At 37.7% G+C, this 262,757-nt stretch overlaps 6 protein-coding genes and 1 long non-coding RNA gene across 10 annotated transcripts; 5 read left to right on the forward strand and 2 right to left on the reverse strand.

Annotated features, from left to right (window-relative positions):
* Positions 1-4,356: 4,356 nt before the first annotated feature.
* LOC143185535 (uncharacterized) lies at positions 4,357-9,783 on the forward strand. Of its 4 annotated transcripts, XM_076388621.1 has the most exons (6): positions 4,357-4,532; positions 5,005-5,194; positions 5,288-5,470; positions 5,563-5,812; positions 8,168-8,494; positions 9,201-9,783. In XM_076388621.1, the coding sequence occupies exons 2-6, from the start codon at positions 5,006-5,008 to the stop codon at positions 9,482-9,484; spliced, it is 1,233 nt and encodes a 410-aa protein (XP_076244736.1). In that variant the 5' UTR covers positions 4,357-4,532; position 5,005; the 3' UTR covers positions 9,485-9,783. The 4 variants fall into 4 exon arrangements, with proteins under 4 accessions (XP_076244736.1, XP_076244738.1, XP_076244735.1 ...); XM_076388623.1 differs by lacking the exon at positions 8,168-8,494; XM_076388620.1 differs by lacking the exon at positions 9,201-9,783 and having other exon boundaries at positions 6,322-8,185.
* Positions 9,784-10,426: 643 nt separating this feature from the next.
* LOC143185743 (uncharacterized) lies at positions 10,427-15,410 on the reverse strand. Its single transcript, XM_076388980.1, has 6 exons — positions 15,149-15,410; positions 14,109-14,483; positions 13,313-13,562; positions 12,258-12,646; positions 11,406-11,690; positions 10,427-11,146 (listed from the first exon to the last, which is right to left on the reverse strand). The coding sequence occupies exons 2-6, from the start codon at positions 14,421-14,423 to the stop codon at positions 10,955-10,957; spliced, it is 1,431 nt and encodes a 476-aa protein (XP_076245095.1). The 5' UTR covers positions 14,424-14,483; positions 15,149-15,410; the 3' UTR covers positions 10,427-10,954.
* Positions 15,411-22,942: 7,532 nt separating this feature from the next.
* Positions 22,943-205,437, forward strand: LOC143186258 (uncharacterized). The gene is made up of 6 exons (XM_076389829.1): positions 22,943-23,042; positions 122,327-122,550; positions 161,102-161,246; positions 185,052-185,174; positions 187,973-188,180; positions 204,105-205,437. Exons 1-6 carry the CDS (start codon positions 22,970-22,972, stop codon positions 205,183-205,185), a joined length of 1,854 nt encoding a protein of 617 aa, XP_076245944.1. The 5' UTR covers positions 22,943-22,969; the 3' UTR covers positions 205,186-205,437.
* On the forward strand, positions 129,418-132,746 carry LOC143185854 (uncharacterized). The gene is made up of 7 exons (XM_076389145.1): positions 129,418-129,531; positions 130,520-130,760; positions 131,145-131,251; positions 131,468-131,587; positions 131,728-131,877; positions 131,976-132,032; positions 132,307-132,746. The coding sequence occupies exons 1-7, from the start codon at positions 129,447-129,449 to the stop codon at positions 132,507-132,509; spliced, it is 963 nt and encodes a 320-aa protein (XP_076245260.1). The 5' UTR covers positions 129,418-129,446; the 3' UTR covers positions 132,510-132,746.
* On the reverse strand, positions 133,217-133,608 carry LOC143185856 (uncharacterized). Its single transcript, XR_013002966.1, has 2 exons — positions 133,423-133,608; positions 133,217-133,342 (listed from the first exon to the last, which is right to left on the reverse strand). It is a non-coding gene; the product is annotated as an uncharacterized LOC143185856 (long non-coding RNA).
* Positions 136,148-139,485, forward strand: LOC143185919 (uncharacterized). The gene is made up of 11 exons (XM_076389248.1): positions 136,148-136,151; positions 136,210-136,218; positions 136,276-136,493; positions 136,565-136,658; positions 136,722-136,787; positions 136,863-137,027; positions 137,120-137,332; positions 137,688-137,807; positions 138,141-138,290; positions 138,365-138,424; positions 139,162-139,485. The coding sequence occupies exons 1-11, from the start codon at positions 136,148-136,150 to the stop codon at positions 139,329-139,331; spliced, it is 1,269 nt and encodes a 422-aa protein (XP_076245363.1). The 3' UTR covers positions 139,332-139,485.
* A 7,568-nt stretch (positions 205,438-213,005) lies between the features above and the next one.
* On the forward strand, positions 213,006-215,670 carry LOC143185607 (uncharacterized). Its single transcript, XM_076388749.1, has 3 exons — positions 213,006-213,091; positions 214,584-214,623; positions 215,183-215,670. Exons 2-3 carry the CDS (start codon positions 214,611-214,613, stop codon positions 215,539-215,541), a joined length of 372 nt encoding a protein of 123 aa, XP_076244864.1. The 5' UTR covers positions 213,006-213,091; positions 214,584-214,610; the 3' UTR covers positions 215,542-215,670.
* The last annotated feature ends 47,087 nt before the right edge of the window (positions 215,671-262,757 follow it).

Consider the following 262,757-nt stretch of genomic DNA (forward strand, 5'->3'; position numbering starts at 1 on the left):
CGAATTAATATTGTATCCTTTTTCATTGCAATCAATTTTCACATTTATATCAAGATGAATATTTAAATTAGGTTCGATCTGTTGACTTTAACGCAATTTTAACGAGGCCTCGATAGAATTCATTCCGAGCAATTCGAAAGGAATGGTGGAAAGCTTCTAGTGGTCGTTCCTGTCGACGAGAAAGGACCTTATCAGGTAGACAGACGGCGTGCGGCCCTGCCGGGTTTTAATTCGAATAAATCCAAGTTGACGAGGAGGCGGCCTTTTAAAATTCCAGTGATAACAGACCGGATCTACGGGGCTCGTCAACGACGTAACGTCTACTGTGCTTTCTTTCTGGTACACTCTGTTTCTTATAATGGCTTGCCTCTGCCAAACACTGGCACACGCTAACTGTAAGACCACTTGGGCTAACTAACTGTAAACTATTTAGCACGGAGTGTTCTCGAAATGTGATGGAGATTAAGACTAATTTCTCAGATCCGACTGATGAATACATTGGCTTGTTTGATACAACGAAAAGTAATTTTAAAACGTTTTAAAAGTCCTTATGTACCATCTATAAATTTCTAGAGATATTTTTTGTTAGATACTTACGGATCATAATATTTCAGGAAGTTTTTAATTGATCAAAATTAAGTTGATTAAATCAATGTGAAATAAAAATACGATTAGCAAATGCGAGATAAAATTGCAAAAATAATTTTGCCAAGTCGAAAAGGACTTTCGTTTAGAGTATATTTTATATTTTCTAGCTACATTTTCGTACTGAATTAATTTATCCAACCCAATTGTGAATGAATATAGTTTTATTGAAGTAGATACGTGAAGTATCATGTTTATATATAAAAGTATACAATTATAGAAATGTTATAAGATTCCTCTTAAACTAACCTTACAATTACAATCTTATAGATACACATAACATATATTTATAGTTTGCAGCTGTTTACTCAGTTATCATCGATTACCCAAATTTCACCACGCGGAGATTGCTGCGACTGTGAGTGGAGACCCACAAGGAGATATAGACTTTCCATTATAATAATCTTAAAGATTAAATCTTAAACTAGTAAACCAAAGACATGGTAGAGTTCAAGCTTCATTCATGTCTTCAATTCAGTGGTTCAGGGAGGTCTAGGGAGGTCTAGGGAGGTCTAGGGAGGTCCAGGGAGGTCCAGGGAGGTCCAGGGAGGTCCAGGGAGGTCCAGGGAGGTCCAGGGAGGTCCAGGGAGGTCCAGGGAGGTCCAGGGAGGTCCAAAGAGTACCTCCAGAGGATCGCTAAAACGATCCGCACCCTCCGGATGCTCCGGAGCAAGTGAGACACTCGTGGTCCTGCAGGGGTATTTATACCCTTGAGCCAGAATAACGGGAACCAATCACAGAATTAATCGACCGTAAGTGTAAGATTAATCGAACGAAGAATATTTGCGAAAATTTATATTTCCTATAATCTAGTCATTGCAGCAACAATTTCTGCTGCATGTATTATTTAATAGTAATATACAGTGACTCGTGCAAATGATTAACATTTATAATAAATTATTAAATAACGAAGTATAAAAAATTAAGAAATATGAAGAAAAGTATTGCAAGGTTCCAAATTTCTTAATATTTTATTATTTAACAATTATAAATGTTAATTATTGGCACAAGCCACTGTATACGATTGTTATTGACAGTACATGCAGCAGAAATTGCTGCTGCAATGATTAGTTTGTAGGAAATATCAATTTTTCGTTCGATTAATCTTGCAATTCAGTGATTGGTTCCTGTTCTTCTGGTCGAAGGATATAGATACTCCTGGAGGACTTTATTTGATCTGGAGCCTCTGGTGGGAGCGGAACCTGACGATCCTCTAGAGGGATTCTCTGAACCATCCTGACTTCCTTGGAGTACCCTGATTAATGGACAGCTTGAGTAAGTTTTATTCGAATTTAAAATTCAATCCTTTCTTGCCCCTATTTTGTATGTAGCCTGCCCACCCCGATCACTAATGTCAATATTTCTTTTCTCTTTAGCACTTAGGTCTGCAAGAACAACAGGTGGAATTTGGTTTCCACCCATATCTTTGGCTTACATATTAGCTTAAAGTTTCGACTTTAAGACTTTTGTCAAGGGAGATCGATGAAACTGTAATTTTCTTTATCTCCTGTGAGTCTCCACTCTCAGTGTGGAATACGTCCTCCACGTGGCCTTACCTCCACGTGGTAAGACCTGAGTAATCAATGATAACCGAGCAATTGGGTGCAAACTATGAATGTATATTATGTGTATCTTATAACATTTGTATAAGTAATTATAAACTTTTAACATAAACATAATACTCCACGTATCTCGATAAGATTATAATCATTTACAATTGGGTTGAATGAATTAATTTAGTACAAAGATACGGCTGACAAATATAAAATAAAATTTAAAGGACATCCCTTAACTTTCCAAAATTACTTTCTTTTTCAATTTTATCTTGTATTTGCTAATCGTTTTAATCAATTCTTGAGCAATCCGAAAGCATATCGATAATGTAGAAATTCTTTCATCATAAAACGTATGAAGATGTCACTAACGTGCATCGAAAGAAGAAACGATATCATTATTAGCTTAAAAAGGGATCTGAATTGTCAAGCATGTATTTTTTCAATTAAAAATATGAAATAAAACTATTAACGAATTTTTAATACTCAGGGCAGAGGGAAACTATTTTATGCCGTAAGTATTATTTTCTCTTTCAACTGTCCATTTCATAGGAAAAATATTTTATTTGCATTTTTTGGAACATAATTGCAAAACGATTATTTTTCAATCGCTGTGCAAGTATGAAGCAAATGAAGCTTTTTAAAGCAATACTAACACTAAAAATGAGTGTAGCTTAATTTAAGAAACTTCATTTCATCTAGTTAACTATAAGTCTAACATAATTTATTTACTTTAAAATAATTAAATTTAATATAGTGCTTGCTACATGAACAAGTATATAATTTAATCAATCAGTGGTATTGTTTTGAATCACTCTGCCCTGCGACATGATTAAAACCAAAAACCTTAGAACCCAAAAACATGTATTACTTACCTTAACGCCCACGTGATGAAGACTGCTCGACGAATCACCCAGGAGATTTTTGTTGAACCTGAAATGAAGGAAACCAAATGTATTAGAAAATCATTTATTGCATTATCAAGTAGGCAGATTTTCTATTAAACTAATATCTAATAGAGAGTAAAATACAACTAGAGAAACAGATTATAATTTTTGTAAAATATCAAATGAATTTTTAATACAGAATACATTAATGTTAGATAGAACTAGGAATAAGAAGTAATACTAATAGCAATTAAAACTGATTAAATTACAAACGATGATATGCTTACATTAATATTCGTCAAGATATATTATCTCTCCAGTATACACTGAACAAATGATGGCCTTTACTTTGTATCATATTGCTCACTAAGTAGTCCATGAGTGAGGGAATACCATCTACGACAATAAATAGCATTGCTTTGAAAATTTCATCATACAAACAACAGAGTTGGAAATTACTTGGCTTATTAACTATTTTCTCTCATTTTTTAAATATTCGTATTTTAAATATTCGCATTTCGGCCATTTGAAAGACACAATCAAATTTTCTCGCATTTTGTAACTATATTAAAAGACACATATAATTTTATTGTGTAATAATATGAAAATATGTTTAATATTTCCAAAAGACGCAAAAGTTTGACAAATTTCACGTTAATATTAAAGAAAATAGTAAAAAATTTACCTTCATAATGAATTCTGCGCTCCGGCGTCATAACGTTCGAAGTGGACTGCGCGCGCACCTTCGAGAATCGAAAGAATATCACTTGAGTTTCGACCGTATCGATTATATCGAATCTCGTTTACTTAGGATCTTCTACTATCTACTTGTCACATACACTGCAAAATACGGTAAAAATTAATACAATACATACCATACTACTTATATTTCACTTTACAAGGTATACAAATGTAATGCACAATTATTTGCACTGAATTTACTGAATCTTATTAATTTCTGTGAAAACGTTATTTGAATTTTGACGCCATTTTGCTTTCTCAATTTGTCCAAAGCAAAATACGAATTTACAGCATAACGAGATATTTTAAAACTTATACAAATTTACAAATTTATACAAATCGAATTACTTAACACGTTAAAGAATTCCACTACAAAACGTATTCGCGTTATCACATCCTCTCTCTGATCTGGCAGCACCAGGCAGCACAGCTTGTAGTTCATCTATGCCGAGAACTTGTTTTCACTGATAGAACGGTGGCAGCTGGTGGCAGCACAGTCTCGTAAAATGTGACGTGCATGATAATTTCTGACAGCATTTGAATTTCGTTCCTTAAATCGTGTACTGATTTGGCTCGAATAATAAAATTTTTCGTAGAATTTCGAGAACACGGTTCGCTGATTTTGTTCCTATAACGTGAAAGCAACGAATCAAACGTAACCACTACTTCTCATCGTATCATTTACTACAATAAATTTTTACTCAATGTGAGTTATTAAACGTGCTTTTTTGAATTCTTTGGATTCGGTTTTTTTTTCAGTTAGCGCAGAAATAATCTAATTTATTGCTCTAATATAATTACATATTTTTGTTCATTACTCTGTTTACTTTTTTCACGGCGAAAGATCTTAGGTTAACTTAGGGACGACGCCAAGATCGTACTTTTTGGGGTGGGGGCACTAATTAAGAGAATGTACTTATTGTTAGATGTGAGAGATAAATATGTCTCGTTATCTTTAATGGTTAATTTTCTCGAATTCTTATTGACTTTGTTTTTGTACGGTATTTTTTAAAGCAATTTCATGTATGTCAGATTCTTTTTAATTTGTATGTACAACATTGTGAGTTGCATTCCATTATAACAATATGGAGGCACTGAACTTCTATTAACATATCTTATAAATTTCTTACGCTATCATGAGTGAACTCTATTTGATTGCCATGTGATTTGTTATTCAGAATGGGAAGCAGTGGTCAGTTATACAGTCTCTCTTGGGGAGAATTTAGTTCGTCATTGGCATCTGCGGTACAAGTATTAAGAGGCCATGGTGATTTGGTTGATGTTACTTTAGCTGCTGGTGGACGCAGCTTTCCTGCGCATAAGATAGTTCTTTGTGCAGCTAGTCCTTTCCTTTTGGACTTATTAAAGGTAATAAACTGACTATAGTACTCAATTATGTAATATAATTAATATATTTTTAAATATTATGCATGTTATACTTTGTAATTTTGTAATTAATAGAGTACACCTTGTCAACATCCAGTGGTTATGTTAGCTGGTATAGCAGCAGATGATTTAGAATCATTATTGGAGTTTGTATATCGTGGTGAAGTGAGTGTGGAACCATCGCAGTTGCCCTCATTGCTCCAAGCTGCGCATTGTCTGTGTATTCACGGGTTAACACCACCTACTATATTGACTGAAGTAAGTTTAATTGTGAAAAATTCTTGAAATACTTTTTAGTATAATTATTGTGTATTTGTTTAAAATGATATTTGGTTTTCTTATTTAATTAGAACGGAGAAGAGGTACCTGTGTCTGCAATACCAACAGCGAATGACACTTTGGCAAAAGAAACTATTAGTCCATATTTCCCACTGAAACGAAGAAAGAAGAGAAGAAAGTCATCTTCATCTTCTGGAAAATGGCCACGTACTGGTAATACTACTGATAGTGAAAACAAACCTGTTGACGGAAGTGATAATAATCGATCAGCTGGATATGATCATAAAGACGAAGATGCTACAGAACATGGAGATGAAACAGGTAAGGAACTTTTAACCTTAAATATACCACTATATCCTGTAGTTATTGCATTTCTTGAAGCATACGGCAGTTCAAATATATATTTGGATATTTATCCAACATAGCAAAAAATACTGTCGTTTTATAATTAGTTATTACTTTCATTTTAATTTATTCACGAACTGCACACTAGATTGATTCGATTATTTTGCTATTATGTATATTTAAGTATTAAATCAGTAAAAATATTACCAAAAATGAAAATTTGATATTACTTGTGTTTTGTGTCCGATATGTATCATTTTGGTCACTTGTTGCTTCCAAAGTTAGGATTTCTGAACTATGGTTTCTAAATTTACGAAATTTCCCCAAGCATTTTGCCTCGAGTAGAACGGACACAAGCACAACCATCACTCGGGTTGAACTGCATCCAATGAATTATACCATACCTACCACAGTTCCAAAACTTCAGATAAAGTAAAAATCAGTTCAGCCCTGCATGGTAATATTGTGTTTGTGTCTGTTAACAGCGACAAACGATCCATCGGAATATTCAAATCATCGGAGTTGTCATTCGCCACGTGCTCAAGAAGCGCAGCCAGTGTCGGCTGAAAATTCTCAAGCGGGACCCCACCAGGATCAGATATCGGACAATGAGTCGCACCTTCACACTTTAATGCCAATGCAGCCATATTCTCCGCTACACATACCGCAATTCCCTGGCCCCCTTAATATGGGTTTCCCTCCTGGCATACCGCTTCCACTAGTTACTCAGGGTTCAGCTGTTGGAACAGCGTCTTGTGGACTGACTGGAAACATGAACGTGTCTAAAATACGTGGTGCGTCCGATTGCCCAGGGATTTGTCCGCTTTGTGGTGCTACGTTGCGGCAGGCGAGAAATTTACGTAGACACCTGTTGTCCTCTTGCAAATATCGGTTTAGTAGTAATTCGGTTCAGAGTTCCCCGGCCGATCCGATGATGATAGAAATAAAACCGGAAGTGGAGTTGACCAGTTACAATGAGCAACCTGTGACGTATGGGACTGATAGCGGAAGTAGTACCTGTGAACAAATAATTTGTAAGCCGAGTCCGCTTCCATCGCCGACGTCGCAGGGGCCGAATGTTGTCTCGCCTCAAAGCAACATTCCGTCTCCGACAATCGCCAGATGAATGTACAGGAAGGGATTAAACGCAAAGATTCGAGCCGAACAGAATTATTATTCGATTCTGTTGTGATTCAAGAGCTACCTGGTTTCTCTTATCAGTTGATTCGTTTATCACCTTCATACGATAGCAGATGTTTAATTAGGGGAGCGCAATTTTTTTTTTACTTACTGTATTATTGTACTTATACGAATATATGTTTCAATCATTATTATTATTTGTTTGCATTGTTTAACGTATATAAGAAAAATGGACTGACGTTATTTTGTAAAATTCGTCGGGAAAAATTGTTATGATACTTTGTATAGTTTATTTCATATTTCTACCTGATTTTTTTATTGATCATTTTTCTTATTGATTTATACGGAATTGGTTTGAAACAAAATGGATCATGTAAAATTAAGTTCATATACGAGAATCTTCCATATTAGCGAGTAAGAGCAGTATCTTAGGGTTAATGGGAATAGCAATCGATGAAAAAAATTAGACGTAGTAGAAGCGGCGGTATAAATATTGCAGAGTACTCCTAAATTTTCGATATCATTCGAATAGTCACTTATGCAATAATTGTACGATCAGTTTTATATAAACAGATTAAATTATAAATTCATCTTTGTGGATTATTTACCGTTTCTTCTGCCAATAAAGTGCTGAATTAATATTTTAACATTATATCATGTATAAGTAAAATTTCGACTTTTACCGATTATGTATTTATTAGAGAGCTGGACTTAATCGTGCAAAATTTATATAAAAACATCTTTAATTATAAAATTATAAATATATAATTATTCTTCGTTCTTAGGTGTTTATTAAATTTCAGACTGGTGGAAATTCAAGTTCCTACATATATAATTTATTAACTTCGAAGGATGTAGTTTCAGCTATCGGCGTATATTTCATTTACATCATCAGATCATTCATGTGTCAAGTTTTTGTGACAAAATGTTTAGCATTTCGGCAATGCACCTAATCGACGTTAGGTAATAAAATTTATTAAAAGAGTACACGTTTATTTTTTTTTCCATACCATATAAGTTACAACCATTCGTTTAGTTTTTATCCAGTTTCCATGGTATTACTATACGGAGTTTAAGATTGTAAGAACATTACAGACGTATATCGATGCTGGAGGCTTTCGATCACAAACGACTGGCGATCATTTTTCATACATTTTTAAATCTGTTTAGACGATGTCGAAATTATTCTAGGAGATGGATTATCCAAATCACGAAGCATGTCCGATCAGCCAGCGTCTTGCCCACTGTGTGGAGCTATTCTTCGTCAATCACGAAACTTGAGGAGACATTTAGAGCTCTTGCATTTTGGGCTCGGTAGTAATAGTAAATCCAGTGTGCACATGAGACACCGAAGAACTGATAGAAATAATGATCTCGTTCGATCTACATTCGCGTCCATTTGTCCACCGCACATGACGAGGATGGATCATTCAAGACCTCCGGAGAACACTGACTTTTCGACGTCTTTTTCCATTGCTTCAACAGTCAGTTCCAATGCATCAAACGTCAGTCTTGCAGGTGAATGAGTAATCATGAAATCGAGAAGAAGAGGAACGATTGATACAATGATTTCCAAAAGACGATGATTATGGAACATAGGATCAAAATTTGTGGTGATCTGTTAAGTTGTATTGTATCAGTCTTCCTATCGTATTAAATTTTTTGTGCAATACTATACTTTTTATTTATTGGTGAACATTGAAAGACTGATTACCTTAATTATTAAATTGTAAATATGAACGAAAGTATAAAAATACAAGTATTTATGACATTGTTAATCGTTTTGTTTATTTTTTTGGCGAAAGTTCTATGTTCCTTTTATGATTTGTTTATATAAATTACTCAATTATTATTTACTTTTATATCAATACTAATGACTGTAATAAATATGTTTTTAAGCTAATAATTGCATGAATTTCTATTTAATACCAGGAAAGTGTAAAAACTACTATTAAGAAATTCAACAAAAATTTGAATGGACCTAGGCTCAGTATGTTATTCACTTTTATTTTATCTACTATCACATTACTGTTACTATTATTATTCTTCCATATACATGAGTTTACAATATTGCAACTACTCTCATTCCATATTTATAACAATAAGTTTGAAACAGAAGGACTCAAATCTGTTTACAAAATTCAGTTGCAAAAGCATTCAAAATGTTTTTCAAACAATAAGCTTAAAAGAAATGTAATTTTTATGTATATGCGTTTGTATTCAGGAAGTTTGATGGGACCAAGTTCAAGTGTACTAGGAGTGAATGATCAAAGCGCGAATCCTGCTCTAGTCGCTGCTTCAACTTCCTGCAATGGTTCCAATAATGGAATATATTCGTCGGATGGCACTGCCAGTATGCTAAGTTGTTTGTTACCTTCGCTACCATCCTTGCCTTCTCTTTCCTCACCTCACGACGTGTTTCGACATGGGGAGATGCTGCGAGCTGGTATTGCTTATCATGACTCGAGACAACAAGCGAAGCAAATGCAACGCACAGACGTCACTTAATTTCATTCGATATTAAAGTGTTTTTATGTATCGAATTTCATGTTATCAAAGAATAGAATTGAAATTTATATTACTGTGAAATTAAAAACAATCGAGATGTTACTAAAAGATATTGAGGGATCTTGTAAATATATTTCCTTGTTGTTGGAGACTGTTCTTTACTGTGCTTCCATGAATTCAGTGAATTCTATTATTTGTTAAATGTTTAGTATCTTCTTAAAAGCATTGTATGAATAATGTTTTGCATTGTACTATTATACTACTTTTGTATTATAATAATTCATGCAAATAATTCTGCAAGTGAATACTGGTAAATATTGTTGAATATTGTAATGTAAGGAAGAAATTTTCATAAATAAGAATTATATTATAATATAATAATAAGTGTCAAAAATATATCAAAATATTTTGTTTGGCCTATTTCTCTGAACATCTGAAAACCCGAAAATAGATTAGTTTCATTTTGACGATAAAACATTTTACATTATAAAAATGATGTAAAAATGGAACTCCAAAATGTATTTCATAAAATGATTACATCATGATGTTTAAAATATATTTATAAAGATTTTACATATCTATTTAAATATCGTTTAAATTATGTCGTGTCCAAAATTCTAAGACAAAACTCACAATGAGATAACATCTTTTAATACAACTTTCATTTAAAATTTCTTCGTTTTAAATAAATATTAAGTTTCATTTTTATTATTAAATTTTTGGACATATCGTTAAGTGCAATTGTTTATGTAAACTAATTAAGTAATAAAATGATATTAATTTTAAACGATACAAAATAGATATAAACAAGCGAAGCATATAAAAAGTAAAAAAAAAAACAAAATGCATATTGTGTTTTACGAAGAAAACTAATTTTCAAATAGTAATAACGATAAAATATATCACGGTAAATTATTACTACATACTATTAATACTGGCAACAGTTCGCTTGACAGCGACAAGTTTAGAGATTTTGTACAACAAAAATTTACAATCGAATCGTAAAAATGACAAAACATCAATGTCACGTATAAAAATATAATAATTACCGTACATTTTAAATAAATGTTTCTGGGAAAAAAATAAACTTTATATCGAAACAAAATAATTTAGTTAGATTCGATGTTAGGGTTTTGAAGAGACGTATCGACATGCAAATAATTTTTTTATGTTCGTCGTAGTTCGACTTTGACGTACTTTGTGAAATGATTTTGTTTAAGAAATCATTTTTTATCTTAATTTTATGTGCACTCTAATTTCATTTTCGTCATCGTTGTAAATTTGCAATGGCAGTGAAACGCTTCCAGCGTATTTATATATTCATGACAATATCTGAGGGCGCTATCTTCTTTCAATTAACAAGATACTACGTGGTGATCATTCAAATAATTCCAAAAAATGTTTCACGTCACACTTTTCCACTCACACTCTTTTTCGTTAAGCTCTATCGGCAGGATTAAAACAAATTGTTCATACGATAAGATTCATTTCCTCTGAATGATGCTTTGTGTGTCCAATAACGAAAGGCCAATTCCTCTTTGATATCCTTTTAAGTTCTCCCCGCAAAAGATCTAAAAGATCATCAAGATATCGTAGCTCGTGAATATCTTGTCGCAGGTGATTCATGTTGGACGAAATATCTGCTACTGTGTCTTCGTCGCACTGAACATAAAATTTCACAGTAAATATCATTTATATTTATGTATATGATTTTGAAAATGTTGGAAATTAAATTAGTGTTTAAAATTTTTTTATGTCTTTTAGAATCATTTAAAAATCTTATTTTGAAGTAATAACAATGATCTCTACTGTTATTATTTCTTAGCATTGTTAGCAATTTTAAAATTGTTAGCAATTTGGTGAATTGACAAATGAACAACGACTTTAATTGACAACTTTGAGGAGAATAAGTCATTATTACCTGAAAGCTCTTTCGTAGATTAAGTATATCTTTAAAAATATCCTTGTTGCTATTTTCAAGCTTCTCCACTTTACTTTGAAGCCGCTGCACCAAATTTTCTGGATCTTCGAGGATATCTGGCACAGTTGCATCCGATTCTATTGTCAGGGCCAGCCTGGTTAAATGATCGTGAGAGGAAGTACTATCGCAGAAACGATCTTCGTCCAAAAGAACTGTTGCTTTCTCTGGTTCTGTGTCCAACACTTCAAGGATTGATACTACTTCGTTAATGGCAGTACATCGTTCCTGTAAATTAAACCACATGTTTTATTTAATGTGCAAACACTTGTATAGTTTAATAGCCCATTCATTTTGCAATTACTAATTAATTTTAGTTATGACCGTCTAAGTATATTTATCTTTTTATCGGTAATAAAATTCCTACTATCGAACATCAACAGGATTCACAGTATAGTGGAATATCAAAACTCTAAAAACTGTTTTCAAAACAATATTGTATTAAATTCTTCACAATCTCAATTTTTCTTTCGTCTTGTTTTGACTTTACATTGCAAAACATGTTTATCAATTCATTGATTGTTTTACTTACGATAAAATTCGTGGGTCACCAGTAGCTCAGAAGACACAGAACGAATAAAATAATAAAATTGGATACCAACATTACACAGCACAAAAAATTTACTCAATACATCTCTAATTACTTTGAAATAAACGCGAGGTATTTTGATTAAACTTTGAAGCTTCCTGCTATCTTTCTCGCTCGCAATATCTGGCGATATTTAATTTGCACCAACGCAATAAAATTTCAACTTTCTTGCGTCTCTACGAACAACATTAATTAGAAACTGAAACCTGTGAACCCTCGAGCTTGTAGTTCGTCGATGCCAGCTCGTCGCAGAGGCACAGAGGCGTGTTTTGTAGGTCGCTGTGCGAGTCCGAGCTCCAGTCGTTGCTCTGGATGCCGGAAGTGTCCTCCAGAGAGGAGCTGGGCGTCTCCATCTTCTTGCAGTCTTCCCAGGTGACATTCAGCCTCTCGTAGCTCGGCCTCTTGCCGATCAAGTCCAGTGTCTGTAAAGAGGTCGATTTCTTCTGATCCTCCGTCTTTGCGATGCTGTCGTCGCTCTTCGCAGAATCGTCACCGCCGCAGACTCGTTTACAACTTTTCCAACGATGCGAGTTGATCGTTGGCAATGTCTCTTCCGCTGGGAGGGGATGTAAAAGAGCTTTCAGTTGCGTCGCACCTAATCGAACAATCCACGTTTTTTATTGGTGATGTATTACAGACGTTGAACGAGATAAATACTGCCTGCAGTTGTCCGGACTTTATCGCGGGATGTTTAATATTACTCTGGAGTTACGAAAATAATTTTTGACTGAGAAATATTGTTAAATTTGTCTATCAAATATTCTGAACTTTTTTTATGACGTCTTGAGAACGTATTAAAGACATCCAGTGAAGTCCTAAAAGTGTCCAAAAGTTGCAAATCAGTACTTCTTTAAGTGAAAACATAAATAAAAATGTCTCAAAGCTTATGAAAACGTCATTTAAGAGTGACTCGCATCCCAGATATATCTATAGCTACTTCATCTATAGCTAAGGGATTTGTGTACGACACAATAGTGAAAGTATTTCTTGTGACTGAGAAAGCACGGTGGCAGAGCTTGAGGACAGGCGTCGAAACGAAAGTACTATCTAATGAGCGTGGCGCGAGCCGATTTCACATATTGGTAGACCGCGAAAGTTTACTGGGTCAGACACAATGGTCGGGTTATGTGTATTCAAGTTAGTTGACGGCAGGCCTGCTTGCACGAGCAAGTTTGCGATCTGCCGTGCGCTCATTGCATGCACCGCGAATGACGAAGTAATAAGAGGCGAGCTCGCCTCATATAAAGAGCAAAACACCCACCAACTTGCTTAGAGTCGATAAGATAATTCAATCGCCGCCGGCAGCGGAGAGCCTTCCGTGAATTTTCGTTTTCATTTATGATCCTTGCTTGGGAGATGGATAAGTAATGGGGAGACGGCGTCAGTATCCTATACTCCTGAGATCTAATCAGCCTCTCCGGCGTGTAGCACATGCCTTGAGATCTGCGCGGCTTCAATTCTGGCTCGTTCAGATACTCTGTCGCCTCTTTTGCTGGAAATGGCGTGACATCCTACAATTTAATAGACCTACTAAATTCTATTATGTTGAGTGGAAAATGAATACGAGTTGAGCCACGTTCCCACGGAGTAGTTGGTTAGATCTACTTTAAAGGTAGCTAGGGTTGAATAGGTTTTTAAAAGATTGGAGTATCTCTCCATGCGTTAGTGTGTGATTATGTGGTGTAGAATGTCTCTACTTCTAAGTGTTAAGAAATTGATGACTTAGTCACTATGTACTTTTTAATTAGGCATTGCGCGGGTCAATGGTTACTGGTAATGGATAATCTTAAATGACATGTGACCTGTTATTTTTGTGGGAACGTGACTATAATGTTGCACATATTGTATTTAATAATTTTTTTATTATAAATTATACTATTTTCGATGTAAATTTTGTGCACACGATTTTCTTTTAAAAGATTTTGCAAATATGCTTTTTTGTGTTTATTTAAACGAGGTTCTTAATTTTTCCTACACAGTTATTTTGAATGATCAAATATATTTACATGAGGAAGCATCGATTTGAGTTACTCTTCGTGGAATCAGTTTCAACCTACCAGTTCCTTGTTAATAGCATCTTGTTCGATCAGATCCACGTGGAGACCCTCGTGAATCAAAGGTCTAAATTCTATTCCTTCGCAGCTATCGTCCGTTTCCGGTTTAGATTCCTGCGCAAGCGAGTAACTTTCGTTGTCATCGGAGTCCACGCAAGAAAACATCGATTCAGACGATGCTAAGGATTGACAATCTTTGCTTCCATAAGATGCTGGTGACTTCCAGACGTCTGTGTTCAACCACCATCCGAAATCATCCTGATTTGATGATGCTTGAATGTTTACATCGCCGTTGCTTCTTCTCTTTAAGGGAAACATTGTCAGACCCTGCGAACGACCTTCTTTTTCACCAATTTTCGCACTCTTTGTCGATTGAATCTGGAAAAAATGAAAGATAAAAGATGACATTATATTATGCACTTTTTAAAATATTTAATATCAGTTAACAGGATAATTTATTTATAAGTAACTCAAAAAAATAAACGCTCAAAAATGATGATCAGAATAATATTTTTACATCCCACTTTTTACTTTCTAGTAATATTTCAATACAGGCTTCGTACATCATTGAAAGTTACAGCGTGCACTAAATTGATCAATTAATATCCCCACAGTTGCACAAGTTTATTCATATTTTTACGAAAGAAGACAAGTTAACTGAGACATTTATATCCTCAACATAAACCGAAGTGGATATCCCAGTCTACTTGAACCACAGAAATTTCTTCTACCGTTTCTCACTCAGGATTTAAGATACCGTCTCATCAATCTCATGCTACTTGATCACAGCTCTTCCCTTATTTCCGTTTCCTATTTATTAGGAGCATTCTTTCACGCGATTCTACCGACGCGAATCGGACGGAGCGAAACGAGCGTTAACCACTTCCTTGTTTACGATTTCAAGTATTATTTCACCTAGGCCCGATAAACCGTGCACTTGGCCCGCGATGGGAATAATAAAAGCCAGCGGGCGGAACAAAAGCCGCGTATCTGCGATCAACGTATAGGAGGAATCCAACGACGAAGTAAGCCATTATACGTACACTTGCGCGGCTTCTGTATCGGCGAGGAAGACGTGACGGAGACCTAACACCTGAGGGCACTAAACTACCGATAATCAGACGATCTTCGACGTGGCTCACATCGAGTTTCCTGATAACAGAACGCTCTTTTTTTCCACGTGGCCCAGTCTACACTTCTCGCGCAGGGACCATGAGGATTACGTCCATCGCTGTTACGTCGACCACGATTGCCGGTTTCTCATGCCTCTCGCGACGATTTGACAGTCGTTCGAGCCACCGTCGACGCTGCACTTCGACTGTTGCCCCTATTTCCTTGACCACTGGTCGCCATGGGGACACTAATTTAATAATTCGGCGTCTCTCGTTTGCGTTATGCTGTTAGTGTGTCAGTGGCGCTCGCAGTGGCAGGCTCAATTAATGGGACGTTAGATTTTGTTTCATAACGAGATTTATGATATCGTGTACTTCAAAAGTGATACGAGCCAGAAAACGTGATTTTTGAATTGCAGCTATTCATTATAAAAAGTTTAGTAGTTAAAGATCAAAATTAGAGAATTTATTCAAAGAACTCTTGAAATATAAATAATAAATAATGACAAGAAAATTATTTTTTTAAGTAAGATAACTTTCATTAAGTAAGATTACTCTTTATGTCAATATTATGTGTTCAATAAATAATTTTTTTCCTGAACTCATAAATCATTTTTTGTAATTGAATTTTCACTGTTTGTAAGGAGATTAAATTATTAGGGAGTTGGAAGATCGGTATAGATAATAATAATAGACATTATTTATGGGAGGTTTTAATAGGATTCAGGAAATTAAGTTTGGATCAATATGGTTTCATTTTGGTTAGAGTGTTAAGTAAATTGTGCTTCCGTGTGGAAGGAATGAAGAAGAATGTGGAGATGCGTCACTGTCGAAATACATAGTCGGCTTGGAGATTATTAGAATTACTTTGGCGCCCTGTAATTTTAACTGGGAGCCAGATAAATGGCGTAAGAATATTGTAATAAAAGTCGGGCCCAGGTCTGTAGAATTTGCAATTTTTCTTGTTATTAATAGTCAGGTCCATGGGTTAAAATTCTGTCCTTCTAAAACCCTTCAATTTTTTAATTTATAGTTCTCTATTCCTATTGGAGCGGACAAATTTTTTTTTGACACTACATATTTTTTCAAACTGTATCGAAATTCAATTTATGTAATTTTTGTAACGAATGTGCATTTTAGATATTATAAAAAGAACACTAACAAGTGGAATATGAAACAGTTCCACGCCTTGAATCTTTAGTCATTCATCTCTGTAGCATATTAAGTAACTCCTATGCTACGTAACGAAGTTTAGTTTCCAAGATATCAAACGATAATTCTTATGACCTTTAATTTACAACGTGCTCCATCAGCGGATCGTCCACGCGTTGAACAGCAGATATTTAAATATGAACATACAGGGTTTACTTTTTTCTACATGTCTTCAAAGTTGCATCACTTTTTCGTAACTCTTATTCTATAGAGCAGAGTTCAGAGATTTAACTAGTACTTTTTCTATTTAAAAGATTATCTATGCGCAATAATTGAAATTAGTTACACGATCACTACGAAATTTTTCTTTAATAAAAATACATATATTTCTCAGCGTCACCTTTCAATATTTAAATTTGATTTATTTAGGAAATTTAAATTTTACGATGAATTACTTACTGAAGATACTTTCTACTCATTGGAAATCACTTACTATTAAATTCATTAACTCTTTACTTAGTTCGAATATTACCTTCAGAAATTTGTTTTAATATTTATGTCACTCACACTTCACCGTGTCTCGTTACTTTTAGCACAACTTTAATATAAACAGTCACCACATAAATGAACACTAACAATAAGAGTATTTTTCAAAGTCTCGCAATATGTATTTGCACCAGTGTGCAATCAAGTCGTCTCTGGCGAACAGTCGCGGACAAGGCTCAGCTTTTCATAAGAGCACTTCATATATCTGCGTTTAAATATATCTATAGTGAAGCACGTGGGCATCCTTGTCCAGTTGGAGACTCGTGTTTCATTCTGTCAATGAATGCCACTGTTTGTTCTCGATACGTCCTAAATAAATATCGGTGTACATGCCAGTCGATTCTTACCGGTTGTCTCTACGTTGTGACGCATCTGTGGGACTGCATTCCGCCGTGATAACTGGATGACCCGACTTTCGCGATATTTTCGCCAATGAGTCAAGAGCTGATACGACGAGAAACTAGAAGCTACTCTTATCGGGGTACATGTTTTGTAAACACACGAAACTGTTGGTGGTCGTTCACATTTACGTACACGTTTGGCATGTGATTTTGTACAGTATCGAGGGACTGTTAGCAGATTTGTTGTAGAATTGTTGTGAAATTTAATGTAATTAAAATTTATATTATAGTTAACAGAGTGTTGTTCATATAGATATGCAGGTATAAACAGAAAACTGAGAAACATGTTATTGATTGGGCATCATATCACTCTTATCAGTTTGAGTGCCTTATTATAGCGTCAGTGATTTGAATGCATTTACATAGATTACAGAGATTATTGACGTAAGATACAATAATTGACTTTAGATTTTAAGAATGAAGATTTTAGTAACATGCTTTTGAACATCTTGAGCACCCACTTTTAGTATTAAAGAGTTATTTTATATTCACAAATGGGTTTCACAATTAGTCCTATATGAGAGCATTTTTTACTTTCTCAGAATACTTTTTATGATAAATTATAATTAATTTCCTAAATTCTGTTTTGTTTCCAATTTCATTGTTCATGTTACACCACATGTAATTGCTAATATTACTTTAAGAACTGAAATGTCATGGACAACAGCAAAGTTTTTATGAAACCACAAACTTTTTGCACTGTGACATTTTCCAAAATTTTCACAAACTCCGTCGCACATTAACATGTTTATCTTCTCAGTTGAACATGGAATTTTTTAAATGTATACGTCATTTCTTCTTCGAAAGTGATTGTAGAAGTAGAAAACACAATCGAGCACAGAATTTCGATGCACATCGAATAAGAGCTAAATGAACAATGCGACGGCTAGATTTCACGCACACAACACACTTAACGAAACAATACACGATTCTTTTGTTGGGAAATTGTTTTGTGTCACAGTGACACGAGATTTTATGACGAACAATATAATTAAGAGAACCTGTCTTCAGCTAGTTACTGTCGTAAATGCAACTTTAAACTAACTCACTAGCTCGATTGCGTTTGCTGCAGCGGTGAAAATGTGTACACTTTCTCACGTGATCGTATTGGATTTCGCGGTAATTGTACAATTACTTCTAAAAACCTGTCAATTTTCTTCATATAAATATAATAAAATAGTATGTAAATAATTAAAGTTTTGATTAAATTTTATTTTCACTGAAATCCTTTCCTATTGGACATTAATTATTTACGGAATATTATACGTATAAATTGTAGTAAAAATATCTAAAATATTTTATTTATTTTTAAAATAAATAAAATCAAATATTTATTCATTCTATATTGTAAAAGATTTTTGTACATAAAATAAATAATCACATTAAATTATCAAAATTTGAATTTAAAAGTCTTATTAGATCACTTATTTTATACACATAATGTCAACTTGTATTTTTTTATAAATATTGTTCATAAATGTGCTTTTGCATGTAACTCGACAGAATATTAAAACAGGATTTTCTAGATGCAACGACAAAAATCAAATTATGCAAATCGACCTTTTCGCTTTGTGCCCACTTTGAGTATTCAGCGAAATACGCTTCGCGGAACATGAAAGGTGTGTACTGACATGGACGCGCTGTCGCGGCGAACTAACTGATAACGTGTTCACGGTAGATTGTCTTTTAGATTTTGCTATTTTCTAATAGTCAGCTTGTAGTCTAGGGGTACGATTCACCACCGTAAATCCAACAAGCGAGTGGAAGCGGGTATTCGAGACTACATGCTGATTTTCATTTTTTCCGAAGAATTTTTTCGGTCAAAGGTTGATGGTATTCGCCAGAGGTGCAATTCTGTTAAAAACTCGAATTTAATTTGCTTTTTAGGACGAATATTCATTAGAGTGACGTCAAAAAGCCTTGACAGAGGATAAAAACGAGGTGCATCAATGATAACGTTATCGATACGGTGGTTGCAGCTGGGTGTAGCGGGTGTTTCCTGTTAAATCGATCTAAGAATTCGGATTACGCTTGAGAAAACTTGTACATGTATCCATTTCATTTCAATATGTTTCTTCGAACAGTAAATCAAATCTAAATTACATCGAAATGCAAATTTATGAATGGATAAAATTTGTGAAGATTGTGGCGATCTTTCAATTTCTTAAGATATTCTACCACGCTATAATAATATCAATTTATATCATTTTCTTGTGCGTTTGTTTAATAAATGTATCAAATATGTTATTTTATGAATCACCCTATGTATATAGCTAACCTTCCTATGAAATTCTGATTGGCTAACCTTACTGCGTTGATCATCGCGATTATCTGGTAAACGATAACGCGAATTAAATCTAGTGTGATTCATGCAGCGCCGTGTGAAACCGCGCAAGTAGGTGCATTTCGCGGTTAGGCAGAAAGAAAATACCGAATAATATTCAGTGGTGCAAACTGAAACTTGAGCTTGAAATATAACAGCTTATATAAGGAAACACAGTTTACTGTTAATAGGATGAATTGCTTTGTTTTGCGTAAGAACATCGGATGAGATTTAAGAATGACCATTTTTGAATAATATGCAATTAAAGAGCAGGAAATAGAATGTTTAGATAGTCGTTTTATTGTTCTATTGATATTTAAAAAAGGCAATAATCAGATACTACTAAAAACTTCAGAATTAGAATATTGATACATGCCATTAAATTAAAAAAGATGACTTTGACATGTAAAAGTATATATTTTCTCTACGCTTAAGGTTATTTAGTTTTATTTAACATAAAGTTACAATATTTTTATTAGATAAAGTTATTTACTTTGGTTTAAATTGAGATAACAAGTTTCAATTATGAAACAAATATCTAAATCTTAGTAAAATAAGACATTACGAGAAGAAAAATATAGATATAATAGTACTTGTACTATTGTACTAGAAAATTTAAATTATTACTGAATATTTTGTAAAGGGCGTATAATTGTTTATTTGAATCAATATTTGTTTAAAGCATTTACGAATTTGAACTTTAGTCACGTGTTGGCTACTGCGCATACACGGTCACGTGGTCGCTTCTGCGCATGCGCGTAACGCGTGATTGCTACTGCGCATGAACGATCGCGCTTCTGACGCTTTCTTCGCGCCTGCCTCCGCACGTCCAGATCGTCGCCCAATTTTCCTTTGCTTTACTGTACAAAAAACATTTAATTCTTCATCATTCAACTCAGTTTTAATTTCTGTAGTCTCACTCTTTCGATTTTTTGTATTTTTGTGTAAAAACTCCACTTAGTGTACGACAGAACGATCTTTAAAGCATGGAAATCAAAGTACGCCATTTTGATAAGAAGATTGTATGGTAATTTTTGTAACTTTTATTGTTTAATATAATTGTGCATGTTAACAAATAAGTTAAGAGACACGTAGTTTTACATATATTAACATGACGAAGTATAATTTAAGTAAATCTTCATATTCTGCTTTGTATAATCGAAATCAGTGATTCGAGTTTAGTACTTCAAAATGTAATATTTAATAATTCTGTTGCTTAGGTTGAAAAAAATGATTGGAAAACGGAAATTTAATTTGTCTGTATCACTTTGTATTAAGAGGATTTCCGTAAATATGAGGAATGAACTGTTCAATAAACTGAGTTACAGGAACTAACGTGAGTGCACTTTATTATATTTATATTTTAATTTTTAAATTTCATGGTTGTTAATTGAACTATCTATATATGTACATGTAATGAGTCGTCATAATTTAATATCTAAATAACTCTCAGTTTTCATGTAAGAACAAATATTTTAACAAAAATACGTTTTGAACGATAGGGTATATAAACTAATTAAACTTAATTTTTTGAATAAATAATATGAATACAAATACGTAGCATTTTGAATAAATAATTTGAATGCAAATACGTAGCATTTTTTATGAGTAACTACTTTTTTTACTTCATCAAAAAAGAAATTGAATAATAAAAATTTCATATTCACAAGGCTTCAAATTTGAATATTCATTACATGGAAATAGTAAAATATCATGTTTTTTTTCTAATAAATGAACTGATTTTGTGGCGTTGAGAAGTATACGATAAAAAAGTAATAGAAATGAAACATGATAATTAATATTTGAAATGAAAATAATTCGAGTTATTTAGATATTAATTTTATTTTTTGACGATGTATACTGTATTACACATTCTCATTGATTGTTTTTAATATGTGATCTAATCCAATGATTGTCGTTAATAATTTGTTATGTTTCTAATATATGTATATTGTATATACTACATACATATAGTACTGTGCATAAGGATTTGAACACTTTCACATTATTGGAAATGCATGAAGTATCTACACTTTGTTAATTGTACTAACTGATATTAAATGTTATTTTCATTGGTATTTATAAAATTTATATGATCGTCTGAGATGAGATTTATAGCCAAAATGATACTATAAAATTTTACATACTTAAATAACGTAAAAGTATCTACATGCTTATGCACAGTAATGTACATATACAGGATGTCCAAGCTGAAACACACCACTTAAATGTCTTTTCTGCTTTTAATCACACAAAAACCGTCCATAGTACAATCTTAATGGTTTTGAAAGAGGAATATCATGGCAGAATAATCTTTTGCGTGGGATCATTCGTTTAGTTTTTTAGATTTTCGTGTTAATAAAAACAGCAGCGACATTTATATGATCTGCTTCAGCTTGGACACCCCATACATCACAGAACAAGTCGCGCGATTGTTCACGCTGCGACTCTGTTCCGCAACACACGTCCCACTTATCCCCTAATCCACCCACCCTCGCCCCCGTCAACTCCCAACAACAAATTCAAATTATTCAAAATCCCAGCCGAAAATCACGAAGATGTCGCTAACATCCCCCAGACCCTGGCGCGAAGTCAAAGAAAACAGACCAAAAAGCCCATCGCGAGCACACAAAACCACCCCCCAAAAAATACTATCTCTCCCTTCCAGTTCGTCGACCCCGCCGCCCCAGCGAACCCCCGAAAAACAAATATCCCCCCAGAACCCATCTCAATCGCGCATCCCCCGAAAATCGAAAGATCGCCCCAGCTTTCGAACCCGCGTCACGCAGATTTCTCCGCGTTGCACTTCCGGGTCTTCAGGGCGCATGCACCCCAAGATGGCGGCGCACGGTGCGGCGGGGAAGATTTTCGACGCGTAGAACGCGGCTTCGTGGGGGTTTGGCGGGGTTTGTCGGATCGATAGCGCGCATGAGAGTGCGCGAACACCTACGTCGGCGTTCGCCACGACCTGGCCGCCACCGTGACTCGAGTATCGGCCGAGTGTCCACCGATGTCAATAGCGTACGTGCGTCCGAGTGACGTGCACCGAGTCGGCCGGTAGCCCGTCGACGAGATTCGTGTCGGTGGTCGCGCGGGGCATCTCACGTTTCGGGGCCAGTTCGCCTCCGTTCGGTCGGGGCCCGATCGTCCGCGACCGCCACCCCGCGAGTGACTCTATGCGCAAGGTTATGTTCACGGTGGTTACGCGGCCAAGCACCGCGGAAGCCGGCATGAAATCCCGCTGAGAGTCGGAGGGAGAGAGAGAGTGGTATGTCCGTGATGTCCCGAGGCTCGCCCTGGTGCTGGGCCGCACCAGGGACGAGGATAACCATGCTGTTCCTCGCCGTTGCCGTCCTCGTTGCCCTGTTGTCTCGAGGCGTCGTCGGGGAGAAGAGTAAGAAATGTGAGTAGCCTGGCTACCTTTCTTTGTGCTTTCTTTATTGTTTTTTTCACTGTATTCTTATTGTCTGTTCGCCTGGGTCGTTTGGGGTTACTTATGGTGGGACGTAGGTAGGCGTCGTTTTGGAGTGAGATGTGGTTTGAATGCACCCGTGCCATGCGCTTCGGGGATCGCCGCCTGAAGTTGCTGCGATTTATTGAAAACTTCTGACGCGTTTGTTTTAAGTGTGTTTGCGGGATTAATCGAAGTAAGGGGGGTAGGGTGTAATGTGGGGATGTTTGTTTGGGTTCTGATCGACTGAGGTCGGGAGAGGTTTGTTGTCTGTTGACGGTGTCGCGATCACGTTGTGGCGGAGTGAGCTTATTGCGTGGTGGGAATGGTCGTGGGGTTGCGTTTTGTATGATGATGAAATTGGGGGATTATTTGGTAGGTTTTGGGAATGTGTTATGTTTGTTGAAAAATTTTTATTGTATGTCTGATCAAATTATGTCTGTGTTTAGTATGATTCGGAGTAACAGATACTTGTGACAGTGATGACGAATTTATTTTTATGGATACTGGTTTTCTAAACATTCTTTAAATTAAGTTCTTTAATTATTAGTCTTGATTACAGTCTATAGGATGCATATGATACGCAACAATGCATGTAGAAAATATTCGAAGGGCTGAAGTAGTATTTCGTTTGCAAAGTTTGAAGTAAATATTTAGTTCAAGTTCGTTTTAGTAATCGAATTCGCGGAAACAAATTTACATAAACATCTGCAGTGTAGTAATGATTAATCCAATGTCGTATCGTGAAAAGTTTGAATTAAGAAATTATGGAGATGCAGTTAAAGGAAAAAGTTAAATTACCTTCCAACTTTAATGCTAAGAGTATAGTAAACAGGACGCGTTGAATAGCATTTCTTTTTATTCTCTTGCAACTTCTTAAGAAAATAATCACTCTTCTGTCTTCGAAAACTTGTACATTGTACACAATAGTATTATTTTCATCATGTTGAAAAGTTACTTTCGTTATTCATGCTTTACTTTTAAGACCACGCGGTAAACAGTCACTCGCACGCGTGTAGTCGTGACTCCATGTAGAATTAGAAGAGAAACTTATATTTATAATATATTTTGCTTCATTTAAAATTTTACACTTGGAAATTTACATCTTAAATTTATTTATAAATGTATATTTAAAACATGTTAAAATGTGTTCTAAACTAATCATCAATTATTTATATCCACACATTTGTAGAAGGTTCATGAACAAGTATTTAATTTTTTAACTTCTTTTGTCTTACTGAAGTGCTTACTGTTATTTGAAATTATGTTGACATCTTTCAAAGCATCTGTACATAGTATAATTACGCTTCCAATCAGTTTAAAGGAGCTGTTCCCTTTTAACTTGTAGTAGCTAAAAGGCAAAGCGTAATGGGAAATTATAATTGGTTAATGCAGTTATTAATAGGATAGTAAGAAAAAAAGACACTGAATGTAACAGGGAGCTAGTAAGGGGAAGCGATTTGCAGAGTAACTCTAATGCAAATCTTGAATATTAATCTTACACAAACATTACCTAAAGTTGCAGTTTGCCTCTTTATACAGCATTTAGTTCTCGCTTTGCGTACGCTGCATTTACTTGACGTAGCTGGTGGTAGAATGTTCCGTTGATTTTAGCACTGATTCCTTATATGCAGTTATGTATCATTGTACGAAATGAATGGATATTAGTTCAGAGATATATCACGACGGTGGCTGCTCCTATGTACATACGTGTATAGTACCTAATATCGTTCCTCGTATAAATCTTTCTCAATAAAAAATAAAATGACTCAGTGTGTCCATTTTATCACATTTTTATTTTCAGCTGAAATTGTTGTTTTAAACTTTCTTTCAGAAAATACTTATAAAAATTGGTAGTTCATAAACAGTATTTTGGAGAGAAACACAAAAGATTGTTTATGAGATTTTCTCGTACTTCGTTCGAGTTATTGCTGTAATACTGCCTAATAAATGGCCATTTTTCATGACGAGATATAATTGCTGGTATTGGAAAAATAGTTCATAGGCACGATGCGTGACCTAATTAATTTGGCCAAATCGGATTACGGTATAATAGACCACGAAAATGAATAAGGGAATAAATCATTTTTTTCCTAATTTCGTTCAAGAAAGCTTTATTAGAAAAATTCAGTAACATTAACAAATATTCATTCCTCAATTTATTGTAGTATATTCATAATACTTTTACATAATTATTCTATTTTATTCGTGAGTTATTTTTCGATTTGCACATTTGCAAATCTCATTATACATATTACTTGTAGAATGCTTTAAGCGGAAAATTTAAAAAATTTACATGCCTTTCTATTTTTTTTCAATGAATACTAATAGACATTTTATACTTCACTCACAATAGTACTTTCAATGATCACTAATCACTTTTAATTATTATTATAATAAAGATTGCTATCGCCTGGTGAATACCCAAATCGAGGTTAAAATTAAAATATTCCATGTTTCCTTTTTTCAATGAATATTAATATCATATGAACCACGGACACTAGCTACAACGATCTGGCAATTGCTTTCACAGGTCAAAGAGCACGCTATTTTCCGCTATACTACCTCTATCAAACAAATAACAATCGTGTGTCTCTCAGCAGAGTAACATTACTTCGCATATCGAACCACTATTAAATGTCCAATCATAAAAGCGTCCATTTGCCTTCGTCCTTTGACCCTGCTGATCGTTCAATCGTTCCTCAGGGTAGATGTCACTCCATCATTTCGCCCCTCCCTGTTCCCTTTTATTCTAGCTAATTTCTTTTCTCATCTCAAGGATTCCCCTTTCCAGGACGTAATAAACTTTCGTCTGCTTCCTCCGACTTTCCTTACACATACCATGAGAGGCACAAAGCTTTTCCGTTTCCCGAAATCCGACGCAGAGCTTATCATTCTCGGTCTTCCGCGACTGGAGTGACGACGAAAATAATGAAATGTCTCTTCTATTATCCGACGAATTATTCATTAGCCGGATAATACGAAGCTCGAAAAACATGTACGCGACTCTCGCCTTGGTTTCGTTACCAGCAGGGTCCTTTGTCCAGATGCTTTCCTCCCTCCATCCATCCGACGTACACGTTTCATTTGATTCAATTTTCGCGCCTTGTCCGATTGTGGCTTCCCGAAATTTATGCGCGTTTTATTGAAGAACGAATTCCAGCCCATGGACAAAGAACACCCTATGCGCTGGGTGCTAATTAATGAACGCGAAGAATGTAGCCAGTAAAAGTCGCGATTCGCGCGTTTGATAGTCGCGATACGCGGCGTTTGCATTGTTAAACAGAGGCGCTGGCTTTCTCAGTGGTTTTTATCGGACTGTGAAAGTCCTGAGAAATGGTATTACAACTAGTAGAATGAAAAATTAACGTGTCGGTTGCTGCAGTGTAGTCGTTAAAAATTTTATCAGAATGTGCATAGCGGTTCCAATTTTAAATAAAGCAGTTTGTTTGCTTGGCCCTTTATTTGGTTTGTGGCGCCATCCTTTTGCTGGTTTTCTTTGTTAAGGGTCGCTTTTGATGTTATTTGTAGTGTAAATTATTGTTGTTCATAATTATGTGAGAGTATTATGTGGTTTCTTGCTTTGGTAAAGTGTGATGGCTTTATTAATCCTCTGAGAGTATTACTAGTGTTTTATGACTCTCTTTAGGCTTTCCGAATCAGAATTAGATTAACTGAGACAAATATTAACGAGGTAAATGAACAAAGCATTAAGATTTCAGAGATGTTACAATTTTCTAGTGGAATATTTGGAATATAATTTTTGTCATGAATGTATCTCGTAAGATAAGGTTCTGAGATGGTATTCAGTGATTTTTCATATAATTTTCCATAAAACTTTCAATATTTATCCCAAAAATTTGACCTAGAAATAAAACTGTGTAATGTGAAACTTTGACTGTAGTAAGTTTCATGAGTTAACTTGTTAACTGTATACTTCACAGTAGATACAGACAGTCAATGGTCAGACTGTCAATATTCATCTCACTTCGTCTACCAAAGTGACTAAAATCGTACAACCTTATACTAAAGATCTGTCTATACATATAATAGGTCTATATTCAAGTTCTCTTTCTTTGGAAACTATATTTAACAGTAAAATATTGTATTCTACATTTTCCCTTTATTTTCTCCTCTAGAACCACCACCTTTTCATTTGCATTTCTGGCTCCCTCGCTCGCTATACATATAGTCTTTAATTTCTAATTCTCTCATAACTATTTCAGACATCTAAAAGATAGTTTGCAAAGTTCCACCCACGAGACGTCTCAACAAAGTTCACGTAATTTCTTTTCCTTCTAACCAATATACCAGATGCACTCCTGGTATGGAACAGAAATGCTTCTCTAAATTCTGAAACTATTAAGCCTCGGATAATCCATAAACGTTATCCTCATGGAAGAATACTAAAACCCAAGTTGATTAAGACAATTTCTCTCGCTCACCCAAGCTCCTACGTATCCATAACTCTGTAGGATAAAGAAATCGTTCTCGGTGCAAAGGAGAAGATTGCATCCTAGCGTCGTATATTTTTAAGGGTTTTTGGGGGAGGGAAGGTGCCGTGGTGTGAAATTATAGCGTCGCTATGGGCCTTGGTAAACGAGCGGGCTGTCATGTGAAAATTGCTGTAATCACGCCAAAGTTACCGGAACAACGTTAATTGTTTGCTCCAGCGGCAGCGGGAAGATTACTGCGGCGCCGCGACCAGTACACGACGAACGTGACACGGACCGATAAACGAAGCTAATTACGACAGTGAAATTAGCTCGGACGAACGGCCCTGCTGCACTGATTCGACGATCGCGCGTGATCGATCAACGTCCATAATGCGCTCGATCGAAACGTACGCGTATCATCGTTACTAATGCCTGCTGTTATCGATTTGAGCGATGTTGATTCTGCATGGGCAACATCGATATTAGGTCGTCGCTGAGGCTAATGTTCTGCTTTCGGTGTAATCAGAAGGTCTTTCAGGTTTAGACACTGGCGATGTTGAACTAAGCGTATTGTCGTTCCTCTCGTGAGGAAGGCTAGTCTACCAAGTGTAACATTTTCAATTCATTTTTCCTAGTTTCTGGAACTCGTCAAATGAAATATCTAGTATCCATTTACGAGGATGTGTAACCAACAGTATGCTCAATATTAGGAATTAATGTTGCTGTCTGAATCTTATTTTCTTGAAAGATTTTCACATTTGAAGATTTGAATATTTTTGAGATTTTCATTTTCACTCTACTGCTTTAAGAATAAAGAAATGAAGCTGATATCAAATGTGCTGCTTTAGGGAATTACAATTATCTCGCTGGTAGTTCAAGGATTAAATTGTTCTGTTATCTAGGGGAAATTTTCGTTTTCTTCTAAACCCCTGGGATTTTCAAGGATTAAGAGTATTGGAGGCACATGATAAACGATTATCGTTCATTGCCAATTTCCTAACAGGTATACACTGCATAAGCAGTTTAAAGTGCTCAAATACGTGCTCCATTACCGGCATTAGCCCGGCAAACATGTCTGTTAACAAAGTGCACTCGCAGCATTATACACTCTACAAATTTGAGGAGGGAAATAACTTGACTGTAGCCAAGCCGTAGCAGCTAAAGCTTTACTCGAGGCACTGTATCAAATCGTGTGCAAAATCTCTCGGCTCTATGGCGTAAAGAAACTGAGAAACTTGGACCAGGAATCTTAGCTCTCCATTATATATTTTTCACATACTTTGCAAGGAGTTCTGTAGTATCTTTCGAAAGTTCTCGTGTTTTGAAGATTTCATAAATGAAAGGGAAATTGGTTTAGCCAGAGTCAAATTACTGAATTTCCTTTACTATTTTTTTATGGCTCTATACTTCAACATGCAATTAAATTTTGAATTCTAGAGATGAATTCAAATATCAGGATCATGTACAGATCAATAAAAAGAAGGAAGAGAATAAATTCACTGTAGCTACGTTTCTTCAGATGGAACAGAGATCGTTGTCGAGTTTTCGAATGCAAAACTCGGAGGAATACTTTTCCTTCGGCAGAACGAACTTGATCAGCTTTGATGCTCCATCTGATGCACAAGTTTCTGTGCAGCACGTCTCCTGTGCAGCACGTGCTATCGATTTTCTCGTATAGATTCTCACGTTTGTAAAAAGAGCCTCACATTCGCTGGTTAAGTCGTTGCTTTTTTCAATGTCCGATGTGCGCTTGTTTCCTATTTGCATCGATCGTTTAAACGTCTGTCCTTCTGTTTTCCATTCATCTTTTTCTAAGTCTACGTTTCTTCCAGTATTCTAATATATGTCTGAACATGAACTTCTTTCTCTACTGACCATGAGTTCAAAGAAAATACAGTGTACATCTTCTGATACAGTGGATAATAAAAATTATAGTGACTTGAATTTTGAACATTTTTATTATTTTTCACCTACTGGAATGCTGTATAGCTCATAAACTTATCGAAAGTAGTTTTGAAATCCCCTCTGTAACTTCTCACAGTATCATTAGTATCGTCTTAAGCCAGAGTGGGCTTTTAAACTCCAGTTGAGATCAAACTGTGATCGCATGGCTGTCTTCAAGCATGGTTTAGACTTTAAGCTTTGGCAGGAATCCCTAGGTAAATAGTTTTGATTGATAATGGACTAAGAGCAGCAGAGTGTAGGATTGACTAGAAAGGAGAAACTAACCGCGCTCAAGTTTACGCGAAATACAGTACAGACACGATGTAATAGGATTATTAGATTGTTGTTGATAGAATGTGCTCTTTCACCAAATGCTGGATGAGCAGACAAGGATAATTGCATAGATTATTTGAAAACAACATATTTTTCCTTCTAATATCCTTAACGATTGTGATAAAACATTTAAGATAGTTTTATGCTATACTAATAATTAGTTTTGTTAAAAGCTTGTAATAGATATAATTTTCATTCTAAATTGGACCTTAACACTATAATAGCTAATGCCTGTTAAAGAGACACAAGTGTGTGCAATTTAAAAAAATTTGTCTACATATAGAGGAACCAACATTTTTATTACCTTTTCAATTTTCTTTTTGAAACAATTAATTTATTTCGTTGTTTTTATCTCGTAAAGAATGTTTTCGAAAATCAATTACTTTTCTATCAGTGTTTCACGTTATTCCGCTTTTGTATAATACATCACTTTTATCTTTTTCGATTATATTCCCATTTATACAGGAAAATGTTCACCGTGAAATTTGCATGTTGCAAAAAACGTCATTTCCAAAGCTGCCCATTTTTCACTGATTTAGTGAAGACCAGTCCGCGAAAATGGCTGCCGTGCGTGTAACAAAGGGTTGAAAATGTTGGTTTTGCAGAGATAAGGGAACCCAACTTTGATACCACTTTCCGTTACGACCCGGAAGCGTTGGATTTATGATGGTGGAGCTCATATGTTGTTGTCGTCCATGGAACATCCGAATTCATTGTCCATTCACCGATAAAATACTTACCAGAGTGGCTTATAGATATTTCCTTTCAACTTTCTTTATCGCCACGACCTGAAAGTGACGTTCGGATAAATGAGAAACTTTTGGCGGGGACAACGGTGAAAAATTTCCTTTTCGAGGAAGATAAAGGATCCGTTTAAAATTTTATAACTGCTTCTCTTTTATCATCGCCGATAGCAGATTAAACATGAATGTCAATAGGTGATATCTTGCAAATGACGGCAGGGCTGGAGAGATTCTACAAGAATATAAATTAACTTGAAAATATTAGAAGTAGAGGACATTATTTTTAAGAAGATTAAAAATTTGGTTACTCAGTAATACTCACTCTCGATAATTAAATTTGGAGATTCTTAAATTGCTATTCAAATTATTACGATATTCCTTCTTTATTTTCTGAATAATGAAATTGAAACTTCACGATTTTCAATTTTTTTCTGTATCTACCAGAAAAAGTGTTTCGTACCATTGACTCTACTTTTAACATTTGAACTTCAATTTATTAACCAAATAATAACTTGTACTATATAACAATATTTAACGACCACTACTGTGGTCTGATTAAATAGGTACTAGCAAATCCTTTTTGTTTATACTCCTTGCAAAACCAACACCCGTAATTCCGCTCGATTCGCATTCAAATAATCCGTCTTCGCAGCGAAATTAACTCCGCCAACACGTGTATCTACTACATAGATCCATGACAAAATGTTGCGCAAAGGGGTTAATTCACCATCCTGTATCGTAAATCTCGCACGAAGCGAAGTCAGCTGTTAATTAAGCTGGAAGATTCATCAAGGGATCTATCCTCAATCTACCCCATTTCCATAGGTCAATCCGTGATCCCAGGAGTCGCAGGGCATGCAGCTAGTGATCGGTAAAATTTTCAGTTCCTTGCTGTCGACTTTGCTCGATTGAAAAATGTTCCAGGCAATAAAGTTCCTGGCATTGTTTTTTTTCCTCTCTCTCTCTCTCTTCTCCCTTTTCCACACGAACATAGACGATTTCTCTTTGACGCAGCGAACATCGGTGGCAGAGCCGCGTACTCCTGTTTCTTGCGTCCCTCTCTCTTTCTCGCCCTCCTAGAGCGGGCGAGGCAACCCTTGTCACTGTCTGGCGGCTTGATTTCTTGCTAAACTCTCCCCGGCAAGAAACTTCGCATCCAGAAAGGAGTGACTCGCTCTTTCCCCATTTACTTATCCCCCGGGATAGCCGCGGCGGCCAGGACTGTGCATCACCAGCGACAACGGTCCTTCGACTTGGCAAAATTCCACTCAATTTCCGTGGAATTCACGTGCGACCGACAGACCGCGAAATTCACCCGTAAGATGACGGTCGCTGAATTATGGCTGATCATCGACGCTGTGGTTTCTCGGGTATCGGGACGTCTAATTAGGGAATTCATTATATTCAAGCAGGTGGTGCATTGTTGCAGAGTATCTTAGTGCGTACAGGCTAGAGGTATTTGATCATTTTCTGTCTGATTTAATTCGTGGAAGAACTTTGTGAAGTATGCACCGAATTTTTTGTTCTATTTTTTTTTAATGTAGGAGAGAATAAATGAAACGCTTGCACAAAGTACTATCGGAGATATATAGAAATTTTCACACTTTCAATAATTGTCGAAAACGAGGCAGAGGTGTTTCTTCACACTTTGTGAAAGTGTTCTGTTGTTCTCTTCTACACCTAAAGAAAAAGTATTAACAAGAACCTCGGTGTACATTTTATGAAGTTCCCTTGTCAGCGTCATATAGGAAAGCAGTTCTTCATATTCCATGTAAGATGTGTTGAAAATTTTGCAACCTAAGAATTTTCTATCACGATTGAAAAAGAAGGAAAATACAATTATTGACAATTTGAAATAGCGCCTAGCTGAGAGGTATTGTCTAATTCATTAATTTGTGAGCGTTTCTTTTGTATACAATTATTGCTTAGGAATATTGCATTGCATTGTTTTATTTTTATTTTAAGTCGAGTAAAATTTGCAGTCTATCGATCGTATTTGTACCTGTCAATCAGTGTCAGTCTACGCTGCAAGCGTGTGCACTGGAAGTTGTTTCTTCTGTGTCAAATCTTCTCTTCACAAACCTTTTATATTCTCTATAATAATTTATTGAAGAGTTTAGAATAGGAAACACGTTTCTGACATCAATTCATGCATAAGAATCTATTTTCAATGTGACATAGTTAACGTAACAATGAACTTACGTAATGAACAAATACCCCTGACTTTTATGAGCTGAGAATAATTGTAAGTAAAAGGCTGGTTTCAAGGAACATGCAAATATCTTCGATGTTGAGGAATAGGGTGGAAGCATTTCTCGTAGTCTGGCGAGTTTGGTCAAATTGAAAGCCACCAAGTTGTAACTTGGAGTGGTGGCTTCCAATCGTTATATCGAAATGTTGCGCGGGAATTACTAACAGGGCCCGATTGCCAGTAGTGCTGTGGAACCTCACCTGTCGCTTTCTCGGTTTCCTCTCTTTGTGCAGCAGCGACCTCAATTACCAGAGCTCTTCGTATCGGTAACTTCGAGACGGCCAATCTACCTCCAAGAATCAATTCCAGGGAATGTTTGAAACTCCTAAAATTCATAGAAATTTCGCTATTTATTGATCGATTAGCCACAAATAACAATTATGTTATTTATATTCTCGGGCTTATAATTCTTTGAGTTCACAGTCCCTTTGTGCTGAATTAAATATGTAAGAATGTCTGTCTTAATGCATGGGTTCGATTTAATATTCTGTTACGTCTAAGTTGATTCTGACTTCAATGACAATATTAGATTAAGCTGCATACCGTGAAAAAAAGGAGGAAGAAATGATCCTTATGCATTAAGCCATTCTTTTCCTTTCTTCTTTTTCTTCTTCTTCTTTATATGCAACCACCGTAGTAGCGCATTGTGAGCTTCGGTATGGGTTACTCTTCCCTTGAGAGCAATACATATACCTACCTGCGAGGGAAACGTGCTTAGACGCTCTGTAATATTTCTTTCATTTCACCTATAAGCATCGAGGTGGACGCTATGGTCCTTTCGTAGAGAATTGCAACTAGACTCGTCGTTGGTTAAACCAAACTCGTCACAGATAGAGAATACATTTTTTAACATTTTTCATGATTGAATCCTTGATAATTTTCTATTTTTATCTCATTTTTTGTATAATTTTTGGATACTTTTGTATCTTTATGTAACGCATTTAAAAAATGATTTTCGAGGGAAATGTGGCCATAAACAGTAAGAGACTCTCGAAGAAACACTACACAGCACGGGTTATAAAATATTTAATTTAAATACTTGCGGTTGGAGTTCCTAACGAAGGAGCTTGTATACACATTCCTAGCATAGATTCTCGTAGATGCCTTGAAGGGTTTGCGTGATTCGTGCTCCTTTGTGTAATATTATAGCATAAGTATTGAAGGAATTTGCTCCCTTTTGTGCACATTCTTATGATTATTAGACGATCCTTATTTTCCTGTGTCGAAATCTACTATATTTTATTTATTTTCATATTTCACATAGCAATGTAATGCTTTCTACAAGAATTTCTCTTAAAGACACTACAAATTTCATGTATATTTATTATATAACTTCTTTGTATAATCATGTAAAAAGTTGTTCTTCTGGTAGTTAAATAAGACTCTCTTATGAACTTCTTAGAGAAGTCATGTTTTTTATAGTTTATAGATAAAAGATAATTACTAACTTTTAATAGAAAAATTGGAAGGTATTTTTCTATTAACCTAAAAAAAACGTAAGCGTATGAATCATTAAAATTACAGTTTCTGTATATCGAAAGTGCAGAGACTGAAATGATGGTCCACACAGATATCATACTTTACTCTCTGGTAAACAGGGTTCTTTTACTTTCACGAGCGGTAACTTTCGGTTCGTAGCTCGTTAGCGATTGAAACGAGTCACTGAATGTGCTGAGAGTAACTTTTAGCTCAATTACATTCTATGGCTCCCACTTGATTTACTTACCTGGAATGTATCTTCAGTGTTTTTCTTCTGGCAGAATACATTTTAATGGGGGGTGACTTTGTAATGAAGATAGTACGGTAGTTTTAATGAAATGCAGTTTGAAGTAAAAGATAAAAAAAGATGAAATGTAGCACACTAGGCTAGAAAATATTCTGGTTTAACGACACAAATCCATTTCCAATTTCGTCAGATTTATTATTCTAAAGATATTTCTTTCCATATTGAAATTAAGTAGAATACGCAAGAGCTAGTCAGACACTCAGAAATACGGCAAATGAAAGAGACAAATACACCACAGAAATCTCCAGTCTCCACAATTACTCAATACATATTCTAACGCAAGTAGGTGCATGCAAATGAATCTATGAGTGACTGCAGAATCTGTAGGTGAAGAAAAAAATGCAGGTTAAGGACCAATGCTCGCGAGCGATATTTTTACACACGATTTCGTTGCGATCATATATTTGCCTTCGTTGTTTGTAATTGGGAAAACAAAGAGAAACATAATATGATGGCAACGAGATCATGCGTAAAAATATCACTCGTGTGCATCGACTCTAAAACTAGACGCTCTCAAATCTAATTACACACTGACTCATAATCTCATAAGACCAACATTTATAGAAGCCACGACGAACAAGCGCCTTAAGATCGTCGTGTGAATAGTTGATACCGAGTTACTCATTTGTGCCAACATTTTCGAAAGAGTATTGACATCGTTACTAGGCGAGTATTTACTTCGTTTCATTCACGTTCCATCCGGTATTCATAGAAAGCCGCTGGATCTGACGTTTGCAGCGGCGCAAAGGAGCGGCAGCAAGTTAAAGAGGGTCGAAGGAAGAGGGCTAAGGGGGCACGGTTGGGAAATTGAGACTGCATTTATCATCCTGGAGCTGGTTCAAAGAAACCGAGACGTCTCGGTCGAAGGAGCCTAGCTCACCTAAGGTAAATGCCATCTCACCTTGCCTACTGGGCATACGACCGTACAGCAAACAGATCCTGCGGCCATATTTAATGTTTCCTTAGAGTAGCAGCACTGTGCTACCCTTGCGACGATACGTGAGGGCCAAGAGATTTTATCCTTGATTTTTGCGCGGTCACAATGTTTGATTAGCACCATGATTCAGGCTGTCGGCTCGCTTTGGTTTGTCCATTATTCATGAAAGTGTCCTCTTCGTATGAGAATCAGTATTATTCTTAGAGTCTAGAACACGTAAGACGAGTACTATAGTATTTATGGCGTTTCCTATCGTATTCAGCGAGGAACTGATACCCTCCTGGAATAAAAATAATATTTTCATCTTCTTGATGTTCATGTCGTACACAATTTAATCTGTACAATTCAACACTGTCACTCGTACCTATATGGACGACATGTGACATAGCAATCAAGGTGTTCACGTGTTGAAAATATACATATGCTGTGTTTCAGAGATAAAAATAGTTACAAAAATTCAGTTTTATTTTTAAGCCGCTTTTGAGACAGTTCTTATCAAATCACACTATTAAGTATTATATATAACATGTATAAATACTCCAATTTCAGTGTGTTGTAGTTTCGACTATACTTATTCGATGGCTTTTATTTTGTTTTTCTGTGAATGCAGCACTGGTTATGCGTTTTCCTTAAGGGGGAAACCTGTCCCATCAGTCGATTGACTTCAAAGGAATCTCCGACGGTACTCTCATTTGTCTACTTTTCTTTCCCGCGTACGCATACGTAATATTTGTATGCGCATTTATGCGCATGAACACGTTTTTACGTAAAATCACACTATGTATATGCCAGCGGTCGTTTCATTTCGTTGTCAAAGGGCCACAGGAGTAATTTCTGTCGTTTTTTCCCTCAGCGCCGTGCTGGAAGTTGAAATGCCTGACGGATAACGTCGGTCGTTCATCCGGGATTTGAATTCTGCGTCTGTGAAAAAATCGAAAATTGGAGCCTGTGTCAATTGTCTGAATTTATTTGGTATCGGCTTCGGGATGAATACAGTTTTCACGTTGATTGCACGATGAATTAAAGCAATCGGTGTTTCCCTACTATCTACTTTTTTTAGAGGTTCAACAAATGTTTTTTTTTCTGAGTATTTAAAGAGGAAATATAAAGTGCCAGCCAGGCTTAACTTGTAATAATTTTACGTGCATTTATTAAATTTTGTGTTGTTTTCGATGGCCACTTTTTAGAAAAGATTTATAGATATTCTTAAAATCTGAACTATGTGGTTTTTTGTAAAGTATCTTAAAAAAGCTAAGAACTGAATCTCTCATATGTTTTGTCAATTATAATAGTTTTGCGCTAATGGTACAACTTATATGGGCAATATCGTGCAAAGTATTGATCATCCATTTACATCTTCCACGCGAAAGAGCAAGGCCAGCTCTTTTCTATTTATTTGCCAGTGTTCAGTGTGCTATATACTGGAGTATATTTCAAGTGTCTTTAACATGGACGAGGAGAGCAACGGTTAAGTATCTTCAGATCCGTTATAGCGACAAGAAAAACCGAGGTCCGTGGACAAATGGCCACATGGACACTCGAAATAGGTTTCCAATGTCCGTGGATACGAGTTCCATTCCACGTTTCAACGACGACAATTCTGTCTCAACAAAGTACAGGAGTCAATTGGGTTTGTTTCACGAGTTACCGATTGCAACATTTAATGGGCTTTCAAAGAACACTTAAGTGACATTTTTATTACTTAATGTTCAAAGATAGGAAGAGTATAATTATCCTTAGTTGATTTCTTCTTTATGAACGTCTTCCTGAATGAATTCATTGAAGACGAGAAAAATCAGTTTTCGTTTTTCTTTTTTTAACTAAAATTCTTTACCAAAGCGATGCTTTTTTGTAAGGAATTTAGATATTAATGTTTACTTAGCATTTTTTGGATATACTTTTGTACTTTTCATTATTTTTTGCCAGTGACTATGATCAATATGTGGGTAATGTACGTACATAGATTGAACAAAATTTAATATGCATTCACGTCAGCATCCATGAAAGAGATAATTACGATAAAATGACTATTCTGTCTAAAATATTTTATTTTCGTTGCTTTGAATAATTACGGTTTAGACGACAGACGGTAAATTTAGATAAAATTGAAAGCAGGTCAATTAATAATTAATTAGAAGACTTTCGTAATTAGTGTAATAGTGTACATAGAAATTCAATTACGAGGTAATCTAAAGTTCAGGTCTCTTAAATAATCGAGTGAAGTTTCAAAGTGCGGCAACAGTGAAACTGGCATTCTGTATAGAGCCAATATTAATTAATAAGTTAATTAATTTTGCAGTATTGGAAAATCATGTAAATATAGAAACACTAGATTATATAATATATAGTGTTAGTGGTAATCATATACCTATAATATACACACTCTTATACTTAAACTAATAAAATTGTAAATGAAACTAATTCGATATTTCTTAAAATAACACTCTTATCCATTTTCAGAAGCATATCTTCATTCTTATGAATTATAATATACGAAAATAATATAAAATACAAAAATTTCAATATTCAAACATCCAAATGTACGAAGTCGTAAATAGTTTCATATCCAAACCTAACAAGCATAATTACAGCCTGTCAGTTCTGCAAAAGTATTTGTTGTACCAATCAGGTCCACTCCGACACTTTCTCTTTATCCGAAAATTCCCCCGATCGACTCTCATCACAATTCGACCACGTGTAAATATTCGAAACATAGTCAGACGGAATCACAGAAACCGAGTTACAGAGCTATCGATCTCTTTTTCTTCATTTGCGTGCTCCCGCCGTCTGTGCTTTTGTCTTTTTGAGCTGTTTGTCCTTTTCGAACCTTCCGGCAATTCGGGGCACTGCGCGTCAGAAGCAAACCCTTTCATCCGTGCTGCGAGTATATACTATCGCGCACGCCATCTGCACCTACCAACCCTTTCCCAGTGGTTTGTGCTCTCGCGAAACCTGCAACGAGTCCACCTACACACTTCCGCTTTTCCGGCGCGACCCTTCTTGCACTCCTCCCTCTCTTCGGTTGCACTCGAAACGATGTTGCCTCGTGCACGAGCAGCACGTTCAATAGATATCAAATGATCAATGAGACACTCCACGAAAATATACGCGAGAAATATGTTACCACCAATTCGCGACTCTATATCCGGAGGCCAAGCCCTCGCACGTATTACCGACACGATTGGAAATATCGGGTAAACGGGTACAAGATGACGCGTGAATAATTTAGCGAGTCGCTTCGACCCATCAACGACAGGAATACTAGAACGCGTTGATGTTTACGAAGAGCTCAATTTTTTAGCAGATCTTTCGTGGAGCATGTGCTGAAAATCAAATTTAAATAATGGAAAGAGAGAGCTTTTGATTTCATTCACTCCTTGCAATCAGTTGATCGAGTTATTTGAATCTTTCGTTAAGACATTGTATGTATGAATGTTTATGACTTAGAGAATTGATCGAATATTTGAGGAAAATATAGAAATCTATTTAAAAATAATATCCATTTATTAGGCTCTACTAGGTTGAATTAGTTTTTAAAATTGAAGTTCCTTTTGTGACGAGAATGGTAACAAGTGTGAGTTTGAAAGTGAGTAGTATCTCATAAACTTTTGGGTTAACGTTTATTCTTAGTTTTAAAACAGTCACAAGTAACACGTCTGAAAGTTAAAATCAAAATTTCTTCTGTTTTCATGGCTTATATACTTATAGTGAACTATTGTTTTGATCCTCAGAAAGTATCGATAGTTTCTGTATATATGAATATAGAGCACGTTATCAGGGAGCGAAGAAACAAATCAAATAACTATAATGTCATTTGCTGAAATGGCGTGGGTGAAAGAGGAGGTAAAGGGGTCTATAGGAAAATTCATTCTCCTGGAATACGGTCTTACGTTCTTGTTATATCCTGTCGGGCGATAAATTCAATATGTCTTCTCCGATACCCCTTGAGAACCAGCCATCAGTACGTAAAAGATAAGCCACTGCTGACATGCTTCAAACATTGCTCTCTGTATTTGCGATGCATCTTTAGAATCTCTGTATTTCATTGTAGTGGCTTTAAACATGTCTTAAATTCGGTAGTATATAATTCTCTTTTCGAAACATTTCATATGCTGACAAAGTTTAAACATTTTGATTAATTGTAATATTAATAATTTACATACGATGAACACAAAAACAGGTACTAGTTTCTAAATAATGCACTGTACAAGTCTGCTTTAACTGTTCATTTTCAAAAATCAGTACACTATTTTAGCACACTTTTCTCCACTAATTAATCATTTTTATCTAAAAATATTAATTATTTAAATTATGTTCTTTTTTTAAAACAGGAAAAAAACTGCTGATTTCGAGTTTGTTTGATTTGAAATTGCAATTTCTAGAAAATAGATAAATTATTGTTTAAATGGCAAATTTTTTAAGTAAAATCAACGTCAATTATTTATTTTATACATAAAAATAATAGTATAAGGTAGTACTTTCTTATTATATCGTAAAAGTAGGAAGTCAATCTCAGACTGAATAGCAACGCACGCTAAGCGACTGCGTTCCATTCTGAAGAGCTCGGGTTCGAATCTTCCGCAGTGCACTGAAGAAAAATATTTTCATGCGACCATATTTGCTATGTTATAATTTTTCCACGTTTTTCTCATCGATTTTCTTCAATTTATGGGATCAACCCCCACAGTCCAGCTCCATCTGTATGTTATCCATCGTACAAGGATGGCGTTCCAAAACTGTGGCAGATAAAAGTAGCTGGTAATGTCGCTATGTTTCAGAGTTCATTCAATAACTCTTGGTAACACGTCGAGCCAGCTACAATTTTTTTCCCTCTATTCAATCAGTACCAAGTTATTTTAACCATTACTTCCAATTTGTATCTCATTCTCAGCAATTTTTTACCTACATCCATATTTAACAGTTAAACCACTTGTAATTGAAGTACCTACGTATAGTATATTAATTATTTTTTTCCCCAAAATTCTAGACTATAAATTATATTACTTTAGAAATTGACCAATATTTCACCGAATTCACCATTACAAATAACAAAGAATTATTCAACCGAATATAAACTCGTTTATCTGGACATTTATCTATGACCCAGAGTTCATGGGAATCCGGTTGATCAATGGCAATAAAGCCCAGGAAATATTTCCACCGTGTTTGGGGTTGAAAATTTTATTTACTCTTCCGCGAGATTGAAATGCACTCTCCCCAAACCTTCTCGCATAAATTACTCCCGCGGCTGCAACAGTTAGTCCAGTGCGTTAGTATACAGAAATGTGTTCGTTTGCGGAATAAGGCAATTAATGTTGTAGCAGGTTGAAGTCGCTCGGAATGAAATAGGATTATTCTGCAATTGTGCGAGACCTACAGATACGTTCTCGTATCTATGCGGCCGCTTTTTGGGCTGCACTGTGCCTCGCCCGCCTCCACCGATTCTATCTTTCCGTGTGAACCTTAGAAATGTGCGTAATTAAGACACTCAAATGGTTGCGCGGCCAAGAAACACTTGTGCTTTCATTATAACTGTATGCGCGTGCATAAAGTTTTCATTGCGCAACGAACGCGCCCGTAAGAATTTCCCGCCGACACAATTAATTACGCGGAGAACACTTTAACTGTATGAAAATTATTCGAGGAACTCTGCATGGTACCTCTCCCCTGCAGAGCAAGGATTTCGTTTTTACGGAATGAAAGCTACTTTGGACGCCCGTTTGTCTCTTTCTCGAGACATTGCATAAATAGATGGCGGGAACAAGTGGTACGAGGGAAATAGGAAAACTTTATCGAAAATGGAGCAGAGTTTTCAAAATGGTCGTGTAGAAGGGAAGTATCTTATTTGAATATAGATGAGTTTTTAGAGAATTAAAAGTTAAATATTGTTAAATTATCTTAGATAAATATTTAGTCGAAATAATTGGAGTAACGTATGCTTTTGTTAGCATGACACTTCGTTTGGAGTGAAATGAATTTGAATATTCATTCTTCTTTTTATTTATTATATAGTATTTTAATAGTGAAGAAATACAGAGCTCGAATTTTGGAACTTGGCTGCAGTATACGTACATATATGTATAGGGTGTTTCATAAGATGTGGAACCCACTTCGAGAGTTCTTTCTTAAAAAGAAAGAAAAAAGTCATATAAATAGACATCCTATCTGATGAAAAAAGTCAGGCTAGTTTGGAAGCGATTGAACAATTTTACATTTTTGGTTTTCATTTTATTTTAATTATTTTAAATTTACTCTACAATAAATATTCAAAATGGTGTCTATCAGCTTCGAGAGATTTTTGGGCGTGGGAAAACTGTTGCTTGTACGATCAAACATTACCGAAACAATGGTATTGCAAATTGTATATAAAGAATACTGTATACGTGAATTATATTTCCCTATATATTAGTAAGTATAGAAAGAAATCTTTTCACAGAATACATTTACGTTTTTCCTCCTTCAAACGCTGGCCAGCTACTGTCGGGCGTCCACCGTCTCTAACTTACGATACATGAAAACTTTGTTTCCCCGTTTTATTGAAAATTGGACTTACTTGCGAATACAGTTTCGCCTGACAGCTCGCAGGTCGCCACGAAAACAGTTTTGTAATATGTGTTACATAAATTTGAGGTAAACCGTGCAACCGTTGAAACTCAGAAACAACATGAATACTAAATTTACGGTTTGCTACGGTTTTGAAGGGAGCAAGGCCAGAATTGTATTACATGTTACGCTTTCGATGAAGTTCACTAATAGTCCCTACTGAATTATAGTCCACTCGTGGAACTAATTACTTTGGCTTCAACAAGCGCTGTTAACCTTGCTGATGATTTACGTATTTACGTGTTGCCATTTTATATGCCAGTCTACACGAAGACGCGAATGTACATCGTGAATTTGTCCTATTCGCTTGGTTTGGAACTTTATAAACGAATTTTATACTAAGGGAACTATTTGGCGAGTAATTATCTGCTATATCTTGCAGGCTTTAATTTCTTAGAAAATGAATTTATTGAAATTTTCAAATTTTCAAATTTTCAAATTTTTAAATTCAAATCTTTCAAGAAGGTAATTCTACTCACTAATGATTTCTATAAGAGGATAATTCAAACGAAGAGAATTTAAAATCTTATTCTGGCATTAAAAGAGTACCTTTGACCACTTCCATTATGCATAAAAATATGTTACTTCCGTTTCGTACAGCGTTCTGGGCGACTATTCTCCCTCTAATATCTCTCCCTTGTGCACTTTTTCACTCGTATAATTAAATCCATACGTCCTTGCCATCATAATACCAGGCATTTGACTCGCTAAAAGATGCGAAGAAATTCATCAGTCGAGGAAAATCCGAGAACATTTTCCTAGGGACATGATAAGACGTAATAATCGCTTTTCTCGCGAAGGCGGGCATCGGAGTCGGTTATAGAACAGCGGCGGTGTAATAACCTCCGTGGCCTAGATACGGGAGAAAAATCGAAGTCGACGACAGACATATTGGATGCTCGGAAGATAGTCCCATCCAGATGTTTTTGTCCTACTTCTTACAACGGTAGCTGAGCACGCCTCGAACCCGACATCCAAATATCAATTCTTCGGAGACACACGTGCGCCGGTTTGAGATCGATACGATTCGAGGATGCATAATCTCTCTCGCGACAATGCACCTTTTCTCCATCGAACGACGTTGTTCGAACGAACTGGAATAAAGCGGAAACGCGGCGTACCTGTCGCTCTTCAATCTATTCCACCGCGTTTTCGGCGGAAGAACAAGCGTTGTCGAAATGCTGTGGGATGGAATGCTCGAGGACTCCTCATTTGGTCAATAAATCTGCGGCTTCGCTGCGATGCGTTTTATTGATCTCGAGGAATTCCGGTTTTCTGAGATAAATTTTTAGGAAAAAGATATGAAACCGCAACGATTTCGTATGAGGAAAATTGATGCGGCAGCATTAGAATACATTTCATCTTGAAATGTTAGAAATGGTTTGTGTAATTTATTCAGAATAAGAGATCTATTCATAAAGTTTAAATATCTTGTGCTAAATGAAAGGACCTATAAGTATCGTTTATGATAAAAAATAATGATAAAGTTAATTATACAGTAGTTTGGTAAATATATGACAATTGGACATAATGTGCGTGAAATAGCTAATTATGATAGCAATTTGAATAATATACAATTATTAGAAATTGATAAAATTCCTCAGAGATTAATGACCATTGAGAGAAATTAACTTAATGTCAAGAGATTGAGAGTGTTATTTGAAACACCCGATAACATTTGAATTGCATCTAGTTAATCATTAAAATTCTTGTATACCTCCTACTAAGCAATTAATATTTATACCTAAGTAAACTCATATACATAGTAAAGCTTGTTTCACTTGAAACTGCAAAAATCAAGCAGTATTGATTCACGTTCTTTGAAACTTTCTACCTACTGAAAATAGTCTATCACGAGGTTCATTAAATTTTCTCATTGTTAAGCACACAAAAGCGTTTCTATAATTAACGGTAAACTGTAATATGCACCGTATTCTCTGGATTAAAAATTTACTAACTAGCAAACTGGAATAGCATTACTATACATACGACAAAAAAGACACCATTAAGATCTAACAATAGCTAGACCAGCGAGGGTGATAAAATGAGAGAGTTAAAATTGGAACCTAAGCGAAATTTAGCCAACGTAGAGGAGGAGGGAAGGAGTCGTCATCAGTCCCAGATTCAGATATTGATTCCACCGCCTCGATAGGCGTATTTGTATCTCAATTTTACCAAACTCTTCGGGTTCAGCCATAGCACGTGTATATGTATGCACGTACACATGCAATATGTATACCCGTGCTCGTACACGAAGCCAGAATGGAAAAGAGCAGTATCGTTTTGTTTCATCGTGCACGATTAGTCGGTGGCCCCAAACCCCGTTGTCTGCAAGTTGCATTCATTGGGTTTATCGGATCGTAAGCCTGGTATCCGCTGCGCTTAAATTAGCGTTACACAATAATTTAGCTGTTTGGAGGGCCTCGTATCCCGTTCTCACGCTACACGTTCGTTAAATCTTTACATATTTATTTATTCTCGTTGTCCGCGTTCGCCGCGCTTATCCAGGATTATTTGCCCCGTTTGTGCATTGCATACCGCTGCTCCATTCTTGAATAAATCTTGCGGGCGCAGCTTTATGGAAAACAGAATACGGCCTCGCGCAAAACAATTACCTATCGCAACGTTGCATCGCTTGTAATTGGGGTTGTTCCTGGATCCCCTCAATCGATTCTGTCGGCTCGAATTTGTTTCTAAAAATTCTCCTATCATTATAGATTAAATCATACACATGTATTTAAATGTTGGGTTCGTTATCGTAACACAGTGACGGTCGCTGGAGTAAAATTGAAATTAATTGCAGTTATTTGGGAGTGAGAATGAAAATGGCAGGTCATAAAGTTGGATTGTAATTCATTTTTTACACCTACAATATTTTTAACATGCTAAGAATGTACTTCCATATGAATAAGATTCTACTGTCTACGCACACTATTCTCTTTGATTCATTACTATCTAAGAAATATGTATTTATGAAATAATAACTCTGTGATATTTAGCGGATATAGAAGAATGAAGTGAAGTCGCCAGACTTTCCTGCCTTCCTCTATCCATGAAATTCAATTCACACTGTCTGGTAGGTGAAGTTGTCCTTTTTTTCAAGGGAAGGGAAAAGTTGAACGATCATTAAAAACTGCTGTGGCTGCCATTTAAGATCTTGGTCTGCCGCTGATCATCGGTGCAAGACGCATTAAGGGTGCAAGTGTGAGGGGGCAGGGTGACGCGAGATAAATGAATTAAGGGCTGAATGAATAATCTTCGGGGTACCGTCGAAGGTACAAAGACCACACCTATATTTCAACCACGCTGCACTTAGTTGCAGGGTTCTCTTTTTACTTTCTTCTGTGTCTCGTCCTCTGACTTCGGCCCCCTCGTTTCCTCCCCCCTACTCTCTGCATCGCCGAACTACTCTCGAAGAAGTACTCCATTGTCTGAAAAGTTCCATTCAATCGCGAACACGGTTGAAGCCACAAAGGCTTCCTTATCAGAATTAACGCGCGGGTAATGAAACTTTCAATCGAAATCCATGTCTTGCAAATTTTATGTGACAGCGCGCGTGTCGTATCCTTTCGTGTTTGGATTCTGTTGCATATGGGAATTTGATGCATCGCGGATAGTGGATCAACGCGATACGTTTGACTTCTATCTTCTATCTGCTCACGTACACTGATGTTCCTAAAGTTGGGAGCACAGATTAGTATTTGGTTAAGATAAGCTTTTTTCTACATATGGAGTTGTGTGTTAGCGATATTGCATTTGTGTATTAAAATATTACGTAAGTGTTATTTTTTGTAATTTGACTCCATAATTTAATTTTGGTGATTAATATTCTATGTTTAGATATTCTTATATTTAGAGATATGTCTCTGGAGTTCAAAACCTTATAGTTCGATATCATACATAAATCTACAATTCAATCTTTCTTAAGTAGAATTTTTGGGACTCTTCTGATTGAATGTAGTTTGATAATTATTGTTCCTAAACTATCTGTAATTATTATTAAAGGTACAACGAATTTCTTCCCAACTTCTAGTCTTTCATTGATCTGTAACAGACGTTAATAGAAATAAATAATTTTGCAATGATTTTTAAGAAGATAAAAACGACAGTTTTTTGAAACTAAATTTGCGAATTAGAATTACTTATATTTCTCATAATTTAAAAAATGTTATAGTTGGACATAGTCTTAAAATATGCACTTGTTTATTAAATAAGTAGTAAATGTTTACTATTTTCTAATAATAAAAGATTCCAGTGACATCGTAAATGCGTTTCAAGGCAATTTTCTTTAATGCAGCACTTTCCACGTAATCGAACAATTCGTTTTTCATAAAATGCGATAAGGCAATATACCATTCCTCGAAGCAACTCGGACGTAAGTTCTCCATCAAATGAAACGCCATTCAACGTTTAAATACGTCGAAAGTAATTCTCCTTCAGTGATGCAGAAAATAGAAGGATTTGGGGCTCGAAAGCAATTCCAAACGAATTAGACTTTTACACACCTTTTTCCCTTGCTTTTCCTTCATCGTCAAACACGTGTTCCGTGAAGGGCACGTTCGTTTCGTTATGTCCACCTGTTCGTTCCTTTTTCTCCTCGTCGATGTATTCTCGTAGAAGTAAACGCGATTCCGTGAACGTTTAATTCCAATTAAACGACCTTTAGCCTTCGGTTAATGATGGAAATTGGCCACGATTCAATTAAAGTATAATATCGATGTCGACCACTGGAAAATCGGATTCCCATTCGTGAAGACCTCTCTCCCAGTTTCTCAATTACTATCGAGAGCATATTTATTCACTGTCGTGCTTCTTTTTAGTAATGCTTTTCCTTTTTTCGAGGCTGATAGGCTGTCGAACGTCGTCTGGAAATTCAAGTATCGTTCGGGTGATTATACTAGGGAATTGATTTTTACTCTTGCACAAGGTGATAAATCGAATAAACTTACCAGGGAATGGGGCTACCTTGATAGCCTGATAAACGTGTGAAGTATTATTCATACTAAAAGATGCGTTATGTCAACATTTCCACGAACCAGTATTTAATATCACACAGCTTTTATGATCCATAAATTCCTTGACGCGTCTTCAAAGTGAAGATGAAGGATAGTTATTCGGATAGTTTCTCCACTTTCATAGTTTCATCGTTCCTGGAACGTGTTGCGTTAACTAAGTATCTCTCTCAAACTTCAGACGGCGCTGCGGCGTTTCCTGTGTTAATGTACAGTTAGATAATTAATTAAGTCGTGTGTTACAGTGAAAATATTAAGTCTAAATTTATTATGTAATATAAGACTAAGAAGTATTTTTTTACTTCTCAGTCAGCTAATATTTTAATTAAAAATGTTAATTTCAATTGAAAATTCATCATTTTAAACGATTGATAAGTAAGTAAATACTATTAATTTGGAAGATGTTAGAAAGAATATTTATATTAATAATTTTCTTACACTTAGTTTATCTGCTTTTCCTTTTATTTATTCATTTCTACTATTTATGTAATACATAATATCATATTAATGCTTGTGTAGAATATTAATTTGTTCCAAAGCGTTAAAATTACATTTGAACACAATCTATACATATATAAGCACGTGAGAAAGTAGGTGGTAATATAGTGATAATTAATCATTCGTTATCCAATTTATAATAAATAAACATACACAGTCGAAGATCATTACTATTAATTAGGTACATATTCGGTTTCACAGCACGCTATAAAGAAATTGTTATTTATTGAACACTAGTAGTTTCACACAGTATTCAATTATTCGATTCGTTTATTTCCTAAAAATTCGACTCCAGTGGCAGAAACATTTTCGAGGGTATAAATTTTCAGAAAATGAGATGAAAAAAAATTGATTTTCTTAAAGTTTCTAGACAAGAATATCCCCTTAAGTAAGAAATCTGTGTGAAGATTGTATCAAAATAGGGTATAGTATTATACCGAGAGACAAGAGCTCGCGTGCGTAAAAAGAGGAGACAAAAGGAAAAGCGTGATGAAAGGAAGGAGACGGGAATGTGATTGGATTGGTATCGTGCTTTTAGACGCGGGTACATACGTCGATTGTCCCAGGTGACTGTCCCACAGGAGCAATATACCGATCAGGTTAACCCAACGGACCACCACCTTCTATCGATATATTCCCACAATAATCGACCCTAAGCCATCTCGAAATCCCACACCGTTGGGATATCGTGACCGTATTACGAATCGGGTGAACAGGCAAGCCCAGTGGCTTTATTCTAATACCTGCCCGAAGGAAGAATTAAACAGCAGACGAAGGGACTAAAATTTGGATGCAACCATGCACATTCGTACCACATTTATAAAATTGAGTAGGTTAGGAAGAAAGAAAATATAGAAAATTAATGGGATATTTTCGCTGTAAAATACCTGGTACTGAGAATAAAAAATTGGAGTTGCAGGGTTTTATAATTGCAAAGTGTTCATATAATAGTGAAAATAATAGCAAGTGCAGTAAAAATGTACAGTCGAATTTTATTTTTATTAATAGAATATTTTTCTCATGGTAGATGTGATAGAAATGAATTTGAAGAAAAATATATATAACTACATGGTCTTAAAAATCACTAAGAATAGTGCTCCAAGAAGTTGATTTTCAGACTTCTGTTATATCTTCGTTTTTGTGGAAGTTGTTATTCTTTAAGACTAGAGACTAATTTAGTAGCTTTAATTTTTTCTTTCTGTCAAAAATACTTATCATAATACATCAGATAGGTAAAACTAGCGAACTACCTTGTATATCACGTCTCGAGACGTCGAAGCAAGTCAGTGACACCTTGCAGAGCTCAGAAATAAAGTAGCGTTTTTTGCGCGTGGGTGGATCGATAGCTGGAAGCAATATATGTGCCAACACTTTGTTGGTATACTGGGGAAGCGTAACAGCGTCAGGAATTGGCGGGAAAGTGGCAGAAATCGATTTATCGTGCTTCGAAACGTCAGTGCATTAAGTAATATCCTGAAGAGATTTATAGCTGCAGGTGCACCAGCACGATTCGTAAGGGTACGTCTCTAGGGTAACAACTCTGCATCTCCGCCTCCATCTTTCCCCAGGAAATAAAGTTCCTGTTCAGGAGATGAACCGAGGAAATCTCGAGAATTTTTCCTTATCACGGACCACTGGACGAAACGAGGTTCGAGTTGCGAACTCGCCTCCTGACACGCATATATTATGTAACGCGCAAAATCAAACCTCTCGTTTCATCCCCCTGTTGATCTAAACTATTTTCATTTCTCTCCGTCGTTTTTTCTTTATCGCGTCGCAGAAAATTGTGTAAAAAGTTCGACAAAGTATGGAAAATCCATGATCAAAGTACGTAAAGTATCGTTGATTGAGATATTATCTCGAGTTTTAACGATCCCCTTTCTTCAATATTTTCTTGATAATGTTTGTTAAAGTGTAAGCTTCTTTTCACAGGGAGTCGTTTTTAACAATGAAGAATACTTTAATTTCTGTTTGAAAAAGTTTGCAAGTCGAACGGGTATTTTTTAAAAGTTACAATAAATAATTACTTACACTACTACCTCTGGCAAAAAGTTGTCGATCAAACGCAATAATACAAAATTATTTAAAAATATTGTAGTTTTGAAAATGTAAAATACTATCGCACAAAACTCATCTAATATTCCCATATGTTTTATATTCATACAATAACATTTTACATTTCGAAAACTACAATATTTTTTAATAACTTCATATTGTTACATTTGATTGGAAATTTTTTGCCAGGGGTAGTATTATCAGGGAAGACATTGTTAAAATTCGAATATATTGGATGAAGTTCACCAAGGCGAATAGATCAATAGATCCTCCAAAAGCATTAAACAAATTAGACATTCCTTTCAGCTACGTGTCTCCAGCTTCGACGCCACAAAGTGCCAGAATTTTGTGTCGTTTATGTACGTGAAAGAAATTCGCGAAGCCATATCGCACCGTAACCTGACCCGCCTATTCATGCAAATTGAAATTGTCAATGCTCTGCGGCAAGAGGTACGGCGTCGTTCCATGAAAATTGCGAATTCCGTTCTTGTCCATGATTCAGATCTCCTCACGTCACACAGAAAACTCGCGGAAGTGGCTAAATTCACCGGTGACCCCGTATCTGCTGCTTTTACGCATACGTAAGTATTTCCACTTCCGCGGCTGCCACCCTTTTCGACTCCATCCCTCGGCAGGGCTGCGCAAGTTTAAAAAGTTACGATAGTTTAACGCAAGTCCTGGCATTAAGATAACGCGATAACTCTTGATACGACTTTAGCCGACAACGTAGGAAACCGTCGAGAAGTCTCTGGTATCTAAACGTAATTTCTCCTTGCATCTGCTCATCGCCTTTTCCTCTTCCCTCGAAACGTGCTGGTTTCCTTTAACAAATTTCCTTCACCTTTTTACCTTTTTTTTTATGGTTACAGGAGTGAAAGAATATTGATGCTTAGGGTATTGAAAAAAGTGATCTATTTGGGACATTTTGTGTAATGCAGATATTTAGACATGATGTAAGGAAGTTTTACTTTACCCAGGGCGAATAAGATATAGTTTTAATGAAATTAAGGTCAATAGAATTGTTAGTATTTAATTGTTTAATATTAGAATAGTAGAACATTGTTATTCTTTAACTAGTTGAACGTCAACTTGATCACTATTAATATATTTCTCTACGTACGTAAAGATCCAGCATGGTGCAACTGGGGCGTTGTAGAATACGCAAAGCTGTATTCACAGCGTCCGTATTCATTCAACAATGAGTGTTGATTGCCACAGAAATTACGGTTCGCGTAACAGACTTACGTTATTAAAGTGTATAGTGTATTTGTTGGACATTTTTGCAGGTCGAATATAATTAAGAATTCATCGCGGCAGTCTGTCGGGAAAGACAATGAACTTCCTTCCGATAGTTTAATTCGTTTACGGAGAACGGGTAGATAATTAAGTCTGCCGGGATAAAAAATTTTCTCCCCTTCTTCTTTCCCTCATTATTCTCCAGCCGCTACATTCACGGGCCACCATGAAATTATATCGTTGCCCGCTGGAAGGCGAAAAGTATATTTCATTCTTTATTGTCTGCCTTAATGCGAGTAACTGGCAGTTCTTTGTTATATTGCGTGTGTTTCGCGTCAACTAATAACAGGGTAACATTTTTAACGTGTACTTACTAACTACATCAAGTTGCCTGCATCCCCTTTCTTTAGAAAATGTTCGTAAAATGCAAAAAAGCCAGATAGGAATACGTTTTTATGCAGGTTGCGATTTTATCTTCGATGTGAGGTGATTTGTTATATGGAAGACAGTGGGAAAAGTATTTTATGGAATTTCAGAATGCTTCTTGGAGGGTTGTGAAGTTCGATAACTGCTATCCTGGTTTTTATAGGTGAAATTCGTTTATTACATTCCGTTCAGAGATGTGGTTACATAACACCAAAGTTACATACCTATAGATGCGTATAATTTGAAGTAGAAGAGGTGTCAATATCGATAACTCCTTTAAAAAAGGTAGTGAGCATGAGCAACAGCAGAAGACCATGAAATTCTATATCTCATATTACGTAGTTTTATTTTACACGAGATTAATCAGTAAAAATTGAAATTTTTTGTATTTTCTCCTTAAGCTTAAATTACACTAAATTACACTAAACTTAAATTACACTAATTTGATTGATTTGAGCGTGCCTAGACCAAAAGGAAACTTGAAAGGATGTTTCAAGTCAAGTAAAATAACAGGTTCATATTGCTTCAAATCACTTACATTTAAGCTGCTTGAATTCCAGTAACTTGACTAATCTGAACAAGGCTTCTCGCACGAAAAGTAAGAATATATTCCACAATAGGGTGGCTCATCTTGCCAATAATTCTCAATCAATATTCTCCTCCAAAGCCACCGGGTTTATATAACCCAAACCAATTCAAACAATCCAGAATCCATTAAAATTCACTTCCACCCAATGCACACTGCAAATCACTCTCCGAAATCTCCCCCACAATAGTAATTCCTATGGTTCGCCCGTCAATCGTCTTCGATTCAAGGGCATCGAGTGACCCGATTCGAAGGGCTGGAAGGGTTGGAGACGTTCTTCGAGACAGGAGTGAAGACGAATGAAGATGATAGAGTCCGACGCGCAAGAGGGGGGAGGATAGCCGCGATGAAACGATGGGAGGCTACGAAACAATTCCTATCGCAGCTCGTCGAGTCAGCGGTAAAACGCGGGCCGCCCGAGGGGTTTGGAATGAGAACGGGGGGGTGAAGAAGAGTCCTTCAGGACTTCGACAGTCCGCTACCGGCGGCAGCCAGAGTTATGATCCCACAATATCCTCCTATGATTGGATCCTCGCAACTTTCTTGGCCAGCCTTTTTTCTCTCGCCCATCCCTTCGTCCCTGTTCACCTCGAGCCCACCCTAGACCCACGCTCTTCACCTCCCTTCCACCAGCTCGCCTTCACGCCGCCTTTTTACCATCCACTTCACGTTCAACCTCCTAGCGATGACGTTTCTTCTTTATTCTCTTTTGATCCTCGTTCTACCGAGAAACTTGGCTAGGCGCATGGCCGCTGGTTTCCCGGTTCTTGCATAAATCCACCGCGGCCACAGTAACTCCTCGTCGTTTTTGTAATCTTGTATACGCGGCCTGAGCGTATTCTCGATAGCCGGCGGAAGTTGCTAAAGTAGATTTCGGCTCGATTTAGGGGCGGCTCGAGTGGACTCTAGGAGAAGATTCTCATTAGGTGCGCGGCCTTTTCAGGATTCGCGTTGCCTTCCTTTTCAGAACGTGACAGCGTGTGAGCGGAGTCAATGATCTCGCGGGCGAAGTGGGATACTGTGGAGTGATCTCTTCGTTCATGATCTGAACAATCGTTTGGTTATGGTTTAATTTAGTATCTGCAAAACTACTGCAAGAATAATAGACTGTAATTTCACCTCTTACATTTATATTTTTGTTAAAAAATAGTAGCAAAAATTAATTTCGCTATTTATCACTGTTACATTTCAACTCACAGTGATAGCTTTTGTTACTCGATAAAGTTTCATTGTAGATTAATACATCATACGAATTGTTCGGTGATTCCTATCGGAGCAGGTGTCTGGTTCAGTTCTGATGGGTGTGTTGAGTCCATTCGAACTGTACCGCAGCACATGGAGCAGAAAATTAAACAAAAAACCGTCATGATCCCTTTCAACGAGAGGCAATCACGAAGGCTTAGGCCGTCGGCTCGGTCTCTCATAACTGGTCGGGGTCTAAGGACCTACAGCTGGCCTACGAGTTCCTTTTCATCGAGGATTTAATATCACCCTATAGACACCGAATTCTCTTATTCCATTCCGAACTTCTTCGTCGATTCTTCCCCGCGAGTTACCACTTTGTTCTTTCGCAATATTCTGCCTTGCCGATTCCCCTCCTTTTGTTCCTCTTATTGAATTAAACGGGAAATTTGGAGAAATATTCTTTCCCTAAATTTGCCTTCCTTAAGAACAGCGAGAGATGGGATATGCAATCAAACATCTGTTCTTTTATGCTGATTCTTCTGTCCCCAACTTTTCTTCGGGGATGGAGTTTAGAATGTTGAAGAAAGTAACTTTGCTTTTAGTATAATACGTTTAAATGAGTCTTTTATTCATTTGATAATGAGAGAAAGAAGTCCCATTTACCTCTTAGATCATCATAGCATTGAGTTAGTGCCACTGAAATTAGTGGCACGAATTTTATTCTGAAATTTTTATTCTATGTTTCCCTAGAATCACGTCAATATTATATTCATTGAAACTGTGGTATTATGACATCGATGTGACTTTTGGTAAATATTCCATTTTCTGGAGCTGATCACTCATAGGCACGCAATAACAAGATAAGTATCCAATAAGGAACCAAAAATCTTTTCGTCTTGTTACATCACTGGAAGAAGTCTTTCTAAACACGTAATCAGAAGTTTATTCCAAATTCCATTGGAGAAAAAGTTGCCCAATAACCGAGCTCGTCGTCACGCACGGTGTCCCCAACAAAATCGTTCCAGCGGGATCCATAAAACATTTTATCGCTAACACTCGCTGGGGAAGCTGTGAAATCAATGCAGCTCGTGCACCCTGCGGTATTCAAATAGCCGATGCTGTCGTTTGGGTATCGTTCCCCGGTCGAGGCCTCGACAAAAGGTAAAAGCAAATTACTGGAGGGAGGCAGGTCTAAGCTGGTAGGTAACAGCCTTCGAAACAACGCGAATTAAGCGGGTGCTTTGAACTCTCGGGGCGGCGAGCTAAGAAACTCGATAAACGCGTCCAGGAAGTTGGCCACGGTCGCCGCTACAACACCGATCGACCTTTAATCGTAATCTTGTTTCTATCTTGACACCGCTGGCAAATTACTTTGGAAGGTTCGACAGGTAATAGATCGAGCTGCAGCTCCTGTGTACGCTGCGCGATAAATATGGAAGTTCCAGGTCGTCCAAGGGCTAGTTCAAGTGCTACACTGACGGCGCTAGAACAAGACCTAGATTAAGGGCTAGTCCAAGACCTGGCTCAGGACGATCATCCTGGACCAGTCCAGGGGATACGTCAGAAGATCCCTCTAGATCACCAGAACTCCTTCTGCCCCTTCCACAATTGTTAATATTCTTCTTGTTGTTAGCGACTACGAGATTTTCTAGACTAGAAGATTCGTTTAAGATTGGTAGACTGAGGGAAGACTAGTGGTCAGTACTGACCTGGGGCTAGAGGCCTAGCAGTCTTGAGGCTTGACAGCTAGGGGCTAGAGGGTTCAGGAGATCGCAGGTGTAGAGTCTAGAAAGTCAGAGGTTTCTAAAGTAAGGGCATCAGAAGCCTCTGAGTCTAGGGAACTAGAATCTTAAGTGTTCAAAACGCTGAAAGGTTAAATAGTTAGGGGACTAGGGGTCAGAGATCTGAAGAGATAGTAGGTTAGGCGGACTATGGGCCATAGATAGGAGTCAAGAGAACTTTTCAGAATATGAGACAGGGTGAATAAGAAACGAAGAAAATCCTCACTCTCTCCTCATTGTCTTCAATCTTTTTGATTAAAATAAAAAATCCTAATCTATTGAAGTTTAAATCCCGAAAAATTAATATTTTTGATAAAATTATAATCGAAGCAGCGAGTTTTATTATATATATTATTAACAAGAATTTCATTGTTTTTAGAAAAGTATAATTATTCCACATTTTGTTCAATTTCTTTTACGAGCTTATAAAGCTATGATTTTTTCCTTTGTAAATGATTCTACAAGAATAAGAATCTTTAGTTCAGTGTTGAGGGTTAACATCCTGGTTGCATGATCTGTGGTTCACTTTTACGTGCCTCGACGGCGTTAGCTGCATACAGTCCATAAACAACTTCCGCAACTGGTACCTACGATTAGCAATAAAGCAGGTATTACTTCCGCGTTTGAGGCAAAATACGTATGCGCAACCTTTATTTAGCCATGGAAACGAGTACCGAGCGTAGCACGATAATGATGTAATTAATGATAAAATAACAATGTTGACAACGACGATAAAGTACAGTTGCAAGATGAAAAACGTGCGTCTAATGTTCCCTCGAACAAATTTCTTTGGAGATCGTTTCAGAATTGAGATTAAGTTTTTCCTGAATTTCATTTTCTTCTACGTTAATGTTGATAATAACTCCAATGTTGTCTCCTAATTAATTTAGTTGCCACGCTACATTTGTCACAAGCTTTATCAATCTTTCCAAGGCGACTTAAATTTCAGTGGATTATTTAGCAGTACTCAATAGTACATTATTTATTCGATTAGACTCCCAGAATTGACAAATTAATAATATTAATGAGGAATTAAAATGCTTTTAAGATAGAGTATTTCCTTTTCACGCGATTTAATTATTAAAGATTGCACCCTTAATTATGAGACAATTATTTGCAGACAATTCTTGGTGAAGTGTTAATAATGTATTAAGGTGCCATTCAGACATTTCCTCTTTTCCCATGCATCTACCTGTGTATAGTCATTAAAGATTGTATCTCCTTTAATTAAGAGGCAAGCATTCGATGAAGAAAGAGCTCAGTGAACCAAGTGCATGCGTAATCGTTATTCAGAATTATCCCATGGCGTCGTTTCCACTATTCGCAAGCCAGCACGACGCCGGATGTAACTGACGCGAGGTAAGGTCCCCATTTTCCGGATCGAAACGAAATTACATTACAACCGCCGCGTTGCCAGCTTGTCATCGTGCGATTATGCGGTCCTTCCACCTTCTCACATCGTCTTCCTCTTTTCTCTGCCGTGATTCACCTAGCCTAGCACGAATTTTCCAAGGGAACATTATGCTCCTGTCGCAGCGTGCTTTAGACAGCCCTCTTGGCGTATTAATTTCGTCGTGCAAGCATAACGTTCGTCCTAACTATGCCTCCGTCATTTCTGATTTTGCCACAGCTCGACAAGGCTAGAGTTCCCTAGGGTCTTATCGACTCATCTTTCAGTCATTTTAAACCTCTCCAGACGTCTGAAATCCTCCGTTTCGTATTTTCGAGAAAATTTAATAACCTCTAGAGGAATAAACTTTGTAGACTGCTAAGGGGACTATTGGTGAGTGGCGATATTAAGCTAGCTGTGTTTTTAACGATTCTGAACGATAGATAAGGGAATAAGGGTAGAATTGCAGTAACTTTTGCTTATGGATATTGTGTAGAAGTCCCCTGGGTAGATAATGCCAAGTTAGTGGAATGGGAATGTTTCTGAACAGACAGATTTTCTGGATTTACTGTAGTTGATTTCGTCTGTGCTTTGTCAAGACTTCGATGAGTTTGCTCTTAAGAGTTTTTATTGTGGGAGTGGTGAATTGTTATTTAAATTGAACTATTTCTAATTCTTCTCAGAATTTTAGGAAGTAATTTTTGGCTAAGTGGATATAAGTATACGAAAATAATTTAATGTCAAGTAAAAGTAATTTAAACTTTATTTCTGAATTTTGTCATGTTCTAGTAAATTTGAAAGTTGGATCTTCCTTTCTAAAAGCTATTTTCGATTATTTCAAGGGAATCAGTAACAAAATTAACATTAAATCAAATTTAACAAGAGAGAAACTCCAAAAAATATTCCCTGAAAAATAAATAAATACACGCGATAGATTTTCCATATAATTTTGAATAACGCATGACCTGAACGTTTACCCGACAACATTGTACTGTTTTTTCATGGAACGAGTCTCGTAATACTCTCTGTGGAGAGATGTTTTCTCTGCGACTACGTCTCTGCTACCGTACAGACATAAACGAAATGTACGTGCGAGATACACGCTCTTATCGAATTTTTTATCAAGATGTCCCGGTTCCCAGGGGTTGGAGTGAATTCGGGAAAAACGTTGTTACATAGATTACTGTGACTGAATTTCGTCTCGCGGGAGTCTTTCGTATCCTTGGGCGTTGCATCGGGAATTCTGCTGCAGGGTGTGCATAACGCATGTCTGATACGTGTCGGTGTTATGATATTTTTCAAGTCGGGCCTGGGGAAACGACGTTACCTGCACGTGCATTGAAACTCTTGACGGCTGACTCCACCCTGAGGAGCTCTTGGTTCCTCTGTCAGTGTCTTCTAATCCTTTGCCCTGAGAAATATTACATAAATCCGCTTTAGTTTTATTTTTATTAAAAGTAGCGCACAACTTCCATATTCCTCACATTTATTCCTGGTTTCACGAGAAAAACTTTGAAAGATTTATTAGCTACTGGTCTCCCCATATTCTGGTAGATATTTTGCGGTATTTTAAGAAATGCAGACGTGTCTTTTATGGTAGCATATTTTCCTGGAATTTATGAATAGGTACTTACTTTTTCGTATCTCGAAAATGCAACGATATTCGATGGTCTAAAATCCTTAGTTTTTTATTTTCTATAAAGTTCTTGCAACAATTTTCTGTGCGTACAACTGGTAGAAATTTTCGTTTTTTATTGAGGGATTGACCTTGGAAACTTTAACTGTGGGCACGATTCAACTGAAAAAGGGAATCAGAGAAGTAGAAGTACGAATCGTACCGTGGCTACTTTCCGCTTCCTTTACCGCTGTGACGTTCCAAGCTGTAGTTTTGTATTTGTACGAAGCGGCGGACTCTAATCCGATTTAACGTGCGGCTCCATGAACTTCAAAGCAAACAGAACTGAAATTCTAATTGGACCTATGGCTTAATACCTTTGTAACCTAACCAACAGAAATAGTATTATCGTTCTAAAATGGCCATCAGAGTACCTGCAATTGTTTTGTGTTAGGGTATACATATGACTCTTTCCTTGCTTTCATTTACCGAAAATTTATAGAACTAATGTAACTTGCGCAATATAGATTTATAGATATACACTCTTGTTTTCGAAGTGTATCTAATTATTTCATTTAAAAATATTAGAGTACTCAAGATAATATTTCAAATACTAGAGCAGACATTCTTATATCATCTCATTGAATTTTTAATTAACTCTACTACGTGTAGACAAAAAGGATCGTAAGATGAAGGATTAGTAAAACCTAAAGCTCAAACTTAACCAGCTCCAACATGTCATTAATAATCCCTAATCTAATTCGAAAGAAAAATTCTTTGCTAGTAACCACCTGAACACACCCCCGCGATCTATTACGTCCTCCACCAACCTCATCAATTTTGCCAAACGACTAAGATCGGCAGGAGCACGCAGAAAGGAGGAACTCGATAGAAGTACATTACTCGTCGCAGCTCAAACATTTATTTCTCAAATATTGTTTCGCATAAATTTTACCTTCCGCGCGCCCATCGACCGTGTTTAATCAATTATGCCAACAAATTTTGGTTCGACTGAAACTCGGCTAGGTCCAAATCCCGTGCATAGGTAGCTACAAGCGCGTTCCTCTGTCTCGTCAGAGAATCGGGGTCGTTTACGTGGCTGGGAAGCAGCGTACAATCAAGGACCAGTTCATAGCGAACTGCCGCGCGATTACGATTTACAGACCTCCCAAGAGGACAATTTTCCATCGGTGTGCAATCGCGGGCGGAACGTGTGTCCGCGCAACACGCCACATTGAAGGGAAAACAAGAAGGGAAGTGAAAGTGATTTCCATTCTACATTGCGGATAAAGGATTTCCGCCGATGCCCGGCTCTGTCGTGACGCTTCGAGGATTACATGTGGCTTGGTTGCTCTGCAGAATCAGCCACGCAATAGGTAATCGATAATTAGTCGCAAGCTTCGCGGGCCGAAACGCTGCAGGCTTCCATTCCTTGCACTGGAGGTCATGAGATATCCTGGGATTGTGCTATGATTCGAGTTTAATTGATCCGCCGATCGGAATTGTTCGATCGTGGAAACTGGCGTTTGAAGATGTTTGCTGGGGATGTTCGATGAAACGGGAGTCTTGATTCGTTAATCTAATAATTTGTACGATTTCGTTGGGGTATAAGACGAGAGTGAATGATGGTAGGCTTTTTACTCCTTGTGGAATAAATATACCTACGTATGATTCTTAGTTTGAAGGGAAATTGGGATAGGTCACTCACTACAACATTTCAATTTTGTATCAATAAAACAGTCTTCAATTTCAGTGTAGAAATAACATTAGCTATGGAATAATCTGATACAACTATAGGTCTTCAGCATCTTTTAAACCATCTATCTTCAAAGCCATATATCACTCATGTCAGTTTCTTAAACACCTCCACGCGATAGCCCATTACAATCTGAGAGTTGAATTTTGGGATAACTCTCAGCCAGATAGCATCTGCGAGCGATAGAAGCATTTCTCGTGAAAGAAGCTCCAATCGCCAGCAGTCTGTAACAAAACCGCTGTGGGCATAAATTCTTGTAGCTGAGATTACGATATTATCTTACATTCTGGCCTAATCCGAATTAAATCGAACAGACGACGGGGAACCTTCTGGCCATTGAGATTAGAGGATTCGAAGCTGCTTCTTACCTCTTTGCGTGGTAGCTGTGGTAGCTCCACGGTGAGAGGAAAGTTAGAAATGCTACTGTACACTTCGTGTTAATCTGTTGAATGATCAAAGGGTACTGAAAAGGACTAGTGCGTGAAATGAGAGTAAATAATTACCTACGGGGATAGTTGAATGAACCATACGTTAACCCTGTAAATTTAATCGAGAATACTAAACTTGGGTCCATTTTGACTCAGATATTATTCGGCGAGAGTTAAACGAAAACCTGTTGCAAGCATCACAATATAATTAAACTTTTTAATTTAATCTCAACCTGATCGAAGGTTGAGGAAAAACTGACGAACAGAGGTGCTAGGAAATTCTTCATCGGCTGTGAGTAGAGAGTAGAGAGGGAATAAGTTAGTCATTGGTGGGGAACTGGGCCTGCTGATTGACAAACGACGCGTCCCCTCAGTCCCATCTCCCCACCAATGACTCCATCATGAATCGATAACGTAGTTCAATTGTTTAAAGCAATGAAGGATATCCTGGTAATCCTTTTGAGGAAATAGTGGGTCGCGCCAATTTCTACCTAATGTATGAAGGATTTTCTGATAAATCTCCTAACAAAATCGCGAGTCGCTGGCAATTTCTACTTGGCCGTCAAGTTGTTAAACGCGAAGACGTGTTTTTACCTAATCCTTGCGTTCCTACGAGAGTCTCTGGAGATCCATTAAATCACGATTGACCTGGGCGCAGGCCTCAACAGCCTGTACTCCAAGGGTTAATGTGCGGTTATTATACAATTATTACTGGCACAGTCAAGGTAGAATGCAGTTCGTGATCCTTCAATTCAAAATTTTTGTCCACACATTCCTTGCCTGTGTATTAAACAATTTTAATAAGGTGTGAGGATGAAGCTCCAAAAATAATTTGTTCAAACCTTCCCAACACTACTATTTTCTGAGGCTAAATTAGACTTCCTTGTTTAATCACAACAAAGTTCTACCCAACTCCTCAGCATACATATTTTTGGAATTGAGGCTTCTAAAAACCGCCATAAACTTCTCGAATGATCCCACCCTACATTCTTCCACCTCAGTTTGCGTGTCACGGGATGCACCTAGCAAATTACAACACCAAACACTCCATTTGTCTCCCCGTCACCCCCGCAATTTCCCTTAATGCAACATTTCCCGAGCAGAGGATCAAGCATTCCATTCGGAAGAATATTCCTTCATCTCGTGAAAATATCTCCGCGTTTCACACGTTCCACCCTCCGTTCCTTTTTTCCACGAATTTCCAACGCGGCATATTTGAAACATATTCCTAGCTGCGGGTCCCGCATTTCGGTCGTTCCTTAACTTTCGCGCTGGAAAATCCTTTTATCTCGGCGCAGATTCATTAGCGGCAGCTGTATCCACCCCAGCGCGCGGGCTCGCGTTGCACGCGCTGACCAACTACGGAAAGATCGGTAACCGTGCAATTACGAACTACTAAACGCTCGTGTTCGTCCAATCGGGGACGGCGCGGTCCATTATGAACTTCGCTCTGCGTCCTGCGCCCACCTACGAGCGAGAATCCTAGAAATGCAATTATTGCTGATCGCTGCGGGGGCGCGCTTTTCAATCTGCCGCGCGGCTAGAATAATGTGTATCTGCGCGTGTTCGCCCAGCAACCGGATTGCTTTCCCCGCGGATCCAGTGCAAATACGTGTGCCACATGGAGGGTGCTCTCGCTTTCGAAAGCGAAAAAAAAAAATGCAGCGGCACGATATGCCCTGCTTGGCAAACTTGTTGCATTTATTTTGCCTGTAAACATTTGCCTGCTTCGTCTTCCTTGTTTGAGTTCTTCCTGCGCTATCGTTTGGGAAGAGGAAGTGGGTTTATGTGTTTGGTGTATTAGTAGATATTGTTTGCGGAGTTAAATCAATATGATTAGGAGATGTACGTAATGACATGGAGGGATGTGTAACTGGGATCGTGTGCATGCGGTTGATAGGTATTTCATATTGTGAGTGATATTCGATGAAAGCGTCGGGGATATTGTATTTCTCCAATGATAGATAGCTTATGGTGGCAGGCTTTTGTTGATTTTTCCGTGGGAGTACTGGCTGCTGAAATATTTTTCAATTTACTTGTATTGCACTTGGGAAACGGAATTGATGGGACTGTACAGCGTGTTCGAAAATAAACAAGAATAGGGAATTGTTTGTAATAAGCGATGGAAGGTATTGTGATTTTTGCGAGTGTTTTAATGTAGCTGGTGGACTGGTAGTTTATTTTGATTCGCATATTTTTGTAAGGAATTAGTCATTTGGTAACTTCGATCGTAAACTTGTTGCTATTATTCACTGTAGCGTGAAATTATTTGTAATAGATGAGTTTTACTAGTTGCATAGTGTTACGTCTTTGATAAAACCAAATTGAGCTACCAGTACGCAAGATAGTATCAGAAATATATGAATTTTTCATTAAAAACCCATCAGTAAGCTCTGAATCTATAACAAAAGAATATAATTCTTATATTAATAAATGAACGTTGAAACAATGAAACAAAAGTCTGCATAAATGTAATCATGATTGAAATACTTGTTCATATTATTAACATTTTAGTTATTTAAAATAACTTTGTATTTTTCCATTTTGTTACAGGTGAGTCATTTTGCAAGTTGCTTATTCATTTTTGGTGAAGTATTTCTACATATGTATGACTCGTGAGTACGAAAATATTAATTTTTTATAAAAGTATAATAAGTATGCATATCTTTGTATTTTAACTCGAGTATGTAAAACCTATGTTACACTCATATTAAAATAAGCTATCGAGTTTATGAAAGATGGTTCACGTGCGTTAAGGGCTTGTCTCTAAAAACTAAATCGCCCTGAGAGGATCTCCGTCTTGGAGCAATTTCAAATAATATTGGGGAGGAGATGATCTGGAAACAGAACGGAGAAAAGTGATTAGAAAGTTCTTCAGCTGTTCCCTCGACGTTAGATATCGATGCCCGATACCTGAGATACCTGGTAATTTCTGTTCCGTTTTTACCTTCGAGGATTGCTGCTTTTTAAATAGAGTATCTTGATAATTAATATTCGAGTTTATTAGAATAATTCATATTATTCATTGACAGTATGTATTTCCAATTATTTATAATTTATCAAAAGATAGTAAAGAGTGGAAGTTAAATAATGCTACCAAACGGTCAGTCAACAGTTTTCAAATATTTAATTTAGCTACCTAGAAACTACAGGAAATGCTAGAAACTCTTTACGAGTTACGTTTCTCTGATTCTCTGAGAGCGTTGGCGTATTTTTGTGTAGAGGCAGGTAACGTGTCCAGCCTCTTCCTCTTTTTATGTTTAAGTTACCGTTAAATACGGTTTGCACTTTCGTTAAGAATCGCAGACTTTGGGATTGGCGCCCTCTTTTCTCAGCAAAAAAGAGCGCTGCTACTCAAAGAAGCATTTTCACACTGCTAAAGCAGATTGGCCACGATTTACATTCAAGTGGCTAATTATCTTGCCAGTGTAAAACGCCTGGGGAAAGTAGGGAAAATTCAGGAAATTCGGTAGATTCGTTTTTGAAAGTTTAATGCCGGTGGAGAACGATTATTGCACGGATTGTTTTATAGAAGTTTAGTTCTACTTTTCAAATTTAAAATTAACTTTATAATCTTTAAGGCGAGTCATTAGTTGTTTCTGTAATAATTATTTTCCATACTAGATCCTTTTTAAAGACTAAATTTATAGAATTCGATTTGATTTACTATTTATTTGTATATCTGTTAATAAACTTTCACTACAATTTTGAGGAACTAAAGCCACACCACCGCGACAAATTAGTCGAATTAAACAAATTACAAGCTCCAATAATTAAATTTCTCACATCTCTAAGCTCGGTAGTTACGCTAAATGATTTACATTTTGCATCAGAAATTTGCATGTTGCAATTTCCCAAAAGTCAGATGAAATCCCAAGAGAACGTGCAAGCCTCGTTAGACCTTCGACTCGCCAGTGTGGTAAAATAGAGTAGGTCTAAAATTTAAATAGTCGTCATAGAATCTTTTCAAGTGAATCCCTTAACGAGCAATAGAAGCAGGACCGTGCAATTTCGTTGCGTTATCGCAAACGAGCAGGTATACACTGGAGAACATCGCAATGTTAGATTCAATGTCTCTGAGTACTCGTGGCAATGACACTCTACAGTGTTAAACTGCGAATCACTGTCCATAAATACCGAGAAACTTCGTAAAGCTTCTACGATATCGCGCAACCATTGCATCGCTGAATTTGAGCTGAATAATGTTACAGATAGTATAAAAGCATCTCCAGATCGTAACAGTATCGTGTTAGATTGCGTGGTAAATTTGCCCTTTATTTGACGAAGGCTAAAGCGATAAACAGAAATTGCCAGACCACAGTTTGAGAGTTTCCCTGGGATCATTTGATGCAAAGCCGAAATCGAGAGAAATTTCATATTCGTTGGTCATATGTGGGTGATGATATATTCGCACCAGTATAATTTGATAGAGTCACATATGTTTGTTGGTTACAGAGAGTGTGTGATATTGCAAAATGTGACAAGTAATCTTTTGGTTATAGCCAAAGTGTTCTATTTTCTAAAATTGTTAAATATTGAAATATTGAAAGATACAAATTTGTATATCTTAAACTATTGAAATTTTAATTAAGCATAACTATGATCAACTATCTTTGCATGTTTATACGAATACTTCCTCAATGATATCTCGGACCACAAAACAAATATTTATATTTATTCTTGGAGAAGTGTAGCCTTCATTATAAATATTTTCTAATACAGGGAAAAATATTAAAGAATGAAATCTATTTGGTCCAAGCTTTCTTCAATACGTGGTTTCAGTGGCTTAGTCCATTCATCATTGAACTCACCCATCTTTCACACTGTTTAACCCAGAGTGAGACTAGATTTCCCAAGCAAAGGCAATGATAGTAGGTAAAGAATCCTAGCTGAAGCCCATTTCATTTGCTCGGTATTCCCCTCTCAGGAATCATTAGTCACGTTTCCCAAACGCGTTTACAAGGTCTGCCATTAATTTTCGTACACGAGATCACCGTACGTTTGCGCGAGTCACGCGATGCGGATTCTGTCTTCGAGGAGAGGAGGAAACGTTCACGACATGCGGGAAACCAACGATACCCTGTATGTTCCAACGAACCACGTTGGTGGCGATAAAGTCTGCTCTGAAAATAATATGAGGATGTCTCTCTCGTATCTCGACAGCAGAAATTGTTCAGGTTTAGTTATGTAGTGTTGAAAGAGAGATTTATTGCATTATTAAGTTGTAGACTCTAGACTATAAATGAGATATACGATCTTAAAAGTAGGTATAAACTATCTTCCACGCGAAGTGAAACTTACGATCGTACAGACACGCGTTGATTCCACACGATTCTCTGTGTCCCGAGTGTACTATGTCCTCACAGGGCAACATCGAAACTCCAATGCTCGGAATATTGCAGAAGGTATAAGGGTCAAGTATGGATACGATGATGTTTCAGCAATACTTGGGCCAAAAGAGGTCAGATGAATGCACTAGCAATATTCGGGAATGGTTGCTCCGATAAATCACGCGTCGAAAGAGCCAATGCTCGAGATTTCTGTCTGGGTTTCGCGATCGTGGCAATGATAATGCATGAAATTGATGGAAGAGATATTTTGAGAGGCTGAAAGGTTTCTCTCGTTTTTTAAAATTGCGAAACTCCTCCTCTTCTGTATTGGAATCATCGGTCTATATTTTCACGAGTTTGCCAGAGGAAATAGAAATTATTTTTTCACGATGGCCACTTCGTCGGTTTTGCCAGTTGATTTCAGGAACCCTCGAAGCATTGGAAATTCGGAGTCGAGGAGGGCTAAGGACTGATTCATTTGCAATGTCTGATGAAAAGTTGAACGATGTTCAACATTTTTCATTTGTATAAAATACGATTGATCGAGTGTCCTAATTACAGATTATCTAGTGTATAACTAGCAATCCCATACCTTTCAATAACAGTGTTGTACTTTTCACCTACCCTCATTCACAAAAATTAAATTTCATTGAATATCTAAAAAGAAAAGAAAGAGGAACACCTGCCAACAAATCTTTTTCTCACAAGCTTTGGTTTGTATTCATTATACCCAAAGTTTTCTAACGAACGACCAACGAGACCATAAAAATAACACTTTCATCTACAAAGATGATATACTGGGAAAATTATCCATAAATCGTGTCGCTGCGTCGCCGGAAGTGGGGGAAAGCTCGGACGAGGTGGCGAACCGAAATTTTCGAGTTGGCTTTCCATCTAGATACCAGTCGTGTCCTTTTTTGTTTCGCCTAACCCGACCCTCGGTTTCTAGTTACGCCCGCGAGTTTCGCCGACTCGCAAACTTTATCGGTGCTCCAATGATGCATCGTCCGGAAATGGCGAGGGTAGTTCCTGGCCGGAAGTGCGCCACATACGTAGGAACCCTCGCGACGCGTACATGTAGCCCCATGCTATTCTGTCTGGCCATGATACAGCTCACTGTGCATAAATACATCGTCCACAGACTTGGCAGCGTCGTTCCTCAATTCTTTCACGGTCCATTCGACACTCGAGCGGATTTTGATCCACCCAGAAATGGCTGGGAAGTTCCTACTTCTTTTTTTGAATATTTTTGGTAGACGTTACTTTATTACCCTTTAGTTGAGATTTCAGAATCTTCTGTCTTTTTTAACGTACCGTGAAATATTTATGTGATCGGATATTAGATTTTATTTTTTAACTGGGTCATTTTTTACTTCATTTGGATACTTTGTTATATTTAGCTCCCTGAAGAATATCTATTTCCTGTGAGTTTGGAATACTTCAATTATTAATAAAGGTTCTTTTGTAGTAACTGATATATCTTTACATTCGTTTCGTGTTTCTATTATATCTTAAAATTAAGTACATGATAATTACAGTAACTGTATTTTTGGCAGTAATTAATGCTTAGTGTAAGCAATAAATATCAGTTGCTACTAATAAATCACTAATGTTTCAACCTTCTGAAATTCTGGCGGTACTGTATATTACAAAGTTGTTTGGCTTTAAAGACTTGTGTGTACATCCAATAGAAGTGTTTACAATGAAAAAAATTCTTGTACGTAAAAATGAATAAAAGTCAAGATTATGAACGTTAATCTTATGTTCAAATTTTCTTCCAATTTTCGAAGAACTTCAATTCCCAAATTTCTTTAACTAATATACATTTGAAGTGCAACGAAAGACGAATAAAAAATCTCAAGTTTACAGACTACTTCTCCATTCCATTTCACAGTCTTCGTCCTCGAAAATTCAGGTCCTGTTAAAACACTGCCTCGTCGAAACGAAGATTCGCCTTTCCCCATGGAGGAATAGTAAAGAGGGGCAAAGAGAAAGAGAGAGAAAAAAAAGGAAAGAACAAAGACAGCTCGTTACACGGTCGGACTAGTTCCGCAAACAGGAATACAGAAAGCACGCCTCGCAACGGGCACTCCCGATCGCTTTAAATTCCCTTTAGCTTCCAGCGAGCGGGAAGAACTCGTACGCTGGAAGACGAACGCCGTAGTCACACCTGGTTCGGTGGTCTGATCGATAATCCCCCGAGAGCGAAGTAGCTGGCTCGCAAGAGGTCCTTGACTAACGATCGTTTCTCGTGACGGAGCGCGATACAAGGATGCGCGAAAGAGCTGGACGCAAGCCCTCGAAGAACGAGGGGACGAGAGAGTTACCGGAGGGCAGACAGGGAGGATAAAGGGTTTCTCGAGCTGCGAGATTGGATGAGCCTGGATAATTAGCAAAACAGCGGAACTCGATCGTTAGTGGCTCCTTCCTGCGGTGTTCCCCTGTCGTCTGCAGACGACTACTGATGATTGAGCGTAATACATGCTTGATTTTACTCGTGTGTCATTTCGCAGAACGACATCGCGGCTTCCCTTTTCATTGTTCGCGTATTTGCGATCGGTGGAAGTTATCGCTGTTGGTATTATTCTCGTCGCTTCTGGCGCTTGAGCGTGTGCTCGTAGATTAGGGGCAGGAACTTTGGAGTGGGTATGGCTTACTGCTCATATATTTTAAACTGTGATTTTATGTTTAAAGGAGCAGAGCCTTTATTTCTATACAATGTTATTAATTACTTTTAAATGGGTCACGTTGATCATATACTGCAACTCTTGAGTACATTTTTTTTAACATTCATTATTCGATATTCTTTATATCAATACGGTTTTTTTTTTAACTTTTAGCCTCTCTTTCTATTACGTTTCCATAAGAATATTAAACATTAAGTGACTACCTAAACGTTGGTGCAGAATATCAATTCACTTGTATACGTGTGCATTTATTTCACATCTACAGGAGTAATGTCAGTGAAGATTGCTTCATTGTTGGTGGAACATTCGTTAGAGCAGAATGAGACTCTCAAAACATCAGGAAACTGACGTGCTAGTCGCATATGAATAGCCTGAGAATAATTCCGAAATGAACCATTAAACATTAAAGAGACACTTCAAGGCACGTGAACCATCTCACGGCAGCAGTAATGCCCTCGAAGGTTTAAATTCAAATTAAACCTCGCAAAACGCAGTAGAAACGCATCCTTGTAGCTGCTATTATACATTTTTATCGTAACATGAAATTGCAGTTCCTATTTCGGTAATTCGTTCCAGAAACACCGTATCTTCGCCCATTTTAACTCGTTTCAGTAAATACGATTGTAGAAGTCATCGACCTCTCTTCAATTCATATTCATCACTTCCTATTTTTTGTTTTAAACCACTCGATCTGTGTCTACTTTATCGTCGCTTTATATGACTTATTGAATTTAAAATTTGATGTATTGCTGCACTTTGTTATTTCACAGACAATTTAGGTGTTATCTGTGAAACTGTAAACCATTTCTTTTTTCAATTTTATATTTTTTTCAAATTGAAGTTCAAATATTTGAGGATATTTTCATTTCCTGATATTTGTCAAACCTTGAACGAAAACTGATAATTTAATATTCATTTTGATAAATTAATTTACCGTTATTTTTATTTTTAAACTTGGCATTCTGATAATAATATATTTCTTTGTCGAATATCATAAAAGTCGATTTTTAAAGAGAAACAAAGTTTAACTTTGTTTTCAGTAATTTACTGAAAGCGACCGATTTGATTGCGTTCAAAAAAGTACAAAATCGAAAGGAGTAGCATTCGCTAAAGTAATTAAACTGCTACATCGAATTCTAAAGGTCCAATTAACTGAATCGCGGTGTTTCATACACTTTACGAGGTCGATCGTATTAATTCGTCGATCACAGGACTGATTGGCTGGGTTACGATTCCCTGCTCGGACCCATCTTTATTCTCGTAATTCCGTCTATGTAAACGGAGATCACTCGGTAGAAGGATTTAAGGGATTAGAGGAAAGACGAGCGACACGCGAAAGAGGCGGCCACCGTTGACCAGCCTTTTCTCTGTAATCCTGCAAAAAAACTCCGAGCAGAATGTTCTCTCGATCTTCGTGGCAGTAACCGTTGTACGAACTTTACGCTCTGTGCAAGGATTTAGGAAATTTTGGAAACTCAAGACTTACCTTCGACCAGAAGTTTTCTTCGGGATATGAAAATTTAATCACTCACAGTTTTATGTATTTTTAGCCATACAGTATTTAATATTTAATGTTAACTTAAATGTCTTGATGTGTACTATAAAGCTACATCATAAAAAGTGCATGCTACGAGTAAAAAAAAATTTTTCAAAATTTGAAAGAATGACTCAGAGAAAAAAACATGGATCACATCGTCAGCTTTCAATCCAACAAAACTGCTCTGACATATTTTTTCGTATCAGCAGAAATAACAAAGCTACTAGGATGTGGAAGATAAAAGAAGCACTCTGTATATTCTCACCTTTAAGAGAAAAGTTCCTGTAATTTAATCTCTCTGCGAAAATACAAATTCTATCTCATAGTCCTCAGTTCTGTAACTGGGAGCTAACGTGACCCAAGTCCTTTTTTGTTATCTTTCAGGAGAGTCGGGAAACAAACACGACTACCCATTTCTTAACATAATATTTAAATTAGTTTATACTATTGAATTTCCTTCACTTATAACGTAACTTAACTAAATACCTGTTATTTTAATAAAATGAAGAAAAAGCAGTAAGAACCTGTAGAAAACTAAATTTTGACAAAAATGGATTTGATTTAGTCTGGCTCTCAGAATGAAGGTATACCCTCAATTTAATTAAAAATGAAATTCACTTTATCCAATAGCCACAGATTTATGTCGCAAAATTAATTTCTAGTTACACATCACAATCGTCTTTCTTTACTCTTCTTCGAAGACAGTCTCGTAAAATAATACTGTCTACGCGACCACATCGCCTGTTCAGATCTCAACGAAAGCTCGGTTAAGCAGACAAGTGGCGAGCTACCTGGCGGAGGTCGTAGGGGCACAATAGGTTCAAGGAAAAAGCATATCTATGCGGTGAACAATCTCCAAATGGAATCATATCTCGAGGAAGGCATGGCTGCTATTTCAAATGCAAACCTGACTCCCGTGGCCTAGGTTCGTAAGGACTATTGCGATTCTGGATGCGACGCGACCCGGTTGATTCCAGATCTCTGTCGGATCGATGGTACGAGCAGGAATGGCGCGAACGAGATATTAATTTGCAGCATTCGAGCGTCCTTCCATTCTAGTGGCCCCGGACTTAATTGTTCTGCCAATCTGTCCGCATATTGGACCGAGTGAAGACGAGAGATTCGACGATACGTAATTATCGGGAATTGTTCACGGTGGTGTGCCGCTGTAACATTAATTGCTAACGTGCCTGCTGTCGTGGCAAGACGCGCCGATGCTTGATTGAAAATTTCCGTTTTCTAGCGAAGTCACGCGCCTCGGGACTAACCGATTTCGTCGAATGTTTAGAGCTTGCGCGAAGTTCGCGTCGAATTGCCAATTCAGGGAAACGAGCTTGCTGGCTCGGACTTTTAGGCTCGATGCACACGAGCGATATTTCGACGTACGATTTAGCTGGGATCGTATGTCTGTCTTCGTTGTTCGTAACTGGGAAAACGAAGAGAAACATATGATCGGTACGAGATCGTGAGTCAAAATATCGATCGTGTGCATCAGGCCTTAGACCTTGGAGAGCATTAGCTCGTTTGTGGGAAATTTTTAGAGGCTTCTTATTTATAATTTAGTCTAATGAAGCGTAGTGAAGATATAATCATCAAGAATTGTGATACTTCAAAATTCTTCCTAGGTAGATGCTTTGAAAATATACAATTATTTTTCTGGAGAAACTATTTCTCAGGTAGATTACTATTTTAGTTTCTATGCCTATAGTGTTCGCTAAATTACTTATTAAAATCAGTTTTATCGACAAACTAGAATTTTAAGTCAATATAAAATCGTTGGTAGTCACTTCCTAATTATTTTAAAAACTTTGTAAATTGTTAGGATCAAGAGTGCATGGATATTAGAATGAACAATTTAGGAATAACTGAAATTCATGAACATACAAATATTATTAAACGCTTTTAGACATACGTCAGATAACAGACGATATTTGATCTGTGTTTAAATAAATTTACGTAACTTCCTTCTCATTAGCTGTGAATGCGTATCGTAGCTCATAGAGGGTTTTCCGATGCAGAGGGCATCGGTTTTCGGGCTTGAGGGCGCAGTGTAACGTCGAGGCTGGTCGTTGCTAGAAATCACCGTTTGCCATTGGTTTGCTGCAATCCGATTCATCGTGTAAACGTGTAACACGCTCGATTAATCCATTCCGTAGTGCGCGCTGCTAACAACGTTGACGCTGCGGTTGTCACGATTTGTCGATCCTGTAATCGAATAATTCCAATCGCAAAGTTCCGTCGCCGCGAGCTTGCTTGTACTTCCTTATTGTTCGACGTTAACGCATTTCCCTACTTCATATAGATTCTTAATTTAATGGTAAACCATTTTTAATATATCGATTATTATGAAATTAAGGAAACTTCAAAATTTCTACTTACAATATTTTTACTTCTTGTGCAAGAGTTCTATTTATTATTATTCAGGGTGTCTAAGACAGCAATCACGCAACATCCACTGACTGCCACCGACTATTACTGATCGTCATTGACCAACCACTAAAATTAATATTCATGGTCATGCTGCAATCACCAAACGGTCGATGTCATTTGAACCATGAATGTAGCTGCAAATCCGTTATGATATTCTAATATCATGTTCAATTATAATATTTCGTATAAATTGATTAATAGATCAATTTAGCTGGGAGACTAAACGTCATCAATAATTGTACTCATCTTATGCAGCAGTATAATATATTACTTTAATATCTTTGAACACTTTTGACAGATAGATTTTTTTAAACAAAAACATGTCAAACAATGCAAACACGTATCTGTTACATATTTTAGGTAAATATTTATATTTATGCCAACAAAAAGAAAATATACAATGAATACAAGACAAAATATAAAGTAGTGTTATTTGACAATTATTTGCATGATTTATTTATTAGACATAATTAAGATATTGAATTTGTAATTTTTATGTTTGAAATTTGGATGGTTGATGACGGTTGGTGGTGATGATTTTACATGACTGCTCCTAAAAATAATCAATGTGCATTTTGTAAATTTTTTTCATTTCGAGACAATGTCGTTTTAAATGAAATTTACACAGAGATATAAGATGAAGAGAGAGAGTAGCTGAATAGTTTAAACTTCGCAATGTATCATAAAGACTTACGAGACATCAGTGAAAAAGAGGATAAAAGTAAATACGACGAACTCGGCGTAAAATAGTTAAAGTGTTTCAATCTCACGAGTTGCTGGAGTGAAGAAAGAGCTTCGTCAATTACTTCGTTCAGCATAAATAGAAGCTCGAGGGAGGAAACGGCGGCTGACATCAGCAGCCAACGTTTTCGTCTTTATTTGGACGGTTTGACGGTCAGATCGAAGAAACTTGAACAACGTCAGCGACATGGACTGCCGGATTTCAAGTTTGAAGTGGCTCCTTCAGACCACTTCCACTGGCCGTCCTTCTTCTGGCACTTCTGAAACAATTTAAGTACCGTTTCACGGAGCTCGTCCAAGAGTTCCTTGACTGGCGAACCTAGAGTGAAAATAGACATCTCGGGTAGTTTGCGAGCATCACCTCTGAGGTAGTAACCCGAAAATAAAATGTCTCAAAGTGTTCTTGATTTCGATTCTCGTTTCTTTGGGGATTAAGTATACGTAAATTAAAGATTTCTTAGGATACTCAATCCAGTAATTCAATGTTTAATTATTTATGGGTTATCGCGCACATTGGTCACATTTTAATGAACGTGACAGCACCAACACCTCTTTAATTAAAGGCTATAGAATTTTCAAATATTTAAATTGTTAACTATTCCAGCTTTTTTATTTCAAAAATTCTCTGTCCCATTCGTTTTCATTTATTTTCGAAAACAGAAACGATGGGGGCTTCATAGATTATTCACAAATGAAAAGCGTTAAATATGCGAGATTCATCACAAAATCCATTTTTCACCTCCAGAAAGAGTGAACTAAAATTGTCGGCAGGAAACGAAGTGCTCTCCGCTGATATAATTTGTCGCATAATCACGCTGATGTACAGATCCTTTCCTCTGCCATTCGTCCTCTCAGTTCGTGTATATTAATTACGTACTCTTTCGAACACAGTTGAATACACGTGAGCATGAAAGCGTCTATTTTTGGTAAAATCGAGACACAGCGTTGGCGCAACAATACCAGTGATTTATTTCAGTAATTTAACTATCCTGCCAAACGGTCGGCCAGCTTCACCAACCGTTTCACGACCCATCGAATTTCCTTTTTCTCCCTTTACCTCTCGCGTCTTCTCCCAGCGTAGCGACGACGCGCACGGTTGAATATTAAAGCGCCTGCCGCGAATTAAAACTGTATTTTATGGCCATCCTATTGGGGCATCGCGTATGAAACGCTGATATTGCAACGGCCGAATATGAGCAGGCCAGAGCACCCTTTCCTACCTAAGATTTGGATGTGCCAAGCGTACATCGTGTGCGAGAGGCACCTGCTATAGTGTTTGTTGGTGTTATCCACCGTTACTGTGGACATTCGCGCCACGTGTTGAGAGGATTTAGCGAACGTTTATAAGCGTTCTGGCACTGAATGTGCTGAGTTATACTCCTGGAATTTCACGGCTAGGAATTATTTCGTATTTCAGATTAATAATTTACGAGTGTGTTTTATATCGTGTATTTTATTGTTTTCATATCTTCTTGATAAAATTGTCCTCACTCGTCGCGTTAAAAAATTCAATTTTCTTCCTTTCAATCGTTACGAGTTCTATAAAAAAAATAGAGGATTTTTTAAAATAAAAGTGTAGATGTGTAGCCATATCATCGAAATTGAAAATATATCAAAATATAGGAAAGATAATATTAGTCGATGAAATAGCTGAGAAATAGTGTATAACAAATTATATGCAATTTCTTTAGGTATAGATTTTCATATTGGAATGCATCTTACGTGATTTCGTGTGATCGAAATAAATTTAATTATACTTACTTGAACAGTGTACGAGGGATAGAACAATTGTAATTGGACAGTAATATGGATAGTCTGACCATACGTTGACCTATTCTACTTATTGGTACTTCATCACACTGAAGTCGTATTACAAATATGGTACATATTCGACATATCATCTTATGAGAGTTTGTGTTAGGCGATCTGAATATCTGGTTCTATTATGGCTATTATAGGTAGGTACTACGTGCAGCATGTCTGATCATATACATGGTTATACTACTTGTAGAACGTCTGACCAGGCATAAAATTATGCTAGTATGATATGTAGACCCCTTCTTGCTCTTACAATCAATTTCCTATGCATATGTATATGTATTTCTATCTCTCTATGCGCCAGTAGATTTCTGCAAATTTTTCATTTCCAAATATTTCGCTATTTTTAACACAAAAAGACTCATCCGCGGAATGACGAGTTTATTCATACCTGCCGTATCATTTTTTCATAGAGAATTAGAATATTTGTTCTCCATTTTAAAACAGTCGAGACGATCACAGCTTAAATATTTTCATTAAAATGTGGTTCTCAATTGCAATTTGAAACTGCAGGAATTCCCATTACTTCCAGACACGGCACTTTACGGATGCTTCTTTCTATCCTGTCGACAATTAGTCGTTGATATGATTGGTTAGAGGATGAAGGTACAGCCCTTGAGAACGTCCTCCGTGTTCTCTCCGCGGATCGAATTATCTGCTTAATGGGTGGTAATTGCCGCGGAGCTGCACTTACCGCAGCGACTGCTCGTGCTTGCACTTGGCGCAATTCGGAGCTTCGTCGGAACAACCACTCTCCTCGGGTCATTAGGAGGAAGTAACGAAATTTTCTAATTTTTAAGGAACTTCCACTTATCCTTTTTTATTACACGATCATGTTTTTCCACTTACATGAAGCTTCACCCGAAGAATTACCCCTGCTTCGTTACATTGACTCTTCGTTGTAAATTCCAAGTATAACTTCTTAGTAGTGTCTCACGAAAACGTGAGTTCCATGCCTATCTCAATAGGCCCCCTTTAAGCACAAAGCTTTCAGACTCAAATATTGAAAGTGTGCCACGTATCTATAGCCTCCAATAATTATTTGGATCAATACACTGCTTTTTAATAATAGAATCTCCATACTCTTACATGTACAGTCGAAATTAAACCCCTCGCGACTATACAAACGATGACGATTTAGTCAGGTCGACTTTGTTCGTTGCCGTTCGTGCATTCGATCCTTTCCAGGGTACGAGAGCACGGCGCGGCTGGCTGTGTTCGTTAATTCCACGGTGGTGTGGTTCGTTCGTTAATCTCGACCGCCTTTTCCAGGTTCAGTTCAGTGGCCCACGGCATGGGACAATAACCCGGTTGATTGTAATGGAGACTGGTGGTGCTGGTATTAGAGGCTCATTGTTCCGCGAAGCGGTGTCCCCTTTTGCTTCTTCTCCTTCAACTTATTCCAAGTTCTAACGTCGATGCACATTTCTCCTGAGAACTCCTTTGAATTACTTTCTGTTACATGAACGATGCCGATGGCTGACACGAGGTGAAAGGAAGTGGGAAAATTGGGAAATGTGTAATAGGCTTTTGGGAAGTTCTACGTATTAGGTCATACTTGCTGGTTATGTGATTTGGAGGTGAAACTATTTTATAGACTATTTATACACTAAATGTTATGTAACGAAGTTATACAGGGTGGATGGGAAATTGTTGTACAACTGACTCAAGGGGGTGATTCTATGTATAAAAATAAGGAGAAGATTTGGTACCCAATTTTTCTCTTTTCTTAACTTTGTTATATAATATGCAGTGCAGATCCACCTTTGATTATAGAGGACACATAATTTCATTAAACTATTCTTCAGAACCTAAATCACTTTGTGAACATAAAATAGTGTTAACGTCCCCAATTCGACTAAAATAAGAAATATTAGAATCTTCACTAAAACCATCAATTTCAACTGAAAAGAAATCTCACCGTGCACTGTAACCCAAATATTAAACTATAAGTTAGACTAGATTACAAGTTCTCGATCAAGAGTACATCTGTCCTTAAACTATCCCAACACAGTTATACTCACTCTGGCAATTTCAATCAGCGGCATACATTCCAACAAAGTGTCATCAATACCTACCCTTCCGCTGCAGCAGAGGGTGTACTACAAAATCCGATACGAAATTGCTGGCCAGGTCCTTAAGTGTGCAATCACACGTGAAACGACAGGGGCCAGCCGGCTGTTTCTCGGGTGTAAGAAAGTTACAGGGACATCGTGCTATTCAGTACGTCGCGCACCCTTTCACTGCTTTCACCGATAATCCAGCTGTCGCTGGCTGGTGTGAGTGTCCCGTGGTAAATTGCGTTTTATGCTCGTATATTCATACCCTCTCGGTGACAGGCGAAAGAAGATACTTATCGCGATACCGTGATACACGGGGGTCCCTAGGTGGCATCCCTGCAGCCTATTGACCCGTATTCACCACCTCTTAAATGGAATCCATGTGAATTGCTAGCCAGGCCTCGAGACTCACCTCGCGAGAATCAGCCTCGAACTAGCCCTGTTTCTCGTCTTGCGCGATTCCACGCGTTAGCTAGCTTCGAGGGAAACCTTCGATTCCTTTGATGCGTCGTGGGCTGCCAGGGACGCTTGCATTGCTGGGACACCTTGACGACGTTCGCCGCGACGCCAGGCATCCCTTTTCACCCCGGACACCTTGACCTTCCTTGGATGCTTGCCATCGTAGAATTAAGAGTAACGCCACCGTGCGCCTCTGAAACGTCCTTTTTGCTGGGACTAATTGAAACGAAGTTCGTTTAATGCCCAGCTTCGGGGGCGTGCTCCGCCTCTAAAAAGCTTGGAAACTAGTTTTTCTCATCGAGTTTACCGCCAGCTTTCACTCGTCTCATCCTGGACTGTGTAATTACGAATTTTTTTTATTTCGTTTGGTTCGCCGATCTGGTACCTGTTAGCTCTGACGCGGCTCGTGCACGTGGCTGTACAGAGGGTTTTTAGGATAGGCATGAACGTTTGTGGATGTGGTTTGAATTTTTGTGAGTAAAGAAATATTTGACGTGGTTTAGGAAGTAATTCGTTTTGCTGTTTTAATTAATTTTAATTTTGAGATATTTAGGTCGTGCAAAATTATATCTTACAAATATGTAGTTTGGTTAGTTGGTCGTGGAAAATGGATCGTTATCGATGTTTTGATAATCCGTATTTCTGGGTCTCATTGTAATGGTGGGTGAGATAGGGAATGGTGGATTCATAAATATGTGGAAACTGGATTGACGAGCGTCATTCAAATGAATGCAATAATATTCAACTTATTCATCGTGTAACAAACATGTAATAAGGTACAGGTTTCATTTAATGATAATGGGACAAATAACAATGCATTGAATATTCCATTGTTTTTTGACTCGTCTATTATTAGGCGTTCAAAGGATATGTCGATTGCAATTATCATCACCGATGTGCACGTTCATGTGGAATATGTGACGCTTTATGGAAGTTAAATATTGATTAACTAATATGTGTTACCTCAAACTTTGTCCACCTTTTATGATATTACGATTTTAAAAGGCTTTACAGGAATTTGATCTTTGTATTTACATATTACAATATCTTTTTTCCTCAAATTTTCTAGCGAATCTTATATTAATTATAAAATTCCCAAGGTGTTTCAAATAAATATAATTCCTGTAATATCGAATTGAATTCCTTGTATTATCATTATCTTAATTATTATTATTCTTTAGGCTGTACACAGACAACATTTTCGTTTCAATTCCTCTGAACTGAAAATACTCAATATAAAGAATTGTCCAACAAATTAATCAACTCAACGATTTTTGAAGACAGTATTTCCATTTACATGTGTTTAAATTTCCTAGACACATTGGAAACAATCTCTTACCAAAGCATCGGTCGAAGTGAAAGCTGAAGCTAATTTTGAAAACGTACAGTGCACTTTACAATTTCACGTGGAATGGTTTTACAAAGTGCCTTTAAGAGTTTCCATTACCGAACTGTATTCAATCCGACCCAATTCTCAAAGCGCATTTATCAAATACCTGCTACGCGAGCCTCGTGTAACTTTGTGCAGAGAAGAAACATCGAATCGATATCGAATTTAGTTGAACGGAACATTCTCTTCGAGCATCACCTAAGAATAACTTGGAGCTTGTGTTGATTCTTATGGAAATAGTTAATGGATGGAAGTGGTACAAACAAAAATCTGGAATATAGATGATTTCTAAAGATTTATATAATTATTAATAATTTAAAATTGATTCGAGGATATAATTGCTTATATTTCTATTTTTTTTAAATTTTCTATTATTAAGTAATTATAGGAGTAAACGATTGATTGTAAATCTTTACCGTACATTTTAAAGTAGGATCGTTTTGCCTTTTCCAAGAAAAATATATTATTTTGGGTTTATTTTATTAATTTTATTTGTTTCAAATTTAAAAGTGCATAGCTTTATCCTAATTGTAAGCTCAGAACGTTTCTCTCGTACATGTTCTGAAAATGTTCAACTATTGAAACATGAGTAGAAATAAATTTATAACCGCATACTTCATCCTGTAACACTTCCTGGAAAAGTTGGGTTTAGTTCTCCAAGTTTCTTACTCATAAAATCTTTTAACCAACATCTTACAAGTGCTTAATTAAATTCTATAACGTTAGACTACTCCCCGATTCTCACTATACAAATTTTCAGAATTTGGTTACTAGTTTACTTCCATGCAAGTTTCTTACAACTCCAAGAGGGCTTTTTGTTCATCACATTTCCAATATCACGCCGATATTCACAGAGTGTATAGACAGTCTGTGCAGGATACTGTGTAGCTCGTTTTCATAGGGGTTTCACAGATTCATTCGTGGTCGTGGCGAACCAACAATCTCATCTCCGTAGGAACATACAGCTCCTTCTACACATCAAGTAGAAGGGGATGCTTGAAGCTCCTTAATTAACGTCTCTGACAACGTTGCACGTTCTCGCTGTGTAACAGACTCGGTGTCTGATCCGTTGAAGACGAACGAAGAATGGATATTGAGCGTGTTTAAGCATGGGAATATTTTTCTGATCGTTTCATTAAGAAGGTGTTTACATCACGATAGCATTCCAGTTTCAGTGAGTCGAAAGTATAATCTTAATTCTAGTTATTCTTACTTTTCTATGAATTATGATGTATCAAATTTTGTATGCTGAAAGATTGTGTGTAAGAATACTTTATCAGTATTTCCAAGTTTAGAATCTACACGATATATTTGTAGTTTTATATATGTTCATTTTACACTTTTATACCTAAAAGTGTTCAACTTCTCCATTGCTTTCGATATTCCTAATAAATTCTTTTTAGTAAATCATGAACTTACTTCCTACTAGTTTCACTAGTAACAATACCTACTAATTTCGAGGTACATAATTTATCTATAAAAACCAATATCTAAAAAGAATTAATTTTCCTAATAATATCAATTGTTAGAACAAAGTTTCTTTAGATGCTCTGTTAACAGTGCTGCTAGTTAAAAGATAAGCAAAGCAATCAGTAGAAACTTCCCTACAATGTAATCGTTTGTTAACCTGATTCGATTACACGTTGCAACCAACATCCCTCCGTTCAATTCGTGGAAACCATCCATGGGTGTATGATAAAGTCGAAATCGTGGTTTCGGCTCGGTCATGTAATATTTTCTACAGGATCGTCGAATTTTTATCGTGGGACACCAATTGCTCGCGGGCGGATAGCTCGCGTCGACGAATTAACAAAAACTGCCGGAGAAGCTGCAAGGTACGCGTCATAAACTGAATTTATTGCTGGAGCTCAGGTCTCGCGTGCGTCGTAAAGAAAAATTCTATGCATTCGCAATGAATGACCGTGAAACAGAGTAATAACCGCCCAATGCGTTCCCTCCGCTTCGCTTGTCGTTTAGATCGTTCGCGGAAATTGAATGAGACGTATCTTTGATCGGTACCAAGTGTTTGTTTATATCTGGGGAAGAGATTTTTAGGGACAACCCATTACGTTCCTTAGTCAGTCATGCAGCTTTTGTTTCTGGTCGAAGTGGATTCATTTCAGACCAGAGATTCAATGGAAATTCTATTATTTTCGAATGATAATGAGATGTCGAATAAGGGAGCCAGTTTTTATTGACGTTGATGGCTTAGTAGCTTGAATAGAATAATGGAAGTGTCAGTGGTTGAAAAGAGAAGATAAGGTTTGACCCTTTCGTTTCAGTTCCATGCACAGTGTCTTTGCGAATGAAATTGAATCGGGTTTGTTGGATTCTTTCATGTCTAATTTTAATATGGTCAGTAATATTGTGTAGTAATAATTTTAATAATACTTGCTTTAAATTTTTTGTTTGCTTTTCATTTCGAGCAGAAGTAATACTGTACTGGGATCGAATGTAGCAATAGACAGTTTTATTTCGATAGTAAAAGCGAGACGAACTACATATCTTTTAATGTGGAAGAGTATTTAAGTTAAACTCTTGAGATTTAACTGTCTTCGTCTGGAAAGCAGAACTTCAACTTGCAGATAAGCTGTTTTATTTAACTGTTTCTGAGAAACTTGCATCTTTCGATTCACATTTCAACATTCTAGGAGTCCCTGATTCTTTGGTCATAAAAAGTAAACAGAATTAAAAGAATTCATTTGATACACTTTCAAAATATCATTACATATTACAAATTCGTTCTAAATTTCTAACATACAATTTTTACACTTTTCATAAAAACAAAAAAAATACAAATATTACTGCTATTACTGGGGTACGATTCAATACATACATATACCAGAATTAATTTTTTAATGAACTCTTATCTGTAGACTACTAGCAGGAATTTTCTGTCTTATTTCTGTTTTAATTTTAAAGAAAATCAGACAGAATTCCATCGAATTTATTTTTTGCCCGGATTCGATCCTCTCAAGTGACTGAGGAAGAAAAGGGCCACAGCGTTTCGAAATAGCAGCTCGTAACAATGCGTATGGCTGGTACTGGTAGACAGTCTGCGTTGCAGCGATTCCGCGCATCGTCTCCCGAAGGCGAATTTCTCCGTGATAAAATCCAGCGAAACGCGAAGTCGTTCGCTGGGGGAGTTAGTCCGCTCGGAAAACACGATCCACCGTGGAAAATCTCTTTGGAAAAATTTCAGCTCCCTTGAAGCTTTGCGCATTTCTGCGCGAACCTGGCATATACGAGCCTGGCCTCTCTTCTTCTACGGGATCTTATTTGCGAGAACATTGTACGGAAGTGAAAGCTTTTTAAGCGCAACAGGGACGGTCGAAATCCCTTTTGCGCCAGGTTTATCCTCAATCCTCGAGATTTTAAGCCACTTTTAATGGATCCTGTTTCCGATATTCATCCATCCTCGACGATCGTTTCCTACTCTACTTTTGTTGTTAAATTGAAATACGTGCCTTGAAGTTTCCGAATTTATCAAGGGTAGTGTATTTCTGAAAACGAAGCTAGAAATTGAAATTTTCAATGTTTTCAAAAGTTTCAAACTTCTAAATATTAAAAATCTTCAAATCTTCGTACTATTCAATTTGAATATTTAAAATACTTATTTAGAATATCCATTCAAATTTTGAATATTTCAAAACTAAAAGTTCTATCTTAAATGAATATTAATATTTTTAGCATTTTTTACTTTCTTCGATTTTCAATTCTGATAGTATCTTGAAAACAGCTCAAATATAATTTTGTTTTTTTTTACAATTTGTTTTACTAATAAATCATAGAAATGTGAGCTTTTATTCGATAAAATTTTATTTGTTTAATTAATATTCTAGGCTATCGTAGTTTCTCGATATTGTGAATAATTAAGTTAAATACTGATTTTTCAGTTCAGTACATGGATTTTCAATTATTATAATATTTTTAACAATCTTCTGAAATAGATCTTATTAAAACGAACGATAATACACGAATAATTATATTTTAATTGCGGTCGAGCACTGGTATGTAGATTATGCAGAATTGTGAAGCAGAAAAACAGAACCCTGGGTTGCGCCAGGAACGTAAATTATGGAAATTTCTGGTAAGGGTCTTCGAGTTTATTATTTCTTCACAAATCCTAGATAAACAATCCGCACAGTATAATATTTGGCATACATAATATCTTAAAATTTACAAATTATTAATGTAAGATATCGAAACAGTTTAAACTTTTAACATTGCTAGATAAATACACTAAGTGTTTCAAAACATCTGGTCAGAACCGTAGTTCATGAATTTGTAGCATGAAAACAGTGAAAAATGTTTTACATAAACATTTTCTAATATAAATTACTCTAGTCTATGTATCCTGTCCTATTTAAAATGCAAAATATGACAAACGTTTGTATAAAGGAATCTCAACGATATTGATTGTACAGTAGCTCAGTTTTTAATAATGATTAAAATATAAAACTCAGAAGCAGGATAAAATATAGAAATTTTGCTCACTATTTTTACACTCTCAATTAACTTTGAAAGTTACGTTGGCATATTTTGTAACGCCTAGTATACATTTAAGAATAATTTTCCTATCTCTTCAGCCTTGTACTCGGAGTTCTAATTCCTCGTTAAATTTTTATGCAGTTTTGCATTAAATTGCGCGACATAAAACTCTCCTGCGTCGAAATGATCGCGCTTGTAGGGGACGCGAATAAATTTCTAACGTTAGGTTTTACTTCAGTTGTTTTTTACGATTAATCCTTAGGTCAATTAATAGCCGGAGCAACGGGGGTGGCTCAGCGAAGTATAAAGTTTACCGTAGTCGTTAGAGCGTCTCTAAGGCGATTATGAAACTATCCCCGTGCGAAAAACTTCGGGGAAAATCTCTTAATACGACGGGGTGCTTGCAAAAATTTCTGCTTGTTCGTGGCAGTATTAAAAATCAAGCTGTCAATAAAACCGGAGGCATGGTCGTAAAAATTGAACGTTCCAGAGGAGCAACGGACCCTGCGAGTGAAGTATTGCGTGATAACTGTTCCTGACATTTTTTTATTCAATAATATTTACACACGTTCACCTACCATATGCTGTCTACATTCCGCGACTTTTTTACAAGCTGAAAGAGAGTTTAGGGACTTCAGATTTGGCAAGGATTGAAGGGAAATTGTGTGAAAAATGTTGTGCTAAATTCGAAAACTTTTGTATTTGGGTATGTAAAGTTTAATGAACTACATAATGTCAGTGTAAAATATTATTAAAATTATTCAATATTTAAGTATGAGAAATTTATTTCATTGAAGTTTGAAAATTATAAGTTAATTAATATTGCTCAGATATTCAGAACATCAAAGAAATTAAGTACAAAGAAATTTTATCACAGTGAGTCAATTTGTATTCATCTTCTTCTACTTTATTTCATGAAATTAAAATAATTTATGTGACATTTACTGAGTACTCATTCTTTTCTAAAGCCACTGTGAAACATCATTAAAAAGAACTTAATTGAAGCATAAGTGCAGAGGAAAAAGGTGTCTCAAATCTCCAAACTGAGAGTAACACCCTGTCTACTAAAACATCATCACTTCATACTCCTCTTAGGAGGACACGAATGGTGCGCAAAGCGTGTGAAATACTATGAGTAAAGGGATTCTCAGAGCTGATTGAAGGAGCGAGTACATTCATTCGACGGTGCCGAAAATTTTCCGCGTTGAATGGCAAGCAATTTTCGCGGCTCGAGCGCGCAGGGGGAGCAAGGAAGGAAGCAAGGAAGCTTCCTCGCGAGCGGATGACATTTCGGCGCTTGGTTAGAGTTGAAAAAAGTTTCGAGGGACCCCGCTAGGAATATTTTCTTGGCTTCGCGACGAGAATCGGGGCAATAAGAGAAAATCGTTGAACTCGTTCCAAAAGTTCGCCGCCACTTGATTTTATTTTCCGCGGAGCGACGGCGACCGCGGCCACTCGGGCCGACATTAAATTTTCAATTATCAGAAGACCGCGTCTGCTTATTCTCTCAATTACGAGTTCGAGGCAGTGTCTGAGATCGTATCGCCGAGCCTTCACCATTCGCTACAAGTTTCAGCAGAAAAGAGTTACCCACAGAAAGCGGAAAGCCTATGGTCGTTCGTTGGAAAGTATGGCCTTGTGACTTTTGCAATTTAACTGGTTCCATATTTAGGAATTATGGCGAAATTTGTATATCTGAACGTTTCCTGCTATTTTGGTTAATGTTAGTTACGATTATCAAGTAGATATATTATTTAATGATTGTGTTGACTTTATTGAATAATTTTTGTTGTTTAATTGAAAATGAGGTTTGACAAAGTTTATTGATAAGGTCCATAAAAAATTGAGGTTTAGAATGTTTTTATTCAGAATCCGATGTATTACCTATTACCAAATTATTCACTAGAATATACGTATATATATGTATATTATTATTCTAGAATAATTATAATTTAACATTTCCATAATGAATAAATAACAAAGCTTTAACATACCATTAGTATCTTTCGTTAGGTCGATTAAAGCAAGCTTAATGAAGTTAATTTGATTAAGAAATTTTTAGTAAGAAGATGCGTACTAATTGTGGAGGACTTTAAAACTTCAGAGATGGGACGCTTCAAGGAAGAAATTAAAAAGTCTTGAAGGTATAATTTCACGAGGAAATGAAGGACTTCTTTTTTCTGTTTAGTTAGAAAAGAGTAAATTTGTAGTAATTCTACGCTTATCATTTTTCATAATGTAAGTGACTGTTTAAAAAATTTGTAAGAAGTGCCTATTAATTCGTGATTTATTTTTCATCACTTCAGTAAGAAGAATGTCTGAGGAAGGAAATTCGGTTAGTGGCTTTGATTTTCTAAGAGTTTGTTTTCGTAGATATCTTGTTACGAAGTAGAATATCAAATCCAAGATGGAATATACGAATGGAAAGAAGAGCTACCTTTACCACAGGAAACGTCACTTTGAAGTTCGTAATCTCATTTCTAACTTCACTATTTGTAATTGAAATTTTCCGACTTTCTGCATAATTTGTACTTTTGTTAAAATGCTTCAAACTTTTGTTGCCGTCTTCTCTTCTTATATATGTATATTGTGACTCCAGCACAGGGTTATTTGAAAACCTACTTTTACGATTTAAAAAGAAAGTAGATACCTGTTACATTACTTATTCGAAAGTTCCTATATACTAAATCAGGTTTTGCAAGTTCGAAATTGCATCTGGAAGGAATCGTGTCCATATCTTCAATGTTCTCGCAAGTTATTGTTCACTAACTCATATTAAACATCACATTATCTAATTTTCCGGCAGTCTTAAGATTTAAATTAGAGTTACCCGAAATGGCAAGAAGTTTCTGCCATTTCACGTCGTTTCCCTTTCCTCTGCCTTTTTCTTGCACCTGTTCCAAGCGAATCGGCTCGGCTCTGTCCACTCTCGCAGGCTCATTTTCGAGTTTAAGGAGTTTCACGAAGTTTAGTCAGCTTGCGGTCGTACAGCGTGTATGCAAAGATAGCGTGGCAATTCAAATCGTTAAATTCGGGAAACGAGTAGAACTGATTTCCACTGCTGGAAAAACTTTCCTCGGTATTCTTTTCATTTTAGCTGATCCTCTCCTTTTCTTACCATTTAATGATTGTGCTTTCGTATGCACACTTTTTCAGACGATAACTCGGAAAAATTCCTCGAAGGACGAAAAAGACAGAAAATGATTTTTATAGACTAGCAAATTGTTTTCGATTTGCATTAGCACGTGCATTGTTATTCTTACAAGAAACACCACTTTTGGTGTCATTTTCCGATTTTAATGAAACATGATGCACGAGTAGTGCATCGTAAAATGTCATCTGCTGACATTCATATATAGGGAATAAAAATTACACTCAAAGTTGGGATGGAAAATACATTTTCGTCAAATATTTCAAATTTCATTTACATCATCTTACCCCTAACTCCTTATTGCTTATCTTATTTTACTTACATTATATTTCAAGATATTTGTGAACATTTTCTTCTACCTCAAATTTAAGGGTAGCTTTCACCTCCTAAATACAAATACCAGCAGCTAAAAATATACGTGTCACAAAATTTCATAAAAATCCGAAAAACACACTAAAGTGGTGTTCCTGTTACTTACACAGTTTCGTTAAAAAATGCAAAATAGCGAAGCCAATAGGATGACATATTTTTTCGCTCGAAAAAAGAATATTCTGCTTGAAAGACTCGGCATTTAGACCACCCGTCAGCTCGTATGACGTTTAACTATCCCATGTATAATTTCAAATCCAAAACTGCGCAGGGGACGTCGACACGAACGTCACCGAGGAGAAACGAGGACAAAGGCGTCGTGACGCTCTCGCGTACGTCGCCGAAGTAGACGGCCGTGAGCCAGACGGATTTCAGAGCGTGCGAGGAATCGATCCGCCGCGGGATGTCGATTATTCAGCCGGCAGATGGGAATAAATCTTCGCGATTTTGTCGCGCGGTCTTCTTCTCCGCGGATAGTAACCGTAGTCGAAAAAATTAATGGCCCGCGCTCACGGGGGCAATCACGTTATCCTGCGAGTGCGACATTGGTTTATCGAATCCTGCCGATCCTCCAGTTCTTAATATTCCTGGATAGGATCTCCTTTCTCATGAATTATTACGCGTTGTACGTCTGCTGCCGTGCTATTCTCGTTTGTCATCTTATTTGATGCATTGGCGACACGAGCCATTTCATTCTGTTTCTTGCTCCCTTTTGCATTTAAATAAGACGTACTACAGATAGAACAGATCTGAGAGAGAGAGAGACAAAAGTTTTTGTCTGTAGCTGTAGAGAATTCCTTCGTAACGTTTCGTTTCTATAAATGGGTTTCCGAAAATGGACTTATAGTATATAGTATATATACTAATAGGACGTCCGTTATTTCTTATTTCAGCTGTTAACTGTCCCCCACTATGCTAGGAGTAATACTCTGATTCTGGAGGAGGAGGAGCCCTGATTGCAGCCTTTCATACTCGTCATCCTATGAGAATTTTGCTAGAGTTCCACTAGAGTCTAAAACCTGGGTTAGCTCTCAGTATAAATCCTCGGGTAACCCTGGGTCTAAATCCCTGCACAACTCTGGGTTTGTACCCTAATACAACCCTGGCTTAATCCTGGGTCCAAACCCTAGTGCAAGCCTGGATCTAAACTCTAATGCAACTCTAAGTTAGCCCTGAGTCTAAGCTCTAGTGCAACTCTAAGTCAACCCTGAGTCTAAGCTCTAGTGCAACTCTTAGTCAACCCTGAGTCTAAGCTCTAGTGCAACTCTTAGTCAAACCTGGGTTTAAACTCTAATGCAACTCTAAATAAGACCTGAGTCTAAGCTCTAGTGCAACTTTTAGTCAACCCTGAGTCTAAGCTCTAATGCAACTCTAAGTCAACCCTGAGTCTAAGCTCTAATGCAATTCTAAGTCAACCCTGGGTTTAAACTCTAATGCAACTCTAAATAAGACCTGAGTCTAAGCTCTAGTGCAACTCTAAGTCAACCCTGAGTCTAAACTCTATTGCAACTCTAAGTCAACCCTGAGTCTAAACTCTAGTGCAACTCTTAGTCAACTCTGGGTCTAAGCTCTAATGCAACTCTAAGTCAACCCTGAGTCTAAGCTCTAGTGCAACTCTAAGTCAATCCTGGCTCCCAACTCTAAATCTGAATTCTCTATTAAACTAGAAACTAGGCGATCATGCACGCAGCAGTCGCCAACAAAAGCACAGGAAAAGCTGAGTAGCGGAATCCCCCTCGCTCGCAGGGAGAATTCGTAGAACTAATTTTTCTCTCGTGACAGGGACGATTACGAAGGTAATATTTCAGGTAATCACGATAAACGGACAACTCCGCGCAGTTCATCTCCCAGCATCATCGCCCCGCGCATTCAGGACGATAATCCGAAAAAGCCTCGTTTTAAAACGAACGACGTCGCTCGGCGAACACTCGTGGAAGGAGTCCTCCGTGAAATCGGGTCAGCCGGGGGATCTACGTGAATGAATAGCCGAGCAGATAGAATCGTCAGATTAAAACCGTCGCGTCGCGTCGTTCCCAAACGCGAGGGACGCCTGCTGTCGATTGCGATCTGTAACGACGCGATTCGGCTCGACTCGACGTTGCGAGGAAAGCATAGTGCAGTCCTCTGTGAAGCCAGGGATCGCGTCGATTGCGAACGCGGACGCGGAACACTCGTAACTAACGATCTGGAACAGGATAAACGCCGTTAAAGCGCGCCACGTTGCGTGGAGCATGACTTTATTATCGGATCCCTTAGATACGGCCCTCGAAATCCTGTGTTAACGACTCCTCGATAGATACGAGCCGAACCAACTCGAGAGCCGCGGTACGTGGCTGGAAAAGTGTCGATATGCTGTCTAGATGCGAATATTTCGATGACGATAGTCTGGAATAGATAAGTGTTAGATATGTGTACGGGACTTCAAGCTCTGTTGGGTAGGAATACTGCGATCTGGTACAAGTGGATAAACTTGGAGTTCGTTCGTGGAGTCTGTAGAATCTACAGTGTAGATGGTAAATGGAGTCTGTTTTGCATTGGTGTGTTTACGTAGAAATAGATAATTTTGAGCAATCGAGTATTTTACATTTTTTCTTACCACATATAATCGCAATTTTCTTAGAACGCTTTGTAATATATTATATTAAAATGGTTGTTTAAATATGAGGATAGTGGCGTAGCATTCAATTATATAGTTGTATTGGGGGAACTGCATATTTAGAAATTAAATTCGTTAAAATACTGTAGGTCTTCCCTTTCAACAAATATACGAAAAGACACAAAAATCTGTGAGATACTTCAGCAAAGTTTAACAGCTTCGATTTGGTCTTAAAATTAGACTTTACTGTTGAACTATTAAATGAGTAAAAGTTTCCTTTCGAGGAGTTTGAACCACTTATAGATCTTCTCTTTTCTCTGCCCATCGAATGTTCTTCGACTTGACGGGAAAAAGGAAACTACCAAAAGAAGGAACAACAAATCGGTATAAGAGAAGCATCTGGCGTTTTGACGTCAGAGTAGTGAATCCCATTTTGCTTATCGCATGATAAAATAGTAGCAGTAACGATTTTATGCAAAAATATGCTGAATTTTCGCCAAAGTGAATGGCAAAGTGTCACGATAACTTTTGGACGTTGTTTGAACAGGCCGTCATGCAGATTTCAGCTCTGAAAATTGGGTGTATCCAGAAACTTTCCAAATGATATGGAATGCTGTATAGTTTGTTCATGTCATCTTATTGCTTCATTAAATTTGAAGTATCTACATAAAAAAAAAACTGGGAATATGAAGTACCGTAATAAGATATTTTCATGCATTCGTTAGTTAATAATAATTTATAAAAACCCAATTAGTTAATGATAACCCAGTATTTCATGCGGTTTCAACAAGAATGATATAATTATATTCACTTATGCTCACACATTAGTTTATTTTTGTCCGTTCTATCTTGTTGTTTCTTCTGATATACAATATATTTTTTTTCATTTGCCTCATTCTCAATTTTCGCGTTCAACTCTTGACCAGTTTTCTGAATCAAAAATGAAAAGGTAATATTATATTACCTTTGTATACATTCCAGTATACTATTACTACTCCAGTATCTTCAGAATTCGAGCACTTCATGAACAAATTCATCAATGATAACCATAACTCCAGTCTACTCTGTACAAATTTAATATACATATATATGCACGTGAGAAGTCACTATTTGTCCCCCTTTTTCCATCTGCATTCCCACTACAGATGCACTAGGAAGCAACTACTGCAAACGTTACCCTCCACCACGCGCAACTTCTATATTCCTTTCATCCATCATCTCGTTTCATCTATCACTTTCCCGAAAAGCTGAAATTTATCAGCAATCCACAGCACAGAGCGACACGCGTTCAGCTTAATTCCCTGAAAATTCCTCCATCCAGCGGCAAGTAGAAAATTCTCCATCATACCGAGGGGGATTTCACGAGCACCGGAACACTCCATTCACAATTTTCCCCAGATAAAAGGCTCGTCCAGCCGAAACGGCGAGCAGAAGGATTCGCGTCGCGAAAGGAGAAACAATTTTCCAAATCGTTTCCGCGAGGCGAGCTGCAATTCTCCCAGACGTGTGTCGCTCGTACAGGTGCGTTCCTTTAGGCGTGGGACGTGGCTCGGTCGCGAGGGGCGTGGATGCGCCACGGAAAGTCTTGCCCCAGGCTGACTTGAGACGTTCACGTGAAAACGCGACGCGATGGCTCGGTAATTGGTTTCGCTGGCTAAGACAAGCCGCTCCGCCTCGGATGCTCGCGTACGCTGGAACGACTTGAAGTGGAAACGGGAGGAGGATAGCGCGTCGACGTCGGAAGTTGTCGGGTAACTTGCGAGTATCCACTCGAGAACTCGACACGTCGGTTAGATGAACTAACGCTCCTTTGTGTCGAAGGAAACATGCAGACCGCGATGGAATTCATCCAACACTCTTACCAGGGATCACGAGTGTCATTCTTGTCCCGTGTTACGTGCACCCTTGATTTAGCCCCGGGGTGCCATCGTTGCGCCCGCGGCCAGGACGATGCAACTGTGGGCGAGGAAGATGCTGGCGTGATAGGAAGCCCAAGCTCTGGGAGATGCCAGCGTTGGATGCGAGATTGCGGCTTTGTTCTTTATGTTATGTAGGATTCGCTTTAGCGTAACATTTTCACTACTGAGATATTATACGGGTCGCTTAATAAAAGGTGTTCCATAACATGTGGGACCCACTTCGGGGGTTGATTGTATGCCTAAAAATAATGAAAGGGTTATGTAAACACATGTCCTGTCTGTCTTCGTTTGTTATGCATTTCACGTGTCACAATATTAATTAATATATGTGACTAATAGTTCTTCCTAGGACCATTAAATATTCAAGTAATTTGTAGTTATTTGTGAATTTTGAATTCGATTCTAATTTAAAAAAAGAAGTAGCATGATCATATATGAAGAAGCATTCGACAAGTAATATAGGATTTGCTCCTGGCCAGACATTTGATAAGTAGTATAACCCCTGTCGATAGCCAGACATGGTTTACTACCTGACCACATACGAGCATTATACCACTGACTGGACGTCTGACTCCATAATGGCGCCGTTTTATTACGACATTCTGACGACTTCTACCATCCGCAATTTTTTAATATTCTGTTCCCCTTCTGGCGTTTTATGCTCTATATTTTTCTAAAATATATTTGATTTCTGGGTAATTATCACTGTAAAAACTGAACCGTTTATCCATGTCGATCTTCCTTCTTCGAGAAACTGTTATTGTAATTCATTATAATCCAGCTGCTTTTCAAATTCAGGTGAAAAGTAGCAGAAATGTAACAGGAAATGAATGAACAATGTGCAAAAGCATCTATTCGATTCAGGTACAGCAGCAGAATGAATAATGACATGGAATTAGTGCTCGTTATTTCATATGCGGTACAATTTTTCTCTTAACCCGAGCTCTGCACTCGGAATGACGTGTTAGCACGCGTTGTGTATTTCGTTAACATGTTCTGGCCATGTAGGGTGTATTACGTGCGAATTTCTGGCATCAATTTAGGAGACGTGCTGAGAGAAGATGAACGGTGGCGTAGGGTGGATTACGTCGAGGACGGTACACGTTCCCTGAGAAAGTCACTGCGTATCGTGCAATTTACATGCGCCACACGGCCTAATCCAGCTGCTCCTGGGTTTGCACTTGATTGAATCATAACCAACGAAGTGGTTTTCACCATGCGATGGTGCATTTCGCCCAGGGTGCAACAAATTAGCTTCGTGGTTGTTCCTGCAGTGCCTCAGCGCGTTGCACAGGCGCGTTGGCTGGGATGTATTTCATGCCCATCGGGAGCAAATAAATTTCAGAGCTATTAGGTGGACGTTTAGGTCATTTAATGGCTATTTTTAATAGTTCAGTGAAGTAGGAAGTATCTAGGTAATTATAAGGTAAACAGTTCTTTGCTTTTACTTATGTAATTGTATTTTTTTCGTATATTATTAAATTAAACTGGGTTGCTCTAAACGATTTAACTATCCTCGATTAATTACTGTTTATTATGAATTGAGAGCCATAGATATTCACGTGAATCGTCTTAATATTTCAATCCGATCTATTGAATAAACAATGCCATGTTCCAGTAGTACTATTCTCCAGTCTACAACCGAAGGAGGTCATCTCCAATACTTTCAATTATGCAAATTGAATGAAACAGCACAAACTGTAATCTCTTAATTATAGAATTTCTCATTGTCTCACCCTCTGAGGCTTTAACTTTGAAAGTCCTATTGGAGTTCAGAGACTCCTCATTCCACTGATAGAGACCTTTTATTCTCCTTCAGATTTCAATCGAGCTTTATCCTGGACAGTGGTCCGCCTCCTGGAAAATCGTAGAATAATATTTTCCTAAGGTTCGTCGTGCTGACGGGGACAAATCAGCGGACACGTTGCTCGGGGTTATCTCCAGGAAAACAGTCCGACGAAGTTATTAAAAGTCAATAAAGACCGAAAATTATGGTTTTCACCCACGGTCGTTTTATTTTCGTAAACTGGCTATCCAAAAGATCGACTTCTCGTTAATTGGGATTTAGGGGCGAGCTTAAGAACCATCAAGCGCATTCGCCGTGAGTGGCCTTACCTTCCAAGATGACCGATGGATCCTTTCTGGAAATTTTCCGTCCATTCTTCTTACGTTGGATTAAGTCCATTATCCTTCCAATTATTTTTCCGATGAAATATCGTTTCTAAACTTGAACATCCTGCCAGGGTTTGATAGTATATGTAGGCAGAGTAATCCTAAAAAATGGAGTCGAGAAATTTGGGGTTCTATATTGCAAGTAATAAATGTAGTTTTCAACTTTTAGAATGAGACAATTTATCATCAATTTCTCTATTGCAATGAGTTCCTAATTTTGTAGTTACTTCTATATAACTGTGTACTTATTCTTTCCTTTAGTCTTCTTTAATATTAATTTAAAATGTTCAGCATAATATTCTTGAAAAGTTTATTGCACGTTCCTGTTATTGGGAATCCAACGCAGCTTATTGCAATCATGTCTAACAGAAAATATTACATAAATTAAAAATTCCTTGTAATTCACTTTCACTGGTATTTACATCGTTCACAGAAGAAACAGAAATACTCTCTTTTTATATTGACAACGTATCTAAAAGTATGTCAGATAATCAAGTCTGTATCTTTAGGGAGAAGACGCATAAGGGGAAAATATGAAGCTATGAAACTCTCCAGATTGCAATGTCCAGGGAATTTTTAATTAAATCGAGCAAGCACGGGAAAATTGTTCAGCAAACACAATGAAAATAACCATAAAATTCGAGAGCGAGGGAAAGGGAAAAAAGGTTGTAGGGGAAAATGATTCTACCCTCTTTTTCTCTCCAATTCCCTGAATGAAAGTCACGTTTTCCATTTTATACCAATTGCAAGCTTACTGTACGCGTTTGCAATATCCACGTTTATTTTGTGTTACATGCCACACGGTTTCCCTAATTTTCAGAATTTCTTTTTCCATCCCGTTCGAGTCAAATCAGATTATTATATTAAAACTGAGACCTGATGTGTGTGTCTATGTTATACACGACGCCATTTACTTCTATAATATTTAATAAATGAGTGTACATGACAAATATTAAAAAGGCGCAAAATGCAAAAGATGCAATCAATTATAATAAATCCCATATTGTTGTGAAACTTCAAGTTTTCGACGAGTCTCTGGAAACTGTTCAAAAAATGAAATACCCATGTGTAATAACAGATAAAATAACAGCAATTGTATTCTCAAATGCAGTTCTCTTCAACATTAATTTTTCATATCTCAAATAACACAATAAGTTATCTTCAAATTCCTCGTCTTACATCAAACAATTCTTTATCATTTTTTTCGATACCAACAAAAAAGTAATTGCTCTATTTTTCGTTCTTCATCCAAAAATATTCTCCAGTGACACTAATATCTCACGATTCTAGCCAGTCAGAAACTCGAGGACTTGAAAAAGTCACAGCGTAGAGAGGTCGATTTAAAGTTAACGCTGACAGGCGGCTCACAGAGCAAGAGCAAGCAGAGTGAGCGAGACTGGCGCTGGGGAGACAGGCCAGCGGAACTCCTTCGAAACTACATCAGCTTCCTGTTCCGGTATCTTAGGGCGCAATCAAATTACCCACTCACTTTCCGAGACATTATCGAGCTCCCTTTCGTCCGCGGGAGGGAGACTGCTGTGTTACGCTCCTGCATCAGGCCTCGAGCCAGCGGCGGACGAGGTCAGATTCTCCTGTTTCTCTGGAAAGTCTAATTGCTTTTGTCTCGACCGCGTTAAGGAGTTTCCCCGACACGTTGCACTCGAAACCCCCTGACAAGTATACACTTGGCGAAACCACCTGGGAAAACACGGTGTACGTGGCGATTCGGGTATGCCATTCGCAGTTTAGCCACTGGAAGCCTTTTCGACAGTGAAATACATCAGCCACTCTGTTGCTTGAACCGAGGAAGTCGATTATTTGCGAGACGCGTGAACGTGAACAATTTTGAAGTTTGGCGTGGTGCGTATTTGAATGCATGCCTTGGGAAATCTTGCATAATAGTGTGCCTTGTAAGTGTGGGCGAGCGTTTAGGATGGGGTAGGAAGGGACAGGTGATCCAGAGGGCAAGTGATTTAATTTACGGGTGGAGAGCAGTGTGGAATAGTATAGAGAGGAATATAGTTAGAGAAAAGTGGCAGTAGGTAGTATTCTATTTTTGTGTGCTCTGAAATTTTAGTTATTAATTTAATCTAATGATATCTAACATATTAAATAGAAGCTTCAAATTTCAATGCCTCACGAAATATTTCCAGAATCCCTGAAACAGCTAAATTGTTATCTCCCACTTTACTTTACAGTCTGGGACTACTCCATATTCTATTATCATAGGAATAGAAAATAAAGGGACGAGGAAAAGTGATCTTAGCCCCACTAAGGTTTGGAACCCACAATCGCCACTGTACTTTCACACAGCACCTGCGGCTCTCATTTTTGATGGCTCCGTAGTAAAGTCGCCGTAATTCGATTCGTTAAGCCACGAAAGATCGCAGTCACGTAAAGTGGGGCGAATCGACAAGGACGGCCGTGCAGGTCGAGCAGAGGGCAGAATACCTTTGGGTAGTTACGTATGCAGGGAAACCGCAGCCACGGCCGACCACCTGCTCCAATTACGCTTGTTAAGGGCATGTCACCCCCTACGAGCAGCCCTCACTTTCATCTCGGTCGTCACCCTACGAAAATGAACACGCGTCACCTGCACACTTCGCTAACGAAAAACAGCGCCACGACGCGACACGATGCTCGTGATAGAAAACATGACGCGCGTCCCTTGGAGAGAACGATCGTACATTGAAAACGACAGAGAAGCGAATATTCGGAGAACATTGTGTTGGAAAATGAGATGGGCTCTGCTTCGGTTTGATATATTCGTAAAATGTTTCTAGATAATGTGATTTAGAACACAGGGTGGTCTACTTAAACAATGTTACTTAAATAGCTCTTCTAATTGAAATTTTAGTCCATTTTTTTCTACTCAAAAACAGAACCTTTTTATTTTCATATCTTGAGAATGATTATTCATAAATAAGAGTCTCTCTTTTCGAACTGCATAAGAAGTAGATCTTAACCTTTTCGTGAGATAAACGCGTCTGGGAGGGACGACGACTGAATCGAAAATAATTTTACAAGGAAAAGAGCACCGAAGAGGTGCTCACGAGCAAAGAAAGGACACGTCTTGGTTTCGAGCTCGGAAGCATTCGACGGTGCCATCGATTCTTCGATAATAGCTTCCTGAAAGTGTGTAACCACTTTGGCACGGGCATCAAGTGGTCGCAGCCACCCTTCCCGTAAAAGTTTCGGAAAGTTTCCGCGCGACAACTCAAGTCGATTGACGTTCTTCGATCGCGAACTTCTTCGACGATCGTGCGAGGGACGAGACCGAAGTTCGACGGCACTTGTTCCTAGCTCTTCTGCTTTGGCTTGTAGTTAAGACCACGTTACTCACGCACCAACGATAACCTCCTTGTACGTATCCTTAAACACGAGAAAGCGATCAATCTTTGGTGTTTGCTTGGTGGATGGATAGCTACAGAACGCATCAATTTTTCTGCTTGAAGTTTCGTGGATTATTCACTGACGAGAACAGTAATGAACTCTAGTTACCAGAAAATAGCGAACAAATCATGTCTATGTGTTTATTCATAAATAATTTTATATTTATTATTAGTTTGCCGAATTTAATAAGTAACCTCACATAAAATGAAAACGTTCTAGACCAATATTTGGAGCAGTAACAAACATAATTAAAACGGTAAACTTTAGTAGATACTCTGGCTACCTATACAGGGTGATTAAAGTTGATGGCACTGGTCAAGCAGTAAATATAGGACAAAATATTATAAAATAAAACGTATACACATTTAATATGCTACTAAATTAAATATCTAAAATATATATCGAGAACCCCGTGAAATATTACGTATCAATGCTTTAATTTTAATTGAAATATGAAACGAATATCGTTTACTCTTAGTACCTACATTGTTTCATCAATAATTCTTCAATCTGCATTCTGCAATCAGTATTTCTGACCCTGAGTCATTCCCATTATTCCTTACAATCAGTCTTCTCGAATTCCCCATTTGCCACGTCCATGTTTTACATGGTGCAGCGACATAGGCTGTCCTTTGATTCCATAAGTTCCAGATCGTTGATCCCGCGGCTATTTCCATTCGTTGGCACGCGTGCACGCGTATCGAACGGAACGTCGGGCACGCGAAAGAACGTGAAGACAGTGAAGGGAAAAGAGGGAAAAGCTGTTGTTCCTCATCGTGGAACGAATAAAGGCAAACGGGCCGCCAGGGAAAACTGATTCTTCCTCAGACCATTTCCTTTCCCCTTTTCCAGGCCCCTCTTCGAATTCTTTGTAAACACTTAAACGTCGCGCGTTCCGAACTGTTTGCCCGCAAACGGCGAACGGAAACGGAATTCTCCTGGATTCCTAGGCTAATATACTGTCCGTCTTGTGGAATTACTTCTTGGCCCTTGGCGTTGCTCGATTCGACGTTTCGATTCGATTTCGTCAGCTTTAGGAGTCGAAAAAGAAGAAATAGGAAAGAGGTAGTAATCTGCTTCCGTGTAAGGTGTATCGTGGACAGACTGGAGTTGGGATTATTGATTATCGATACATTATCGATATCTTGTTGATACTTACCGATATATCGGTAATATTGTTAAGATATCAATAAAATGAATAGAGAGTATTACATTGACTGAAGTAAAACGAATCGTATAATAAATTTATCGTTCACGTAAATGTATATTGGAGAAATATGTATGTATATTATGTATAGATGTTTCAATATTTTAGGAGATAGTAGGGGCTTCAATTGGGTTACAGAAGGTTCCATAACATAGTGTCTGATCTGCTTCCGTTTTGCAATAATAATGTTTCTAGGTTAACGTGTCTGCATGGTAAACTACGAGTTGGTGGATGTTGTAATTTTGCAGATATATTAAGGCGGAGCAATATAAGACAAAAGTCTTAATACTTTTTATTGTATCTCTTATGGTCACACAACTACATTAAGAGATACACAGTTATATTAATTCACACTGTAATAAAAGAACATTTTAATTTTTGTTGAAAGTAGTAACTTCGACTTTAAAGTACTTTGCAACGCAGCATTCTCTTTAATGAGAATTAGCAAGGGGTTTCAAACTTTTGACCCGTAGTATATAAAGGTTTCAGCATTTGCATTTCGTTTTTCTCTTGTATATGCATTTCATTCCTTAAACCTATTTAGAATTCTCCAGTGTTTTAGAACTACTTATGAGATCTAGAATTTTTCCAGTGATTTCAGTGTTACAAATTTTGTTTGCTGTTTGGTTACAAATTTCTAACCCTGCAGTGGCTTTCAGATGCAGGATTCGTGTACGAGTTTCAGAATTAAATTAGAAATTCGATAAGGAAAGATTGTCTGGAGGTGCACCTTTAAAAGCGATGGTAGAAGATGGTCGAGTATAATAAGTTGTATCTCGAAATATATGGACTATCTTCTTCAGTTTATTTACAAAGGAAAATTCTCGGGAGCGTACGTTCCATTTTACTTTGCTCTTTAGTTACTTGCATTTTTATTATACTATTAGCTTAGGTAATGCAGATTCTATCATATCGTTCCCCTCTTTGCAGCTTTTACATCCAACATTACACTCCCTTTTCCACATTTTCCTTTGAGCTTTTCCTAACACACTCTTTCAAACATATGTATGTATTTTCGTTCCTGCTTTCTTCGTTTTGTAAATCTAATTTGTATCTTTCTCATTAGAATTACATATTTCATGAGACGTACAATTGAAGCCTGTAAAGCAAATGCCAGAGCGTAGTGAAACATTAATTAACTCCAGTACGTAAAATTGTTCTGTCTCTTGTACCACTTTTGTTCGTTCCTTTGGCTCGTGGAGGAAAGCTTGCGGAAAAACGAGAACCTTTTGGAAGTCGGTGGAGTAGCTGAAAGAAAATGCGGACCATCTGCTCAACGTAAGCAGAGAAACGTTTCCCATTCTTTCTTCTTCTTCGCCTCGTTCGGTGCTTTTGACAAGTATTAACGTGAATTCCCCTTCGTTGATCGTTGATTCTGCGCGATACATCACCTGTAAATATTTCGTCGATAAAGGAGACCATCTGAAACGACGAGACCTGCTATGTTCGTTTCGAAAATAGTTCCTCTCATTAATTAACATTTGTTTATTTTAATTAATTACTGGTGAAGTTTTTTCATATTTGTAGATTGAACGATGTACGTCTTTGAAGGGTATTTTTCTAAATGTTTTATGGCGAATAATGATCAAAGGTACTTTTCTCTGAAGATTGCAAGAGGAACGTTTCAGTTTTCAGTAGATAGAGTCAATATGAGTCAGACTATGTGTTCAGTCGTACCTGGTTAAAGTTCAATCTCCACGAAAGCAAAATGTAATCCTTATATTTAGACGTTTATATTTACAGACCAGACACTAACAATAGTCTCAAAACCCAATTAAATTACAATATATAGACCAAATTATTCGTACCAATAATTTTCTGTAGATTTAAAAAGGGAACCTCTTCTGCCACTACAGTTATTATTCCACTCATCTTAACACATTATTGACCAGTCACCAATTAACTCGCGTTTGCATTTGCATTAAATATTTCAATTTTTGAAACGCTTCTGGGTAAAATTGTTGGTCAGCAACGTATTAATACACTCTCCTTACGTTCAAAGACGAAAGCGAGCAATTGTATGGTTGCGCGATGAAAGGGAGAAAGAAGAGCCAGTTTACGTTTGTTTCCTGTTGCCGAGATTTTGTGTTCAATTATTCTTATCGCCGCTGTGGCCGAGGAAGACGAGGGTAGTTCACGAAGGGTGTCAGGAACAAATGGCGGCAGCGTTCTTGAAGCTCGTTACAAGTTCGAGTTAGTTAATTTGTTATTTGCGCCCTACTTCTTTCCGTGCCTTCATTCATGTGTACGTTTCGCCTCGTGCTTCGCGTACTCGGCTTGAATTTTCAGCGAGATTTAATTCATCGTTCCCAACCTGAACTCGTTACAACGTTTAATGAAAATCCTTTTGTTCCGCTTTATTTATTTCTCGATATTACGTGGAGCGCGAATGAAATTACAATTTCCTTTTTTCTTACGTACGCTCCATTCTCTCCTCTCCTCTGTATGCTTTGACTGAAAAGCTTAACATTTACCCTTGCTTTAATTGGCGAGATTTAAGATTTGAGTTGGTTTTGAGCTGGTGGTGGGTTAATATGAAAAAGTTTTGTTATGTTAATTTACACTATTATCCATTATTCCAACACCACTTGGTGTAGAAAATTTGCAAGTGACACTTTGGGTATTCCTTGCTATACAATTGAATAGGATATTTTGCATAAATTTAGAAAAGTTATATAACGAAGTAAATTCGATTAAATGAGCATTTTAGAAAGTAGCGAAATATACAATTTAAATTGTTCATTACTTCAATTTTCTATATTTTTCTTCGTTATTAAAAACATAAATTTAGTAATTCCAACATTTGGGAAAAGATTCGTGTAATGAAAAATTTTCCACGTTTTTCATATGCATATTAATATTATGAAATACTTGTGACTTCTGAGATCAATAAGTGCTCTTTCATAATTGCAGGCAATGTAAAGAAATATTGTTAAGAAAATCTAGCTTTCTTCATTCTTCCAGTTCTTCTATCAAGGGTTCATTGATTCAAGTACTTGATTCAAGTTAACGAGACCCAAAGAGAACGTTAGTCGCAATTAGCAGCTAATAAATCGAAGTTAATGAAGGTTGAATGGTGGAACGCTGCAAGAGAAGTGCTTCTTTCACGTTCTTTTTCTACGTCTTAATGAATCTTGATGCTGAAACCGTTGGCACTTTCTAGAAAGACTTAATTAATTTTAACGTAATGATTATTTCCTTCTCATGAGAAAAGAGAGAGCTCATAAATTATTTTTAAAAGACTGAAATAAATGCACCATTTAGCTATAGCAATTTTAAATTCATGACAGTCTAATAGAGGATGGAACACCAATTTCATCAATATGACGAAACGTCATTATAATTTTGTTCACTTCCAGTATTCTAATAATTCTGTAAGAATTGAAAATACAGACTGTTTTAAACCGATATCAAATAAAATTTTTTAAATTGTTCTCTCATTTCCCAACTATAGTACCATACTATTATTCAACAAAGTTTCAGACTATAGTTAATGCAAATATAGGTAAATCTATCTGGAAATGTTAAAAGCACTATGCTTCATACTTATTCAAAAAATAGAAATTCTCTTAGAATATCCTAATGGGAATATCTTCTTACCTGAATCAGAACTGAAAGAAAATAATCGTCCAAAGTTGCACGAAGAAGAGCCAGTAATTAAACAACTCGCAAAATGTCCCATAAGAATCCCCTTGTTAAGAGTACGGTTGTTAAGAATACACTTTGTGCGATGGTTGCTCGAAAAAATAATCGTTCCCTTGATCGCGGGAAAATAATTAAAACATCTTTCGGCGAGCCACGGGGGTAGGCCGATTAAAACGTTTTCCTTTTAAGCGGAAAATTGGATTACCGGAAGCGAAGAGATATCAGGAAAGACGACGAGATTAAGAAGTCGTCCTCGGTAGCTGCGAAAGGGGTGAAAGACCGCGGGGTAAATCTCGTTTTAAAAGCGTCGCGAATGAGTTACTGGATCCACTAGCCGCGAAATTCATTGTAGTTTAATATCTTTCTTACGAAAATCTTTCCTACGTGTCGCCTACACGTTGCCCAGACTTCTCAGAAGTCGAAAGATGTCTTGTATAGGGACATTTCTCAAAAATACTTCCCTCTCCATAGTGCCTCCTTTAAATGAAATTTTAGCATCGCTCGTGAAGAGTTCCTCGCGCAATCGTATGAATTACACACGCGAGAGTGGAAATTAAACGCGTCTCCCTGGGAAGGATTTTTTCCACGAGACGTAAATTAGCGCTGGAGAAGTTGCTTCGAGGAGAGACTGATGATTTAGGGGTAATAAAGAACACCTGAATTTTCATTCCATTAAAGAATGCTGTGAACATCAGTTACCATGTCTACCTAGATTTTTTTTTCTTTATGCACTGAAGGAACTAGTAAACGTATTGACGATTAACTCTAAAGGCCATAAATTACTAGTGTGGGATGTTCGTGACTTTTCACTCGATTTTTTTTGTAATCTCATAAACTTATTTGATGTTAATTATATTTAATGAAAGGGATTCAAAAAATTTATACTAGAATCTAGTTAAGATTAAGAGTTCCACCTGAATTGTGTACTTATGTGAATAAACAAAAGGGAAGTAAAGAGTTGTTACGTAAAAAGTCTCTATTATAGAAGGAAAGGTATAAACATTAATTATTTACACATTAAGTATCTTACTAGAATGCAGTATTAACAATGTATATGTCGAGAGAGAGGCTTAAGTCCATAAATAGCTTCTTTGCACGCTTGGGATTTAATATCTACTCTGATATTGTATAAGTAGCATTTTCGCGGCTCACAGTTTGATCGTTAACTATTATTTAGTCTTAATGTTACTTAGTAAACTGTTCACGGCTTGTTCAGGAGTAATTTATGAACTTCGTGTGTACCTACCTGTACGTTGAAGATCTAGTTAATTTCTGAGACTTTCATGTTAACTTTTTTCTCGCGTAAACTGTCGCCTTCGTAATATTAAATTACGAATTAAGAACTATCTACTGCAATGTAGTTAAAAGGTGCGAATAGTACACCTTTATTGATTATTTATTTGCTGAAATTAAATTTGAATGTGAAATTAATGCAGATCTGTAATAGTTAACACTTGTGTGACAGTTATTTCAGATATTCAAAATTTCAGATATTCAAAATTTCAAATATTCAAAATTTCAAATATTCAAAATTTCAAATATTCAAAATTTCAAATATTCGAAATTTTAAATATTCAAATATTCCTATCTTCAAATTTTCAAATCTCCTAAGAATATTAAGAAGCATTCTCTCTCTGAATTTTGGATTCTACTTCACCACTATCTCAAATAATTTTTCATCGTTACTGTCGCGACAAGCCGCAACGCACAATATCTTAAACACGGCCGAACATGAACGATGAGACAGAAGTGACTGATCTCGCGCAGGCAGCATGATGGAAGAGGCACGAGTGGCAAATTGAAACGCCTCTCTACATGCTTCTATCTGCGTGTAATGAATTCGAATCTCAAATATAATGTCAGGGTCCACTATTTGGCGCGCATCGTCTGAAAATTATGAGGGTAGTCAGCTAAGTCGAGCGAAGCCAAAGAAAACGCCATGTAACGGGGCACGTTTGTTCATTAGTTTAATCGACTCTTTTTCCACCGCTTGATACGAGTATCGCCTCGCAAGAAGCCTTTCCTCGCGGTATCGAAGGATCCATTAAGCGCAAGAACCGCAAAGACTGTGCAACAATTCCCTCCGTTCGACACACTCAGCTTTATCGACGTTGCAAAAAGGACGTTGGCGGGTTAATCGAAGTCTGCGCTGCGGCGGAGAGGAATAAGGGACGAGTTTTTAAGACAAACTCTTTTATGTTTCGTTTGTTCCGTTGTTTTCACCGCGTAGGGATCCAGGACGTTCTTTCGCGGCAGAATGCATCTCTTAATAGAGCGCGCTTAACAGGTCGCCATTTAAATAATTGCAAGCTTGCAAAAACCTTGAAGGTTTCCTTCGGTTTTCACCGCTCCCTCGGGCTTCTTACACGTGATTAATTCCTCGAGAGGAAGTCTCATGCGAGCAGACGTCGATGAACGGGTCATTGGAGTTCGATTCGATGTGTCTGCCCTATCACGTTGCTGTCGTTTTTTCATTTTCGAGCCATTTTTTTCTGAATTTTATTATTTCCAGAGCAGTCGTTATTTTTTGTACTTCATATCGTCTTCAAGCTTTCTCTGTAGCTAATGTTATCTTGGAACGTAGAGCGCTATTGTTTTAAAAAATTACCTTCCCTTGTGTTTTTTTAAGTTGACTTGTTATCTAACGTGACGTCTTTATCGTTAAAACACTGTGTTTCAAGGTAGCTCTTAACTTATTTCTTTTATTCAGTAACGCCTCAGGCGTTTCAGTACTTCATCAGAAGGTGCTTTTATAATTTGAGATTTTATTGTATTTATTTTCTCTCTATTGAGTTCTCTGCAGACTTAATTACCAAAAAATGCAATTTGGTTTAGTGAACTTATATATATATACATACTCTACAAATTCTAATATTGTTAGAATATAGGTAGTACTATGACTGATAGAAATATTTCATAGAAGTATGTACTATTGTTTTTGAAACTCATTTGTTAAAAAAATGATTTTAGCCTTTGTACGTAGATATTACTTACAGGTTTCTTAAAGCTTGACAAATTTTTCGCAATAAGACTAGTCAAAAGGCTATATTGCACCTAATATAATAATTTGTACAAACGTAAAATTATTTAAAAATTGAGCTTACGAATGCTTCAAGCGTAACTCATTTTGTATTTTTCTAGATTAATACAAACTCGCAAAGTTTACCATTTTATAGACTTAACCTACTGTGCTTTACCATTCCTTAAACTATTTTTCATTATACAGGGTGTTCCCGGGTTAAATGCTCAAACTTCAGATATGAATTTAGGATCATAAAACAAACAAATGTTTCCTCGGGAAGTATGCTCGCAAATGCTTCCTTCAAGAGATATTTACTGCTAAAGTTATAGGATTTAGTAATACATGTCATTGAAACAATTCAGATTTATCATATTTATTATTCAAAAAACTATTATATTTAATACTAAAGTTAACTGCTATTATTAGATATGTTGTTCAAAATGAGTACAAGAAATGGCCGATTGACATTGTACCATATCGGTATATTCATTAGCAGAATGAGGCATGATTAGTTTACTAGTTTACTCTACTAAAATATTTAGTGAACTAACAGTTGCTTAGTACGAATGAAAGGAGACTTGTTTGGAATGCAAGCAGCAACATATTCGTAACTTTCGATCTTCAAAACAGAGATATTTCAATGATATTCCTTGCTAATTATTAATAATTAAGTATCTCTTGAAGGAAGCATTTACGAGCATACTTCCAAAGGAACAATTTATTTGTTTTACAATCCTAAACTCATGTAGTTTATAAAGTTTGACCGTTTAACCCGGGAACACCCTGTAGAATAACTGCTCCTGGAGTGATAACCTGGCTGTGAAGCATAGGTCACTGCTCTATTTTTCCAAATAAGAACTGGGATATTGCTCGAAAAAGGAATTTCTCTCTGATAACCAAGAGAAACATTATTCTTCCTTCTTATAGAATTCTGCTGGCACGGAGCACATTCCAAGGAACACGTTGTGAAAAGTTCAAGGATCGTTTATCGAAACGGGAAATAAGGCCGATCGCCACGATTATTGCTTCGCCTCAGCGAGCAATTAATTTTCAGCGACATTTTTAGTGGCCAATGCCGATTCTACATTCTGTCAGCTAATCGATTCTAAAACGAGATTTCCAACTGCGATACGTGTTCGGCGTTGCAAAGCGAATGGGAAAAGCTACGCACACGTGCGAGTGCAATTGAATTGCTCGAACGCGATTCACATTACGCGTTTCGCCAAGGTAACAAATTAGCAGCACGATTTTGTGAATGTTCGCTGCCTGACAGAGCGAAAAGGAAGGAGAAAATTTGTATGCATAAAAAGGAAACACGGAAACATATCTTTTTGCTTGTTTTCCTCCACACGTTTCGTTTCCAAATTTAGAGAGTTTAATGAGAAAAATACGCATGACAGGATTGAAAATTTTCAAGCATCAAGGATTTAAAAGTCACGAGCTCTTAATTTTGTAAAGAATTGTTTAGCACGAAAAATTCTGTTCTTTGACTTTAGTTTCTATAAATATGAAGATTAAATTAACTGTGAAACGCCTAGACATTATTTACTGTTTTCTGTTTATTTAAAACGCCAGCTCGCACACTCAAGCGTAATCGATTAAATATCATTAGCCACGAGTGTCGGCAGGTGCACGCAAGGTATTAATTAAAAGAAGGTGCGAATGGATGGCGAGAAGACTTTTTCAGTGAAAATACACGTGTCTGGGATGGTAGTGGGGGTTGATGAAGAATAAAAGGAGAGAAAGGGAGGAAATGTATGAGTAGTTCATGCCCGACTCTTCAACAGTCCTCGTCGTTCTACATTTTCCTCTTTGAACTAAATTCTTTGTTAATTATACGGTCGACTGCCTCGTCGTTAAATTCAAGCCCCGAATCGCGTCGGCCCTCGCCTCGCCCTGAACGCGCTTGCTCAAATCCCGTTATGGTGGCCGACTTTTTATATAATTCGATGGGTAAGCGTGGAATTTGCAAATTTTAAATCAACCTCCCGTCAGCCAGGATCAAGAATCCTTTCGCAGAATTTAACGCGAGCAATTCGGGTTATCCACTGGCCAGCAACGAGTCGTTGGAAAATACATTACGCTACTGTAAAAACACTGCACCGCGTCCCAGGCTATCATTCTTTAATCATACATTATTTTTCGTTTGGTTTTTGCCTGGATTAAAATGGAAAAGATAGTAACTGACCGTTTCGTTTTCGTCCTTAATAAACTCGCTCGAGCTGGCTTTCATTTCGATTTCAAATTTAAATTTTCGTTAAAGCTTAAGTACTCGCCACTGTTTTCCCCTGATACTGGAAAGATTCTCAGCACGTTTTCAGTCGAAGTAAATTCCTTTTTGTGGAAGAAAGGCGTGTCATCGTGGGTAGATGGGATAAAGGTACTTCATATGGCTTAGCAAAATTTAATATTAAGTCAGTGTTACTTGGAAGATTATTGATATTTTTGTATCTAATTTGACTCAAAGTAAAGAGAAATTATTTGTGTTCTATACAGAAAAGGCTAATAATTTTTTGTACCTAGTCAGATTCACTAAAATACGTCCTTTTCGCTAATTGTTAATCACATGACACTGTAATTACAGTATGTTTTCCTATACATGCTTAAGTGCTAATTCAATAGAAAAGCGATCAATTTTAGTGCTTAGTTCACGAGATATTACAAGTGATTATATTAGGAACGTGAACCTTATTCGATATTTTAACCTACTCTGTCTTTAGTAAAGTTACCAATTTGCTTTTAAAGTAATTTAATTTTAAATAATTTCATAAAGTTAAATACTAACAATAACCAGTTTAAACTGACATAAAAATGATATTTATTCTCCACACTGCACTGTATCTATAACATTATCGGTCACGAATCGCGAGTTTACAGCAAAAAACCACTTTATTACCTTTCAACTCCATTTTCTCGTCACAGTATCACGCTAGAATGCCCAATAAAACAGTCACGGTATTTGCTCACTCTTGGCCATCATAGGTGAGTGGTGCAGAACTCAGTGACTCGAGTCGAAGCTATAAGATAAATATTCATTCTCGAGGCGGGACAGCAAACCATTCTTCACGAAGCTGGAGTATGTTGGTGAATTAACACGTCAAATTCCCATACACCAGGGGTCTGTTGGCCGTCTAAAACTCCCAGAACTGTGTACAATCCGCAATGAGTTCTCGTGGAGCGAACTTCTCTGTCTCGATAGTCATCGACGTCGATATAGGAGGGAATGGGAAAATAAGTGAAACAGGAGTAGAAATAGCGGATAATCGATGGATCGTGGCGTGGATTTAATGCTTACAATTACTAGGCATTAACTCGGTTAAGAATTATGGCTTTTGTAACTGAATTAAAGGCCGTAAGTTGCTGAGAACTATTGGCAGGTATCGTTTTTCAATAAATATTGATGAACGTTGCTGGTTTAAGAGCACGTGGATGAAATTTCTAGGATAAAAGGATTACGAGGTTGCTTTTTATTTTCTTGCTGAAGTTTGAATTGATGGAGAGCGAGAAAATTGCATTTGTTTTGTAAGAAAGCCTTGACGTGTTTGTATAACCCTTGTGTACTGTTCTCGTAAACTTCATTTCAATTTTTAATGCTTCCCCAAGATTAACAGAATTTACGTAAAATTCATCGACTAGGTATTAATTCTTATATAAAAATGCATCTATTTTATACTTGTCCCGAGCTACTAGTTTCAAGTAAATTGATCTACGAACTGTGGTCCCGTGAATTCCAATAATCGCTGAAACACGGTAGAAAGGAACTCAATTGACGTAACAGAATTCTGAATCGAGTGTAACGAAGCTTGTATCAAAACTGAAAGGATAGAACGATAACAATGCGTTCTCCCCCGAGCGTGAACCGCGTTAGATGTTGCTGGAATTATAGCTATAAAACCGTAACATATGTGTAACGTTGCGTGACGCGAGCATCGCGACGCAGAGCTAACAGACTTTACTACTTCCACGTAAGAGTCGGGTCTGACAAAGAATGAGTCATACTACTGGAGTCGTACATAAAACCTTTAATACCGCTGAATAATTAAAACATGAATTTAATCTGGTTTTTTCCCCATTCCACGATGAAATAAAGCCACAGTCATATTTCCGTAAAATAAGTTCGTTACATTCTGCAATAAAAGTTGATGTTGTTATTTCTATGGACATCGTAATTTTTCGTTTCCTCGAAACGCAGCTTGTAAAATGAATTATTATTATTCTCTCGCCATTGTATTTCCGACGAGGCTTGCTTTGTCTTACTATTTGTACGAACGGGAGCACTGAAATTTATTAAAGGTATCCAGAATTGCATTTTTAGCGAGGCCTGCATATTTTGGTTTCATTTCATTTCGAGCGTAATTACTCGGCAGAATTAAATTGAAAATTTTTAATAATTTCGTATCTACAGCTGGGTGTTTTAGAAATATGGAACAGAGAGTAATGGAAGGAAAACTATTACATTCTTAAAATATAGCATCTATAAAGATGATGTATAGACCGTGGCACATACGTTCAATATTTTTATACTATTAATATTTCCCGTGGTCGTTTGAATAATTGTTTGCAGCGTTCGTTGAAAATTGCCCTGGATATTTTTAGTCAAACCATGTCGTCGTATTTATGAATTCATTTAAATTCATTCGAGTCGTGGTACAATAAATTGGACCAGTTGCTGGAGCATATTTACGATTCATCGTATCAAAGGACGAATTTGAATATTATTTTTCAAATACGTAGCCCGATACAACGCGATCGATTCCACGTCGATCGTTTCGAGTGCACTTGATGTTCCTCTTTTCAGATCTCGCGGGATCACTGTATCGAGGATTTTCATTGGCATCGTTTGTCCGATTTATCAGCTTTCGACTTGAAAAAAGCCCTTCCACAAGCACTTCATTCTTCTCTCATATTCCCATATCAATGTACGATTCCTTCGTAGCTATTTTAAACAGAGAACTTTTGTTCTCTGTGATTTTTAGAATGAAAAAGGTTTCGATGAATTTGTTTAGAAAATAAATTGTTGGAACAGTCAAGAAACTATGTAGCAATCGACTTCTACTAGGAATTGTGTGAAGTAAAAATAGATGTTATCTCTTAATAGATAATTCATAGAAAAAAGAAGTAGGAGTATTTGTATCATATATATTACAAAAAACAAATTAGATATCTTATTTATTTTTCTTTAGACGTAGGATTACAAGGGACATCATTTTAGTGAAATTTTAGCATCGATTTTAATGAAAGTTGGTATACGAGTAGAGCATAGAATGATATTCGATACGTATTTTTTCTAACTATTAATATTCATGTTCAGGGGGTGAAAACCATTCCCACAGTTGGGGTGAAAAATAAATTTTCGAAAATGTTTGAAAAACCAATGCAGGTAGAAAAAAATGGTAAAAATATAAAATACGTGGATCTTTATGTGCAATAAGATGACATACACGAAATTCGAGATATGTTCGAAAATATATTTTACAGTCCAATTTTGGAGAAAAATATCTAAAAAACATACATGTCTGATATTTTTCGATATACGATCACTCGTATACTAAGTTTCACCAAAATCATAAGATGACACTAACGTAACGTCCCTTGTTAGTTCTAAACCAACACTTCGAGCCTTCGAGAAAAGGAAAAGTAGCAAAGCTTCGATAGAAAAAAGAAATGAATACATTTGTGCTCGAAAAGGATTTAAACAATCTTTCTACACTCTCTAAGAAATCCATTTATCTTGGAGCTTCCGCTACTATAATTCATTTTGACGTTTCCATAGAGTTACTCACCCTGCGCTAACACTCCTATTCCTCGTCCGAAAGAGACAATCCTTCAACAGAAATCAACTTGTTTCCTGTCAAATACGCCACACAACTTCTCGTTTCGTGCTTTTGTCCCGCAAATTGAAGCGAACCGTGAACTTCACGACTAGTTTCAGCCCGATCTCGACACACTGGCTCGCAATGAAAAGCGGCCTCCACGAGAAGCGAAGTCCTCGAGCTTTCGGTTCGCGGTGGATGTTCGAAGTGATGTCTCGTCGAAAGAATGGCAGGCTTTCGTAATAAAAATTTGCAATTCCGTCTAGAAACGTGCCATCGCCCGATTCCTTCATTCCATAGGACGACCGCGGAGAATTTAAACTTCTTGGACACCGTGTGCAGCGGGGAAATTTTCACGTAGCACAGAGAACTTTCTGCATGGTTTTTATCACCTTGTCTGGTGTTATGAAACGCTTTTAAAGCTGACGTTCGCGGGAGCCACCCTTTGGAGGACTTCTGTCCCCTAAATTGGACGTTGTTGAATGAAAAGCGCTGCGATGGCGGTAACAATTGTCTCTGGAATTGGCCAAGTGAGTCCCTTAATTTGGAGAATGAATGCTGGTTGACGCGAGGCGTTTTAACGACTTAATTCGACGTCAAGATAATAAGCATAGCTCATTTGCGCGGCAGAATTGTTTGATGCCAGGCTAATTATGCTGTGATGTTCTTGAAGCTTACGCAATTCCTGCATTAAATATTTTTGGTGGCCTAGACTAGAGGCCTTCGAAGTGATGAAGCTTTGTCACTGATTATGTTGTTCATATTTTAATTTTTTCCTCTACTCTTTTCTACTTTGTATATGTATTTATAAGTTTTTCACTTAAGGTGGAATTAAACTATACTTTATTTCAAATTATACTTTTATTTAAATTAGAATTTTTACTGTGCTTCTTTATTTGTCATACACATTTTCTTTAAATGTTTATGTTGTAGCATTCATGAAATATAATAACAAGTTCTATATAATGTTGGAAAAAATTATTTGACTGCAACATAGTAGTACTCATGAGAAACATTTTATAAAGGAAATGAAATATTGGATGTTTTACTTTTTTTCGTGTTTCATTAATATATTTATGAGGTAGGTAATTACTATAAAACACTTTTCAGTACCTATAATATACTGAGTAATACTTGCAACTTTTTTGAAAAAAATTCAGTCTAAAAATTTAATTTCTTAATTTACCCCTCTGTTTGCTTTCTGAACAATTTCATGTCCTAAAAAATATTTACACAATGTGACTTATTTGAAGTATCATTGTACAAATCAGTAATTTACCCAAAATTTTTTTGTAATACTTCTGCTTTATATTTCTTTTTTCCCTATTTTTTTTTTTGTGAAAATTCGCGTCTCGTTGACAGTGGATAAAATTGGCAAAATGTCAAGCGCACTGTAATCATTGACAGTTTTTTAAGTATCTATATACTCTTGCGTAGAAACGTTATTGACATTTTTTTAAATTTTATGTTTTTGTTTTTATTTGAAGAGTCTCCACTATTGGAAAAATTTTGCAGCTGTGGAGGGAAACGAAATATATCCTTTAATTCCTGAATATTTTTAATCGTATCGATTTTTCCCCTATTTCATCTAACTTAAATACAATCGCTATCACTAATACACTATTCTAATTAAACATTAGATTTGAATAAATTCTACTTATGGTTCTAATTTACTATAATAATTTCATTAAGATTCCACGTAAAAACAGTTACATTAAAAATTAGAAAATGCAAGAAACACTTCCGAATACCACATTACTCTGTTCAAAAATTTTCAACAATGTTATATATTCTTCAGCTTCCCATCTTTTCTTCTCAACTTATTAACACTTATGCATTGCATAAAGCTATAACTTCCTCAAAATACCCATCACAAAAGTCAAAAGTCAACATGCACATTTCGCACCCATTTAAAAGAAACACAGTAAACCGTACCAAAAAATCGGAAAACAGAACCGCGATGAACCTGCTCCTTTATCAGTAACATCCCTCAGCATTCGAACAATCAATCACGAATACCCCATACGATCGACATCTCATTTCCCATTCATCAAACAAACGCTCCACCCCAACGTGTCCCAAGAAAGCCGAGAAACCAACAGATTTGCCGCGCATCGAGCATCGGTATCACAAAAGGATAAGCGACAATCAGGAAGAATAATACAATTCCGTTTAACAGCAAAGCACCCGCCGTGCTGGCGTTCACCCCTCCACGTCCATGGGACGCGAAAGCGCGCGGCGTGCTCGGTACGCGACCTCACGGACACACCCAGCGCCCACGGATACGCTCGTAAAACCAGCCTGTATCGTTTCGCTCATTAACTCGCCTCAACAATGACCGTGGGTGTCGGTGTAGTACGTACGCTGCCGAGGTCCTTTCAACCCCCGCCTATCCACACCCTTCTCGTGGTGGTAGTGCGCATACGCGCGGCGGCGGTCGAGTGAGGCGGTTCGCGCGTAAAATCGCGCGGAGCTGTGGCAGTCAGTCGCGCGTAATACGGCGCGGGGTGCGGTTCGTCGTGCTCGTTGCATAGAGTGGCCGACCAGCAGACCCTCTGTCCCCCTTGCGGCTTCGACGTCACGCGTCGTCGGTCCCAAACAGGCCCTTGCGCGGCCCCGCGGCCGCTGTGCTCGCTATGTGACGCGTGGGTGAGAACCGAGCCAGGAATGTGCTTCGCCGGGTACTTGCGTGCCTTCCTACTGCTGGCACTGACACTGTGCCAGGGCCCAGGCCACGTCCAGGCGAAGAACGATAACTGTGAGTAACGATCACCAATTGTTCGCGTTCACCGCGTCGATTCGATGCTCCACGATCCACGAGGGGATCGATGTTCGGCTTTTTCGTTGGCAAGTGGTCGGGAAAGTGATACGGCTGTCGCGTGTGCCGCGACGTGGAGTGTGTCTGGAGTTGAGGTCGCGCTGGAGGATCGAATTGTTGTAGGATTTAATTGTGGGGGTGAAGTGGGCTGATGTAGGTTGACGTGGGTGTAGGGAGTGTGTTGGAGGGTGATGTAGGCACAATGGAGTGGAAGGTTTCAGGGGAGGTTCTGGGGGAATGGAAATATTCTGGCAGGGTTGGTGGGAATGGAGCTAGTTTCAAGACTGCTTTTATGGTTGGGAGAGAAAATGACCTGTGTCATATTTTCGAAAATTCGAGCTAAGATCTTAATTCATGTCTGGAAAATAGAATATATGTTTTTAGAAACGAGGAAGGATATTAAAGCAATTGTTTTATCTAGAAAAAGAGGTTGAAGAAGGCACACGTTCGTAAGACAGTATTGAAATTGAAAATTATAAATGTCTATATCTCGGAAACAAATATATGTGACTTAGGTCGTTTTGCCTATCAACCATAAATTTATTTTATCTACTAGTGTTATATCTTGTTTAAAAATTCTTGCATGATTTCTTAGAAATCTTTCAAAATTCAATCAGTACAATTGCATATCTAGTAATTTCTAATCGTCAAAAATAATTTAAGTAATTTACGCTTTAGGGTTTAGTAATATTCTCTACAGTGTCCTTTTCGGTTTAATTTGTATTGTTAAAAGTATCGAACGAAGTGTCGTACACTCGTAAAAAGTAGAATGTTTTTACACCATCTCATACCTAGGGGCCATGATAACTTGGAAACAGGGAAGTTTTTGTTTTGTATAGAACGTGTACAAGTACTGAAAGTTGTCTCTCTAGTCCAGGACGAGTCATCGCGTTATACGTATAACTTTTAGTTTTCTGCAGTTGTTATCTCCAGTTCACGTAGATTTGGAACAAAAATAAGACAGAAATACAGTATTTATTGTATTCGATACTCGTACGCAATGTTCTTCGTAAAATTCTAAGCATTAGTACACAATCCTTGCCTGAAAGTGGTAAAATAAGAAAATAGAAACATCCTTAAATCTAAACTAAAATATATAAATAATAAAATATATAAATAAATATATATATTGTTGTAGAACACCGTAGAAATAATATTCTAATTTATCTTCTGATCAAGTGTTATACATATACATGTCAAACTGATAAACACATTTCCGTTACGGGAGACCTAGTTACCCATTTCGCAACAGAAACCGATAATGACTGCAATCTCGTTTTCGATAACTTTCTTATTTGAATAACCTTCTGTCGAGAATAAACAAATAACTACATGCTGATAAAATTAATTGCGTTACTAATAAATATTTTAACAGAATCAACATACAAAATACTTAGAAACCACTATAAGACCTAGTTTTTGTAACTTTAAATACTATACAGAAAAGAAAGGTTAAAAGAGAGTACAAGTATCAAACTCTATGAAATTATGGAGACAAACTATCAGATACTTTAAGATTAATGTCTCTGCTGCTCTAAATACAATGACTCTAGAATGAAATATCGCTCAAATTCCAGCAACATTTTACACTTGAGCAAATCTGCGAGTTACCATAAATTCGAACACAAACCCAGTTCCATGTAACCCTTGAACCTTCCATCCACAGATCCCCATTTATTCAGAAGCGACTCTTGTTTTCTCTGTTGAATTCCATCATGCGTCAACGTTCGACTGGAGCATCTGGTCGAGCGCGAGTTTTCCTCGGCCATTGCAGTGGAGACCACGGTATTTCATAGCCGACAAAGCATTTCAGCCATAGTAGCCATAAGCCAATCCCAGCGCGATCTATTCAGCAAGATTTACGGCGTGGCATCCGCGACGAATACGGCCGAAGCGATGCCGAGATATTTGTAAGCGCATTTGCATGTATGATCATCCGTGCAACGTCGATCCTCGCTGGGTCGGGAGGGATGCTGAAGTCGGGTAAAATATTCGTTCTACTCGTGGCAGTCGCGTCACTGGGATTGCAAGGAGCTTGGTACACAAATATCGCTTGGAGAAAGACTGGATTCCGATGATAGGTTCGCTGGAAATAAAAGGGCGCAATCGTGCTATGAGCAACCGTCCACAGATAGGGAGACTGATACTGTGCCCTTGTGAAGTCTCGTATTCGAGATTGTCCCCTTGTCAGGCTAGTGGAAATTGTTTGACAATTTCTTTTGTGCCCTCTTCCCCCAGGAATTAGGATTCGCTTGGCCTCTATTTGGGCGCTCGACAATCGCGAGGCATTATGTGAGTTTGACCTGTTAACTTCGGGGGAGATGAGTCTATTCGTCGCGAGGAAATTGCTTTTCGTTGGGCGAAACGATATACATCGGGAAAATTTAATATTAATTGTCGGTAGAGATAGGAGTCAGGTTCATCTGTAATGGGGATTAAATATTATAATTTTCAATGTACTTGGTTCGTTTAGAGTGATTCTTAAGATAGGCGTTTTGTGTTAGACTTTGTCATTAATGACTGTTTTATGTAGTATTAACTGCTTTGTGAAATATTGAACTAGCTTCGGCAAAGCATTATTGGAAATATCTCGAGTAAAATCATTTGCTCTACATTCACGTGGCACTGTTAATGGAGTGGAATTATTATGAAATATGTAGGCCGAAAATTAATTATGCAAATCGTAATGGGACATTAATATCGTATGACAATAGTGAGTATTGATATTGGTATCTTTGAGACTTGTATGTATTTTGGTTACAGTTCAGTTTCTTTTACAATAATTTAACATGAGTGAATGAGAGAATGAGAATTCATGAAATTATTTAAGACGATTGTAAATCTTTGAAGTATTCAAAATAGAGAAAATAGTAAAAGTGGTTCTAAAAGTGGCTCTTTTGGATTAATATTACTCTGAAATTGAATTTTGTACATCTTGCTGTTTTATTTATAATAATTATATATTATAATTATACTATTATATGTATATTATATAGTATGTAAGACTCTTGCATCATTTTTTTTTTTTTACAATTTTTTATATATTTTTCAGTATATCTAATCAATTTTGTACAGTGTCATTGCATTCTAAAATATACTACCAATTAAATAAGTTCAAAGAAAATAGCGGTACCAATTTTCCCAAATCTACAGGAGTTTACTGTAAAAGCCATTAAATTCCACTGGCGACGATCAAAGCCAGACGTAGTGCCCCAGCAACCCCTGATCCTGCTTTCTACCCTATTCAGTATATTTTTCACCAGTGACTCACCATGAGCTGATCTACGGAATAAAAGCTTCAAGGTCTATAACCTTTAGGTTAAATGCACACCACCCACTTTAATTGGACCATCATTTCTCGTTCAGTTTCCTGTAGTAGGTCACATTACAGTGTTTCCTTGCTATAAGATCTTTGTTAATTTGAAACTACTGAGAACAAAATACTTTTACTTGCTTATATTGTCATTCACATTTTTGGTAAGACCAAAATGGATTATAATTCATGCACGATGAACATAAATTGAACTTAGAAACGTGTTCCTCTCTAAACTTTCCACTGGTCTGTGAGCCTATATTGAAACAACACTGTATTTCCTTCATAAATACATCTACGACTAACTTTTTAGCTGCTCAACTCTCTCATAAGGAACTCCTATGTTAGTTTCTTCGAGTACATAACCAAAAAGTTGCCTAGTCAAAGTGAAAAGTAACGCTAGTCCTCTCTCAGTCCCAGTGTATGTATTAGTGTGAGGACACCTTACTCTCACGTTACTCTCACGTTACTCTCACCCTAAATGACGTCACATATAACAAATCTGTTTCATATAGCAAAATAGGTATAAAACAAAGTAAAAACCTCGGTTCACACTATGGATTTGCTCTAACATACAGGGTGTCCAAGCTGAGACAGACTACCTAAATACCTCCTCCATTGTAATTAACACAAAAATTTCAAAAAACCAACAAACCAGTTCCTACACAAAAGCCTGTCCTTCCACGATATTCCTCCTTCAAAACCATTCAAATTACATAGACGCTTTTCGTGTCATTAAAAACAGGAGATATTTAGATACCTTCCTTCATGGACACCCTGCCTAACGCGACTTCACGTAACACGACAATATGTCCCTCATCCTCACAGTACTCATTCAGTACCAATACCCGCATCATGCACCAACACAGACCACAGATTCCCCGAATCCAGCCAGCTCTATCAGCTCGCATCGTTTCCCGAGCGTCGATCGCCTCGGAAGGAGAGCGAAACTTTTAAGAGCATCCCCGTTAAGCAGCGATAACATTGTTTCTCCGTTCGGCCGAGCGTCGTTGCTCGTCGCGGCGATAAGATCGGCCGACGGGGTTCGAAAGAAAAGTTTGTTGGCGCAGGCCGAGGCTCCGCGGGCCGAGGAGTAGCGCTAGGAGAGCCAAAGTGCTCGCAACTTAATATGATAGCGCTCAGTTGCCGCTCAGACGAGCCGTGCTGCGCTCGAAGAGAGAGTAATATTGATCGACGGAGCGGGCTTACATCGTCCCAAGAGGGATAGAGTCGGGAAGGGAAGCGAGAGAGCGAGGGACGGTCGCGCTGGAGGGTGCCACAGGCAGGAAGGGAGGCGCGGCGGTGGCGAGAGAGGGTGGCGGTGAGAGGAGGGAGACAGGAGAGGGTCGGATAGGGGGCGGCGGTGGCGGTTGGCGGAGGGTCGTAGGGCGAACGCGCACGACCATGGCCAAAGGGTGGCCTCTCTTCCTGCCTTTCTTCCCCCGTTCTTCCCACCTCCTCCGCCCTTTCTCCGCGCTCTGTTCACCTTTTTTCTTCCCATTTCCCTTTCTCCGCCGTCCCTCGCGCCCGGTTTGTTTTGCACGCGACTTTTCGTGGAACCCGAAGTTCTTTGTAGCTCCGTCTCAGAGTTCCCTTTTGAAAGGCCGGCTCTTCGCACGCCGCGAGACCGATTTCATTTTTTTCTCCCCCCTCTTCTTGCACCCCATCTCCCCTCTGTCCCCATCCTCTTCCTGCTCGTTCCTGGCGTTCGGTTAGCGGCGACGGTGCTTCCATTACTTCGGAACGTTCGTCATCTGTGTTTGCTTTCTGGAAATTCGATAGTCCTCGGGAAGACGCTTTCGGGGCCAGGTTCGAGGGCTGGGCGTTAATCGCGTTGGCGGTGCGTTGTTTCGAGGAGTCGAGGGCGAAGGCGGCGGCCGAGGGGGATGGTTTTTTGCTGGAGGGTTCACTGTTCGGGGGTGAATCGATGTTTCGGGTGGTGGGAATTTATGCGGGCCGCTGTGTCATTAATATTGGCAAATACCGTATTTCTGCGTCGATTATGTGTCCCTCCCTGCTGCGCCGGTGAACTATGGTCAACTATGCGTGTCCATCGAGGCTGTGAATTAAACGTGGCAAAGCTGCGGCACCAATAACTGTAACGAATGATTACAGCCGTGCCATTTGTTCAATGACAATATAGGGGATGCGCTGGATGATGGGGAATGTTTGGGATTGTTATGAAAATTTTATTCCTTGCGAGATAGAGTTATTGGGTTTACTGTGGGCGTTGTCTACTGTCACACGAAAATACTATTGATGTATTTGTTTATGAAACAGGCTGAAAGGGATGTTACGTTAAGGTGGGTCTACGCTGTGTGTTATGTAACAGTTATGTAACCTTTTAGTGAACAGAGAAAAGACATACGTAGAACATCTCTCTTTTATGATTTCCAAGAAGTTATAGAACTTTGTTATGTGACATGTAGTGTAGACCGATTTTTACTATTCTTCAAATCTGCATCTGTGAGACAATGTGTTCTAATAAAATGAAGAGAAAGCAAGGTGATATTGTAAAACACTTAATTTTGAACAAAATGGACTTGGGTTAGCTTGGCTCTGAAGTATAGAAATATTCTATTGAAAAGAAGAAATTCTATTATCTATGGTACAGAGTAGATATATTAGAAGGCTTAAGAAAAAGTGAGAACTTAAAACCTTATAAATTCTTGAGGTACTACGTACCACTAACTTATTAATTTCTTACTAGTACATCTAATCTGTAAAGCTTCTGAATTTTTGAAATTTATATTTTACTTACTTCCATAAATTCAATGCCTAAAATGCGGAATAAATTTTACAGTAGCTTTGAAACGTTCTCAACTCGAAATATATTTAAATGCCAGTCTAATATTTCTTCACATGCTGTCTGAATTAGAACACGAACTATAGATTTTACTCTATCGCCCCATTTTACAAATGGATAAACCATGTCGTGTAAATCGATTATAAAGTATTTTTGTATGCGACTAAATCTGTGGTGAACTAAATTTGAATAAATGGGACAGAGAAGTGAAACGGAGTAAGCTTCCCTAGATAGGAACGGAGTAGCAATATCAAGCTGAAAATATCGACGAACTTCAATAAACGGTGACATATTGACGTGGTTTCTGAAAGTGGTAGTAATTAGCTGTAATATTGTAGAAAAAGGTCAAGTAATTCGATAGGTACTCAGTCATCACTGTTCACCTTGCATTACTCTATTTTATAGAAAATACATAGTGCAAGGACAAGTTGCATTCAGCTCGTTTGCTACATTATATTTCTTAAAAAAATAATTAGTCAGTTGTATACGTTGTAATAATAAGTGAGACTTTAGTTTCTCAATATGAATATGGTTTTATATCCATATTCCTGGTGGAATTCTGGAATCCTGGTGTCCAAAAACTGGATCCCATAAGCTAACCCATGTGAATAAACGAGTAACTTCTCAACAATTTTACAATTTCTTTTTCTATATCAACTTCGACAGTGTAATGACGTATGCTTCGATGATTAGAGCATGATTCGTTATTATTCGCGAATACTCTCGGTCTGACCACTGACTGTTTCCAATACACTTGTACTCGGTCAAAATTCAAAGTCAATTTTCACGAAATCGAAGCATGATATCAAAAAATTTCATTTTACATTGTCGTCTTATTTTTTCATGTAGAATCACTTTCTTTCTCCCTCTATCATTACTTCTGGGACACCCTCTATAACGAAGGATTAAAAGTTAAAGTCAGTGGGTCGCCCTGCAAACCTCTAAAATCTGCAAAACAGATTACCACGTTAATCAACAAAAGCAGCAAACATCTGCCCTAACTCGATACGTTCGATCAAGTCGCGTTCAGAGCAATTCCCTCCCATAAAAGAACCGTTTCAGTTGGCCCATCTGGGCAGTTAACCATCTGTTGCTCTAATTCTGGCCGAACGCACGAGCCATTCGGCAGCTCGTTCCCCTCGATTCCGCCCAATTTACAAAATGTTCCGAAGTGGTCGGGGAATCGCGAAAGTCAGCCGTGGTTCTTCCCGTGACTCCGAGACGCGGCGTAGAATTTTATCGAAAATCTTGCCCGAGTTCCCCGAGAATGTTCTCGGCCCACATTCGAGCCAGAGCTCGCAGCTGCAACCACGCCATCCGGAAAACTATCTCACGGTTGTACTTCCGATGGCCCCGAGCAACACCAGCGAAAACTTTTCAATCGAGTTTCTCCGCCCTCCTTCTCCCCATTCCATCCCCCCTCCACGTCGCTGCTCTGTTTTGGGATTTTTATTTTTCGCGTTGGTCCAATCGAGACGAGCCCCAGCTGTCTAGGGAACACCGATTGCCAACCGTGAAGCAGTTGTAACGAAGTTTCATCGAACTTTGGAATTAATTCGCCCTTGCCGCGTTGCGATACGTTTGTTTCCCCGTGTTTTAGTTCTTCAGGGGGATAAAACAGAAGATGAAGCGAGGAGTTCCCAAGGATGGAAGAAATAAAAAGTGGATAACGTTAGGGTGCAGGATCAGTCGGGATTGCGGTCCGTCTGGTGCGTCGCGGATGAACATTCTTTCTTTCGTCTATCTTTGTAGTGACACGATTCCATAGTCCGCGGGATTGCCTGGAGATTACGTTCATAGATCTGGCTTGCTTCCAAGGCGTGAAGAATCCTGAAAAATACGCGTGGAATTTTTAAATCAACCACGTACACGCGTAGGCTCTTAGCGTTTCGAGGGACAGGGGATTCGCTGGGAAATGGGTAATTGAGGTTATTAACATCTGTGGTATTAAATTCCTCTATGAGGGAGCGAAAGTTTTATCATCATACGCGACTTTTGTACTGTCAAATCAGGGGTTGAGGAGAACTAGACGTTTTTGTAAATGTAACAAGCAACTCTGAATATTGTATTCTTCTCTCTGTCTATGTGATGTTTTGTTGCTCCCGAGTGTGTTTCATTTTTCTTGCAATGGAGAATTTTCGTACATGGAAGGATTCGTTCGAAGCATCATGCTTCAGTAGAAAGACATTCGACAGAGTGAATTCTACGACAGTAAAACCTTCGATCGCTCTTTCCTTTTCCTCTGCTTCTACGTGGAAGTAGATGTGAGCGGAAGTTTTTTTTTTGTCTCTCTTGTCTTATCGAATGCAGTAGACCGAGGTTAATCGCAAGTGCATCGAAATCGAATTCGAGCCATTATATTGATGATGCGCGAATCAATCGGTCGTCAATCGATTGGATAATTCGACCTAGCTTGCCAACAGCCGGGACAGACATTAGGCTCCGTTGTCTGGTGCACTTGAGTGGATTTTAGAGTCGATAAAATTGCTCTTTATCGATGCAAGCAGCCATATTTTTTCAACCGATGATGCCTTTCAAGCTCTTTGCACTGGAATTTTAGGAAATTGTGTATTGGGAACATTATGGAGTGCTACTAGTTTGAGGAATATGAATTTCATATTGAAGGGCTTGATCATGACGAGAATTTTTCCGATACTGTTCCAAATAAAAAAAGTATAGCAGGTACTTGATGTTTGCAATTTTGGCAGACTCGCATAAAATATCTCAAATATTGTGTTAAAAAATTTCTTTTAAGTCTTCATAAAAAGCTTCGAAATGCTATGCCCCAAAAAAATAATCCCCTATAATTTAATCTCCAGGCTTCGAAACAACATAAAATGTCAGATTTTCGATAGATCTGTAAAAAAGAGCCCATAAACAAAATCTCAATATTTGTTATACTTCATAATTCTAGCTTTTTCCAGTCACTTCACTTTAAACAAAAATAGCAGAATAGCCTTCAGAATCTTCCCTGTCTACTATTTCACAAAACTAAAATGCTTGTTGAAACTTGACGCAACAGCCACTTCTGCAATGAATCTAATCACACGATCGCTTGCTGTTCACAGATCAGATGAACGACGTGTGCAAAAAGTACTTCATGCGGGATCTGTACAGGAAGATAGACGGGGCCGTTCTGATATCACAGAATGAGAGGGATCTTGACTGCACCATCACCTTTCAGACGCATAGCATCCTTCAGCGGTTCATGTTGCGCTTCGACCAGTTGCAACTGGACTGCAACGACCACCTTTACATCTACGATGGCGCGCACGCGGTCAGCAGTTACAAGGTAAGCGGTAGTTCGATCGTGGAGAGATTTAGAATAGGTGTCCCGATTTAGGGGATTCGTCTGCGCGGAAGCGTAACACCGATCTGCATCCAAATTGGAATTTCAAGGCTGCACGTAACGTCGCCGGTTGGTCGGTCATTTGCATTCTGGGGAAATGCAGCTTTGAACGGTGGACAGCCCGCGTCGTGAGACAAAATGCAGCGCTTTTAAAGGACCTCTTCGTTGCTTATTCGAGGTGGAATATCTCACGACGTTTATTGCCTTTTCGGCGGATATTGACGTTTCAGAATTATAATACGATATGAAATTTATTACATTCACGTAAGAAATATACTGCCAATCAAACTTGATTATGGAACCAATTGCCAATTTCTATTAAAACCCAATTGTAAATGAAGTTTCATTCGTTCAAAATTAATGCTTTTCATGAAGGTGACAATACTCTTTATTTGAAGAATATGTGAATATTTTTTATTTTACCTCTCGAAGTCTTTTAAATCGAAATTAATGCATTCATCTCTCAAGGAATTATTAAAATTCTTTCGCAAATGCTTCTAGCCAACCTTCTATAAAATGAAAAATCGTTGGAATTAATTGTTAAAAGATTTCTCATAGTTTTCTGATGCAATACTGTTCCAGTAAAATATATTTAGATTTATGTTCGTAGAATTTTTCTGTCTTGCTTTCATATGAGACATGGTTGATACTGTTAGTTACGTATGTACTAGTAATTTTACGAGACTCAATCCCAAAAAGTTACTTGAATATCCAATAAAATGGAGGGGAAGGTCGTAACACGCCATTAGATTACCTTGAACCATCATAGAAATTTCGGTCGAGGTTACTCCAGTGAGACATTCGTTGACAGTGTCGTATAAAATTTATTCTTTCCATGTAAAACATGTGGAATCCATTACCCTTTGACAGTATTTTACGTAAAAGTCAGTTTGTCAATCTTACACGTACGTAGCTCCAAGCTCTTGATGTTGTATTCGTATTTCTCTACTATTAAAGGTTAGTAATGAATATTCTTCCCATATGTGGAATATTGATCAAGATTATACGTCACTACATTTCGTCTGAGAATAGTACCTTTAGCTAAAAATAAGTGAATATTTTTGGCAGAATTGGAGCAAATAAGATTCAAATAAATTACATTTATTTCATGATAGCTTGTAAATTACTAGATAATTGATTCTAAAACATGTTAAACAGTCTCTAAATATAAAATCTTATTACGCTTTGTAAGTTATTTGAGGATTGATGATGATATTTCAGTTACAATTCAATTCAAGAATAATATTATTCAAGAATCATTTTTTTAAGATTTAAGTAGAGATTCAGCATCTTATCTTTTTTCCATGTCAGACTTTAATCCTCTTAGGATTCCCCATAGTTTTCTATGCACTTTCTCCAACTAAACTGTTTATTCTTCTCAACCAGTACATTTGAATTCTGAAGTCAGTAGATTACTACTCCCATTGTCACAAGGAAATCCATATTTTCAATTACCAACATAGATTTCGATTAACACAACAATCTTCTCCTTAATACAAGTATTATCTTTCTTCCTTTTGCTTCGACTTGAAAAGAGACTGAGAGGATTCACTCGCATAAACAGCGACAGCGAGCCTGTAATCACTCGACGATCGCTGGAAACGACAAGCAATGCTGTGTCCTTTTGTCTTCGATCAACGTTTCGAAGCGCAATCGCTGGCATAGATCAAAGGACGAGGCGCTAATTGCCCCGTGAACCACGTTATTTTTTCGTGATTACCATCGAGGAAAGACAATCGCGTCGATGCAGGAGGGTGGCAAGTTTCAGTTGCGAGGACCATTTTAATGTATTCCGCTATTATAAATTCCGAGCATGGGCAGCGCTGCCAAGACGCTGGAAACTTGTACCATTAATCAAGATTCGTTTCCTGCTGGCGGAGAGACGCGCCTCGTTTGCTCGTTTCTTGGCCAGGGCTTTGCTTTTGTCGATCGACAGGGGGATTCGATCTGAAATTATTCACGGGCTTCCGTTGCCCGTATTCGAGCCAGTGATTTACAAAACAATGTACTTCTGCGACTCTGTCATAAACTTGCTCGATGCAAAGGATCGTGTAGATTGTTTGCGCCGAGCTGAGGGGAGTTTTTCTTTTGTAAATTATGAAAATGATGCAGCCTGTGAAAGTTTCTTGACGCTTGAATTCTTATCTTTGTTTTGAGAAGAAAGAAGGAAAAGATAGGGGGCAGGTTGGAGAAAAGTTGGAAAAAATTGGAAAAATGGTGTGGAGTTTTTCTCTTGAAAACTGCCAGCACAAAAATAAATGGAGTTGCTTTTATGTAATGAAAAATCTTTGCCATGCAGCAGTTTCGTAGTACATTTCATTCTAAAATTGAAACTCTATTCTTCATTTTTCTAAATCTTTTGTGAGATATTTTCCGTTCTTTTCTGTGTAATTTCGTGAAAAGGATTTTAGAACCCAGAATGCAAATTTATGAACCACAATCAGAAAAAGGACTCGTCTATCTTTTGCGTGACATCAATTTTGTCTCAGTTACCTATTCAAGTAATTGCATTTCTTTTAAATGAAAGTAAATTAAATGTTCGACTCACTTAGGCGCTACAATCACTTTTCTAGAAATAGTTTTAGAACTCGTAAACAGGCAAGTTGTTGATAAACCTTAAGTTGCATTCAACTTATCAAGATTTTTGCCGCTGTTTCGATCTCGAGTATTTGTCACGCGTGCCTTGAGTCGAAGCGTATGGAAATGAGATTCCAACTTGGAGTGTAAAAGTTTCATTGGATAGATGAAAAATGAGAGCGACAATGCGAATTTTTTTCTATGGATTCGAAGTCCTATACACGGGAACTTCACTTCGCCAGCGTTATCACGCGATATCGTAATTTCCCTCAGATTAAAAACTTTAATGCCGAGAGTAATTTGAGTTACTGTATTTTAACGTTAGCCTGGATACTAAACGTAATGTGATAGGAAAAAGAAAGTACGCCACAGTAGTTTCCCCAATTGGGTAATGTTCTGAATACGTATCAACGAAGCTTTAAGCCATTTATCGAAGTAGACATAATAAAATATATAAATAAAAGTATAAGTACATGTTTATTGCTACAATTTTAGTTTTCAGATCAATTTTAGCAAACTTTCGAATACCTACCTTCTTCATAGCGAAAACAACTGGTATTTTATTTTATTCATGATAACAATATTTTTGCAACACGAGAACACACGAGCTAAACTCACCTATATCATAGTTTCGAGGATCCTTTTTTTTTCCACGACCATACCACAAATATTTATACGTACATAGATTCGTGGTCACTCGGAAATGCAAGTTACACCAGGTATCACCCACACGTTCGCTATTTATTATTAAACATTATCCGCCACGCTGCAGCGTGCAGGTTTTCATTTCAGCTACGAGAAAGGGTAAATCGTGCATATTTATTTTCTCGTCTGTCTGAAGCAGAGATGACCACTTTTCTCAGCTTTTAGGACGATGAATAGTGGCGGGTGGTCTCATCTCCTGTAATTTATGAAAAATAAACGCTAACGACGTGTGTCGTGAAATATCTTTCTGCTTTGAATTACCGCGCCCTCGGTCTCGTATCGCGCTCTTCTTCTATACATCCAAAGGTGTACGTTTGCGCGTGTGCGTCGTCGATGATGCCCACAGAAATAGGGGCATTCCTGCGGGATTTCGCGTGTATGCTTCTGTTTGTGCGATGGAAATACGCGTACACACGCGTACAATAACGATACAGGAAGAAAGCCAGAGAGCAATGCAATTTTGCATAATGGCGGTTTAACTTTAATCTTTTTTATGGTCTACGTAATGGCCCGTTAAGTCTGCCCTTTATTACTTCTCTCTGCCCTATCCTCGTTTCTCTTAAAACCGCTCCATCCTCCTGAACTTTTCTCGTTTTTCGGGAAGACGCCTTAATTTCGTGCACGTTGCTGTGCCCCGTTTGACGTTGCTTGGAATCATATCTACTCAAATGAGATTTGTTTTGTGATATTTCGGACAGCTTAACTCGCTTCGTAAAATTGATGTCTCAATTTTTCTTTACCTTTCAGTGTAGAAACATTTATTTCTAAATATTTATAAAATGGAGCGACTTATCTCACTGTTAGACTCAAGGTATGTAGAATATTTGACAGTAGGTAGACGAAAATTTAATGGGCGATTCGAGATGTCAAAATCAGGCACAAATGTAGATATATTTGAAAAGTTTGAATACTGGAAAATTTGAATGTTTGAAAATATAGAGATTTGAATATTGGAATATTTGAATACTTGAATATTCGAATAGTTGAATATTTGAATATTTGAAAATTTGAATATTTGAATATTTGAATATTTGAATATTTGAATATTTGAATATTTGAATATTTGAATATTTGAATATTTGAATATTTAAAAACTTGAAAATCTGAAAACTTGAAAATGAGCTTTAAATAAATTTTAGGAATTTCGAATTTCTATATTTTATAAAAATGTTTACGATTATTAAATCATAACAAGGAGCTAATTCCATGTTGCGAACGCAGAAGGGATTGGAAGAGATTGTGTCAATTTCGAGGGATTGATTCTTGAAAGTACGCGCTTATTTCTTTACAATGCCTTGTAAGGACAAACGCAGACACGAACTGTCGTCCTGGAGACAACCGGATTTAGCAGCTGTTTGGACAGCACAATAGGACATCATAGAGATGTCTCGTGTGCGGTAATATCCTGGCTGTTACCATGACGACAGACCTTGCGTAATAACCCTGTGTTCTTGCCGAGAAAGTAAAAGTAAGTAAGGAAAAATGCATTTGGGACATCCACGAAAATCGGTGCCAGTGACTGTTAAAGAATTAGTAACGTGATGTTTGCATTTTAATATTTTCCTCTTTTCCATTCTTAAATACTGATCCATAAATATTAGTTTAATAGTTAATTTATTAATTCAAATATTTCTCAACTAATAAAAATTAATGTAGCCCCAAATACGAAATTAAGTAGAAAAAAGTAAATACGAAAATGTATTTACTATTAACATTCTCTGCCAAGAAGCTAATTCTTATACTTTGCTGTTTTGGCTTCACAGATATTTTATACTAATAATTTTTTATCAAAGATACTAATAGTATACTAATATTAATGATAAGTATAGATACTATACTAATGATTTTCTATGAAAGAAAAATCATCTACGAAATATCTTGAAATTAGGAAATACTGAATTCAGAGAACGTAGAACAATAAGGTCGACCCTGTCACTGAACCTCACTCTAAGAAGTATAACCTCGTTTGTCAACAATGGCATTAAGGTATGAGTTGTCTGAATGAAAAATTGCAGATAGCACGTAATGTGATTCGTAGAATAATAATTCTGTCCAGAAGGATAAGTTTGTATCGTGACGATGGCCGAAGGATTTCGCAAAGGCCCTCGGAAAAGTTAAGCTGTTCATCGAGTTCGCAGGAGGCTCTTGCGTTCGGTCGAATTCTGGCGGCACGATAACACTGTCTTAAAGTTTTCTCACCGAACGATAACGCTTTTGGTGAGATTGCATAGCGTTTGCCATGGAATTTCGAAACTTCCCGCGGACTCTGCAATCTGTAACGAAAAAGGGGAATGAGTGATGTGCAGAATTAGAGTGATAAAATTTAGGTCATTTGTTTGTTTTGTACGTCTAAGAAAATTAGAAATTTTTCAATTACTTTATCATAGTTGGTTTTGATGAACTTATTAATTTCATATAGCGTCATTGAACAATTAAATTTGTTAGCTAATTATTTTAGCATTTTAGTATCTACTCATGGCTATGACTAATTCTGGGAAGACGATTTGATAAACATTAAGTGTCAGTGTCATCTATTGTCTAAAATGGTAATAGATGGATAGAACGAATTATAAGCCATTTAAGAAAGATATTGGAAGATTCTGAGATAATGACGTCGATTGTGCTAGGCTCTGATTGTAAGTACAGATATGTTGAAAACATAAGAATACGAGGAAATTAGTTTTTGACGCAAGCCAGCGGTAGTAAAACGATTACTGTAATTAACTTGATCGTTTCATAGAATTACTAAACACGAACTTTAATAATGAAGGTAAATAGATAAAGATAATTTTTAATCGATCTTAGAGATACTGTATTTCAATAACACATGAAGAAATCTATCAAGTAACTTTTAATTAATTACAGTATACCCATACAATGATGTGTAATTTCTTATAATACAATTGATGCTGTAAATATAGTGGTTAGCCTTGAAAAATCAACTCCTAAACATAACACATTATATCTCCACTACACATGAAACAGTACTACTTTATTTTGCAGTTAAATAATGTAAAAATCCCCTAACCATACAGAGATTCCGCATCACGAATTCACAAACACTCTGTGCAATTAAATTTGCCGACCCAACATTATCATTAATTACCATTTCACGTTGCAAACGACTATTTAGCAGAGCCGCGCGTGACTACTCTGCTCGATGCGGAAGCATTCGTATCAGGCTGTGAACAGAACACTCACCACAATTATACTAGATTTGTTTACACGTTTTCGTACGATCGCACACTTCCTCCCACAATCAATCACACAACAATCGACGAGGAAGTACCCACGTAGCCTCACTCGTCTTATTGTTCCTCCTACCATTCTCTCTATGTCCCACCCGTTTCTTTCTCTTCCTGCGTCAACGTTCAGCGATGTCCTTCTCGGAGCGCTTGTACCGCGATTTGATAAAGCACACCCTACCACCTCGGGAACCTTGATACTGGAAATCCCCTCTCCGTTCATTTTGTCGTTTTCCTCGCTGTAGTCGCGATTGAAGGTATAAAAGATGCAACGCGTCAGTAACAGGCTCGTGTCTACACTTTTCCCTCGCGATGACTACACGCGTCGATCCTCACTCGCTCGTTCGGAAGTGCGTCTTTCTGACGCTCCTCGTCGCTGCCCACGCCGCGCCACAAGGTAAGGAGTGAATCGACGATTAGGAAAACGGATGCATATCGTTTGGAGCAAACGAGAATGAACCTTGGGAGTGATGTGATTGAAAAAGGGTCTTACGTGGTTGGTAGTACTGATTCAGTGGCACTGATAACGCGCGTCGTTCTTCTCGTGGACTCGTGTCATTATTCATCGTTTCATGCTTGGTTCGACTGAAAGCGGGATTCCCTGTACGCGGCTGATACTAGTGACTGCCGTGACACGTCGTAAATATAATGAGAAAATAAATGCACTATGTCACACGTATATTGAGAGACTGTGTGTTCGTTTGGACTTGTGTTGGTCACAGCGTCAGTCGTGGTGTGAAAAATTTCATCCTCGAAGATGATTTCGGGACAATTTTAGGTGTATTCCAAGTATTAACTTTCGAATAATTTCGTAGATCAAAGGAAGCTAGTAGCACGTGAGCTGACTACAGAAACGTGTTTCGGTTGTAATGTGATTGGCAATGTGATATGAGTTCATAGCTCGAGTATATAACACTGGCTTATAGATGTTGTAATTCTATTGGTAGGGTTATTATTCCTTGCAAACCCAATATTGGTTGCTTTCAGTAGAAACAAAATGTATCAATAGTAATATCGAGTCTTTTCAAATTTCTATCTATATCAAATAAATAAGTACTATGCTGCACTGACAGAAGTCATGGGACCAATTGATCTGCTTTGCTGTCAGGACTCTTCTTGTCAGCAGAGCAGTATATGCACCTTTACAATGTTTGAAGATTGTTATCAATTTTGATCTCAAAACCATCCCATATATATTCACGTCGAAGGTAAAAATAATATCCCAAAAATAAGTAGTGCATCAATATCGTATCAGATATCTATCTTCAGCCTCCTCGTGCACTGTCAAACAGCTTTCAAAGAATCAAGTGAGCTCACTCCTGCAAAAGATCATGTTTCACATGAGCGAAGGTATTCCACTGATTTGGTCCATGTCGTTTTCAAAGTGCCTTGCGACAAAGAAAGCTGCCCAGGACCATTGAGACATTACAAAGAGTTGGGCTGCACTCCGATCTACGAGAATCCTGGCGACTGTTGCGCGGCACGATTCGATTGCAGCCACCTGAAGAATCTGTCAAAGGACAAGTGTTACGTGAATGGTCATGAATATGAGGTCGGCGAGAAGTTGAGGGACGAGGATCGAAATCCTTGCGACATAGAATGCAGATGCGGAAAATTCAATGACGTGTACGTATGCTTATATGGATTCACTGACTGATACTCTTAAAATAACCGAGAATGGGTTCAAGATGGATTTTGAATGGTCAATTAAAAGAGAGACATACTGTTCCCATAGCACAATATATAATAACAATATTTTAGTAATTAAAAGAGCAGTAGAAGAGAATGACAAATAGCTATTTTCTCATTAGCTATGAGTAGATACCCTTCAGAATTGTAGCTTAATATTTTCTGCAAAAAATTGATTAAAGTACTAGAATATATGAATGTGTGCAGAGAAAGTGCTCAGCTTCTAATTATGATGATAGTTGTTTAGAATCTGTATCTTCTCCTAAACACGAATGATAAAAATTCTTTTAAATGACTTGAGGTGTTCTGATTTGTAAACAGTGCTTCTTTCATTTGCGCGGCCTATGACTGCGCGTTGATAGGGCTTCAGCCAAATTGCTTCTACAGAAATTCGGCTGACCTGTGTTGTCCAGGACCCATGGTCTGTCGTAAGTAAATTCAGAAAAGTAAATTAGGAATAAGTTCAATCTTATTGCTGAATTTAACATAAAATCCTAAATTTGCAACTACATAAGAAGTGTAGCTTGAATGGAATTCAAGTTTAGCTCAGAACTAACTTAGAATCAATTCAGATTAAACTGATCTAACTCGACTCTAACTCCAATCTAACCTAATCACTTTAAATAAATTCGATTATACTTTAGTGGCGGAGGGAGAAGAAAGAGCCACTTGCGAGGTAGATGGCAAAATTTATAAAGATGGAGAATACTTTAAACCTGAATCTGAGCCAGAAAAAGAGTGCTACTGCAAGCCAGGGTACAAAGGTACAAGAAATCGTACATACTATAAATTGTGTTAAAAAATCGTTTCAAATTGTACAAGTAGAATGTAATAGACGAAAATTAAGAATCTTGAGAAGTCTAAGAATTTTCGTTGCTAACTCTAAAGTGAATTCCATGCTTAGGTGAAAACGTCGAACCGTTTTGTATAACACTAAAGCACAGCTACTGCTCTCCTCTATTCCGTCAAGCTGACATTGTCCACAAAAATTGCGTTCCTACTTTTTACAACAATCAGAATCCACAAAAAGACTGTAGTTACGCATCCAGATGTCGTAAGTTTATGATTATTTCTCATGATACATATTCTTAAGAAAAGAGTGAAGATTTCTCAAAAAGAGGACACCCTATAGCACTTTCTTCCTTTTTGCAGAAAACGCAAAGGATATTGTCATACATAGTGAAAACGCTAAGTCTCATGTTGATACAGGTACGTTTTGTTACCAAAAATACTATAAAATATTACTAAAAATACTATAGGATCCATGCAAATTTATTTAGGAAATAGTTACTAATTTTTTAAAGAATCATTTCAATTTTTGATTTTAATGAAATCGATTGGAACCTATTTGTCATAAATTATTAAAATCATCAATTGAAACAGAAAGTAACAAATATGTTAACTAAGTTAAAACCACTGTCAAATAATAATGGTGTGGGATGCAGTAGCTGTTAATCGTTATTGTGTTTCCTCAAATTTGCAGATGAGAGTGAAATGTGCCGATTCGGTAACATGACGATGCACGTAGGTGACGAATTGAACCAAGGGACTTTCTATGATTCTGTTTGCATGAAATGTGTGTGTGAGGTACCACCAATACCGACATGTCAGCGACTTCCGGACAGTGAATGTGACGTCACTAAACACGAGCCATTTGGAGATGACGGTGTACTACATATTCTGTGATCAGAATAATCCATTACGAAATCCCACCTTAAACGATAGTAGTTAATTGGTTTCAGTAAAACAAAACTCTATACGTATGTATTACAACAGTTTCACAAAGTGAATGAAAGACAATAATTCATGCCAGATGGTACCAAACCAATGTCTACGTTTAAGTGTTGAATTAAGTAAGTGAATAGATTATCTAAGCGAGATTAATTTGAAATAGAATTTCAATAAAATTTCCTAGTTGCATTACACAGAAGAATTATTTTATTTCTTTCGTTTCCTGAATTTTGGAAACCTAAAATATTCATAATTTTTTGCACAATTTTTGCTGTGAAATTACGTTTATATATTTATGATAGTCTACATGTGTAAGGCCATCACTTTAAGTGGAAGATTAATTTTTAAAAAAGATACAAACATTTTCGTGCTCCGCGTGTAATTTATATTCATACTTTGGAAAGTCAATGTTTTGAAAAGTGTACTTATTCATAGCCAATTTTATAAAAAGCCATGAATATTTCTCTTGCATGACTACACTGTTCTGTAAAATCTTCAAGTTTTAAGAAAAAATCTGGACTGTGAAAAGAATCCTCGAAAAATTGTAAATTGCATCAAGACTGCCCGAAGAAACTTCGACGAGAAATCTAATTTCAATGAAAAGAGGAATTTCCAAAGGTTCCTCTTCCACTTTAGCAACTGTTCGCCAGTGATAAGACTTCGTCGATGGTTTGCAACCTTCCAGGAGAGTGCATTCATATTTGTCAAAAGCTGCTGGAGTTATCCGTCGCGTAATCTGAAAACCTGGATGTCAATAAATTCAGCATTTTATGGGACGCGAGATTGACCTATTAATCAGAAAAATGAGACTATTTACCCTATTTCTCATATGTCATTCATACAGATAAGAACCATTTTTACCGCAAACCTTTTGATTCACGATCGACGAACATTGGAATTTACAATGGAAACAGACAGATATTGGAATATGATTTTCAATGAGATATAATACAGTAAAAGATTTCAGCATTGTATGTACTTAATCACGTTGAATTATCAGATTAGTTGGGTTACATGGTTCCTGTGGATAATTATACTTTATGCTTTAAAGGCTTCGCACATTGCTTCCAATAATTTGAGGATTATGTGCTTCAGCGATGAATATAATTTCTACCCAAATGAAAAGGCTGAATGGTGAATTTCTATGTAAAATACATGTTCTTACTTAATTAATGTTGAACTCTGATGTAATCTAGTTTTTTATAGTACTATTTGTACTGTACAAATTAAATATTTGTTGAAATTTGTTCGTCTAGTTAAACGTACCATATTTTCTAATTGTTAATATTTAGTTAGTGAGATTTAATTTCCCAAATTCAGCGTCCTGTAATTACTTTTCATTTCTGAAGCAGACGTGTCACTAATTGAAATGAATTTAATTAAGATCATTCGTTGGCAATGTGTAAATAAATTTTCGCAAGTAATGAGCATGAGGAAGATCTGTATTTTGTTTGAAGTTTCAACCTGTGAAACAGGAAAAATTTAGAGCGTGTCAAAGGTTGCAAATGCAGTACCCATCTGTTAGTCTACGTCGTAAAACCTGACGTATTGGACTGAATACTTTTTTAGTTTTCGTGATTCGAGTTCATTAGTTCTTTTAAACGATTCAAGAATACCTATTTCACTTTTTGATTTTACGAGCTAATTAAGTAATAATTTGTGCTTCAAAAACAAATCACGATATCCAATAAGTAGTCAATTTTTTTTAATTTTAAACACCATTCATAATTCATTATGTAACGCAAAGTAATTCCACATTAAGCACGAAGGAAGCCCAAAACCAACTTTACAATCTCAGTATTAAACAGCATTCCTGAATGGTATAAGAAGTTGGAGAACTTTTTAAGCAGTCTACTTAGCAATTCTTACAGTGTTACATAGACACCTCTCGAATGATTAATAATAAGTTCACTTATTTGCTGTCTCCCTATATTTTGCTATGGACATTGCATTTAAATGTATAGTTACGTCAAGTGTAACTCTAATTCGTAATCAGTAATTGATATTAATACATCTACTCTTAAATATGTATTTCATAAATATTCTATTTACACTAGCACAATCTTTTTTAACAAGAACTTTTTTAATAATTTGAAATAATTAAACACAGAATACGAAAGAACAGCATGTCAAGGTAAACCACGTATTTTAATTTCGACAAACCAAGCTCCCACGTGAAACACTTTAGCCCATGTGAACTACTTATACAGTTATGCAATGGACGAACTCAGCCAAGTGCCATTAAAAAATTTACGCAAGTGTATCTCCAATCGAATAGAAACAAACTGGCAACCTTCAACCCGCACCTTATTTCTGAATTCAATTTTCGGAAACATGCAAAAAGAAGTGTCGTAAAAGCTAGGTTGTACGAGATTGTTATCATTCATGATTGCGAAAATTCGAGGACGTGAATGGTCCAAAGTTGAAGTATTAAGAAATACATTTATATTCAACTTTCAGTTTCGTTATTTGCTTCTAGTAATATTCTAATTATTCCCCAACTTTTTAATGGACGAATCTATTAGTAAGCAGCCTCATTCTAACGAGCAGCAGAGGAACAGCAGTGTTTGCATTAGTTACAAGAAAAATCCATTTTTAAATGAAAGAGGAAACAAGTCTCGTCTCTAAAAAGCTAGAAATTCCCCTCTCCTCTGTTTGCCATACATTTTCCTGTGAGCTAGTCACGACAGAATGTATAAAAGATGCGATATAGCTGCGACGCGACTTGGTCTGCTGCCTTTTAGCGATGGCCAGGCTCGCAGATTTCCACTCGTTGATTCAGAAACTCACTCTGGTTACGCTACTCCTTGCTGTTCATGCGACATCACAAGGTGAGAAGTCGATTATTAATTAAACAAGAATTTTTTAAAAAGCTTGCATTAATATCAACGCAGATGCAATAATCGAATTCTGTTTTCGCAAATGTGGACTAAATATTTAATTAACTGGTGTGGTGCTCAGTACTTATACTACCTCAATTTTTAATATTTGGTAGAAAAAATGTCCATCACTTGCAGAAATTAGTAAACTAAAAAATAGTGAACCTTTGATGTGCTACTGCTAATATTATTTTAGAATACAATCGTAGTTATCCTAATCGTATTACATTCTAGTAGTGATACAATACCACTAGAAACTAATTCCACCACAAAGTGGTTTCAAGCTTTTCATTGATACTGTACTCCAATGGCCATGGGCGCATGTTAATTGACATTCAATGTTCCTATTGGCCAGCGGTCAGTCATGCTGTGGGTTTTTATACACATCAAGGAAAACAAGTGTCAATGTCAATATTGATATAATATTAGATACATATATCATGCTTGCGGTGCTACTCCAATGCACATGCACCAACGTCTAGATAGTAATTGATCGTGCCATCACCTCACTTGAGACAGTCTTCAAATAGAAACTAACAAATATTTTATACAGCAACTCATAATCTCTAGAAACCAACTTTCAACCCTTAACCACACACCCAAAGTTTTTCAACATTAATTGGGATATCAAATCTCTCTAATTAAAACATATCGTCATTAAATACTTACAAAATGAATATAACATAACTTGTTACACACGAACTGAGGCGTCACATGTGTCACAAATTTCCATGAAGAAATATTCCCCAGTTACTTTAATCTCTCACGTTAATCAGTAGTTAAGGGTTAACACTTTAAAACCATCGATTAATTTCAAATAATCACTCCTCGACTTTTCAAAGATGTTTGCCACAGGAGCAGGTGTCCAGGTCCTTTGAGGTATTACGAGGATCTGGGATGCGCTCCAGTGTACAGAAATCCTGCCGATTGTTGCGCAAAGAGATACGACTGTAGCCATCTAGAGAACGTATCAAAGATGAAATGTCACGTGAACGAGCACGAGTACAGCGTCGGCGAGAGGTTGAGGGACGAAGACAGGAATCCTTGTGACAAGGATTGCGTGTGTGAAATGAGAGATGATGGCACGTAAGTGTAGACGTGTGGCAGCTACGATAATCCGTGGGCGTTAAGTTCGAGGAGCAGCGTGACGCTGAAATGACTGGCTTTTTATGGGAGGTTCCAGGATTAATAGTGACGTGTGCGCGTCAGATTATGGTTGCGTGGGGCAAGCTTCGCCTTTGAGGAATTGGTTCTACTTTTTGTCGCTGGCTCTCGCGAGTATTTTAAGACTTGGACGTAATATCGTTGAAGTTCTTCTCTGATTATGGGTTCCACTCGTTGTCACTCTTCGCTCGTGTTTGATTGACCCTGTAGCTCTTGCGCTAGACATAGATGGTTGCGTGACTCATATTTTCGTTGTTTGAGTCAGTGCTGTCTACTGGTGGGATTCTCTTTCTGTGCACCACACTTTATTCGAGTGTACTGCACACGCATAATACTGCTCGAACTAGCGTTCGTGTGCACAGTGATGGAGGCAAAGTAGAGGAAATCGATCTGCTCGACAGTACTCGTGTTGACAGTTCTCATTTGAGCTGTGATGGATTATTTATTAATACTGAGAAAATAGTTTTACTATTGATCCAGTTAGTCTAAAACTGTCTCGATTATAATGCAACATTTTGAAAGCTAAAGAAGTGTTACAAGAATTAAGAGTACTAACGCTTCAAATCGAATACTATTTTCGAAAACTGCACCTTCAAAGATTTAAATTATTGAAATTTACGAACAGCGCCAGTTTCGTCTGTGCCCAAATCAATTGCACACTAATTGATGAGCGACCTCCGCCAAACTGTTACATCAAATTTTCACACGATGAATGTTGCCCAAAGCTCATCTGTCGTAAGTACAAATCAAGTATCTTGCAAAAACAGTCACACAGTTTAAAATAAAATAATAAGTCAAAAAAGAAAAATATGGGGAATGAATTCCATTTAAAAAGCAAGATTTTTTATCATTAAAAATGAATGCTGTTTTTAAGTATAATATCTCGCGAATACAATGCATTAAATATTTGGCTTAACTATATAGTCGTCAAAGAAATAGTTTGACTTTGTGTTTTTTCGAATATTTTTACGGATGTTAACATTTTACGCGATTATTTTTGACACAGTTAAAACGTAACGATGCAGCATAAGAACGCAATTAACACGCGCATGAAACAATGGATTTAAACGAATCCGATTATACTCTTTAGTCAAGGAAGGCGAGGAGAGGGCGACCTGCGAGGTAGACGGCAGAATTTACAAAGACGGGGAATATTTTAGATCGAAATCTGACCTGGAAAAGGACTGTTACTGCATATCGGGTTACAGAGGTATAGAATTCACGATCGCAATAAAATAATCGTTCTCGGAGTGAAATTGAAGTCTAGGTACTAGAAACCGTATTGAACGAGAATTCATTTAAATTGCAAAGCTAAAATAAGTGCAAACAGAATGAAGTAATAATACTGCTTTATTTTTTAAGATAACTTGATTTTGTTACAATTCTTTTCTTTGAAATTAACCAAAAACTAGAATAGCATTTTTATTCCGCGAATTTTCGTTTCTTATTTCCAGCAAAAAAATTAAATATAAATCGAATTTATATTTGTATATTTATATAATCCACTTACAATGTAAGTCTTAAGCGATTTGTATACATTTAGATCAAAATCTCGAACTCTTTTGCAAGAAACCAAGCCACAACTATTGCGCTCCATTATTTATGAATGCTACAGCTGTTTATCATAATTGTGCACCTGCCTTCCACGTTGACCAAAATCCACAAAGAGATTGCAGCAGCAACTTCGCGTGTTGTAAGTTTACAAAAGTGAAACAGGACATGGAGTATTGAAAAAATATATTTTCTCAAATTTCTTCATTTTTTTAGACAATACAAATGATATTGTTATTCGCAACCCCTTCACGGCTAAGCTTATTTTCAATATAGGTATGTTCTAATTTTTTATTACATATTTTATTTCTTTTATTTCCATCACAATTTTTCTAATTAATTAGATTCATTAACTGGTACTAATATTTTCTGATTTACTAGTTTAATGTTAGCGATTTTATACTCCTTGCGGAATAAACACCTTTGCATTTACAATTATCAGATAATATATCGAGGCACTTATTAATTAGCCCAGATAGCGAGTAAGATAGATATTTCAAGTGTTACCTTTATACGCTTTCCATTAACGCTGTTCTGGACTTAGAACAGACGTTCGAACTTCGGTAGAATCTATGAGAATCTCTGTGGAAGCTTAACTAGAATCATTGAGGACTTATCAAGATAGAACCGTACAAAGTGAAGTTAGGTGGATTTTGGAACAAATTTGGACATTATACTAAAGTACTTGGTAATCTGGGCTTACAATTAGATACGAGCATCCGAGCTTAGGATACTGAATTTCAGTCCTCATGCTCATTTTATATACCACAAATTGTTATATAATTTAACTAAATAAGCTTCCAGCATTAAATAATCGTGGAATCATAGGTATCAATACTGAAGTAATAATTTCACATTTAATAACCCTGAAATCACATTAATTAATGCTTTCAAAGTTAAAATTAATATATCAATTAATATTAAAGCTATTAATCACGAATATCAATTAATTAGTTTTAAACGATCTCTGTAAGCCGAGATAAAAATAATTATCCATTCCTTCTAATATTCAGGGAAAGATAAAAGCTGTCGATTTGGTGACATGTCTATGTACATAGGTGATGAAGTATACCAAGCACATAATTTCGATTGCACTATATGTGCATGTGAAGTACCACCAGTACCAACCTGCCAGCGACGTCCAGTAAAGGAATGCGATATTGTAAAATACCTATCACCATGAAAAAATATCTTGTGATACAAATTGTACCTAGAAAATAGAAAATGCATACATAATTTACGTACCTCGTTAAAATATTTTTAATCGTAACGAGTGAAATGTCCAAACATATATTTTGTAACATACTATAAATTACATTAATAATTTTATGCTTTAATTTATGTTAATAATTTTAAGTGATTTTCCCATCAAATTTTGAATTACATATATATTATCCATAAACTTTCTACCTACTTCTTAAGCAAGAAAATCGAGAAGGCGGAACAAATGAAAAATCAATGAATCCTTCTAATCTTCTTTGCAATAGAAGAAGCAGTCTTAAAAATCTTTAAAAATGTTTCCCTTCGTTGTCGGAAAACTTCTCGTTCGATATATCGAGATACATATCAGTTTCGAGGGAGTTATACTGACCATTCGATTTTCCCCCTCAATAACTAAGAGCATGATAAGGCTGATCGAAACTATCTTACGCGATCATGTAGCTTTTGCGAAATTGTGCGCCGTTTACCGTGGAATTTCTCAAGTTTCCGGAAGCTATGGAGTCTGCAGCATGTTTCCGTTGAAAGAAGGAAGCTTGTAAGGGGTTGCAAGTTCCGCCCATCGTTGTTGCGTTAAATTGATCGAATTTATGTCGGTTGCCTTCATGGTTATAGCCTCTGGTTCGATTACCAGCATCGTCGTTATATCGCAAAATACTGTTGCAAAGTCTATACTGCTATCCCCTGGAACTTGCTGGTTCAGCGGCAATGTTCACTGTGCTTCTGTTCAAATGGGTTGTTCGTATATAAACTGACCACACTTAATTGGAATTCTTTAGTCTCGTGGTGATAGTCTGCGCAGAGTAATTCAGGAAATTTTTAGTTTCTTTGATATTTTATCACAAATACTGTTCCAGAAGATTTAACATATTTCTTGAAATAGTGTTTAAAAGCTCGTCTCGGTAAATTTAATATTGTTAGGCAAAAGCTATGGAGCAATTCAATCTTCCTTATCTATTTAGCTATTTTACTCGTTATTTAACATTTCATTAGTTCTGTCTAATAAAGGAAATTTGATTCTAATAAATAAGTATCAGGGAAAGAAATTTATGTTTGGCAGCACTGATAAGAGAACCGTTTCAGTTGTCAGAAACAATTTTCAAAAGCAATTCCCACATATGTGGATCGTATACTCGAAACGTTAGAAACGTTACCTTTCATACCTTATCCCTTCATGCATATTTCAGTTCCGTCTCATACTGCAGTCGTACATTCTCCCTTTTTTTAGAAACAGCTGTGTGCGCAGAGATAGAAAGCCAAACCTTTATACATCTTATCTGTTTCGGGACTTTCCCGTCTGCATCATTTGATTTGCTTATCCCTCTTCCCAAGCCCTTCGTCTCTTTCTTACATTTCGCATTTCCCTTGTGCTTTCGCTTTTACGCGCTCGGCGAAATTCGTGCCAGAATCAGTTTACTGAAATGCGAGAAATTTACTCTCACGAAATGTGTTCGATTTGCATGAAATTGATTTGATTTATCTCGAATATTACTACAGACTGTGAAAAAAAAATAAATAAAAAAGCTATTCCTTTTTGATCAAAGAGGAATAAAGTAAGAGACACAGTGGGGGTTCAATAATTAAGTGCACTAGAATTTTTGTCTTTAATAACTGATTTAATATAAATTGCATACGATATAAATGCACTATTTTTAATGCAATTTATAGTATATAGACATACCTGAAATTTAAGTAAAAGAAGTCTTAGACTAGAATTAGGATTCAGAAAACTGCAATTCAAAAAACCTCAATGCAGTAAATTAACAGTAAATTTTGAAAATCGAGTAGAAGTAACAATCAAATTATCTGCTTCCACCCAAATGGATACTCCAAAAAAAGAGATGTCGAAAAGTCAACACTGAACAGGGGCAAAAACGTTCGATTAACACTGCCTAAAAAAGCGTTTATTTAATTTATCTCCCCACGAATTTGATCATTTCGCGAAGCACAGAATCGGTTCAGTTACAAACGAAGCCAAATTATTGAAAAAACAATTTCCACGGGTTAATCCAGTCACGTTCATCGAACCAAGACTCGTTTGTAATCGTGGCTTTGGATCCGAATACACGGTTCCCGTTCGACAGCCTTGTACACCTCGTCACGCAGCCATCGAGACGTATTTCGAGCATAAATTAACCGCGACAATAGCTAGGCCGAATTCATTTCTCCCATCAAGCACTTCCATCTAAACCTGGATCGCAGCTGCCTGTGAATCCATTAGCTAATCAATTCGCCTGACGCGTTTCTTAGACCGTTCACGTTTGCACGATAGGCACCGACTATCGAACAGGATGGTAAATGTTACCCGAATGTTCTCATTCGAGGCACAGTGATGCTTTCGGGGATATCAATTAACGTTTATCGAGACGCAAATAATGTTGAATGCGTCTTTCCAAGATCTTCTTTGCGTCATAACTTAATGAGTTTTGTTGCTGGATGATTGGTATTGTTAGGAGCGCTGAGAGATTGTGGATAGCTTCTTGAGTACTAGAACCTTGGAATTGCAAGGAGATACAGAAATAAAGTAGAATGGTTGTAGGAATATCGAACAGGTTTGAGAGTTATTTTAACCCTTGCACTATTGGTGGTTACCTGGGTCTATGGTGCTGGACTACGTCTGGGACTGAATGGACCTCGTCGTTCGGCGAGGGTTAATGGATCTATTTGGTGATGATTGAATAGCAAATTATGTTATTTTATGGAGAGTTATTTTAGAGCGATTGTGTGGTTATTTGAAGAAGTAGAGAATTTTGGTCTGGACTTGTTATTCTTCATACGAGTTATTAGCTTATACCTTTTAGACATGGTATTAAGTGGAATTTATGAACCTTTATAGACAGACAGGGTTTAAAAAAGAGATTCGATATAATTATATAATTTATAATTTGAACGCAGGAAGTAATTAATTACTAACTTGTCTAAGGAATTGATCTAACGAAAGCAGGATATTGAATATTATGTCAAAGCATCAATCACTGTATGTATGATTGTCTATACTAGCGAATGTAGCTTTTGCATTATTATTCGTATGAAGTGGTGAAATATTTATTTACTCACACTTTGGCGACAGAAGTCGATCGAACATCTCTGCTATTAATAATGAACAGTTTTAAAATTATCTGTATAACTGGCCCTCGTTCGTACACGTCAATCCTTCAGGAAGTTATTTCTGTTTTTTATAAATACAGTATTAAAACGATAGAAATAATGGAATATTTCGCGAAGCAACTTCATCTTCAATTTGTACTCTAATATGCTAGTATTGCGAAGATAATAGAAACTGTATACAAATTGTTGCTATTCATGGTCTTATAGTCTATGAATATGGAACAAAGTAAATCATGGAAGCAAATCTTGATTGAAGTGTGACTTGTGTCGTACAGAACTTATAAATTAAATATTTTCACTACATTGTTAGAATAGATAAAGCTGATTTTGACACGAATATTTTTTGTAACTGGATATTCCAGAGAGATGAATTTATAAATACAATTTTTACATTGATCTATTGTGATACTTTCTAATTAACCATGAAATAATAATTATTTCTTGCAGCATAAACAGAATTCTCAACATTTGCATCTTTATACTCCATTAATAAAATGAAAGTTGCATTCAACAACAAATAAATATTATGGACGTAAAGTATCAGTTCCATTCGATCCTTGCATAACTATCTGCATAGCTATCCATGCATAGTTGTTAGACTCTCAAAATATTCATGAGCAATTACATCAACAAGAATGCAACAATTTCCAACATCGTACAGTATCTCATTTCCCAAATGGAAAACACCACTCTTCGTCTATTAGCATAAACGAATATTTTACTCAAATAATGAGTTGCACAGAAAATTCCTATCAGCGATCCACGGAAGTAGACGTCCTATTATATTTCACCATGTAACTTCACCACGCAAAGCTGAACGAAACATCAGTATTCAGGGAATGCTCGAAGTAGCAACCCAGAACCTGAAATTACTCGAAGTCTCCGCAATATTTCAAGTCACGATGAAGTTTACGTCAATATCCATTTTAATTGCGATGCTTATTGTTCCATCAACTCAGGTCCTGGTTCTGCCAGGGCCAACAAACGATCAACCGCTTCAAGATGTGGTGCGCAACATCGTAAAATCAACGAACACTCACGACGCTATCCTGCTGATTCAGAATCTTCATGCAGATGAGAACACCGTGAGAGTAATATCCACCGTTTCCGAGATCTTATTCAGATTAGTACCAACACAATCCGTGGATGTCACACGAGCGCCAGGATTCACGAACCTCTTGGCCACCTCTCGTAGCCTTATCATTTACATATACGCTTGTCAATCCAAACTGCGTCACGAGTCATGGGAAAAGATTGTCAGTGACCTATATACTGTATGGCACGATTCCCACGTTCCTCGTATCTTATTATTACTGGTAGAAGATGAAGTGGATACAGGGATCGAAGACTTTTTTAAATATCTATGGAGCAGGAAAATTCTTGAACTGGAGATTCTGGAAATCTTGCCTACTGAAGAAGTGTCGCAGACTCGGCTGTTTGAGATCGTTGCTCATCAGTATAATCCCTTCGCTAATAAGTACGTTCAAAAATGGAATCCTCCGAGCACGTTCAACTGGTATCCGAGTAAAGTGAGAAATATGCATCAGCAGTCTTTGTACATTGAAGATACAAACGACAATGTGCAATTAATGTTGTCTCCGCCCTCATTCCAACTAACATTTTCTCGTCTTTTGCCATTAATGTGTATACAAGATGTAATGAACTTCACGGTGACCCTGACTACTGACATGTCGAAGATCGATATACTCGGACTACAGTATATCTATCACTACCAAATAGATCAGAGTGTAAAATACATTGAAAACATCGTCGTTGAAGACGTGTGTTTGGTAATACCTATATTACCAGTGATACGGGTTGCGCTTTGGAACTTCGTTGGCATGGTTATCCTCGGCATCGTGATCGTCACGATATTTCTTGTAGTGTCAACAGTATTGCTGGTCGATAGGCACCTACGACAGCCTATGTACCTGATAAATTTGCTTCTTGGCTTCTCTGTCACCAGGTCGCCCACCACATTGTCAGAGAAGATTCTGTTCCTTTGCTTGGCGACGATCTCCGCCAGGTTCACTTCTATGTTCTACACAGAGCTGTTCGATCTGGCTTTGATAAATCAGGAGATCGTGATCAACAATTTCGATGATCTCGCGAAGTCAAATCTTGAGGTGGTAGTGAGTAGACAACTCTATCCACAACTAATGAATTTGAGTGAGATACCACAGATTGTGAAGGAAAGGATGCATCCTGATGATTTGATATTAATTATTGAATCCATTATGCACGGCATACCTGCTTTGAATAAGTCGTACTTTTTTTCACGTGATATCTCCCAGTTTCTGACACATGCAAAACTTAATGTTAATGGACAGCCAGTGCTGAAGGAGAGTCCACTGTGCTTGACGTTTCAAAATTTATTTTACGTGGTAAAGGCGAGGTCTCCTTATAAAGAAATATTGAACGAGATGGTACTTCATTTATCATCTATGGGGTTCATGGACCAAATAAACAAGAACTTAACTAATATCATACTACAAGGAACTACGAAGCTTAAGAGGAAGTTTCAGTTTCAGAAGCCTACCTTTAACGTTCCTTTTCCATTCGTAATATTGTTCTGTGGCCACTGTTTATCCATTTTGGTATTTTTTGGCGAAATTATTGTGCACAAATACCAATGTAATAGGAATCCAGGACATAAACGAGGACGTGAACCGAAGTCAGAATGAGATATAGGAAGTTTGAATTTTCTGCGGGATATTGGAATGCTAGAGAGAGTCTAGAAAATTTTCGAAGTTCTCCCCTTGTTTCAATATCTTACTATGTTCTGATTCAATGCCTCGGTACAGGTACACGTATTCTCTGTTCCGAATCTTTGCCGAGATCCAAGCTCTGTCTGGCTTAGTATCGAGATAACACGAATGAAACTTCGAGTCGAGCAAGAGTGGATAGGATTTTGAATATCTTGGCAAAATATTGCAACCTGGAATATTTCAGCAAGATATTGGAATAGATATACAAACGAATCTTGCTCGTGAATCTTTCATAGTTGCGAAGATATTTATGATTTTGAATATCTTGTCTGGATATTGCAACCTGGAATACGTCAGCAAATTATTAGAACAGACAGGCAGACAAATTTTTCTCATAAATTTGTCATAATTGCGAAGATATTTCGTACATGCACCTGTTTTGTGTAGAGCACACTCTAGTTTTTAATACCGAAAAAATGATTTTTTGGAGAAATATGATTTATGTAGTAAGTGTGTGAACTTATGCAACTTATTTAAGGAACTATTTAGTAGAGTAAATGAGCTTTATCCTTCTACTGATCAGAAAGTAAAGTATTATCTATTATTATTTGCACTATTGAATATGAGAAAAACATGAATAAATAATACTGGTATATTATATAGAAACAGTTTTTTATGAAAATACTGGAACATATTCTATTTTTCTTATAATAGTCTTCAGATTAAAACTCATTTGCTTCTAACAAAAGCTATGTCATTTTAAAATTTTGCAAACTTTATTATTGTAAGTTTCTTTCTAATTCCACAAGTTTAGGACATTTTGATAATAATTTCATTTATAGTTGAAAACGTTCGTGATTCTGATCCGTGCACTAATCTTTTGTGTTTGTGCGGTTGAGCTCTCGCTGGGTTGGCAGCCCCTGTTCGCCATTAGGAGGAAGATCGGGTCGCAAGATGCAATTATGATAAACCTGAGAGCTTCTTTCGAGAGCTTTTCAGTGGCATCGCAGTCTCACAAAAGGGATGACCACCCTGGGACCGTTTTTGACTCGACCGCATTTTAATCTATATTGCTGTCTATTTCCTGTTCTCTTTACCTCCAGACTGCCACCAGGCGTGATGAGCTTTCGATTCGCGAGCACTTGTATGAGAAACGTTTTTTTATGTTTTATTTGTGGGATCGATGTACCATAAGTATGAAATTAAAAACGAACTTCTGTTTAACGAGTGCTTCATCGTGATACATATGTATATCGCTGTATTAGTCATTAATTCTTGAATTATATGTATATGTATAAGGGTGCTTGCTTGAAGTGTGTGGTTATATCTGCAAGTATCGTGTATCCTCATATCTGTATTGATGATAAAAATTATATTAATAATAATTAACAACTCGTGTATTTTTGATATTGAGTTGTAGAGCTTTTTGAGTTCAGAAAATTTTTTTAAATCAAGATTTACTATTCATTAACATTTTGATATATAGGTATTTTCGATTTTTTTTTAATAGTAGAAGTTTTAATAAGAGCTAATGGAGTCTTTAGTTTTACATACTTTTATGAACCACCATAAAAAGATTATTATTCTCCTTTATTTTTTTTCACAACGTTTATTTTGCTTGAAATGATGGTAAAAGGTATTCCCTGCAAGTCACATACATGTAAAATATGTGCCCATATGGTATCATTGAGCTCATAGAGAAGAAATGCGTCCCCACACACCAATTATTTAAATTTAAAAAATGAAGCTTCCATATCTAAAAAGTAGTCATAATTTTCTTGCGAAAGGAAATTTAAGTAGTCTAGTTGTAAATTCTGTTTTAAGGGAGGTAATTCATGCGATGGTTTAACGAAACAGATTATGGAGAAAAAGGAAAGTCTGCAAAAAAAAATCAAAGTGAAAAAGGGTAAAACTGTGAAACACATTTTGGCCAACCTCTTCTAAGTTAATTTAATAATGGAAAGGCAGGTGGAGAGAAACGCTTGCAGAGAAGCGCAAAGTCTAGAATATGTTAATCAGATTACACGTAGAATATGCTACCCATGTGAGAATGGGAAGATTAGCATAAGATAAAAAGGTACGAAGAGATGCATCAAAGCCGTTTGCGCTATTATGATTCGGGTAAATAAGTGTTCTTTCTTTGAAACATATTAACTGTTTTAAAAATGTGGAGTGAAGAAATGATCTGATTACATAGAATTAAATTATAAAAATCCTAGCATACTTTATTTGACGTTAGTCAGAAAATAATCAGTTTTCACAGTTACTAGCATACAATTAATTTTAAAAATTTATATATGCCATATTTATCATGTTTTCATGCCATACTAATTATAAAATAACGTTCACAATTTTAACATAGCAAATTTTCAATTTACAAAATTTGAAAGATTGTTATCTGTCTTTGTCAAGATTTCGAATTCCAGTTCTAAAAAATCTGTGACCCTACCTTGGCATGGCAAAGACTAAAAATCAAATAAATCCTCTTCAGGTTCCTAAATCCTCTCTAAACGCAGCGTGAATCGCTCAATACTAGCATCGAGCTGCCGTGAGTACTCAGTATCAATCATTATTAGACTGTAACCACTACACACGCGTAATTTCATTAACCTTTTGTGTAGAGGCACATGTCGCGACTGACGTGACACGATGCTTCTGAAGTTTAACGCAACGTAGTCACGATAGCTTAATCCACTACAGGATCTTCTTTTCGATGAATTCAGTAAGCAAACGCGCGTTCAGGCGAAATTTAATTTTCTAGATGGCCTTGATTACAGCTCGAAGTAGCCGCCCCTCCTCGTCAAAGGAGTTCATCGTTTAACAGGGACGCTAATAATCGATGTTGAAAGGATGCCCCCGTTAGGATAATAGCACACGATATCATTAATTAGGAGTGTCGTTCGCGTAATCTTGTATAATACCCCTTTCACCCCTCCCTCCTGTTATATCCAATTATAAGGAATCGGTCGACGAAGTTTCTGGACCTCGCGGCCATCTTGGTCGCGTTCACCACTTTTGAGCTTAATAGCTTGGAACTTGAGATTTATCTATTTAGAAGGGCTGCTGTAATTACTATCTCATTATTATAGGATAAGCATAGAAGTTTCAAATATAATTGAATTTGCAATATGGATGTTGTTCAGCGGATTTAGGACTCGATTTTAGAGGTGCAAGCGTGGAAAAAGTTTGAAGTTTAGTCGATGGATTTATATGGTACGAAATAATTAGTAAAATGTTATATTTCGCTGTAAATAATTTGAAGGTGTAAAGAGGGAATATTGCACTTTGTTATAGGTTTCAATTTATAAAGGGGTGAAAATCGGAGGAACTAATGGTTTCTTCAACTTCTGTCACAGGGGTAGTTAACCCTTAGCGATCGATTGCTGGGATATTCTCGGCACATTTAGTTTATTTCCAGCACTGTCGACCGGTAGAGGTTAAGCCACCCTCGACTAAAAGTTCCTCTTTTATGTTCTATGCCACAGTAGAATGAGGTAAAAAACTAACGTTTAAAGTCTGATGTATAGTAGCGATAGAAACTTGCCTTTTTGTATATCTGCAAAATCTAGCATCTGTGGAAAAGCTTTGTCGTAGAATTTAATGTTTTACTTCCCCATTTCCCCAGAAATAGGTACATTTATTTAAAAAATATTGTGCCTATTAAATTTTCTACACACCTAGTATAAAAACTAATTCTTGACGTTTCCTTTTAAAGTAGAATTCATGCTGTAAGACATGAAGCTGAATTTTGTCGAGTACTTATATCATGAAAAATTTTCCACCCTCTTCCACACTCTACAAGTTATCCTATCACGAGATAAAGCATCGTAACCCCGCAGCAAGACTTTAGAAGAGAGAAACTAGAAAAAGGAAATAAAAAAACTCGATCAAATCGCTAAAGAGAGTACTTTTTAACCTTCACGTTACATCAAAAAATTTGTTGAGCTCAGGCTTCAGCATCTTCAATACTCTTATGGAAGGCAGCTTTGATCTCCAATTAAAATTCCTAAATAATCAAAGAAAAATTTGCCTCTAAACTTCCTCCCACTGCACAGTTAACCCACACATTGAAAAGCTTCGTAGTCAAAGGCCCCCATCGAAAGCTAAGCCGAGCCTCAAGATCGTAAAACCGCGAAAGGATTCAGCGCACAGGGGTTCACTAAACTGCTCCAGTTTAGTTCCCTTGACCGATCGATGTTCGCCAGGGCATGAATATCGGCCGAGTATTGTCCCGTCTGGAAATCGATTAAAGCTATGTGCCTGTTCCGTGGAAGCAAGATCGCACGTGACCTACATGCGTCCCGTCGAAAGAAGGATTTCGCTGTTTGTGCGCGCAACAATACACCCTTGTCCCTCAACAGGGTTTTCCTCCTTTCGAACCTCCTCGAAGCCGTCATAAGCCGGCATTGTCGCGGGGCCAAAGCATTTTTTTGCCCTCCGCTCGGCATTCATGGAAAGAAAGAAGAAAGGCCCGCTGGGCTTCCACGCACCAAAGGCATTCTGTTTGCGTGGAGCACAGCGGGGATATTATGTAAATGCAGATTAGACGGTCCAGTTCTGGCTTTAGCGTCGACTCTCGTCCCGATTCCATCGCCATACCAGAGATGTACAATCTAATCTCTAGCCATCTTTTACCTTTGGCCCGACTCTTTGCTGCCCTCTGTGTTCCCTGTATTCTGTGTCGTTCGCATTCTTTGAGCTTTATGAAGGAAAATCTGGGACTACAGTCGGATGACAACATAGTTTGTAGTTCCATGGCTCGTAGTTACGTTTCAAGTGTAATTACATTCGTTTGCTTTAATGGTGTCTTTGAGTGGTTGGTTTTGAGTTGAGTATGTTAGGTGTTATTCTCTCTGATTTAAAAGACCCATTCCTCTCGTGGAATTTTAAATATATTGAAAAGGTGAGGCGTGATGACCTGTAAATGATAGTTTTTTAATTGTATTTTCAGCGCTAGAGAAGTATTTCAAATATTATTTCCCAGACAGTATAAGATAATTTAGAACTGAAACAGTTAAATCGGTAAATTAAAAATCGAGTTTAAATTGGAGAATAAGATATTGTAAATTTAGTCCAAATTTAGAAAATATACATAAATAGAACGAATTTTAAATACTGCAAGTATAATAATCCTACAATCATGATTTAATTAACAAACAGAAACGGTACTACTATGATTCAATTTTTCTCTCGAGTTATATTGAAGACTGAGGTATTAATTACGGAGATTGTTCGACTCGCTTTTATACAATCTCTGTTGGAAGCTTTCAATTTGAAAAATTAATCTTACGACGAAAGCAGAGAGGCAGCTTTAGAAAGGGCCGCCGAATATGGAAAATTTAATTTGCTCGCGAAATACTCCAACGATCTCACTAGATCAGATTAAATCACGGGAAGGCAGTCAAAGGATGCTGCGAGACGGTTAAAAGGGTTCGTGACATCTACTTTTTATCTGTGGAGCATCTGATTTATACCAGAAACATAATTTGTTTTAGTTTGTTTTTAAAATTTACCAACTGGTATTTTAATAAAATTTATATATTGTATATAAACAGATAATAAAATATATATAAATAGATAATAAAATCATAAACGAATTTGAACTTAAAACTAGTAAGGCAAAGCAGACTGAAAGACAAGTGTAAAACCTAGAAATATAAATTGGATGCTACTCAAAAGAGAGGAAGCGTAATGTTAGGGTTCAAGAAGGGGTGGGGTACACACAAGATAGGGGAAGTAGAAAAGAGGGGGAAGGTACATGCAATATAGAAGTAACAGAAGAAATAAATTGAAAATTTGAGTAAAAACTTATCGATGACCCAACATGACCAGTGGTCATCCGCCAGCTGCTCACTGGTCAGTTGAGTCCAGGGGTCCAGGGTGGTCCAAGGTCCAGTGAGATCCAATGTTCAGTGAGATCTAATGTTCAGTGAGATCCAATGTTCAGTGAGGTCCAATGTTCAGTGAGGTCCAATGTTCAGTGAGGTCCAATGTTCAGTGAGGTCCAATGTTCAGTGAGGTCCAATGTTCAGTGAGGTCCAATGTTCAGTGAGGTCCAAAGTTCAGTGAGGTCCAAGGTTCAGTGAGGTCCAAGGTTCAGTGAGGTACAAGGTTCAGTGAGGTCCAAGGTCCAATGGGGTCCAAGGCCCAGGAGTTCCTCCAGGATCCCGAGAGGGGTCTGCACCTCGTGGAGGACCCGGGGCGAGTGAGACACTCGTGCTCCTGCAAGGGTATTTATACTGTCTCGAGGAAGAAGGGGAATCAATCAGAAAAGTTCTTCAGGTGGTAAGAATTTCGAGATCGATCTAACGAACAATATTTTGCGAAAAATTGATATTTTTCTTTAAATAATCATCTAAGCAACAATTTCTGGCACACATATTGTTAACAACAGTCACACACATTGTACACTTGTGCAAATTATTGATATTTGTAAATGTTAGTTGACTAATGTGGAAATTATTAACTCTTCCCAAATTATTCTTCGTTCAATTAATCTCATAATTTTTGAAAATTTCTTAATACTTCTGTGACTAAAAATTACAAATGTTAAGAACTTTCATTTGCGTCAATTCATATTTGCAGCGCCTTTTTTACCGCTACTTTAACACCAGTAAGTGTTAGTTCGTCGTAAAGAGTAGATCACTCATGTCAGTGGAGACACCTTCTTCGTGAGAGCGTTAAAAATCGATTTTATGAAGTACCAAGCAGTTACAGGGTAGCAAATGCCATAGTAAGTGTCCAATTTTAACAGGAGCTGTCATGCTAGCGTGACTTCAATTTTTCGCAAGTAAAGCTCTTATCTAAGACACGTTCAGGAAACGGCCTATATTCCTGACTATTTCGTGCTGGGCATAAATTGTTTCATCATCATGAATATCCACAATGTTCGCTTTTAAATGCTGAACTATCTTCTCTTAGTAATATCAGAGAACGTTGGAAGAGGACAAAGTTATATTTGTTGACGTAATAAATCAGAAAATTACAAACTCAAGAGGGTTAACTTTTCTCTCATCATCATCTTAATTCATACTCGCAATTTGCTTTGGATGTCATATTTACGTACTTTCTTGACATATAGATATCCATATTGCAAAGAAATTTCTACAATAACACTCTTCATCTCATGATACTTTTTGGACATTGAAAATAATCTAGAAGTTTTTGACTGACAATGAATAACACTACAATTCTCGTGTGACGATTGCCATTTATCCATCCACATTATTACATTCTAAGCATTCACTTCCCCTATGAATGCCCTCGCGTCCTCAACTTCGACACTCGCAACCATCAAAACTATCGATCTGCCAGCCCCCTAATTCCCTCAAATCATGTCAATCGCGAAAAGTGTACGTCAACGCGGAAATCCATCGTCAGGCAAAGATTGGACGATGGATAGCAATTCATCAGGCCTCGATTCCCCGACTGCACCCGAAGATTCCGCGCGGAGCTGGACGAGCGTGGACGCGTGCTTAATGCTTCATTTGGCGTGATCGATGACACGCGGGATCGCAGTTGACAGGTGGCGGTGCAATGACATGCGGCCCAATTGCGGGCACATTATTAAACCACTGGCCACCCACCAGCGCAGCCCTAATACGGTGGAATGCACAGTTTGTGCCCTGCAAATAGACCGTTTAGATCAAGTACAACGTGACTCCAGCGCGGGCAGCACCGCGCTATGCCGACGATCGGTTTGTAATAATGCAATCGCAAATTGAGCCAACCTACCGCGCTCACCGACGCCAGCTGCACCCTCGTTTAATCGCCTCGCCGTCCTGACGGTTGTTCCGCGGCCAATTGGGGGTGCTTGCACAGCGAATCTGGACGATTCCCATCGATTAGCCCCTTGCTATTCCTTTTTATTCCGCGGGTGTAAACGTTTGGTCAGGAGAACGATGTTTGAGCTGATTGTCTAGGGGAACAGGTGGGTTGATGCTTGGGAAGAAGTGTTTGAGCATTGTAGTTTCATTGGCAGAAGGGGGGATAGCTGGATATAGGTGAATAAGGTTTAGGTATACTTTGGGGAATTTGGGTGTCCATCTTGGTGTGTAATATAGTTCAGAAATATCAATATAATGGAGGAGGATTTCGAAGATTTAAAAGTTCGAATTTTTCAGAAATTCAAATACTCAAAAATTCAAAAATTCAAGAATTTAAATTTGTAAGCTTCTCAATTTTCTCACATTCAAACTTATAAGTTAAGGAATATTCAAGTTTTAAGTCCTTCTAAAATCGAAAAGTATAAAGTGGCGTTAAACTTAAGGTGGGTCAACACTACACATGTTGTATGACAAAGTTGTATAACTTTTTAAAGAACAGAAAAGAGAGACACCATACACATGTCTCTTTTCTGTTTTCTAAAAAGTTATATAACAAAGTTACATAACATATAGTATGAACCCACCTTTAGAGAGTTCCTACAATTTACAAACTTCCAATAAAGTGTGCGACTAAAAGAAAAATAAATGAACGTCTTCAGAAATCAAAGTAATTGTTGGGTCGACATCATATTTAAGAGATATTTTTTTTCCTCAAAAAGCCGAAATCCATTGTTGATCCGTTTGCAGAAGCATTTCCCGTGGAATCAGTTTTAAATTACTTTGTAAGGGATCCGCGGCGAGGATTCCAGGATCGTTCCCAAACAGAATAAAACCTTCGAGATTGAAAGCGATAAATTCGAGATACCGTGCACCGTCGGTTGCATATTTTCCGCGGGAAACGGACGGCAATAATTTTAAGTTTTGTCGCGGCCGCATTTGTTATAGTCAACCGTACGAACGGTGCAATTTGTAACCTGGCTTGTAACGATACGGAAACGTCGTTACACGTTGTTCTCGCGTCGTTTCGCGTTGTTTGATGAACGAGATGGACAATATAAACTATCCCCCTCTCCTATGACCCCCGTCCTGTCTCCTCTGTTAACGATAATAACGTGGTTACAACGATGAAATTAAGCTTATCGATTTCGGTGGAATTTAATGCGCGTAATTTACAGGATCGCGATCGTTCGATAAGCAGCTTCGAAATATCGTACCAGGAGGCCTTAACACGATGGAAATTAATAACTGCGATAGACGATCATGGTATGATTCTTAGTAACTATTTAGAAATAAGGAAATATCTATTAATTAGCAGGTAGGAAGACAGTGAAGGCTAAGACAGGGATGGCGAAGGGGTTTGTGATAATAAATAAATAATTATTGAGTAAATTAATTGAATGAAAATAATAAATATTATTGCACATAGAAATATATTACATATGGAAGAAAATATTTGGCTAGAATATAGATATAAAATTTAAAATACTAATGAGCGTATAAAATATATGAACATATGAAATATAAAGTCCATTGATGTATGTGGACATCATCCAATATTAGATATAGAGTAATGAAAATTACGAACACGTAAGACGATTAAGTGTTAAGTATATTATAATAATAATTATGTTTGCAGAGTAAGCACTAGTGACACTGTGTAATAATGATAATTAATCATCGTCGTAGAAATTATTATGACATGATATATGCTAACTTTATTAGATAATTTTGCAAGTATTCCAACAAAACGTAACCATGATTAATCACATAATATTCATCGTATAATGAATCTGATGCAGTTATGTTTCTTTCGTGACTCGCTGAATAAAGATAACAATGGTACGTCGGGTGAAATGATTAAAGCAGCTTATAAAATTAACAATGAACTTCGTAAATCTTACTGTATAATTATGGTACCCATAAACGTGGACATTTAATGTGCGCATTCATATTTATCGTCCTACTCCAGTTACGCTGTAAAGAAGTGTGCCAGTATAACGATGAAAATTCTCCATTACCTTTTCATGCACATGTAATTTTAATTATATGTATATTGGAACGTATATAATTACTATTTGAAATAATCATGCAGTTATAATTATCCAATGTACTCAATTATTCTTTAAAATTATTGACATTTCTTTCGGTACCAGATTTTGTCATAAATTTTTAATTATCATAAATTCATAAATTCATCACGTCATAAATTTCTAATTATTATTGTATCATAAATTTCTAGTCTTGAAAATGAACCCTAGAATCGTCGTTACACGATCGATTTGAGGATATTGCTAGAATGTCTAAGCGTCTGCATGTACGTACGTACTCAAATCCGTTTCATGCAACTTCGCGATAATTCTACTAATATTATAGCTTCGAGCGACTCTGAATCAGAGATAGTGAGCGTTAATTACTTTCGTAATTAACAACCGCTCGTGGGGCGGCAGTGAAGCTTTCCGTAAAACGAACGAATAAATCTAATAGTATCAGAGCTCCACTCACTAACTACTTCACTCTCGCGCCTATCTACCTTCTGTTAATAATTTCATCTCCCCGACAAAAGTTTCGAACGATATTGCGTATTCTTTATTATGGCTGCTTGACTCGTGTATACGACTCATTAAATACTGTCATATCTAAACATCCAGAATAATTGCTTGTTAATCTCGGCGAGCAATCTCGATGGAATCGTGAATTTTTAGTTGCGAACATGCGCCCTCTGCGATAAGTTAAAATTAGAATTTTCATACAAGCTTCAGATTACTTGCTCTCGAATTTGTAGCTTCGGACTTTATCGGCTAGGAAATAAATCACACGAAATTAATGAATATTTTAGTAGTGGGAAATATAATATTTAAAAACGGGATGATAAATTATTCCCAAAGAAAAGTAATGGGAAAATGTTTGATAAAAGAAAACGAACTTTTCTCTCTGGCCTTTTTATTCCAGTTCAAATCTCCACGGTCTCAAAAGATAAACTTCAAAAAATTGGGTATCCCGAGAATCTGGAAGTAATGGAAAATGAGTAAAAAATATTCGAGCGAAAGAGAAATTTTTTCATTCTAAATGTTCGACTTTTTTCAGATTTCTCTGTTTCAAGAGTTGAATCATCTGAATGAAAGAATCCTAGCAGTTCATAAAGTTCATGTTCACAGTATTAAAGCATATGCACTTCATCAATTTACTGTGGCGTCCCAGTAATTACATTTGAATTCGTCTGAAATTATTTTCGTCGAACCTTCAATTCGTGCATTAATATTTACTACGATGGAATAATTTCGGTGCGTGGTTTTCGGTCTACTGAAAAGAGCTCATCGCTTACAAATTCCCTGGAAAAGCAGAAAATGGACGACATGCCTAGAAGGAGATAAACGCGTATGCACAATTCCTCTTCATTTTCTCTCATTAGCGCATCCGATTCAGGTTTCATCTAGTCACTTTCAGAACTCTCGGCAATTTCACCGTAAACGGTTTCTGTCGTGCAACGAGTTACTGAAAAAAAAAAGGAAAAATTAAAAGAAAATAAAAACAAGAAGGGCAAAAGGAAAGGAAGGCAAAATGTTCTGGACGATTCAACGAAAGTTTTACGATCGTTATATACGTATTTTGCCCGTATTTCGCGCGTTTATCTCTGCGTATCGTATTTTTTCGCTGACGTCGGTATTATTCATGAACGATATCGTAACTTTTGTTCCGCGATTAAATTTACGCTTGACCCCCTGGCTGGAAGGAACGAGGAAACTCGTACGAAAAGTAATTGCTCCTAGATTCGATATTAAATAGTGCTACAGTTGGGCGTAAATCATCCCTCGAACACGATATTAATCGAGAAAAAATATGGGCTTGTTAGGCCACGACTACAATTTTATGCTCATAGTAGAGGCTTGCTTGCAAATTAGAGCAATTAGTGTACTTTCATTTTGTTACACTGTTTCTCTCAATAAAGTTGTCGAGTATAATATACCTATACATATACTGTGCTGCAGTTAAAGGAATTTTTTTAGTACAAGTACTTTTTTACAGTATTTAAAAATATTTATAATATTTTGTATTTCTTATATTGGAAATTAAAAAGACGTACAGTAAGTTAATCTTGATATTCAGAATTATTTCTTATTTTAATAAGTCACTTTGATTTATTTAAGCAACATTCGAGTTATACAATTATTTTATATCTATTGGTATCATAGCAGTTATCACTTTAATATCTCAACAATATCCCATGCCCATACAACGAACCAGTTTTTAATAGCAGCTCCACGCTGAATACACCTGATATTTTTTTTAATATCTGCCAGACACGTTAACAGTAAACTATAGAGTAATCGAACGCCTCTGTGCAACGTTGTTAATAACAACAGGCTTTTTATTGACAAACAACTGCGAAAACAGTCTCGAAATCTTCCATCGCGCGCAATACAAAAATGCAATTAATTTTTGTTCGCATGTAAAAATTCGCAATGATTGAAAGCACGTATTTATTTTCCTTTTGGTATTTTTTCGCGATTCGCGCTGTAACGCTTGACCTTTTATAATATTTAACACTCAGCACAGTAAAACTCGTGAAACTCAATTTTCAATATTTAGATATCACAATACGAGGTAAATCATTCGATTTAAACAGCTCAAATAATTTCATAAATCGTACTATGAAATAAAGTTTCTCTAGCAAAACTCCGTATTTAATACCCAAAAGGAGCAAAACTCGATAATGAGAAAAACGATACTAATTTATTGCGCCAACTGCAAACTAGAGCAGAAACAAACCGCGAAATACAGAAAACCTAGTGCGCAACGTAGAGCTAACCCCCATTAATCTATTAAACGTGCGCCTGTGTCGCGCCTGCAGCCATTCAGCGCTCCCCAATTAAAGCCACTTTATCTGTAAAAATTCGTTTGATCGTGTCCCATATGATTCGTTCTCCCGCTTGAATTTATAACGCGATCCTTGAATTTCAGCGCGAAAGCATTTTCGCGGTGTGACGTGTGTACGGTCGCGTACCTACACCGAGGAGAGCACGGGCGCGGATTTTAATTATTTCAGTTTACGCGCGGCGCATAGAGGCCGTCGTTGTTTCCGGCACGAAACGACGAGCCAACGGGGATAATTAAATATGGATTATCCGCGTTTAAGCGCTCACTCGGGCTAATTGGTCCAGAAAGAAGACAGTTATTGCGCGACGCGGGCTGTGGAACATTTCGCGATAACGAAGCCGCGAGGAACGCGGCGAATCGAGGGGTTGGACGAATCGGGAGCGATCGATGACCCCTTAACGACTCCCCCCTTTTTTTCCTTGCCCTCTCCTCCGCGGTCCTACGACGTCCGTTTCCGAGTCTCCTCGTTAAGTCGTAAGATGCAACAAGTGTTAGGCGGATTACGTCTTGCGGCAAACAAACGAGATCAACGTGCCAGGATAATTCGTCGTTTCGTTAATTAATTAACAGGAGCGGTTCGTGCAGCTGGTCGTTCCTCGAGATCGCGTAGGTATCTTGAGGTTTCTTTCTCGCTGCCCCGGGGGGTTCGCCTCGGTCGGAGTCCTTTAAGAGAGGTCGATTGTTTGATAGATTAATTACGGGCTTATCTTGCAGAGAGGCATTTAGCTAATTTAATGAGCCACGTGAACTTTAACTTGGGAATTTTATCGCGCGACCGGGGTTTCTTTGGAAGGTCTTTACTAGGTTTTGTTATTGTAAGTAGGTGGCTTTTTGGTTTTCTGGATTAAGTTAAGTAAGCGATTCTTGGGATTGGGATGTAGGTGACGGGTTTAGTAATCGATTCAGTGGTGCTCTTGGGTTATGCAAGAGGTTCAGTCGCAGGTGACAGAAAATTTCTAACATGATTCTACATCCGCGCTTAAAAGTATTGAGACACTGGATTAGAAAAGGTGTCGGGAAAATATTTGAAAAGTATTACTGAATTTTAGTAAATATTAAGTATTTTCTTTTTTATTAGAGTATATATTAGAATCTATATGATCGAGTACATTAGAGTCTATACATATATTAGACAAAGAGATATGCACGTGAAATGTGTCTGACTAGTCTCATTCTACTGATAACGAGCATTATACCAGACGTAGCAAAATCAGTAGAATAAGTCAATAAAGTATGCCAAGTCAGGCACATTTCATTTCACCTTATCAAATTTCTAGTACCTGTTGTCGAACATACCGAGTATACTTTCTGAATTTATTACACATATTCTAAATTTGTAAAAAGTAGCGATTTCGTATCGATCCTTCATATTACAAAATTCATTGAAAATAAATGCCCTAATATTTTTAAACGAAAGTAGAGACACTAACACAAGATTGAAATCAAGAATGACGAAATTGCATTTAAGGCTTTGTTTCAGAGTAAATAATGAATGAAAGTGCATCTGGGATACACGTGATATGTGTCTGACTTGACACATTCTACTGGAATATTCTACTGACGTCAATGAGTCTGACTTGACTAATGCAGTCAGACAATAGAATATGTCCAGAATCAGACATCTGTCGCTAAAATTATGTATAGACGTTTCTACACTAAAAAAATTTGGGGAAATTGCTGATGACTATATCGACTTTTATATTTTAAAAAATGTAAAATTTCTAAAATTGGAAGTAACTTCCCACCCCTTTTGTGTTATTACGTATTTTGCACTCCCGCTCATTGGTAATTAGTCATAAGCCTACACCAAGTGAAAATTGCATTCATTAAATATTAATTAATTGTATCAATTAAACTCGATAATTAATAAGCGAACTTAATCAATTGTTTCGATACGACCTATAAATATATTCTGAAATAATATATTAATGTGTACAATGGAGTACACGAGACATGTTGCGAAACTAATTTCGAGCTTCAGTCATTTCCAGAACGCTCATCTGTAAGGAGCGTTTGGCAGAATGCAGAGGATTCTGCAATTTTGCAATTTGAAGTTTGGCAAAGCTTGAAAGTTCGGCTGCGTTCCGTGTTGGGCAATAATGAGCACCAACGCGTTGCTTTAGCTTGGGATTCAAGTTACGACGGGGAACTGCATACTTATCTTCTTACTTTGTAAAGCTTAGTTTATGGAGCGCTTTAAGAAATTCTGCTCCGTCGCGTTAAAGGTAAATTAGAGTTTATGAGGCGCCTTAAGAAACTCCGTTTTCATGGAATTGTTCTTTTAGTATGCTATAACGTATTTTAATAAACGTTTTTAGTAATATTGTTTCTCGTACTTGCAAACATTCCCTTTACCTTTCATCTAGCTATTATAATAGTATAAAATGAGTCTTTATGTTTGTTCGTGTATAAATACGTTGAACGCTATTCAGAGGGTCGGTTATGATGTGAGAAGTTAATAGTTTAAGGTTAGACAATAGGAGAAGCTTGAAACTATGCTTTTACATTACTAACAAAAGCTCTTTACGAAAGCTGATTATTATATGTGATATATTCACTGTCGTCTTACTATGAAAAACTTTATTAATATTAATAAGTAAAGATTGCTATTTTTCAGTTCACGAATTTCTGTCAATTAAAATAATTTTTATTCACTACTTCATACTAAATATGGAACTCCAAACAGTAATTAAAAGAATGAAAGGCAGTACCTAATTAAAAAATAGAAACTTGTTGCTACTAGTTTACAACTATAGAATTATTATTGAGATGCGAATATGTGTCCAATCTAAATATGTAAATACATAACACGCAAAAATGCGTTAAATATCTTTGAATGAAAAGCCTACATATTACAATATTTAAACAATGAAAATACTCTGCATATGTTCCTTCAGCAATATCTCTAGAAATGCAAATTTGCGTAAGCATCCACAGTTTAATTACCATTCGCATGGTCACTACAGGATCGAACTACGAACTCGATCAACGATATCCATTCCCCGTATCCGTTCTTCTGCCCCGTGGAATACGAGCAGCTTTCGTTTCACGGGCTCTGCGAGCGCAATTATTGTTACACGGCTCGCAGAGGTGCAGGAGACCAAAACGCGAGCAGTAGTTTATCAGTGGCTGTATCCAGCGGGCACACGCCTAGTAGCGTAGGAACAGCGCGACAAGAAGCCTCGCATCCAACGAGTGCCGTTTCTTTTATGTTACAGGCTGACCTGTCCTGCAGGAACACGAAGCAGACTGTGGGCGCGATTTATACTCGCACGAACTTTGTGACACTGAAATACGTCACCGACTCCTGGGGCACCAACGCAAATGGCTTCCGCCTCGTTATCACCGCCGTCAAGGATCCCAGTGAGTACTCTTCTCCGTGTGATAATTCTCTCCTCGTTTCTCTGCGCCCTGCCCCTTCTGTCTTACTCGCTTCTATCTGATTTGAAAGAAAGTTCTAGCTGCTGGCTTCACCCGTTTCTCATGTTATCGCGAAAGAAGTGGGACCGCTGCGACGACAGTTGTTGGGGACGATGTTACGATTAGGAGAGCTGGGGATAGAGAGACTCGTATGATTAAAGTTCCTTTCATTTTTTGTTTAGTAGGTGCTAGTAGAACATTCCCATAAAGCACAGAGACGTCTTAAAGACATCTAGTAAAGTCCTAAAAATGTCTAAAAGACGTCTCTGAGATGTTCGATGTTACAAATTAGTATGTTCTTAGGACATCTTGAAAGACATTCATAAGTCGTCTTAGAGACGTCCAAATTACGTCTATAAGGTGTTCAGACAAAAATAGACGTCTTGAAGGTTTCCAAAAGCGTAAATCTTTATGACGTCTTATGGATATAAATTTCGCAGATCTTTAAGACGTACGCTGTTGGATGTTTTTAAGACGACCAAATTATGTCGTAAGAGTAAAATATTATTAGTAAATATTCACAAGTTGTGAATATTTTACTGTCAAGGAATTTTTCGGCACATTGAACTACCTTCACCTTTAGAATTCAAGAGCCAGATTAATTATTGAGCAGTTCCACTTTTTATAAAAAGCTTCATTATAAAAGTCAGGAAATAAATCTTCTCATAAAAGGCACGCATTTTCAGTAATTTTCCAAAATTCAGAGTAGGTAATTGAACGCAGGTGTTGAAATAGGTACCAGGAAATGAGTGCCTGAAATATTAGAATCAGTCGTTCATACTCTGAATTGAGTGTGTACAGTTTTAAGAGGACTGCTTTAAAGCTGATAGCCTGCTAGTAAATTAACACATTGACTGCCATGTTATCCATACCTGGGCGACAATTTTTACATGATTGTGAATAACGATAAGTTACATAACCATGAATAATACTAATATACAGAATTTTAGCGACTCTTAATAAAAGAGATAAAACACTTCAAAATAATCATGAAAATGAATTAAAAACAATTTTCTTTAAACGTGGAATCACTGGCAAAGTAATAGAATTTTTAATAGAGTTAAAGTGGCAGTCAACGTGTTAATTTTTGAACGAAGTATTCTCGAAACTTTATTGTCCCTCCTCATATAGTATTCTATTTACTATTACCCAGAGTTGACAGCTCGAGAAACATGGCTCGGTAACTAGCCATGTTTCAAGGATCCAATTACCGAATCGAACACAAATTCCGCCACCTAAATGAAGTGGTAATTATGATCGAGGGATACGCTGACAAATTAAGCAGCGAATTAACGACGTTTCCTATTAGCAGCTTTCGAGTCGGCGGTGCTCGTTATTTCGCGGCAGGGTCTCAATGCTGCCGGTGATTTTAAATTAACAGCAACGCCGGAAGATAACGCTGTCATCCGGCCGTATAAAATTCCCTTTTCCCTTCTCGTTTTCGCGTGAAAATAGTAAGATCCCGACCGTTCGAGGGAAATCCCGCTGAAATTCCGACGCTGAAACTCGCGATAAATTAAACGCAACGTTTCGCTTCCGCTAGGGAAAGCGCTCAGCCGCGCGGCGAGGAAGAGGGAACTGCGAGCAGTTCGCTGTCTGGCAAACAGATTTGCACCCTTCTGCCCGATTTTTCCGCTTTCCTCTTTTCCCCCTATACCGCCAATGTTCATTTCCGACGACTGTAAGACACAATAGAAGCTTTTACTTTATTCAGTTATTAGTTTCTGTTCGGGAAAAATTTCCCTTTATCTGCTGCATTTAATTGGGATGAGAGAGTACGCGTTTTGTACTTACTGTGAGAGGATATAGGTGTTTTGTTTGATTTTAGCTACTAGATCTAAGTTTTCGAAGCTTTAGGTGTCTCTTTTAGATTCCTTAAAGCACGATATTTTATGTCTACTGTGAGCTACTTGAATGTTATTCTTATTTGTGTTTGAAGACACAATTTTTGGAACTATTCTAATACCATTACTTGAGAGTCTCATTTTGTGCATTAATTTTTTACAAACTTGTTCACGGATTTTTTTCTTATACTAGAAGAGTAACAAGGAGAGGACACATGAGATAAAGATCAGACTTGACGAATCTTTACTTGATGAACTGTTGCCTAAAATAAGTTGACAAAATTCTCTCTATCTCACTGTGTCCTCTCATAAGAAGTAAGAGTATTTCCTAAAATTTAAGAGTATCACAAAATGACTGAAATCGTCAAAAAATCGATATAATATGTTACAAAGTACAAACTTTCCTCGCAGAGCTTGATATTTCACAAATAAATGGGTCACACTAGTAATCGTAACGTGAATGTTTGTGAAGCTTTAAACGATAAGTTTCCATTCCATACTGGTAATTAAATGCATGAAACGATGGGGCTTTGATGAACGGTTCTAATAAACGAACAAACGAAATTAGGGTGATTGACGTTTATTCGATAATGATATTGCTCGACCAATGAGCAAATAATATACTCGGGTCGGTGTTTGGTTTCCTACTGTGCTTTGGACGGAGCTCGGTATGTAATTCGAGAAATTCCAAACCGTCCGGAATCACGAACGCTTCTTGTTCAGATATGGTGGGACGTGTTCCAATACGAGCAAGGAATCGCTGTAGGCAATAGATATTAGTGCAAGCCAAAGCGAGACGTTTTGTGGATAAGATCGTGGTGAAATGTTGCAAGTAAACTGGCCAATATTAAGCCTCAAGGAGAATTATCATTAATCACATATTTAATATGGAAACCTCATTCACACAAATCAAATATGAAATACCATTTAAATTAAATTTCTACAGACAAGCTTCAAACTTAGTAGCCACAACCTGGTAAAGCTGAATTGGTAAAGCTAAAAAGGCACCACTTCTCGTGACTATCCTTCAGATTCAGCAGTGTAATCTCGTAGACACCAGTATGACACCATTGAATGTATTCATATTCATACCACACCCCTATTGTCATAATCAGTTACCAAATAGTTGATAGATTGTATCAACGCAGTTAATTAAATAAAAAAGAAATTAAATTTCATCCATCACAAGTTTAACTTTCTTAGAATATCGTAACTCACCTCGAGTTTCCTAGGCCTGAGATACATGAGGGTTTCCGCGTGTATAGGTATTTCATTTTTGATAGAAAAATTTGTAAACAATTCTATTCCTATCCACTATCAATTCTCACTGATCGAATACATTCTCCCTTGACAATATAAACGTAATCGTTTCACCCTCGATAGCAACGGAAATATAAAAGCTGTTGCCGCAATGAATCGTAAAATGCATCGGTTTTAATCGAAAAATCAATCTCGGTCGTGAGCGAATCCCGTTAAGCCACAACTATCGATTACCTATTTTTCACGTGAAGCTTTTCATGCGATGCCTATAAAGCATTGCATTAATGGCGGTAATTTGTCGGACGTCAGACAAAGGCCGAAGTTTTCGGTCTCCTAGAGTCGATCCATTCCACCCTTCTCGCCTCAAAGATCTCGCCCCCCCCCTGGAATCAAAGTCCACAGCATCGAAAAATTTCACCGACGAAATGGTTAACGAGTTCGAAGCTGGAATTACGCCGCGCCACCAATTTTATTCCATTTTACATGCAAACGAAGCATAGCTCCGGAAATATCGGCAAACTTCGGCGACTGTTTGCTCGCGAGTTTTGCTTGACTTCAAACTCGTTTGCTATATAGCTTTTGAAACCGTGGCGTGTACGGTATTTCACCTGGCCCTCTTACACACCCCTGCCCACTGTTCTTTTGGACACGATCCATATCCATTTTTAGAACATACTCATTTTTGGATTGTTTGACGTTGAGCGCGGGGCAACAGATATACGTTGCGTTTGCTTTGTGGTCTCGAACGAAAAAGTTGAAATTGAAATTAAGGCTGAAAGGACTGGACGTTCGTGTGTGAATAAATGACGACGATAAAATTTAGGAAGACCATGGGGAACGTGTGGTGAAAGCTTCGAGGGTGGGAAAATTGTAGTAATACATTTTAACTTGTAGATATTTAAATAACAGAAAAAAGATTAATAGGGATTTTTATTCTTTTTTAAACTAAAATCTAATATCACATCAGCTGCTTATATTGGTTATAAACAGAGATTTTACACACCTCAATTGTCATAATCAGTGCTAAATATTACTAGCTCGTAAACTGTACTAACGTAGTTAACTAAATAAAAAAAGAATTGAATTTAATCCATCACAAATTTCACTTTCTTACAATACAGTGACGTAACTCGAGGTTCCCAGCCCTAGAAATCAATGGAATAAAATATCATCGTGCAACTTGCTCAAAATTCCCCAGACACGAGCAGTTTGCTCCGTCTTCTCCATCACCCCCAACTTCCCTTCACTACCATGCTTCTTCCCGAAGACACAGCCACGCAGATAGATGTCAAAGCAGTTCCATCGATCAGACACGTGCCGTTTCGAGGCTTCCGTCGTCTAGCAGCGCGTTCCTATCGCGGCACACGCGAGAGAACGTGACAGGATGCAGCGACACGTTCAATAACTTAGCGCTATCGGCCCGGAAGACAAACGACAAATCTTAATCCCCGTTTTCTCGCGACTTCAATCGAGAGGATGATTCATGCGCCATTGCGCACGAGATGCCCGAAGTGCCTCTATTTCCAAGCGTCCCCTGATCGCCTCTGTCTTCGCGATCGCCTTTCCCTCTTTCTCCACCCTTTCGCCTCTCCCGATTCAATTCTTGGACGCACCCCCAATCTCCCCCGTTTCCGCCGAGACGTGGCATATCGATTCCGATGCTCCATCCAGGCATCCGTTTCCCTCCTTTCAATATCACGCGCCCGCGCTATTTTTGCACTCGTCTCGCGAGCGATCGCCCATCGCATCGATACTGGGCGAGACGCGAGCGGAAAGGAGCAAGACGCTAGGCGTCGTGGCGTCAATCTCTTTGCTTGCATCCAACTTGAAAGTTGCGCTCGCTCGAGCACGTGCACGTGGAATCGGGATTTTAGATTAATGGTGTTGGGTAGACTTCGACGAATTCAGTAGAGGTGTTTCGAGAAGAGAGTGGTTAGTCTGTTAATTTTGGTGGGTGAGGAATCTGTAGTCTGTTGATGGAATTTTTGTGTAGATGGTGGATAAGGAAAGTGTGATGTTGATATTGTTTCGTGACTGTGAATGTGTGATTAGTTGTCTTGCTAGTATTTTATATTTTGGGAATTTTTAATGCCTCAAGTTTTCTATACTCTATCTACTCAAATAGTATGTTAAGAAGAGAGAAGAGAGTGGTTAGTCTGTTAATTTTGGTAGGTGAGGAATCTGTAGTCTGTTGATGGAATTTTTGTGTAGATGGTGGATAAGGAAAGTGTGATGTTGATATTGTTTTGTGACTGTGAATGTGTGATTAGTTGTCTTGCTAGTATTTTATATTTTGGGAATTTTTAATGCCCCAAATTTTCAATACACTATCTGCTCAAATAGTATGTTACTGAATGAAATGTTAGAGCTTGCATTTTGAAGAATAGTCTTGTTCAGCTTAAAAAATGTCTTATTTCTAAAATAGGATAATTGGATCCGTGTAACTGTATGTATAGCTACACTAGAAGCTAAATTCATCCAGACGTTGACGAAACTCAGTTCTGGACAAAAATCTGCAAACTAATCAGAATAAATTGCTTGCTCCTCCTGACTCTTCTCGTTTCTCTTCTACTCGACTTTTCTTGAGGCAATATTAGAGATTCGTGCAAATATTTGAAATCGAATTTGAAGTGTGTGCTGTTAATTGAAGCGTTCAGAATCATTACGATCTACTAAACACTATCCTCATAATCCTATTATTAAATCTTTTATATAAATAGTATTGGAAAACTATTACCAACTGCACATTAACCTCGTAACCGCGTTATTAAATCAAATCTCTTATATAACATTAAAGAATTCCAATAAAAAAAAGAAATATTCTTCCTTAAAGGAAGAAAGAAAATTCCGTATGAGTTTTTTATATAATTTAACTCTTAAAGCTCTTAAAACAAACTAAACGAATCATAAATCCCATTTATTTTATGTCTTCTGAAAAAATTGCTTAATTAACTTTAGCACCTTATCTCGGTCTTAAATTTTCGTGAAATATATCAAATGGAAGTAGCACGTTGCAATAATTTCTTATTTGGCCGCGCCACCTCGACAGATTTTAATCTTCCGTCGTTCCACACGTGGCCACTGGTTTCGTGCTGTCGTAGGCGGTTTCACTTAACTCGCAATCTTCGTACACCTAGTGCTCTCGCGTCAATATCATTCGCTTTCAGGTGTTTCCGTGAATTCTAGGCTACTTTTTCGAGTTGCATGTGTCACAGTTTCCAGCAAACTATGTTGTCAGGTCAAGAGTGCAAATTTCTCATTACGCTAAATTTAAATTCCCCGTTTACGTAAATCCTTTTAGGTTTCTACCAAGCGATGCAAATCTCACCATAAAATAGAGGAATTAAATAATGAATTTTACACCCTTCGCGTCTTAAAATTGTTTAACTTTTCATATTTTCTGGAATAGTTAATTACATAATTATTTTCCTTTCAAATGCCATAAGGAAATAGTATAGGAAACACAGGGTATACTTCAGCTTTGTTTTAATTATATTTTTATCATAACAAAGGCATGGTTTAAAATAATTCAAGAGAGAGTATTTTAATGAGATATGAAAAGCTCGGTTAGCACTGTGGCGAATACAGCGGTTAAAAAGTTAATTAGTTAGAAAAGGGATATCCAGAAGTTCCGTGAAAATTCCGCAACAAACTCTCGCACAGCGTTAATTTTCTCCCAAGATGCTGACAGAAGATATTTCGTAAATCAAAGGTAAAGTAATTTGTATAAACTACAAGATAACGCTGAAAACGAGAATAGCGTTAAGCAGAGGGTACCTATGAAGGTTTTAAAAATATGAACAGCTTATAACAGTCTAGCCAGCGTTTTCTATCCAGCAAGGAATCCATAATAAATTTGGAAAATACCTACGTAGAATAGGAACCAAGAAAATGGTATCGATAAATCCTTATACTGTACAGTATAAGTATGTGCCTAGATTCTTTTAAAGAATTTAGAGCTTCAAGAGGTGTGGACCATTTTCGAAAACTATTCTTAAAGAAAACTTAGTACTGTCTTTAATGAAAAGAAAAAGTGAACTGATAAATTTTTAAAAATACAGTTAATGCAAAAAGTTTCTACTGCATGCTTTTCTTATTAAGAAAATATATTTTTAGTGACCGAAAAGGACATGTGAAATACTATTTCAGAATCAGTAGTAGATGTATCAGTAGTAGAAAATTGGCGATTTTATGCATAAATCAATTCTGTAAATGAGAATGAAAAAATATGGAATGAAATAGTTAATATTGCAATTTGTTTTTGAGAAAATTGACTTTCAAACTTGCTCATGTATGAGGATATAGAGATATAGTTTTCCACGCTTGGAAGTAAGGGAAAGGAATAGTAATAGTCATGGTCTGACCATTGGCTTACTTTATCTACTGCAAACTAAAACTGTTTCCCTATTTTTCCGAATACTGGGGTTAATCTGTTGTTGCTCTCAATGTCTCACATATACACATATAGGCAACCATCTTGCCTCTTGTATCACCATTTCCAAAACGTTTTATATTCTACACATACCCCTCCCCTTGCACAACTCACTCTCCATAACTCACGATTCTCCCCCTCGCTCGTAGAGAATTCAAAAATCGCCAGACTATTCCATCGCGCGTAATACGAATTATCGAAGAATCGGTGGAACAGCATTTCCCAGGGCCACAGAGAGGGGGAAGCAATTCCCCGTGATCTCCTGAGGACGCATCCATCGGCCATACTTCATTCGTTATTTCATAGGGCATAAAACACAAACGGGACAGTTAGATCGCGGAATTCTTTCGAGATCCATTAAAGTACACGTATATCCTTCGATCTCGTTGCTGCTGGTTAAATTACGAGAGCTATCCTCTGCGGGATATCTTTGAATGTTTCGCTGATTCCGCAACGGTCGTTGGTTATCCGCAGAAACGGATGAAGAAGGTTCAGGCGAGGGAAAAAGGGAAGAGACCAACGGGACACGCAGCTCCCTTTTTTTTCTCCTTCGCGTATGATTTCGATACAGAGGAGGAACGATTCTAAGGATTCCAAGGGAAGACCTTCGCGTACCGAGGCTCGTTTCGACTTAATTGACTCTACCCTCGGGAGGATTATCTGCGAATTTCGCTTTCCTACCCTTAATCCTTGCGTTAGAGCCAATTCGCTGGGCATTGTCTTGTACATGTCACAGGTACAGGCTGCTCAATCTTGGATGGATACCGTGGGGGATAGGAGGAATTAGTGATGATGTCGGCTGGATAACGCGGAATGAGTTGTCTCTGGCGCGAGGATCCACGGTGGTCTTGTTTTGGATCTCTGCGAGAGCTCCTTGTCTTTGCTGAGAGATCTCTGGCGAAGTTACGCGCACTTTGAGGATGTAACATGCATGTAAGATGAACGTGACAAAAGAGGAAATACTGATTGCTTTGTAGAGTAGAGTGGAAGGAAATTTTTATACTAGGCTGGAATTTTTATTGAGAGTTTCTTTCTTAATAAATTCGAGATATTCACGAAAATATATTTTTTGCTTCAACTTTGAGGATGATTATCATCCCTTGAACACGAATATTAGCGCTTAAAAAAATACATGTCAGCTCGTATACAAAGTTTTATCGAAATCAGAAGATGACCCTAAAGTTATGTCTCCTGTGAGATTATTCCGCTTACATCATTATAAAAATCCCCGATCACTTAGATGTTCAAGTATAAAAGAGAAGAAACGAAGGAAAAAGTTCTCGCAGCAGGAATTTGCATAAAAAGTAATATTCCACGAAGTAGAGAGAACTCGAGTACTTACAGCACCCTGTTCCAACAGTACACAAGTTTCCAACGACATCGTCGAAGGCGAACCCCCTTTGCATATATGCATCAAGACGAAATGAACCTCGTCGCCAAACCGAAATTAATTGATCTCGTTCGCTGGGCTGGTTCGTGTACCAACGTTGTATCGTTTGTAGGGGGTGCCATTGGAACAACAATAGACAGATAACGCCCAAGTATAAAATTAATTACGTCGTTATTGCGCAACTACTCTGACGGTCCCTTTTCTGCTAACCACCGGATTCCATTGTAATTATTTCCCAATGGATCTGTATCCCGGCAACTCAGGCGGGATGGATTAATATTGCATTAGCGTTATCGATTCCGAAGGCACACCGAGGCCAGAGTTCGCACGCGAAATTTATCTTCCTCGATTTCGGCCCGAGTAATCGAATTACTGATTTCGAAATTTGTATACGCCGCGTAATGACGTTAAATAAACAATTCTCGATTAACAAAATTCGTCGGGTTAAATAATCTGTGAGCTGTGAAAGAGCCCTTGCTGTTATTGACCGTGACATAAGCGTGATTAAAAGTATAGATATTGGAATAAACTTGTCAATGAATGCATTGAAAATAATCGTTGCGTTATTTTTTATTTGTTTTTTGAAATGAATAATCATAATCTGTTTTATGATAAATTATGATATTCATAATAGGTTTTAAAATTAAAGCTTGAAATGGAGAAATATAAATGATGAAATCAATAATTTATTGCCTTTTGTTTTAATCAGAATAATTGGGTGTATTATATGTATTTTACAGGGCTCAGTAAAGAACAGTATATAATATGCAATATTGAATTTGGTGTCTTTTAAAGCAACTGAATAATGTAATTAGTTGTAGTGTTTCATTACAAGCTACAGTATAAAAAGATGTTGACGTTTCTGAAATTTTAAAAATCATCATTTTGGAATAGGGATAAGTTTCATCTTACTTGTTGCTTTAAAGTATGCAATTCTTTTGCTTTCTCATAAAAAAATAATACGTATATAAATTCTATACCAAATACAGATATAATCATCGTAAGCACTACAATAATTTATTTATCTCCTTTCAAATTAAAAATTCTCATTTAAGATACCTTCATCACTACTATCTCAATTCCCCAATTATCCAAGCAAGGAAAAATTCCAGCGATTAAATTAATTTCAGCCTATCTCCTCCACCATACCATACTTCGCGATGAAATCTACACAAAGCTTTCCGAAACAGCCTGCCAGTAATAACACCTTATTAAATAAAATTCCATTCGGTACAGCTTTTGCAGGGTGAATGAGAAAAAGGATCGCAAGGAAACGCGATGCAATAAAAGCACGGATCGGCTCATAGTCGTGGCCGTTTCGTTCGATTACGCGTTTCGTTTGTTTTAACAGAGGAACTACAGGTTGCCTGGTGCGTAGAGGGTCTCAGGTGGTGGAATAAACGCGCCCGGGGATCGGGAAGAAAAGTCAATACTCCTGGCCGCGGCGGTCGTAAAGGGAAAGGATATTCGGTCGTTTCGGGTGAATTGAGATTGCAGTTTCGTTCAGGAAGCAGAAGCGATCCCGAGAGCAAACGAACCGCGGTTCATTCATGAAATGCATTGCGTGCTTATGCAGCGGCGTAGAGTTGAAACGGTGAGAATGAACCGAGCGAGGGGGGAGGAGGAGGAGCAGAGGAGGAGCGGAGAAAGTTGGAACGGTCCGTGGAAAATATGATAGCGTGATCGAGCTTCGTTCCCCGATAAACTTTTGATCTATTCTAGAGGCCGAGGGGAGACCCATCCATTTTAACATCAAAACACAGTTAAAGGACGCAATAAAAATTCCCGTCGGTGACATGCTGCGACAAAGCGATCGCGTTCTTGCAGTAAATTGAGGTCCCCGTTCGAGACCCTTCACCCTTGACTTTCCTACACGCGCCTCGAGTCTTTTGATCGAGGAACGAACCGCTCCTTGGGTCGTTCCACTGTTCCCATCGTCGTTCGATAAGCTTTGACGTAGGTTATGGAATATTTTCTGTTGAAAGGATAAACGGGTGTTATGCGATGAGTGTTCTTTGAGGAGCACGCGTGAAGTCAAAGATTTTCGATATCCTATGAAAATTGATTTAATGAATTTACTTTCCTTTCTGGATTCAAATATTATTAGCAGAGATGTAGTAAATTGAATATTTCAAAAGTAAGAGGTTCTTCCATATGATTAAAGTGTTATGCTGTGAATAAGGAAAGGATGGAGTTCTCTTGAGAAATAGTTCCTCTTCCTCTCGATAGCTTGAAGTTTATTAAGAATAGGTCTCAAACAGACTCTAGAAGAAATTGTATAGCAAGGATTATTACATGTATTCACGGTACAGTGGTAAATTTGGAAATGAGCCCCAGACTTGGTGAAAAGGCTTCTTGCACAGGGTAATCACTTTAATTGGAAATTCTCTAATGAGCGTTAGTAGCACTTGCAATGCTACAGCATTTGCAATAAATGCTGTTAACACTTGGAGGGTTTCCAGTTAAACTGATCACCCTGTATACTAATCTTCAACAAATAATCTTACGTTTTTTGGATTTTTCACTGGCCATGTAGGTCAGCTGTTCCTGACGTAGCCAAATATCTGACTCAGCTTTTGGGCAAAGGGCGAAGATAGGGCTGAGTCAGGCTTTATTCCTTATATCTTATCCTAATGAGTAATGCAGCATAACAAAAAGATATAGTGAATAAATAGAATTGGAGATGAAAATAATTTTTTACAATTCTATAAATCTTTCTAAGGAAGACATTAAAATAAAGCTTGGAGTTTTATTGTATTAGTGGATACACAAAGTTTAATAGTGTTTTCAACTTCGACCACAATGACTAAATTTATACTTGCTGTAAGAACCACAGGTCTCAGCCGCAATTTTGTCGATACAGAGTTAAGGAGAAATCCACTTGAAGAAACCACAGTGATTCGATTATCACGTCGACGATCCGAAACGCGATCTTGCACGCAACGTTTGTCTTAAATCGCTCTGAAACTCGATGCACTCTTATTCGATAAGTGTGCACAACCCTTGCATCGTGAAGACAGTCATCCCATACAGTTTCTATCGTATCCAGAAGCCACTTAATAGATCCAAAAAATAATATTATTATAATAACACAGACTACTACTTACATAAAACGCTACAATTCTGATATTCATTGCTGTAATACGCGATACATTCAATTGCTCCACCAATTTCGTGTCATCAACCACCCCAACCACTTATCGCAATCCAAGACCACAAAGCGTTCCATTTTTCCAACGAAAATTGATTCCCGTTTCGTCCCCACCCTCGCTCGGGTCGGATGACTCACAGTTTCGTGCACGCGCTTCAGAGGGCGATGATGCACCGGCCTAGACACGAGATTAGGGTGGAGGGATCATTTCCATGGGGATGCCTCCCATACGTATCCATCAAGGCAGCACTCGAGCGCACCTTTGTGCCTGGATCCAGGCCTCCACCCTCAGCCCGTTTCCGTTCCAACCTCTATGCGTCTGAATTCCGTCGGCGCAGCCCCATTACAAGCAACTAATGTGTTTATGCGTTTGCACGACGCTTCCGTGCCGCGCGACGCATCGCGCGTTTCGTTGTCCCTGCGCCGCGGCGTGGACACGCGTCCCCACGCCACGCGACTCATGTAAACGTCGAGGTTCTGATGCATGGCCCGCTGACGAATGGGGATGTCGAGTCGACCAGCCGGGGAGAAAAGGAGCACAGAGCGATACAGAGCGTACGATGGCTCGAAACAGCGAACAGATAATGGGAAATGTGCAAGTTTAAAAAATGATCGTATGGGAGAAAGATGGTAATTCTAGATGTGTGGGAAAGAGTAGAATATAGGTTAAAATATGGAACAAAATTTTTTGATATTTGGGTGGTTCGATATTTTAGAACTGAGTGACTTATGTATCTATAGGTTTATTTTTTGGAAGATTTTTTTGAAAGGTAATATGTAGATTATCGATGATACTGTTTCCTGAAGTTCGACGAACTGTGATTGTATTCTATATAAGATATAATGTTAAGTCTCAGATAGTACAGGACGTCTTGAAGACGTTTATTTTATATCCATTTTATGTCTGGACATCTTATGATATAATTTAGATTTTTTAAAAACGTCTGACAGCTTATATCGTAAAGACTTTTGAAGTTTACGTCCATTAGACGTCTTGAAAGCTTACACTTTTGAGCGTCTAAAGACGTCTATTTTTTACCTGAAAGTCGTCAAGACGTTCTAATTATGTAATTATAACATGTTTTATAAATGTCTTTTAAGGAGTCTTAAAGTTGTACTGATTTATAAATTCCATCTATGCGAAGATGTCTTGCACATTTTTAGGACTTTACTGGATGTCTTTAAAACCTTTTTAAGGCTGTATGGAGTATAATTAAATTTAAGAAAGTAAATATAATAATAAATATAACTATGCATAGGATATTTAAAAACTAGGGATTTTACACAGTGAGAGGAAAGCGTTTTTAATTTTCAGTAGATAAAGTCAATGATCAGACCGACTGTACATTCGAACCAAATAGAAATGCGTAATGAATTGTGTCGAAAACGACACAAGGAAGTAAAAGAATTTACTTGTATACTTTCGATATAATTTTTCATTGTAGAATCATCAACTGTCTACATAGGTTTGAAACACTCTATATTATTGCGTTGGTAGTGTTAGATCTGTCACGAAGGAGGTGAGTTGGGATTAATATCTTAGCAGTGAATGACGCAACGAAACTATATATAATGTAATTCTTTGGGGGATTAACCTTTTCACAGGAGAATTTATTAAAGTTTGGAGGACTGGTTTCATTCTCTTCTGTACCGTGATAAATGATGCAAATGTCAGAAAAATGACCAAATTAGTCTTTGCAGTAAATAAAATATAAATTTCATACTCAATACCATAATAAGTACCTATCAGGATACATTAAAAGACCGAAATTTGAAAGGAAATATTTGCAGAGAATCGAATAGCATAGTTAAATGAAAATTTGACCAAGGTAATTATCGGCAATGAAACTTCCTTCGAATGAGCAAACATGTTCTTCATATTTAACATACCTACTCGAGCATGTTCCTTTAATATTAGACTTGCTTTGATTAAATCTTTGTTTAGAACAAATATTTGCTTCGCAAAATTTCTTCTGGCGATTATGAAAAGATGGTCGATAAACAGAAGCAGGGGAATTTGGCGAAAAGAGCGGTAAGGAAAGAACGTACAATGAGCGCATAGTTGGGATTCCTTCGAAAATGCGAATTGTTGAATTCAAGCGTCAAGCCAAGCGTCTGTTGGTGTTCTAGATTCATTTGAAGAATTCGCGGAATTCATGATGCGTGACATTTCTCTCTAACACGACAAAGATCTAGCTTATTTCCGACGAATAAATAGTTTATTATTATTTCTTCCTATTTCTATTCATTAGTGATTGCATTTTCATGCAATTCTTATGACATTACGATGCTTCTATTAAGCTAAACAATCTATAATAGAATAACAAAAATTTCACATTCTATAAGTCTCTTTATTTCTGTGAAATAAATCCTGTGACTCTCTTATATCAAGTAGTAATTAAACTTTCAGATAAACAGCTTCCCCTCAATCAATCCAAAAAAAAGAAAAGCAATTTTCGCTAGTACTCGTACAAGTTGTATCCATCTCCTCAAGTTCCCACCCAATGATGAACCAAGGAAGTCCAACACAATCCACAGTAATAGAAAACCCTGAAGAAGTATCCGAAACGTCACGACTATCGTCATTACTATCATTAATGTCGTCATCCACTTCGTTATCGTAATCGCGTACCCTTCGTGGTTTATTATATCGAATCCGACACGCGAGTGGGCTCACGCGATCTCGCTTCGCGACCTCGTGCTGAATCGTCGCGTGAAGAAGGATAAATGTGGGACAAAACAGTGGGTAGGTACACGTGATTGCGGAAAGTCGGCTTCTCATCGGCGCGATGAAGAAATTTTTCCACCCTCGCCCATCTTCCGCCCCTCGATATGCCCCAGCGCGTTTAATTCTACTCGAATATCCCGCGAACGAAGGAGACGACAGCCTCAATGGATGAGTCTGCTCGCTGGAAACGCGGATGCGTTCTTTCATTACCAGCCGTTGTTCTTTTCTCGGGGATAATCCCAGCCAGATGCGAGATTCTCCCGACCCGTCATCTGGAAGAGTTGCGAGCAGTCGTCTGAAAAATTGGGACGCGTCGCGAGACAGTTTATGTGGAATTTACTGATACTGATCCTGATTCTATTGAAATTTCTGGTGGGGGTGTTTCTTGGGAGGGTTGCTTAGGTTTTGGCAGTGATGACAGTTTGATCATGTTCTTGTAACTCTTTGCAACTGGTATTTAAAATTCCAGGAAATTCTAAATTTTTATATACATATATATTTGAAATTAGGTGATTTGGATAGATTTATATTATTGAAATTTGCGAAATATACCAAGTAAAGATTTAGAACATAGTTTTGGCTACAGATCTCATCTTAAAGTTATGTAACTTTGTGTATAATATGTAGTTCTTGGACTTTTGAACTCTAGAATCCTTCAGAAATTTTGTAGAATTTTTATTTGAGTCTATTTCTAGAGTCCAATTTCTAAGTTCCCTACATTCAAGTTTTTACAATCAAACGATATCCTAAATATATTTACTTAGCAAGTGATACTTCTTTTATTATTCCCCTGTTTGTAATAATCATCGTTCATAAACTACAACAAAAGAAAGAGGTTTTTAATTTTCACACATAGAATGAACTAAATTCGTGTGCTAAAGGTATACATATGGAGAGGGCTCTCAAAATTTCTCAAAATCGAAAACATGGAATAATCAGCATACTTAATTAGGATAATATGTATTCTACACGAGCAGTGATAAGCAGAATCGAAACAGAGCGTTTATTTATTGAAATTCCAATTTACACTGGCGTAATCGATACGCAGGAAAATGGCTTGATAAAATGCGACAGAAAATTGAAATTTGATCGCATTTGGAGGTGTCAGTGCTTTGCAACGGCACTGATGACGATTTGGACACGTCGAAAGACTCGAACGAGCACGGGAACGCACTGTTTTCCGGTGTTTCTGTGTTGCGACAGGAATCGAGAGCATCGATCGTCACGAAATTCGCGCGTTACAATATCAGTGGAATCACGTCCATTTATGTGGACTATATTTCGTCGTTACGAGTCCCATTGATCCATCAAGAGTGTTCATTTTAATGCCAAGCGTCGCTCCCAACTTGTACGAGCACAAACGACCCGAGACTAACGATTTACGTGGAACTGCAGCGCAGTATTAAACGTCAACATCTCTCGTTCCGATTTTCCTGATGTTCCAGTGGTCATTTGAAATGGCTTATGGGCAGGATGCACGAGAAAAGTTGCACAGGGCAATAAATTACAGTCAGAATTAAATGACACTAGACTGGCTAGTTTTTATTTGCAGTGGTGGCATGTCAGTGGATTAAGGAGAAGTAGATATACAATAATAACTGGACAAATTTTTGAGAGATTAGATCATATTTGTTATGCGATTATGATATATGATATTTGTAACAGTTGATCCTATTTGTGAAAATTTGTAGAAGTAAGAGGATTACCACGAAATTTCTACTTATTTTATTTTATCAAATCGTTTCGTTGATGTACAGATAGAGTCTTTGATTTTTGACAGAGGGTTGCTGTAGACGTAAATGAGAAAGAAATAAAATAATACTTTCTAAATAAAGAATGTATCTTGAACAAGTAGAAAGCGAAAAGCGAACATTTTCAAACATACATTTTCATTTCCGTTTCACTATCGCGCAGACATTTCAAAAATAAAAGCAGGTCTGTATCGCATTTGTTTTAACTTTGCGTTCACCTGTCGGAGAAACGTGTGCAAACCAGAAATAACGTCTCCTGGGATAGCATAATTTTGAACAGTCACGTTGGAATTCTCTCCCTCCCTATAGCTGATATTTCATAATCTGCGACGTCGTAAATTCGGCCATTGATATGTCAAAAATGGTCGTCACAGTGTAATTTAAACAAAAGAAAAAAGTGCTGACTGATAAAACACGAATGTACCTATAAAAAAACTGATCCGAAAATAAAAGCGACAGATATAGCGCAGATTATGATCGCTACTGAAATTTAGAAAGAAATATTTCAATTATAGGCGACTATGTGAATACATTGTTTTACACTAGCAAACAATAAAACATAACAAGATAAAAAGAAAAATAATTTAATGGTACGAGATAGTGAACAGGGTACATACGAAATAGAGATAACAGTAGAATTAAATTTAAAATTTGGGCAAAATATACCAGTGGTCCACGATGACCAGTGGTCAAGCTGTCCACGTACTGGCCACTGACCATCATAGTTTAAGGTCCAGGTTGGTCCAGGACCCAAGAAGTCCCTCCAGAGGATCACCAGGAGGATCCTCACCCTCCAGAGACCCCGGAGCGAGTGAGAAAATCATTGTCCTCCACGGGTATTTATACCCCTCAACCAGGAAAGCGGGAACCAATAATTGAATTGCAAGATTAAACGAACGAAGAATATTTGTGAAAACTTGATAATTTCAATAAAATAAACGTGGCAGCAACAATTTCTACTACATTTGTTTTTAATTGTTATCATAAGTAGTGACTCATGCAAACTATTATTATTTATAATTGTTAAATAACGAAATACAAAGAAACTAATTATTTAAAGTAGAGAAAAGAGTTGAAAGGTTGCAAATTTTGTTGTAATTCGTTATTTAACAATTATAAATGTTAATATTTTGCATGAGTCACTGTGTACGATAACAATTAATAATGCATGTAGTAAAAATTGTTGCTGTGATGTTTATATTATTGAAAATATCAAGTTTTCACAAATATTCTTCGTTCGCTTAATCTTCCAATTCGATGATTGGTTCCTACTCTCCTTGTCGAGGGATATAAATACTCCTGGAGGACAATGATTTTCTCACTCGCTCCGGGGTCTCCGGAGGGTGAGGATCGTCCTGGTGATCCTATGGAGGGACTCCCTGGACCCTGGACCACTCTGGACCTTGGGTCAGCTTGGACCTAGGGTCGCCTTGACCAGTGGACATCTTGACCAGTGGGCAGCTTGACCACTGGACATCTTGACCAGTGGACATCTTGACCAGTGGGCAGCTTGACCACTGGACATCCTGGACAACTGGTAAGTTTTGCTTGAATTTTGAATGTAATCCAATTCTTCCTGTTTTGTGTATATGGCCCCTTGACCCCAATAATCTTTTTTCCTAGTAGCGTTGAAGTGTACATCAATTAAAGCCATCACATAAACTTTGAACATAAAAATAACCTTCTAATGCTTTCTAGAGATACTTCTAGTTTCAATTTCGTAAAAAGAGACCACCTCTCTTTAAGGTCACTTAAATATCATAACTCCTGCTCAGAATCCCTCTCATTTTACAACATCTAAAAGCAACGTTCATCTCTTCCATTACCACTGCGCAAATGGTAGCAGAATCGATTTGGTACGCCGTGATTAAGCAATTATCAGGGAATAGTTTGGGGCCAGCAGTGGCGCGAAAGAAGGCGGATGTTCAATCAGTCGTTTGTAGGGAAGATCAAGAGATTCCGAGCGGAGAACAGGAAATGAATAAAACATAGGATATTACTTGCCGATCGATCCCCAGTAGATTATACCGTTTCCCTCCATTTCCCCTGCGGTAATGGCATCGAAACAGCGCGAAGTAATTCGAACGTTCTCGTTGTAAGTGCGCCATTTGCAGTGGTAGCTCGTTAGCGGCTATTAGTATCGCCGTCGATACTAATCGATGAAAACAACGCCGACGACGATGCTCAGAGAATACTACCCGCTCTACGTTGCCCTGCAACAGCGCCGTTTAGTTTTCCCGATTGGCCAATAATTTCACTGTGGACAACGTTGAATCCGCCGTAATTTGCGCGACACGCTGATGAAATTAACAGTAGTCGGTTGAGCAAACCTCCGTGTACTAACATCGCTATACGTAATGAACGCGAAGCACCGCGGGAACTTACGTTCGATCGCCTGCTGTGTTTGCTCGACAAACCGACCAACCAATATTGCCATTGTTAACGATCGAATTCCGTGGTCGATTAATAGTCTCAACCGTGAAGGAGTGGTCACGAAGGATGTCCTAGGAATACAGAGTATCGTTACCTTTTCAGGGTCATAGGACTGTTGGTTTTATTTGAAGGTTATCTGGTTCACTGGTACCGAGTATGTGTTCGATATTGGTAAGAAAGTGTTTTCAATCTGATCTTTGCAGTCTGCTTTTAATACGAGTTTATTTTATGGCAGTGGTTTGTTTTAGGTGAATGTAAATTCCTTTTTGGGGCACTTTCTAAGTTTTATGTTTCTTTCAGAATTTCTTGGATATATGTTAGAATTAAAATTCATAGAAAGGACTGTGAGGCAAATTTTATATGTAATTTGTAGGGGTTGTAAAATGAGGAAGGATTCTGGTATTGTTTCTCTTTTTTAAAATATTTTTCTCTCATTTGAACACACTTATTATTCTGTGAATAAGGACTTATAATTATCAAGTTCTGAATCCCTGATTTTTTAATTTTAAAATGCTTCTCAATTGAAAATTCTCCTTTTCTTGATAGACGTCGTTGTCATTTATTAAATAAGAGTTAGCAAATTTTTGCGACAATTATCGAAAAATCTTCATGCATTTTTATCGAGCCGAACCTCTGAATTTCGTACGTGAATAGAGTTCTCAGTAGGACGATATTTCACCACGATTGCGATTGGACCAGCAAAGGCTCGCGAGGGGCTCGTTGACTTTCTACAGGGTATTATGGACTCTGAAACTACTCCACTTAAAAGTCCAACAGAGTTCGAGTTTGGAACTACGTAAATTGTGTAAATAAATTAAACAGGCTCTTATGTGATTTTAGATGTTCGTAATTATAAGCATGATACGAATTACGAAAAGGATTGTACATGTCGCGTACCTACGAGTACCTTAACAATGTTCACTTACCATTCGCCATCTGCTATAATTAAACATATTTACATTCTATTTATATTTATATTATATTTATTAATATCGTATTCATAACGAAACAATTTCTACTTGTAATAGTGAAGTATTTTTATAAAGATACAGATATTGCACCTATTGAATTAACTTTTATATTTATTGAACGCTAAAAATTCCAATTAATTGACAATGTCGCGATTTGATGTATTTCAGAATTTCTGTTTCATTATCGATATTGCAGTTCTACTTGATAACTTTCGATTCATCGTCCTGTGTATTTTATTCAGCTGAAAAAAAAGGTATTGTGCAACAAAAGAGTCGTGATTAATCGACGAACGACCTAACGTGTAAACGCTCGCAATTTTTCCTGCGGCATTTCGAACGCGTTGCAGAAAACCATTAGCGCACAGAGCGTTGCAAAAACTTGGATGCAGTCAGGTGCATCGATTAATCGGAACGGCTAACGAATAATTGACGCGTCAAGTTAAACAGAGCGAAGTTTAGAATCACTGAAAGTACGATTGCGAACACGCCAGCGTACGTTTCGCATTCATCCATGCTTGTACGTTCTATCTATCGCTGAATCTTTACGAGGCACGCCCAAAGACTGTTTTTCATGTACAATAGTTTCTCCGATTTTCTCGTGAACGTATATTTTTCGTTCGTTTGCCATAAAAACGTGGCTGCACTTCCGAGTTTTGCATCAATATTGCTACTACAACTTGCTATAGGCTTTTTGTTCTGGTTGTTCACATGATTCATATTGCACCTCGAGAGATACAGAATTTAGTTTGATATATTTCGTTGAAAAATGGTTAAATATTGATAACTAATGTGTTAAATTTAATATTGATTTATTTGAGGTATGTTCAATCTGACAGTTTTCGCTTATAAGTATTCATGAACATTTATTATTGACTCATACTACTTAATTCAGAATAAGAAGTATATTCGATTTCATTGCAGCTGATACTTTTGTTATTGATTTACTCTACTAAATTCTTAATGTTCTTCGGATAATCTGTTTTTTTGAACACTTGGAGTATTTATTATTGATTTATACTACTTGATTCGAGAGGTTTCTATCACAATTCTCCTGGGATCACTCTTCAGTTAAGCAGAAAAGTATTTAATAATAGTTGGCTATTTCTAAAACAGCTAATAATTTTATCTATACATTTTTTAAAACACTGTATAAAAAATAGAACTCTCTTGGTTGAGGTGAACGTAAGATTGATGAAGATTGACATGTACGATTAAATATCTTTTTAGATCATTCTCTTTTAACTCCATCGAAAATAAATAATGTATATTCGTTGATTTACTTTATTAAATTTACTCTCAGTGTAACATTCTTTTCTTAAGCCCACTGAAATATCCTGGAAGTCTTTTATTAATCCTCTTAAATGCTTCTAAAATTTCTCCCTGCAAACGTCCAGTGATAAATTTTTCTTACAAGTGTGCAATTACTTCACTGAATGAAATTCAGGAGTACACTTCACTAATTCAACATCTGTCTCAGAATAAAACGAGAGACTCGAATCGACGATGCATACATATTCGAAGAAAGACAATTATTAATGGAATCCTAAGTTTTAGGAATAGTTTCTCCGCCATTTTTCCCAGCGACAGATCAATTTATTCTATCGAACGCTATATCGCGAGAGATTTGTAGCCGGGTCGATCCCTTTTTAATCACGATGAAACGCACCGTTTCTCTCCAGTTCTCCTCTGTCCCCTCACCCCAACACCTCGAATCTGTCCGAGCGTCGGGACCAAGGGGAAAGATAAAGGCGAAAAGAATTTCAACTATTAAATTATAGAAAATTACGCTTTCCCAGACGTCACAGCGTCGGGTTTCCGCTTTTTCTTCGGCGGGCCATTTCTCTCGCGCCAATCCTTTAACTCTCCGTTTTTCGTTTTATTACCTTCGATCCTGGACTACCCCCGGGAGTTATAATTACGAACGAGGACCAGGAAAATCGGTGACCGAATCCTTTTTGCCTTCCGTTCGCTTGCTAAAAGTTATGAACACTAGTGGTCGTTTTTCATCGGTAATGAAAATAATTCGGTATTTTATAAATAGTTTACCATACATTCTTGGCTTCAATAATGAATATTATCGAAATGATGTGTGAAAGGCTGAGAAATTAATTATTTAAGGCCAGAGCGGGATTTCTGAGAGGACATATAAATTAATATTACCTACTTATTTATTTCATATTTTAGCACATTTCCATTTTTCAAGAATAATATGTAGGTATTGCTAACATTAATGGGTGTGATTACAGCATAACATTATCAGTTAAGATAATACAGTGTTTAGTTATTATATGTATGTAAAGAAGTGTTTCTTTTAACAAAGAATTAAGGAATGTTATACAATTGCACTTACAATCAGCAATTATGTATACACAAGGACAATAGCTGTTAGCAACATTACGAAACCAATTATTGAAATAGCCAATTAATATTAATGCCCCGCTAACATTGTCATTAATATTAACTTATTGAATTATAATTATAGCTGTTCATATCGACAGGTTTAAATCGTTTTCTCTAATCGTATTAGATCAGCGGATATTCGAGATGAAATGAGGCGGAATCATGGCAAGACAGATGTCCGATATCGACATACAGATTCGTATAATTAATCGTTTTGCAACAGAACCTCGTCCTAGTCATTTTATTCAAATTTGTTCATTAGTGTTTGCCTAATGACTCCATGTAATTCAGCCAATTAATTCTATGTTTATCACTGTATAGCCAGAGTATTTCGAATCACGTACAATTGCATAGTGTACATTAAATTTTAATTACATACCGAGTTGCAGATATTGGTTCTCGTATCACTTCTACTTAGCAATTTTTTCTATGAATATCGAACTTCTAAATTATTTTTTCTGAGTCATGCATATATGTAGAAATTATATTTCAAGTGTTAAAATAAATATTAGATTGGTGTATTTAGTGACCATAAAAGCGTTAAAGAATTTTATTAATCGTTAGCTAGGGGTGTAGAAATGTATTTTTGTATTTTTTAAATCCATTTTTGAAACTAGAAAAATCATGACTTAAACCTCACTCCTCAACCTAATTGTAGGTACTTTGCAGATCTAGTAAGGTTGCATCTAGAAAAATGTGTATTCATATGGTTACAGTAGATGGAATTGCCTGATTTGACAAGCACTTTCAGATGCAGCGTATTATTGGCCAAACTAATCATAACTACTAACTAAATCGACGTATCCCCTATCTATAAAAATCCAGCTCTACGTAGCACATGTCAACTCTAAAAAAATTACTAACAATAAGTATGCTCTTGCTTATTCTAAGTACATACAGTATTCTATATTTTATCATTCCACATATCAGTTCACATACTTCCCCTCCATCTCGTTCTTAACACACTTCCCCTTGACTCTACAATTAATTAATTGTAACCTTAACCCAAACGAAAGCCACAGAGTCGCAGGAGAAATAGTTAAAAACTCGCGAAAGAAGGTTAAAAAGTAGACGAAAAGAAATGACTGCAAACCTCGCAGAAACAGCCACAGAAACGTGACGAAAATTGCCGCAGGGTTCGTAGGAGGACCACCGAAATGCGAGGCTGGTGGTTTCGAAACTAGCCTGTCGTTGAAGCCCCGACACCTGTCGAAGAGCCCTCGACTCGAGGGGTGCGCGCCCCCCCAGGCAATGTCGATGTGCTTGTCCGCGAACCGCGATACTTCCCCATCCCCCGCGCAACCTCTCCCGCCATCTCTCTTCCTCTCTGTCGCTCCCTCTGTTTCACTGACGTCTTTAAACAGCAGAATTATTTTCTTCCCTTCCAGAGCACACCTGCAAGGACTTCCGATGCACCGAGAACAAATTCTGCATCGAGACGGACCTCCTTTGTGACGGCGTGAATCACTGCGGCGATGGCTCCGACGAGGCCACCTCCACCCTCTGCGCCAGTAAGTTCTAATTACTAGCGATTCATTTAGGCGACTCCCGTAAACCCCGTCTAGAGCTGGTCTCTATTCACGAGGCGAACGAAATACGCTGCGGGCAACTTCATTCCACGATCGAACCGCGGATTGGAGATGGGCAAATTTGATTTGAAATTAAAATGAGGGGCGAGTTCGATCTTTCATCTGCCTCGATATTATTTGGGGTTGATATCGATTTATTCGGTATAATTGGGAATTTCACGGAGAGAAGTCGTCGCCACTGTTCTCGTTAATGAAGGAAAAGTAATTGTCGAGGTAGTGCTTATTGATTGCTTGGTTCAAGTGGTAGGTGATTTTCGATTCTGTTGGATAAGTTTTAAAATAATGTGCATAGTTTGATGAATGTTTTACGACAATGATGTCCATTTGTGATGAATAATTTAGGATGTTAAATTAGAGGAAAATTTTTGTCTTAAATGTATTAAAATTTGGAGTAATAACAATATTTGGTACCTCTCGGGATCCTCGTTGTTTTTCAAATTAATTTCCTACGGGATACTTCTTATTAAAAATAAATCTTCTTTAAAATACATATCTCAGTTATGTACTACAATTTTATACATATGTATATTAACATAAAAATTAAAATAAATTTCCTAGAGCATATTTAACTTCTCTTATAAAAACAAATCAGTAAAAGATAATTCTTTTATAGACAAAAATTTCATTTTGTGATGTAAAAAAATTATTCTCCTCTACTTTTATACTTACATTTCACAGTTTGAAGATCTCCTAATGTATCCACTTTGTAGTTAATCGGATAGACTAATCAAAAGCAGTCAAAGTATTTGCATTGAACGACAGTTTCACTCCGTATTTGATTTCGCAGCATCCTAAAATTAATTTGTGAGTCTAGACACAGTTATTAATCATTAACAGTTTCATGGGAAACATTGGGGGTGCTTATTACATACAAATCCAATTTCAACTTCCGCAATATGAGATTGAAGTATTCATTTCAACGCGTTATACGGAAGTAGACGAATCAAAGAAATCTTATTAGTATGCGAAGCCCAAGACGTTTCAAGCAAGCCGCTGTTGCAGCAAGATTATCCTCCGCGCAAAACAACATTTTGGCTTGCAAATATGCATTACTGCCACCGCGAGTAACAGTAAATATATTTGTGGAGAGTTCGTGCCTCTCTGCAGCTCGATAGTTAAACAACTAGTTTGTACCTCTGGCTTCTGAAAATACATTCTCGAGTACTAACATTTATTGATTCTTAGCGCAAGTGAGTTCAGTTCCTGTATGTTTGTAGTTGTATGCAGTGCTTAAACCTTCTCTCAGAAACTATAATAACAAGTTAACAATCTCTTATGATTTTTATCTGACTCATCACTAGAATTACTCAAGACTAAACAGACAATGTTTAGAAAATGTGAATTATATTGCCATATCTTTATACCGAAATTGCATTATGCAAATAATTATTCTTTTTTTAATAAGTTTAGTCTGAGAAAGATATAGTAATCTATCTTACTTCAGAGTTATCAATTTGTGTTCAATAGTTTTAATTTAGAACCACAGTTTATTGTTAATTGTCAATTCTAATAGTAAGTACTTCATTAATTATTTATATATATGATCTATATAAGAATAGATAATTATCTGCTACATAATTTTGTTTGAATATATAAAATTGAGACTTGTTAAAAAGATGATCAGCTAAGCTTTTCAAAATTGGCGCCAGGGGCGCGCAATGCGCAGGCGCTGGCCTGCGCGTCCCTCACTTGCGCGTGGTTCTTTCAAGCGACAAGCTCGGTCTGCGTACGAATTTTTTTATATTAAGAAAAAAGTGTTTCATAAAGAAGTTTTCCAAATAAATTCTATTATTACGACTGCAGGACACACGTAAGTTTCCTTATTTTGTATTGTTTATGTTCTAAAATAATTTCTAGCGATTATATAATCAATTTTCTTGGTCGAGAATTTCAATCCTCAGTGCATAGACGTAGCACATACTTAAAGCATAGGTTAAGAACGAATTATCGTGTTTAAATACTGCTAATAGTAAATTCCATGTGTCAAGTATGTAATTATTGAATAAGTGCTTTATATATAAATAGAAGTTTTATCACATTATTTTCTGGTTTATATATTATATACTGTATGTTTGAATGAATAGATAATATTTTAAATAGGTACATATTTTAATAACTCAAGAAAATACTTCAGAACTTACTAGCACATGAATATTCAATGAAATTATACAAGGTGTTTATATAACCTCTTTACAATAACTGTACAATCCAATACTTCATCCATTCTCAAAGCATAAAACTCTCTAATCATATTAAGTAACTTATCACAAAAACCTCAAACAACACGATATCATGAAATTGCATAATTCTTTAAAAAAAAAAAAAAATTTCAAATCCTACCACTTCAACTTTTTCGATGCTTCTACTATTAAGAATCAAGCCCATCAAGAAACTGACTGTAGAACCTAATTAAACGGTCTTACTCAACTCATTAATAACCACTATCAGCAAGTGGACGCGACGTTAATCATTCACCATAGAAAATATAAAAAATCGCCCAGCTCCGCGACAATAGCTTCTTGCCTTTCATTCACGTGTCCTGCTGCAGCAAAGTGCATCGAGCGAATTGCAAAGAAGAAAAAAGACTTTTTCTTTTACAACAACGCTCCTTAGTCTTTTCCCGATTCCATGACGAACTTGTGAAAGAAAAGAAAACCATCAGGTTCGCGAGAGACGTGGAAAGATCTCGCCATTAACTTCTCCACTCTTCTCTGTTCCAGACTCCGAGACATCGACGATCCTGGGCATGCAGACGATCTGGTTCGCGGTCGCCCTCGGTTTTGTGATACTCAACGTCGCGGGCATCGTCACGGTAGCCGTGCTCTGCTTCTGCAGGCAACGAGCCACAACCCCGAGGCACCCCCATAACGCGCACAACGCCCAGACTCATCCTCCGGTCAGCTTCCCATGTGAGTTGCAAAAAGCCACGTACATTTACCTCTATCAACGTTCATCGATCTTGTTTGCCTTGTTTTGTCGCTGCTCGGTGTTTGTTCGACCATCAGGCAGTCACCTCTTCCCCTTCTAAAGTGACCTATAGATAGTTATAGTCAGATACAGCTAGGTCGTTGGTTTGTTAGAGAGCAGCCACGACCAATTACGATCGTCAGCCATAATAGTAATAGTTTTTCTTCTAAGATATACCTAAAGTAGCCTTAACTGTAAACGAGGTAATATAAAGCACGTACCTCGGTTACTTATCTTACCTTACTTTATTTCTATTGCAGAGATATTTTTAAAAAATCATTTCAAATTTACTTTTTATTGCAGTCAGTCTTTATCTTATCTTACAACTTGGTAGGTTTTTTCTCTGATACATTATTTACTCAGGTGTAACTCCTACGAGGTAATATCCTCTATCTCGTCCATGCTAAGACTTTCTTGTCTTTATATTACTGTTGGTATATCTGCATACCCTTATTATATAAAAATCCATACTATATATTATAACAATTGATGCAATATTAAAAGGAGTTAATATTCACTGAATATTCGCGAATATTAATTCGTCTTTTCTCTAAGATAGGCCTTCAAAAGGCTGAAGCCAATGAATGAAGGAAGCGTCTTCGTGTTTGTAGCTCGTAAACTGTGCATAATTTGACGTAGTAAAAGCGACCATAGAAACAGCGTGTATGGTTTTACAGTGCGTCCCGTATTAATTTATCAAAGCGGCAACTAATTAATTTCACGTTATATTAATTTACGCTTTAGCATAGGCAAAACTCAATGAAGGTTCACTGTGACGTCATGTCAGTGTACTTCCAGTGTCTACGGTGTTTCCTGTGTCAGAACACAATTAGAAAATATCCAGGGAAATTTTATTTTGCAATGCATTTGAGAACCATACATATATGTTATTTAATATTAATGATGCTCATTGAATTAAGAAATGCAGAGCCCCAGAAAAATCGATGCGCAATTGTCTAAATTAAGATTACGGTACAATTTAATTAAAAGTTTTAATTAGAATTTTCTTGTTTGTCCTACTAAAAACGACAAAAAAGTCCAGAGGGCTTAGACAAATTCCTTGCAGAACAAAATGTTTGGTAATTCTGTAGTAACATATTAACGCGATAGAATACAGTCTACATTTTCTATTTATATGAAATAGTATTTTTTCCAATTTCTATTTCACAGATAACATTTCAATTTCACAAATTAAAAAATAAAGTTCTTAAATTTCGTTCTCTTAATTAACGTTAAAAAACATTAGCTCCGTTAATTTCAATTAAAAAAGAACTGCTTTACTCGTTTTGATTAAATTCAATTTTCCAATTGGACCTTTAACAGTTTCAACCTTTTGCAAATTTTGTTTATTTTCTCGTAATCCTGAATTATAAATATTCTTCACAACTAAAGCCTCGTAGGAGTTAAAATTCAGTCACGTATCGTAACACTGTATCTGCAAAATTACAGAATTCTCTAATTGTTAATTTAGAATATAGGTATACCCACTTTAAGGCATTATTAATGCAAAATGAAGGCAGATCGAGCACCATGTCATAGGACACTTTATGCTCTAAATTGGATCTTCTACCTTCCCTTAAGATAGTTGTATTTGTCACACCCCCTATTGTTCTGTTCATCATTACGAGACACACAAACGCTGATTGAAGGTAAATTTGCATCTCGGGCATCAAATCCGTTCAAACTATTCTAATTACGTCAGAAAAGTTAATCAATTTGCGCTTCCGAGAGCTACGGAGTCCCTTGGACCGTATAAGTTGCCCAGTAGTTTCGGTTACGTTTCCTTGTCTCCCCTAATTGTTTATTACCCTGGCTATGCTTCCAAAGTCGTAGTACGCTTTGGAATTTAGTGTAACAGAGTTGGTAATGTAACGCAGGAACTGCTGCACCTGAGGCTACACTACGCTAACATTTAATAATAGCCTCCCTCGCGCTGAGAGTACAGAACGCTCTCCTGTTTGTATACGTGTCAGATCGTTTCCTCGTCTTAACTTAAATTGCCTTGTTGATGGATCGTTTTTTACGATCAGTTGGTGAAACATTTTCATAAAAAATAGTCTGTAGAAATAAAACGCGGACGATGAAATAACGCTCGTAGAATTTGGTTTGCATTTTTGTATTCGTTTTAGTTAATCGAATTCGTATTTATTAGGTAAAGAGAGCGATTGATTTTCGATGTTATTAATTGGTTTGAGGAAGTAGAAAATGTAGGGAGTTTTAGGAGCGGGAAAGAAATGAAAAGTGATGAGTCTATGATACATAAAAAATACGTGAAGAATTGTAGAATAATTTGTTTTTATATTGTACTTCTTTTTTGACAAAATGAGTTGGAACTTTTACTGTGAGTATGGGTATACGAATAGAAGTTTGGCAGCTTGAGTGGGATAGAGGATGAAGAGAGCACTCACTGTCTGACCACTGACTCTACTGCGAAGTAGAAGCATCCCTCTCGTGTCAGCCCATGTGCTTTCCTCAGGCCTTATTCTACTGACATTGCATGCGTATTCCAACTAAATTTGAAGGCAATTTTCTCAAAAATGATGTATGGTGTTAACATATTTGTTGTATAATTTTTACTTATTCTTTTGTGTAAAATAACCACCTTTCAACTTATTCCATAAACTGTGTTTTTATCGTTTTAAATTATTTTCGATTCCGATGTTAGCACCATCTAAAAATTGACGCCTGTTCAAATGAATTCTTCACGAATTTAAACAGAAAATGTAATTTTAAAATTATGAACTATTAATAGTCATCAATAATTTTCACTGAAGTAACTCAGACTTTGTATTTGGATCTTTGTATTTGGATCCCGAGAGATTCTAAATTGCAATTCGATCTCGAGGGGCCCCGCGAATTTGCATTACAGTAATCTGAATATTAACTCGCGGCTCGATCTTAAAATTTATTATTTCCTGGCGTCCTCTGAACGGAAATTACAGCCATGGGAAAGCTACCGTGCTACCAAGTAATATATTACAAGCTACGTTTTATGGTTTCCAACAGAATGGTCTAGCGATAGGTGTCTAATAGATGCTTCAGCCGACGCAGCGTTCTTTATTTGCTCTGGCCAAGTGAAATATCGTGTACGAAAGTAAATAAAATGGGGCAAAATCACGGCAGAATTGATGTCACTGTTCAATGAACATTTTTGGCTACAAATATTCGATTAATCACTGTATATAGTATGATTCATCGAACATTTGAATAGGTACATATTTAAGGTGTATTTTTTTATTACATTCAGAATAGACTTGGGCATTCAGTAGGTGTTTGGCAAATTGAATAAAGTTCCACTAAACAATATTGATTTTTAATTAGAAAATTATGGCTGCAATTGTGGACTTTCATTGAATTTATCTCTATAGAAGCCTTCTCTGTCTGCTATTAAATTTTATCACTGATGACCCAAAAGTTTTAAGTAATTGTTTTAGTGATCATAAGGCAGATACTTTCCCCTCACATATCTAAATTTTTAACACTTAGTTTATCTGTCGTACGTTTATTATAATAATTAAAATAATCGATTCCGATATTACCTCCATTCACTGTTTTAAAATCGGAACATGACAATGTAATTATACGTCCATTTTTCTTTAATTAACCTGCAAATATCACAAGTGCGCAACATGCACATAAATACCGACTGCCTGATGGAAAAAGAAATGTTTATGCATCCGCTGTGCTTTCGCTGGTTTCATTTCCACTGTATTCGAAAATCATTCTGTTATATTATTCAGATGTTCGTGAAGGTATATGCAAATACTTGAACATTCACATGCTTCGTTTAAAGCACACCTGCACATAAGTTTTAGATAATGTATTTTACTGCAAATTAAATTAAATCCTCATATTTTTTGTTCTCTTTCCTTGTTCTTGCATTGTTACAAAGGATTTCACATGCTTGATGGTGTGCAACGATGTTGTGTAATGTATCCATATCACATGTATAACATTGAAATATTTTTATAATTACTGAAAACGAATTAGCTCAAAGGTAGGGTGGCGAATTAAAATTTTTTTTTAAGTTTCCACTTTTCGGTAACTTAATAAATGGAAACTGATACCTACAATTTAAAATATGTCTTAATTTTCAATTAAATACGTATTCATATAATATACATGAAGTAAAACATTTTAAACATGATTATTAATTATTAATATAAGCATCATGGTTATTGTATTTACCATATTAGTTATCTAATATGCACACGGATGAAATAGATTACACGTACGCCATTTAGTGACCCTAGCTTATGCAGGAGTGCACGACAAATGCACTCTTGTCAGTATCGTAAAATAATTGGCGTTGCTCTAACGCCGACAGAGTACATGACATACATGGTACACTGTATTTTCTTTTATCACCTGTCTGTTAAAATTGTAAACGCTGAATGTCAGCGTTCCGTGTGGCAAATAGCTTCCAGTTACTTCGGTGAATAACGGTCGGCGTCATTTTGAAAATTTACGGCGCGCAACAACTAACCAGCCACTACATTTTAACTACACGGCAATTAATAACGCATTGTCGTGTATTGTAATGCATATTTCACGGAGTGAAACGTAACATATGATCGACCACAATTCATTTCTCATCCTGACAAGTGATCAGTCGAAAATACGTGAACACGAATATCTTTGTGGCAAATGCTAATGATGTATGAGGCAAGTAAAGAAACCTAATTAAGAAACGACAGGGAGTGATTACTTTAGTGTTCATATTATGCACTTTCGCAAGAACAGTGTCATAAATTGAAATCGTAAAATTCTTGAGACGAGCTGGACAAAAATTTCTCTTTGGCAAATCACTTGATAGTGTTACAAAACAGGTGCATATACATATTAATACATTAAGTGCATTTCACAGTATCGCATACCGCAAAAGTACAATTAAAAGCGAGTAGAAATGATAAATCGTCGTCAAAGAGAGTAGCATTAACGGTTGAATAGTTAGCAATTTTCCCGTGATCGATATTTAATTTTCCAAAACAGCAGCTTTAATTGTTCGAGCATAAATTTTGCTCGTCGCTTCAATCTTCATTAAACGGAAATGATGGAAGCAATGCAATTAATCGAATTCGAATCAACAAACATTCGGCTCTGTCGTAAGCATTTTATTTCGATTTGTTGCGTAATACTTCCAGGGAAGTCCATTATTAATTTTCGTTATTATGACAGAAAACAATTCAGAAGTGGCATGAGAATATGAATGCAAGTAATATTGCTCGAATTAGGTTTTCAGGCAAATATTTTCTGTATTCAGAAGTGAAAAATAATACATTTTTCTATGACTTTCTGCTTACTGAATGTTTAAGATATGAGCTTGTTGAATGCTTGTTGAATTAAAAAAGAAAAATTTAGTTCTTCGAGATGAGTTTTTCTCTGTTCTTTAAGACACTTCTAATTTTACAGTTCAATTTTTAAAATAAACGAACCTTGCGTTCTGTTATGGTTGCATTCATTAAGGAAAGAGTGTAGCAAACAAACGTTTCTTTCCGATTTTATCACTGTTTACATTCAAATCATTATCGCTCACCTTGAGCCGGCAGACTTCGGGAATAAAAGGTAAAACTTGTTAAAAGTTCGTTATCTTGTAGGAGTTCAGTGAAGAACAGCATACAAATTTATAAGTGAATGAAATAACCGAAAAAACCTGATTGATAAAAAACTACTTCTGTTCCTTTCTTACGTCACGCAGCTGTTTTATCGCTAATTTTAGATTTTACTTTCGTTTTAACTTATCTAACAGAATCCATTTACCACAAATTATTTTCACAGGCTACTTACACGACACTTAAAATTTTTCATACAGACATTCTGTGTCAAATAGAAAACTCGATTTAATTTTCATTTTCACCTTCTGCTTCCTACAGAATACTCAAAATTACAACCAGCTATTTTTTATTTTTTCAAACTATTTCAAGTGTCTTTTTCAAAGAACTGAGTTTAAAATTTGACTGTCTTTCAGTTTGTCTCGATTTTCTCAAAAACTCTATACTTTATTTATCAATGTAGAATCACTCTCTAACTACTTGTACCACCAGATACAGACCACCCTGTACATGATCTAAAATCTAAGACAATAACTCTAGAAGTGATCTTATAACAACAGAGCACTCTAGCCAAACTGCCTCTTCAAAAAAGAACTACCATGGTAACTGCGTGCGTAGTGCCTATGTATCATTGAATTTCCTGACAGTATCGATCTCCCTTTCGGCAAAGGACTCGAAGGACACGGGACGAAGGAAACGTTTGGCGGAGATTAAAAGACAGCCGGCTTGCAGCCTTAATTTCCGTCCCGCGAAATAATTCAGCCGGGCCAAAGTCTGCCTCCACTCGCCGACTAGGTGAGACATTATCCGCATCGCGAGACGCTAATAAATCTTGCAATGCCCCGTTGCCCTTTATCAAGTCGCCGCGCTCCATTAAATCGGGACGTTACAAGCGACCCTCCGCCGCCACCTCGGCACCCTCTCGTCCCGCTGCATTTCTCAGTTCTCTTCTTTCGCCCTCTATCCTCTCGATTGGCAGCCCGTGGACCCCGCCAGGCTGGTGAAATGTAAATAAAACTGTTCGACCTGCTGCCAGAAGGGAAGTTAAATGGGACTCGGGCCGCGGGGGTGGCGTGAAATGCGAGTAATTGTTTGGGGGGATGGGCGAGGTTGCAATGGGTGTCACGCCCAAGGTGATTGTTTTTGCTAGAGGAGATTGTCTTCTTGCGGTCTGAGTGCTCGAGAGCAGTGGTGAGGTGGAAGTCTGCGGGTGGCTCTAATGAAGTGACGATGGTAATTAATAAGTAGTTGCTGGTGAAAGTTGTAATGGAATCAGGGACGTTGGGGTATCAGTTGGAGAAGTTGTATTGCGTGATGTTGTGGTTTGTGTGGTGGTAGTAAATAATGTTTGGGTGAGTGCACTATCTTCTGGTATGCTTTCAGATGGGATTTTTATGATACTGTGCTTAAGTTTTAACTATTGAATAGTGTGCAGTGGTAGGTATCTTCTTTAATTAAGGATGTGATCGTTGAATTGTTTTTGATATCCTACTAGAATAATAGGCTGCGTTAAGTGAGGGAGTAATGAGTTTGGGGTGCAATTAACGCTAAACAAAGCGTGCGTTCAGTTTGCTTTCAATTTCTGTTTTCACCAAATTTAATTAGCTCAGTTTTAAGCTGAGTTCCATTGTAATGTGCTTTGGTCTACTCAATTTTATATTCTTTCACTTGCCATATAATAATTTTTAGTAAAAGCATTCAAATATTTAGGTAACAATATTCACTAATCGTAATTGGAAAACTTAGAATCTTTAACAAACTAAATTTAATTATTAATGTTAGAGATAGCTCAAGTATTTAAATTCTGGTATAATATTTAAAATATTTTCATATTTTTAAACATTTTTTAAATTATACCAAGTTATAATTAAAAATTGTACATTTTCACAGTTTCCTCTGTTCACATTTCTAGAAAAACGTTCTTTTTATCCTACTAATTCAGTCCTCTCAAACTTCAAACGTCGAAAGTAGAAACAGAATTCTTCACTGCTAGTTGATATCCAGTTTAATTGAATAAAATCCTAATGAACCATCGACGCTCTATAAAAGTAGAAACATTTCAAAAGAAGAGCAACAAAACCAAATTTGATACGGCATTTCGAAAGAATGGTCCCTTTGGTAGTATTTACGCACACGAGTAAATCGACCTAGCAATGGTCGAGTTACTGGATCGTGTTCCCATTTGTTCGTCAGTCATTTATTGGCTGGTTTAACTCACCGAATCGTGCACAATGGCATTTTCGACGGTCTATGCTTCTTCATAACTATTCGTTGTTTCAACTTAATTCAAAGCTTTTATTATTTTTGAAAATGACTTCAATACAAACACTAATCCTAAACAAATGTAACCCACTCACTCAAAGCTCACAGACGAACATTTCGTTCACAAAATCAGCCAATCGCAATCTACTCCATCCAGATCCCACCATAATGCCTTATTAGAACAGATCACGGGGGCAGAGGATTACGAGCTTCGTGCAATTTGTTTGCGGCCATTTCGCGATAATCGACAAACCAGCGAGCTTTGATTTATAATAGGAGAACGGAATAGTTTTGGATAGAGGTAGGGGATTACACAACGGGTCACAAATGCATGCAGCCTCGGTGTACCGACGAAAACGCGTTCTTTTTGCGCCACGCCGCCAACATATCCGATCGTCGGCCAAAACGCACCGCCTGCGGTCGCTGTTGGTCACCGCGAGCACGAACACTGGCCTCAGCAACCGTGGGTGCATTCATTCGCCAGATGACGTGCACTTTCGTCTCATTTCGTCGAGTTTCGTACGACCAGCGTACGTCGCGTTCCATGGGTTCATTCGACCACCACTCTCTTTCATCAGAAGCCTTTGCGAAATGTCCTAGGAAAGGATAGGGTAATTATTTCGCGACGAGATTGAGGGAATTTACAGTGCAACCAGGAGAGTTACTGTTCTAGATTTGTCAGACTTTTGGATATCTGACTGACACGAAGCTGAAATTCTAGTAATTTACGGTTTCGTGGAATTTTGTCAAATATCTGATTCTCTAGTCATGGTTTCTTCATTTGTGGGAATTCGCTATTGTACGCAGGGTTCAGTATCATTTCAATTAGTTTTTTTTTTTGATAAAACAGGATTTGTGAATGACTATTCGAGTAATTTATTCGTACAGTCTATCAGACTACAGACTCGTAAGTGAATCACTTTAATGAGGAAACACTATATCGTGTAAATTAATATAAGGCAAGGAAGCGAATGTAACGTGTTTGTAACAACAGTAATGGTACTAATGATTTATTCGCGTGCAGAAACCAATATCAGACCCTAAAACTGATTCGGAGGTAATATATTTGCAGTCCAATTTGAATATCAGTATCAAATGCAACCATGTTGTATACTGCACACTATTAATCCGTGTCTGGCTACATAGTGGATAATTCTACTTGTGCGTTTTATGTCAGAAATAGTTTTCAAAACGAATTATGTTTTCCAGTTTTTCATATTCATTTTCTGCTATATCCCTAATATAATATTTAGACGTAATTAACCATTGTTCTATTTGGATAATAAATGTGTTAACATTACTGTCAAAAATTTAACTGTGCACTGCTTGCATAATGAAGATGCATATTTTTTAAGAGAGATACAAAATTTCAAAAAACAGTTTCTAGATTTATAACAGAAAGTAATTATATACAAACGGTTCGTTATAATTGCATATTCGCTGGCATTAAACATTTTCGACTATTTCCTAAAAAAAGGTAGTTATCCATGCATGTGCAAGATAAGCTATATAAATGTTGCACAAATAGCGTTTGTCAAACATAATGTGAACTTTTGGAAAATATCGCATTATTTTTGCCACACGGTTCAGGGAATTTCTAGTGGAACATTACCTGCTGGTAACCGAGAAAATTACTGTTCTATACATGTAGAATAGAGAACAAAAGAGATTTCTCGATACGCTGGAATCCTGGAAATTGTGGAAATTTCATTTGAACATTCGTGCGTTATCTGCGAAAATTGCTGAATAATATTTGCATGTAGCCGTGGACAATTGTTAAATACAGCGTGAAACGAAATAGTGTGAAGTTCAGTCACGTAAAATAGCATGTTTGGAAGATTATTTTCCACAGTAGTAATTAGAGCTCACAATTAAATATTCCGTAAGAACAACCAATTTTATATACCATCCACTTGTAAAAATCGAAAGAAAATTAAAACATACTGTCCTTCAAAGTTTATAAAATTCATATAACAAGAACTGCAACATAAAAAGAAAACATAACATGCTTCACAAGTGTCTCTCACAAAATGTCACAGAGATATTTAAACAGAATAATTTGGGACAATTATAGACAGTGTATCCACACGTAAAAAAATGTTCAAACTGACAACTTCTCGCATCAGTTTCACGAATGACCCTAAATGGAGCAAACTCTTGCTCTCGAGCTTCCACGAACGCTTGATGACTAAATAGTAACTCCGTTGCCATTGCCTACGGTTACCACAGCAGCAGCTCGCATGGCTGGAAAAACGCGAAAACGCCAGGCGACAGTGGAAGGAAGTTGAAAGAAACAGAGGAAAGAAATATTCGTCAACGCGAAACTGTGGACTCTGGCCTCGTTCCAACAGAGCATCGACCGTTTTCGATCCTGTTTCCTTTCCGTTGCCGTTCAGAGCCAATCTCTTCCCCCCCACTTTATTCGCCAGTTCGTATCGCAGTAAAAACGTGCTCGTGGGACAAACGAAAAAATCGCGCGGAGAAAATTGACCCTTTACCGTCGATTTTATTGGAATAACGTCGAATCGGTGAAACGAAGAAGCCACCTGACCAATTATCGACGTTTAATTGCAAGGGTAGTTCGCGTCGGAGTAATTCGATGATGCTTTTATTGATTCCCCTCATCGCGTCGAGAATAACGAAGCGGATGAATACTCTAGAAGAGACGATCTTGCGGTCTGGTAATTGGCAATTGGACGTTTTGTTTATTTAGAACCAGCGTGTATTTCGTTAGTAGCATAATACTAATTACTCGCTTAGCGTAGATTCATTTGGCGAACCGTTTTGAATGGCTGTGATAACGAGGACTCCGTTTCATCGGGGGTTCACATCATTTGGATAATGTTTAAATAAAATGAACTGTAAATCACGAGTAAAAGTAATATATTCTCTTCATTAAATATCGTGCAGTGTGATTTTTAATATTATTTAAATAACGCCCAATTCAGCGTCTGTTGCTCTTTTTGGGAATAAGTAATTGTATGGATTCGATTACGGAATAACAGTGAGATGGTAATAAATGGAGAAAAATACATAACAATTCTGTAATTAAGTATTTATCAAATAATATATTGACTGTGGAAAGCATACAGAATTCACGTTGTAATATATCACCTTCTGTATGTTAATCTGAAATGATTTCTGTAGAAGCATAAAATATAACAATCCAGAAACAAATGTATTATTTAACCCCTGCGTGACTTCATTGTGATACAATGAATGTAATTTTTATTTACATTACACTGCAGTCCATTTTGTCGCAAATATGCTGCAGAAACATAAAATTGAGAATTATTCTAGCTACTATACTAATTTTAAAATTATTCTCATTAAATATACTAAATACTTATATTGCTACACATAGCTACAAAAATGAATAGTAACTAAATTTTTATTAGCTGCAAACTAAGAATTTAGCCGAACTTAAAAGAAGAATCAAATTCAACAGAAGAGAACAAATAACATTTTCACGTGCATAGTACACAATACTGGAATATTCGAATTCGATGTACAAAAAGAAAGAAGCGGTGCAAGGATTTGAAACTTTTCCAGCCCATACATTTTCAGAACTGTTTTTCGTTCTCTCAGCTCAGTGCACCCGTTCGCACATTTTTTACAGTTAATTCTTTCTGAAACCAGTTTAGCTATTGGGAAAAGCATTACCCGTTTTGTTTTCACGTTGCGCACACAATCGAAGCTTCCCGTGAAGCTCCGACTGATACTCGAGGCTTCATTTACTGTTCTTCCTCTGGACAAATTCAAATCACGGAACGTCAATCTCCTTTTAATTTAGCGATCGTCTGCTCCGAACTGTGGAAACGAATTTATTACCATGCGTCGTGTCAACCACGAAACGTTTCACGTTTTCTATGGTATCATCAAGAAGAGTACCTCGTGAATTCTCTGTGAGAACAGATACAGTTCTGTCTCGTATTTCCTATTTTCGGTTCTCCATTATGCTAGTTTTCTAGTGGAAAAGTTATTCCCTCGAAAATGTATTAAATCGTGTGGATTCAGAATATTTGAATTTAAAATTTAAAAACCTTTTGAATTTCTGAATTTTCAAATATTTGAATGTTTGAATATTTGAATTTTTAAATGTTTGAATTTCTGAACTTTTAAATCTTTAAATTTTTGAATTTTTGAAAATTAAAAATCAAAAATCATTTACTCAGTGAAAATAGAAACTTCATGCATTGGATCTTCCAATTAATTTCTTCTCTTATCACAATTTATTTACATTTATTCACTGAACTACCTTTAGAATATTTCATCATAACTGCAAGTTGCCATAGTATCTGTTCGATGGTACTGATAATTATACACGTAATTAGGACGGTATGGCAGGCCAGTCTACTAACGAACGTAAAAGTGTTTTCAGTCGACATTGACATTCACCGAGTGCTTAACGCGAAAGTTCACGTTTACGAGTCGCATACACAATCAAGAGAATTTCACCTTCTAGCGTGGCGCCGCGGCGGAAGTAAACGTCCACTTTCACGGCCATTTCCGAAACAAATACAATAGCACTTCCATTACGTGAACTAATAGTGAGACGTGACCTGCGCAGATATAACATATGCTCCATGATAACATATTAACTCACCATATGATTTTTACACATTTTTCTATACCTGTTCTGTTTCAAAGCAAAGCCACATTGTTTCAAATACGTCGAATAAAAATTAAAATTTTGTACAGGTAAAGAAAAATAGGAGTGGAAAAGGTTCTATTTAGGCAAAATTTCGATTATGTATTCGGAACAAATGTGAAACTTTTAGCGAATACTTGAATAGTTCCACGAAATGAAATAATGTCAAAGTCTGGTTCACGTTTGACAGTGAAATCATACTAATTATAGTCCACAGGATTTGAGGCATAACAGGAAGTTGCAGTATTCATACGAGCCTCCGATACCATTGAAGTTAGTCACGCGAGCGACACGTGTTGTCTCCTCTGCGATGTAAATCAAAGATATTAACTTGCAATTACTTCAATCGCGACTGCATATGGCATATAAGTCCTTGCAGTCGTTTAATTGGAAAGAAGGTATTTTCCTTACTCGATCAATGACCATAAACTTTTTAATCTGCCCGTTATTTCTAAGCGATCTGAAACATCGAAAGTGACGAGAATTTCTATTTTTCTTTCTTTTCCATTTCTGGGCAAAGTGGATTTTGCTCTTATATTTATGAATCACATGTTGACTAACGATTATAATTAGTTACTTTTTCTGCTCACTGTAATTGCTTAATACTACTTCCCACGCGTCTGTGTATAAATTTTTTACTAATAGTTTGGAAGTAGTTGCATAGTAAAGTTTTTGCAGATTTTCAATTTTGTTTCGTTTGTGTTTTATGAATCTTTTGTACAGATCTATCACGATCAGTTCTTGTCAAAAGAAAATTTGTTCACGTTTTAGAATGATACCGATACGTGCTGACATGATTTACGTTTTTGTTCATCGTTCCATGCTTATCAGACACAGATTAACTGCGATTTCGGATCACAGTTAAAAATTGTGACGTTCATGTCTCTGGTGTATTTGCGTTTATCTGTAGTTTGTGCAAGTATCCATCAATTTTCCCCAACAATCCATTTTGCAAGGTAGAAAATTTTAGACGTCATTTAACTGACATTCGTCGATTTAAAGCCATTTATATTCCAATAGGAAGAATCAGTTTATTCTCATAATATAATAATTGTCAAACAATATCAAATGCCAGATGAAATGGCCAATCATTAATTCTAATTAATAAATTACGTATTTTGATGCTATATTCATTAATTACCGCCATCTATATATACTACATTGTTAGGAAGTTTGTATCTTCAGCGAGACACATTTGTGTATTAGTGAAAAATTCACAATTTGTATCATTTTAAGAACCATTACAGAACTGAAAAATATTCGAGTTTGATAGAAATTTATTATACATTTAATCCTCCTATAATCCTACCTATCGTAATACAATCCCTGCAAACAAAGGAAAATAAATTAATCATAATTGTTAGTCAGTGTGTGATTCACAAATAAAAGAGCAAAATCCACTTTACCCAGAAATGGAAAATTAAAATTAATTAGTATTTCTTGTAAGTTTCAAAGTTTCAGATAGCTCAGAAACAACAATTAAATTTTAATTGCAATGAATGAATAGTCCTTCAAGCATACTATTATTTTGGAAAATAATAACTTCCCTGAAAACTTCACTGAATTATGAATTTACTACTGTTCTGTTAAAAATTTATCTGTACACGAAAACCATGTCATAAAGTTCCAGGAAACCGAACTGAGGTAAAAGGTATTCTATCCAATAATCGATAAATAGGCAATCAATATCAGAATTTCAAATGGAAACACGTCGTCCTTAAAATCGTATCGAATGGTATCGTCGATTTCCATCGCGGGCACGTTCCACTTTCGAACAGTCGAAGGAAAACGTGCATCGACAGAGTTCCAATCCGCTTGCACAGAACCTTCCGCCGTCATTAACGCTGTCAACGCGTAGACAATCATCCCATTGAACGGCGATCTCGTCATCCTTTCCGCTTGGCAGTGTCGGGAGATAGTCCTCGTAATTCAGACCGTCGGTCGATGGTCAGTGACGCCTGTTTCAGAACGATTTCCTGGGCGTAGTATCACGTGAGGCCGCGTTTGCATTCACCAAACAACGTTCACAATAGGTGAATGCTCGCGTCAGCTAATGCGTCCCAGTTTGAAACACTTGAGAAAAGTGTGTGCTTTATTTAAATAGTCCTTTATTTACATAGAAATTCGAGAATAAATTAAATTGTACAACTGTCTGATAAAAGCTATTCTTAAATGTGAAGGAGCAACGTTGAATAATGAGATAAGAAAGGAAGACACGATAGGAGTCGAGAAAATTACGTGTCTGTGGTTGTAAAAGGAAAGGAAAGTAAGTAGATGAATAGTAAAGGAGATTCTGTACGTATAGATTTCTGCAGATTTTATTATCATACTTGATAAAAGGTAATTCAGGGTGTTGTGAGTAGGCTTCTGTATGATGAGCAATCAAAATTTTAGTGATCCCATAATTTTGGTACTATCCTTTTTTGTATGAGTGACAATCGCAATAAAACGCAGAAAAACAGAGTCTAGTAGGTAATTTGGGATGACCGAAATATTCCAATTGGTCATTTTGGAAGTGTCATATCAGCCTGAATTACCTTCTTTTTATTACTACTCATAGTCTTAGGCTGTTTACTTCGACAGTCAAATATTAGTCATTGTTCGAGAAAGCAACCTGACTTTTATGACTTTCACAGGCCTATTACTTTACGACACATTGTAAAGTGTCACTGTGTTGGAAAGGTATTGACCATTTATTCTATACGCTGTGTCTTTACTCTTGACTGAATAGGAAAAATAGAAATTCTTTAATCACCAATGCCACTCATAGAAGCATCCTATTTTCGTATTTCCTCCTGAAATCGTGGTATGCTCCCCTTCAGTCTACCAAAAAGTTTTGGTGTCCACTTTGGGATCACCAGAGAACTGAACTCGTATCGGAGACCAACTGATAAGCTCCTAATCTGTTCTGTAGTCTAAACTACTTAATCACTACTTTGCCTTCATGAGAGGTCCACCACCATCAGTCGATAATTCGACTTTTCATCGCCGCAAGTTGATACGACAGTACCCAACACATTCAGTCTAGTAAGTAAAGGCAAACACTGATAGTGAATCATATCTGCAAATCACACATGCTGTGCTTCTACTACGAGTATTAAAACAAACACAGAAAACTGCCTTTATTTACTTGGTTTCCCACCTTCTGGGAAAATCCACAGCACTTTTAGAGCGCCTTAAACCGTCATCAGAGCTCGACCTTCGTCGAGGTAAGCCACAGCCGATTCAGAGCTTATCGATTGTCGTACGTCAAACTGCTCTAACTAAACGAACCGTGTGCGCATGCCCCTCTTCAGAAATTCCAAGCTCGTCGAGCCAGTACGTGCTGATTCAATGCGAAGTTTCCCTCGCAGCACGCCAGCACGCGGACCACTCGCTAGTTTTGTCTCGCCAGTCAAGTGAAACGGCCCCAACGACTTGAGCCAACGATCCTCCCAGTGGTGACCCAAACGGGCCAATCAAGGGGACCAACATGAACCACTCGACAGCCTGGAAAATCTTGCGTCTCTACCTCCTCACCATCTGGACTCGATATTCCTTGTCCATGATAATCCAGCCACCCGCGAACAGCAACGCTCTGATTGAATACAAGCAAGCAAACAGCAACTACTTCATAGGACCCTGTCTGATCAGCAACACCAAAACCTGCCCTGATGAAGAGATAACGTTCTTCCTATACACGAAGAGGAACCCAGAAGAAGGCCAGCAGGTCCTAGTAGACTCGACCGACTCCAATCTACACACCACCAATTTCGTGCCTTCCAACCCTACCAAGATCGTAATCCACGGCTACGACTCTGACATGCAGCTGTCCTACCTCGTAGACGTTCGAAGGGAGTACTTAAAAACCTACGATTACAACATAATCGCAGTAGACTGGCACCGTCTAGCCGCAGGACCCTGCTACCCCATCGTGGTAGGCAACGTGCCCCACGTGGGCGACTGCCTAGCCCAGCTGATCGAGAGGCTCAGAGACACAGGTGCAACCGACATCCACGCGATCGGCTTCAGCCTAGGCGCCCACGTGCCAGCCTTTGCTGCCAACGTTCTCCAGCCCTACAAGCTATACAGGATCACAGGTCTAGACCCCGCCATGCCGCTGTTCATCACCAACGACAACGATGCAAAGCTAGACAAGTCTGATGCCGAGTTCGTCGACGTGTTCCACACTGACGCGTTCATTCAAGGCAAGGCTGAGCGCAGCGGGCACGTGGACTTCTACATGAACGGTGGCTTCATTCAGCCTGGCTGCTGGGAGACACGGAGGTTCTTCAAGTGCGACCACCACAGAGCAGTGATGTACTTTGCGGAGTCGATCAACTCGGATGTGGGTTTCTGGGGCTGGCAGTGTCGTGGGTTCTTTTATTATGTGCTGGGCATGTGTCCACAGCGGCCACCAGCTGTTTTAGCTGGGGACAAGGTGGACAGGAGCAAGAGGGGATTCTATCTCGTGAAGACGAACTCCCACAGTCCGTATGCCATGGGAAACTTTAGCATATAGGTTGAGTGTGTAGGTGTCAAGATGGCGGGGAAGTGGGACCCCGCGGTGTTAACGTTCCGAGATAAAGTTCGCGCGATAACTGGGGATATACGACAGGGCCTGTGAACGCGATCCTTGTCCCAGATAACGACGACGAAATCGGGACGCTTGGTGTTGGACCAGAGAAACGGTTCTCGCGGATTCTTGGAGAAAGTTGGGAACTCGGAGTTTCGCGTTGAAAAACGTGACCTGTGTCAAGGTCGCGCTCTGCCCACCTGGCGCCAGTGTGGTCGATACGGATTCGACGCGGAGAGGAGATAACTGGGCGCTACGAGCTCATTTGAAAGACATGTTATCGCTGTGCGCGATATGTTAAGACTGAATTACTGTGTTCGAGTTGAGGGCATTGCTGGTATGAGGTTGGGTTCTGTGTTGAGGCTGTTTAAATGTTAGGGTGAGTTGGAAGTTCTTGCACTGCTTGTGCACGAGATGTGGTTGTTTTGAGAAAATTTTAGTTCAATGATTGGGGAAGCAAAAGATTGTTGATAGATAGGTAATAGGGTTTGTGGAGTGAGGAGCTCGAAGGAGGATAGGGAACTGTATATTTTCTTGTAAGAAAAGGTGTAAGCGGAAATTAAAATTGAGCTTAAATTAAAGCAAAGATGTCAATATTTGATTAAGACGTTTACTGTTGGATGTTGTATAGCACAAATGATATATGTATCTGAAGATAAGATATTTCATAGGTTTACAAACGGCAGTTCAGTTTTTGATTATACCTGTTTTCTCTTAAAAATACCAGGATCTATATCTTTTTAATCGATAAAGCAGATATAATTGCAAAGATACAATAATTAATAAAATTAGATAATGCAATAAACTCAATAAGAACTTATGACTCATCTTAGTATTTATTACGTATAAGTACTTCTAGAACTTTCTTGTTAAAAAAAGTTTCTTGTTTTTTTCTTATCTACTTATACTGATTCATTTTGAATTTAAATTATTTGGTCAACTATTACGTATAATTATATAATATTTAAATACCTTTTGAATTAAAAACTTCAATGGTTGCATAATATTAGTATAATTCTTTTACGTAAACTACTTATTCTTCATTGTGACGTAATTGTATTAAAGTTACGTGTATTATACATATTTATAGTAAAGCGTGGTGTAACAGGTTTAAGTAAGGTATTTTGAATAATTAACGAAAGATATAAATAGTGTAGGATTGAAAGTTCCTTTTTTGAATAACAGGGATTTTTTTATAAATATGTAGATTAGGCGGAATAATGGTGTAATAAATATTTATTATCTCATAATAAAGCGAATAATCTTTTGTACATTATAATAACTTGTATACTATGAAGCTGAAGATACCTAATTACAACCTCGACATCTTTTATATTTCATATAAATATTCTAATAATTAGTGTATATCAACAAACAGGCAATTATCAAGCAATACTCCACATAATTTTATCTGATATTTTATATCACATCAGAGATATGACAATACATTAACTTAGGCCTTGAGGATGTTGGATCAGTTATCATTATCAGAGAAATTCATTTTTAATATTATGAAGTTAACCTATACAAGAATACTTCCTTAGTATGTGTATGTATGAAAGAAATCCCATAAGTAGCATAATATTTTCTATTAATAGTATCTAATTTAATTAGTATTTCAATCAACCATCATGGTTACAAATTTTACATTAAAATGATTATGTACAGAATCGTGTATACGAATGTAAAGAAGTTGAATTATATTATAGCGTATTAAGGTCTTCAAAGCTGACTTTAAGACAAAAAGGTCTGGTCACGCTCTATAAGTCACCAGAAGAATGTTTTAAGAATCAAAGGTGCTTTGTAAAAAATTTAATTCATTTTATCGTTTGCTTATCAAATAATATTAAATATATTTTTTAACTATCTTTATATGTATGAAAATGTAAAAAATGATATTTTGGTAGATTTATATTCTTAACTAAGCAATTAAGTGATAACTTAGAAATGTTTTCAAATATCAATATTAATTATGAGAAATACTACCACTAATAATATCGCGAAATAAAAAAGTACAAAATTATATAAAAAATGAAATTTTTGATGATCAACGTTCCTGTAAACTTTAATGAATTTCAAGTTATGAGATAGTCAGTTCTTTATTTGTTAGTAATTTATAGTAATGAAGTGTTATAAAATTTTATAAAACAAATAAATACAATTCCTTATTGTTCAAATTACCCCTTACTCGTTTTTTATTCCCTTTTTTACAACGTTTCTTTATAACACAATTACGTGAATGTAAATTCTCATTGTGATATTTTAAATTTCAACTGCATTGCATAGAACAACTTTATTTGCGTCTACTATCTCGACTATTCCACTACACACGAGCCACTGTTTCAAAAGTGCAGGCTAATTGAGAAGTCTAGCGCTTGTTCCTTTGATACGATAGCCAAACAAGTTAGCGCTGTCAAAACATTCAAATGAAATCATCAACAATTCGGATATTAACCAAATGGGAAGCACGTTTTGGAGCTGGATTGTATCCAAACAATTCGTTAGCAGCTAACGAGGTCCTCGTTAGCTGGCGCATGACATCAAAGACTATGAAAACGAAAAAAATGCAGAACAACTGACTAATCCGTGGAAATATTGAATTGTCATAGTTGGAACGCATGTACATGCATCCGATAGAATTTCAATTTGATCTACAAGCTTTAATAAAAGAATCAATTCTGTTTTTATTAAACCTGCACTGATCACATCATATTCTATTATTCTATGTACTTGTCAGAATTCTACTTTCGCTAAATCTTTTGTTTTAAATCTAATATTAAAGATGTGATTTTTCAATTTCTGGTTTCTATTATGTCTAAATTGCTAACAAAAATTACGACAAATGCTATCAAGTTGTAACGTTTGGAAATGGGGGCAAGTATTTCAGTGTTCTTATCGGAAATGTCACAAATATATGCATTTACAGCATTCAACGTTGTAATCTACGGTACACTGACATGTGACAAGAAATAAGCTGGTCTCCGACCCATTTAAATGAATGCAGAATTAGGACTCCGACGAACGTGACATACCCCCGTGACTCGTAAACCCTGCACATTGTACTGCAGCGTGACTTGCGAATTTTATTTTTTAAAAAGAGTAACATACCTTTCACATTTGCTTGTTACAAATTAGCAGTACATTTTTCTCATGTACATTGTTATTTCAAGATTCCTTTTTCATTAATGGAAATAATAGTCGAAAAAGTTACATTTAGCGAATCTGTAAAGTAAAATAGTTATTGGCACGGAAGACTTGCTTTAAATAAATTTTATACATTCACCTTTATGATACAAATTTTCGAGAAAGGTTGGAATTAGATAAAACGTGGTCAAATTTTAGATCTATCTATATATATATTTATATATAACAGTCTGGAATATCTCACAATTTATGCAGCAACCGTTTTATAAAGTTAGCTGCACTCTATTCCTAACTGAATCGTTGCACTTTTAGCGACTTCCGGTGCGGTGAATTTCACATTTGAAGTTAGAGCAATATTTGCATACATATGAATGCATTATAGTATTTTGTAGAGTAGAAGGGGAAATTAACAATTATTCACGCACGCGGTGTTACCCATTTTTAGTTAATATTAGCGAAGAAAAGATTCATTTAAAGTACCCATAAACTGTTTCTCACATATCCTTTATTAATTAAATACTTCTATGAATCCATTGTACAAATTCAACAAAAAAGGTGCACATACATTCGACTAACTCCTCTTATGAAAACAGCGCGAAATAATTCCGTACTTTTCCTTGTTAAACCATCACAAACATCTCTTCTTCATGTTCTTCACTCGCTCCCCAAACAATTGCATTCAGGGATCAAACGAGTTGCTGATCGAAAAATACACAACAAAACGAGGTAATTAAAGTTTCTCTCCTAACGAATCAAATCAGTTCGCGTTATCGCTGCCCGCGCAATTTCCCACTCGCTAACGATCAGCAATTAATTTTCTCTACTCCGTGGAACGTGCTCACGGCTCTGGACGCCCAGCGTCTGGTGAGCAGAGTGGCTATTGGCTATTCCCCTGAAACGACGCGGCGATCAATCCCGAAAACGCAGCCATCGGCTGAGATGGTTATCAAAATTTAATCGAGTAACAACCTGCAAGTGTAAAGCTTATGATAGATATCAGGCAATCGGATAATGTGCGTTGCCCGATTAATGAGCTTATTCGTAATTGTGCGCCGAGTCTGGCTATTGCGCCAAATAATTGTTATTCGCTGTTCGTACATACGTGGACAATAATGATAATCGATCGTACGCGACTGGCTCCGACGGCGATTGTTTCGCGTGAAATTTATTTATCAAATCTCCTCCCCCCTGTCCACGGTTAATTAACAACGGCTGCTCATCGAGGCTAAGAGAAAGGAATATTCGTGCAATTACTGATCAGCGCGACGAGTTGTTATCGGGGCTTCGTTGATCGAATTTCATTTGAATTAGTAGCTCTTTCTGTGAGCCTTGATTCTGTAGAATTGTCTGATATGATAAAACTGTAGTTTAAATCTGGAGGTGTAGAGGAGAATAATTTCATATTTAAGTAGCATACCTCAGAGTTTCAAATGTTTTAAATAAAATTTGCAATTTTAAGCGAAGGAAATTTAACAGTTTCCAGTATAAACTACTTCAAATACTATTGTGGGATGAGTGAGCTTCTGTATCTGATCCTACACTATGTTAAAAAATGGGTAATCGCATTTGTTTCTCGGCTGTTCTAAAAAATAAATAGAAAGAACTCGGGTGACGTTAGCTCTCAGGAACAGAATTATTGATCATACGTCCCGAAAGAAAGTTTAGAAGTTCCAACAAATATCTAACCTAATATTCTTCATACATGATGCCAAAAAAATACAAAGACTATTGTCTACACTATGAAACTCACAACATGGCCCACCCTTTTACATTCAAACAACGTCTACTACCTTCCTCATTTAAATACACCTAAAAATTGAATACAATCTACTTTCATAAACTGCCCCAAATTTACCTAACAATTCTAATTCTTCGCTCGTCAGTGTCCCAGCAAAAGATTAAAACTATTCAATTTCTCCTGTCTACAGAGACGATTTTAGCAAAATTACCGCCACGCTGGAAACAGCTCCAAACGAGAAACCAAAAAACAAGCCACGGCGAAAAAGCCCGCGATGAAAATCTCGTCAATTGTCGACCATGATGGTCCCTATTCATAGTCGGTTATCCCAGCGATCGGTTACAATACGGCTCGTCTGTTTGAATAAAAAACGTGGTCCAAGGGAAACGCGAAAGTAATTAGTTCGCCGTGTCATCGTAGTCGCGCGAATCGATAGTTGGTGTTCCCCGAGTGCCTCCTGTAAATTCAGTCCAGGGAGAACTCGGCTTTGCCCGCTAGACAGCCGAGTCGCGGCGTGCTCGTTTCCACTATTTTCACCGTGACCCTTTTTTCCCTCCTTTGCGCCCGTAGCGCACGCCGACCCTATTTTTCTCCGAAATTTGTGCGCCCGGTTTTGCAGCCAATCCTGGGCGAAAGCTGGCTCGACGCCGCGCGAAATATCCAGAGGATACGCGATAACCATGATCCTGCGAAGGCTCATGCATATTCGGTTTCACACGCACGTTCCCTCGTCACTTCGGGGAAATTCGCGTTTCAACAGTGTTTGGATCCCTCGGTCCAACACGTGTTGCGTGTTCAACTGACGCCGATCGGCGCAGGAGGCTGCAGCCCTGGTTTAGAAAATGTAATCTCGACTTAGCGTCTTAACGTGAGCAGTTGAGCACCCCAGGGTGATGTGCTTACGTTCTGGCGCTCCTGGCTGGTGCTGAGTTCCTTTGTACTGGTTTTTAGTTGGTACTTTTTTGTGACTAGAATTGTATGTATTTTTGTCTAGTCTGTTCAGTGAAAAAGCGAAACAGAGAGACTGAAATTGTTGGATTGTTTGACTGTTTTGTAATAAGGGAATAATGAGAGATCATACAATTTTAGTGTTTTGTTTTTTTAAATATGACAATTTTATCGGTATGACTGAAAAACGATTAGGTGCTGAAAATCTTAAATTTTGTTTTTCTGTCTAATAGATGGAAGATAATTGATATTCAGGGTGATTAGTTTATTTGGAAATCCTCCGAGTATTGAGACCATTTATTGTAATGGCTGTTAGTATTGTAAGTACTACCAGCACTCATTAGAGGGTTTTCAGATAAACTAATCAGCCTGTCTAAAATTCTGTTAAAGCTGTAATCGGCCTTTAGCGAGGCCGACGAAATTATCGATCGTGTGGGCCTAAATTAACACCTTTGCTACCATCATTACATATCTAACAGTATTAACTTTCTATCTCATTAATACCTGACTGAGATAGGATTTCATTGCAGTTTCTCTACGATTATAATAGTACTTTGCGCGAGACAATACCCCTATAAAATCGCAGGCGCACGTAATCCCAACTAAACAAAAGTGATGAACTCCTGGACATGACGAATACGCGGCTGAAACTTGTATGGACTTCCAGAAGTTCTCCAGTCGTTTTCCTTGTCACGTTTCGCGCGTATATCCACGCTTAGACGGTAGCCGACATCTGAAGTTCTAGCACGTTAAACGTATTCCTGCCGGGAGACTGCCGAAGTCTCGTTCACGCCACCATTTCATCGACAATTTGCCAAGAAATCTGTTGTGCTATGAACAATCTCTACGAAAAATCACTAGACTTTTGAAACCTCTGATTATGATTTACAATTCGTTTAATTTCATTTATTGAGATTTTGTATTGATATCTGTAACAAGTACAAATTAGTTAGAATGCAGTTGAGATTAGAATCATTTCAGCCACAGATTATGTAGAAATCGCTTCAAAATTTCTAGAACTTTAGAACTCTAGAACTCTAGAACTCTAGAACTCTAGAACTCTAAAAGCCTAGAAGTCTAGAACTCCTAGAACTCTAGAACTCTAGAACTCTAGAACTCTGGAACTCTGGAACTCTATAACTCTAGAACTCTAGAACTATAGAACTATAGAACTATAGAACTATAGAACTATAGACCTCTAGAACTCTAGAACTCTAGAATGCTAGAACTCTAGAACTATAGACCTCTAGACCTCTAGACCTCTAGACCTCTAGACTTCTAGACCTCTAGACCTCTAGACCTTTAGACCTCTAGACCTCTAGACCTCTAAACCTCTAGAACTCTAGAACTCTAGAACTCTAGAACTCTAGAACTCTAGAACTCTAGAACTCTAGAACGCTAGAACTCTAAAGCTCTAAAACTTTAAAACTCTAAAGCTGTAAAAATCTAAAACTCTAGAACTCTAAAAATCTAGAACTCTAAAAATCTAGAACCCTAGAACTCCAAAATTCTACAACTCTAGTATTCTAAAACCGTTAAAATTCTAAAATCAGAAGATTCCAATATTCAAAAACTCTAACACTCAGAAATTCTAAAAATCAAGTATTCAACTAACTTAGAAAGACATCATAGAATTTCTTAAATCATTTACGATAGGGGGAGGGTATCTAGGGACAGAGAAATAAATCTAACAACGAGATTATTGGATTTCGAACCGAAAACGGAAGAGATGCAGGTGCTATGGCGGGACTGATGTGTTTTACGGGATTTCAGTGCAACAGATGTACGGATCGAACGGAGCGAGCGCAGGCCTGCCGGTGGGCATGACCACGCTGAAGGGCTGCACGGGAACCCTGGGACCCCTGGCGAACTACGGCTCGGGCCTCGGACCGGGGGTAACGGGAGCCACGACCCTCCCTCGGCCGGGAAACTGGCTGCGCCCTGCGGGCCTCAGGCACGGGCACAGCGCGGCCCGGGTCCGCCTCTACTGCCAGGCAAAGTGAGGAGCCACGGTTCGGATAGGTAATTATCTGTCTCTCTTGTATATATTCTAACCTTAGACCATGTATGATTATGGGCACGGCTTCAGATAACTTCCTTCGGGCAAAGATAAAATCATCTATGTGGCGTCACGCGGGCAAGGTGTGCAAGCTATGCTAATATGACAGATTTCGAAAGAGTGACATATCGATGTTTCGAACGTGATAAACTGTTTTACTGTTCGATGTTAATGAGAATGTGAAAGTTTGACTTTCAAAAAATATATTGAATTCATTATATAGGAAATATGCAGATGTTCGTAATACTCTTTTGCTTCTCTTTGCAGTCTTTAAAGCAACTGGTTGATACTATTGTTAATAATTATTTGAGAACTAGCTTCACGTGAATTGCGAGGGTTGGTAGCATACAATAATGTCTCGATGTCTGATGTAGTGTTAGCCATTTTGAATGAGTATTTTTTGTTCAGTGTGACTGCATACTTGGGCAGTTATCTTTGCTTAGCTGAGCCCATGGATTTTCGATACACAAAGTATATACATGTCACGTTTAGTAGTATACTGTATATAATCTAAGATCTTAACACGTTTCCTGCCACGTATACCGTTTTTGGTACACGTTCGAAACTCTGCAAGTTGCTGGCCACGCGGCATCGCGTGAGACACTTGTGTTCACTTAACAGTGAACTGCATGGCTGGCAGTTTTCAGATGGTGTGTCAGTTCATCTCGGCAGGAACGTGTTAAGCCACCTGTTCCTCCTTTATCCTTTCTCCTATTAGTCAGTTCATTTTGAATGAGGATAAGAGAGGACCATTTAGAAGTACCTAAGTATGTACCTAAATGAATCTAAATTTTAATACTACTGTTGAACACAGTTGAATATGGATTTAATTTTATTCAAAGGAATGTCAAATTTGGGAGAAGTGTTCTATTGGTGTATGAATTTATAGCAGGTTCAGGGTGTTATAGGATATGTGGGATATTTTTAGAGAATCCATTTTACGATTAGATACAAAAGAACATACAGTTGGGATTTGTAATACCTCTATGCCAAGGAATATGCAAAGGATATATGGCATTCGATATTCATTAAATTCGAATACGATCATCTTAATAATTGGTCATTATAGTTAAAGTTGCCTGCAAGTAGTAAGTACCGAAATTATACCGACAATGTACGAACAATGAATGTGCTTTGTATTCAGAGTCCAAAACTTCGGTTTTTTTTGTATTATAGTCTTTTATTATTATTATTATGCAAAAGAAAATTATTTCTTTTGGCGTGGAATAACGATAGGTATAGATTTCACATGAATAGACTGACTGTTTTCACAAAACCTACTCTGTTTTAACGAAAAATCCAGATTTACTCCACTCCCACTCGAACAAAGGTGCCTTTCAATTTCCCCAATGAATATTCGAAATCCCTAATCGTTTCGTTATCATGTCCCGTCTGTCTCCAACAAACGCACATTGAATCCCAGCAAAATAACTGAATTAAAAAATTTGTTTATAGCGACATCTCCTCCAGCCAAAAGGATGAATGGTTTGTGTAGGTGAGTCGATCGAAACTATCATAAAAGCGATTTTCCTCTTAATTGAACGCTAGCCCCGAGCAATATTAAAAACGAGACAATCCAGTATATGTTGCCTTTCCAATCTCGCTAACACATAGAAGCCATATCGAACACCATACCAAAACTCGCATACGCACGTACCATTCCTGTTAGCACGAAAACCGTTCAGCTGGACAAAATATGCATCTACAACGCCACTAACAATCTACCGTCACTACATCGGCACATAAACTCCAAATCCACGCAAAAAAGACCACCAAAAGAAGCCATCACCCTCGCCCAGTCTATTTCCCGTAAGCTAATTTCCATACGAATCTCCCATCATTTTCCCCGGGCCATTTCTCTAGAACGACCCAGAGGATTCCCTTTTCCTTGCCACCTGGTGCTCGTAAAACCTCCAAACGCATTGATCAGCTTGATTGGCCCGGGCGAAAGGCATGGGACATTAACAGCTCCAAAAGTAGGATCCCTAAAAGGCAGCAGCCGACGACAGCGGGGACAGGGCGCAATTGACCGTGTTCGTTATTGCGTTTGACAGAGGCAGGCCTGGACCAGAGCCCGCAGGGTGAATCGGAGCGGTGGTGCCCACACCGCCCCCCAGGGGACGTGACGACGCCACGCGTCGCTTCGTTCCTATTGACATCGGTCGCGTGTTACCCGGCGAACATCTTTGTGCACGGTCAGACCGCGCGAAACGCAATTCCCCAGCCACCCTTTTACCTCCACGGAGCGGATCAACGAGCTAAGCGCGCCATCGACCCTTCAGCGGGAGCGAGATCGGCAAGGGATCGACGCCGAGTTGGACGCAGAGCTGACGGAGAGTCTGCGAACTCGACGGTCGTCGAACGCGTCAGTGTTGCCAATGGAGGAAATATAGCGAGGCTGTGGTCGCAGTAAGAGATTGAAAGAGTGGCGGGGCTGTCCATGGAGTCTCTTAGATCGCTTTGTTATCCTCTGTGCACAGTAATTCGAGAAACTTAAGTACATCAAGTGTTTGAGTAAGGTAAATGCCCTAGTAGTCGACCATGTCCCGATATTTGAACACTAACATTCATTTTACCCAGTTTTAGGCTTAAATTCTAATGTATTAGGTAACCTAATTCAAAATAAAACCTAGTGTCATAAAATGGTATCCACAGTTTCTGGAACCAAATAATTAAAATATCAGGATATACAGTTTTAGGTTGCTTACTTACTGGGACATTTGACACCTAGATCGTTTAGGTATTGGGACACTTACCTTAAGGCAGTGGTTATAGTGGATGCGTATTCTGACTATGCCTGAACTTGTCTCAGTCATAGGATATAGTCGTCAGAATATTAGTTCATCAAAAAATGCATCTACTGTAACTGCAGTCTTCTTCGAACGTGATAAAATAGAACTTATAAATGAGGTCATGGAAGTGGGAGAGCCGATCTGCTAGCGTGGGCATGTTCAGGATAGTTATCTGAGAGCTGATGTTGTCTTTGTGGTTACTAGAATCGAAGAGAGTCCCACAGGGAACAGCACTGTCTAGCTACAAGCTCGGAACTTGGAAACAGTTAGAAGCTTAGAATATGTAAGGAACTCGTTTCTGGGGAATCGCGGTGAGGCGTTGAACAAATATTCTATATTCTGTGCAGTAGTGCCAGTTTTAGATACTTGGCAACGCTTCGATTCATTAACGATGGTAAATGTACAGAGGCATAAGAACATTGAAACTCATTGGTACACTTGGGGAAGGTTTAGTTGTTGAAATAGGAATAACTCGTCTGAACAAGCGATGCAGAGCTGTTCTCCAATATAGCAAGTTCAATTAGCCTTCTCTAAGGTGAGGAGCAGGTAGAGTAAAGGAATAGTTCTAAATCAGCATGAATGTATCATCGAGTTTCTATCTAGGCAGTGTAGTTATCAATGGGTACAAGCGGGAATAAGCAAGTAGAAGGAGCTATAATATTACCCGTGCTAGGCTACTTGCTAATCATTAAGGAGCCTGAGACCTCACAGTAATTACCATCACCGTCTAACATAACCCTGAGAAATTCAATTTCTGGCTCTCAATAGCTATACAGGCTCTATCCCAAGAAACATCGTTCTAAGCTAAACACTCCCACGCTAGTAAGTGCAATAAATCGTCCTTGCACCTGTTCTCGCATGTTCATCACTCCTACCACTCGAGAGGAATACCAAACGCCATCAAAGCGATCAACACATGTATAACGCGGATCCACTATACCTCCATGGACAGCGTCAAGGGTCAGCCACCCGGATACGCATTCTGTGCAGCTTTTGGGGCTTGCCACGTACTAAGGGCCTAGCTAGAGCAAGGTAAACAGGTGCGCAGCCCTGTAACGAGCAGCGAAAGACATACTTGATGACTTGTACCCTCAAAGGGACCGCTTAATACGCCACTTAAGCCTCCAGTGCTTCGCTATACTTCTCCCGAGCCAGGGTAGCTTGGCAAACATTTTCCAGCGGATTCGATCGAGTTTGCCCGCTCGGGGGTTCTAATCTTCGGGTTTCCCGCGGCCTCGAAATTCGATTCGGGGCTGGCGCGGGGGATGGAACAGCCGCGGGTAGACGGTGGATGGGCCAGGGTGCGGGTGGCGTTGACGTGATGCGAGGCGCGGGCACGTGATTCGACGGATAATTGGACGAAATTTCGTTGCAGCGAGGATATATATATGTATATCGTGTATGCGTATGCGGGAGAGGGAGATGGAGCGTGTGTTGCCTGTTAGAGGGGGAAGGGGTCGAGGGTGCACGCGTACCGCAAGGGTTCTATCGCGCGGTGCACGTGTGCGTAATGATTCCTTCTCCTTTTTTTTTCTTTTTTTGGTGTGTAATCTAGTTACGCGATTCGGCCGGTTTCTCGGTGGGTTTCCTGTGAAACAACTTTCGGGGACTGCGGTTTAGTACTCGAGATCGGCGCGCTGGGATGGGGTTGATTATAGGTGATTGCGCGTTGCAATCAGTGGGGGAGTTCGAACGATGTGAGAGACTTCGAATTTTTCGGTGGTTTGAAATTCGAGCCTTGCTTGACTTGTGAAAAGTGTCTCAGAGATTTATTTTAGATTTCTGAATTGTGGAATTTTCAAGCTTCTTGTAAGAGACTCGTTAAAAAGTGAGTAGCTTACACTTAAGGAAGACTCCTCGTTACAATGACCAGTCTAATGGAAAAGTGTTTCAAGAATTTTATAATCACCACACTATTATCCAAATATTATTAGAACATCGGGAAGAGTCGCTCACTCTCTAGTAAACTAGAGATAATTAATTCAATGAATGCATACAAACACGATGTTTGTATAACTCAATTTATCTCCTACGAGTTTACATTCACATTGGTCAGGCTATCTATTATTCCTTCATATAAATCAACCGAAGCGCAAATTACAGAAATATCACCTTATTAATTCTGCAATCCCATTCTCCAACTTTGAATGCAACAACAGGAACATAGTATCAATCCACTCGCAATAAATGCAGTTCTCAGAGGATCGAGGGCTCATTGAAAATAAATGCCGTCAACACGAGCAGCCACGCAGGAGGTTAGTTGTCCAAGCACGTATTAGCCCCAGAAAAACGATAATCTCTGAGTCGCATGTTCCGTCTGGCGGCACGATACACGAGAGATAGGGCTCGAAATTGAAGTTGGCCGCGTGCACGCGTTGAAGGAGGAAAAAAAAAGAAAAAAGAAGTTGAATCACATCGGTAATATTGATCGAGGAAAAGGGCAGAAACGTTTCACAGAAAATCGTTACCGTCAGACCACGTGTATGCATGCGGGTGCAGTACGTGCGCGTGTATGTGTCGTATTACGAAGGCGTGGGTGAGTAAATTGCATCGACGCGTGAGTGTCGCAGAACGAGGAATCGCAAGCGGAGGCCGTCGCTCGAATTATTATAGCGGGCTACGGACACGAGAGAGAAACGGGGAGAGAAAGGGGGCAAAGGTGGTGAGAGTGGGAGAGAGAAATTGATAAAACCCTGTATGCTAGCGTTTCACTCCACAGAGGCAACGAGAGGAATCGAAAGGGACTAACGACCGAAAGGTGATTTATCACTGAAGATTCATTGTTCACCGGAAGCCCAAACGGCTTTCATATCGTAACGATCGCCATCGTCATTAGTAGCTACGCCGCTTCATTGGTTCCGCGAGTATCGATCGATCTAACGGTGTTTACCTAGTTCCTACGGTATTTTAGCTCTACCCGTAGATAAACGTGAAGTTAGCCGCACTTCGCTGAAAATATTTACAAGACTGTTAGCACTTCCCGTGCCATCGATGGCACGCGAGTCGTAGCAAATGACTTCGAGCGAACGCATTCGAGTCGATAAACGATGGAGCGGGGCTGGAATCGGGGGTGAATATTGCCACTGGTTTTTCGAGGGCGCGTACAAAGTGGTTCTTGACGGTACATGAGTCGGAAGACTTTCAGCTGATGGGGGAAATAGTGGCTGAAGTATGGATTTCGAATCATCGATGCACGATGAGATAGGAAACTGAAAAGAAATGTTTAATTTTTGAAAAAACGTAACAGAGTGTTTCTACTTTTCACTGATCTTTACTTCTTTGTGAGAATTTCTTGCATAATTTTTCAATTTTGCTTTTAACGAGAGAAACCCTGGAATGTGCCTCTGTGAGCTTGTTTGTTCTATGTGCTTGTTACTGATAATGAGTCTCCTGATTATGGTGACTGGGCTATGTCATCAGGTTTCAAGTGGTTAGTGTTAATTGGATATCGGTGCTTTAGGAGTGAAACTAGAATGTAAAATGTGAAGAGAATATTTATATGAGTGTACATGATACTTAAAATTTATTTCTGAGTTTGGGTACATGTGCTTCATATTTTCAGTGTAAAAATATAGAACTAATTTACAATTTTCTTATTGGAATAATTGTTGCAGATGTTATTCAGGTGAACATACAATATGAATTATATTAATTTTATTTGTTAAAATGAGCTAAAAAATAATTTTTAAAGTACTTATTAACTAGCAATTCTTCAGAATGTTGTTTAATTGAATACTTAACTTTATGGAAGTATAATGAAAATTCCAGTTTCTACGTTTATCGACTTTGACGTGTATTTATCGACCAACAAAAACTATTTACGTGAGCGTATTAAGTTGTCAGGAAATTAATGTTGCATTGCATGAAAGATTTATTTGGATCGATGAAACTGCCATATTTAAGAGAAAGACAAGTTGCCTAACTTTTATCATTAAAATTGCATTCGTCTACATCACTTCGTAATAAATGAAAAAAAGAGGTCTTAAATGAATTATGACAATCGCTATAGTATGTATAATATTGATTGTAACACTACATAATTCTTGAAAATAAGCCACAAGTAAAAATACGACACAAATATCATAAAAAATAACGTCGATCGAACTCGTTTTTATATCTCAAAAATGCCATTACATTCTTGACAATTTAACATCGCTCGCGAAATAATTCCTGACTCTTTAAGTTACTGCACAAGTGTAAATTGATCGCACAATTTTTTATACAAGTCTGAGCAATCGGGGAAACAAGTTACATCAAATATAAAAGTAATTTATAAATTGAACGAAAACATAGCACGTGGTGGAAATTTCCACCAATAATCAAGGCTCGATTGCAAACACTTTTACCGTGTTTTTAAAAATATTTTTACGAGTTTTACAAGCCATGATGAAATCCTTACACTGCCTTCTACGGGGACAATAAAATTCATCGCACTATCAGAACGAAAAAAAAATAGGAAATGCATCATTCTCCCACTGAAACTCTCTCGTTTCCTTTGCCGATTTTTTCTTCGACTTTTTTTGTATACAACACAGCGGAGTGAAACGCAAGCGTCGAAAATCGTGCTGTACATGTAACATATTTGTATCTACTACTAGCCGTTCAGCTTTGTGCCGTCTCCATAGATTACAGATACAACAAAAAACGTATATATATATATATATATAAATATATATATAGAAGTTGTAGTCGCAGGAGAAAGATGATTAAATAAGAGTGAAGTGGAGAACGAATGGCAGAGAGTGTACGTATGAATATATAAAAGAGAAAATTTTTAACTATCGACTTCAGCACGCGATTCATATCAGAGCAAATAAATAAATCACCGATTAATGTGATTACCAGTTTGTGTTTGCTACGATCGATGACGTTGATCGACAAAACCATGAATCGATTGAATTCTAGAAAACGGGACATCTTCATCGGTCCCTTCTGCAAGACTGAATGTTGTAAATAATTAATGAACAGGATTATGCCGCTGTAAAAGATAAAAGTATCATGTTAATATTTAAACATTCAGTTCTCTTTTATACTTATATTCTTTATTCTGTATGCAAAAAGGTATATAAAATGGAGATTCTAGTCTCTAGGGTTCTTTCAGACAAGATACTTAGTGGCTGATATCTGGGGCACGATCACTCTATAGCTACTACTGACTATAAGATATCGATAGCCCTGGCAACACGACTTTCCTACTCTCTTTCTCCATAACTTGGCCACCTCATAATATTTCATTTATAAAGGAAGAACAGTGGACATGGTTATTGACATCTCAATCTCAGTAGGAGTAAGGAACTACTCATGAGTTACCTAATTCCATCTGAATATCACTTGCTTTGCATTGTCTGAGAAAATCCAGAAACAAGTAAAAAATATAAAAATATCCTTGAATATAGCATACGAAACTACTTGAAAGAAACTAGATAATAATATAACTATTAATTTAGTATCGAAACAATAAAATCCATTTCACAGTCAACAATACGTACCCAGAGAATTTGGTTAACGAAACGTGTATCCTTTTAAGGCTATTATCACAGTCAAGTTGCAAATCCCTTAAGGCATGTTCAATCTGATGCACGGCATAATCCTGACAGATCACGTCACTGAACAGGAACTACGGGGAAGTTACTACTCCCAGTTGCCATAGAGATTCTTGCGGCCCTAAGCTTAGTTACCTTTTCTCCGTATGCTTAACTGATTGTGAGTGCCGTCTGTGCAAGATTACAATGTTGGCATGGCAGGGAATGGTAGTAGAAACGCGAGCCAAAGAAGCGTGTGATTGTGAGAGGAAGAGATGGCGGGCGGGAGTGTGTAGTTGAACAAAGGGAGAGAATGATGAAGAGGATGGGATGGAGAATATGGGGAAGAAAGTCAGGGTATGTGTGTCGGGCAGAGGAACGTGAATGGATGAATTCGGAGCCCTTTCTGGAACCACGATTAGGATAACGGCGTAGGTAAGAAATTCCGATTAGTTGGATTCGGACACACGGAAGCTAGCTAAAACTGCCATGGCGAAAGTGAGGTAGAAGGAAGGGCGTGTTTGTCATTAGACACAGATCAACCACTTCCTTAATGGATTTTCCAACAGTGTGTGTTTAATCGCTGGAAGGACCTCGGATAATGTATTCTAAATTGCAAAATGAGGAGTTTCTTGTGGTACCAAAATCTGGTAAAAAACTTATAAATTTCAGGGCATTACATTGTGAACGAATCTAAAAATAATTTATACAGATTTTTATGAGAACTGTTTTTGAACGAAAAGTGTTCTTTTTTTTATTGGATTGATGTGATTTAAAAAGGAATGTTGCATATAAGGCTTAGTGCGATATTGTTGAAAAATGTATTAAGGGAATGGTTTATATACATATTATAGAATGGTTATTTTCAATTCGTACTTCAGACAAGGATTCAAGTCTACTCTTGGTTTCTCTTCTTGAGAGAAAAATCAGCGTTAATCGCGTTCTGTGTCTTTTTATCGAAATTAGTAGGTGGAAAATTTTGTCTTGTGCTGGGCGAGAGAAATAGTTTTTCCAAATTGAAAAACCTTATCTTGAAGACTTCTATTGAATCTTAAACGTTCGGATGGCTATCTTGCGAGCTGTATTTTTTAAAAGATTGGTAAAATACGAATTCAGGGCGACGGAGTGGTTAATTTTAAAATATGACGAGGTGAAGCTCGTAAAATATTATATATTAGTGAAAAATTCATTCAAAAGTTGTTAAAGACAATGAAGAAGTTTAATAATTAGCATGCAGAAAAATTTTAAAAACTGTAGTCGCAATTAACAATTCTATTGCAGACTACACTAAGTGCTGCTTATGAGCAACACTATGAAATTAAATAAATATTGCTGTGAATTCGATTTTAACAATGTTCGCAAAGTTCATTCGGACGTGTCTTCAAATTAGATTAGAACCATTTTCTTGCATAGTCTGCGATTGCTTTCGCTTGTTATGCGATAGCTTTGATGTTGAATATTTATCTGGGATCAAGTTAGAGAAACGTAAAGAATGGATAAAGGGAATTAGAAATCGTATTCAGAATTTCCTCTTTAATCCACCAAAAGCTTAAAATAACTTTTTATTCAAATTGATCATGTACATATAATTAAATGGGCTAATTCTTACTTTTTTTTTAAAGAATGAAACGAAGTGATCGCATAAAATTGAAATAGAAAACTTTATTCGAATATCATATCTAAAAAGATACCCAGATAAGAGCGTAGAAAAGACTGTGCAAGTCGTTTATAACGAATATCTAATATTAGTGAAATTTCTAAACTATCAAATGAAAGAAACGTTAAGAATCTTTAGGATAAATTGGTTGCTGCAAATCTAGATAACTTGTTATTGCATGATACTCTAACGTGTCCTAGGCTATTCAAAGAATAACGCGAATTAACCATAAAATAGGAGCGACGTCGATTTCCAAAGTCTGTCGATGGCTCTCGATAGACCATTTAACAATCGTTCACAAACAGAAGTACATAAAAGCGTAGTCGTTTCCGTGTGACGTAGAAAAAAGCTGTGGTCTTAAGCGATGAAATTTTCAGTCTGTGGCTCGTCTTCGAACAAAAATTAGTAAAAATTCTTTTCCCAGATCGTGTCGCCGAAAGAAAAAGGCGTTCACAAATTTTCACGAGCGTTCGAAATATGCGCCACGCACAGAAAAATTGTATCGACGGATGAGAATTTATCGACAGGACCAAATATCGTATCGCTTCGAGTTCGCATCTTCGATCCCTTAATCGGTTTCGGTGTGTGTGAATGAGCCACGTCAGCTGTTCGTACAATTTCATTTAATCGTACATCGAGGCGAGCGTGAATAGTGTTCCCATTGATCAAAAGCTGAGTGAATGGTGCCCGAAGCTGTAGCTGGTAAAGATGGTTTCTGTAAGCTTCGCTGTGGATTAGAGGTCTAAATAACGATCGTCGATTAGTCAGAGATCTGTATTAAAGCCAGGCTGGCACGATAGATTTCGTTAGGGTTGATTTGAGGATGCGCACGCTTTGAACTTATCGATCGTCGCTTGTCCACAAAGGGGCAAAGGCGCCTGATTCAAACGCTTATCGGGCTGCACTCGACTATCACTGAATAACGTTGGAATTAACTAATTAATGTTTAGGGTAGCGATAAACGTTTCGAAGTTCTCGTTCGATGATTGACGATAGGAAATTAGGGAGGCGAATCCGAGATGCTTGAGGAAGATCGCGAAGATATTTTGTGGAGCGTTTGAGCCCCCCAGCCGCGCGTGTAAGGGTGTCTGCAAAATTTCAAATAGGCATAATTTCGCTGAGAATGTCGAGGCAACGCGTTAGCTTAATGTAAATGGTAATCGATAAAAGGATCTTCCTGCTATACGTGGGTGGATGATAGCTCTTGCAATTAATTGCCCATCTGCGACGATACATCGTGCTTCCTTCCGTGATCTGTCATCGAAGGAGGAACGATTATCGGTCCCGAAAGATGATTCATCGTCGTTTGTTCCGTGAGGATCGTTGGTCGGGTCATCGACGAGGTGTATGCGTGATTACGAAGGGTGCCAGTGAAAGGGTGGAGTAAAGGGAGTAATTAACGAGTCGGGGTAACGTTTAACATTTATTTCTTTAAGGGAAAAAACAAGCGGACAATAACAATCCATGTTTGTGAATCTTTCTTACGCAACAAGGAGAAACAAGCACCATTCATCGTTACGAGGTAACCATTGTTCAATCTGAATTGAGATTACGAGAAGATACCCATTTAAACGTTCATTCTCATCAGTTGTCTTATTCTCATCTCAACGAGGTTCATCTCTTACGAAAGTGTGCAATCGTGAACGTCTAAGCAAGACGTTCAACCATCAATGATAAACGTTCCAAAAGATTTATTAATGTGTTCAGAAGTTTCGTCTTCGAACGTTTACCCTCCTACCACGCATCGATTCACAGAAACAGGCTCCCAGCTTTATTCAGAGGCTTCCAAACAGCGATGCATGGACTCTGAGTGAAGCTGAGGGAGTCTACGCTTCGAAGGTACCATAATTCGTTGAGCATCGTACCTAGCCGTATACAGCATCACATTGTCATCACCAAAGAGCATCGACCATCACAGTCATTGTATGCGTAATTGCGATATTCTGAGATTTGTACTTGTAACTGGTTGCTCCACGCTCTGGACCAGCCGAGTATGCGAAAGATCTCGAAAAGATAAATTTCCTGGATGTTCATTAGTTTTCTGGAGGAACTAAGATAAAAAGAACGACGCTATTGCTGCATAAAAAGACAGGGAGAAGAGTAAGAAAATTTCTCTCATTTCTCCCATTTTTTTTTGCTTATTCGTCGCTGAACGGTATTCTACAGGAAGGCAGTAAAACGGGCGTTCACAGTGGGACGAGCAGCGTGGAGCACGACCTAATAATAAGTAACGGGGAAACAATACAATAATTTTTCATACTGTTTTTACTTTTTACTACTATGATTACGTACGACTGTATAATGTTATTCTTATCGTGTACTGTATATTGAGCAACCCGGTAGATCCGTGAACACACGCGTACCGACGTACACACATTACGCTCTAACGTACTATGATATAGTTTGTATCTATAGCCAGTTGCAGAGGATTCGCTCCGTTTACGACGTACCACTACACGCGACAGATAGCAAATTTCTTCTGTATGCATCGTATGTATATGTATGGGGCGTGTGGTGCGTGGCCGTGTGTGTATTGTGCGACGGTGTTGTGAGACTGTGAGAAAAGTAAGGAAAAGGGAGAGAAAGAGGACAAGATACGTACCGACACAATACGAGGTCTCGTGGCGGTAGCCTGTTCGTCGTGCTCCAGCATTTCGAGCGGGTTCGCGATGGACGTGGGGCAGCGCGAGAGAAAGGATAAAGCATATTATTTCCCGATTAAGCGAGAAACACCGATAACCAGATTCCAGGCGGATTTCCTTTCTAGGCCTGGACATAGGCCGACTTGAAATTAAAAACCGGCCACGGATTAGAGATCTGAGGGGACGAGAGCGAGAGATCTTGGGATTGGCGAGGAGGAAAGGAGATCTGGCGATCTCGAAGGCGAAAATAAGTTTTGTTGAAGAGGAGGAATTCGCTTCTTTTTTGGATCTGGATTAGTGGGATTTTAAAGTGTAATAAAAGTTGGTATTATGAATAATTCTGGTCATAGAGAATTGTTAGTCTAGAAATACTTCAAAGAAATACATACATTTTGTAAGTTTTGAAGTATATAAAAGCTTCATAAAGTAATGAATGACTGCCACTATTTATCATTTTCAGAACAGCTTCATATTTCAAAATTTTAGACTCGTTCCACTTGTCTATTCTTGGGTTATTTCACAAAATCTCTGTGTACTCTGCAACACATTATTACATAACTGAGAGATCACTCGATCTCCTTTCTCTATACGTCATACCTCTATGTACAGCTGTCGAAGGAGCACGTTAATCCTTCGTAGCTGGAAATATCGATATTATTTACATCTTTGAGCGTCTGCTCAGAAAAAATTGTGGTCGTTTCTACACGAGAGAATTTCACGAGATTTTCGAAGTTATCGTTTAAGAAATTCTTCCTTGAAACAAAAGATCGCCTATAAACTGCTTTCAATGTAAATCGTTTTGCATAGGCTAGTTTCAATTCTCCTACCACAACGCTAAGTTGAGGAACGCGATGATCGAGAAATCCAGAATTCTGGTCACCGCGACAGGAGCACGTTTGAAAATTTCGCTAACTGTCAATACTTATCGACGGTGGCGTAACCTAAGACAGAGGTCTAATTAGGAAGTAAAGATGGCCTCCAAGTTTTCTCTAGATTTATAAGCAATCTCTTATCTCCACGAGGAGTCCCCAGTCAACTCCAATCCTGATACAACCGCAAGGTTACGCCATCGAAGGGATTAACTTGTTAGGAGGTATCAAGGATCTTATCGTCTTCTAGAAATCCTCCATCGTTGATTCAAATCGATTTACATATCTTTCCAAACTCCGTTTACATATCAAAACGATAATTCATCGATTATATCGCATTCGTACAAACTAGAAATATAATGTCAGACATGGAAAAAAAAGGGAACGAATCTCACGTGGTGAGCACGCAGACGCGACGATTTGTTCGTCATATCGAATCTTTTGATTGTCACTGCCGAATGAAAGCAGTCGCACGTTAATCGTGAACAGAAAAACGAAATCGTACGATCGAAGTCGTACCATGGATCGATCCAGTTGTTAATGCGCATAGTTTCTAAGCACGTGAGTGTTGCAACGATATCCAAAATTGCCATATCAGTGTCAGCGCGAGCCACGCGTAACAATAATTGATAACGACAGACCATCGAGCTGCGACTCTCGCGTTTTCGTATCATTTTGTCAGCTAACGAGCCCTCGAGCACCGAGGGGATGAACTTGAAGGAGGGAGAGAGTTTATTCCAACGACGGTTTACTCGACGAGCGATCGCGACAGTTCGTTGGTCGCTTTCTCCGATTGTGAATTTGGTGTAACGTCGTTGTAATGTGAGAATTTACGAGAATGAGATGCGAAGCAATAGACGGCTCCTTGATGCGCGTGATTGCGGTCGGAATTTCGTCGGGGCGAGTCGATAGTTATAGTAATTATTGTATAACGATAGTAGTACTACGTGTCAGATCGATCACGCGATCGAGCAGCCGATTACGAGAGCGAATTGTGGAAATGTTGAGCCGCTTGGTAATTTCAGTGCTAAAAAAGATACAAAAAAAAAAAAGAGGAAACCAAGAAAGAACACTAATTATACCCATAAATATCCTATATACCTAAAACCAAAAAAAAAAAAGATAACCAAAGCATTGTAACCTTCTAGAGGCAAAGATGAAATAGAGAAGTACCTAATCTTGTATGGTTTAGTTCGACCACTGATTTGTCCGTGTGTGTTCGTTATTGAAATATGTTTCTTTAGTAAAAAAATGCTTAAAAATCTATATTCGAGTTTTTTCGTTACCTTCCCTTAGATTTAATACATCGAAAATTGAGGAGCGGAGAAATGATTTTATGAATTATAAATGAGACTGTTGAAATATACATACATAGCTTTTTATTTGTATAGGAAATTGAAGAGTAAATTCTATTCGTAGAAAAATATTAAGTTTTGATATTTAATGTTTTATGATTTTTAATTATTATTTGGAATGAGCTACAGTTAATTGTTTGGTATTATAGGAATTCTTCATGTCAAGGATCGGTGAGCTCAAGAATATGATGTATTTGTTACAAAGAGGTTTTATTTACCATTCTAAAAATACTGACATACAGTCCACATAATTCTTCGTAAAAAACTGTGAGTATATTTATATTTTCTCTTTTTTCTGTTATTTGTATCCTACCATTTTCTGGAATTTTTCTCGTTCTATATGTTGACTTAAAATGTCATCTGTTCTTTATACATATTTCGTAGAAATGCAAACATGGTAAATATTTATAGATAATATAGAAAGTTCGTGTACATTATATTAACTATACTATTTGCATTAGATAGTAGAAAACAGTAAAGTAAAATAAAAAACACTAGGTGAAAAGTTTGTATAGTATGTACAGATATCTACAGTCAGTTATTGTTCACATTTTATGACAGAGAAAATTATCAGACAGAATCAGTGATTTATTTCTTGCAAAATTAAAAATTAGAATTTTAATGTTAATCTCTTAGTACTTGAAATTTATTTTCTTTTGATTATTTAGAAAAGCTTTTTATTAAATATCACTGATTACTTTAAGACTGCTTCTTTCAAAGAGTGTTTATTAACACTTTTGCCATGTTTGCTAACACGTCTCTTTCTCCTTTTTCACATTCTGCAATCCACAATCCCATAAAACCACTATTCCAGCATCCAATACGACCGAAACCCACCACTAAATTAAAGGGTTCTCCAAAAAGCCTAAAAAGTCGATCCTTCATTTGCATACGTTTCAAAACAATTTCAAACAAAATCACAATCCCCCCTAATTTACCTCACCATTTCTCATTCCTCATTCGTTACAAGATTCACCCAATTCCCTTTTCAAAACAAAGTCCCAATTCCATCGCCCATAAACCAGCCAAAAGGGGGGCGAACGGAGCGGCAAGGCGTTAAAAACTGAAACAAGAAAGCGAAGAGAGGCTCGGTTCGAAACGGGACCAGCTAGCCGTAAAATCCACACCAGGGAGGCCAGCTCGCCCTAGCTTACCTGGGGCCTCGTGGATAATCAGCCGGTCTTAATTTCCACGAAATTTCGCTCGGCTGATCGGCCACGTACGTCAGGTAGCCCTTCTACCTGTCACGAGCGTCGCGCAGGGTGGCGCAAGAGGGAGAGACGGTGCGCGCACGTCGACGCAAGGGGTGGGGGGTGGACAAAGAGCGGCCCTCGGTGGTGGCTCGCCACTTCGGCTCAGTTCGCTCGCGGCGCTCATACCGTTCGTGTGTCCTCGTCGCGCGTCCTCGCCCATTTTCGGCCCGTGTACCTGCTCTCGGTGTCAAAAGGAGCACCACACCAAGGAGCAACAGAAAGAAAAAGACGCGCGTCTAGACAGCTTTGTTTACGATCCTCTCCGAAAGCGGCGCGAGAGAGATTCTAACCTCGTTCGTCGCGCGGAGCAACAAGTGCACGCCGACGCGCGTACGCGATTCGAATTTCGGTCGATCGACAAGCATGTCGCGTGTGGTGTCGCAGTCTGATAAAGGGTGAACATTTTATCCTCTACAGATCACCTTAGCCTCTAAATTTTGAAACAACTCCTCCTTAAATCCTGTTTAAACCCTCTTAAATCCTCCCTAAGGAAATCGTCGCCCCTTTTCAATTTTCGGAGCCCCGTTATCCTCCGATTAGTCCCTCAGCGTGGTCGCGCGTGCGCATGCGCCCGCCAGTGTCCCGTGCTCGCGTGAAATCGCATCGAAACGAATCCCTCGGTGCGTTTACGTTCGGTTGTGTCGATTCGCGCGCAAAATGTACGAAGTGGACCGCGAGTGATCGCGAATCGCGCGTGTCGGGAGATGACATCGATGGGAAGAGCTGACAGAGGGATTGAAGTGCGAACGAGCTCGTGGCGGTTCGGCGAACGAGCGTCGAGATCGTGAGACGGAGATCGTTGCCCACGAGGAACACTGCGCGCCCGAGGATTTCGCTTTCCCGCTGATTTATGAGTCGCGTGTGCGTGAATGGTTGCCTTTGTCCCGACGATATCACGGATCGTGGATATTCTCGCGAATCATGGCCGTTCGAGTACGCCAGCGTTGCTCGACGATACGACGCCTCCTCCTCGGGCTCTTGCTCGTCCTGTGGTATCTGAACGACGCGCATGCCGCCAGGGGATTTAGACAGAGCATCAGGCACGGTGAGTCGTTTTGCTTCTATTTCTGGGCTTTATTTTATGGCGAGGAGACAGTTGGGCTCAGGTCGTAGCGAACGGAGTTTTATTCGAGCGGGAAGGGGGAGTGTGGGTTTTGGCTAGATTTTGAGGGGGGCAATTTGTTCGAGGTATTAGGAGGGAGAATTGTTTGGGAATGTGAGCCAGTTTTTTTTAGGGAGAGAGGAGAGTAGTTTGAAGAGAAGTGTTTCTGTGGAGTATTTTGTGGTTGATGGGTGAATTGAATTTTGGTTGAGTTTGGAGAATACGCACGCGCAGTGTGCGCTTGGGATTTAATATTCTGGAGGCAAATATTTTGAATTATTGCGCGGCAAATTTGAATGTTAGTAGTTAATACTGTGCTAAGGCGTCAAGTTCACTATTTAAGTAATGCATAGCGAGGAATCGAATAGAACTTCGTTCGTGATTCATATCCATTTGCTTGCAATATTTTACTATAAATTAAGTTTACTTATTCGTACATACTAAATTTTTATTTTCATATTAATATGCTATTGTTGATTTCTATTACAATATTTAACACAAATTGTCAAAAAGAAGATAAATATGAATTTTTTTATTTTAATATATGTAAAAGATAAACCCTTTAGTGTATGAGTACTAAAGACGTGAGTCTAGTCGAAGAAGGTGCCATATGAAGATAACAAATATGAAAGGAGATATATTGAGATTTTTATCTAAATTCATCGTAACAAAAGTGTTAATTTGTTAATTGCTTAGGTATGAAATTTATTAAAACCTACTCTCTTTGAAACTCACATTTTCCACCTAAACTATGGGTTATGATTTATCTCAATGATTCATCCTCAAAACTGACCAGCCGTTATGAAACTGTTCATTAGCATGCATCAAACAGCGTGCACTCAATCTGAATCTTTTGTTCAGCGCATCTCAGGCGATAGCGTTGACATTGTTCCCATTCCCGCACAATGGCCTCATTATTTTTTCGCGAAAATTAATTTTCGGGGATATCAGCGACTGCTTTCGGCCCGATACGCTATCAGTCGGTCGCTCGCTCACTCCAGCCTTTCTTTATTACGTTTCCAGGCAGATTACGATTTAGACGAACGCCGCGGTCAAGAGTTATGGCACGTAGATTTGCATAACACGCGAAGCATAATGCACACGGGCAGATCGTTGTTTATTTGCAATGTCTCGGACGTTATGCAAATTCCTCGAGCGCAATGGCCCTCGAAAAGATCGAGATAGGAGCGGTTTTTTCGTTTATTGCTGGTGCACAAAATCTCTCCTTCGAGGCGCTCGTCCGCGCTCGTTCCGTCGAGTTACGCCGCGATACTTGTCTCGTTCCGCGAGAACGTAATTTTTGAAAACTGCGGGGCCAGCTTTACTTTATTTTTTCTCGACCGCTAGCTGCGGTATCTCGCTGTGACCTGGTATCGTTTGGCAGAGGAGAAAGTGTTTTTCTCGACGGTGAAACAGGATCTAATTCGTGCCCCTAATTTCAAGGGAACTATTGTGGAGTTTTTGTGGGATATTTGTTGATATTTATAACATGAATATATAATAACATGAATTTTTCCTATGTCACAGACAAGTAAAAAGTAAGGATATTTATTTAGGACAATACTTAATACTATAAAAATAATTCGTCTTTTATTATAAAAATATTTGAAGATTCCCATAAAAGAACTTGTGCCATTTATAAAATATCTCATCGATTTTAAAAATCAATGTTTGTGTAAAGCTAGGTCAACTCTCTTGCAATTGCATTATGGTCCTTAATTAGTTACCAATCAGTGAAATAAAAATTGGTTTTGATTGCACTTCAATGCAAAAAACGATAACGTCGTCAATTTTCACAGTCTTCCGGTTGCATCTAGTCAGCCCAGCTAATGCCTCTTATATCTTCCGCACCCTTCTTTTTAATTCGATTGAAGCCTGGAGCGTTTTCTCTCTATCAACATCTGCCTCATTCGATCAAGACTTAAATTACCCTCTGATCTCTACCGTTCTTTCTACAGCCAGATTTTAAATTAGACCTAGCAACACAATAGCAAGCCCTGAGTAGATTTGTTCATTCTTAACTATACTCAGGTACAGTATTTATGTTAACTCAATCTCTAATACTTGGTTGAGAAATATTTATGGGCAGCTTATAGACATTTATAAACTTATAGTCTGGATCTTTTTGGACCCATACTAAATATACTTCAAAAATAGTTCCTCTAGCTAAATTATATGTTACATCTAGAGAATGGTTCGACAATAACACGAATGCAACATACAGAAAAAATTATTCTTCATTCATCATTAGCACAGTGTGTACACAAAATACTCAGATCACATCTCACCCAGAGTCAGTCGTCCAATGGTTAAAATATCTGAAGAACAAGCAGTCGTAAAACACAGTGTTTTCTAAGATTCACTAACAAACACCAGCATAGTACTGTCAATCACTGGTCTACTTAACGTTCGTCTAAATGTCACCGTGTGAAGCTCGTTAAAGCATGTTTCAACAGATAAGTGATGGATAGTATAAGCCTGCTGCTGGGTGTTCTGGAATTTAGCTTTAGATGAATCAACTTCTAGCGTGAGGGTTCGACTCGTTTCCGTCGCGACGAACACTCGCGGTGTGGTCTTTTAAAATATTGTTGAAAATTCCGACGAATCTCGGCGGCCTCGTAAAATGCTCGTCTGCTCCAAGAATATTAAGTGTTAGGGCATTCCGCGCCTCCCAGCTCTTTGCTTTATATTTAGCGGCAACCGCATCGAATCAGCGCGGGGTACAACTCGAATGCACCCTCTTCGCACGGTTCCAGCACGATCAGAAGCATCCTCGATAGAAATCCAATCGAATATGTTGAGATTAGATTTCAATTCTAGGAGACGATTTCTTGAACCCTCTGTGAACAGTTTGGCCACCCGTTTTCAGTGAAAGGGGGACACATGTCGTATCTGTGTAGATTTTTTTGTAACAAGTAGATAGGCCTTGCAGTTTTAATGTAGGTACATTTGGCTAAATTTTTAACAATGTGAATTCACTTTTTATGTGGAATAGAATGGAATATTAATTGTGTAAATAAGGTGGTACAAATGGTACATTCTATATGGAATAGTTTATTTAAGGTTCTCAATTTTTGTGCAAAGATCTACAAAAGGATAAATGTGCTCTGCATTCAGATTTCCCATTTCTATCACTCATATTTCCTCAATTCATTTTTTCAAAAGTCTTCATCACTTTCATGCCAAATACACACCTCCTGTTCAATCTTAATCTGAATATTCTCACAGAAATCATCTACAGGTCCAGTGATCAACTAGAACACTCTCTCATAATACAAAACAACTATAAAAATTAAATTTCCTAGAAATCGTCTATTCACGTACTGTTCTTGACGTTCAAAAAGTTTTTGTTCTCGGTGGTGTGATAAAAAGGGTTGCGAAACGCTATCGTACACCCAGCTTTACATAGAAGTCCAAACAAAACAGCAATCTGCTACTCAGCCACTCTCATTTGTTTCGATCAATCCGTGCGTGTAATTTTAATCGACACATTTATCAGGCGGTAATTTTATCACCGACGCCGATCGATGATCGCCGTTTATCGTCGAAACGAATCTTGTCCCAAAGAAAATACATTACTATCGCAACCTGTTCTCCTCGTCGTGTGTCCCCGAAAAACGTGCTTGAAAGTGGCGCCATTTTAATAGCATAGAGACGGCGTCAACTGCGTCGATGCCTCGCGAAACGATAAATAAGAATAACGCGCGGTAATTAAACGTTCGCGGAGGGGGTTGATGGAGCACGATCGATCGATTGCAGCCACGACACGGGACTCGCGTAGATCGAATCTTCGAGATATCGAGATCGAGGCGGCGGCACTCGTCGGCCCGCCCATGTTTTGCTTCCTGTTTCTCTAATCGGGCCGATCGTTTCTCCTTATGCGTGATATTAATGTCTGAGAAACGCCTATGTGAGACTAGAACTGCATCCCTTTCGATATATTAATGCTGTTGTTGTTTCTGTTATCAGTCGTGGGTCATAAGATACCCACGAGGTGTGGCGTATCTGGGAAAGAGACTGGGATGATGTGGAATCATGAAGAAAAGAGGCATGGTAATTATTATGAAATGAAGTGAAGGGTAGTTATTTTATTTTGAAGTCTGGGTAATGAGCTTTTCGCCAAATTTAGCGTTTTCTCGTTTACTGGAGGTAAAAGGTGAACAAAGAGGAGTGGGTTCATTATACGTTTTTATTATATTTAGGATTTTTTAATGAAGATCGTTTAATATAATAGATATAGACACTTTTTTTATCTTATTTACTATTTTGTTGGGCTTAGTTGAGATTTTTATTAAGATAATAGTAAATGTTATTATATTTAAGGAGTATTATAAATTGTTATAAATTGAATGAGGGTAATAATTATAGAAGCATGGATTAAATTTTAGTAGTTGATTACTAAAATAAGTTACATCAATATCATCCATCAGTTTTCAATATCTAATTACCATTTTGTAGCTACATAAGAGTCAACTTATCTCGTAAAATGTTGAGTTGAAGCTCAAGTTTGGTCGAGGAAAAGTCTGTGTTACACAATCGGTACAAGAAATATGGAGTTACATGCTTATCAATGAACATAAGAGACTGGTAGTTCAACATTCTCTAATTGTCACGCTTAAATTGTACTTTAATGTGAGTTTAATTTCGTGTCACTTATTGATAGTGTTTATTAGTGCTATCAAGAATGGAAATCGGTATGTATAATTTGATTTTACATTGATTTATTTAGAACTTTCCCTCGTCTCAGAAAAATTAATATACTAAACATTTCTGTCATTGGAAAGTTCTATGATAAATTATTCTGATCAACCTTTAATAACCATTCAGTTAGTTTTCCATTGGGTTTTAGGCTTAGGTTAGTTTAACTTTTCAAATACATGTACAAGTTTTAAATTTCCATTTTCAATTAATTTTGATTTATAAAATCAAATTGAAAACATTACATACATGAACTTATATTTAAATTGATTTAGAAAACTGTAGATTCTTAGCTTTACACATTTCTGCCACAATTTCGTTTGTCTATTCTTAAATATATTTTACAATTTTTATCTCATTTAACACGAAAACCAATAGTTAGCTATACCCAATGTTTAAAAGCGGAAACGCGTAATGCATCGATGTATGTTTACTGTGTGCGTTCAATAATCATTTCCGAATGAAGTGTGTAATTACGAGCTAAAGCGAAACATATTGTAATGCATTTATACGTGGGTTAATTGTACCACATAGCATCGTATATCATCGCGGTTTTCATCGTCTTGTTGCAATCGTATTGTGTAACACCGCCGTTACGACGATTGTAAGGAAGTCCATAAATTCCTTATTTGCAATTACCGGCCCTAATTATCCGCTGCAAATTATTTGAGCACCATAAAATTGTAATTGAAATGTTCGACACGTTACATGGCTATTAAACTGGAAAACGCACTTAACTTGAACGAGTAATATCAACAGCGGACACTTTTATGGTTCGCTCTATCCACCCACTGTAATTACCTTCGTACTTATTCCTCTGCTTATTTTATTGCTCAAAGGGGAAGCATCAAGGAGCATTACGATATTTATTTCTTCAATCACTTGAAAAATATGTTTGAACATCAGCAAAAAAGTAATTTACTAAGTAGTTGATAAAAACTGATCTATACTAGTGGCCTTTGTACAATATCTACTAGCATAAAAGTAATAATTGGAGCACGTTATATATATGCTCAATTTTGTATCGCTCAATTTTGAGTCAGCACATATACAGTTAATTTCATAAAATTGCTATACACAATTATTTAATTCAGTGGATGATTTTTAAAAAGATATTAAAAATTAAATATTTTCGTGAGAAGAAGAATGTCTTTAAAACTTCAGTTAACATCAACTGTTATATTAATCACAAATGTTACTTCGTAATAACGAAGTCAAACAAATAGGAAACTTGAGTTCTCTTTAGTTTCATTGTTACAATATTATTTCACGCACATACAGCCCTCGTGGAAAGCATCTTCAGCGAACAAGGAGCATTGATGTCGATTCGCCCAAGCGAACGATTAAATTCGCCCTTTCACCGAAACTAATTAAATTAATGACCCCCTTGCGATCGCCTGCTGAACGTTTAGATAGCAGCCAGTATCCTTTGCGCGATTCTTGATTGCAGACCGATGCACAGCGGCACTTTTTTATCTGAACACGCGACGTACAAACGCCGCTGCTATCGTGGCTCGTGCAGCAATACTGATGTCTCCCAATACTGATATTCCCGCGAATCTCCCGGTTTCTTCGTTTTTGCCAGTCTTTAGCGGAATGCTTTCCAACGATTGCGTGCAATTTCTCATGGGGAGATACGGTTGTTCAATAGCACTGCAGCTGGAAGCAGCTCATATTCACAACGTTGTGAGGCTTTATTATTTAACAACAAAACAAATATTCTAATAGATAGTATAGTATAATATAAAAATTCGCTGTGTGTTTATATGACGATCTTTATTTTTTTTAATATTTTTTATTGGAAGAAAAAGTCGTAAGATTGGAAGAGACACTTGCACGTATTTTATAAATTGCATTGAAATCTCAAAAATATTCACCCTTGTATCTGTGATTGCAAGACAAAGCGACCTATGTCACATTTTCAGAAAATTCGAGTTAAATTCTTAATTTACATCTAAAATATAGAAAAGAATCTTTTCCATAAGATAGTACTGAAGCTAAAAACTTTAAAGGCCAATATCTCGAAAACAGACACATGTGACTTACATCACTTTGCCTACAACCACAGATTTACCCCTAGAATTTGTAAAAAAATATTTAAAGAACATTTCTATTCACCCCTGCCAATAAGAATATCTCTTTTTTAAATTCTTTTTCAAAAGTCCCTTTTATTTCATTTTATCTATTACACTCTCTCAATATTAGCACGCAATAATACTTGCTAGAAAGCGTTTTGACAAATATATCTTCTCACAGAGTGTGCATCGATCTGATCGGCGTGTTCGAAGGTCTGGGGGGTCGGGGTTCAAGGCGATCGCCCTTGTCACGGTCAAGCATCGCGTTCTCTCGAGTACCCCAGAAAGAGCCTGAAGCCAGAGTACTCTCCCATAGGCACACGCATGCACGTCGGCAGTGTTACTTTGCATGGTCCGCGCGCGCGACGGTATTTAAACAGGAACAAAACGAAAGGTACGCAGAACGAGAATGAAATTATTTCGAGCGGCCAGCGGGGTGATTTGCTTTCGCTCGTGGCCTGGCAAAAATACGGGCTACACGAGACCTCGGTGCTCTGCACTCGGAATATTTTAATCGTGGTTAGATACGCTATTCAGAATCCTTAATTCCCTATCGTGGCAAGGCAATAGCGCGATGGTAACACTGGCTAGTTATCGAGCTAAGGGACTTGTAATCTCCTGAAATATAGATTTAAGCGGTTTGTTTATCGATATGAGTTTATATGGACACATTTCCGTGTTGATTTCTGTTTCGTGACTGGATGTGGAGTTTCAAGGGATTATATATGATTGTGTGAGTTAGGATATCTAGGGGGATTAGTTGGCACTCGACTGTATAGTAAATCAGATTTTTTTCGATGGAAATTTAATTACTTGTTTTTTAGTCGACACTCTTGTTGTGAGTTTTGAAGTAAAAACAATTTTAATAGGGCTTTGAGATTTCAACGTCATTTATTTTTCAATGATTATTTCCCTTCAGCTCTAATTTTGTATACCTACAGATTTTGATGTCTCGGTTTAAATTATTTCTTTAAAATGCAGGTTTGCTGGCAGAAATTATAAGTTCTGTAGTCGTTAAACGATAACATTACATGTTCACATTGTAAGAAAATCGCAGAAGAAGGTTCTGTTGCGAGCCTTGCCATCAGTACAAACTGGCATCGCCTCTAACAGCGCTGTTTATACAACAGCAATCTTGCTACTGTATACACGCAACTGGTTCTTTGATCATTATTTGCACGCACCCGTGGAATGTTAAAACTGCTCTGTTACTTTCTTCATGTAAAGACAATTGAAATATTTCAGGGAACTTCCCAAGGCATTTCGCTCAAACGAGGGAAATTCTTTCGCTCCGAGTTGTCTGAAAGAAATTCCTCCGAGATGTTTTTCTATAATTCTTGAGATTGCGTTTAATGACTGACGAAAGAAATCTGGACATGTGAACGGTGACAAGAATAATATGAATCGACGAAAAGAAATTATATCTGTTAATGAGGAAATTTACCTTATTGTAAGGTAAAGTGCAGATCATTTGAGTTTAGTTGAATATTTACATGTACCTGGTGTTGCACGTTTAGCTATGTATCTGTTTAGATAATAAGTTTTCAAGTATTTGAATTTTCAAGTATTTGAATTTTCAAGTATTTGAATTTTCAAGTATTTGAATTTTCAAATATTCGAATTTTCAAATATTCGAATTTTCAAATATTCGAATTTTCAAATATTCGAATTTTCAAATATTCGAATTTTCAAATATTCGAATTTTCAAATATTCGAATTTTCAAATATTCGAATTTTCAAATATTCGAATTTTCAAATATTCGAATTTTCAAATATTCGAATTTTCAAATATTCGAATTTTCAAATATTCGAATTTTCAAATATTCGAATTTTCAAATATTCGAATTTTCAAATATTCGAATTTTCAAATATTCGAATTTTCAAATATTCGAATTTTTAAACATTTGAACCTTTAAATACTCGAATTGTTTTAATAAATGTAAATAATCAAAAAACGAGCTATACTTCATAATTGAATTCCTAAAAAAATAAGGTAAATAAATATGAAGCATACAATGAATTATATGGCTTATAACCATCATTACCAAAGAAATTGATTTTAAACACGTGTATACTAAAATCAATTCAGTGATTCATATTGACCAAACTAAATGTATCTGCTCGTATCGTTAACATCGACATTTTACGAGAAGAACAAGCTCCAAAGACAGGGTTTGACGAAACTGCTTTTTGATACCATCGAGTACGGAATCGCGTTCATTATGAGCACAGCAAGGGCGTGCCCACGCTTATGATAAAATGAATGGTCGTTCGAGACCGTGTAGTTTCATGTCTGAACATTTTCTTTTTATCCATTTAAGTATTCGCGGGCTGAATATACGCGAATCTTCGTTTCAGCGTTCGATGTAATCGATTCGAGGGGTTGTTTCGCTTCATTATTTCACCAAATGCTTGCCTGATTACAATTTCTACGAGAAACAGAAAATTCACGATTGTGCAATGGGTAGCTGAATGAAAGGTGGCGTAGAGGAAACGTAAACTAAGTAGGTGAGTCACGTTGATAGTGAAACGTGAAAATGGAGTAGGGTCGTTGACAGTGATTGTCTCGATTACTTTCGTCCCTTTTGTTCCTGCTCAGCTTTTATTACCAACGTTGAGAAAGACAACCTTTGGTTCAAGGGATTTAACATGTGTTCACTTCAAGCTTCTGTGTTTCTAAATATTTCAGTTCTCTTCTCTTCTAATTTTTGTTAAATGTATTTTTTTATTATAATTAAATGCTGTTATGATTCAACTTCACATAACATTTAACTTTTATATTAATTTTATGAATATTTAGTAAGATCTTGTAATCAAAGTAGATATCCCTGATTAATCTCCAAACCCTAAACTTTAAATACCAATAGATAAGGGTTACCTAATATCTTCCAAAGCCTTAAAATTCGTTACCTCATTATTTTTTCATACCCCCTTTAAGTCTTTCCCCAAGAATCACCATAAAAGTATCATTAAGAAACTTTGCTTTTACCAGCACTGTAACATGGCTGTAATCCAGCAGAAATCGACCAGATCTCTCGTGGCCTCATTAGCAGAGGACGAAAAGAGTGAGCCCAACGTCCGGCAGGTTCCTCTAAATTTCTTTTCTCGAACGTCTCCACCCGTCACACCACCGCTTTTGTATACCGAACGCCACGAGACCTGGGTATTTTTGTCTCGTCTCTCATGCTAAATCGTAATACCTACGCGTGTGTTCACAGTCACTGGCTGCTCGTTTTAATGTATCCAGAGCTTGTCGCGTCGAGTTTCACGAGCACATTAATCGCTCGGTCTTTCGAACAATATGGATATTTTCGTTGCGTCGGATGTAATAACTCTGCGTCGCGTAATTGCCATACTAGATTGATCGTCGTGAGCGAATAGTACACATTGTCTCGAGTGATTTATCCTCTGTACGACGTCCGTTTCTACACCTTGCTCCGATCTCGACGGAGATACTGTTAAAGCACCATTTATTCCTGTTGAAATTGCCTTCGATAGGTTTTAAGTGGGTCAGATTCCTGAAATCGGGATTACTTTTTCTTTGAAGTATGCTAGAGGCCTTTTAGAAACTGTAAATTTGTATAATCTTGAAATTTCATATATGGTACTCCGCTGCACTCATTTATATGCACCAGTAATTATGAAAGTGGTTTAAATATACAGTCTTTAATTTACAGAATATAAACTTGACTTTATTATTTATGTGAGGTTGTAACCATTTACATTATAAAATATGTAATAATCTCAATTTTTAAATTATCGATTTAGGTCACTTTCATGATTACTGGCACATAGCTTGTTAGACATGTTATTCTAGAGATACTATAGACGTATAGTAGTGAAAATAGAATTAGTAGACTTAGTAATCTTCAAGTTTTTATCAAAATTTAAATTTCAAGTAGTAACAAATTTGCTATCTATAACTACTAGAATACTAATCACTAATATAATACAAAGCTCATAATCTACTTCTATCAATATTCCTAATTTTTATTAATCTTCGACAAGGAAACGATTCACCACACAGCATCTAGAACATCCACTTCACACATTCCCATTTCCATGTAACCAAAAACAAGGATACTAGATCCTCCTATACCTAGTCCCTCATCAAATTGAAGATTAATTAATTTCGGTCAGAGCCTGCAACGCTCCCCTAAATCAGTGACACATCAGAGAGGCGTTCGTAGAAAATCGTGAACAGTTAGTTTCCCGGGAGGGAGCCTCTTAATCGAGACATCTCAAAACGGAGGAACCGTCCCCTGTTATTATTTATGGTGTAAAGTCAGAATAGTAATAGGCGTGATTCATAGGCAGTTGAAGTCGACAGCTTCGTCCGGGGACTATTACCGATCACTTTACTGGCGAAATCCTGGACCTTAAACAGAAGCTATTTATATCGATTCATGGCGAGCGAAGTTGACGATTATTCCTTATTTCGTATTCACGTTCTCTTATTTGCATTCTCTGGTTTTGCTTGCAAGGAAATTTCGTAGGAAATTAGATCTATTATAAAGCCATAAAACTCAGAAGTATATAGTGAATTTATGGACATATCTGTTGCATAGATTATTCTTTCAAAACATTTTTTGAACATAGTTTCTAATCGATTCTATTAATTGCGTAAAATAAAAGGAATGCTGTGACTGTATCCTGTCCTCTCACCTAACTCTATGAATTCTCCATCGAACTTTCTTTATGGCACTATAGAGGATGATGTTATTGCTGGGAAAACGACACAAAAAAACGTAGGCTAGAACCCGGAAGTGAAACACGTTTCTGACAACTACCTGCGAGTGTCATCAAGGCGTACCGTGAGGGTACAGCGCAATTAACACGAGATATGCCTCGAACCTGTGTCTCAGCGTCGAGTATAGTGGTTATATCAGTCACTCGCTCCGTCATCTAAGGTGCTGAGTCTGGCTATTTTTTCAGCGTTCCACTTTTCCGATAGCTTAGAATTGAAACAGATTACTGAAACAGAATTCAGAAAGGTTATTATGAATTCGAGTAAGTTAGAGCAGAATAATAGATTAGTAGAAAATTAGCTAAAAATATTAAGAAATTGTTTAGGTAGTTCTTTCATTTCTTAATTGTTAATGTAAATGAACTTTAAATACTATCTTGACTATTGTAAAGACTCTCAAAATTAATTAACTCGATAATGAAGATATTTTTATCGCATTCACTTTGAGAACAGAAATAAAAATTGACAATTTTCTTGTGTATGAAATAAGTAGGTATGAATATTGTTTCGATTAATATCTGTTTATTCTTTTTTACACACCTAATTCAATTTTTTTAAGCAGAAATTTTAGCAAATTCTATGGAACAGTACCATAAGAAATTGAATAAAACTACTTCAGACAACATAAAAAAAATTGAGTTTGACGTACTAAATTATTCAAAGGAAACAGGATACCATGCAGGACCTAACGACCTTTTTTTCGTCTTGTCAAGGTAGGCCACGGACGGGGTAGGGCAACCATTTGGTAGGAAATCACGCGTAGCTTTTTATTCCAATCTGCCGGAAGTGGAAGGTAGGCGAGGAAGGAGGGAGGAATCCTTGCACGTAAAACTCGTAGAGGCGCGCTTCGTAAATAGTCTTCGTCGTGCGACAGGAAGTCTTGCCAGATGTTGATGGTCTTTCTCGCACGATCCTATTATAATCGCGTTTGCTCCATCAGCAAACGTGTTCACGAGCTAAAAAATACCCTATCGAATTTTATGGAAGTTTTCCTATCTACTTGCTCTGTCACTAAATATTCTACTCCCTTATTTAGTGAAAAATAAAACATTTCCATTGCAACATAATTTATAAAAATTAAAAATCGTACTGCAATTTAATATTCACGCAAAACATTTCAATACAAATTATATTTGATTTTGTCGAAGTTTAGGCACTTAGAGATGCACTTATTAAAGTTAAGGCACTTAGAGATGCATTTATTGAAGTTTATGCACTTATCAAGATGGCTACTCAATTTCAAATAGAACATAAATATTCTAATATATTTTTTCACAATTAATTACAATCAATTGTCCTCTCTGTAGTGCCTTAAACTCTCGCTGAAAATTTTGATTGAAAAGTGATGAATGTCGCGAAAATTCTTGTTCGCTGATTTCTTAATGAGGTTTATTAATGTTTGCTCGTATGAAGCGACGACTACCTAAATCGCGGACAATTCTCGCGGCAAATTTATGCTTGTGCGTGCGTCTCAGCACGTATCCTTTTTCGGAATATCGTTTGCGTGATCCTTCGAAAAGATTGCCCTGTTACCTGCGTGTTGCCGATCCTTATCGATTCTCATCGAAATGCCTCTCGCGCGTCCCTGGCACAATTTGTACGCACCGACAAAGCTGAACGTCGTTTAGCAAACGATAACATCGTCTAACGATAGCAACTCGTCTTAGCTATCGATTATCGTCGTCGACGTATGGAGGACAAAATCGTGTGGAATGTATAATATTAAGCAAATCTGTTTGGGAAAGTCGCTGAACATATTGGAGTCATGTTTCTATTGAATAATTATGGAAATCAAGAGGTTGAGGTATATTCGGAAGCTAGTTTTGCAATTACTAAATTGAGAGCAGTAGGCTGTAGAAGGAGTTGAATTTTATGGAGATTTTATAATTTGAAGATAAAAATAATAGGAAAAGTGTGTCGTAGTAAGAGCATGATTTTCAATTGCAACATCAATAGCAGATTTAATGAGAGGGCGTGGACTTTAATAACAAAGTCGGATAAGAGGCATATCTTGAAGACTTAGATAATTGCTGCCTTGGAGAAGTGAAAATACTTGTAGAGCTTTCACCTATGCAATTCTTTCTTACTTTCAGTAAAATGAGTAGTAGCTAATTAATCTTTCAGCGATCTATATTATCTTTTTCTAAAAAATTTGCTTTATTATGATTGATAGGTAGCTTGATCTAGTTTCAGTACATTTACTGTTAATAAAACTGAGTAGAAGTAGTAGATTTTCTGTTGCGCTAAAATAGGCTAAAATGAAAGAATGCATTTCCCAATGCACATTTACATTCCCTGTTCTATCATACTTTAGAACAGCTCAGAATGCAATAATTAAGATTTATAAGCAAGTACCTATGCGTTAAGGTCTTAGCCACCCAAACTCTGTACCATTGTATTGTAAAATATCTAACGTAATCTATAGATCCTCTATTACCAATCTATCAATTTCAAACACAGGTAGTACATGTCACAGGAACCTCTCCAATTAAAGATCACAGCCGAGTCATTATCATCTAAATCAAACACGAAGACTGTCAGCCTGGAATGTAACACCTCGCGTAACCAGAGGGCAGATCCCGAAGATAGTCCTCGCGACCAGCGAAATAAAAATGTCTGGTTTGGATGTTCGATTGCTCTCTGTGTTGTCGGGTCGTTCAACCAGTTTCGTTTCGATTCTTTTTCCTCGCCTTCACGGCCGCCCACTCGGCCGAAATTGCACCTTGGAGATCGGGCGCCTACTCGCGCTCTCCTTTCCTCTTTTTCGCTTCCTCCCCTCGCGCTCCCTCGAGGCGCCACTCACGGAGGAGAACCGGAAACGCCTGCAAAAGATAACTGCTCCTAATTTTACGGCACACGTAGAAAGTGTGCAATCTGTTCGTTCTTGTTCCAATCGTGGCTATTAGGACTGTTCGTGCGCGACGATTCTCTCATTCTTTCTCTCTCTCCCGTTGACTCGTAAACGATGCGTGACCGCGAGAAGAAATTGCTTCCCTGCAAACGATCTTTTTCTTGGCCATTTCGGCCAGCTGTTTCGAGCGAATTTGAATTTTCTTCGTTTTTGCGCGATTTTTCAATATATAGAGGTTTACGCAATAATGACAGCTAGAAGTAATATGTAATCGTTGTATTTTTTAATGTTCGACGCCTTTATTTTATATGTATAAAACATGTTATGTAATAGTAGCAAAAGCTGATAGGTTTTGAATTTTCAAATATTTAAAGCTCGAAATTTTTAAATATTCAAATATGTACCTATTTAAATTTTCTAGTTTTTAAATATTCAAATATGTACCTATTTAAATTTTCTAGTTTTTAAATATGCAAGTAGTCCACTATTGGTGAGTCGAATATTCCAATATTTTAAAAATTAAATTTCTTCAATATTTCACTATGCAAGTAGTAGTATTCAAATATTCGAGTATTCAAATATCGAAATTTTAATTTTAAATCTTCCAAGAGGGCATAAGGTGTAGAAAATTATTTCAAATGAGAATACCTTAAACTGTAAAAAGTGATATGTTAGCCTAAGCACACATGATCGACAATTTCATTGGTACAATCTTTTTGACGGGCTTTTCCCCATCACAATCTTAACAGAATTTCACGTACCAATTGTCTTCTTTTCCATTAGACAAAAAAAGTATTGTTCACTCTGTAATCGGCCTTTAGTCAAGCCAACAGCATTGTCAATCGTGTGCGCCTATACTTATACTCAAGAATCTCTCGCCCAAGTTTTGTCTTCCTAATTTCATTTCCCCCAAAAAATCAAAAAAATGATAAACATTAGTATGAGTCTTGTCGAACCTAGTAATATTTAAAGAATAAATTACCACAGAAATAAAATCCACTTTTCCTTCCACATATTCTATCCAAGCACACTGAACCCAAGAACGAACCCATTTCTCATCCTTGCTACTCTCGAGCGCTCTCCTCTGAAAACACGCAACATCATCCCTACACTATCTTCTCCATTCCCGCGTGAATCGACGGAGCAATTGCCGCGGTCAGTGTGATATTGTAGCTCACCATCTGAGCAGCGTTCTTCACCCCTTGGCCAGCCATTATCCTCCACTATCGCAATCTCGCTCGTTTCTTCTTCGACGCGCAATTAATAGCGCGCGCTTATTAGCGTCAGCACGCGTACTCCACCCTCTCTCCCCCCGTGCAACCCTCGCAAGTCGAATAAAACATGACCAGTTTTTGCGTTGTTCTCCAATCCTGGACAGAGAGGCGAGGGCACAGCGCGTTAAAGCGATAGCTGAAGCCGAGGCTAAGGCCAAGGCTGTTTAAGGCAGTCCCAGAGAGCGAGAGACGCGTTCCTCTCTTCCACATGCCAACTACGGTCAGAGAACCGACGATATTCCCCTGTTCCAACGCTGAGGAGCCCGCGAACGACAAAAACCGAGGGATTCTTCTTTCGCTGGTCCGAGGAACGACAGGCAATTATTAATTAACACTGGCTCCTGGGATCTCGAGGGACGGAGTTAGCCGACTGTCGCTCGGTAACTGGATACTGCCTACTAATTTATGGCTGCTTAATTTTTCAACCTTTTATGGCGCGTTTAATGAAATCGTCAGGATAGATTGATGAACCTGTGTTCGATGGTGGTGAAGGATGCGAATCTCTTGGGTCCTTTGATCGCTTTTTGTCTTTTGGATGGCTTTGAGGTTCCTGGATGCTGTGATTTATGAATTCGTTAGGGTAACAGTGATTCTGTATACCTTACCATTGGTGATGCTGCAGCGTAGAATTCGAGTAATTTTTGGCTACTTAGGGAGTGATAAAAATGGATAAATTTTTATTTCTTGATTTTGTGAATGAATTTTTATTTCTATTTTATTTTGATTTTATTTCAATCTTAGTTTTAGTATCTTTTCGCTTACAAAACCTTTAAAGGAAATTCGATACCAGATGACTGTCATAAAAATTCTGTGAACTTAAAGACCGGTAGGATTTCGTTACGAAAGTAATTACGAATGACTTGTTCGTGGCAGAGGTAATTAATAGAGATCGCGGTGTCAGCGAATGTAAATACGATCGCTGTGATTGCAAGGATAAGATCGCTGTGAGCTGCAACTGTGCTTACCTTGCCCCGACTGCAAGCACGAGAAGATCGACATGCATTGAGTGCAGCACTGAGCATTGTAAGCACTTGTAATTCGCGTTCAATTTGCTCGCGTAAAGAAAAATATGATACTGCAGGCAAGCTGTACGTAGAATAAGTTAAACAGTAATCAAATTCCTTCTTCTTTTAATTGATGGACTTAGAAGAAGATTAGATACTAAGAAATTTCTTGTAGCCAATATTTTAAATTTCAAATACGTGTGAATAAAGAAGGGACCAGCATAATTGACAATTTCACGAGTATAATTAAGCTTGTTTGTTTAGCAATTAGTACTATTTCTAGTGGTAATAAAATAAGTTATATAATATTTAGTAGGTAATAATAAAGTACGAGTTCAAAATAGTAGTTACTAAAGATTCTCATAGTAATTAAGTATTAAAAAGGAGAACCTTTAAAAAGTGTTACATAAGAATAAGTCATGCAGACTGTAACTCTCTTTGAATCGATTACGCGATTGCCACTCTTGGACATGGCCGCGTTGATTACACGTTCCAGCGATACCGATGATCGTCGTAATTTTCAGGAAACGCTTCGATAACGATGCAAACCTACCGAAGCGAGATTCGATGGGGCTGGATCGCACGCTCTCGAATCCATGCTGCATCGATCTTTCCTGCGTTCCTTCGTTACGTTTCTTCGATAACATCAATGCGCGAGGAGCGAGAAAATTAATCGTTTTGCGTTTCACGAAAGAATCTTGCTCGATTGGCAATGAAATATTTTACGTTCAGCATGCTTCCGGAAGAAGATCGTTGAGAGTCGAAAATAAAAATAAATAACTTCTGACTATCGGTCGGATGATATGGATCGCAGATTGTGTTGAGATACAGAATGCTTAAATTCTGGTAAGAAACACGAAATATTACTTTATTCATTTTGTGAGTCCAATGGAAATTAAATTTCTGAACCTGGTGTAAATATATTGAGACATATATTTTGAGAAATTATCAAGATCTGTGGTATAATTAGTTTTTCGAAATAGATACTTTATTTTCGGGAGAATTATGTAAATTGTCGATAAACAAATTTGTGAAGCATCATTTTCACACGTGATGTATCTATTAAATCATGGCCACTTATAAGAAACATAAGGTTCCTAAAGAAATCTTTACACTCAGGTTGCCCATAAATATGATAAGCTACCTTCCCGCAGTAAATTATACTTCTGAGATAAGTATCCTAATGATGTATTCAGTGTGTTTGGTATTCCTAGTCTATCGATGTAAAAATAAAATAAGGAAGTTAATTTACTAAAAAACCCTTGGAAATATTTTACAATTTTATCTGATCACGATTACAAGTATTTCTCGTTACCAATCAGTTTTCCAAAATTCAAATCTATTTAATTATTACCGAGCAAACAATTTACTTCGTAAACATCGTCGTGCATTAATTCCACGTTCGCCCGACGATTCCTGTTGCTCGCCAGGGGTTCGCGTGCAAGAGTCGCACAAATTAAAGCAATCGAGCCTGGCCCTGTCGACGCACCTGCTGAATATTTAATTGCTCGCGGATCACGGTCCGTCTCGTAAAAATAATAACACCCGTTGGAAATGATCGCGCGTGTCCCGCATAAATATCGTCTGTCAAAGGTAGTTCTTTGAGTCGTCGAAGGCGAATCGTGTACTACGCCTGCGTCTAGTTGCGGCACAGTAATTAAGACTGGGCAGCCTTTTGCTAAGCATGCAATTAAGAGCATTAATCGACGACAGCCGCCACAGAGCGAAGTGTCTCTCCCTTTTGCGTTAAATTGACGAACGTCTAACAGTACTTTCTCTGCCACAAGGAGTTACGATACATCCTTAGACATTGTCGATCATCGGATTGTTCAGAGAATTTAGCTTTAGTTTGTCTTTTGGATAGAGGGTCGATAGTATAGGAACCAAAGATGAAGATGCATAAAGAGTTTCAAATTTTAGATGTTTGGGTGTTTCAGACTGACTCGAATAATTTGGATGATTCAAAGTATTCAAGTTACTCAAGATGTTCGAGTTAATCAAGATATTCATATTAATCGAGGTATTCAAATCATCCAAGGTATTCAAGTCACGCAAGGTGTTCGAGTCGACCAAGGTATTCGAGTCAACCAAGGTATTCGAGTCAACCAAGGTATTCGAGTTACTCCAGATATTTGAGTTATTAGAATGGTACAATTTTTTTCGAACCTCTTAAACTCTCAAAAGCTATCTGTTTCTGTACACTCGTATCCAATTAAAATTCAAGCTGAAGTGTCTCAAAAACGGAGCAGTATACGAACCAATTTTTCCACATGTTTTCTATTATACGGCCAACTCAAACGATTCAGGCTATATCGACATACTCTTTCTCTCTATATCTCTCTCTCTCCCTCTCAATCCATAGCTCCCGTGCCAGAAAGAGATAGAATATCAATACGACCAGATTCGTCTGAGCACACATTCTCCATTTGCATCATTATTTTTCTGTCACCCTGGACGTATTCTATTTTCTTCGTCTCGTACATCCTCGCGGATAGGTGAAGTTTGAAATTGAAAATATTTATCCACGCCAACGGGCAATTACGTTGCATTGTGAGCACGTGGCTGCCACGTCAACCCGGAAACCAGCTGCAGGACTGCAGCCTCGATACAGAAGAGGCGAGATTTAAACTGGCGATTCGCGGCACATCTCCTCGTCGTACGTTGCAGTAAAGGCGTCAGCGGGCTGATAGGTCTGCGATGTTTGAAAAGAATTCACGACTCACGTCGGAGGATCAGACCCTTTGTGTGATCTGCAATTAAAGATCTTGACACCGTGAAAGAGATGCTCTGGCTGGCTAGGCCCTGTCACATTTGGATGCCACTTAACCAAGGTGCGATTTAAAAAAGGAGGAAAGCTGTTAGGGAACTGCTTCCTTTGATCGGGATGAATGCGGCGTTAAAAAGTCAATTTACCGATCTGCGACTAAACGGGTGTGCTGAAGTTTATGGTGTAGTCTCCACGTTGCATTTTTAAGGGGTTTGATGAAGGGTAGTCATGATATTTGCAGCTGAGAATTAATGACAGGATTTAACATATTGTTCAGTGTACTTATTATTACAAACTTTTCAAATGATGAGAATTCTGATTCTTTTGATTTTGTTTATTGTGTGGGTATTTGTATTCATTGTTTTCAGGTCTTTGCTTTTAGTTGACATCCTGAGTTCTGAATATTTTGTCGAACTAACGATGGAGCAGATAACTGTCTTTCAAATACTGCATTGGAACTATTTTTTTGCAGGTTGATAGTTAGGTGATGTTTAGCTTGCTGTGTCTCTATTATTTGAACAGTCTTTTTCAGATAAGTGGAAAGAGTTTTAAGAATGTTTTCGTATTTTTATTCATTCACATAGCACACGGAAGTACGCATCGATTGCAGTCGATTCTTCCTAGAGCTCATCATTAACTTTCGATGAATTAACATCCGGAGAAATCGAACGTGTCGAGTTCGTTTGCATAAAAATACATCTTGGTCGATCGGCGGAGATATGAAAGAGTTCAACAGGCATAGCAATGCTCAGCAACGCTTGAGATCGAGTCGTGTACCGACTCGTGTTATGTAATCTCAGAGAAATGATATACCGAATCGAGATTCGTATCTACTGATCGATCTTCCGAACGTGGAGAGCGATATTAACGTGTCAGGAAGGTACGAATTGAATTAAAACAGTTGTTGAACAAAGCGACGGAATGATTAATAATCGATCAATGTATGAATGATCGTGTACTGAGTTCACTTGTACTAGGTATGTGTTACTGTTTGTTGACAGTGAGTTCATCTCGAAAATTAGATAGAGTACAGTTAATTAATTTTTGGGGCGATTAAGCGCTAGAAAAAGAAGTATTAGTTAAAATCTGAACTACTAGTTTGATCATAAATTATCTATTTAAACTGAGCTTGAGACTGCTGGCTGTTTTTACAGTTTCCACAGACGAATACCAGACAGAGTCTGAGGCAAAAAAAGAGTCTTAATTATCTTTAGAACGCTACTTTCAAGTTTCAGATAATCAAAAGTGTGAACATCATAGGCTCGTTGAGACATTAATGGTCTCTCAAGACCGTCGCAAGGGTTATCAGCGTCCAAGTAACTTTTTTTTATTGAAAACTCGTAGAGATGGTTGATTTATCGGTCTAAGAGACACTTGTAGGAGAAAGCAGAACCTTGTTCTCTTACCATGCCTGACTATTAAGTATCGTGAAACTCATAGTCGTGCATGAAACTGAAAGAAACATGGGTACACGTATTAAATGCGTTCCAAAGTATATCTATGTATCCCCTTTCTGTGAACGATAGTTACTCAATGTAAACCACTTGGGTACCAATTTAATTGGAAGAAATGTTCCATATGTGTCTCGTTTAATTTCATTTCGTATCTCTTTATATTACAGTTGCCAGGAAACAACATGTTTTAATTTATACTTCATTTATTTCCGTAGAGAGCGATATGTTGTCGCAAATCGACCTAATTTACTGATTAGATAGGTGCCCAATTATGGTTGCGTTTCTCTGGGTACGCATGCAGAAGCAGTTGTGTACAGGAAAGGTGATTCTTTTTTTAGAAATAAAATTAGAAATTAAAATAAACAAAGCAACTGAATGTTTGAAAATCTGAATAGTGAAATTTGAAATATTGAAATACTTGAAAATTTGAATATTTGAATATGAGAAAATTTGAATATTTGAAAAATTGAAAATTTGAGTATTTGAATTTTTGAATATTTGAATATTTGAATATTTGAATATTTGAATTTTTGAATTTTTGAATTTTTGAATTTTTGAATATTTGAATATTTGAATATTTGAATATTTGAATATTTGAATATTTGAATATTTGAATATTTGAATATTTGAATATTTGAAGAAAGTACAGTCCCTAATATTCTATTCTACCCACTCATCCTCTCAAGCAGACGCTACACACATCAAATGCATTTTATTAAAAACATAATCAATTCAAAATTACATTTCCAATACAATATCAAATGTACAGTATAATAAAAAAAAAACTGAAGTACCATTAGCCACTTACGGGACAAGGGTTAACAGGACAGGTCATGAGGGCAGGAAGTAGCTGTCACAGAGCTCTACAGCCGCCATTGTTGCAATTGTCAGGCCACTAAAGCAATAGTTTACGCAGGACTGTCGTACTGTTTCACGTTTGTTACGACCAGGCGCGGAGACACGTGGATACGTTGCAGTGTTCAAATTGCTCGCGCAGGAAACCCCATTTACGTGATCCCTCGCGCGCCACGAAGGCGGAGGAGGCGAATTGCCGCGGATGCAGTTGTAACCACTTGAAACCACCGCAGTAAATCACGCAGGTGGATTGAAGTTCGTACGTGCAAACGTTTCCGCCGATTCAACCTCGAATCCGTCCCGTTGAATTACTCGTATTACTCTTGTCAGAGGCTTCATCACAATTGATGGCGAACGCAATGAACACACAGACTTTCTGCCACTCGATAATGCATAGTTCTTTGCACCTTGGCGGGCTCTGCCAATGCATAAATTACTCGCCGCTGCTTCCTAATTCCAATCCAAAGAGTGCGACCAAACGCGTCATTCATCATCGTTTAACTGTAAAACCACGCCAGGGAGGAACTATTAATCTTTGGCTCGCTATTTGGCAACTGTTACGATAATTCAATATCCCTTGACAGCGTTTTGAGTAATCGATTTTGACAAATTCGTAGCATTTTACTGTGGTCAGAGTTCCTGAGGGGTTTCTTTGGCGCGTAAAATTTGAAATATTCAACCAGTGTTAGACAAACAATACAGTCCAGCAATTTTGAAGGAAAGTGTACTGGATTTAACCCAGCTCTCAGGTACAGAAATAATATTCGATGCACTTTCCTGATTCCAACGCACTTGGAAAATTGACCCCGACATCAAACAGTTTTTGTCACCACTCCTGCCCAACAAATCCCCACACCGAACACGGAATCCACCTGTCAGACCTCAACCTGAAGGAGTTAATAAAAACACAGTATGTGTCCATTCCTGGGCAATGCAGACGTTTCCAAGAATACGTCGAGGAATTTCCTCGTAATTAAATCGTCGAAGTCGCGCGTGCGATAGTACTTTTTGCCTGTGTCCGTCGTGAAACCTGAAGACAATCGTCGCCATCGATATTGTCGTCAAACGTCACAGGGCGAGGAGATCGAAGTTATTTATACGGGCGGCTGGGTGCCGCGGGGCGGGTTGATTTACGCGACACATCCGAGACACAGGTGCGTCTGTGGCCGCGAGAAATCGATTATCGTCTCGAGAAGTGGTGTAAGTGGCGTCCCGCGGCGAATATCGGCCCGAAAATGAAAACCTGTCGGTGAGAGGTAATTAATGTTGCTCCGTCGCCGGACCATACGTTCGATTAATCAGCCTCGCTCCGCTGTGAGATTAACGAGCTGCAATATTAATGGTCACGCTGTTAGGGAATTCACGGACTGGCTTGCGAACGGCGACAACTGGAGAATCAATAGCGAGGACCTGAGATGGTTTTTTGTACCTGGTGCTAGATTGGTCCATAATCGGGAAAAGAAGAGGGAAGGAGGGAAAATAGTAGAGGGAGTTTTATGTGAGTTTAGTCTTGGTTGTTACATTATTTTTGCATTTTTATGAATCGAAATTCAAGCTGGAAAGTCAAGCTCCAAATATAAGTTTCAAATACAAGGGTCCAAATACAAGGGTCCAAATACAAGGGTCCAAATACAAGGGTCCAAATACAAGGGTTCAAATACAAGGGTCCAAATACAAGGGTCCAAATACAAGGCTCCTAATACAAGCTCGAAATTCAAAGTATTTTCCCGCCAAATGTTTAACGACAAATAGATGGAACCAGGGCTCTTTTAGCTCCGTTTTCTTGCTCACAGAACTTCGCCTGAGGAACATTCATTATACACCTGTATGTACAGTATGTATGTACACCTGTTTCTTACTTCTGGATAAAAAGAAGCTGTTATTACTAACAATTCGCTTGTGCTTGGAACCTTTTAACTTATTCGCCGAATCGATGAAAATGTTACACAGTGCAGCAGTATACATTGCTCCGTAATCTTCCAACCTCGTTTTTTGCCTTTGTTCAGAAAGAATCGCCATTGTCCCTGACCTGCAATAAAATGCAGAAATACACGTTTAAAATTACCCTAATTCACCGTGTATCGCAATAACAAGAGTACCGTTATCAAACTGAAACACGGGAGCGTGACACATGTACGCATTTACGCCGACAAATTACCTTTAATAAACACCGGGATACATTAATGTGGCATCGGATACAAAAGCGGTTCGAACTGCTCGATGACAGTGTACAGCCCCGGGCACTTTGAACGAAGGAAATTGACTCTGTCAGTCTCGAGTGGTCGCCACCGCTTCTTTTCAGAGTCAATAGGCTGTCTGTAAAAAGCAGCCAACCGTGGCTGAGATCTCTCACAGTGCACGTGTGAAGGGAGTGGAGATGGAAAATCTTGACCATCGGGATATTTGGAACGGGGAAAATTTGTCGAGATTCGTGAATATTAATTGGAGTAAACATACATCTCTGTTGAGAGCTTTGACAAATTTCAGAATCTTTCCACTGTATAGAGTAAACCTACAAGAATAGTGTACCATTTTGATCAGCTTCAGTAGTGTGGAAATAGAAGTAAAATTTGTTAGTGCAAGAAGCTTGATATGCACGAAACGAATCATTGTCTGATTATAATGATTTTTTGGAAGTAGAATCGCTTAAGAGCGATTAAATTAAAATTATTACAGCTCAATTCAATCACAAAACTTCAGACGAATGGAGTTCTATTGGATACCTACCAAATAAATTAAATCTGCAGACATCTGACGATATTCTCGCAAGAGTTTTCGCGTCGTTAACATCGATCGCAGATAGGCAGTCTAACGCCTCCGTTGTAGACAAGTCTGCGGTGAGACGTCCCCGATAACGGTCCTTCCTGGCGGCGCCATTGTCTGTGTAATTAACATAGCAGACGTCAGTGGGTAGGCATATTTTGCATCCGCGAACCGCGGTGTCCGCGCGTGAAACGCTGCGTGGAACTCGCTTCCCTTGGAATTTACGCGCCGCGGAATCGACGCGCGCTCACGAGATTGCGCTTTCATTGACGGTCTCGCGTCCGGGCGGCGCGTATGCAGCACGTCCGCTCGCCAGCGGGCTTTACTGCTCAATGAAATGTTTCGTAACGCCCGTTGAATGCAGTTTGACAACTTGGAACGTAAAGACGATTATTTATGCACTTTGTGCGAACGTTGGAGGGTCGCGGGCAGGTTCTAGCGTTGGGTCGGTGACAATAAGGAAGATAGGCTGTTGTTGTTAATTTTAAGTTTCGATGAGGGCGAGTGAACCTAAATTATTCGGTTGGACAGTGTATGGGGTTGGAGATTTCGGTTTTTTAGGTCGTTTTTGGTGACTATTTTTTGCTTTTGTCTGTCTTTGTAACTGCTTCTTGATTGGAGGAAATGTATGAGGAAGTACAGGGTAATCGGTTTAACTGAAAACTCTCTGAGTGTTGCCGACATTTATTGTGAATGCTATTAGTATTGTAAGTTCTGATAACACTCATTAGAGGGTTTCAGGTAAATAGACTGCCTTGTATTAAGAAATATTGATAATCTCGATATTTAAAGGTATATGTAGGTATTTGGGATTTTGGGAAGAGTAGACAGCAGAGTAATCACTGTAAACATAGTCAATTATTATACTTGCTTAATATTAATTCGCTTCTAAGTCATGCAATCTATTCGAGTCATCCAATCTATTCGAATTACCTAATCTATTCGATTCATTCAATCTGTTCGAGTCATCTACTCTATTCGAATCATCCAATTTATTCGAGTCACCCAGTCCGACTCATCCAACGTATTCGAATTACTCAAAGTGTTCAAAGTACCCAAAATTGTTTGATTGTTCAGGTTACATGAATTTTTCATAGGTTTATCATTTTATTCTTGGGTTCTCTCATTTTTCCTGCCCATTGCTGCGGTTAATGATATACGAGTCGCTTATAACGTATCCGACGAAACGAGTTCACAGTGTTGACTTACGCACATCCCCCGGACTGACTTTCATGACTTTCATTCATATGAATGCATGGGAGCGCCGATAGTTAAAGGCCCGAGTGGGTTTTACGGTAGCTAGAGATGACGTGTAGCATAACGAAACAATAAAGTATCAGACTCTGGCACACGGCGCGGCGTACCCTCACGCGCTGGCATATTATTCCGTGGACTGACAATGCCATTTACCCGTGATTTATCGCACTATTTATGAGTGATTACGATTGCAGCAGCGTCTCGTCGGTCGTTTTTCTCAATCGTCGGGCCTATCATCGGATGACGAAAGAGACTCGCCACTGAACTTAAGAGCAGTCTCTTATTCCTTCATCAATCATAAGCCTGTACTTAGTGGAAGCGAGATTACCACGATTTCATTGAAATACATTACAATTTGCTATGTAGGCACCGGATATACATAGTATTGGTCAAACCAAAAGTTAGAAGCTAGCTATTAAGCGAGAATAAGGGAAATTTTATTAAAAAATGGGATGTATTCCACATTGTTACATGATGTTAGAAATACACAGATTTTCTACTCAGCAAGAATTACAAATTCTTTTACGCAGACAATTTGAACTAAGCCACCAAGAATAATAAAATACAAAAATATTTCAATCTTCTCTAACTTTGATACAATTTACACCCTTCTGCAAGTTGGAAAACTGTTGCACCATTTTCCTCTTCTCTTTCCATCCACATCGATAAGTTCATGGAACTGTTACCCATTACAAGCACACAATCCATCACCATAGAAGGTACCATACGTGAGTCAACCAGATACAACAAGAATCTAACGGTACCACTCAGACACCAAGAAAACAAGGGTAGCAGGATTCGGTCAAGGTATTCGTCACTCCTGGTAGCAGCTCCCTGATGGAACAGAACATCACTGAAGCTCACGTGACGTTGATAACAATGGGCCCCTGGGCCCAGGTGCGATAACTAATGGACAAACACGAGGATTCAACATCCTGCTTGTCCATTTTTCGTTTTAGGTGTAAGATTACGTCAGCGAGCGAACCTCCGATTTCGGGCTTGAGTCAGTGGCTCGGGATCTTGTTTTCTTTCTTCCCTTCTCGTCTCGTTTTCAAGAGCAGGCCAAACGGTAGAGCACGAGTGGAACAACCCACGGGTAGCGGGACTATTAGTCATAAGGACCACCGTGCGAGCACATTCGTGGCCCATCGGCATGTGAGCCCTTGCGAGATATTTTGTAAACACGTTATCGTGAACACGAAACAGCGGCTGCTCGAGCTCAGGGGAGCTGAAGCTCTTCAACGAAAGGGGAAACTCTTCAGTGAACAACAGTCCAACACGTTTTTCCAGTGAGGGGAGTGGTAGAGAAAATTTGATGGAAAAAAGACGAGAGACCATTAGGAGAACATGTTCATTGTTGGGGGTAGTGGTTGAAATAAGAGATTTTGTACACAGGGGAAAACTTTGCTGAGAAATGTGGGAAGAATATACTTTCTTAATTAGCTTTCTGTGATAAATTGAAGGGACTACAGTAATAAGGAGATAGCTTCATTTTTAGGCAATTTGAGTAGTGTGAAAGAGAAACCACCTTGAAAGTTAAGTCTCTTTTTAGTGCTTTGGGAGTCCAGAATATCCTAACTCTTTAGTCTATGTGAACTTAAATCCTCATTAAATAATTATTATAAAATTCAGGTTCAATTGTTAAATTAGTATGACACTACATCATTTTCTGTTGTTGATTTTTACAGAAATTATCTTCAGATAAATCTTGTAAGGTGTACAAAAGGCCTTGAGATGTTTCGTTCTCTGTTCCTTGATCGATTCGATTCGGACAGAGCAATTTCTTGTAGGACAATGAGCGCGTAACAAGTTAAACGAACCGTAAACGTGACTCATGGTACGCTTGATCTCGTATCCTACGCTTTTACACGCCGATATGTTTCAGAACCATTAGTATATTTTTTACAATTCAGTCCATCGCTTCGATGTTGGTTACTCATGGAGCTGAATTCTGAAGTGGTTTGAAATCAGCGCGCGTGGATGTTTTTAATGAAAATAAGCTGCCCTCGTTCTGTTCATAAATTCTCTGACCCTTCGACAGCAAGTATATTATCATTATCCATTGAATGGATAAGCTGCTTCTTTTTATTTTGTCTTTTTTGTTAGTGTTCGCTAAGCCATTCTGAAACTACTCCAAATGGTCTTTAATATTGTCTGTATATCTCTTTTTGTACTTTTTTGGGGACAGATTAACTTCGTATTTGCAAATACGAAATCCTATTACATTTCTTATTATAAAGTACGTGGAAACTGGAGACTTATATAAGTATTAAATATAGAAAATATTATTGCATATATAGTGGTCTTTAATGTAATGTACAGTGTGATGTGAAACTATAATACGATCAGTTTTATCAGACTTCCCGACTCTCTACTGAAATGAATGTTAATCCCTGGTACCAGCTGCCGCAAAGGCTTAGTAACTTGTTGAACAACTTCAATCGCGCTTTAATCCACTCATCGTGGCTGACTACAATGTTGTAGATATCATATACAAGGTGTGACAGATAAAGTAATTAGTATTCTGAACAATCTGTTTATATCTGATGTAGAATTGCAGAATTTTATATCCTACCTCATTAAGGACTGGTTTAGTTTAATTCTGAAGTTCTCATTGTAAGATTTATTAATCAAGTCCTGCTTTTATTAAATGTTTCAAAAAAGGGTAGAATTGAAATGTGAATTGATTGGAAACCTGTACCTTCAATAAAACTATTCAGTGCAATTTTAGATTGCAAACCATGCATTGATTAAAGCAAATATCACGACTGAAATGGTAAATGAAGTGGTAGGACGAAGCAAACCTTTACAATCTTGTTGACAGGTTAAAAATAATTTTATTCGATGTGTAATGCATTTATTAAAAGTTTTCATTTATTTTTCTGACACACAACGCTGCATGGAGTGACTTCGAAGGTTTGATAACTTGTTCAACAAGTTGAATCACTTTTCATTGGTCCTCACCTAGAATACATATGTATATATCGTTGCTGTCTACAATATTATAAGTTGTATGCATAAATTTTGCAGATTTTTAATCGAAATAGTAAACTTACAAAATTTATGTAAAATAGTTTTTTGTAGTTGATACTGAAGAGAAACCTAAGTTATGTCATCAATTTATCAAATTAAAACCATTACAGCTCAATTTATTATTCAATCAGGTCAATTCAATTATAAAATTGCAATTGTTTCAAGTATAACGTTCACACAGCTCAAAAAATAATCCAGAGAACTATTTCATGAACACCCTGTACCACCTAAAACATTTTAAGTACCTACCACATTGTAGAGGCTCGTTCTCACACTGCACAAGAGCAATTTGCATCATGAATTACATACTCGTCAAACAAATCCGATTACCGCGATTGTATGCATAATTGCTTAATCAGTCAGAGAAAATCTAACGCATGGCTCATTGTGATAGATACCATAGCTGTAGGGGATTCAATTACCGTTTGTAATCACTGATTGAGACTACTGAATCGAGCATATAATCACATATTGTTCTTTTCGTTCATATAAACAAATATAGTCCTCATTTTCAAATACACTATCTTTATTACATATTAACATATGACGACCTCAGGGGAAGAACTTATCGAGATTTTCATGTTTTCAACTCTGACATACGAGCGCACACCTTAGCTACCAGATGACATATGAGACAGAAAATCGACAAAAATAGACATATCAAGTTCGTCCCCTAGATCTTCATATATCAATAAATATTGATACTCAATAAGTGCCTAAGTACCTTTAATTTTCTCAAGCCAAATATATACTCCTCATAATTTCACTGAATAATTACCTACCACTTATTATCAGTACTTAGATAGACACCTAATACAGCACTCATAAAAATCTCTAAATCTGCAGTTGAATCAACTCCAAAGCCAGTGAAACCTGAACGATTGAAATCTTCCCCCTTCCCTGAAGTACTCCAGCCCACCAGTCCCATAGACGCAGCTCGCGTGATCACAGCCACAGCCTCATGCAAATCACGCAGTTCGACCAATGCACGGTCCTCTCAGCGTATTCCACGGTCGCGTTGCGTAGGCTTGCCCAGGAACCGTGGACACGTGCGTTGGCCAGCCGGTCGCCGGAAAGATGGAACAGGGTTATTTCTGTCGTCATCAGTCACTCGTGGTGGGCTTAAGTCTCCGCCACGCTCGGGCCTCGGCGAAAGGGAGAGAAACAGGCCAGTTCGCCGTCGAGACAAAACACAATGCCGCGCCGCTGCTCTCTGCTCCTTTTCCGGAGCTTTTGTATGTACATTCAAACGCGCGATCCGTTTCCACGGCGAGGCTACGCACTGAGTTTAGCCTCGAGTAGCACGTTCCAGAGGTCGTCTCGTTATTTTCGAAAGTGGAGGTTCGGGCTCCCTGGGAGGGGGTGGATTAGTCATTGGACGCGCAAGGGTGACTTCGACTCTCGACGGAGGTTGCTTTGTCGAGGATCTTCGAGACGGAGTTGTTTTAGGAGTGGCTAGCCGCGGGCTCGTGAAAAGGCGATGGGTTGAGTCATAATTCCAGGTTCGGTTATTTTTGTGGAATCGATTTTCCGCCTTGGTATTCTTGACGTCTTTCTTTGGGATGACGTGTCACGGCGAGTGGAGGCTTATTTTTCTTGAATTTAGTGAGGTCTCTGGGGAATCCTAGGAATTATGGAAATTTATGGGCAAGAGGCGGTAGAGTCTGTTAGTTTGTAGGTTTTTTGTGCTTTGAGTCCTGGGACATTTGTGTTCGTTTATGTCAGTGCCCTGAGATATGTTGCTTTCCTGAAGTTTCTTGTTAACCTTTTTTTGAACGCGTATGAATTAGTCTACGGCTATCAAAAAATGGGAGCTTCTATTCTGAGATTTTCAGAAAATACAGCTTCTTACAAATTTATTAGGTGCACGTATTTTTAGAAGACTTTTAACTATGTCTGAAATATAATGTGATTTGCAAATAAAGTGAGCTGAGTAGCTTTCAACCTACACCACCTGGGTACCTAAAACCACTAAAGAGTCCGATAGTGAATAATGAATCCTCAAATAACAGTTATCCATGGGGGATGCTGGATAAATGAACCGCAAGAAAGGAAATCGGGATCCCGATAACAGATCGAAACAAGCGATCCTTAACTGGAGGTTTTATCCTTCTATCTGTGGAGGTAGCTCGTGCGCGATCGAAGATGGTAGCGGGTATGATCACCCGTTGTCTCGAAGGCAGTCATCGATTATCGTGAATCGTGGTTGCGTTCTCCCTGAACGATTTTATCCCGATACCAAGGCGATGCCTCTTTGCGGTAACGACGCTGCAAAGAATTTCAAGGGGAAAGCGCTCGCTCGAGCCTTCTAGATAAGATCAAGGCGCAAGCGGGAAGCGTTGAACGTAGGCGTAACTCCCGTTGACACGGGAAAACAGGCATTGGGTCCAGGAAATTGACCGTGATCCTTCCTTGAACTCATTCAGTCGCAGTTGAATGGAAAGTGGGAAAAACTGAGTTTTCTTCAGTTGTGAGTACCCTTCAATTCCAACTATTCAGTCTTCGATGCCATCTATGAACTTTTCAGTTCCAACTATCTACCTTTCAATTCCAAGCATGCATCTTTCAACTCCATCTATGAACCTTTCAATTCCATCTGTGGACTTTTCAATTCCAACTATGTGCTCTCCGATTCCAATTATGCGTTCTTCAATCTTTCAATTCCAACTATGCACTGTTCAATTCCAAATATGCACTCTTTAGTTTCAATTATGGGTATACTTTTCAATTCCAATTACTCTTCGATTCCAACTACTCTTCAATTCCAACTACTCTTCAATTCCAACTACTCTTCAATTCCAAGTTCTTAAGTTCATCAATTCCCTCGTATTAAATCAATCTAAATTATGAAAATATGCAACCCTTATTGACGCTGTTGAAAATAGAATTCAGTAGGATTCAGTTCACCTTTAATCCTTACATGCCTACACAGTACAGCAATTTGTCAGCATGAGTATTCCCATCGAGTGATCCCACAAATCTATCTCTTCCATTCCACTTTATTTTCCCATTCATCTCAAAGAAACCCTCCCTCTCCGACTCCATTCGATTCCACCAACGCAAGTGCATTATGTTGCACTCGGTGCACGCCGCATAATTTACACTCAGCAGCGTCATTAACCAGCGAGGCGAAGTAGCGCGAAAGGTTCTATGCTCGCGCATCCGATATCATATTGTTGCGTTTCGAGCCGCCGCGAAGGCAACTCGCTCAAGTCGGCTCGTGGGTGTGCACGCTAAATCAAACAACTGTCACTGGGAAAGGATTAGTCCCGTCAGGCTGTATTCTCCTCGAGCAACAGATGCGATCTCGCGCAGGAAGGGACGGAGAAACAGCTTGTTCCCCCGTGTAATTTTCGCGGTGCTGCGCGTTCGCCGATTAATTATCTGGAAGGCGGCGCGAAACGGCTGTTCCCTTGGCCGATCCTTCGAGGCGGCAGTCGCCGATAGCTCGTCACGTTTCTTTGACGCGGCGCGAACTCACGTGTCGATTACGCGCATTTAACCTGTTCAGGTGCTCGGGATACCGTTGAACCTGTTCGCGCATACTGGTGTATGGTCGCCGAGCTGCGACGCCTCATCTCCGCGGCAACCTGTTTGCTCTTGTGGAGGACTGGTTCCGCGCTGAGCTCTCTGTCAAAACCTGTCGATGAATGTATCTC

This window comes from Calliopsis andreniformis, chromosome 12, assembly GCF_051401765.1.
Source record: "Calliopsis andreniformis isolate RMS-2024a chromosome 12, iyCalAndr_principal, whole genome shotgun sequence".
In the NCBI taxonomy this organism is placed as follows: Eukaryota; Metazoa; Arthropoda; class Insecta; order Hymenoptera; family Andrenidae; genus Calliopsis; species Calliopsis andreniformis.

What these genes read in the sequence shown, in the direction of transcription:
- LOC143185535 (XM_076388620.1), top strand. Translation starts at nt 5,006, where the DNA reads ATGGGAAGCAGTGGTCAGTTATACAGTCTCTCTTGGGGAGAATTTAGT. An exon ending in CACCTACTATATTGACTGAA is followed by an intron (nt 5,471 to 5,562) that starts GTAAGTTTAATT and finishes TTATTTAATTAG; the next exon opens with AACGGAGAAGAGGTACCTGT. An exon ending in AGAACATGGAGATGAAACAG is followed by an intron (nt 5,813 to 6,321) that starts GTAAGGAACTTT and finishes GTCTGTTAACAG; the next exon opens with CGACAAACGATCCATCGGAA.
- LOC143185919 (XM_076389248.1), top strand. An exon ending in TGACAGTTCTCATTTGAGCT is followed by an intron (nt 137,028 to 137,119) that starts GTGATGGATTAT and finishes ACATTTTGAAAG; the next exon opens with CTAAAGAAGTGTTACAAGAA. An exon ending in CAGCAGCAACTTCGCGTGTT is followed by an intron (nt 138,291 to 138,364) that starts GTAAGTTTACAA and finishes TCATTTTTTTAG; the next exon opens with ACAATACAAATGATATTGTT.
- LOC143186258 (XM_076389829.1), top strand. Translation starts at nt 22,970, where the DNA reads ATGCTGTTCCTCGCCGTTGCCGTCCTCGTTGCCCTGTTGTCTCGAGGC. An exon ending in CACCGCCGTCAAGGATCCCA is followed by an intron (nt 161,247 to 185,051) that starts GTGAGTACTCTT and finishes CTTCCCTTCCAG; the next exon opens with AGCACACCTGCAAGGACTTC. An exon ending in TGTGAGTTGCAAAAAGCCAC is followed by an intron (nt 188,181 to 204,104) that starts GTACATTTACCT and finishes CCCAACGACTTG; the next exon opens with AGCCAACGATCCTCCCAGTG.
- LOC143185854 (XM_076389145.1), top strand. Translation starts at nt 129,447, where the DNA reads ATGACTACACGCGTCGATCCTCACTCGCTCGTTCGGAAGTGCGTCTTT. An exon ending in TGCGGAAAATTCAATGACGT is followed by an intron (nt 130,761 to 131,144) that starts GTACGTATGCTT and finishes ATTTGTAAACAG; the next exon opens with TGCTTCTTTCATTTGCGCGG. An exon ending in TAGTTACGCATCCAGATGTC is followed by an intron (nt 131,878 to 131,975) that starts GTAAGTTTATGA and finishes TCCTTTTTGCAG; the next exon opens with AAAACGCAAAGGATATTGTC.
- LOC143185743 (XM_076388980.1), bottom strand. Translation starts at nt 14,423, where the DNA reads ATGTTTCCCTTAAAGAGAAGAAGCAACGGCGATGTAAACATTCAAGCA. An exon ending in ACAAGCTCGAGGGTTCACAG is followed by an intron (nt 11,691 to 12,257) that starts GTTTCAGTTTCT and finishes TTTAATTTACAG; the next exon opens with GAACGATGTACTGCCATTAA. An exon ending in ATCTACGAAAGAGCTTTCAG is followed by an intron (nt 11,147 to 11,405) that starts GTAATAATGACT and finishes TTTTATGTTCAG; the next exon opens with TGCGACGAAGACACAGTAGC.